This window comes from Pseudopodoces humilis, chromosome 8, assembly GCF_049639895.1.
Source record: "Pseudopodoces humilis isolate 2021_Gansu_Grassland_sample_001 chromosome 8, ASM4963989v1, whole genome shotgun sequence".
NCBI classification, from domain to species: Eukaryota; Metazoa; Chordata; class Aves; order Passeriformes; family Paridae; genus Pseudopodoces; species Pseudopodoces humilis.
The window spans coordinates 10,035,984-10,256,644 of NC_142207.1; the positions used below are offsets into that span (position 1 = coordinate 10,035,984).

The 220,661-nt window shown below is 39.5% G+C and overlaps 2 protein-coding genes across 5 annotated transcripts; both read left to right on the top strand.

Annotated features, from left to right (window-relative positions):
* The first annotated feature begins 2,052 nt into the window (after positions 1-2,052).
* On the top strand, positions 2,053-196,751 carry MYLK (myosin light chain kinase). Of its 2 annotated transcripts, none has more exons than XM_088058800.1 (32): positions 2,053-2,253; positions 56,771-56,928; positions 78,243-78,450; positions 80,043-80,091; positions 82,572-82,737; positions 84,403-84,568; positions 87,365-87,401; positions 89,251-89,813; positions 91,463-91,666; positions 92,763-92,897; positions 98,265-98,417; positions 114,577-114,714; positions 115,339-115,557; positions 116,732-116,978; positions 124,669-124,749; positions 125,109-125,998; positions 135,463-135,579; positions 138,954-139,034; positions 149,688-149,738; positions 151,335-151,462; positions 154,824-154,977; positions 166,815-167,117; positions 170,711-170,746; positions 170,846-170,939; positions 171,939-172,142; positions 176,023-176,240; positions 181,640-181,763; positions 189,268-189,420; positions 190,390-190,513; positions 191,701-191,830; positions 192,689-192,808; positions 194,617-196,751. In XM_088058800.1, the coding sequence occupies exons 1-32, from the start codon at positions 2,097-2,099 to the stop codon at positions 194,871-194,873; spliced, it is 5,865 nt and encodes a 1,954-aa protein (XP_087914926.1). In that variant the 5' UTR covers positions 2,053-2,096; the 3' UTR covers positions 194,874-196,751. The 2 variants fall into 2 exon arrangements, with proteins under 2 accessions (XP_087914926.1, XP_005519702.3); XM_005519645.3 differs by having other exon boundaries at positions 115,360-115,557.
* A 2,680-nt stretch (positions 196,752-199,431) lies between these two features.
* On the top strand, positions 199,432-220,275 carry HACD2 (3-hydroxyacyl-CoA dehydratase 2). Of its 3 annotated transcripts, none has more exons than XM_005519646.3 (7): positions 199,432-199,576; positions 205,436-205,553; positions 205,842-205,860; positions 208,547-208,635; positions 214,652-214,773; positions 215,452-215,630; positions 216,256-220,275. In XM_005519646.3, the coding sequence occupies exons 1-7, from the start codon at positions 199,446-199,448 to the stop codon at positions 216,336-216,338; spliced, it is 741 nt and encodes a 246-aa protein (XP_005519703.1). In that variant the 5' UTR covers positions 199,432-199,445; the 3' UTR covers positions 216,339-220,275. The 3 variants fall into 3 exon arrangements, with proteins under 3 accessions (XP_005519703.1, XP_014104979.1, XP_087915030.1); XM_014249504.2 differs by lacking the exon at positions 199,432-199,576 and adding an exon at positions 204,612-204,646; XM_088058904.1 differs by lacking the exons at positions 199,432-199,576; positions 205,842-205,860 and having other exon boundaries at positions 205,442-205,553.
* Positions 220,276-220,661: the final 386 nt, after the last annotated feature.

The following is a 220,661-nucleotide window of genomic DNA, read 5'->3' on the forward strand; positions in this document are numbered from 1 at the left end:
TCTCAGTGATTCTGGTCGAAATATAAATAAATAAATAAATAAATAAGTATCTATTAACCTATTTTCAAAGTCCCAGAGCCTTTAAAACAGCAAAAGCATCTCATTCTCCTAAGAATCAATCTAAAGGAATTAGGAAAAAGAAACCTAACACTGCCTCCTCCTGAAGAGTTAGCAGCAATTCCCCCCAGTGTACTCCCTTCGTACTACATCTGAAAAAGTCAAACGTGATGGCTATAACTTTTCACAAACTCATGCTGGAAACTGTTCTCATCCTTCACTGAAGCTCAGGTACCAGGAATGACGCACCAGGAAAAGGCAGCATCCTGCACTGCCTCCATGTACAGCCTACTTAAGTTGCAGGACACATGCTCTATCAATGGCAGAAAAAGTCACCTCAGAATCAAATTGGGAAACACTGAGGTCTCAGCGAATATAAAACCCTTGACATCACTGTAGCCAAGAACAGCTTTGCTGTGAGTTGCTTATCTTGGCCCCATTTTTCTGAGTTGACGGCTGTTAAGATGAAACAGTGAGGGGAGAGAAGGAATTGTAGCTTGGGCTGTGGTTTACTCCATCACCCTTAAAAGTTTCTTAGTGCCTGGTGAGGAGGCAGGTTTTCTACAGCTTGTGCTTTACTTTTCCTGTATCAGTTCAGAACTGTGTATTAACAAACCTAGCAGCAATCTGCAGCACAGAAGAACATGAGAGGACAGAAAAGAAAGGCTTTTCCATAGAGCCTAGGCTCTTTTTATGTCTATTCCCATGTATGTTTATGATCTGGCTAAAAATCTATTTCAAATAGGCAGTTGATTGGGTTTTTAAATTGTGTAAATGAAAAAAAATTATCACAGTAAAAAGGCTTTAAGTTTGTAATGTATGCAATTTCATACATTTCCTCTTCAGGGTCTCCATATTATAAAACAGCAGTTCCAAGGTATTATTGTTGAAGAGGATTCAATTAGTCCCCATCTCTCATTTGCTCTTCCTTCTACACTACTTTAGCACTTAACACAATTAACTGTAAACGGTTTATTAAAATAAATCCCCTGCCCCAGATCTGGACGTCCCTAGGCAGATGTGCCAGAGCATGGGCCCTGGGAAGGCCCTGGGGGTGGGGGAGGCAGGGCAGCCCTGAGGCCCCGTGTGCCTTGGGCCAATGTCCTGTAGCTGGCATCAGGGCACTGCAGCTCCACACAGACACCTGCACTCCCCATACATACCCACATGCACACCCCAGGGCATCCTATCCCAGTCCCAGGCAACCCTTCACGTACATCCTCTGTGCTCTCCCCTATACGCAATCTATGCAGTTCCTCCAGAACACACACACAGATCTCCCATATGTATTTCATTCACAGCCCATGCAAGCCCATAAGCACACTCTACGCTTCCCTTACATGCAGCCATAGATACAAGGTCTATAACCCCTACATCCCCACAGGCTCGGCAGCACACGGCTCATATGGCACCCATGTGCATCCCTACACTCTTCATACACCCCGCACCCAGATCTGGACTTCCCCATGGGCAGCCGCCCCACCTGGGCGAGCCGCGCTCCACAGATGCTGGGCTGGGCTGGCCGTGGCCCTCCCTTCGCTGGCCCTGGCACGCCCGGGGCTCCCCCAGGCCCCTCGGGCGCTCTCGAGCGAGGCTCGGCCGGGAAAGAGCGAAGGACAGCCGCTCCGACCGCAGACGCTATCGCCGCTGGGCACCGCTTCCCCCGCGGGCTCGGCGCTCCCCCGCTGCCGAGTGTGCGGGGCAGCCCGGGGCATTCCAGCCCGGCCCGGCCCAGCCCAGCCCGGCTGAGCGGCAGGTGGGGTGCGGCCGGAGCCGCAGATCCGGGGCTGGACAGCTCGGGGCGAGGCGGCCCCGGCAGCGCCCCCCGGAGCCGCGGGGCTCTCCCTGCCGCTGCGCCCCAGGACGCGGAGGGAAGCCCGTGGGCGGGCACGAGTGGGGGGCACCGCGGCATCCTCCGCAGTGGGAGGTGAAGTAGGCGGAGAAGGAGGAGGAGAAGGAGAAGAGGGAAACCTGCTTCTCCGGAGGGACGAGGTAGCGGCGCTGCAGCGAGCCAGCCCAGCGGCGCGGGCTGCGGGCACATGCCGGGCTTGGAGCACCGGAGCCGCGGGATTCCTGTCTCTGCCCAGCTCCCGTCCCTTCCCCGGAGAGAGCGTCAGCTGGGCTCCGGCAGGGAGGAGGGCTCACCTACCGCTCCCCTCCCGGAGTGCATTAATCCCAGAGCAAGCAAACCTAGTAGTAAGTACTTGTCATCTTTTATGTATGATTTTATACAGTTTTATTGTTCTCTGCTGGCAGGTAGCAAAAGATTTCTAAGATGAAGCATTTATAGGCTTGGCTGTAAGGATAATCTCTCTGGCTCTCTCTTGGCCTCCTGAGCCTTTCAAATAGAGAGGTGCATATGTGGAGGCACATGTAGCAACACTCCTTCACTACACGTCTACATCTTTAATGTTTCAGACAAAATGTATGTGCTGTTCGTTTTGGGGTTTTTTTTGAACTTCTCCTGTTCTCAAAGTAATTTGTATCATGTTGCACAACATGCTTAGAGTCTTTGAGGAGGACAAAACCCGGTGACGCCGCTTAAACATCCTGCATGAGGATGGGGGAAGAAGATGAATGTTTAAAATCACTAACTTGGCAGAGGTAGGGAAATCACTTCTCTGCAGGCTGCCTTCACGCTATGGACCAATATGCTTTTGGGGATTCTTCGCCTTTTAATGCTCTTTCCTGTATGTGCACATCTGGACTCTGGCCTGGCACTGCTCCCTGCACTCAGGCTGGAACGGAGTGGCATGGCAGACTAGTAGGGGCTGGAGACCGGGGATGTAAAGACAGAGGATCTTACTTTTACACTTCAAAGATAGTTTTTTGCCCTAGTCTTGTCTTGTGCAGAGTAAATCCCCAGGAATACTTCTCCTAGAGTCAGGAAATGGAATCAAAAGTGTTTTGAAGGCTGTATTATTCCCCCTACAAAGGGAATGGCTGAAAGGATAAGTGCAAATACCTGATTCCACACCCTTCTTTTAAGGGGTTTCCAAGCATTTGGGGGGTGAGTGTGGAGTTACATGACATGCCGAAGGTGTGTTCCTTACTAAGACTACAGAATTATGCTTTGTGGAGTGCTAGGAATGCCGCTTCTGTCAGTGGAGCTGTAAGAGAAATAGTAATTTCTCTCTCATTTTAAATCCCTAAGAGAACTACTATCTTTCTCCCCCCACTTCCTGCACACATCTTTATTTTATTTTATTCTGCTAATGACTTGCATCATTATTTGCAGAACATGATATGTGTCTTCCTGTGCAACTACAGATTTGCTGAGATGTTCCTGGAACTAGGTTCTAGGAGTGCATTCTAGGAGCCTTCTGTTTTTAAACCAAAATTATATTTACTAATAACTGAATAGTTAATTTTCATCTGGCACATACCCAGTATTTTCTGTTTCCTCAAGTGATACTATTCTTCTGTAGCTGGTCACTGTGTGCTCTGCAGTTTGTAACAAAGTGCTCATGATAACACATTTTCATAATACACAAAAGTTACACCCATCCTTAGCCTTCTGCAAATGAATGCTACAGGACAAGTGTTTTAACTCCAAAAGTACCTGGAGTGACTTTGTTGGTTGTAGGAGGAGAATGTTTGCTACCAGAGGACCAGCCACTAGAATGATAGGCAGGATGTCCTGTGCTGGTGTGTGACCTATTAATGGCTTTTAACCTTTTTAGATGGACATGAGCAGAAAGGAAATGCCTGGTTTAATAAACACCGCAGCTAAAATTTTATATAAACACGGGAGGCTCACACCAGTTAATATCACTGACCCCATTTTTATTGGTCTTGTAGGGAAGTCTTAAAAGGTCTGCTGCAAAGAAAGTTATAAATCAGATACTCTGCTGTTGCAAGCATGCGTCCATAGCTTTAGTTGCCCTGCTGCATGGTGCAAAGGAGAATGAAGGAAATAATTCAGTGAAGTTCTGTTAGTTTGATTGTATGATGCTGAAAAGGAATTTATAAAGTCTGAAATAAGCTGGGATTATGTACTGCCATTGGTTTAAGTTAATTGTAAGAGAGGCATAATTTTTCACCAGTTTTTGGTCTGTTTCATGTTCTCTGTTCTCCCTGGCTCCTCCTTTAAGTTCATTAGGACTTCCTCTGAGCGACGATCCGATTTTTACAGTCAATCAAAATCCATACCAATATCCTTACACAGGCCAAATACACTGTACTTAGAAACACTGTAAACCAACAGCTACAAATTACTTTCAGAGCCTTCCTGAAACAAAATTCAGATATAAATAGAGTTCAGAACTGTTCCAAATGCTGTGCCTTAAAGCTGTGGATGTCTAAATCCAGAAAATGTGCTCAGAAGCTCTATTTGAGAGCCATGTAAGGAGATAGCTGAAGTTTCTGGTTGGACTCTGGAGACCTGGTAGCCACAGTCTGTGGTTGCTGGACTCTTCTAGGTAGCTTGAATTTAGTTCTGAGCATGGTTGGAAGTGATCCTGGTTTTGCAGACAGACTCATCTCCTTTCATTCATAAACTTGTCAAGTACATAATAAAACATGCTGTGGTTTGCTTTTGCTGTGTTCGGAGCTGTACTCAATAGCTTTTCCAAACTTTATTCCACAGGTATGAGTTAGGAGTAGTGAAGGTAACTTTTTCTTGTCTTGGCTGATTAACACACTCTTCTCTCCTTGATGCTTAATTACTCTTTTTTTTTAATACCCTCCCATATAAGGTCAGATGATGCTTTTCTCTCATGGCTCTGGAAACACGTTGTTGCACCTGTTGCAGTAGACTTTTTAAACTTTTCCTGTGGCATCCACTATATCAAACAGCATCTTAGCAAGCTTTGTACAGCTGCCTTCATCCCACTGAAGGGAATGTGTCCATGATGTACATTAGGGCTACATATGTTGTTTGGATTTTAGCACTGGATGCAGAGAAGATATGATTAATCTATAGTGCTGAAAAGGATTCATTAGTGAAGCCAGATGGTTCCAGGTAGGATGGACTCTGGTTTTTTTTTTAATTTAGCATAGCTTTAAATGTCATCTTCGCTGTCTGGGTTTTCCTAAAATCTGTGTCTTTTACAGTATGGGTTTTGCTGAAATCTGTGTCTTTTTTGAGCAATTGTACAGTGTCTATTGAGTGTGCTACAGCAAGGTCTGTCTCTAATAATGTTTTCATTAAGCCTCTCTACAGACAGAAGAGTAAACTAATTGCCAGACTAACATGTCATTTGGCTCTGTGAACAAGCTACTGAACACTAACTTATGAATGGAAACTTAAAAGGCTCATTAGCAACCTGCTACACGAAAGAAATGCCAAAGTGAAATGAAAATACATTTATATTCCTGTTTTTGTTGTTGCTATTAAAGCTGATCTAGAATTCCAGTTTAGTTTTCGTGGGAATCTTAACTAATTTCATAAACTTCTTTTGCGTCTGAACTTTCAGCAGCTGCTCCCTCTATAAAAGCTAGGAATAACTGGTTCTGCTTTAATAGGAATGAAAGGAGAACTGAGCTCTATAGAAATGAGGAGATTAGAGCTCCATGAGGCATATACCCATTTAATGCTGCTGGAAACCAAACCTGCTTGAATAATCTTAACTCACTTCTGGTGAGCAGAAATTCTGGGGGAAAAAGAAAAATTCCCTTAGTGACTTATTAACAAAGGCTTTTCAGGTTTTCTGGGATTTATCATGTGAGCCTAATCTACCTTTTGTTCATCCAGTTGGCAGGCTTTAAGATTTAAAAGAGTCTGTAGAAACTCCTCCCCCAAACTCCTTATTTAATTAAAGAGGCTTGGTGCATTATTTACTTTTGAGTCTTCTATTTATGTGGGAACAATGAGTTGGGATTAACATATTGTAAAATATTTGTGAATGCTGCATTATAATCAAGGAAAAGAAACAAACTTTGTCTACACCTTCAAATTCACACTGACCTATATGGAGTCAATGAGAATGACTGAAAGTGAGACCAGTCATATGTAAATAGCAAAATATAAATACAGGTGTGTAACTCCACAACAAATTTCTCTGCTTCTGTAAGTGATTCAAAGGGCCTGGAGGAGAGTTGGTTTCATTTTCTTCTATGAGAGTCATTGGATATGCAGATCAGACTTTGCACATAGCAGTAATTTTTATATTTTGCTTTGGTAGTTAACCAGAGACAAACTGGTAACTGTAGTTCTTTCACTAGCTCCCCCAGTTTCTTCTCCTCCCCCACTCCATTCATCTTTGTAGCTGTGAGCATCAAGTTGCAGATAAAACAACTTCTGAGAGAGCAATGGGATGCAGCTCTTGCCAAAGGCAATTAAGTGCTTAGGATTACAGTGTGCTTTACAAAGTGTGTTCTTGCTGAATCCCTTTCCTCTTCTGTTTGCTGGCACTAAGCAGTTTCTTGGCACTTACCTTTGTTATAACAAGTCTGAGCATTGCTAAACTTCACTACAGCATGTCTAGCAAGTTGCAGTGTCTTCTGTTTTGAGGATAGTCTTTCTGGTAATTCTTTACTGAGAGTCAGCTTGACCTCATCACCTTTGCTGTAATTGGATTAAATTCACTCACTTGCCAAAAACACGACTAGCTGACAGCATATTAATTCTTCAGACTGAAGTGCTGTTTTGTATGCATAGGTTCCATGGTACCAAAGGCATTTTTAGGGCTTGTGATGCAGCCAGTGTGTGACAGGGTACAGAACTGTCACAGAGGGATGTTTTCAGTTATTTTCTTCATCACAAAAAGGTTCAAACAGACCATAAATTCCGTGTGAAAGTAGAAGATCTAACCTGTGGGAGAAGAAATTACTTGCTCTACTTGCCAGTCCTGTGCATCACTTGCTGCTGCTTCTTGTGAAATGTGATAAATTGCTGAGAGTCCACAGACATCCTGGCTGGGGAAAGTGAGTGATGGTGTCTGCTATTTTACACACTCACTGTAGTTTATTTCCAATTATTGCACAGCAGGTTAAAATAATTATTCTGAGTTTTACTGCTTTTTTTCTGTTTTTCTTCAGCAATCCTGTGATATGAGGTATTTGCAGCGTGGCAGGATGATATCTGAACAAAAAAAATGTACTCAAAAAGGATACTGGAACTGTGTAGTGAAGGATAATCTCATCACCAAGCCTGTAGTTTCACCCGGAGACCTTTTATATACTGTTTAAACCAGTATAATCCAGCTTTCAGAGGGCACCACTGCTAAGCAGCAAAAATCACTATCCTGATTGTTAACCTCAGCAAAATGTGAAAGGATGAATGAGTAATGGGGAGACCAAGGACTGAGTTGCAAATACTCTTACAAAGAGGACTTGGGAGACACAGTAGTACCCAGTATGGCACAGGCACTCTGAGATATTCAGAATAATGAAAGGGTCCCAGTTTTAGCTTTTCTTATCTGTCTGGAAGTACTGCAAGTTTCCTGTTTGCTGCAGAGGCCTGTAAGAGCTGTGTTTTGCAGGCAGCATGAGCCAGAGGAACTAGAGCTCCCAGCTCTGTGTTCGGAGCAGGGCATTGCTGCACTTGATTCCAAGGTGATGTTGCTTTCTCTAAATTCTATAAACTGATGAACACTTCCGGTGCAAAACAATAGGCAAACAAGGTGAGACAGGGGTGTGAGGATTTTCCATATCTTCTAAATGACAGTCACAATTTAATTTACTATGTGAATGTGCAGTGCAAATAGTAACCAAGATGTCTGCTTTAATACCTCATTATAGAATGCATGTAGTTGCCTAATATTTTTTGGCAGTATTGACTATTTTGAAGTTGCTTGTCTCCTAATGGAAGAAATATATGATTCCATTAATTCTTTTTTAATGGTGTAAGTAGTTTGTTAAATACTGAATTAAAGGGTTTTTTCATTCATATGTTTTATATCATGTAATTGGAATCAATGTCATTGAAAAACAAATTTAAAAAAACTCTCAGAACCAAAATACTGACCATCTCTCCTGGACAAAGATTAAATCTGACTGGATGAAAAAAATAAAGTATGAGGGCATGTTCTGCAAGAAGCATTCACAAAGTCCAGGTCAGACATACACTGCGTGTTTTGTTGATTGTATCAAAAGGAAAGTTAAAAACCAAAAGCAATAAGCAAGCTGTGTTTAAAATACACAGAAAAGAGAAATTTATCAAGAATGGGCTGCTTTACTTAGATTATTTACCTCAGATCTTTTAGAATCGTAAGCTTTCCTTTGGTGGAAGAAGAGGAAGGTATTAAGTCAGTGCTTCATTAAGTCAGTAACGCTGAAAGCGTTACTAACTCATCACTTGTTCAAGTCCAGCCTGGTTTTGGAGGTGAGAAACCTCTTCTGTTCTGTGCAGGGTAAGTTTTACAGCAGAGCTGTTGTGGGTTAGACTGGGGAGCGCTGCCGGCACAGAGGCTGCTGCTGCTGTTTGAGAGCTGACATTGTGGTCATGGTGGCCTCGGGGGTGTATCTTGGGCAGAGCCTGAGAGAGCATCGCAGAGGGAGTCCTGGCTTGGAAACAACAGCTGGTGTCTCACCCCCAACATCACAGCAGTGCAGTTCCTCTGACCTCAACAGAGTTGCACCATTCATGGTTTTCAGTGACGTGGGAGCAAAACTGCGCCTATATTCTTTTAACTGGTCTATTTAGCAGCTCTTTTCCATATGCAGTCTCCATGCCAGTGACAGGAGCTTCCTGGAACTGACAGCAGACACAAAAGACCCTCTTCTCTAAACCACTGGACCTTAAGAATTTTGAAAGGATGTTACAACAAGCCTCATAATACACCATTGTCAGGCTCTCTCTGAAGAGGCCTGCAGTGGTATCATACCTCTAAGCTTTCCAGAGGGGGTGTGGTGACCCCACATGGAAGAAAATACAAGAGTAATGGTTTGGGTGGCTATGAGGAATTTTATGGTACTACTTCCCTTGGCTGTAACTTGAAACCAGCTGGAGGCATTTTGTGCTAACTGAACTCTATATAAAGAGACAGGCAAATATCTGAACATGTACCCTGCAGATTTTTTAAGAAGAGATCTTGACTTGTGAGCCTGTGCATGCTGGCTACCTCTTTCTCTCAGACAAGGGAGTGGTGAAAGAAGGTTTGTTTTATTTTCTCCTACATTTCCCTTTCTTCTTCCTACTCATTTTCCTGTTCCTTTGCAGTACAGCAGTTTTTCATGTTGCTGTGAAAGCGTCTGTGCTTGTGAGCAGAGCACATTTGAATGGAAGAGGCGGTGGGTTTGGGAAGTCTTGAGCTCCAGCATTCCCAAGGGAGGGGCAGGATTTGCATTCCCTACTCCCTCAGCGCTGCTCAGGATGTTCCTGCAGGTGTGTCTGTGGGATGGCAGCCGGTATCCCCGAGGGAATCCCCTCACGGTGGGGAGGCAGGAGCGCTGCTGTGCAGGCCTCACCTCCTGCCTCACCCGCTTTGAAGCGCTTCCCGCCATTTTACCTCAGCCCCGGCCTATGGGACTAGGGCTTTATTGCAACCGATGGGGAACTTTGCTCAAGTCACATGCTAAAGTCAGCCTGAACATGGGCACTGGGGTCATTATTGATCATACAGTCCCATCTTGTGCAGATTAAAAATCAGTTTCATGTGTTTTCTTAAAATGCTTCTGAACTCAGAAGAATCACTGCTCTTTCAATTTGCCTGAAATTGTGCCTTTATCAAGCTCATCTCAGATGCCAATAAAGTATTGAGCTCCCACTCAATCTATTTAGTTCTTCCCTGATACAGAGCTCAGTTATATTCCTTTTCCAAGGTATTTCCAAGCTATAGCTGTGGATGTTGATGTGGTTCTGGTTAGCCTGAGCAGAAGTGGAGGCTCACCTCCCGACGGGAGCACAGTGACAGCCCAGAAAATGAGGTTACAAAAGTTAAAGACTTGCAAGCGTCTCACCAGCAAGGACAGTCAGACATGGTCAGATGGCTCTCCAGGTAAAATAGTGTGGACCTTGTGCCATTCTCCACGTGTGCTATTGACCTTAATGTAGGATCCTCTAACTGCAAATGCTTTACCTCTACTTTTTGCTTTGTCTCAGAGGGTGAAAGTAAACATGAATGTTTAAATCAGTTTTAGTACTGGTGTTATATTGATTTTACATTATATTGCACTTTGCTGAGGTGACCTGCTTTGAACTTCCTCATCACTTCATGAGCACTGCAGGATTCTGTGGGTTTATTATATGTATACACACCTATAATACAGGTATATTGTATTAGTAATGTATGGCTATTGATATTGGAGTAGGGGTATGGAGTAACAAGCCTACTTCTCACTGAATGGCAAAGGAGAAAAATGTGTGATATTTCATGTGTGTTCATGACTGTCATGATTTCTGTGGTGAACTTTCCAGTGCTAGTTCCTTTCTAGCTGGTTTTATTGCAAGTGTAAGGTTTTGAGACAGACTGTGTCAAGGGCAGGAATAAGAGAACTTTGTCAAACTTTGTTAGTTTTTTATCTGTGTAGCACAGAATCTTTTTCCCCAAAGGCCAAACAAAAATATTTTTTAAAATTGTATGAGTAACAAGATAATGAAGTAAATTGAACATTAAAACAACAGATTTATTGCCTTGAAAACAAACTTGCTGTAATTGCATTTCTTGTAAGGTTTTTTTCTCTTTTGTCCAAAGTTATATTTCACTTACCAGACAGGAAATACAGCCTTGCTGATTGCATTTTTAGAGCTATAAATAACTTACTGTCTTCAAAGATGGTGTTAATGTAAAAAATACTTCTAAAATGAAACTTTGATGAAAAATTAAATTGGGTGAGTAAATAATTACTTACTGTACTGTGTGTACAGATATTAAAGGTGCTTTCAGGGGAGGAGTGTTAAAAGAGAAGTTCTGGCACCTGTAACTGGTCTAAATTGTTTCATTTCCTTTTCTCTGCTGGTTGTGGCTGTCCCTGTCCCATTCTCGCCCCTTTCATGAGGGGTAATGAATTTGTTTGCTTTCTATCACCTTGCTTTTTTGTTGGGATCATTGCTGATCCTCAGGAAGTGGTATGAAAGCTAAGTCAACTTAAAAAATTCATAACTTTAGAATTGCCACAGTGTTTCGTTTAGCCCAGTATTATCTGACAAGTTAACAGGAGAACCTCCAAGATCTTGAGATTTTCTTGAGTTCCATTTCTCTCCACATATCTCCAGTTTCCACAGCTCTTCTGCTAAGGATATTAGAGGATATGTACCTATTTAGTCGTTTAAGTGTCTATTTATGGACCTGTTGACTAGAGTTTGTTTAATCCCTTTTTGAACCCGTGAACATCCTTTGCCTTCAGAGTCTTGCGTGACAGCAAGTTCCAGAAGCTTGTAACCTGCTGGATAAACATGTCCTTTCTATTTAAATGAATTGGTTGCAGTGAGTACTGCCTTGCTGTAGTTTTGTAGGGTTGGGTAAACAACTGGTCTTCATTTAGTAGCTCATGGGTTTTTTGTTATACCTGGTTACACCCACTACAGATGCCTTCTTTCTGAACTGAGGACTCCCAGCCTTTTTAGTATCTCCGTTTCCATCTGGTTGCCCTCTTTGACACCTTGGTAATGTCCTCCTTGGTGTGTGGAGAGCTGTGGGAGTGCTCAGACTGTGAGGAGTGGCAGAAATGTCCTGCCTTCCTCTTTTTCTGAGGATTCCAGTGATACTGCTGGCTTTTTTTGACTACTATTGAACACTGAACCAAAGGCGTCAGAGAACTGCCAAGGAAGGCTCTGGCTTCCAACTAGGAACATTTAGAATTGATATTGCCTTGAGGAATTACTACACTAAGGCCTACCTGCCAAAATTTTCCTCAGTCATTTAATATTGTTGATAAATATGCTGAGTAACACCAGTCCCAGCACTGACCCCAGGAATTACACTGCTGATTGCTCTCCATCTTAAAAAGCTTGGGAAGTGCTATAATTTCTAATGTTCACTATCCTACTTACATTAATTCAGACCTGCCAGATTGTTTCCAGGTTTCCTACACAGCCCCTCCTGCAGCTGGGAATTATGCAGGCAGGATCTGTGATTCTCAAGCAAAGAGACTTTCTGTAGCTCAGGCTTACATACCTTGGCTAGTGGTCCTTAAATTCATATTTGAGTTTCTTCAGAACTTGTGTGAAAATTGTTTTGTCTCAGTGCTTTATTAACATCTAGCTTCCTTGTTCGGTCTGGTATTTCCTGATTTTACTTCAGATTGGTCTGGTTCCTCTACCAGATTTGCAACAGAGAGTGCATTGGGTGTGGAAATCTCCCCAGAGATTTCATCTGTAAAAGCTGATGTAAAGAATTCAGTGAGCTTCTCTGTTACAACTGTATCATCCCCATCTGAGCTTTATGCACCTTTGTCATCCAGCAGCTGGACCTCTTTTCCTAGCTTGTTTCCTGTCCTTGATGTATTTCAAGAGCTGTTTACTAGCACGGTGATCTTTGTTTGCAGGCAATTTTTGGATTGTCTTTTAGCCCTTTTAATTTCCTGCTTACATTTTACTTGCCATGTTTTATGGGCTCCCCTGTCTTTTCTTAAGCAATCCATTTTCTAAGAGCTGACCTATGCCCTGCAATACTCTCCTAACTCTCCCTGAGGCTTCTTGCCTTTTGAACTGCTCCTTTTGAGTATCCTCTTTCTTTTTCTTTCTTTTTTCTTTTCACATCCTTACGTGATTCCCTTTCTTAAAATTAAATAATTGTACATGGGTTTTGTTTGGTGACCCTTACACCGGAGTTATTCTTTGTGTTACTTAACAAGTAGCCTTTATAGCTTTCTCTGGTTTGGATGGTCCCTGTATTTAGAAGTTTCTTTTCCAATGGAGAACTGTATATGGATCTAGAAAAATGATATTATATCATCCCTTTCTTTTGCACAGAGGCTAGTATTATTTCTAAACATCCTCATGTGTTCTTGGTGTACAGCAGTTAGTGCTGTAATATTCTGTGGAATGTTAAATCTATCAAAACTGAAGGGCACAAGCTTTGTATGAAACTGTTCTAGTGTTAATGGATCTGCATACGTTATTACCTTTTGCATGCACATAGTATATGCATGTGGTGATGAAAACTTTGCACTCCTGAAATCCTGGACTAAATTATATATAAAATTCAAAACCTATGCACTTGAAACATCCAACAGGAAGATAGCCTTGCTTTTCCAGTTTTGCAGACATGAAAAAAAACCTGAAAGAGAACACTCTGTGGTTATATGAGAAGTCTCTGTGGACATGTTTACAAGAGCTCAAGAGTGTTTATATTCATTCCTCTGCAACTACTGGAGGATTGTCCTTATTCCATAAAGCATGTGTATGCATTTGAAGGAGCAATACAGGTGTTTACTCTCTACAGATGCACTTCAAAGGGCTGTTTGTACAGATGCAATCCAGCATTGAAACAAAATATGCAAACAAGTTATTGTTGATTAATAGTGCTTGGCTAGTTGAAGCTAATATTAATCAGCAATACCTAGGTAGGTGAATAAAAGTAGGCACTGTCTTCTCTTTGCCCTGACCACAGGATTAAAGTGCTTGTGGTTTTGTTTGATTTTTTTTTTTTAAACCACCGAGGTACATCTGGTCTGCTAATAGCAGAATGCCTCACATTCTGTAAATGGAAACACCTACATTTGCAGAGTTAATCTGTTTGAGCCTTTGCTTAACCTGTGAGTGCTGGACCAGTCTTGATTCAAATCTAGCTGCGTGTCTGTGCTTTGTTGTTGAAACTCTTGGATTCAAGCCTACTACATTTCTCCTGGACCAGAAAGCTGTTGGAAATGTATACTGAAATGTCTCTAGGTGATCACTTTACTGATGAGTTGCAAGAGTTCCCCATCCTATGATGAGTTAAATAATAAAATAAGAGAACTCTATTTCAATTGTTAGTGCAAAAAAAATGAAAGGGAAATTGTCCAGAGCAATTTCTTCATCAAAGCTGACACAAATAACATCTGTGGTGAAAACCTGTGCCTCATCATTTCATTGTGACACATGCAAAGGAAATGATATTAAGTGAAACAGTTGCTTGTCATGGAGAGGAACTGATCTTCATGATACAGAAGACTTCTTACAGTCCTGTATATGAGTAATCCATTCTCTTGAGTGATTTCTTATCAAGTGAAATTTCTGTGGCTGTCAGGATCTTTTGTGGAGGGGCTTAGCTCTGGTATTGTTCTCACTGCCAGGCTTCAGAAGGATTTTCATTGTTATCCAGAGACCAACTTTGCAGTTGGATTTGTAAGTTTATATAGCTACTGCAGCCAAACTTCACTTGTCTGATATTTAGGTATCGATAATTTTAATGGGATAATAATTCATTGCTTTCAATTAATTTTTTAACTGTACAATACATTCCTTAATTTGGATTATTTTCAGGATCTCTAATAGAATGTTTCACGAGTGGTATGGTCAAATACATAGTTCTTAATACTTTCAGCACTAGGTTTCAAAACACTTCACAAAGAAGTATCAGAGAGAAAGGAGTTTGAAAGGACCTCTCTGAGGCCTGAAAAAAAGGAAGAAAGGTGAATCTTCTGTTTTTATGTCTGAATGCAAAGTTGTCTTACTGTAACTAAAATCAGTTTAGGAGGTCACTGAATAGAACTTGTGATTGAACATACTACCATTACTCTTAATGCAGACTTAGCCTAGATTTGACTTAATGAACCAGAAACAAAAGCCAAAACCAAAACCAAAAAATCAAAATAGTCACTTAGAAATGCAAATGTACCCATGACAGTGTTTAGGTATTATCAGATATTTCAACTCTTATCTTTAAACTGCATGCTTCACATACAGAATTTCTGGAGCTCACTGGAGAATTTTTTGAGCATTAATTTCTTAGCCTAATTCACTGTGAGTCTCCAATGTGTGAATCTTTTCCCTCCATACTTGAAATTTAATATTAGTTGTATTGGTTCAACTGGATTAATTAGCTCAAAAATATATACTTAGTTAAGTGGCAAGCCAAAATAATTTCTTTCAAATGAAAGAATTTCTTTCAAATGAAAGAAATGAGAGATTCAGCTTCTGAAGCTGTTTTTACAATTACTCTGATGTCTTATTATCCATACCTGTTCTATTCTGCTGATTAAGAAAACTTTTAGGTGCTTATAAAGTAGACATGAAGCTACAACAAGCTACTTTTGGGAGTGTGTAGCCTGAAAAAAATAAAGAAATATGGATAAAAATAACACTTTAAACTTACTACATGGATTCCCTGTACCTTGCCAGTTCCAGATGACAGTTATTCACTGTCTTTCTTCTTCAAATGAGACGTTTGAATGTGATTTATAGGAAAACTGCCTTGCAAAGTTTCTTGTAGGAGGAAGAGAAATATTTCTGGAAACAGAACAAAACAAACAAAAAAAACCAAAAAAAAAACCTGGATAAATGAAAAGTTTTGAACTGACTCACAAATATTGAACCTCAACTTGTAAAAATTAAACCTGATTTTAGATCCAGTATCAGAATTTGATGCTGTTATTTGGAACAGCTCTGGTTAACTTAGAACAAGGACTGACTGCTCCCTTTTGTATGCTGGAGTTATCTAGTACAACAATTGTAAAAAAGAAAAACCAAACTGGGCGTTATGTTGTTCCACTTTGCTGTACAAACACTGAGGAAAGCCTTGTCACTGCCCCTAAAGAGTTTTTCCCAAGATGATGAACTGCTGCTTACTTCTAGAGCAATGATATATCTACAGATAGATAAATAGATAATTTTTCTAATGGGGAGCTGTACTGAATGGGTAAAACTGAATGTCTGTGATATGTTTGACTGTGCTTCTGCTTTTACTCTTGCTTTTCAAAAGTGTGTGTCATTTCATTCATCTTGTACCATATTCGATAAATAGTGTTGTTAAAACAGATCTCAGAAAGTGATGCGGATTTTTTTCTCATTTGAGAAAGAAAGATAGGAGACCAGAATCTCATGTAACTCCTTTTTTTTTTTCATTACTATTTTTTCTTCTCCTTTGTTACCTTTCATCATGTTTCAGAAGAAAGGCATTCTCAAATTTAGATTTCTGTGGCTTCAATTTCCAGCCCCTGGGTTTTGGTATGTCTCTGAGATAACTTTAGCATCTGGTACTGCTGGGTTTCCTCTGAAGGTACTGCTCTCTGTGATAAGAAAGCTTGTAACCCTCTTAAACTGAATTTTGTGTGAGTTTTGGCTATAATATGCATAAATGTATATATTTATATTTTTTAAATCTATTTTTCCCAGTCTCCAAATCATTGTCATGCCCCATTTAATTCTCTCCAGACTTTTTCAATGTCCTTTTAAGGAGTGAGGTGGAAGACATTTTCCATTGTGTTTGTGCGTCAAACTGAGAGGCCTTGCTCGAGCTTCGAAGCTCTCCAGAATGGAAATTTAAACCAAACACTGAGGAACAAAATGCTAATGCTGTATGCTTTTTAAAGAAAAAAGGAGGGGAAGATCTAACTGGGCCCTGGGGATCCATCTTCACTGTGCCTTATAACCACAGCTTTATCCTTTCCAGTTCCTAAAGATGCTGTCAGTATTGAACTCTAATGACCTGATTAATGCATTGGAGGGATGCCTATACATTGTGGTATTGATATTATTTCCAGATGGCTTCCTGGCAGGCAGATTGGCAACAAGATGTCATCTTTGTGGTGATGAGGAGGAAGAGTGTGGATTTTTTACTTTCTATTTTAATGGAGCTTGTCTCAGCAAATAAATACCAGTCATTGGGTCAGTTGGTCTGAAAAACAGTAGCTTTGTGGTAAGCTGAATTCTATAGATTTATTGGAGTCTATAGAGTAATTCAGGAAAAGGATATGATATCTATATTGTTTGCAGAGACTTAAGAGAACTGTAATACCTGCTCCTCCTTCAGTCAGCAGGGAGCTGTCTTTTGAAGCTGCATGTATCCTGTGCATCTGAAATCTCTGGGATAATCCCAGACGTGTTTCTTGGGGCAAATACTGGACTTTACAGGATTTAATTCAGAGAATTGAGTTCAAGCAATGAAGCAGGCAGCAGCTGTTAAAAATTCCTGAAACACCACTGCTTAGAATTTTCTTCCTGTATTTTGTGCTTCAACCAGGAAGCACTGATCAGGCTCATTATTGATGAGAAAGGGTTAAATTGAATTTCTGACAATATCCAGTGGGTCAGACTGTCTAAGCTGCCCCTTTGTGACAGCAGTGCAGTGTCCTACTCACTTTTCTGACCCACAAAGAAATTGCTTCTTTTTAGTGATAGTGTTTTGCTTGCATGATAGCCACATGTACAGCTGGTTCCATTTAACCCATGAGACTAAAATGGTTTGTGAAGTAGCTTCTTATTTCTATTGTTAAAGCGAAGATTAACCTCTAATCTCCTTTTCCTTACACAAGGATTTCTTCCATATATCAATATATAACGTGCAGATTTGTTGGGCAGAAGAATCAGCTGGGAGACTTGGAGTGTCACAGGGGATCTGCCTTTGGATCTGAGTCCTCTCAGTCCTAGAAAAATGTTTCAGTTCCCTGAAGGGAAAAGAGCTGGATTCAAAAAACTGAAAGTTTGCTTATGTTTTTGGTGGGATTTGCAAGCTGCTGTACTGTTTCACCATCTCTAACTCATTTGAAAAGCCAGTTCAAGTGTCTGGAAGACCTGTTTGTGCGCACAGTATTGTTCATTTGTTTTGTGCATTGCAGCTTACACAGAAATTTCCCTGACCTTTTTTCTTCCACCTTCATTGCATTACTGTTTCACACCATTTCTGCTTAAATGCCTGATACTCCCTTTAGACGTGCCAGGGCACAATCTTCTTTCTCACCTGTTGATCTCTTTTAATGTCAGAAGAGATTGAGGTAGAATGAAGAGATGTGTTTTGACGACTTCACGTGCCCCCAGTGGTTTGCATAGAAAGTGCTTCACTGGAGGTGGATGCTGTAGCTCTAAACTCTTATTGCACACACTTTGACATTCAGCTTAGGGAGAACATTGAACTTCTAGTGTTAGAAGACGGGAAGATAATAAACTGATGTAGGAATATAAGTCTTGGCCAGAGCTTCAGGCCTTAATAACAGTTTTTTGTTGGGAGGAAGCTCTGAAATTGCAGTGATTCTGAGCCAGGCCCTGCTGTAAATTTAAGATGTTGGAGACAACTTGCTCGTAATGTTCTCTGAGATTTTTTTAGAGACAATGTGGTTCTTATTGCAATATGCCTCCTCATTCTAAGAGTACTGGCAGCTGATTCTACTACTGCTGACATCAGCAATGCTGCAAATCTTGTTTTTTCTCTTAATCAGCAAATGTTTTCTCTCCTAGACCATGAAGTAGTGGCTTCTTTTCAGACATGGGCTTCTGCATCCTACCTCTAGGCTGGTAGGGTGCAGTGTAGCAAGGAGAGGCTCTTGGTTTTGGCTAAATTCCATTTCTCTACCTCATTTATTTGTGACCTGTCCTTCATCAGTTCTACTCCTGAGTTCTACCTTGCTTCGTTTTACAGCCAAAACAGCAAAAGCACCATAGGAGTTTGAAATGTTGGATATAAGACACAACGTGAAAAAGCCAACTCCTTCTGCCTTAGCTCTAAACCAGTTAAATCCCTGATGCATGATTTATGTCTTGTGTGTATCTGGCCAAATGTTTCCATGCCATAATTAATGGCAACTGCCTAGTGGAAGGATCACTAAAGCTTTCTGTGGGAAATCTTTTGAGGAAAACCAGTGTTCCAAATTAATTTCACCATTTAAATTGTCTTTTGATGACCCACAGCAGCCTGAAAAATACAGAAGCAACCCTAGTTTTGCTCTAGTTTGGATTAAAAAATGGAATTAATGTGGACAGAAAAAACTATCTTTGTCATTGGCTAGTTTCTTCCATAAGAGAAGGAATTGGGTTCTTTGCTATAGATGTTTGAGAGGGGCAGGAAATGTCTTGGCTTGGTCCATCTAAACCAAGGAAATCTGAAATAGAGATTTATGTTCCCAGTGTAATTCTTTAAGCTCTGGGCAGGGAGGGAGAAAAGGAAGTGTATTCAGTGGTATGAGGCTAGAGGCAAATTGCCCAGATCTGCCCTCAGAAATGTAAGTACAACTTTCAGTAGTTTCAGAGAGGAGTGCACAAAATAATGAGAGGATAATGTGGAATACACAGAAGTATCCAACTCCAGCACTATCCTTGCAGTGAATGAGACCCAGGTGAGCCTATCCAGCCCTATTTACAATGGCTCTTATTTACAACCTCTTTCATAGTCTGATAATTAGATGAAATTAGGGTTCTTTATTTAGTGGGATGCTGCTCTCTGCAATATTGGAAGTGTTCTTCTGGTTTCTCACCTGAGTACATTCACTGTTCATTTTGCACCTATTACACCTCTGGTTATCCCATCATCTCAGTACTAAGAATTATTTTAGAATTTTTCTCTTTGGTGTCTGTGGTTTGATATCAGTTAACAGTGGCTAGCAAGAGTAGGGCTCAAACTCAAAAGAGGGATGTTTATTATGAGAAACAAAATTAACCTTGAGGTTATGTACACATGGAAGTTAACCCAATTAAGTTGCAAAGACACAGCTTTTGGTGTGGAACTGTTGCTCTCCAGAAGCACCACTGACCTCTCACTTTGCTGTCTGTGCAAGAGGAGGTAGGAGCACTGATGGTGTTATGCCCATGGTCCCTGGAAACAGCCTGATCTTACCCAGCAAAAAATGAGCTGTTCCAAAAAAATTACATTAGCACAATTCTTCCTAGTTCCTCACTTTATGTTTCAACTTTTAAGTTCCTGAAAATCAGTAGTGTGTTTAGTCCTCTCCTTGGCTGTACCTCAAACTTGTTCCTCAGCAAACCAAAATTAGCTGTACAAAATATTACTAAAAGTTCATTGCTGTGATATGTCATGTTTTACAGCTCTCAAAAGCTGTTAGGTGGTATATTATGAAGAGAGTAAAGAAAATAGACATATGCAGTATCAACACATGAAAGCAACTATAGCTTTCTATGAGGTTGCTAAAAGTTATTTCCATTTGAAATATTAACTGGGCTCCAGTGAGTATTGTTTGTGAATTGTGCTATCCTGCTTCCTCAGAGAGCTTGCTCAATTAAAGGCTAGAAATAATGTAGTTAAATTTATAAAGGGGAATGTTTGAGGCATGCCCTTTCTTCCAGTTTCCCCTTTTATTAAAGTGTCATCACAGACATAGGTGCTTTGTCCCAGTGGAACTCATAAGGAGGCTTTGAAGCTCATTTCCATAGTTAGTGGCAATTGCCTCTATGTTTATGCCAGTCCCCTTAGGTACTGGGAGAGCCACAGCAGGTCTTAGGCTACTGTGTAGCTGTATCTCCTGCTTCATCAGCCTGCCCAGAATACCTCAGGTAATAAAAGAATAAAACAAAATTGTTTTGTAACTCCCATTCATCTCTGCACCAAAGTTTCATGCAAACTGATACAGCGCCATCTCTCCTCACACTAGAAAGTATCAGAAAATCCCCTTAAAAATGTTTCTTGGAGCCTCACTTTAAATTACAGTTATGGGCCATGTTAAAAACTCAGGAGCACTTGCAGGATTAACATTTGCTTAATTTGCAAAAGAATTGCTCTGGCTCTTGCCTGTGCACCAGATTTGGATGCAGTAAGGTCAAACCCAGATTCGCCTTCTTTAATTTGCATAATGTAGCATTGACACTTCTCAGCTCCCCTCCTGTTCTCTGTTCCCCAAAAGTATTCTAATATTTGGAATTTGTAAACACAGGATTTTTGATTCCATATACATCTGGAACTGATAAACTGTTGGTATTACAGAGATGTAACCCTTTATACCTCTAACCTAGGAATGCTCTAGAGAGAACTTACAGGAACATCTGATGTAGATACAGGCAGATTCTAAACAGCTAAAACCAAAATGGAAAAGTTGCTGTTGAATGAATGGAATTTTCATTGAAAACTATGTACCCCATAGGTTACATAGTTAGGGGTCAGGAGGGGGGGAATAAAAACTATAGAATCTGTTTAATAAATGCAGCCATAATATTTTTGATCCAGGAACTGAAAAGGTATGAGTTAAATGAAGCCTGTCAGATGGCATTAGTGAGAGAGAGAACCTTTTGGAAGAGACACGATAGTGAAGGAAAAAAAGCTCCACCAAGCAAAAACCTCACCCCTAACAGAATCTTGGATTAGTTGAGGTTCAGTGAATGGCTTTGTTGAAAACACAAGAGAGAAGGCCTGATAAGGTGCAGGGCATAAGAGATCTGTTTCCATAGTGATAATGTTCAAACAGAGGCCTAGAGGGACATGAATACCACTGCAGATGAACTTTATAGAAGACATCTATGTGCCAGTGGGGATACTCCTGTTGGTTGTCTGTTTTTCCCTATTAGTTGGATTTGGGGAAAAGGAGGTGAGGGGAAAACAAGGCTTAGACAAGCTATTGACTTGAAAGACTACTCCTTCCTTCCATCTCCTGATTGCTGCATTTCATATGCCCTCTCTGCTTATTTTTACTTTTTCAAATTTACTGTCATGATTGTTAAAAATTGCATTTGTTTAGAGAAAAGGAATAGACACCTCCACCCCCTACTTGCCTGCTGAAGCAAACACCACTTTACACCAGTGTGGGATTAAAGTATGCATGTTTCTTTATGTCTTTGTTTATTTTCTTTGATAAATAGGTGCACTAATCTAAGTAAGCTCCTTGTGAGGGTACATTTCATGTTTTGTGTTGCCCACCACCCTGATCATCCTGTACCCACTGGGAAATTCACCAAGCATCAGCATGACCTTGTTTTCCTAATTGATGTTTCTCCCTTTGAAAAGGAAGGTTAGAAAAATGCTGTTAAAGAGCTTTTTCATATAACAAATATTGTGGTCAAGTTCCTCCTTTGGTTTTTCTTCTCAAAATTGCTATTCTGTGGATTTTTCTTAGTTAAGCTTATTTTGCAAATAAGCACAAATGCCTTAAGCTATAGCTTGTATAGAACATATTTTAAGATTAAAAGCATACCAGTTGTGTCTCTGTCTAAACTACAATACACTTTCTTGAAAAACCCCACCATCTTTGACTAAAACCGCTGCAGTTCTTGGACTTGAACTTTTTTACTATGGGCTGAATAAAGAACCTAGTAAGAGATATTTATGTAGAAAAATGGTAGAAAAGCTTTTTGTGGGTCTTCAGCAGCTTGACTTCATTGCATAGAAGACTGAGGCAGTATGGAAGTGCTGATTTTTATGAGAATGGTCAGGTTAAGACAACTCTCAGTCAGACATGAGCAGCTTCATGCTTTGGATGAATCAGCTCATTCTTACCATTACCATGACTATTATTCCCAAAGTGTTTGAGGCCATATGGAGTCATTGGAGTTGCATCTACTCTGAATCTGGTCATTAACCTCTTTTCATCCAAGGACACAAACAGATTGAATTGGGAATAAGAGTTAGGGAGAATTACCTAGGGGGGAGTTTTGGCTTTAGTGAGGTAAAGGTATTAAATTTTTCCCCAAAATCAGTTAGTTGACCCAAAATTTTACCTTTAAAGTAACTTGAATGCATATTGCAAAATACTGGCTTTCTGTATGTTGATTCAATTGCTGCTTTATGAAGACACATCCCAAAGGTACTCAGAAGCAGAGGGAAGAAAAGTAAATAACAGTGAAAGTGCAGTGTCTTGGCATGAACACACTAACTTTACACATACTATTCTAGTTAGACTGTGTGTTTGTTTTGGTTAAGGAAACAGGCTAGTACAAACGTCCTGTAATGGCATAGATTTGAGTCTATAACAGACTGTGATGATGACATTGAGCTTGGAAAAAAGTCCATTAAAAATGGACATTTTTGCAGGAACAAATTATGTTTAGTAATGAAATCCATTTTTACATATTCCATGGGGTGTTTTTGCTCTCAGTCATAGCCCTTCTGAGTGCCAACACAGATAATACTCATTAAATTCTTCCCCTTTTCCACTCCTACATTAAAGAGGAAAAAAAAGTTTACACTGAAATTTCTTATTTTATTTCCTGGGAGGAATTGAGGGCTGTGAATCACAGCCATCAGGGCAAAAGTTATTTCTCTTCAAACAGCATGGAAGAAAAATGTCATTTTTAACTAAGCTTTTAATGAAAGATATTTTAACTCTCTGCTATTGTATTTAATTTAAAATTCTTTAAATTAGTGGGAAACTGAAAATTTAAGTCTTCAGTTTCACTATTTCCTTTTCAAAGAGATTCCACTGCTAAGTATATCCTACTCTAGTAGTGGATTTACAAAGATTTCATATTTAGTCTGGCTACTGAGGTGTCAGTCAAATCACAGGGAACTACAACTATGGAACAGCCAAGCTTTTCTCAGCAGTGGCAGATGCTAAAATGAGGGGCAGTGTCCACAGGTCTCAGCTTGAGTGGCTCCTGTTGAAGCTTATGAGTGTAGTGCAGCTGTGAAATTGGTTGCCCAGAAATGTTGTGGCACCTCTGTCAGTGGTAGTTCCGCTTCAAGCAAGATTTTAGGTTAGGATTATGTAAAGATCCTTTCCAGCTAACATTTCCTGGGACTCAGCCATTATGTTACCTGTTTATTGGCTTTCCTTCTTCCATCTTCATCACTGAGTAAGGGAAAGACCTTTCACAGCACCTCACAAAACTGGTGATATCTGTTCACCAGTTCATTGAGTCATAGAATGGGTTGAGTTGGAAGGGCCCTTAAAAATCATCTCATTCCAAACCCCCTGCCATGGCCAGGGACACCTTCTACAGGACCAGGTTGCTCAAAACTCCAGTTAACAGTTTATAAATGTGGACAGCCCATTTATTGGAAAGTTTCTGAAGCTGTCTCTACCATCCCAATTCTGCACTTTTCTGGATCTCAGCAAGTAATGGTACGTTTGATCACATACATATGTGGTGTTTTGGTTTTTTTTCTGATGTGACAAACAATTTTTCTGTTCATGGAAATGATATTGTCCTACCTCTCTTATTCTCCTCAATAAAGAATTTCAGGAATCTAACCTAGACTATATTATTAAGACACCATGTAGAGAGGGACCTCTGAAAAGTTGCATCTTTGAATAAAGGAAGATATTCAAACTCCAGATTCTGGTCCTTTTGAATGTAATGTGATTTTATTTTCAGTCCTGATCCAGATCCCTCTGTGCTTGGGTGAATGCTATAGTTAATAAAAAGAGAAAGGTAAGAATATGAGAAGAGGTGCTGGGGGGACAGGAAGGAGGAGGTGAATGTTGTCATTGGTAACTGCTGATACTTAAGTAGTGGATCCAAGGTCCCTCAGGACTGAAGATCAGAACCGTGTTCATGTTGCTTTATAAGCACAAACAACAGACACAGTTCCTGGGCTAAGGATTTGCACTTAGAAACACAAAGGTTCCATCCTTTCATAAGTAAAAAATGAGGAACTCTGTCCTGGAAAGATGAAGTACCTTGACAAAGGTCACTGGAGTTACCCCTTTTCACAGAAACTGATGGTGGCACAACTCATGTATTCTAAGTCCAGGGCATTACTGCCAAGTCATGCTTTTCTTTCCCTAATGACTTCCAACAGTCTGGTCAACAAAACAGAGAGCTGGTTACTAGGGAGCCGGCAGAGCCATTGCCTGTGCGATGGAGCGAGTGTGTGTGGATTTGCTGCATAGGGTAAAACCACAGCGCTGCCCTGCAACAGCCTCTAGAAGTAGTTTTTTCTCACTTTCTATCCAGGCAAGCAGCATTCCACCTGTGGATTTGGTACCTTAGAAGTTTCCTGAGCCAGTTGCTGTTTTGGAACCTGCTGTTGCATGTGCAGAACCCGGAAGTTCTCAGTGGGTGAGCAAAAAGCCGTCTTTTCCAAGCACCCTTTGATGTATATTTGGTTTTTAGGAGTGGATTAAAACTGGTCAATCTCTCTGATTTAACGTCTGAAGAACTAGGGAATTAGAAGTTTTCTTCTACTTCCAAAGAAATAGATACTAATTTTGCTTGTTCTGGTTATTCAAAAAGAGAAAATTATTGATAGTCCTATCACAAGAGAGAAAAATAATAAAAAAGCAGTGAATGATCTTGCAAAGAAAGTGACCCACTGTAAAACCTGGCAGTGGTGGGGTTTTTTCCTTTTGTGTGGGAGTTATATTTATGTTCTCCCCTCCTGTCTGTAGTCTCCCCTTTAAGTAATATGGAAAATGTTTGTGCCAAAAAAAAAAGCTAGATGAAATATTGATAAATGTGGGAATCGCTTAGAACAGAGGCAAATTAAAATACAGCTGGTTTTCATCTTTTCTGTTAACTTGGGAGCTGTGTGTGTGTGTGTGTGTGTGTGTGAAGCATTGAGGCTACTGGTTTATATCCATATATCATGCTCTTGGAGAAGGGGAAAAACAAGAGTGCTAAGAGTGAGAATTGAACACACAGATTTTCTTGAGGATTCTCTTCATTATAGATGAACTTATAAGAAATGGAGGGAATATTTTTTGGCAGCTTTTTGTCCCTCTTCATGTCAAATACCTCTGAGTGCTAGGGATTATATGAGACTAGTTCATGTTATGTTTTATTCCCAAACCAACTTTCTCCTTGAAAAACTTTATGGAATTGGAATGAATGTTCACGGACATGTACAGCACTGCTGGGATGTGGTGCTGAGAATTTTCTCTGGGTTAATTCTAGACATTATCAGAAAGTATTGTAGTAATAAATACAACTAAGGATTTGAGAACCTGCTTTCAATGTGTTAATGAGGAATGTAATTTAAATTCTTAATGTAGAGCAAGGGGGTTTGACATTTCTGTGGATAGTTCTGTGGTCAGTTCCAGGGATGGCAGAACAAGTATTCTGGTATTTTAATAACTTCTATCTGCAGCTCTGACTAACTCTGAAAGGCTTGGTAAAACTGAGGATTCAGAGATGTACAGAAACCCCGTCGGTATGGAATGGCATCCATGGGACCAGAGGGTAAACTAGGACTCTCCAGTTTGAGAAAAAAATCTTGGTGGGATGCCAAGGGTGTCATAGAACTAGAAATTATGTGGAGAGGGTTAACAATCAGACATAGCTTCATTTGAATAAAGGGAGAAGTCAGTAGAACTCAGACAACAAGCTTAAAACAAATCAACTTTTTTTTTCTTTTTTTTTCTTTTAATACAAGGCATGTGCAATCGATTGTGGAACTCACTACAATAAAATGTCAAGAAGGCCAAACTGGGTTCAGGAAGAGGTTAAATTAATAGAGGTTAAACTCAGGGACTATGAAACATGATGGCCTGACTTCTTAAGTCCATAAACTGCTGACTGCCAAAAGCCAGGAGGATGTATTTGGGAAAGAATTGCAGTGAGCTTACTCTGGCTTTGTGTTCTTTCCCAAGGCAAGTGCTACTGATGGTCACTAGAGATATGATATGCATAAGAATGAGACATTGGGGCATTTTTGTGGCTTGCTTTCCAACATCTCTCTCTGTCTGACTTAATTTACAGACATGATAGTTTGGTAACGTTACACTTAATGATCCAATTACATCCTATAATTTATGCTCTACTTCTTTCTTCATACATCAAGGCTCTCAGTAGCCCTGTCTGCCAGAGGTTTATCCAGGAATTTCTCAGTTACCCATTCAGTGTGCCTCCATCAATTTCATCAAAATGATTTCTTTGTGAGATGCTAATCCCAATTCTGTTTTATCTCTTCTGTAGCAGCTATACATTCACTTCAGTTTCACTTGCTGTTGCTCTAATCAGCTTGGAAGCCTTTTCCATTTCTCTTTATTGCAGTTATTTACTATTGTTATCCAGGTACTGTAGCTGTTGCTTCCTTAATTGGCACCCATGCTTCTCTCCAGCTAACCTTTCTGATTGTCCACTTTGGGTTCTAAATATTCCTCCCCTGGAATAATGGGTGGGGGAAATTTCCTGCTTTTGTCATGGAAGGGATGGAAGTGTGGTGCTCTGGTCTGTGTTTGTTAATTTGAAGGAAGTGATGCTGTAAACTGTAAGTTCTGTAATGCTCCCTTGACAAGTGACAGACCATTGCATTTCACATGGGCAAAATGCCTTTGAAACGTGGCTGTTCTGGAGTTCGCTTGTTTAAATTTCTAACTGCCATAAGCGAATTCCAAATCAATGCCAGTGTCCCATTAGTGGTGTGTGAGCCAGTGTGGTGAAGCTGCAGGGCTGTGCATGTTTGTTAACCTCTGTAGTGCTGGGATCAGAAAGTGTGTATTTTTTTTACTACTGTCCTAGAGACCAGGAGTGGGAACTTGGATGTTTCCCACTGCAGTCAATAGAAAACCAGCAAGTACTTAGGAATGAGAACTGCTTTGCTTTCTGGGATCTGGCCCACTGCCTGTTTTTGTGGTTTGTGTCATAGTCCAGTTTTCACACTCCTCTGGGGGTGCAGAGGTGATGACTTTCCTCCCTGGACATGCACATTAAAATACAGCTTGCATGCAGTGTAAATGTATGCAACACTAAGCAAGCATGTTTGTGCCTAAGAAGGCTGTCTTGCTGTAAAATGCAATCCTGATGAAAATGGAAGAACTGTAGGTAAACTTTCAAACTGGTGAGACAGACTTCCCCTTCAAAAAAACTGGGTAAAATTTGGGGATGGGACAGTTACCACAGTTATATACTATTTCCTATGAGTAAATTTCTAGCTCTGGGAGTTGTGGAGAGGTGTTTGAAAGAGAGCACCAAGTGCAGCAGCCACCTGAGTTGGCAGGCAGCCTGAAACAAGAAGTTTGAGGTGCTGAATTCCTCTCATTCATTCAATAGATGGCTAATTCCAGTGGCATTGATACAGCTTTAACGGTGAACATTAACTGTTTCATTGTGCATCACAGCAGCTAGAAAAATAGGAGAGTGTGTAATGAAGGTGAGTAGTGTTCTGTTGAGCACTCTTGTAACAGCTCAGGGTGAGCTAAACATTGGCTTCTGAGTATGCTCAATTAAACATTAGCTATTGGTGAGCAGCAGCAAACAATGGGAAGTATAAAGTGAATAAAAGAATAGGAGAAAGAGACCTTTGTCATAATATTTCATGTTGGCTTGTGGGAGGTTACATGCTCACCAAATTCTTTTTCATCCTTGGCAAGCAAAAAGATTTTGTCTAGTTGCTGGATTTGGGGTTGTTACCTATCTGGTCTGGTGGAGAGACTGCATACACTTCCTACCTGGTAAAGAGAAGTTTGAGATAGGGATGTGCCTGTGGTATTTTGTTACTAACTAAAGTAAAGAATAATTTCTGTACTTCATTTGGAGTAAAACTTTAAGAGGGACAGTGCTGTTGCTGTGTAAACTGACTCAGGATTAATTGATGTTCACATTACAAATGGCTTTGTGCTCGTCTGAGTTAGAAAATATGGAGGACACTTAAAGTAAGTTTATTAAAACTAACCATTAATGAAGTTAATGAAATAATAAAATTATTTGAAATTTATTAATTAGTTAATAAAATTAAGTTTATTAAAATAAACCATTCTGAGAGGCTGAGATGCATCTAAAAATCTCCTTTCTCTTTCTCTATATCAAACATGCCTTAATTCCTCTAATTACAGATTGTTACTGATATTTTTTGAATTGCTGTTATGTTAAAAGATTTCAGTGCCCTAATTTGAGGAAGAGACTGATAGTCTCAAAGTTCTTAAGTCTGGAATGAGGTCAAGGGATATGAAAGTAGAAGAGGAAAGTAGTAAACTTATGCAAGATGTTCAGTGTAGTTACTTTATCCATGAAGAAGAGGTCTCGGATTAACATGCAGGTCAGTTCTGCAGAAGCAAGGATAGACAGACATTGGAAACTGTCAACAATATGGGAATGTTAATTCAAATATTTATAATTGGTTATGGCAAAACCCTCTTAGGCTGTGTCCTTCCTCCTTCCCTCCTTTTACTAAAGCTTCTTGAAAGCATATTCTCCTTGTCCAAATCTCTCTGGACATTGATGACATGGTACATTTTTGCCAAGGGGCCTGAAAGCTCAAACAGCAGATACAGCCCAGAATATATCTGCTGGACAGCATGATCTGAATTCTAGTCACTGGGCCTGTAGCAGGCGTCCAGTTACCCCAGGAAGTTTGAATCACTCCTGGGTTCCTTATCCTGGATGCCCACTGCCAAGCGCTGGCCTTCTGGACTGTTCTAGAGGTCTTCCATCCCAAGGGGTTTGTTAACACAAATTCTACCTTTTGGTTAGAAGCTCAAACCCACAGATAAATCAGGCAGTGCATCTTCCTTGTGCACGTGTAAAACTATGTCAAGACCACTTTAAAATCTGCCTAGTTTCACACTCTGCCTTGAGTCATTCTTTTCCCTGGGCTATCACATATACTTTCCAAATAAAGGGGCCAAATGCTGTGAAACTTATTGGAAACATTTAAAATTTTTGACCTGTTCTATGTTCCACTTGTTCTTGTTTTTCTTAGACTTTCTACAATTGATAATTCCATTCAGTCTGTCCCATGTTCTTCTAATCAATTCCTGCCTAGATATTTTTCCATTTGGCTGCTCTTGCAGACTTCTGATCTTGTTGCCACATTTTCATGACTTGTGTTATAAATTTTTTAAAGGGTGGCCAGTATTTCCCAAACTTTCCATATTCCAGTGTCTGAATCTGAGATCTGCCCAACCCCGTAAGCTGATGCAGTGTCTGCTACTGCCCTAACTGATCCTGCTGACCTTGCACAGCTAAATCTGTGCATCCCACCTCAGAGATGGCTGCACTCCAGGGCTGGGTGTAACAAGTCTCATGTGAAAATACAATACCTGGAAAGCAGTTTGGGACAAAAAGGGCACATGAATGTGTCAGATACTAATGCTAGTGTTCCTGGAGGCCTCACTGTCCCTCAGTAAAATTGGTTCAGATATTGGCTTTGTTTCTCTGTGGCTGAATTCAGCCAAGAGCATTCCTATCCAGCCTCTTACGTGGCTTGAAAACACTGAAATGAATTGCTTTAAACACTAATAAGTAATTTCTATTATTAAGAAGGGTGTATTCACTGCCAGCATGGTACTGGTGCTGAAAGTGGATTACATTAGCCTTTTGTTGGAAATCAATTGAGTTTACAACTCCACTTCAAAGCCTTTAGAGTTTTAAAATAGAGCCAGCAGAAACTGTTTAACAAGTCAATGCTGCCCTGTGATTTTCATTGTTCTAGCTTTAGTTGTGAGAGGGAAAGACTTCATTTTCCTCTACTTTCACTTCACCCAGGGAGTGTGGTGCAGTACAATAAGCAGCCAATTCAGCTTTGCTGCACCACTGTGTGCTAGGCTTTACCTAGGCACAGATGCCTTCCTTCACATGGCACTGCAATTCCTCCTGCATAGTTGAAGTGTGCTCTTGCTTTAAAGATTGATTTATTATTGGATTGCACTGTCCTTTTGGACTGTTGCACTTTTCAAAACTTCACTTATGATGCAGAATCCCTTGAAAGGAATTTATGGAAGAGGGGATCCCTGTAGACTTCACAGATTAACTTCTTATTTCTTTTGTATAAAGAACAGCACATTCTTTCAGTGACCCAGGGAAAATAAGAGCAGTGGTTTAAAGCATGGATGACACACTATCATTTCAAATTAATAGATTTTTCAGACATTGTGTGTGTTCTCGTGAGTCTAACAAGCCAGGAAGCCTTAATTTAAACATCAACTACTGAGGTGGGGGAAGCGTTTTCCTTAGAATGAGGGTTTCTCTTTAACCCTCACACAATGAAGAGGCTTCTGTCAATATAAATAGACAGAAGGGGAAGCAGAGAGGGAGAGGGTGAGTACCATAGTTTCACCAAATGTTTGTCTTTTCTTTCTCATTTGTGACTTAAGCAGTGAGAAAGCTGAAGCAAGCGACAAGGTGCATTTTACCCTAGTGAAAGGCTGCATCAGTCTTGGCCTGCTTTTTGAAACTTCCTTGATCAGTGCTGTTCTAACTCAGGAGAAAAACTTCTGTGTTTCTCAAGGTCCACTGACTTGGAAGAAGTTGAGGTGAAAGATGAAGTCTGTGGAAATAAAAATCATAGCTGGTCCCTTTTTAGGACTGAGTATAATTCTTAGTTTGAGGAGAAAGTGTAGGGACTGGGTTATGCAGTCTGTCAAAAATGTGACAGGTAATGAAGAGCAACATACACTGAACTTGACTCTGAGGTGTGTTGAGCATGAGGATTTTCCTGTGGCTCTAACACAGAAGGAACCCCAGACAGTTCTGGATTCTCCCCACCTGTTTTCCCTTAAGGACAGGAGAAAGGGAAGACACAAGCTCATTGTGCTTTTACTACTAAAAGACCTTTTATATGCATTGAGATGCTTCCCATGCATGAAGTCCTATGGAAGACTGCAGTACACAGGTGGTCTATGTGTGATTCCAGTGGAGTCTGAACCAAAGTCTCCCACAGACTCTGAACACCTGTGCACTCCTGGATCCCAGTTCCTTTGGGGTAAGTTAAGGCTGATTTTGCACTTTTTTTCTTTGACTACAAATTACCTCGTTCACACTATCCTTGAATGAAATACTTGGGCTCTGACAAAAGTACTGTTTTCTAAAACAGTTTTACCAGAGAAGTTCTCACTCACTCCACCTCATTAACATCCTGTCTTCTTCAGAGGAAGAAAAAGAGACTTTGGTTGTCATGTTCTTACTCGTGGTTTCTGTGACACCTAACACAGGCATGTAGCAGCTCTGCCTTGCTGCCAGGAAGGCAAAAGCAAATAGAAGCAAAGTTAAAGTTAAGAGTTGTCTGGCAGCATGAAGTGCTGAAGTTCTGAACAGCCCTGTGGCATTTTCTGCTCACGGTTTCCTTCTTCATATAGCAAATGCACAAAATACTAGTGATGGAGCCAAACAGACCTCCATATGTGTGGAAGTGGTAGCTCATGGATAAAGCAATGTCTCCCTTTGTAACTGTTGTTTTTATAAAGCTTACATACAGATCTGTTCCACCAAAGTTTCACAGTATTAGCGAAGTCAGGAGGTTTTAGATACCAAGTGAGGAAAGCTGGGCTTGGAATTTTTACTCTGTTCTAGGGTGTGTAGAATTGATGATAAGACTGGAGAATGTGAGCAAAGGATGCTTATTTTTGCTTTTTCCTGAAGACCTGTGCAAGGGAGCAAGGTGGGGGGGGTAGGAGGGTGTTACGTAATAAACTCAGGCCTTGTGCTTACATCTTGGAAAAACATGCACATATCACAAAATGGCTTTGAATGAACAATAACTGATGTTTACAGATAGTTTCTTCTGTTGGAGTACAATTTGCATTTTAACACAAGCTCTTCATTATAATCACTGGCTTCCCTGTGCTGGTACAGAAAACACATCAGTGCCTTATGCTGCCAAGGGCTGTGGTTTTTCAGAAGGAAGAAAAAGGCTTAATGCTATTTGTTCAACCCAGCCAGAGATCTACTGTTTATAATCTGAAATATCATAAAATGTGTTTTCAATTACCTTGTGCATATTTTTAAAGAATTAAATTTCCATCAAAGGATTTTGTGAGCTGTTTGATCTCACTGTGTCTAAAGAGGCCAATCTTACTGGAGATAGTTCTGTCTGAGCACATACAACACGGTTGTAACAAATGTGCCCTTTGAGTTCTGTGACTTTAAGAGAAATCAGTTTATTAGTGAGAGAAGAGGATGATGGTGGGGGTCTAATTTCCAGTGTTAGCTGTAAAATAAGTACTTAAAGACTGGGTGTGCAAAGGGACTGTGGTTCTTTGTGTTGTATGACTGACTTAAGCTTTTGTTTTCTTCTGTGTTAATCTGGATATAATATTCCAATTTCCAGACATCTTTAAGTGAGACACAGCCCTAACCTACTGTGAGAGCCTAGAAACAAAAAATGTAGCATTTTTGTTGCACTGAAAAAAGACTGCTTGTCTGTGATGCCATTGTGCTCAGCTCTGTAAAAGCACACAGATCCTTTGCACTGAAAAAAATACAGATAAAAATATGTGAAAAATTATGTATCTTTATCTAGAAAGAGTGTCAGCTAGCTGATTTTTTTTCTGCCTGCTAAACCAAGTGTTTTTTCAGTGTCAGACTTAAAAGTGTAATGATGGAATTCAGATTTCTGCTGCTCTTGCATGGAAACTGCATTCCCTAAACTATAAAAGCAAGGTAGAATATTGGGAGTCCACAGTTTTGCTTTCTGTGCTGATACATCTTATGCAAAGAAACACCTGGAAAAATTAGCTTAGGTCTCAGGAGTGATAATTAATCCAGTGGATTAACATGCTCTTGTTGCTATTTTAGCTTTGAACTGGCCTGGATATGTCTGTGGAATACTGTACTGCCCTGATGAGGCTTATGTGAGGTGTAAGAACACCTTTCCTGTTCAGTAGCTGGTATGTCTCTTTTATCAGTGCAGCTATTTGGAAATCACCCAGTCAAACACCCAGTCAAACATGTGTTGTAGCTTTTGATCTCCTTTTCCACCATCCTGTATTTCTGGGGAATCCTGACATGAAAGCAGAGTTTTTCCTACACATCTTGCTTCTTCCTACCACTTACTGGTCACCTTAAATCCAGCTCTTTGGGCTCCACTGAAGATGGAATAGCTCTTGATATTGCTTTTCCTATGTACCAAGTTTTAGTCCTCTTAAAAAGCAGTTTCTGTATTTAAGTAATAAATCAAAATACTTACTACATCAAGTTAAACTGAAATTAAGTTGAAACCACTTAATTATATATATGTGTTGGCTTTCTGTCCACCTTACTGGCATTGTAGCTGTTCCTTAGTAAATATTTGTGATATCACAAATAAATGTCAGATACAAAATAAGCAGTAGTAGGTGAAGCTTTGAAGACAAAGAGCCTTTCTATGTAGGTGTCATCCATACTGAGGAGGAAAGAGAAAGCCAGACACTCTGTACAGCAGCAGCACACTTGCATCTAAACAGAAAGGGGACTGTTTTTCCAAGGTTTCCAGCCAGTGATAGTAGAGGCAGTAATGAGATACAGGACTGCTTTCCATCTTACTCTGCCAATTCAGCTCCAACAGAGATGCCAAATAAGTTTCCATTTAGGAGTTTTGCAGTAGAAAACAGCTTTAGCAAAATCCCTTCTCCTTATTCCCAATGAAATTGTCTTTCCCATTTTGTGCTATTTGCTACCTGTCTGACTGTCAGCAGCATGAAGCAATGGAAGATTTGTATGAATGATGTGTGGAAAATCCCTAACTCATTCACTTGCTGTTTCTTAGTATTTTTGGAAGAGAAAATAACAACATCTCTAGGGATGGCTTTTCTTTCAACTGTGCCTTCAGTAATGGGATTAGCAGGCTAAATGCTCCAAATAAATCCATCACTGGCATCAACTGCATCAGAGGTGATGTTCATCTATTAATACATCAGTAAAAACCCAGTGTTTGTTTCCAAGAGTCACTGGAAATGAATCAAATTCAATACCTGTTTTTATCCACACTGTGTTTCAAATCAGCATTTTGATACAACACGTACAAACCTGTTATTGTCTCCTGACCTTTGCGTCTACCAAAATCTTACGGGAAATTCCCTCCAATCAGAGCCCTGACTGCAGCACACCATGTCCTGATTCTAGGTGAGTGCTTAATTCCAAGGACTTGTTGACAGAATATGAGCCTCAGTGGGGCAGAGAATTGGGTAGGGGTTTTTTTCCTTCTTTCTTTGTTTTTATATTTGATTTTTAACCAATAATGTAAGGAGTGCATATGTGCTATTCTGGATCTTACTGCAAGACAGGCTCACATTTGCTAACAGTCATTTGTTAGATCATGTGTACGGGAGTGGAATGTGGGTGACATAAAAAGGGATGTTACATCTGAGAAAGCAGCTTTGGAAATGTTTTGGGGAAATATTTTGGGGAAATGGTTTGATAAACAAGAAAATATGGTTTGGTTTTGTGATGCTGTAGGTAAGAGATCTGATTAAGCCCCAATGGACATGCAGAGAAGTGAAGTCAAGGAGAACAGAGGTGGGGATGTTACATTTTTGCATCTCAGTAGAGATAATGATACTCTTTAGCATATCCACTTCTGGTAGCTAGGATTCATGGAGGCTGGAATTGGAAATGATTTAGGAGAGAGAGAAAAGAATGATGCATTTTCTGGAAAAATGCTGTGAAGACAGAGACTAAAGCGCAGTCCTTTTAATGTTTAAAGAAGTTAAAAACATGATTCTGATTATAATTGTACCTACTTGGACAGACAGTTACTGATGGTAGAATTAGACCCAGAGGTTGGGATCCAAAGGAGATTTTAATTTTCAATAGAACTCAGAAGCCAGAATGTTCAACAACCTTAAAAAGTAATATGTCTTTAAAGACATCTTAGGATGACTGGAATGTATGATAGATATATCATGGAAAAACTGGAGTATCCAGCCAGCCTTAGAATACAGGAGAAGGACAAACCGTTCAGGCTTTAATCCCACTTATGCAATTTTTGAGAATGCACTTTGGTCAAAAATTATGTAAGTGAGGACAAGTGTTTGTGTCTGCCCAGGACATGCTTAAGTGTGAGATTTGTGTAGAAGCAGCAAGGAAAGCTTGGGGAGCTGTTAGTTTGTTGTGCAAAACAAAGAAACTTAAGCAAAACTCAAGTTTCAAAGGCTGATTTGGGTTTTGTCCACTGTAATAGTGACCTTTAGAAGCAATCATAGTAATTTGACTGAAGAGAGCCACAAAGAGCAGCTGGATAGTATTACTGGAGGTGTGTCAAGCCACAGGAAGGATGGCTGTCTCCTTCTGTCAGGACTAGAGGAAAACTGGCAATCTTTTAAAAAGCCTCACTTCTCTGGTCATACTCAAATTGAAGCACAAAAGAGGAATAAACTGTCTTTATCCTCAGTCTGGCTGAGTTGTCAGCTACTGATAATGAAAATATGTATGGTGTTGCACAAGGAGAATGACTTACTTTTTTGGAGTAATTTGAAATCTTTTAAAGAGAGCTGCCACTATCAGTTACAGGCAAGCCTAATTAGCATCTAATTATGAATGTGTAGATCTGAGTTTGAGATAAAAAGCTGAAAAGCAATCAGGTTTTAGTAAGCAAAATTACCAAGAGTAACAATCCAGTATTTCCATCACTGGGTGAAAAATTGTCCTGTGCTAGTGCTTTTCATGTGAACACATTCTTTCTTGCGAGTAATCTCAAAGGCTAATGAGACTGTTTATGCCAAAGTCAACAAATCACCCTGGGTGAAAGCTGTAAACATTTTCTTGTTTTGGTTGAAAAAAGCCTTGGTCTCACTCAGACCCATAGAAATTGAATAGTGTGGTGATTGGCAGAGTGGAGTAGCCTTTAGGCTTATAGATTGCAGTGAGGAATGTATGTGAAAGAAGGATGTACTGGAGTTCTTGGGTAGTCTAGGGAATAGATCATCTTAAGGGAGGTGGCAAATTCTCTTCTGTGGATGCTGTCAATTTCTTCTCCTCACTCTTCTTGTGGACTTTTTGTATGTCTCTTGGAAATATCCAGAGGCAAGGACTAGTATGGCATATTTTCAAACTGAGTGTTTTTTCACTAGATACCTCTCAGAGTAAAAGCTTTTGTAGTTATTCAAAACTATATAAAACCCTTGAAGGCAGTAGCCACATTCTGTAAATTCATTAATTCTGTACAATTTGGATCTTGAATCCTTTAAAGTACTGTGAATTAGGCTTGTGATGAATTTCCATTTTCGCTATTATTGGGTGATGTCATTGCAGGCATAAAGAAAGAGTATTAATAGAGATGGAGCAGCCAAAATTCACAAGAGCAGAAGATGTTAATTTTTTTTTTCTTTGATTACAGGTTCATTCCAGAGAAGTAAGTAATTTTTTCCAACAGTTAAAGACGTTAGGTTTTTATTTAGGATTTTTTTTTCCAAGTTTTGGCGCTAGTGAGAGGTCAGGAGCTGACAAAAACTGATCACAAGCTGGTATTGCTTAATCCATTTTCTCTTCTTGCTCATGCTATAATAATTTCATTGCAGAGCCAGTCTCTTGATCTACGTATGATCAAATGCAGATATTTTGATCCTCCAACAGATGTAAAATTCTGATTTCTTTGTAGTTTCACATGTCTGGTTTCCACTGCAGTGATAAATATGCATTTTCAGCAAGACACAAAATAGCTATTGTACTGAGTAAAGTCAAGTCAAGATAGCTCCTGGTATTCAGAAGAAATTCAGTAGTTCAAGTTACATGTCTCCTTTTCTGTCCCTATCGAGTAAAAACACAGTATATGCCAAGAACAGGCAATATCTGACCTGCAAAGGAGGTGCTTTGGTCCTGGGCTGTCAACAGTGGCTTAATTGTCTTTTTGTGTATGTTTTTTTCCCTCTTATTTTCATCTTTATTCCTGACATGTGGGGGTTTAGAGGGATAGAAAAGTGTTTATCACTTCCCTGTTGTCTCATGTGCACAGTCCCTCATTAAGAGAGGAAGGTTAAAGGTGTAGTCTGGTGCTGACAGTGACACCTCCAGCTTAACCACAGCCAGGTGCCATCACTGCCTGTTGCCAGAAGATTCTGAGTCTTCAATAAAGAAAATACACCAGTTTCCAGAACATTAATTCAGTACCCTAATTAGAATAATGTTCACCTGGCTGTTTTTAGGGTGTTGTTAGATACTATTTTTTTTCTTTTGGTATCCTTTCCAAGTAAATGAGATTTGTCATGTACTTACTCTATAGCAGCTGATATGCAGCCCTAATTAGGGTCTCTCAAGGAATCAGTCCAGTTTAGAAAGCTGGCTTGAGCCTGGAATTTAAACCATTTCTAAGGATGGAAAATTATTACTCTGAAGCTGATTTTGATTGTTTTCCTTTACAACAGTGGAAGACATTCTTATGTGCTGCCTTTCCTTATTGATTTGTGCTAGTAATGTCTGTGAAATAAATTACAATATACAAATACATACTTACATACATACATATATATAAAATACTGTCTCTAATACTCATTCCTTGAATGCTCTGCACTTGGTTCAGCTGAGGGGAAGCCACTATGCCATGGATAATTCTGTTCTCAATGGGATCAGAATGAAAAAGCACATTCCAGAAAGCAGATGATAGCAGAAGATGCACTAATGGGAAAACTGCTTGCCGTGAGAAGAGTTTACAGCTGTAAATCTAGCCCTCATTTTAGATTTCTTACTCAGATTTCCCTTAAAGAAATACTTATTTTTTTAAGCAAATTAGTCTCTGATATTACATATGTAGTAGTACAAACAAGTTGTCTGTTTTCTTTATAGATGAGTAAGTTTGTCGCCAAAGTATTTTGAAATCACTAGAATCTTCCTCTGGTTAAATAATTTTTGATTGTTGAGTCTCTGGTGTAATGGTAAGCATATGGCCAAAATGATGATGTCCTTTGTTGCTAGAAAACATGTTTCCTTCTTAAACATAACTCAAAAAGTGACCAGTGAGAGTAGAAAATGAAATGGAAACAGACAAAAGGTAAACCCAAATAAAGGATTCTGTAACAATTTGGATTGGAGAGTTCAAGTTAACAGATGTCTTTCTGCAAGAGGCATTTTTAAAGGGTGTATTTTTCCTAATGCTTTAACTAACTACAGATTTGCCTGATTATTTATTATATTTATTTGTAAACAAGGCAAACCATTGTCACCCTGTGGATGAGCTGAGTAACTTGAAGCAGATGTCTCACTTAGCCATGCTTGTGTGCCTAGATTTCATTGGATGTCTGATCCTGAGCCTCAAACCTGTCAGCAGTGCCTCACTCTGTGTTACAGTGGTGTTCTCATGCTCTAAGTTTAGAGCCAATTGCTGCCATTAAAACATTTACTCTCCTCAATATTTGCTTAACTCAGATGGAAGAGTATGGCACTTCTAGTCAGATGCCAGTAATATTACATCCAAATACTTCACAGGACCACGCTTCTTCTGACTGAAAGTTGTACTAAGAGTTTTTAATCCTTGTTCCATGATTATTGCTTCATTTCCATTTTGACCTAGGTCTGCCAACTTTCTATTACTTATGTAAGCAGACCTACTAAATTAATAAAGAGCTTTATGTATATGCAAGGCTACAAATATTGCAACAAAGTCCTTAAGGAAAGGAGCTGACATGAGCTAGGACAAGGAATTAGGGACAAATGGCTGGTATTTTCAAACTGCTTTTTCTATATGGTTTGCCTTTCTCTGTTTCGTGTATTTAACATTAACAATGCAAATCTCCCATTGATTCTTTTTCTCTTCCAAGATGTAAAATTATTTAAAAAAAACCTTCAGCAGTTTATAGCTAAAACTCAACTTAGCCATCTCCAAAGAATGGGGAAAGAAATAACTTTGTAACAGTGCAGAGAGATTGAAAAGGCTAGAAAAATGTAAGTAGACATTATCTCTTTTTCATCATTCACCTTTTATTTTACCTGAAGCTACATGTCTTTGTGAGGAACTTGTTTATAGTTTATTCTGAACACTGAAAGACCTACCTTTTTGGAACAGTAACAGACATCTATTAGTTATTTAAGTGATGTGTAAGTTTTTTTGCCTGTAACAGATCATTTTGGGCTCTGGTGATTTGAATCTCCCATGCAGAAGTCACAGCAGCTCTGTGTAAGAGGGGTTAAAATATAGGCAGCACTTCAGTCTAAAGAAAGTAGTAGTTAAAATACACATAGCATGGGAAATCTGGCAAAAAGAAAGCCCACAAAAATCCTCTTCTACTCTCTGGGAGATTTATAAGGTACCACAGGACCTCCCCAACGTAAATTTAAACTATTTTAAAAATGTAGCAAGATATAGGGCAGGAAGATAGAGAACTTAAACATTTAAGAACAACAAAATCCAAATCCTCTGGTCCTTGAAAACAATTGCTATTTTGAAAACAAAACAAGCACACTTGAGGAGGAATGTTTCATCAAATACTCTTCCAATAATGTCTAGTTACTGTGAGAATACTTTCAACTTTCCTGGATGGATGTGCTGCACAGAAGAATGAAAGACTTACTGATGAAATTTGCCAAAAAGCATGATCAATATTCTGTTAAATCAGGACAATGTTCACATTCATTTCAACAGAACTTGAAGGGGAAGTATTAACCTTATTTTAACTTGAGGCAGGTTGAATAATAAAGCTAAGGATGAACTTGGTTCTTGAAGCCCTTGTCAAAGTTGGGTCAGTTCTTTTACAGAGCTAAGGCTGGCATATCATAAGAAAAATTAATATATTTGGCTTCAGCTGTCTTGCTACAAGAATGTAAAGAACAATTCAGGCCCTCATAATATGAGGACTTACTGTCATTATTAGTTTGATTCAAAAGTGCAACCATGTTAATCTTGATGGTTTTTTCCCTTTTTAAAAAACTAATATTTCTAATTTAGTTCATTATTTCTTCTGGATAATGCAAAATACATGTGCTAGATCTGGGAAGACTTTTTAAAATAACTTAAACCATGATTTTATCTCCTGTGGCAAGTGCTGTTGCTAAAATAAACACTTGCTTATTCCATAGGCCTGTCTCTGGTCTCCTTAAAGACTTTATCTGATAATTTTCAGTAAGTACAATTGTGTTTTGGTGTTCATCTCTCATCTCTTCTAAGTCATGCTTTGTCACACTAGCAGTTCTTTATATAGAAAGTTTCTGTCATTGTTTGATGTGACATGGTTTAAGAGAAAATTAACTCTATCCCAGTCAAAACCAGGGCAGTACCTAAGCTTTTAAAACAAAAGAGTAGAAGTAAAATTGACACCTTTTCATAGGGGCATCTTGAAGATTGTTGGTGCATGACAGTCCAGTGTGGCTTTAGTTCCTGTCTGCCTTCGATGTGAGAAGAGATAGCCCTGCTGCTCTCCTGGCATCTGTTCGGGTCCTGTGCTGCCCAAGGCAATAGAATATTGCTGAGTGTTGATACTTCCATTATTCCTTTCTTGCTTCCAAGTCTCTTTGATCATTGGATCCACATGGTTGATTGCAAGTGGAATTAATATCACTTTAAGCCTCCAGGCTCGTTCAATTTAGCATGTCTCGTCCTTCATATGTATTCAATATTAAATTAAAGCCTCCTATTGAATTGAAAACAAACACAGTGCATTTGCCTGCTTAATTCATTTTACAAGCTTCTAAGATTCTCTGCTGCTGTGTCCCAGATAACGTACACTAAAAAGAAATCTAGGAGAAGGCTATCTTCACTTTTATGTGGCTTTGTGTGGCATTGCAGAAAAGCAGCCACTTGCTGAAATGGACCAGTAGTTTTTTAAGCTGAAACTATTGTGACTAGAGCAGCAAGAATCTCTGCAGTTTTACCCATTCAGGCTCAGCATGGATCTGTTTTATCCTGTTTCTGCTTGATGTGGTTTTGCATTAAGCTCGGGTTTCAAATTCACAGAAAAGCCAATACTGGAAGGAAAAACTTGTTGTGATTAGGGATGGCAACTGTAACTGAAATATTTGCCAGCTCCAGGAAACTGGCCTAAGTTTTAGACTTAAAAGAAACTGCTTCTTCAAATTGGCTGGTTGTGTTGAGTTTTGTTCTAAGGATTTCAAATTGTGATATCAAAAACCTGTAAAGGTTGGTTAACTTCTTATTTTCTTCCAGATGTCTCTTCATGCATAGCACCAATAAATCCAGATAGTGTCTGTATTTTCTAGCACAGGAGCAGCTACCTCCTTGTAATAAGTGGTTAATAATTGTTTTGGGTATCTCATAGACTTAGATAATTGTGCTGGGAAAAATTGTTCTTGTCTGTTAAACCAACAAACCAATTCTTATTTGGAATTCTGCTGCATCCTGTTTTTTGTTCTTGCTGTTATTCCCCATCAGAAACTTAAAAGTAGAAAATAGGGCAGTAGTAAGTCTTTCTGGTAGCAGTCCAGAGTGGAATTGTCTTTTTTTTCCCTTTGACTTCTCAAAAGATAATTATTTTCCTTATGTGTTCATAAATTTGGGTGTGTTAAAAATACTGATGCTTTGCTGGACATACTTTGTAACATGATCTTTAGAATCCTAAAAAAGCTTTTATCTTTGTCACATGTGGGATTAATCTTTCAGGTGTTTGCTATAGAACCACACATAAGCAACAATGCTGGGAATTGAATTCAGAAATCTGGAAGTTTGGGTTCCACATCCTCACTTCAGATTAATAGATTTTGTGTAGGATTTGCCTGGGGGGTTCTGTTTGAAAGTTTTCTATTAAAGCAATACAAAGACGCTTTGAAATATCTCCCCTATTTGAAAGCAGGACCATCTATTTGATCTAAAGTAGAAAACGCTCACTACCTGCCTCTGGTTTCAGATAACTGAGTCATTCCAAATATGAGGCTACTGCCTCAGAGGCAGAATTTGTCCATTGTCCTGTACCTCACCAGGCAGATTCCTGGAGGCTGGTTCTTCCTGTCAGATAAGAAACAGAATAAATACTACAGGGTCATGGTGATTGCAGATCTCACAGAACTGTAGTCCCATAGTTCAAGATTAATGGGTTTACACTCAGCTGCCAAAACTTTCACAGAAAGATGTGCTACCAGATCCCTGGCTGGTGTAAGCTGGCTCACTTCTGTGGCCCTGTGAAAATAGGCTTATTTAAACCAACTTAAGTCCTAGGTCCATACATTAAAACATTCCTTTTCCTTATGAAAACATAATACTAATCTTAAAAGCATTATTTTTGCTCAAAGGTTGGACTCCACGCTCTTGGAGGTCTTTTCAAACCTTAATGATTCTATGTTGTTGGAGAAGGGATCCATGGCCATTGGAAAAATTAGCCAAGTGGTTGTGCTTACAGGAAAAGTAGGAAGAGTATTTGAGGAATAGGGGAAATCTTCCTGTGTTGTGAACTGTAATGTTACATAGCAGGAATTCCCCTGCAGACCTCTAACTTGCTATGCAAACAGGTCCCTGTGCTTTTCCTGCCACCCTAGCTTCCTGTGCTACCCTTCCTGAGGGTTTAGAATTTGCTGATACTTGTCAAAATAGTGCTGTGGTGATTTGGAGCTGTTTAGTGAGGCATATAACTAGTCTATATATTCATACAGTCATATTTTTATTAATTATCTTATATTTGTTCCTCTGACTTCACAGCTAGATTCCTCAGAAATTGTACCTGATGTTTTATAAAAACCCACCTCATTCTGATGCCTTTAAATGTAGTTTAGTCTTCTTTTTTTTTCTTTGAAACAACTGGGTGTTTAAGTATTTTATTTCTCTTAATTAGTGTTTGTACTCAAAAGTTTTTCAACAATAAGTTATTTTGCATGCAGTTTTGGGGGCATCTTTTAAACCTGAAGCCTATACATTCTGTGATCAGCAGACTTGGATATGTATCATGAGGTACAAATATTCCAGGAATTTCTCAGCAAGACCAATGAACTTTTGTATGCCTTAGCAGTTTTCAGTGAAATTATTTCTGCTCCCCATTTTCAGGCTCTGGATATAAATTGTCTATGTAATTGTCTTTTATTGAAAAAACACTGTTTTAATTATCTCCATGAGAGACCAAAATTTCCTTCTTTAACAGGCCAAACCACCTTTTGCTAGAATTGTGTCCATGCTCTATCCAAGGGTACACTGGGAAAAGGTATTTTTTATCTTTCTCTCTTACATTCTTAGTACATTGAGATATTTTTTGTCTAAAGAAGGATCTTATGTGGGTTCAGAGCTTTCATTTTGACACTTTCTGTGACGATTTCATAGGGTAACCTTCTGGTTGTTCCTGGTATACAGTGATAACAGTTCTATTGATATTTTATCAATCCTCCTCCTCAATATTTATAAAATTATTTGATATTTTTGATCTCATCAATACTAATCAAAGATCATTTTCCCCATTTCCTTTATTTCCAAGTTAATTAAGGACCACTTGTTCATGGACACCTAGAACTGAGGCACATATGATTTGGAGATTCTTTGCAGAGTTTAAAAGTGTACCTAGTTCTAGACTGGTTTTCAGAGCCTGTGGAGCTCTCTGTGCAGTTCAGAGAAGTCTCCTGGCAAGTGATGGTAAATGAGGAGCTTGCCTTGGACCTGGTTCCCTTTTCAGGTCTCACTGGAGGCATTGGCAGTCTTCCTAGTGACTTGAGGAAAATGGAACTGAGACAACATTACTCTGCTTGTTGCTCACCTCTGCTGCTCGTGGAATGAAATGTATGGCCAAGAACAAAACACAGAATCTGGCCAGGTTCTGCCCTTTGTCCTCATGGCTGAAATTTGCTGTCAGAATATATTTAACAGAGAGACATCAAATTTTAATCTCAAGGCTTTAATATGCTCATCTGCTGAGAAGTGTAACTATCTCAGTATTGAAGCAGGACCTAATTTAAGGGGAGTAGGAGGATGATTTTCTTAATCTGTCATTAAAGGAAAAAATCTCTGAAGGGAACTACGTGCAATACAAACTGGAAAAAAAGGATGGAGAAAATACAGTCAGTTTTTGTATATGCAGGAAATATACCACAAAGGTAATGGGATGTGAAGTGTCAGCAGCATTTGAAAAACTATCTTTCTCTCTATTTTTTTAATCTTCTTTAATGCTTTATTTATCTTAAAAAAAAAAAGTAAAGAATGCACTTCTCTGTTTCTAATATCAACGTTGCACATTTTTATTCACATCTGTGTAAACACTTGGATAATTGGTGTCTTTCTGACCTGCTCACTTTCAGTGTTGGCATGCAGAGCAGTTTTTGGGATTTCATATAAAGGAGTATTGCCCTAAACTGGCAAGTAGACAGATTGAGTGAGGCACTTGGGTGGGGAGAAATATAAAACACTCTGCAAACAACAAAGCTTGAGTAATGGGGAGGAGAGAGTTGTGGAGAGTGATTCTTCAGCAATCATCTTTGTGGACAAAATTCTGTCGAAAGAGGTTTGTATGAACTTCACTCATCCCTGGATCATTTGTTTCTTCTTATGTGGGGGAGAGGAGGGGAAAAAAATGTCCTGAAGTTTCTTTAGTTAAAACTGTGGAATTAAAAATTGAGCCATCATGACTCTGAGCCATAATGTGAGTGTATCTGAATATTGGTTGGTCTGTGCAGCCTTCATTATATTTTCTTTCTTATTTTCTCTCTGCCTATGTGACCGTAATCCTCCCTGTCTCTGGCAACTTTTTGTGTCCTCCCAGCTGTCTCTTTCATCTCCTGTTGATTTCTTATTCCTTCTCAGTCTCTTATTTTCTTCGTTTTTAATCTCAATTATTCCTTTTTCTTCTCCGTTCCATCCTTTCTAGGGATCATCTCTGCCTGGCAGTGTAATTATCTCCTACCTTTCCCTGCCTGTGAGGAGAGCTGGGCCAGTTACTCGTTAGACTTGTGACTTATGGGATCAAGTCTCTGTAGATCTTCACAAAAGCATCACATGTCTGTCTGAATTGGGGCCTTTTAGAAAGGGTTAGGAAAACATGGAGGACTTGATGGAAAGATTTCATTGTTCCTACCAATTTTTCCCTGCTGATAGGGTAAATGTTGATCTGCTCATTGAATGGATATAGTGTGTGAAGAGGGGTAAGGACTGGATGGGGTCTGAGTTTCATGGGAAGAAACACCCTAATGAAGCTCCAAGCAGAAAAAGGAAAATAGGCCCTTTTCTCCAGCAGGGTAGTCAGGGCAGACCTGGATTTCAGACAGTCCAACCATTCTTCTGTCCATACAAGCCCCATGGAAGTGTGAAGAGGCTCCAAACCACTCATTCACATTTGAATCTTCTTTTATTATACACTTTTAAACTGTTACCTTCAAGAGCACCCATTGTGTGCTTTTGTAGAACATAGCTGAAGAAATGTGATGTGACCTAAGTAACTTACTGTAATTCTCTACTTTACAAATCCAGTAAAAAGTATGTAAATGAACTTCTGTATGCAGTGTGGTGTTTGAATATAACAGGGCAGTTTATGTTTGAAAATGGAAATGTCTTTAAAAGAATTAATATCTCTGCCTGCATGTCCCACTCTCTGCAGTCTCAAATGAAAGCTGTTTCCATCTTCTTGTTATGAGAAATGGACATTTGATTGAGATTTGAAAACTTATGCTGAAGTAAGATTAAACCAAATTCCTTCTGCCTCACTGCTTCTCACTAAGCTCTTCAATGTTAATAATTTATATATTCATATTGTTGATATTTTCATAGGCTGATTTTTTTCACCTTATAGCAGTTGTTTCTTTTCAGATTTATAGTGTTCTCTACAGAGTAAGAGTTGTCTTGCTGGCCCATATCCAGAATGTGAAAGTCCTATATTGTAGTTCAAATTTAAAATCAACTGTTAGATGAATCACAGAGTCATGGGGTTGGAAAGGACTCCATCCAGTTTCTCCCATATCCAAGGCTTAATCAACTGTATGTGTCAGTCCTGACAGACATTTGTATGACTTCCAGCACTGAAGACTCAACAGGCTCCTGGAGCAATCTCTTCCAGGAGTTCTTCAATTCTTAATAATTAAACTTTTTCCCATATCTGAAGTGTCCATGGTACAATTAAAGGCTTATGACTTCACATCTTATTTCCCATGTACATTGAGAATAAATTTGTCTTCATTTTCTTTGCAGCAAGCTTTTAATTTTTTGAAAATAATTACCACCGTAAGTTCACCTAGTAGGGCCCTTACCGGGGGGGAATTAGCAGTTTAAGAACTTGTAAAAATGCTACCATTTTTGTTTAATTTTTTCTGAAGTCGGAGGTGGTTTAGGCTTGAAATGCAGCAGGTAGCACTGTATGTGAAACCTGACTACCTGTGAGAGGATCAGACAGATGGCTTCAGTGTTAGGAGTTGGTGTTGTTTGGTTACATCATTGCTAAAATCTGGACATTAGAAGTAAAGTAGAAGAGAAATCTCCAGCTTGAAGGATGCATGTAGAGGTTCACATTTCATCATCAGAAGAGTGCTTAATCTTCTTCATCTCTGTTACAGCTCTTTTGGAACAACACCCTTAAAGGTTTCACTTTCATCTATGAATATGAATGGGAAGAAGGTCACAGGAAGATGTCAGATGGGAAATGTGGGTGTTGTGGACCAGCCATTCACTCTGATAGACATTGCATTATCCTGAAGTTTTCCCTGTAGAAAAATTAGGAACTATCATTGTATAGCCCCATCTCACACCAAAGTTATAACTTCTAGTGCAAGGTGGTGTTTCTCTTTGTTTTACAGTGCCAAATACATTGTTAAGGATTGATGTATACCCAGTGATTTTTGGAGTATGCTGGTTTGCATGCATGAAAAAACTTCTCTTTCCAGAAAAAATAAACACACAGGAGAGCTTAGGCTCTGGGTTTTCTGCTGACAGTTAATGGGAATTCACAGAATAGAAGGCAGCTCAGAATTTGGCCTTGTGCAGAGTATCTCAGCAGAGAGGACCAGTGGCTCTTTCAAATGAAGATTTAATTCCTTCAGTATTAAGTATTTGCAATATAATTTGAAACTGAGTGGTGTTTATCCATGGCCCTGTCGATCTCTGGCTGAAGTGAAAAGGTTTCTTTCCAATGTTACCCCAGGGTTCACACACCTCAGCCAGTAGAGTGCATGTGTTCATTCTCCCAAATGATTTAGAACTTGGCAGACTTGGGTCTGTCTTTGTTTTTTTGAGTTCTGGACATATTTGAAACTAAAGCATGAAGCAAAATTTAGAGGCTAAAAAATCCTGTGGTTTATGAACCACTAATCTTCCATGACTCACCTTTCATGCAGTTTTATGGCCTTACTGGCTTGGAAATAGGCAGCAGCAGTTGACCACCTGCAGCATCAGCATCAAGGAAAGTTAATGTGGTAACTCTTTGAAATGTGGAACCTGAAAAAAAACCCAAACCAACAGAAATTTTACTGTAATATGCTGATTTAGCATAACCTTCACCACTGCTAAGACATCGTGACAATAGGACTTTCACAGAAAAACTTTTTATTTAAATCAAAGGGTAGGCAAACCTCTCAAAACTCATCCCATGCTAATGTGCACCACAATAAAACTTGTTAGCTCTGCTAGAAGCCTTGCTGAGACCTGCACTCAGCTAGAAGGAAGTACTGTACCAAATAAACAGGAAATAACACTTTTTTTTCTTTTTAGAAGTCAAGTGCTTTTTATTCAGCCCTTGGTTCTGAGAGAGTCAATATAAATAAATTACTTCTAAGGGGCTTGAATGGAAGGTGTTGTTTAAATGCTAGCAAAGAAGTATTGTTGGACTTATGTATATTGAGAATTAATGTCTGAAGCCAGAGCTGTAGTTGCAAATTTATCTTGTGTACTTGAAACGTCATGCTACTATCAGCTTATACTGGCACTGAAAATCGTTCTATAAATGCATTCCATAAATGCAAGTTGCATTTCAAGATGGTTTCAAGAGCCTCTCTCCCAATTGTTTCATGCAAGTCCTCCTAGATACCTTCTCATCTGGATTTCCCAGATGATGCTCAGGTGTTCTGTGGTGGTCAGCCACAGAACTGGTGGCTGTGGACTGGCTGTGACCACTGGTGACACATTGAGGTTGTGGAGGAACAGTGCAAATTCCACCTGCTGTGAGAAGATGACCTGAAGCAAATATCTTCCTGGTGATTTCCCTGCTGCTTGCCTCAGTGTATGTCCTGAAAGGCAGCACAGTACCGGGAAAATTGTTTTCCTTCCTGCAAAAACAAGTTACTAGTCTAGATTCTGTTGTTCAATGATCAGGGTCATAACCACACCTTGAGGTGTCCCTGAATTTTGGACGGTCTTTGTCACATGCATGTTTCTATCATACACACCAACTTGTACCAGTTATTCTGTACTTGTCAAGCACAAGATACACAATACAAGTTAAACACAAAGGTTTGTTGTTAATATGAAGCCTGCTGCAATCTCTCTTCAGATACTCTTAGTGCATGCTCTGCATATACTGAAAATCCTTCTTTAAGGACTGTGAAAGATGTTACTAGAAGTTTGATCCTTTATGAGACCCCCTGTCAATGATGAAATTCAGATTGAGATTTTTAGTCCAAACCTTCTCTAGACCAACTGTTTGGATTTTGGTATATATTGATTACAAGAAATGATCCTTTAAAGGAAAACTCAGTAGAATTTTATTGGCAGTGACCTGCTGCTTAGTACACTTAAAACATTTTTGTAGATCTTGCCTTTTTTTTATCCCCTTCTTTCAAAATGTTGCTTATAAACTAGAATTGTAGGAGGTTTTGAAGTCAGATCAAATTACTCTTCCCAGTGTGCTTCTATAGGCAGCCCCTTTGGAATAGGCAAGAACAAGCCCAACTTGTATCCCATTTGCCATCTGGGCTTCCCTCTGGCTTCAATTTTCTGCTGTAAAACAGTTCTTAGGTATGGATGCTGTACTGAACCTGCCCAATACATGTCACATTTAGTTACTCATATTTCTTCCAAGATAACAACTGCGAAGAAGCTGTTTCTTGTGGTCTCTCTTGATTTACTGCTTCTTAATCTGATGTTTCAAATTAAACCTGAGTCTTCAAATGTCATTGCATTCTTTTAAGACATGTTCAGCTGCTTTGTAATGGGTGTGTTCTTTCCTACAGTTTAATGCTCAGTGGTAATGGAATAATTGAATAATGTAGCATGTCTGTTTATAATCAAGAGGAATCTATGTTATCAAAGGTACACATTTATTTCTCACTTTTCTATATATTTCTTAACCCTTCCTTGTACCTGAAATAGCTTTTACAGCTGCTTTAATTTATCAGTAAATCTTTAAGGTGTAATTGTTCAAGGGCAAACATCAGGGCTCATGTTAGACATTCCATTGCAGCCACATGAACTACTGAGAGTAAGTGACATTAGATATTTTTACAGATCCAATGGGCTTTGTATCTTTATTTAGTACCTGAACAGCACTGATAAATTGAGGCAAATTAAAGGACATTTACAACTGTTTGTAACTGGAAGAAGGTCATCTTTGCTAATGGATATTTCCTAGACAGCACAGACTTGTATGGAGGACATGATTTTCATTTAAAATAACATGGATGATTTTTCATTTGTTTTCTTATAGGTTTTATATAAATAAAGGTTTTTATTTCTATCCTTGTCCTTTAATAAACCTGGCTTTAAATAAATGTAGGTCACTTAGCATCATCTTGAGATATTCTTTTACATAAGATCAGGATGAAATTCCTCACCCATCTATGTCATTGTACCATGGAAACCATTTCAGTTTAAAGTCCATGCTGTATTAGTTATGCAAATATGATAAAAGCAAAAAGTTTATTGATTAGACAGATTCGTTTCTTACGTCTCTCTACACTAAAAATAATTGTGTTCTGTTTCATTCAAGCTGTATAATATATTTTAGTCTCTTTAGGAGACTTATCATCTGAAAATTAGGAAGTTTTTCTGAGTCACACCAGATTAGCCAGTTCTACCTAGAGATTCTTTTCTACAGTAGCCACTGTTGTGATTTGCATATTCAGCAAAAGCTAATCAATTGAACATTACTTGGAAAAGTATATAGAAATAGTTGCACTTCTTGGAAGGATACACAAGATGTACAATAAAGGAAATCTGCCACAGAACACCTCTTATCTCTTAACAATGTAGGCCAAACTCCTAGATGAGACATTAAAAAATGGCCTTGCTTCATTTTGGAAAGCTCCTTCTGTATTTCATAGCTCCAACCCTGTCAGAATCTCACATGCAGCTACATGACAGCTTGTCAGTATTTCAGTATTTGAAGCATCCTGGAAAACCTTAATTGTTTCAGAATGGACATAGGGCTGCAATAGTATTTTGTTAAAATGAGACCTGGAACAGCTTGAACCTGTTCTTTCCTTTATCTGTGGATGGGCAAGATTTATGCTACTGCAAAGCCTCATGGCTGAGGTGCTGAATGTGAAATTCAAGGCATTGAAATTATGGGATTTGAAGAACTTACTTGCTTCTGGGAAAATCTGGGAAGTGATTGTCACAAGTCAAATTGTGACTTAGTTTGGATTTTTTTTTCTGTCACTTTACTGAGTGTAAGCTTTAGCACAAATTGCTAATTGATCTGTAATTCCCATTTTCTGTGGGTCAGTTATGCAATAGCATATTGTGGGAACATGCTCAAGGATTTTACACACATTTGCCAAAACTTCAGCTTGCAAAACTTTTGGATCATGGAGCTGTGCATGAAGATTTGGCATCTGATCCTGTTCCTACTGCAATATCTAATAGTAGCTATCAAATTTTACTGGGAAAAGTTTAGGACATTTAGGAGTCTGGGTTGAAAATTCCTAAATTTTTATTTTTTTTTTTTTTAAAAACCTGACTTTTCTAAAAACCAGGTTTGTAGAGAACAACATATTGATGAGGCAACAGAGGAAGAAACCTTAGTCAAGTCAGTACTGTTAGGAAATCTCTTTTACTCCTATAGTGTCAAGACACATTGAGGTTCTGTTTGACCACAGCACTTAGCACACCTGCAAATAGCAGAGTACAGGCACAAGATCTGAACGTCACAAAAAGCATGATTTGTGGGCAGTATCCTATTATCCCCTCAAGAAAGAAAAATACTTATTTTACTCATATTAATCTTGTTGCCAGTTCAAATTAGTCCTAGCATGATAATCTTGTTGGTGTAGAGCCCAATACCTGTTACAGTTCCTTTGTGTGAAGGAGAAGCTGCCCAGAGCAGTATTGCCATGATTGGTGTCATTCCAAGTCCCCTGCTTCTTGTTCCAGCTTCCAGTCTCTCCCTCTCTGCTAAAAAGACACGCAAATTTATAACATTTGCTGATCCTTTATGGTTTATTGTTCTTTCTGCATGCTGGTTCTTGAGTACCAGTAGCTGACAGAAGGCAGGATAGTTCCTTGTGTGGTCTTGTAGGGCAAGACTGAAAAGATAGGCACAAGTCATATGGCGGCAAAAATTCATGTCTGCAGTTCAGGGGAGAACGTGTTAAGCTATAGATTTGTGCAGAAGTATGGTAACCACATGTCAGTCCTTGTGCACATTAGTCCTATGGTAAAAAAAGAAGCTGTAGGAAAGGAAATAAACTGTGTGAGAAGGGGAAACTCAAGCAGGTTTAGAATAGAAAAAAACCTTAATTTAAATACTGAAGATTTTGAAGCATAATGGATAGCATTTAGTCCCTGGCAAAAGTCTGAGTTCAGTGATCTGTGTAAAGGAATAAAGTGTACCCAGTATTTTAGTGTTTTAAAATATGTGCTTTAAAAAAAAAAAAAAACAGAAAAAAACCCCAACTGATTTATAAAATAAGGAAGGTATGATGAGATCCAGCTTCCTGTAAGTTTATGGTAATTTTGTGCCTTTTGCTAGCTGTTCTATTTATGTGGTCCTTTACTGTAGTCTGGCTCCCACCCTTTAATATAGTTATCCTCACAGAACTTCTTTGTGGTAAGGAAGTACAATAATACCCACTTTACAAATGGGGAGCCATGGCAAAAGAGAGGCTTAGTGACTTGCCTGAGGTCATGCAGGCAGCCCATTATGGAGCAGGGAATTCAACCAGGACTCCCAAACAGCAGACAAATGCTCCAAGCCCAGGGCTGTCTGTCCTTTAGCTCATATTTTTAAAGCACTCAAAAGGTTGTATCCAGATTTCAGAGATGGTTCAGGGGTTATTGAATCCAGTCTGACTAAAATAACAGAATAGCTGGACCAAGTGAAAATGTGCTGCTTAGTGTAGAGTTGCAATATCAGTAAGTCAAATAAAGGTTTTTCCGCTGGCAGCTCTGGTTTCCTCTCACTTGCCTGAGCTTGCTGTCTCGTACACACACACACAGGCACTCTCTGCAGCTCATTTCTCTCCTGCCTCGGAGGAAGGACTTGGTGAAAGGAAATTGGTATAATTAAATGGTTATGTAGGAAGCTGATGGTAAGTATTTACTTTTATAAAATAAGTGGAGGAGAAAAAACCTAGAGGTGGATTTCTTAGTGTTTGCTTTTTTAGGTTTATTTTTGGGAGCAGAGTATTGAGTGACAGAGATTTTTTCCCAGTAGAAAATGCTTGAAACACACCAGTCTGCTTTGGTATTAGAAAGATTAGAGGGCACACTGTGAGAATTTGTAAGGATTTATGTGCTTTTTAGAGAGGATTAAGAATAATAAAAAAAAAAGAAATCCAGATTAGAAATGCTGTCTAACCACATCAGTACTCTACAGGCCAACATTTGCATGGTGGTTTTCTTTTATGTTTAATACCACGATGTTTGCATTGCAACTTTAGTTACAGTTGGTTTTGTTTAAAGACCACAGTCTAGGTGTTCATATGGTATGAAACGTTAGGATTTCATGTAGCATCCTTGAATTCTTATTCAGGAGCAAGCTTGAAATATCTAAGAAAAATATTTTAGGGATATTCTTTTATTATAGAGTTGCTTAAATAAAAGAAAAAAAAAATCAGGCACATTTCATAGCTTTTAGGTGTGTGCTTTCTTCCTTTCTATCAAATTGTAAGCTTGGACAAGATTTGTTCTCCGGAACATTATTTCTTTAAAATATTTGGACATGGTAGTTCCCTAGTAACACCAGACTGCACAACATGGAATTAGTTATTTGTTTAGGAACAAAATTGTTAAACATCCTCTAAGCTGTAAAAGGATACTTCCTAATTATTTACTAGAAGTATCCATAGTTAATTAAAGTCAGACTGCTAAATGTGGATGATTAGAGGCTTATGTTGCTAGAAAACTGCTTGTGCTGATTTGAGCTAGTATTTAATTTGTAAATTCAATCCTTTTTAGACGCTTTATTTAGGAAAACCTTAAATCTTTGCAAGATGTTCTTATGAAAAAAACTTAGCTATGTCTTTATGCTTTACAGTCTCACCATATTACACATCAATTTGTCCATAGCTTTTGGTATTTACCAACATGCAATAGAAGTGTAACCTGATCAGTAACAGTGGCTTAATTGTTCAGGATTTCTGGGTTTTTTTCTTTCTTTCTACTTCCTCCTACACTCTTTTTTTCTTCTTCTTTTTTTCTTTAATTTCATTTGTGTAGAGCTTGGAGTTGGACTTTATCCACAGGACAGTTTGTCCAATGCATTCCTGGGCCCAGTGATGTTTGGAGGATGAGTGGATGTTGAATGTTGTGTATTTTCCAGCAATGTGCCAGTGTCTGTTTCAGGTACTTAGTACCATATCCAGGTTTCTGTGCATTGTACCTATATACAGATACTTGAGCATTTTGTCCCTGTAGAAGTCCTGTGAGCATCTGGAGTACCTATAATTTTCCCTCTTGCTCTTTTCAGCCTGCTCTTTTCAATGACAATGGCCAAAGTGGAGTGCTCTTTGCATGGGTGAACATCATTTGAATTGGATTCTGGATGCTGGCTGTTGGGTTTAGCTTTGTTTTCAATTTTACTACCCTTACAACATTATTTTTAAAACAACATTTAGGTGGCATGTGCTTTCTGTGATGTTGTTTTGGTCTCGTAAACACTCTGCAAAGTCGACACAGATGTGTGGGGAAGGAAAAGTTTTGTTACTGGCCTCTTATGGTTTGTATTGCAGCTTCACTGCAATTTAGATTGTGTTGCATTATAGTGCCTCCTGACAAGAAAAGATTTTCATACCATCTGCATTATACCTGGCACATTATTGTCACTACTGATGATCTGAAAATTTTATTGCAGGTTTTTAGTAGTGGACTGATTAAGAGTTCAAAGCTAGGGAGACATTGCAAATATGAAACATTTATAGACTGTGGAAAGGTGTATCTTAGCAGGGGAGAAGGACACGTGGAAAGAAGTACTGAAGATTGATTAATTTGAAAAGTTTGGTCTTTGAAAAATAAATTTTAGAAATGTGCTGGCAGATACGAACTCAGTATGCAGCAGTTTACAGCTGTGTAGTTGATTGAAAGTCCACTGGGGTAAATTGTGGTTTTAGCTGAGTGGAGAATTGAATTTAGAGTCTTGTCCTTAATGAAAGAACAATTAGTTGAACAAATAATTCTTCCTGTTTTTCAGGGAAATTGTTGTTTATTGTGGTAGCTATAGCTGTGAGAGACTTTAAGTGTTTGTCCCCTCAGGTACTAAGTACATTTGTTAGAAGAGAAGAAAGGCTTTGATTTAATCTTGTGTCTTTGGAAATGCAGTCAGTTTCTTTCTTATTTAAATGATATTGTGATTTCATATCATTCTTTACAGTACAAAGAATTTTTTTTTCTTGTGTATGTTTTAAAGAGGTGCTTATACTGGAAAGGAAGACGTATGCTGTGCTCTCAAGTGACTGGGTGTCAGTACAGACGTTCACTGCAAATTTAACTTGTGGAAATGAAGGCAGAATTTCTCAGTTTGAAGCTATACATCATGGTTAAGGAAATAATTTTTATCCTATTTCTGCGTTGACCTCAGTAATTCAAATTAATTAGAATGTTCTAGTAACACTAGAGTATTTTCTGGGGGTTTTGATGTCAATATACAGAAATGCTAACAGAACATTATGCCAGAAAAACTCTGAAGTCCACATCATCTGCATTCCTATAAATGAGGAAGGATATTCCAAGCATTATTTGAAAATCTGTGTGCATCATTTATCTGATATCTTGGAAGGATTTTCCTTCTAAACTAGTTCCTGACAAGTGCATACTGTGAAGCACAAAGCTCTGTGGCTCCCACACCTTAGAACCAAAACACCCTCTGGAGGTTCCTCTTTCTCTCTGTTGGTTGTCAAGGAGAAAAATCTCAGATGAAATACGCAACTTTTAGACTAGTATCTTCTGTGAGAGGAGCTGCCCTCGTTAACTGTTTTGGATAAACACAGAGAAGGTGTTTCTGTTTGTTCATGGAGCGTGTCACGTATGTTCTGTGGAAAACTAAGTTTCAGACAGGGTTCCCAGGTGTATACATGTGACATTGGAGTGTAAGTCCTGTTAGGAAATGAATGAGTTTTCTGTTCCCCTGCTCTGCAGATAGCTGCAACCTATTCTAGAAAAACCCTTCATACAGTCAAGAGTAACGTGGCCTTAGTTTAATTGATTTTTCTCTTATTCAAACTGAAGTTTCACTTTTTAGTCAAGTATTGTTAATTGCAACTTTTATCAGAATCAGATGGATAAATACATAGTCTATCACAGGTGTGTATGGCAGAGGATTAAGACTGGAAGTCCAGTATTTTTCATGGTTTAACGTGACTTACTAGTGGGTTAAGCCATTTCTCGGGTTTTGTCTTTACTGAACTTGTCTACTAAACAGGCATTTTACAGTGGGCTTCTAATTTATACAGACAATTCAAAGAATTAGGGTCAGCTACTACTTCTTTCCTGAAAACCATGTAATTTTACTTTTAAAAAATACAATAATTTTTGCTTTTTCTTGGGAAATGAACTCTTCAGCAGAAGAATTTCTTCTGAAGCAGATAACCGTAACTAGTTCTCTAAAATGCCATTCTTGTAGCGTTATGAAATTTGGTTACCAAGCTGTTTTACTGGTCTATGCACTGTAAGAAGGGTTTGCAGTAAAGAAAAGACTTTGAATTTCTGCAAAGGCATTTGTTCTGTACCAGCAGTACTTTGCAGGGAGATATCCAGATATTTCTTAAGATCTTGAAAGCTTTGGTATGAAAAATCAGATTTTCCACATTCCCACTTGCAACTTAAATCCAGTGCAAACAGAGGTCTCTTTATTTCAGAAGTACTTGTTTAACACTGCCTCACTTTTGAGACTTACTGATTTTGTTGTATTCCAGGCCAGGAAAATCAAAGTTATGGTATGAAAATATCCTCCTGAAATAAGTGATTACCTTTTAGTGAAGTTGTAAAGGATGACTTCTTGGTTAAGGCTCTGGCCTGGGAATTGAAAGTTCAAACTAAGTTCACCTCAAGACTGTGACCCTGACCACAACTGTGGGCACGAGCACCATTCCTGGGTCTCAGTTCCCCTCCCAGATAATAACACCTGTCACCTCAGAATGAAGATCCTGCCATGTACTCAGGTACAGCACACATACAGAACCTCTGCCTCTTATTCCTAGTTGGTTCTGTCACAAAGGTAATTAAAGACCATAATTAGTGTATTACCACTTGTTTCTCTTTTGCAGTCCACATCATGGGGGATGTGAAACTGGTGACATCTACTCGAGTCTCCAAAACCTCCCTGACACTCAGCCCCCCCGTCCCTGCTGAAGCACCAGCATTTACCCTTCCTCCTCGGAATATCCGGGTGCAGCTGGGAGCCACCGCCAGGTTTGAGGGGAAGGTAAGAAACAGGCAATGGAGGGCGTCTGTGTTGGGTTTTGCCCTTTCCTGAAGTTGACCAGGGGGCTGCAAAGTCTGCAAAAGTTGCCTCTGCAATATGGAATCTTTACTCAAGAAGAATACACCAATGTTTACCCTTCTGGGGAGGCAGGAGCATTGCAGGTCTGTTTCTCTGTAGAGGAGAGTGTTGCAAAACCTGAGCATTGCCAAGTATAACCTCACTGAGTGTGCCAGGAACTGAGGTTATTATCAGTGAGAAACTGCTTCAAGGGCTGTCTCTAGTCAGCATGTTCCTCTGCTGCAATTCTTCATATTCTCCTACTGCACATTCACATCCCTGCATCCCAAACATCTGCCCATTCATGAAGCTTCATGTGTGACACAAACCTAATCCTGCTGCGGCATGTCCTTCCTAGCAGGCAAGGTAGGAATCTGCAACGAGTGTTGTGATAGTCCTGTATCTGCAGTGCCTGCCATACATGTTCTTAACTTGAAAGAAAAAAGAGTGTTTTCAGGGGAAAGACTGATTTGTTCAGGGAAACTTGTTAACTCAAAGGGTTTAAAAGGCTGTCTAGTGGGGTGTGTACCCCCTGTTCCCCTCATGTTTGGGATATTGACTTGTCCATCCTGGCATCTTTCATGTGTCAGTCCTGGTACGTACTCATCCTTGTTCTAGCTATCTTCCTTTCTCCTCCCTTAACCCAGTTCTTTTTCCTGGAGCTGTTAGCTTTCCCTCCCAGTCCTTTCAGCTTCCTTTGGCTCCTGTCACGCTCCAATTGCATGCTGACAGCTGCACCATCAAACTGACCACACTTTTAATCTTTGAAGTGGAGGGACTCGTCTGACAGAGGCAGGAAACTGCAACTCTGCTGTAACAAAAGCAAGGGATAGAAGGAATTTGGGAAATTCTTAACTTTTGAAACTCTAACTTAAACACAGGGCCGGTAGAGGGCATCTGATATTTATCTTATTTGTTTATTTAAGACCAGGCCAGGAACTGGGATTTTTCAGCAGGAACTGTGTGGGAAAAAAGGTTTTGGAGTATATTAATTCTGAAGTGCTGAAGCTAAACTCAGAAGTAGTTCTTAGATTTGACTTTTTGAAGAAAATTTGGCATTTTTCATAGAAAGCAAATTTCAGTAAAGTGCCTAAACCAAAGAATGTTTTTTTACCAAACTGTCAAGAATTTTTTTTAAAAAAAATTTGCTTACTTTTAGGTGCTTTTAAGGCACCAGTCAGAAGCACTTAGTGTGTACAACATTGGCCAGTCCCCATGAGCACTTCTGCCCATACTCTTTGTGTTTTATTTTCTCTTCCCCTCATTGTTTCCTTCCTCAAATGCAGTAGGAAAATGGCAGCATGCTTCTACTTTCTCCGTGTGGCACCTGTGTACAATGCTGTTTTAATTCCAACTGGTTCTCCCAGGCTATGCTGCAGTAACAGTTCAGTGAAATCAAAGTTGAAGCATATGCTGGGATTTTGTTTTATATTTCTCATGTTTCCTAATTAAAAACTCAAGTGGGATATTCCCAGTTTTTATTGCACTCTGCACAGTTTTTATTATTTAAGTCAAATGGAAACAATTGTAAAATATAATGACCTACAAGCTAGAGTGCCATCACTGCTTTGCATTTTTTTTATATCTGGTTTTAAAGTGTTAATTTTCCAGGGATACCTATCCCCTTTTTAAAGCACTTTGAAGATTGGGAGAGTAAAGTCTGAGGGTTTTTTTAAGTAGCTTAGAAAAAAATACACAAATTCAATACTAATTAAAATGTCAAGTTTAATTTCCTTGAAGGAACAAAACTTTGATTGAAGTCCTGGCTTGGACTTACTTGATGAAAAATCTAAATATGTCTTCTGGCAGTTCAGTATATGAGCGTGGCCAAAACCTTTAATTTTCTGTACTTAAAAGGGGGGTGACAGCATTAGTATTTTGTTTGTGCTCTTACTTTAGTAACATGGGCAAAATAAGGAGGAACACAACAGCCCATTTTGAAAGGCACTGTCCCTGAACAGCTGCAGGAGCCTGCAGAACTGTTGTTATCTGTCTCCATCTTCAGCTGGGCAATACAAGATTGCGTCTTGTGCCACTTTCATGTTTCAGAGGTTCAGAAGGACAGTTGACCTGTTCAGAAAAACAGGTTCAGAAGGACAATCTTAACAAAAACAATTTATTATGATATAGTAATAGAAGGTACTCAACATACTTAGGTTTTTCTTTCCTGGTAAACCTATCCAGGCTACAGATGTTATGATATCTTGTTGAAGTATAAATATTAAACCAGACTCAGGCTAAAGAAAAATAAAAAGTTTTTAAAATGGCTAGACAGGAGCTTTTCTTCAAAGAGTTTCTTTGCAGTGGAATTGATCTTATCAGAAAGAACAAATGTTTTTAGAATCCAAGACAGGATATAAATCTGATATTGTGATGATCCTGTATTCTCATTAACTGAACAAGGAAGAGAGGGCCCCAGAATTAAACTTGTTGGTTTTCTTTCCAGCGGCATTATTAGATAAGTTGTGTGAAATGGCAATCCAAGATCAAAGAGAGTGCAGAAATTGAGGACTAGACCATAAATGTAGGAAATTTGAGGTAGAAAGAAACTGGGGCTTCCTTTAACTGGATTTTTTTTATTTCCTGTTCCTTCAACTACCACTTTGATTTTCTTGCTAAAATCTCAGGAATTTTATTTTTATCTGGCTGCAGATCTCAGTTTTCCTGTGGCACCTCAGCATAGAAAGTTAAATCATCAACGTTCAAGAGCATGAGCATGACTTTGGCTTGGAGCACGGAGTAGAAACAGTAAGGCAAAGGCAAGGTTACCTTCACTAGATACTCCCCAAAGATCTGCTGGATGGACATCTCAGTTGTTCATCAATAAATTGCTGTAGTGATTTTTAGGATAGCCACTCCAGATAATTGTGAAATTGTGTTGTATGTTCTCAACTTGTTAGGACTGGATTGATATGCTGTTCTTCAATGGCACATCATGTATGAGGTGAACAGCTCAAGACATTAATCTGTGCCCTGTGTTAAGGCATTTTAGCTCATCTGTCAGAACCTTTAAGACACTCCTGGAAAAGGAGAGCAAGCCAAAATGTTACCAGTCTTTGTTTTAAGCTACTTCTTTCTCGATTGTATTGAACACTGGATGTTAACTTGTGCATTTGATTGTGGCAAGCACTTAACCTGCCTTATTTTCATAGATAAAATTTTTGAGGGTAATATTGATGGTCTTTAATTTTATGAGCCTACAAAACTACTTGTGCTATAACTCTGCTTGAGAGGAACAGCCAAATATTCTGCAGACTACAAACTCATTTCCTAGGGGTCGGGAAAGAATATTCCTCTTTGGACAAAGCATTGTACAGTTGGCAAAAGAGCAGTATGGGTGGTTTTTCTGCTTCATGTGGGCCATCATACATGGTCCATTGCCGAACTAAGGTATCAAACTACTAAATCTAGTCTGGTAATCTAACCCTAGGGAGCTAGGCTTCATGTAGCTAATGGTTTGAGTAGGTGTTGGGGTACTAAATTTAGTTTGGTGTCCATTGAGTAGTTACTGTTCTGCTCTTCCCCATCCATCACCAGGTAAGGGAGCTGGATGGTAAATTTCAAGGCAAGCCAGGTCAATGTCAAAGCCTCCCCTTTTAATGTACTTTCTGGTTGTTCTTCTGCCACCTTCTGTTGCATCTGTTCAAATCAGTTAAGTCTGATGACTTATAGTTGTTTTTCCTGTTGGTGGTTGCACAAGTACTGTTTAGAAAACATGTCAGAAAAAATGAATTGGGATCAGGCAGTAAGAAACAAGAGGTAATGGGAAGATCAGCAGTGATTCTGCCATCTATTCTGGGATAGAGAGGAGACCCATTTCTGCAGTGTGTTAAGAGGTAAAGAACAGGGAACCATTACAAGAATGAATACTCTTAAAGGCAAACACTCCCTCAACATTTATACATTCTTTCAACTACCTCCTAACATAAAAACTAATTTTTAACCTATTTGTTTTACTGTGGCATGTTTTACATGCATAGCAGGAGCTATGCATGGCAAAGCCTTTGGTATCTTCCCTTAGACTGGGACTTGGGACACCAGTGTGTGTGCCATTTCCAGCCCTCAGTCAGCAGGCACTTCAGAAGAATGCCTTAAATTACACCACATGCCTGGATTTCAAATGGCAGGATCTGAGAGGAGCCCATGTTATGACAGAGGATGATGACATGGCACAACATCCTTTGCTGTTGGCCTGAGATGTTTGCTGTTACAAAATGTACTGGGCAGCTAAATGCATGAAGCTGCCAGTGGCTTTGGATCTGCGCTTTATGGAGGGATGCCTGTTCTGAGCCATATAAGGAAGAATTTCAGGAGAGACCCATGTTTTCATGGGAGACAGTTGTCTGATGGAAGTGAGTGCTGTGAGAGGACTTGTGCTGATCTGTGATACTGTGATACTCCCAGAAACCTGATATGAAACACTGAGACATATTTTGAAGGGGAAAGAGTTGAAAAAGTTCCTGACTTGACTGTGGATTTTATTTGATCTTTCTTTCCACGTAACACTGGAGCATTCTTGGGAAAAATGTGGTGCATTAAGAAGTTCCATAGATATTTTTTCTTAGGCAGACATTGAGAGGTATAGGCAGCTGAAATAAAAGAAAAAAACACAAACACAAAAATAATCACAAAGGGTGGCTGTGAACAGCTTATTGCATGCTGTTCCGATCTTTTACTGCTCTGTCTTCTTCCTTGGTGTAATCAACCTCCCATCATATTCACTTACCACATAAATGTTCTCATGAGTAATGAATGCATGGTTTTATTTGGGTTTATACTGTATAACCCTATTTTGGCATATGGAAGCACTGTCAGCTTTACACAAGGCCAAAGTGGAAGTGGCTGCTCTGCTGAGAAGAGATTAAGGTGGGATTCAGTCAAAAACACTTCCCCACACAGTGTCATTTGCACCCAGAATTATTCAAACACACTTCATCAACTGACACAAGCCTGTGTTGACACCCTTCTTCCTTGCCTTGCAAATGATACATCCTTTAGAAAAATTGTAGGTGTTCAAGTTGCTGCTCAAGAAATTTCTAGGTTTTAGGCAGGAGTGGTGGCCTGTGAGTGTCACTTCTGTCTCTCCACATCTGTCTCCCTGTCACCTGTGGCAATCATAGCTATACTCAGGGTTTTCCTGGTAGAAGTATTTAAGCATTCCTTGTGTAGTCTGTGTGCACAGCATGTGATGATGCTCAATAGTGCTGGAATTAAAACACTGTCCCCTGCAACTGATCTCTGCATGTGCTGAGGCCACAGCCAATATTTCTGGATGTTTGGCAGCAAAGTTTGGTCAGACCTTTTGCAGAGGTTTTTTTTTTTTTTTCAATCTGCCAGATGTTCAGAAATCCTAGACAATGCTGAATATCCTCAAATTCCACCCAGACAAAATTTCTACAAAGGAAAGAGGCCATGACTGGGGAGCACTGAATATACATATCCCTGTTCTGAGTTGTCTTTTCTCAAGGTTATTTTTATTCTTTTGTACAATTGAGCCTGTGTTCAGTAACCCACCCATCTCCAAACTGTGGAAGAAATGTGCTGGTTGATCCTATCATATTTATGGTTTTACTTGATTTCTGTCTCCTTTCCCACCTTAATTGCTTATCTACCACAGCTTGTGGCAGGAGTTCTGCTCCATGCAGTGCCAGAAAGATTGGCTCCTTAAGTTTGGTTGTTGTGATAGGAACTAACTGCAGTAATTAAAGGAATATCAAAAACAATCTAATAACTGTGATGGAAATAATAATAGAAGCTGTTTTTTAAACACTACAACTAATGTACATATGGAATTAAAGAGAATATTTTATTATTTTGTCTAGTATCTACCCAAACCAGTGTTCTTTTAGCTGAAACCAGACCACATATTTGTACTGCTCTTGGTCACCAATTTCTTACTTTACTTTTTCTTTAATGTGTTTCTAAATACTTTGGATTTTTAGGTAGATGCAATTAAAATCACATGACAAAGCTGGCAGTAAAAGCCTATGTGATTTAATTGCATCTACCAGCCCCCAGTTTCCTTTAGTGGAACCAACAAACTGTTGACTCTGACAAGTTTATCTTAGGTATCTTTTTTGTGATCACCCACTACTCTAGTGTATTGTTTTAAAGAATGGCTTTGTGCAGCTAAATAGAAAAAGAGTGTCCCTATAAGAATTTATCCATAGGTATGTCCCTAGGTTGATTTTGAGAAAATTTACTTCATTAGCAGGGATTTATGGACTTGCTATTTTTCTATAGTCATTAAACAGAAAAAGAACTAAAACCAAACCAAAACCTACCAAAAAAACCCACCCCACAAAACAAAACAAAACAAAAACCCCAACAAAACCCCACCAAACAAAAAAACCCCACCAAATCCTAAATTATGCATTGACAAATTTGATGAGGAAAAGGAGACATAAAATAGTCATACAGTGGTGTAAAAGAGGTTCAGTCTTTTAGAAAAATATTGATGGAATAAATGTCATGACTAATCATAAAGTCCACTATTTAGAGTTGATAATATGAATGTATCTGAAAAAGAAGTAGCTAAAATCTAGCTATTTCCAAATAGCAAAACAGCTGATCAGCATATCCTAAATAGCTGAACAAAGATATGCCCAGAGACTGAATCCATGTAGGTCAGAGTAGAAGCAGTCATTATAATTCTTCTTGGGTTTTCTGTCCCATGATGGTTAATCATGAATATCTCAAATTTCAACAATGTCTTATTAAGTTCTTCAGTTCTGCTTTTAATTTGAAAAATATCATCATCTTTTCCAGACTAGTCTCCCTTGCTCCTCTGGGTCAGTGCATAAGTCTTTGTTGTGGTTGATTCCACTGGCAATAAAACTCATCATGTAGCCTTGTGCTTTCTTATTTAAATAAACGTTCCTAGTAGTACATGAAACATGACTACAACTTTATGTAACTTTTTATATAAAACATTATGATGTTTTAAACTTGATTTTTTAGGGAATTATGCCTTTGACTCTTACCATGCTCACATTAGGTTTGAAAGTTAAAAAAATCTGGTAACTGTAACAGAACTGAGAGTAGCTGACTTTCTTTTCCTTCTGCTGGAATAGCCTATAGTGGTGTGAGAGGTATGAAGGGGGGGGGGGGAAATATTTTGGTTGATGCTTTTTTCTTTCAGAAATATGTCTCTAACTGGAAATCTTTAAGTTTTGTTTTTCTAGCTCACCCTAAATGTAGGACAAAGTGTTTATTATCAAATGTGCATTTGGCTAACTAGTAATATATTTGCTTTCTGCCATCATAAACAAGGTTTGAACTGCAAGCCCCCTGCCTGTATATGGCTGATTAAACCAGAAAGGTCAGGGAAGGGTTCAGTTCCATATGTAGCAATGAGAATGCCATAAAAAAATAGCAGAGTATACTTTTGACTGTCTGTAAATGGGTCCTTGAGAATTTGCACCAAATGACTCCAGGTCACACTTTTTGATATAATTCTGCTTTCCCCCTGTGGGAGAAGAGAGTAGTCATTAATAGACAGCAAGTATGATGCATTCAGAATCTGCAGAAGGCCACATGTGGAGAAGGTTTATAATCAAAACACATCATTACTCATTGTGGTTTTGTTCAGTCCATGCTCACTCTAGCACCTGGACTCCAAAGCTAAAATTTTCTGCTTTTGACATGTTACTTGGCTGTCTTCACTCATGGATATAGTATGAAGTTTGGAAACCTACTGGGCAAAACCAGACAACATAATATTTTTCCATGTAAAATTTGGACTCCCCAGTATCTAAGTGCATGCTGAACAAAAAATTACATTGCTGTGAATTCAACCCATTCATGAGGGGGAGAAACCCGTCTGTCTGACAGGGAGCAGCAAGGGCTGGCTGCTCCCCAAAGGAGTGTGAGCCAGGAGCCGAGGGGAGCCACACAAGGGCTGTGCCATCACCAGCTGGCCACAGCCCTGCACTGGCCACAGTCCTTGAGGCTCTGCTCCCTGCAGGCACTGCCATGTGCTCTGCTCATGGACAGGGTCCTCCGGTGCACCCAGACACGGCAAACTGTGAACCACGGTCAGGATCCCAAACGCGGATACAGTCAGGAGCAAAAGCAGGCAAGGCCAGATTGTTCCTCTGTAGGTTTCCAGTTCAGTTTTTAATGTTCAGCCTGTAAGACATTATCTTGTCACTAGAGATCTCCAGCAGGGGCCTGAAACAGCATCCATTTTTCTACTTAAGCTTTCAGAGTTCATTCTTTAGTGTCTGGGGACAAGCCTGCCTTCATCATGATCCTTAAGCCAAAAGTCATCCCAGCTCATAATTCAGCATCCTATGTGAATACACATCTCTGTGTTCTTCTCAGATGTTGGGGAAATAAGCTTTGGAATAGGAGCAATGTTGAAGTGCTGGGCTAGTGCTTGTTGAGGGAGACACTGCTGCTCCTGTTGCTGCCGCAGGTTACACATCAAAGCTCTACCCTGGCTGCAGCCAGAAAATCAGGGCATTCCACTGACTGGTTGTCCCTGGGCTGACTAGTCCAGTTTAAGGGCTTTGAACTACCTGCCTAAATGTGTTGACTTTAACCTAACCTAACAAGCAGGCTATAGGTTAGGAAATAAATAATGTTTCCCTCACAAGTTAGTAACCTGGTCTCTAGGCTAGCCATCCCACATTAAGAATATGTTGCAGTGAGATTCTAGAGATGATCTAAGCTCTTACACCTTTCTTTTTCAGAGGAGTTTTAGGAATAGACAGAGTGAAGACCTGGAAATTTTTCTTTTAAAAAAATTTAATTCTAGGCTTTCTGATGGTGAAGATAGCTTTATTCTCTGTAAGTCAGTGCATTGCTGTAAACTTGTAGCCAGACAGAACAAAGAAATCTTTGTCTTCTGAAAATGCTGTGGCTAAAACAGGGACAAATTCAAAGCCAGCTTTGCATTTTTTTTTATTGCTTAGATGAAGACCTTTGTAATTCATGTGAAGAATGAGGCAAAACAGGAAAATAAGTAATTTTGTCTTTTCCTGAGTCTTCACTGCTTCTTGGAATCTTTTTATAAATACTATGGTAAATGTTACTCTATGGAATATACTATTTATTACAAATACAACAGCTGAGCTTACTAAAACACTAATTAAAAGTCCTACTGCATTCCAAGTGCAACTTTTCACTTCAAGATGACAACAGTCTGCACATGGAGGCCAAAGAAAAGGGAGAGGCAAAGACTGACAAATGAAATAATTCTGCTCATGGTTATTTGCCTGTTGGCAATGGCATATTGAGCTTACTTCATCCAGTTCTGTGCACTCTCAACTCACGTTTAATGAGAATGGAAATTTTCCTCCAGCTGCATTGTAGAGTCAAATCATAACAGTGTGGCTTGAGAGTTTGCCATTCCTTCAGTATGTCCTATAATACACAAGCAAGCCTCTATTTATGGTGCATGTATTATTTAAATTGTTTTTGAAAAGCTTAGAATATTAATGCAATAGATATATTGCATCTGTGTTGTAAAAGGTTTGTAAAAACACCTGCACACACATGGCAGTATGAAATCTAACTCATTTATATCACACTCCCATACTGGCAAACAGTGAATAAAGAATTTTTGTGTTCTGTGAACTCTCTGGAACAAGAGTTCAATATACTTAAGCTTTATTATTTTTGTCTATATAAATTCTGGTGTTCCTTTATAAAAGAATAACTCAGCAGATTGTCTCTGCAGGGAGGCAAATATAAATATTTCAAAACAAAGTTATGCTAAAAGCCAAAGCACTGGAAGAAAAATCATGATAAAATCTTGGAAGTCCAGATTAAAGAACTATTGCAAATGGTATTGATTTGTGCTCATTTCATGGTACCACTTAAACAGCCTCATTCAGCTGGAGTCTTGGTATTTGTCTGCAGTATTTAACACATACAAAGGCCAGAGTAGAGATGGATCCTTCTCTGGTGGCCTTTCTAGCTAAAACAACAGAGGAAATAATCATTGTTACCCCCTTGACATTTTTGTGGGGTACCAAGGCATGGTGAGATTTATTGTCTTGTGGAAGATGGCACAAATACAGAGATACATGCCTGGATTCCAGAGTTTCAATTCCCATCCAGTCTCCTAGATGTGAACCTGTCTGTTTGGGAGAAAAAATAACTTCTGAACAGAAAATTAAGATGTACAATGGCTGCAAATATCACAGCTGTCCAAGTCCCTCCTGTTGGATTCAGAGCATCACTTTCACAATGCCAGAACTGGGTCTTCAGAGCCTTGACTCAAAGCTGGTTTATTGGGATATGCAAATGAACAGAAGGTTTGTCTGCTTGGGAGACCATTGCACACCCATAGGTTTAATGGAAAACACAATGTTGGATTTCTTCAGACCTCTCAGGAGGAATAAACCAACTGCAGTTAAGTGGAGCTCCATTGAAAGCATATGCAGAGTAAGCACTTTTTCCACAACCTAAACATCTACTTCTGAATGCACATGTGTTTCTCTTACCAAGATCACAGCAATTTTAGTTTTGAGAGAAAGCATTAGAAAGAAGAGGTGAGCCCACAAACTTTCTCTTGAACTCAGCATGTCTATAAATATTTATCCTGAGCTGTTGAACTAGAAATTTATGTTCACAGCAATTTATACTGAGTATTTCAGCTAGTTCTTTGAGAGTTTTTTTCTTTTAAACTGTTGTTGCTCAGCCCTTGTTTTTTATTTTTATTTTAAACACAGCAATTTGTGCCTTCCAATGAGTTATCTGCTACAATGTTATTAAAAGGTCTGTGTGTAAAGTTAGGAAACCTTATCAATTTCACAGATGATTACAGGGTAAAAGACTCACTGACAGTTGCCAATGAGCAGTTGATGTTTTTCTGTGGGATTTTGTACAGAAATCCTAATTATTTAAGGCATAGCTGTAAGTTGCAGATGGTAGAATAAATGGTGCAATAGGAAATGCCAGTTTAGGCTGTCTAATGTGTTCATATCTTCACAATCCAACATTGTATTTTATATCTATTCATAGGCACATCACTTTTTAGTGAAGTTTGTAACAAATGACACTTCATACCCAGTGCTTTCTCAGCCCTACCAAGAAGCACTAACAAAGCAGTGCACATAACTGAGGAGAATTTTTATAGCCTCTCCAGAACACAGCCTTGTCCAGCAGTCTTCATCACTATCAGCAGACAGTCATTAACTGTGCAGGCAACCCAGCAACAAAATCCAGTTTCAGCATTTTCTATGGCCATGGCCAGACTCCTAAATTGCAGGAAATAAATCTTGTCTGCTTGGAAACTGATAAAGTATGGGCATGTTCATTCAAAGCACACGGTATTTGTTACCACATTACATTTCAGAATTAGATTGCTGCCCTTAATTACGAATTTCATAGTTCCAGACATATTTTCCAGTAGCTGTGTGTTTTGGCCACAGAAAGAAAGCAATGTTTTCTCAATAATTTTCCATAATAGGTCATGCACTAATGTAAATTTGTAGTAATTCCTTATTTGTTGATAGCATGCTAAGAACAGCATCCCTGATCTAGAAAAGCATGAGGCTCATTTGGTCAGTGGCATAGCTCCTACAGGAACATAGAGACACTAGTATTCAGTGACATACAAATAAATAGAAATAAATTCTTGCCCTATTAAGACAGAAACTTTACATCAGTACTTAAAAATTAATTTTAAAAAAAAATTACTCAGTCTTCCAGAAATAATATGCAATGGAGAAATAATTTTTTTGCAAGTTTTATTGCAATAAATGATGAACATTCTCTGGTGGAAGGAAAGACACAGGGTGAATTGTCACCTTTAAAAAGTGACTGCAAATTCCAACCCCAGGTATGAAGGGATTGTTGTTATGAAAATAATTGATGGTGTTTGATGGTGCTGCTTTCCTGTGGTATCAGCAGAGTCTTTTGACCTGATGATATCCCATTCTCAGGCTGTGTCTTAAAGCATCTGGATTCTGTGATCAGTTCTGTGAGACAAAACAGCTAAATGTTTACAGTTCTCCTTCTAAGTGGGAACACACACACATTTTGCCAATGATATAGCAAAATGTTGGTGTTCATTTCATCCTGTACTTGTTCAGGGAGCTTTTTCCTGCTTCTACATTGTCTAAACAATCATTATTCACCTTACTGAATTATTACTGGATGAAAGATGAATGAAGGATTTACAACTGAAAGTAAAAATCTTCAAGTTTTAAAAGCTCAGCTTTTTTGTGATGAGAAGAGGGGAAAAAATTTCCAACTGTTTATTTTTATTGTGTTAAACTGTTTTATGTTTCAGTCTTTCTTCTAGTGCTGCCACATAAAATTTATGAACAAAAATAGTGGCAAACACCATAAATCAGACTGTCGTGCTGAACTGGAAATGAATGAACCACTTTTCTTCTGACAGCTTTTCAAAACTCTGATTTCTCAAAATTTTGTTTTCTGCAGCAGAGATTGCTGCTGCTCTGAAATGAACACCAGTCCTATCAGTAAACTTCTGACATGCTCCTAAACTCACTGTTACTGATATAAAGCAGCTGCTTCATCTAGTAATATTTGACAGACATCTTGACTCAGAATCACCAAAGATGGGAACTTGGAGAAGGATAGAGAAAGAGAGTAAATTTTAGGGACTTTCTGGGCTGTGTGGAACAATTAGCAAGAGCTTTATTTCCATTTCACAGTTCTTTGCCTTTGAACTCTCTTACATTTGTACTGCATAATCCTAAATGACCTTTTACAATGCCCATAGGTCAGCTATTTCTTTGCAGTGTTTCAGCATTTTAAGCTATTCAGCACCTGATAAAATCTAACACTTTTTAAAAGTTGGACAACTGGGAAGAAAGCTTGGTCTTTGCAGTTTGCCTTTTCTTCTCTCAGGAGAGACTTAGAACCAGGGAAAACTTTCATTAAAATTGATGAGAGTTTCACTCTAAGAAAGGGCTGCAAAGTTTATCTTCGCTGTTGTGTTGAGAGCTCTTGTACTTACCCTTGCCTTTGTAATCTTTTTGGCCCATATTGTGTGGCAGTAATGAAATTATCGAGAGCTGGACAGAGTAGTTTCTTATCGTGTTGCTCACATTTTCCTGTGATGGTGGCTTTACTTCTCTTATCTGTAGCAGTATTTTGTGTGGTTTTTATTTGACTGATTCTGTCTGGATCCTCTTCACTGTTCACTCAATACTGTGCTCTTTGTTATCTTTATACAAACACATTCAGTCATCATGGCCCCCCTGTATTGCATTTTAGACTTTTCATGGATTCCTCCAATAGCAAATTTGTTGGCAAGGAGGAAGTGTGATCAGATTATTCCATCTAATAGTGCTAAATATTGAAAGCTAAGTTCCTTTAAGTGTGAGTTTGGCAAAGTCTGAGTGTCTCCATGGCTCACATCCTCAGCTATGAACTGAAAGTTACACTTCCCCAAGTAACAGATACCACTACCTATTTTGGACTGGAATTATCTTCAGTTTCTACATAATTCAGTTTCCTGCACACTCCTACTTCGACAAAATGCCAGAATTTTACCACTTCATGGAGACCATGTCACCTTTGTATGCCAGGACAGCATCGGGATGGCATTGGAGGAAACAGCCGAAGCTTTCGCCTAGACTTTATCCAAGGGTTATGGCATCTGCTTTTGAATTGGCAGCCTAGAGAAAGGCTTTTAGAAATGGGAAAAATCAGACAATGACTTTTACAAGTATAATATTAATACGATATTAAATACAAATATTAAAAAAAATTAAAGATGGACAGAAGTTCAGTCTACCTTTAATCCTATATTAAGTTCAGAAAACTTGTACTTACAGAACAAAAGGTCCAGGTGAACTCTATGGTGGTTTGCATAACAGTCTTCTCACATACCTAAAGACCTAATGACCTAGCTACAGGTCAGCTGGCTACAGTGTGGGGAGAGTAAAAAGGCAGGTGTTGCTGCTGGTAGAATGATTTATGAAAGCTGCATCAGAAAAGCTCTGCTAGACTGAGACAGCAACAGCTGTGAGAAGATGCCCCCATTAGTGTAGCAGAGGTTTGCAGCCCCCATTCAGTTGTTGATCGGCATCCCAGCTCCACAGACATGTTCCACCATGCAGTGTGATCCTTCATATCCTCCGTACAGGAAGGGTGGAATCCATCATGGCAGAGTTCTGCATTTCAGCTGACTGAAAGTCAACTTAGGTTTAGTTTCAGGTTACTTTGTTGTTGCATGAAGACTCCTGTAACAATGTTAGCTAAAAGCAATACAGCTAAACTTGTTCTTTAAATTAAATAAAGTCTGATTTATGAAAAGCACCTGAATATGTGGTAATTCCAGGATATAAATAGGGCTTTAACATTCTCTTAAGAGCTGTGTATATTTGGGCTGATGTTTGAACTTGGATAAGCTCAAGTGACACCTAGTCACCTAGTGCTACTCTGAAATTCCACTTGAGTCCTTCAGAAAAAAAATATAAGCCAAATGGACTTGTTAAGGTTATGGTCCCTGGGATAGCAATGCTTTTTTCAAACAGTTATACTCTGGTGACTGAGCACAAAGCCAATACTCTGGGCACCTCTGGGAACTTTTAGCACTGAATTAAAAAAAAATAAAATTAAATGTAGAAGATTGAAGAAGAAATTATGTGCAGCTGCTGTCTGCTTTTCAGTTAGCAGACCATGTCTTCCATGGATAGGTCATAAATTCTTCCCTGCTGAGCATCATAGAAACTGATTCCCCTAAAGACCTGTGGTAGTATGTGTAGTGTTCAGCACCTTTGCAATCTGCAAAAAGGGGCTGAATAGTATGATACTGAATAAACAGACTATGCAGAACTACTTTTCAAGAGTCAAAACTAAAGTTTTTGGGGTGCCATCTAGAGAAGGATCTTGTGTTTGGTGCTTGGACTCGCAAGTATCAAATGCCATTTGGAGCTGGTGAGTGCAAAGTAGGAAAATAAAACACATCCTAGGTTTACAGATAGACCATTGGTTTTTCTTGTATGTACAGCAGGTAATGCTTTGAAGTGAGCATGTTTGCTCCTACTCTGTATTCCATTTTTGCTTTAATGACACAACTGTGGATTCTAGACTGTTCTGCAGAAGAGGTAGGTTTTTCATTTTGTTTGCAATGTCATAGCTGAGTCTCCAAATATTTAACATTTTCATGTTTAACCTTGCCAAGCAAGTTCTCTGTTTTAGAAGCAACATTTTAAAAGGGATAAACTATTCTTGAGATATGGTTTATGTGTGTTTAAAGTCTCAGAAGGAGCTTAACAATGTATCATGTCCACTTTCCTTTATCAAGAACATCTGCTGTTCGTTTGTTAAAGCAAACTGCAGCTTCAGCCTAACAGAAGCTTTGTTACAAGACTTAAAAAGAGCTGCACTAACCAGAACCATGGCACCGACCTGCACTAACAGTAAAAATTAAATCTAAATCAAAAAGTAGCACCTATTAGGTGGGTTGTAGTTACAACATTAATGTTGTATTCTCAACAGTTTTACAATACTTCTTTCCTAAGACTGAAATGAAGAGTTTACAGCAGTATGAAATATTAAAACAAGAAGCAGCTTTTTTCTCTAGTTTGAGAGAAACACAGCTCTGTCTACATGGACAAGAGTTTATGTTATGGTGTAGCATCTTCTGCTAAGTTCCCCTCACAAGTCTTTTGATCAAGGTCCAGGGCCAAAACCCATTGGTTCTTGATTCAAGTAAAATAGAGGGTTCTGGCCCTCTGATGCCTATGGGAAACACCTCTTTACTTGTGGGACCTAGGATGAGCCACATCCACAGAACAGCTGCTACTGTTTGGATTTAATCTCTTGGGGCTGCGTTAGAGCCTTCAACTGTATGACCTTCAGATGAACCCATCTAATATGTACTTCGTAATAAAATAAATAATATTCTATTTTGCTGATACCTAGACAATGGAAGAAGAGGCACACTATCCAGTCTCTACCACATTTCAAGTGTGTTATACAGCATTTTTTCCTGTATGTTTACTTCTTTGATTATAATTACCCTTGCCAAATGTGTAATGCTATTTAATGGCATTTCTTCTGCTACTTTCTTGATACAATCTGATGGCTTATTACTCTAAATTTCACAAAAAATGCAAGCACTTTACTCCCCGCTAGAAATGAGTATTTGCTCTGCCAGGTTTGCAGGCAGCAGAATAAAGGTCAAAATTTATCAGACAGTCTGAGTAGTACTCCACATCTCCCTTGATGTCTTCTTATGAGATCTTAGTGATCTCTCTCTTATGAGATCCTTCTAAGGATCTGCCAAAAACACGTTTGGGAGCTCAGTGGTAACATCTGACAACTCTGGCTGAGGCTATCCTCCTTTTATTCCTTTGCAGCTTCTGATCTCTATGGCCTTTTCTGAGATGTAGATCCCAGAAATTACTGGTTTCTGCCTGAAGATGGGCATGGAACAGAGAATAGGTTACAAAGCCTTCTCAAGCTTTCCTCTATTTCTGGCATTCCTCAGTGTTAAGATAGGCAGGCAGCCAAATAAGTAAAACACCTGCTGTTCCTTTAAAGGAGGTGACTGGTGACAGACATCATCTACCAACCCACTGGCCAATTTCTCTTGAAAGTTTACTGCTTGCCCAATCCACTGTGGATGTGGGAAATGGCTTATTCTCTTCTATGTTGAATAGTACCCATATGCATTAGAAAACATTTAACATTTCCTATTACTGCCATTCTTCATTTATGACTTGTGATACCCAGGTCATCCAAACTTTGTTTTTGTTGTTTTATTGCTTCCAGACACTACAGTCTAACTGAATGTGCTAAGTAAACTACATGCTTGTGAATAAATAACATTTCTGTCTTTCAAATGTATACTGTAGATGTATTGAGCCACCCAAAAAAACCTGATTCTTTCATTCAGTGATTGAGAGGTATATACACATAGGTCTTAAATTCTGGACTTTGGGCAATTAAGGCAAAGGTAGTCTACAGAAATAGCAGCACAAATGAATGCTGTGTGCTGACAGAATCTGGATGTTCTAAAATTCTGATTTCATGGGAGAAGGATTCCTCTTGAGAGGAATTTTAGTCATTAATGAATTAGTATTTCAGTATATGAAATCATCTCTATGAGGGGAGTTATTTTAAATAGCAACTTCTTAACAGTTGTAGCATTGCCAGTCTTAGTATGACTTTTGATGTGCCTGTCTATATATGATGTAATCCAGGGAGATTTTGCAGGCCAGTAAATCCTTTTGATAGCTGCCTTCTTCCTGATCTCATTGCTTGTGTGACCTTAAACAGCAAAATAGGACATTTATCTATTCCTTAACCTCAAGCGCTGAACACCTCTATAACAGTACATACCCCATTGATGTTTCACACTTACACTTTGGTTTATTGTAACTTATGGCTGCTTCTTTTTGGGTGCTGTGGGTTTGTGTTCGTTGTTGATCTCATTGGAGCCAGCAGCAGTTATTATAAAGCAGGAAATAAATTTGACGTTAAAAGCATAAGCCAGAAGGGTGCATCCCATTGCATCAAACTGCTACTGCAGCTGTGTTTAAGTAGGAAAACCTATGTTTTTTTGAAATTGGTATATAAATAGCTCTTATATGGAGCATAAATAGAGACCAAGTTTTAGAAAATATTTCCTGTGTTTTTGAACAAGATAAAAGGATTGCTGCATTTATTTGGTGTTGGTCGTCACTGACTGCCTTTCAGTTTGTGACAGTGGGGAATACTTTGTAGGGGCACATTTTCTGTCTGAAATAATCCTGTCCTTTAGTGTACAGCTTCCATGGATTTGTTGTGTTTTTTTCTTTTCTTTGGGAACCAAGCACCATCCCTTTCCGATAGCATTTGCTCAGACCCAGACGCAGAACAACCTGAACTCTGGAGTTTCGCACACCCCAGGTTCTCTCTCAGCTCTTTCCCCTTGCTGTTGATGCACTGTTTTGCCTTGCCAGACTTTTCCAGGAAGGCTCTAAGCAATTGAAGGATCCAGAAAAAACCCTCAAAACTCGTGTTTGCTGCTTGCTGTCAGTTTTGCACTCATTATTGTTGTAGAGCAGGTAAAGAGAAGCTGCAGCTTCACTGGGACTGGCAATACTCCCACAGGCCAAGCTGTAAATAAGGGTTATAGCCTGCTGCTGCTGGGCATTAAATAAGCAGATAAATTTCTCTTTGCTGTGGATTTATTCAAGGCAGATGTTTTTAGTGAGCTCTGGAAAGGTTTGGAGGAATATAAAACCTGCTGCAGTTCTGGAATTGATCCATGAGGATCAAAATCTGGTAACCAGTGATTTGTTTAAGGGTCCCTGACACTTTTATGGCAAGACCATGTATATCAGAGAGGGCTGGCTCAGTTTGAAACACATTCCAAACCCAAACCTGAAATAAATCCTTGCAATGGAGCAATTCTGTAAACTTCTGCTTTCCCATTATTTCATTTTTGACAAAAAATTAAAGGGGAAAAAAAATTCATAGTTTGGGAAGGGGATGACTCAACCTTTTGAAAGGAAATGGAATGCTGATTGTCTGTTTCTGTAATTTTTGATGTGGCATTTACTCAGTGTAGAGATGTGGATGAAGACAATAATACAGACAGAACAAGTATAAAATAAAGACACAAAGAAATGGAAAAATACTTGATGTAGCCTTAGCCATGTGGTACTGGAAGTACATACATGATGGTCTCCCAGACCTTGAAGGGTCAACTGAAAATGGCCTTGTGTGGTCAAAGAGGGACTTAAGAATATTGTAAAACAAAATTAAAAAGGAAGATGGGTATTTCCCATTGTTTTGACCTCAACTGTTCCCTGTTACAAGTGATGGAAAGTTAATGCTTGGGATTGGGTTGAACAATTCAATTAAATCACCAGAAGAAAACAATAAATATATTAGGTGACATGTAATTGATGACTTACATTTTTAGCCCAGAATCTCAGCAGCTGTAAACAGATGTGGCTGGACTAATGCTGGTAGAGAGGCTGGGATGTGAAGACAGAACCACTGAAAAGGTGCTTCTGTCTTCACATCAATTGAAGTGCTACTCTTCCATTTTACTGTACTGTAGATACTTGATGCATCAGTGTGAAAACGATTTTGCCTAGAATATTTTAAGTAAATCTTAATATCCAGTGAAGCAAAAATGAGAACTAGTAACTCCATTCTAATATACTCTCTGGCTTTGGGTAAATCACTTAATCTTTCTGTTGATTTCTTAATCTCAAATGAAAAGGCCATTGACAAATTAATAGTGAGAAACAGTTATTTGGTGAAAGTAGCTTTCTGTGACAGTGAGCACATTATCAGCTACCTGTGGTTAGATTATTGTAACAATCTCATATTGCTGCCTCACAACTCCCCTTTTCTGAAAATGAAACATGCTGAGAAAGATATTCCTTGGAGCCTGCACTCTGAGTAAGCACTAAATCAACATGCTGGAGTAGGGTGAGGGGCCTGGGATGAGAAGGAGCTGCTGTTTATCAGAAAGCCCTGGGAAAAGACATGGCCACAAAGAGCTTTAGAAAAATGCTGTGACATTTTTAAACAGAAATCAGCTCCCTATTGTGCAGGATCCCACTATTTGTACTTCATGGAACATGGCTTTTTCTTAGTTAGACAGACTCAAAAAGAATTTGAGAAATCATAACAGAAGTGAAAAGTTTCTCCAGTTATTCAGCATATTCAGCTCTTGGCAAGCGTTAATGTCCATAATACTGAGTAAGTAGTGCCAGGGAGAAGAGGTCACCACATCACTGGCAAAATTAATTTGTCTGAATTGATATCCCAAGATTTAAAGGAAAGAAAAAAAAAATCTGACAGCTGTAAATTAAGCTGCAGCAGATGAGAAACCCATCTGGAGTGAGGAGAGGGCTGAATTAAAAATGAAAGGTTTTTAAAGAAGAGAGCCTAAGAATGGGCAAGGTTGGTTGGCTAAATATTCTAATTTGCAAAGTAGGTGCTGTGAAGTCAGAGAAAGCAGCTGAAATGAGACCTGGAAATTGAAAGGAGGAATTTGCCCAAGCCACAACCAAGCCGTCTTCACTTCAAGGCAGATCATTAACACTTTGCTCACCTGGAGGTTGAAGGGACTTCCTGCTCAGTTGCCAAATTTTGATATGTAGTTCAGAAGGCAATATTGCCTCTTTCCCAGTGAGCAAACACAGCCACGACTATTACTCATTCCATCTCATCTTGATTCACTCAGTTACTTCATGACTTCTAGGGAAAGGATCAAAGAGTCAGGAGATGGAGAGCTGACATGTCAGAGGGGGGATAGGAAAGGAGTACTGCAATCTGAGGTTGTTATGATGGCTTGGCAAGCGTGCTAACAATTAACACATTCTAAAGTGACTCTCAAAGAGGATGGCATTTCTCACAAAACAGAGGAAAAACCTTTGTCTGAGCAGCTTTTTATTTGGTGGAAACTGGTGTATGTCTGCTTTTCCCATTTTTTTGCAAAAGAAAGTCACAGATCCTCATCAAGTTTCAAGACCTCAATTGCAGATCAGTAACTCAGTTCTCACTATACCAGCTGAGGATCTGCCTGTAAATCTGAAGGCATCACTAATGCCATAGCAGGCAGAGATATACCAGTATGGTTGTTATTTAATAAGAGCAGGACTGGTTCATTTTGCTGATTTTTTTTCTTTTGGGTAGACCAGAAGTCTCTTTAAGTTGAGCTGTACATTTTTGTGACTATGTGTAGGTGCTTATAGTCCTCTCCCCACCATAACATGAGAATAACCCTTAATGATGCTTTCTCAAATTTCAGCTCCTTATCTTCTACTTTTAAAGATCAAGACAGAATTTGGTATGTGTCTGCATTTTTTGCCTGCATATTGTCAGGAGCTACTATGTCTTAGCACATTTGAAAACTAGACGGCTGCGTACAGATTTACATTATAAGCCAAATCCCTGGCAACCATGCTAGAATTATTTGGTCCGATAGCCTTGCACTCTTGCATACTCAGAGTTGTAATAGCATTACTGCCCTTTTTTTTGAGTTTCTGAGCAGTAGAGACCCAGGTGTCAGGATTTTTCATTGGCACTCTCACCGTATTTTTGCAGAGAAACCATTCTAAAGGGAAACTTTTCTGCATGAGTATCTATCTGCCTGACTAGTCTTATGATTTTAAGTTTGGCTTATCCAAGAGTTGTTTTTCATTTCATTATCTTCTGTCGTTTGGCTTGCAAAGAAAATGTCTTTAACAGACATATTAAAAAATATGTGTCATGAATTTTCCACTGCTTTTGCTAAATGTCCAACATTTCTTCCTGATATCATCATCTGTTAAGTTTACCTTCTTTCTCCGCTCTCTCTCTCGTCTTTCCAGGTCAGAGGCTACCCTGAGCCACAGATCACATGGTACAGAAATGGGCATCCTGTCCCAGAGGGAGACCATTATGTCATGGACCGCAGCATCCGGGGCGTGTTCAGCTTGCTCATCAAAGGTGTGCAGGAAGGAGATGCTGGCAAATACACCTGCGAGGCTGCAAATGATGGTGGGATTCGTCAAGTGACCGTGGAACTGACAGTGGAAGGTCAGAACATTCTTACACTGTTGTTTTGGTGATTATAGTTTAAGGAACAAGGTGTGCTAAACAGTCTGGTTAAAATCACAACAGTACACACATGCCTTTTCATTGATGCAGGGGTAAGGTTCATTGACTGCATTTCATGGGTTAAGACATTGTGCAGGGAGCTACATGTCTACAAGTAGATAAAGTGTGAGTTCTGTTTCAGGTGTGGGTGATGATGTGCAGGTAACAAAAGTCCTTGGTTTAAAGACTTCGTTCTGAACTTTGTAATTTTCATGGAAGTCACCACTCAGGACAGAAACAGCTAAGCTGCATGCCTGGTTGTAATTGCATGCTTAATGTCACACAGGAAACAGCCAGGATCAAACCCAGGAATTTTTAAGAGCACATCTGCATATTAGATAGTTGCAAACTGCCAAATTTAAAATTTAGTGACACAAAGCCAGTGAAGGATTGAAATAAATTGTACTGCTTGTCCTCTTGCAGTTTGGTCTTATCAGAGATCTATAGAATATCAAAACATCTCAGGTCACAACTTTGTATTGAATTCTTGATGAAAAGAAAGAAATCTGCAGCTGTTCTGAAACTATCAATATTTGGGTTTATTCAGAGTCAAAAACTCGTAATATACTCTGAGTACTCATGCATAGATCTGACATGATTGCCTTCTGTTGTAAAAATTATGTGAAGTATTTATTTTTCCCCTTTCTTTAAGTTGGAATAACTTTATGAATGACAATTTACATGGAGGTGGAGGATTTTTTTAAAGCCGTTTTTCTGTCAGTTTTTCTGACCTGGTTTATGCTGCAGCTCAGAACAACTTCGGGGCACCACCCAATGACTGAATTTCTCAGACTCTAAGAATTTTATGGTCTTTGTTCTAAAATCCCTTTATCCATCAAGGTAGCAAAGCACAGATTTATTTTTTTTTCCCTGTTCTCCTCAAAGATAACCACGTGGGGCTGCCTGCTGCTTGACACATGAGTGACTGAAACATGATCTGTTCTTTCCACCTGCATGTCTGTCCTGTCAGGCAGTGATGCGGGCTCTGGCGGGGCTCTAGCAGAGATGTTTCTCCGGAGCCCCGGAGCTGTAGGTTGGATGCTGAGGCTCCCGGAGCCGCTCGGCTCGGTGCAGCAGGTGGCGCTGGGCTCCCGCAGCATCTACTGCTGCGCACGGCAGGCTCCTGTGCCATGGGCAGCGCGGCTTCTTTGGGCTGCCACAGGACTGCCAACCCCGCCAAGGAAACACCTCTCTCACCGTCTGAAAACCTCCTGATGGCTTAATTTGAAGTACCGCTGCACTGTAGAAATTAGACAGTGTTCCATTCAAAAAAGTATTTTTTCGTGAATAATCTTCAGCGTTGTTAGAGCTGAGGCCGGGGGTTCGACAGCAACTCTGCCAAAGCTTGGTTTTGAAACTGGAGAGCCTAACTTTGAGCTACAGATGACATAACCTTATACTGCAGGTGTTGCATTCCTCCTTTGTGTTTCTAATCTGGAGAAACGCATATTTTACATAGTCTTTATTATCTGTAATTCCCAATGGGTTTGACAAAACTTTCGACTTCCTGTCTTTCTGTCCTATGCTTACAGGAAACTCCTTGATGAAATACAGCCTGCCATCCAGTGCCAAAACCTCTGGGTAAGCAGTCTACTGGCTTGGATATTGTTTAACAGACACTTAAATATATTTTGGTAGGAAAACAAATAAAATTACTCTTTGTAAAAGTCTCCATTTACCCCAAGCAGAGTAGCTACTGTGAGAGCAGCTGGCTGAGCAGAATGGTTGAGGCAGTCAGGAAGATGCGCACCTACTGCTCCACAATATTGATGGAATTAATGGGGCTGAAAACAGATCATCCTGCAGATACCTAAATATTGCACCCTCCTCTGCTGTAATTTTGCACCCTTTTCTCTGCTTTCTGATATTCAAGAATCCTTCCCCACAACTTCCATGAGCTGACAGTCTCTTTTTTAAAGCCAGAGAGCAAATACTACTTTGAGTCATCAGTGAGAAATAAAAGCAACTGAAATCAGCATTCTTGCACATAGAATTTAAATATTTCTAAGTAACACAGTGTGTAAACTGTAGTCCAGAAGAAGTAATTGTTCTGGTTTAGAGTAAGTTACCAAGAACAGGTTGATGGGGTGATGTAAGCTGGCACACAAAAGTCAGCTTGTACTTTCTGCACTTCAGTAGGCATTTACAATTGCGTGAATGTCACTGTTTTGAAAGCCTCAGGCCTTATTCTTCCAACAGCTGAATTAATTTCTTTATAAATAGTTTGAATTTAAGTAGAATTTTCTCTGACTTGTATCTCTGTTACTGAGTCTCTCTGGATGTATGCAAGAATACATGTTCTGATTATGTCAGTGATTAGAATACAGATAGTTAAAACTGGAGGTTTTAATTTCATCATTGATAAGGACATTGTTTGTATATTTTTTAATTTTAAAATTAACAGATTACAGCAGTGAAAATGGTAAGTAAAACAAAGTAATCAGGAAGGCTTTTACATGATAAATTCTTTAGACATACACACAGGATAAATAATCAAAACAAGAAAGGACAGTTCAGGTTTCTCTTAAGTTTTGTTGTATACTCAGACTTTACAAAGCACCATCCTAATCCATTGCATTGCACAGAGTTAGAGTTATTGTCTTCACTTTCCATGCTCCTGTGTTTTCCTCCTATTCAGTATTAATAATTCCATATTAGGAGAGGGGAAAAGAAAAGAAATAATACATTTCCATTTGTTCATGTCTAAGATCTAGCTGTAAAGCTGCAGGCCAGCTAGGTATGTATAGATATATAAGTACAGACTTACCAGCTAAAGATGGTTACTAAAAGATTTCTTTAGAACACATTTATGTTCTTCTTTAGTGGTAGTATGAGGGAGATGACATTAAAAGCTATCAGATATTTAATTATATGATAAAGTGATTTTCATTTTAGCATGCTACAATCACACTTCTCTCAATACTTTTTCTGGTCCTCTTGTCCTTGTAAATCCTTTCATTATGGTATCATCTCTTACTTAGAAACCTCAAGCTGCCCATATGGCAACCACCTTGTCTTGGCAGCACCTTGGACTAAAGGGATGCGCTCTGTTAGTATCTGACACCTGGTAGAAGTGGTGAGGTATTGACACATCTTACTTGCATGTGGTAAAAGGCCATCTGGAATAGAAGGCCTTGAAAATGGTTCAGTTTGCTTGAAATTAAATGTTAAAAAAAAAAAAGAAATCACCATCTGCCATCTACTAATGTGTCTTCATTGTACCAAGGCTTCAGAGCAAAGAGTGAGTGTGTTCCCTTTGACATTAACAGACCTGAAGTTGCACCTTTTTGGTTTATTTTCATGCTATAATGCACTTGATGTTTTATGTTTTATGGCTGTGTAACTGTTTATGGTTTTGGACTGCAGTCACTGATGCCACTTTAGTTTCATCCCATGTGTCATTTCCCAGCTGTGCCAGCCATGTAAGTAGAGCTGGGCATTTACACTTAACAGTGATTCACCTGGCACAGGTGTACTTCAGTTTTGTGCCCTCTTCATGTTTGCTTTGAAAACATGGTAGCAAATGAGGTTACAAATAAAAGTTTTCCCAGACCAAAAATATTTACCAGGACATGTCAGAAATGTTGCAAAACCAAGGTGCTGACTCATAAATCAGAAATTACTGTGTCAATTGCACTCAAGAATGAAACAAATGACATGATAAAAACCTGTGAATGGTAAACAAGTACGTACAAATAAACCCTTAAGAGGCAGCTAAAAAAAAGAAAATGGGGAAAACTAAATGCATACAGTGTTTCCTATCTTTAGGTTTGCCCAGCTCTGCTTATGAACAACAGAAATGGTCCCCAAGATCTGTGCTGTGTATGCCAGATGAGGGTGCATAGCATAACATGGTTCAGTTGCATGAGGAGTCATGAGCAGTCATCACCAGCATTTCCATTTCTTCCACGGCCAAGAAAAATATGCAACTACAGCCTGGGTTGCCATAAACGATGTACCCTTGTTGGCAGACCACAGGTCTAAAATGCTTCCTGACATGTGCTCTAACCACAACAGCTTCCAGCTTCTCTGTAAAACCACAATGTCAATTGCCTTTGCAGGGGAAGACTTGCTGTTCCATCTGTGGAGCAGAGGCCAAGCATCTGGGGAGAAAGTCCACCCAAGTTTGCTACCAAACCCAACAGAGTTGTCGTGCGTGAAGGCCAAACAGGCAAATTCTCATGTAAAATAACAGGACGACCTCAGCCTCAAGTAACTTGGTTTAAGGTATGACTTCCCCAAAGGTTTCTGTTTTCCTTCTCTTTTGAAATTTTGTAACCTGAAAGGATGAAATGTGCATTGAAGTCTTAAGTCCTAGTGTCTCCTTTGAGCATACCCAAGATCTCCAGATGCATTTTTTTGTTTGTAAGGAGAGAGCTTTCAGGTGGTAATTAGCTATTTACACTGACTGGGGAATTTTTACTGAAGCTGTCAGTATTTTAGAGAACTACAGTTACTTTCTTTAATTTGGAAGTCCAAATATATGACTGCTCTGGTGGCATCCTTCTCCCCTCCACCCTTCAACAGACAAATGTCATATATAGTGAACAGAAAAAAACACAACTCTTATCAGTGCTTCTATTTTCTCTTGATATCTCCAGGTTAGGGGGGGAAAGAAAAAAATAACCACTCAGAAAACTTCTCAGAGAACAGGGAAATGTTTCCAAGTCATTGTCTGCTATATTCCAGGCTTATCCTTGTTTGTAGTACAAGAATGTCAGGGTACATCCCCAAACACAGGCAGCCTCTTGCAGTGGAAGTGCTCACTGACATCTCATTCAGCTGGTGGCTCCACCTGGAGTCTGCCTCTCCTTCCAGTTGCCGTGGTGCTGTGGGACCTGCTGGCTCTCTGGGACTCTGCAGTGCAGCTGCTCCACCACAGCCTGCTTCCAGTCCCACCAGGCCCGCTCAAGTTTTCCAGCCACGCAGCTCTGCAAAACAGGCTTTGTCACCCAGTTCTCTTTGTTCAGGGCTGTCTGGTAAATGAGAGGGAAGTAGGGACAATCCAGCAGTTTAGATCTGCACTTTGGTGCAGGTTCTCCATACCTTCTTTGCAGTTTCCTGGAGGTTATATTATGTATTTTGCTATTGATGATCACCTTCTATATCATGGAAATGAACTTACGTATCTGCTGGATCACATCTGGCTACTGTAGAACCAATAGATGACTACCTTCCTTACAGCAGGAAAGCTTTATCAACAAATAAAAATAGCACTTTTCATAACTATTAAGCCTGTTTGTAAATATCTGACTCTTAGGATGGGAGAAACTGTGGTGTCCGATAGCAAGGCACTCATTCTTAATGGCCGATGCTGAAGCAAAAACAGTGATTTGCACACATATACATCACAGAAGATGAGGTATTGGTCAGTTGCTTCGTAGAATTTAAAGGCAAAGATTGTCATTGTGATTATCTAGTTTGTGTAACAGAGAGCACAGAAGTACACACATTTCTGCCTGCCTCAAAGCTGTATCTTTGGATTTAACTCCAGTGTAGTTTTTTGAGGGATAGTGAACTACTCTCCAGATTGGAAGCTTTTGCTTAAAAGCATTTGACTTCCTGGAATGAACAGGAACATAAAACTGGTTTGAGCCCGCATACAATGAAAAGAATTTTTTCTAGGAATCTGGGTATAATAAGCAGGGAAAGGCCAAAACTAAACTGAGATGAGTAGGTGACAAAATAGAGGAAAAAGAAAGCCCCCTGAAGATGTGAATTATAGAATTTTGGGCACAATTGATTGTTTACACCATATGAGTAGTATTCATAGGAGGAATTTGGCTAAAGGATAGGAGAAAGCCATTTTGACCTAATGTTTTACTAAAAAAATTCTTGCTCCCCTTCTCTTAACAATAGCTGCTGTCTCATGGTGCCTTGTGATGTTTGCAGGGTGATATTCAGTTACAGCAAAATGAGCATTTCAACATGTATGAGAGAACAGGCATCCAGTTCTTGGAGATCCAAAACGTTCAGCTTGCTGATTCAGGAATTTACACGTGCACTGTGGTGAACAGCGCTGGGAAGGCATCAGTGTCTGCAGAGCTCACCGTTCAAGGTACAGCAAAGGGTTTGCAGGAAAGAGAAAAGTGAGCCACAGACGTTCTGCTGAAATGTCTCTGGTTGCGTTCTCGATAGGAACAAGAAACATTCACTTCTCCCCATTATCTTCTCTCTCTCTCTCTCCCTCTGTTCATTAGATGATGCTGTGATAGCTTGGAGCATGCTACAGCTGTAAACATTTGTAAACAAAAGGAAAAAAATGCAATCCAAGTGCTTTGTAACAGATTCCTTTAAAAACACTTTTTCGCCTTTACTGTGACTTCCAGGTTTTGAATGTTGATTTGATTTTCAGCAAATGGAACCTGGAACTTACCATTATAATCAGTAATTAATTTTGTATTTGTTGAGTTCTAGCACTAGATGCACATTTATACCAACTCTGTTATGGGGGGAAAAATTTTATCTATATTTCTAGAACTAGGAAAGTAAAGTGAAAGATGATGATTCTAAATTATGAGAGAGATAAAAACGCATCTTAGTAAGATTAAAATGCAGTCTTCTCAACTCCCAACCCTGCCTATTTCACTGCTTGTTAAGGAAACAAATGTCTTTGCATAAGTAGAATGTTCTGTATATACGTGCATTATCATATACAGCTGATTTTGCAGCTTGGTGCTTTTTAGGGTGCCCTTTGCATCAGCTTCAAAATCATACAGCCTTCAGCAAGCAAAGAGGAAGTTCATCAGTCAGTGGGCAAGCCATCACTGGACCCAATTAAATAATTAAATCCACAGCTGCTGGCTTCAGCTGCAGTCGTGAGGTCAGCAGGTTACACATGCACCCAGCAGTGAGTTTTTGTTGCAAAACTTTTAGTTTTATATCAGTGCTGTCATTCTGTAAGGTATCAAGAATATAAATAACAAGTAGATGTACATTTGGGATGCTCAAAACCACAGCTAACATTTCTAGAATTTAAAGTTGTACTTTTTATCTGTAAGCTCCAATCTGATGAAGCCATTGTGGAAGAAGCTTCTACAGTTTGCCTGTTCAACAGAGGTTGTACAGAAAGGGCTGTTTCTTTCAATAAGCCTTTTATCTAAACAGAAAACTCGGTCCCTAATTGCTGTCCCTGAAGTGGTGAGCTTTCGGTTCTGTAATGGCTACATCTGCCTCGAGAGATGATGCAGAACTGGGGTCACAAAGTCAGCTGTGGTATATGTTTGCTTCAGATGCTGACCACATCTCTGAATAATCCATTCTTTCTTGGATTAGTGCAGGTCAGTAAAAAGGGCACTCTTGTGCAATGCTCTTGATTAGCTGGATGATTCCACTTACCTAACCACAATATAAAATACCTAGTTCTTTCATTATCAATTAAATAAGGTTGTCAGAGTTGCTGCAAGATGTTAGCAGACAATCAAGTTGCTCAGAAGTACTACATGTTCTTTCAAAGACATGCAATCTCAGATATTTTCATCCAATAGCTATATTTTTTTCCCAGAGTGGAAGGTGAAGAGGGAAGAGGAAATATTCTTTTAATAGACAGGGTTGCATGGTATTGTCTTGTCTGCAGTCAGTAGTTACAAAGCTTCCTTTTCTGCATTTATCCAGTCTTTTCACTTTTAATTTCTGTATTTCTGTTACTGTTTGACAGGTTTGTTGAAATGAGGTCAATGTGGTTGTTCTTTCTCTCTCTCACCTCAACATTTGTTTGTGTGTAGATAGATTCTTTCGGTCACTCTGAATGGCATGGCAAGTCCAAGCATTTAGATGTGGATTTTTGCTTGCAAAACACAGTGGAAATCAGGATATCATCCATCACATCCATCACATGATTTTGTCTTTTCCCTGAGGCAGAGACTCTGAAACCATTTTTATGAAGTGCTTGTTGATTGAAAAATTTGTTATCTTGCAAATTAATTATTACATGTCTTTCTACTGTGGTTTCTAGTCTCACAGCTGACAGCAGCATAGGTGCAGCTTTGATCTGACCAGGAGAAAACAAATTGCATCCTGAAGTCTTAATTAGGGGGTAATGGAGAGATGTGGTTGGTATTTGACCTAGAATGGGATTTCTCTCCTCACAACTATTTATTATCTCATGCTGCCCCCAAGAGAAACAAACACTGTCAAGGTTTTTGAGAATTCATGGAGGGTTACACATGAGGAGGCTGATTGTGGGTCAGTATGTGCTCAGTTTGATCAGTGCAGCTGATGAGGCACCTTGGCAAATCAATACAGCTCAGCCGTGTTCCCAGATTTCCTGGTGCTGTTGCGAAGTGAAAAAATGTGCATTAGCTTTTGTGTTATTCATGTTAATCATGATAATTCTTGCTACACAGCAAATGGGGTGGTAAATGTTTACAGGTAGGTCCAGGTTTTGGGAGGCTTTATTCCTATTGACTTGGTTCTGTGTTTCAGCCAGAGGAGAGCTGTTGTTTCACTGTGAGCATGCTCAGGTGTCAGATTGATTGATGGTTTTTCTTTCTCTACCTCTGCAAAATCTGCAGAATTATCATAAGATTTGATAAGCTGCTTCCGAGCTGTAATCACTTCCATACTTCTCTCCCCCAGCACAGAGCTTTTGAGGGTCCCTGAACCTTTAGCTCTGCAGGTGCTGAACATGATGCAGCAATGTCTCAAAAGGGACCGAGACCTCTTTGTGTTTCAGCTGAGCAGCTTCCTGTTGTCCGTATCAATTTCAGGTGTTAGACAATCATGACTTCAATGCATTGAAAACTTGAAGAGTGAAGGTTCTTAAGTATATTTTCTGCTTAAAATGTTTCAAATTTTTGGAATTCTGCACAGTATTGTGTGTATAATTTACACTGTTCCTTCTTTTATATTTCAGATCCAGATAAGATGGACACATACACTCAGCCACCTTGGTATGTTGTTACTGGAGTACTTTCTCTGACTATTTAATTGGAGTGAGCTGACTTTGACATTTACTGCATGTGCTTTTTTCAAAGTGATAAATTTTTTGGGGGTCAATCTGTATTTGGAAGTCAGAAAATATTTCCTTGAAATAAGATTCCCTCTTGCTGCCCAATTCAGCAGTCCTGGTAGACTTGTAGGAAATAAGTGATGCCACCAGGGAACTGGTGACAACATTATGAAGTACAGAGTTCCTGGTTCAGGAAAGTAAAATTTAAAAAAAAAAACAACAAGTAGTGAGTAGAAATTGTACGCTGTACCAGAGGGTCCAACTTCATTTTTGGAGTTAACAATGTGAGTGCACCTTGTCAGTTTTGAGCTGGTTGTTCTTTCCTGTCATAAACTAAACATGGCATGGCCGTGTTCTTTGCTGTTGTCTGAAAACACATACAAAAGTAGGGGTAAAGTAACAAGAAAGAAAAAAACTAATATTTAGGCCTTTTACAAGATTTTTTAAATTCAACTACTATAATACTTCAAAATTATTTTATAAAATTACTTTTTTTCATAAATGGAAAATGCAGGAATGAAAAGTTCAAGACTGTCTGTGTAAGACATTTTGATGAAGGACAGATGCTTTATAGTCATTGGGATGTTTAATCTGTCCTCACATGCCCTGGATGAGATTTCTAAATGGCATGCTCACACTGTCCTAACTGCAAAGTGGAATTGAAAATGCTGTGCTATTCTGTTTTTCAGATCTGTGTGATTTTTAGGAACATACTTGAAAGTAAGTTTAGTGTAAATGAAACTCTGCAGCATTGGAGGCAGAACTCCCCATGCATGTTGTTCTCCAGAGTAGTTCTGCTTCCTCCATTATTTATTCACAAAAAAAAATAGAAGTTGTTTTGTAAAGTGGAAAAGTCTTACATTTGTAACTGCAAATCTCAAACAGTGCATCAAACTCTGGCTGAAGAAAGTAGCACAGTAAATATCCCAAGTCTCCCTGAGAGAATAAGTTAATGGCACCAAGTGTAGCGAAACAGAGGTGGGCTGGAAATTACTGCCCTTATTTCAGATATGTTCCAATTTTACCTTGGGGCAATTCTGTGGAAGTGTGAGACACAGACACAGTGCTCTACAGGTAATAGCTTAGGGATGAAGGCAATCACCTTCAGTGAAGGAGATTTAGATTCAAGTCCCTAGTCAGTCAGCTACTCTTGTGCCCCCAAAATGCTGAGCAGCAGCTCCATCATAATTCTGAAAAACTCTTCCTAATAAATCCATAGCTGATACTGGTACACCTGGTGAAGATTTTAATGTGCCACCACCCTTTCTTCCTCCCCTAGACTTTGGTCAAGTTTCCTATCAGTCCTGTTTTGAAATTACCTGAATTACAAGACACCATAATTAGAAAAAGTATAATCACTTAATAATTTACATTTTTGTTTCCCTTTATGGAAATATTTTATGTGACATTTTGAGCTATATTGTACATGACCTCAATTCATTAAAGCATCAAGTATTGTTATATCATGGCCATTCAGATCTCATGAAATTGCTTCCCATCTAAAGCAGTGCATGCAAGGTTAATGTCTGGCTCCCAAAACATGTTAGAACTTATGCAGTGGACTTATATCCAGAATTTCCTGAGTTGAAATTGTGTCTGAGCCCTGATTTAATTTTATGAAGTTTTTTACTTTACCTCTTTGACCCATGTTCTTGAACTGATTCTTTAGAAGGAATCTAAAGGCTAATAATTTAACCTTTTTGCTAAGGGCTTATATATTATACCATTACTGATAATAATAATGTCTTTATACAGTGTCATGTATCTCCAAACTTCTCATTTTCCTTCAGCGTGCCATCAAAGCCAACCACACTTGCTGTTAAAGCTGTTGAAAATTCAGAATTCAAACAGGCAACCAGCAATGGGATTGCTAAAGAGCTGAAATCCAGCAGCACAGAACTCATGGTTGAAACTAAAGACAGGGTGCCAGCAAACAAAGAGTCCTTTTACATCACCAGAGAAGCCAAAGAAAGTAAGCAAGGACAGCACCAAGAAACCAACACAGAACATAATGAAGGAAAAAAGGGACCTCAGGTCTTGCAGAAAACTTCAAGCACCATCACACTACAATCTGTCAAACTGCAACCAGAGCCAAAGGCAGAATCCCAGGCCCCTTCCATCAGACAGGGTGAAAACAGGAAAAGGGGTGTGCAACTCTTGATGTCAGCTCAACAAACTCCACCTCTGACAGGGCATGTCAGTCCCAGGACTAGAGAAGCAGAAAACAGATCTGGAGCCCGGGGGGCTCTAATGGAGGAGAAGAGGGAGCACCTGGGAATTCCCCCTCAGTTTGAGACCCATCCACAGAGCCTGGAAGCATCAGAAGGCCAGGAGATTAAATTCAAGAGCAAAGGTAAAGGGATGAAAATTATTGGAGGCCCCAGGTTTAGTCAGAAATGGGTTCCCTTTCTATGGGTAGAAGTGGAAATCAATTCCTGCTTCTTGGAAAGTTGTTCTCTTCCTAAAGCCTTCTGGAAACAAATGCAGAATCCAATGCTGTTTCCACAACACTTAGAGAAATTTTCAAACCATCCTAAGCCATAGTGTTCATCTTCTCTGTCATCTGGGGTTTCCCCAGATGTAACCAATGCTGCTTCTTCTAGGAGGTAATTTTAGGTCCTCTTATATGAGGGTGCATGAGAAAAAATGGATGATACACTTTCCAGAACTGTATTTAGTGACACTGCCCTTGAGCCAAAGAAATACCAGAGGAGAAAATACAATCAGTCACGGCATGTCCCTAGTGGCATCTATTTTTATGTCTCATATTTGGTCAGCCTGATCTGAGTTCTTCCTAACAGCTGAAATGATAAAGCGAGAATTAAAAGGGAGGTTTAGAGTTTGTTCCACAGAATTTGAATGGGTTTTAACCTCTTAGAAGAGTAATGAGAGTTGCATTTTGCTGAATCTGGGTAGTAGATTTGGAACACTTCTCTTTTTTTTTAATTGCAATTTTAGAAAATAACCTGGAAACGTTTTTCTCCTTTTTTTTTTTAATAATATTTGCACTTTAAAGTGTTTGCATAAAGGAGAGAGAAATTGTTTATTTGTTTCTCTAGAGGCAAAAAAGAAATCACACAACACCATAGTAATTTATTTCATTTCTTGATGAGTCTTGCCCCATGAGTACAGAATGTAATTTCTATCACAAGTCCAGAGCATTTGGAGTGGAGAAAAATTTCCAAAGATCCTGGCACATTTTGAACAATTTATTTTTCAGGTATATTATTAAAAACATGAATAGTTTTCTGTCAAGAGTATCTCACACACTTTGCAAGCTTTAACTAATTCATGACCCTGTTTGGTAGAGGAATAAAGTCCCTATCATAGAGAAACAAGGAGCTCATCCAGTTTTTATTGAAGCCACTGAATGCCTTTGCATTTGACTTTGGACCCAAAGCACAAACTCTGGCGTGCAAGGCAAGGTGTGTGCAGGGAAATCACAGTCCCTAACACACTTCAGTACATAATCTGAGAAACTCTCCTGAGAATCCTCTCTGCAGATGGTGCCCAGGGTTGCTTTCACTGGCCCTTCCTCCTGCTCATGCGGCCTCACCTCAGGCAGGTCCAGGACTGTACCAAGGTGACCTTTGAACATCCCCAGGGTGGGGAAACTCCACAACCTCTCTGGGCAGCCTGTGCCAGTGCTGAGTAAAGAAGGGTTTGTGTTCAGACAGAACCTTCTCTGTTGCAGTTTCATATCCATTTTGTCTGTGACTTTTAGAAGAACAGCTTTTAGACTGAAGCTTTTTTCAGATATGGTTTTGCATACTACCAAATATTCGTTATTTTAAGTGATGGAGTGGCCAAGAAGTTTTAGAAGATCAGAAATATCAAACTTTCTGACAACAGTTTAGTGTATTGCCCATTAAGGTTTATATAATTATGTATGTGTAAAGAGGACCTAATTTATACTGAAGTAAATAATACTAAATTAATATATACTAAATAATTCTAATTATGAATACCTATCTATAAAAATCTAAATGTCTGATTGTCTAGTTTCAGGGAAGCCAAAACCAGATGTGGAGTGGTTCAAAGAAGGTCGACCTATTAAAGCTGGAGAAGATGTTCAAATATATGAGGAAGATGGAATTCATTGCCTGTGGATAAAGAAAGCTTACTTGAGGGACAGTGGATCTTACAGCTGCACAGCTGTCAACCCCAAAGGCCAGACTTCCACCAGCTGGTTGTTAACTGTCAGAAGTAAGTTCTTGTGAGCCCATCTACACTTTGGAAACTGTGGCTGGGCTTTTTTAAGTTGTCAGAGGGCTGTTACTACATAATTGTTACTTGACTTCTCAGTGCTGGTTAATTTTGATTCCTGCCTCTGTGAATAAAGTGGTGTGTGATAGCTGGCAAGCCACTTTCTGCATCAGTTTCTCTTCTGACATGTTGTGGTTTTCGTTGTTTGTATAGCTAAAACCATCTCAATATGTGTTTTGTATGCAGGGAGGGCTAGTCTCAACTCAGGTTTCTTATTAATGTTTATATTTAATACAGACTGTCAGTGGCTTTATTGTTGTTGTACTGCATTTGATTTTTATGAAGTTGCTTAGCATTTCTACACCCCAAATTTGAAAATTTTTTGGAGTACAAGCCAATTCTTTGCAGTAAAGTGAATAAGAAGAAAAGGGAAGGAATGACAATTGCGATTTCTAAATTCAAGAACATGTCCCAGTGACAAATTATTTTAAGCTTGCAACCAGTGTCTTGCTGGGCTGGTTGCAATTTTTGCTGGGTCTAGAAAATCCTGTCGTCAATTCTGATGTTTTCACCTGGTTTTAAGTTTTGTTCTGGATCTATGTTCATATTCATGGAATTTTTCTCCATTTGCTGTGCCTGAAGTTAAACAAGGATAATTAAGTTAAACCCAAGATAATTTCTTTTCGTCTCATTAGAGACCTATAAACTGCATCCTTAAGTCACAGTATTTCTCACTGGGAGAGAGACTGGGAGAAGACAGACAAGAGGAGAGAATTGTCCATCCTCTTCTTTGTGCTGAGCTCCCTGCTAATATGCTGCATACACTTCTAGTGATCGCCTGCAAATGGTGGATTCTGGCATAGAAAATCACTGCCTAAAACAGAACTTGAGGCCTGGCAATGCCTGCCTTGGAGATGAGAGAAGAATGTCTTCTTTATACCAGTCTGCTGCTCAAAATTATTTCTATCACCCAATAAAACATTTCACTGTGGTTAGCCCAACCGTGTCATCTAAACATACTGCAAAAAAGGCTCTAAGTGTAAAGCTAATTTCATCAATCTCAGTTAAAGGAACTGTTTTCATTTTGGTTTCCAAGGGCCTAAAGTTGAAGAGGTTGCTCCATGCTTTTCCAGTGTCTTGAAAGGATGCACTGTGAGCGAAGGGCAAGACTTTGTGCTGCAGTGCTGCGTGGGAGGAGTCCCTGTGCCCAACATCACATGGCTTCTCAATGGTAAGCAATCTCCTGCTCCACAACACCTGCATGAACGCACCGATACCCCAAAGCGTGCTAAATCACCCTCATACAACCCGCTGGGGCACCTGAGGAAAACCCTTTCCAGGAGCACCAAGTGCGCGAAAGGCTCTGTGAGCAGGCGCTGTGCTGCCGCACTTCTGCACGGTGTCCACCAGGGTGCGCTGGTGACACGGCAGTTCCAGGTGAGTTACCTGGGCTGTGCCAAGGGCTGTGCCAGGTGAGTTACCTGGGCTGTGCCAAGGGCTGTGCCAGGTGAGTTACCTGGGCTGTGCCACATGGCAGTGCCAGGTGAGTTACCTGGGCTCTGCCAGGTGAGTTACCTGGGCTGTGCCACACGGCAGTGCCAGGTGAGTTACCTGGGCTCTGCCAGGTGAGTTACCTGGGCTGTGCCACACGGCAGTGCCAGGTGAGTTACCTGGGCTGTGCCACACGGCAGTGCCAGGTGAGTTACCTGGGCTGTGCCAGGTGAGTTACCTGGGCTGTGCCACACGGCAGTGCCAGGTGAGTTACCTGGGCTGTGCCACACAGTCCCTCGCAGCACTGCGACACGGCTCTGCTGCTGCCACCTGTGCTGAATCCTGTGCTGCCCCCATGCCTCTGGCACGAGCTTCTGCTCTGAGAATAATGGTTTAGTGTCATGATCCTGCAGAGACATACCCTGCCTGATTACACAGCTGAACAGTCAAGTTTACTTAACTTCCTCTTAATATCAGACTTAGGCCCAAACAGCAGCGTTTTTCGTCAATTCCAAATGATTTCACAAATCCACACACTACATGCTTTGGCTAAGGACTCTTTCCATTTAGACCCATATCTGTAAAACTCTAGAAAAATTTATTCAGCTTAACTCTTGATCACCTCTTTTACTCCTGAAGTGCAATTGTTTTTTTTTTTTCAGACTCTCCCAGGCTATCTATCTTTGTGTGTGTGGTTATAAACAAAGAGTAGCATACTTTGCCACAAAGATATTTGCTCCAGGATTATTTTAAAATTAATTATTTGCACATGATTTGTGTTGTCCTTTAGCTATTCAGAGTAAATGGGCTAACTGGAAAAGGTGGCAGGGCAAATGAACCATGACCTTGAGATTGGTATGTTCCCACAGCCTGGGCTGTTCCCCTTCCCAATAACTCCATGTCTAGAATAGAAAGGCCAGTGCTTTATTTACAACACAAAACATGTGAGTAAAGGTTCTGACACTCTCCCATTGGACATAATTTGTTTTTCTGTCTGAAGGCTATGCTGAAGTCCTCCTTTGCAGATGTGAGTAGAATCTCTGTTTGGCTGTGCAAGAATTGTCGTGCAGCTCAGGAGCATTTCATCCAAGCTTCTAACTGCAATTGGCTCGATATCACAATTTAGGTGGGTTTTTTTTTTTTAGTTAGCTGAAACAAAAAATGGTTTAGTTCAAACCATTAGGGTTCTGTGAGAGTCAGTGCATTAACTCTACTCTTAAATCAAAAGGCAGTGATGAGTCTGCATAACAGAAGCACAAGAAACTCTCATCATAATAAAAATTAGACACTTCATATATTACTCTGAAGACATAAGCATACGACTTTCATTCCAGGCTGCTGAAACATATCACAGTAGTTTAATGTTTTTCTGTCGTGCATAGGATTGTGAGACATAACTGTTTATATATCATTTTGATACAAACGTGAAAGGATTATAAAGAGTTGTTTAAAGTTAATAATTCCATGTACACTCCTGGGGTTATTATTTTACTTAAGGATCACATTGGCTGTTGTGATATCCACTTGAATGCAAACATTTCCTTCCTGTCTACCACCTAGCTAGATACTACAAACTCCTCATATTTATATCCCTGATCAAATAAAGAAGAAAGTTGTGAAATATTACTCCAAGCAGACATAACAGTTCTTTTGGCAAAATGACACAGTGGACTCTTTTATCAACTGGCCACATAAAGAAAACAGCATATTCACACACATATAATTGTAGGCAGGCAGACCAATTCTGTTTTTATAAAGGGTATATTAGCATCTGCTCTCCATGTCTGGAATATAAAGCTTTTTATAGTCACAACTGAACTGTGCTAAGACAGAGGAAAAAGCAATATGCTGTGACAATCCCACTACTGTTCAAAATACAGCACTTTTGCAGAACTCCATAGAAATAAAAATCACATGGAACAGGATGTGTTAAGTTCACTAGAAAATATCAAATGCAAATTGTCTTCCAAGCATGACAGTGATAACAAACCAGAAATAAGCTGACCAGAATAGTGGGGAAAGAATGTATATCTTCATGAAATAATGAATGTGAAGATCAAGTTATCAATCATAAGATCAAGTTATCAATCATAAGAAACATGGACAGAAGGCTGCTTTGAGAAACAAATAAGAAAGAAAAAAAAAAAAAAAATAGGAGGGCAGCAGAACCTTCCAGGCTGGCCATCCCTTGACACTGAACAGGCTGCATGGTGTCCACTCTGCCTTCCCCAGTCTCCAAGGAATCCACACCACCTGAGAACTGAAAGCTTTGCTACAACTTGTACAGTGTTACATCCAAGTACTACTTTAGATACCAAGAATATTTACCAGCTGTGACTACATACCTATTTAAAACATATCCCAAGCATTACACAAGTTGATCTCTCCTTCAGGTCAAGTGAGACAAAAAATAGATGATGTATGCTCTGCATTGTCTGTAATTCCATCTAACTATCTGTAAGGATGAGTAGTTTTTCCATATTCATAGAGACTGCACAAATAAGAGTTACCTGACTGAGCTATGAATTTCATCTGAGCTCTTACTCTTCTCTGCAAATCTACTGTTAAAGCTTTTTTCTGGCTTTTTCAAGGTGGTTCTTTTCTCCTTTTGTTCTCCCTCTACATTTTATTTAACTTTCTTTTTGAATTTTCACTGATTTACTGGCAACTTCCCTAAAAGGAGAATTCCTGTGTTTTAGTTCTGGCCTCACCAAAGCCTTATAAATAAATAAGTTTCTGCATGTGCTCTCAGTGAGAATACTTCAGTGTGTAACTCCAATTTAATTTATCTTTTTAAAATACTTTCTAGTTAACTTCTTTTTCAATTGCAGGAATAAGGAGTATATGACTGTTTTAAGTAACTTTTTATTTATATTGCTTTCTGTGTGGGTTTTCTTTCTCCCAAAGTTTAATTGAACCTCTTTCTGCTGAATTTAAGAACAAGCTGACAATGACTTCAGTATAACAACTCTGTGAGTAGTGTTTGGTTTTAGGATAGCTTTGTGATTTGTCCAGAGAGCTTTTAATAAATGGGCCAGGGGAAAATTTTCTTTCTTCAGGCATAACATGCCAGAAGAAAGGTATTTCTTGTTATTGTTCCTGCTGCCAAGCTGTCCTGGAGATTTGACTGTTCTGCCTCTGGAGAAGGAAACGTTTCACTACTGGGAGAGTTGTTTTTATTACATCAAAATATAAGTACTGTGGATGTAACTTAGAATCTTGCTGCAGGTTTTTCCTAAGGGCTGATATGCTTGTGTTCGTTTTTCTGGGGTCGAATGAAAAGGCTGTTCTGTAAGTGAATTCACTGTTTTTTGAATAATGCTAAGAAATAGCCAGTTATGTTGGGAGCTGAAGTGAAAAAGAGCCCTGGCAAAATTTGAGGACATGGTAAAGGAGTTTGCATTTTGCTTTTCCATGCACAACATTTACCCTATTCATCTGGTTATTTAAAACAGAAATATAAAGGCATTGTTCTGCTTTTCACGATGCAGCTTTTATCCTGGGTATGTTTCTGATACGGCATCGTAGCACCATGTGTCACCACCAGCAGCTGCAATGTCAGAACGCCAGGCAAGGACCCTGTCAGGTTAGACATTCTATAGTTGGACCAGGAAGGCAGTCCCCTGTCCTCCAACAGAAAGCTTTGTCTGCTTGGGCTTTAGCTCTACCTGTACATGTTTGAATGTAGTGCTGTTCCCACACGCAGAAACGCTGTGGTTTAATGTAATAGTGCCACCAGTCTGTGTGTGACTGAGTGAAAACGAGCTCAGAGGAGCCAATAATAGGAATATGTGACCTGTGAAAAGGTTGGAGAGGTTTTATTCTAAAATTTTTCTGGATAGTTCTAGATAGTGAATGTTCACCCCAATTTTTCATACAATAGAAAATTTTCTAACTTAACAGATGGCTTATAAGCAAAGGATGAAGATCATCTACCACATTTTATAATATATGCAAGTATTGGATGATACTGATTTTGGCACGTTTGTATTTCAGAATGAAACTTTGTGTGCATATAGATAGTGCACAGATAGTAACTGCCTTCTGAGTCATCTTCCTTTGAAAATCAGAGATGAGAGAAAAATCTATCCCATCATTTAATTTATCCTGCTCATAGTCGAGAGCTGGTTCTTAAAAACCCCAGAGCTGTGTCCTTTAAAATTATTTTGGCAATGAAATAAATTTTGATCTTTTTTGACCACAAACTCCCAAGTGACAGACATCTTCAGATCAGTCCTGCACAATTTCTCTGCTGTTTCATCCTCTTCTCTTAGATGACCATGATTTCTATTTCCAGCATGATGTTTATGCACAGGTATAAGGTTGTCTTAAGTATTGCATACACTGGGAAAGCAACCAAAGATGAGTCAGTAGTGGAAACTATTTAATATTGGGAAAACAGATTGCAGAAGCATTTTAGAAAGTAAGGCTGAGACTGATGACAGTTCCTGAAACAAGAGCAAGACAACTGTAAGCCATCTATACTTATATTTAAGCATGTCAAACCACTTCAAGGAACCAGTTTCTTAAAATTAACTTCTTTAATAGTCACATCACCACAGATGAGACTGCACCCTTCTGTTACTGGCCATACTGTAGTGTAGATTGACTGCTTCTGTGAATCAGCTTCTTGGCTCCGTTGTATATTTTACTGTCTCTCTTGGAATGTTTTCCACTACAAAGAACACCTTGGAGGACTTCAAGTGCTTCTCCATGCCAGACAGATTTTGCACATCTAGCTTCATCTGCATTTTATCTAGTTCCAGCCAAATTACAAGATGGAGACCACGTCTGAAGCAAACACACATTTCTTGTCTTATCCACCTCAAAGAGAATCAAAAATAATCTTTTGTCCTTTTGCTGCTACTCAAGGTAGCAGGCAGTGGATCTGGTGATGAGCTTTGTCTGACAACCTTGTTGTGCTTTGTGTGCTTGGGATGCTGCTGGTTGTAGTCACTAGAGAGCAGTGGCTGTGCACAGAGTGGGATTTGGCTCTGCACTTCCATAGGCTGGCTGGAGTTAGGCATCCAGATTTCACTGAAAACTAAAGCGCTTTTGAAATTTGTGGCTGATGTATTAAGTCAGTTCTCTTCCTTTCTGTCTGCAGACCAGCCAATTCAATATGCCCATTCCAGTTTTGAAGATGGAGTTGCAAAACTGACTGTCCAAGATGCCCTACCAGAAGATGATGGAATTTATACCTGTCTGGCTGAAAACAACACAGGACAGGCATCTTGCAGTGCTCAGGTCACAGTCAAAGGTGAATATCTCAGTCTACTTAAATACTACAATCATATAATCTTTTTTAACAATAATAACTTTGGATCCTTAATAGAGTTGGTTGTAAGTGGATTCCATGTTTTGTCCAAGCTTTTGTCAGCTGGCTACCTCTTCTCCTTGGAGGTGTGTGCAACTTAAGTGCTTAAGGAGTGTGTAGTGTAAAGTAATGAGCATGTTTCAGGAAAAGGTATTAGTGCTTTGACCTTCCCAAGGGCTTAGTGTCCAGAGCAGTCAGGCTGTTCTGGAAAGGTTTACCAGTGTAAGAAAGACTTGGACTGCGAAAAAAACCAAAAAACTAACTGGAGTATCACCAATATCACCCATGAGAGAATGTTACAGGGAGGAGGCAGATGTTACTCCTTGCTCCTGAAAGGCAGAGCAGAGACCAACACCAGGGACTGCAGTTATGATAGCAAATTCCAATATTCTTTTTCTGTTACCAGGATTTATCAGATTCAATTCTGAACAGGCATCTATCAGCTAACAGGGGACTGTATAAGAATTAGATCTAAATATTTGGAATTTTGGTAGTGAAAGTACCAGAAGAACATTGTAGTAAGCAGTCAAGGTGATCTGTTGGCTCAGAAATCTGATTTGCTTTCTGATTTGCCAATCAGAAATCTGATTGGCTCAGAATTCTGATTTGACAGAATTGATTTGTTCATGAAAGCCATAATTCTGTACTAGAATCTCAACAAAAACATTCTAATAGACCAGAGTTCAGAATGAAGACAAGAGAAGATAGAATTCCATGGATAAATTTGAGGTAGTATCCATCAATACTTTATTCTTTATTCTTTCTATATCCTCTGACATCAATTCTGTACAGGAGTTTTGTTTCATGGCCTGGCAATTATCCCCTCCTGCCTCTCTTCAATCCCCCTCCCTCAGACCCTCCCTCCCTCTACAATCAAGCCTGTATTTGGTATTTTTCACCCACAAATGATTTTTCCCCAAAGTTAGAATAATTTGTCACTGCCTGTCCAACAGACTGCCAAGGGAACTGTTCCATTTGTTTATCACTAAATAATACCTGCCCTAAATTTGTGCATTCAGTTTGGTGGGAAATGCACTCTGACCCCTGGGATCTCAAGATTAGTCTTTGTTTACCAGTGTTCTGGGGTGTTTGTCTACAGCTCTTTAGTGCTATGCCTGCTCCTATTCTGTCTGTATGACAAGGCTAAAATAAAAACAAAGTAATTCTGCTAAACCTATGAGCTAATTTCTTGATCATCAAATTAAAAATACAGTCATCCCTCTCTACCCTCCCGCCTTTGAAAATGGCACAAAGTAAGAAAACATCAATTTAAAATGTGCCTGAAACTAATCTCTTCTCAAAGTTATCATTTACTATTTCTCTGAAGCATTTCAGCTGCATTAGCTAAGGGCCAGTGAAGAATGGTCCACCTCAAGGGATCTGTTTTTGACCTGGGGCTTTCTGATCCTTGCCTGGGACTAAGAAACCAAAGGGACAGTCCTCTTTTACTGAGCATTTCTGAGTTATTTTAGGGCTATTAGGTTATTTAGGCAATGCTAATGTGGGAGCAGTAGTGAGTGAGCCTTTCCCTGGGCTTGTATGCTCTGCTGAGCTATCTCAGGCCACGTAGTCACTGTTGCACTGTGTTGGATTCCTCTTGCACTTTACACAGGCTGGGGCTAGAAAGCTGCTTTGCTGTCATCATGGAGAGTTAGTTTCTCTTATCTGCATCTCATTCTATTTTCTAGGAGTCATGGAGTAGGGAGGGGGAAGAATAAGAGCAGAATCAAGAACATACATGACAGGCTGTAAAACTACATGTTCAATATTTTTAGAGTTTTAGCTATCCTGTCTTCTTCCCTAAAATTCATTATGTCCCTCTTGCCATGAGGATTACAGTAACTTTCCCCAAAACTCAGATAAATGTGGATTTTTTTGCCAAAAATAATAACGAACTTAAAATCTAATTTCCAAATCTCTTATCTGTTTGTGTATGTATCTCTATCAAAAGCTTATTGGCATGAGTTCCCTGAGTCTCTGAATGATGCTACTAAGGCTTCTCTAAATGCTCAGCCTGTACAAACAGATTACAACAGAAAATGGTTGTATGTGCAGAAAGGGAGAAAACTTCAAAAACCCTCTCCTGATCAAACACTAATTTTTTGGAATAAAGTCTGTGAAATCATTTCTGAATTGCAACACATTTTATCCAGGTCCTTTTAGTCTCCAAGATGATTTAAGGATGTCAAGTTTCCTGCAGTGCTCAGTTTGTTCATTCATTGTTAGAGAAATATTTTCCCTTTCTATGTGAGAAGTAAGCCATATTTAATCTAAGAAGTAATGGATGTTCTTGGCATATCATCAGTATCAGACCAGTGTCAGAATTCAGCTTTTCCTTAACTTGTTTCTGTGGTCCTTGGACACATCTCTGTCTGGGTCTAGATTTCACTTCATACTGCCATTTTTGGCTTTGCTATCTATCCTACTGCAGGAAGGATCTCATGAAGGGACAGGTCTACTCTGATCACGGGAAATTTTGCCTGAGGTGAATAGCCTCTCTTAACACTAAAGCTCAATTTTGTTTTTCTAAATGAAATTCAGTTCACAGATAACTCAGAAAAGTTAGCAGCAAGGATAGTGAGTGTCAAACTCTTCAATTCATGTCTGAATTTTAGTGCAAGATGATCCTTAACCTGCTAGTAGGTTACAGGTATTATCTAGCCACATACCATGTTTTCTAATCAACTTCTGTGCATTCTTTGCCTTTTCAATGGTCTATTTCTTTGTTTTTGTGAAAGGAAATTATTGTAGGAAACATTTTAAAGGTCCTTTGCCCAATAAAGGGTTACTGTTCCAAGTCCAGTTAAATACAGGAATGGGATTTTTTCCAGTAGTTTCAGCATGATTTGCACTGGGCCCTGGATAATTAGCTAAGCTAATTGTGGCATAACTTTCCTTCTAAGTCATCAGTCTCGGATTCATTTATGGTTGTCTTTTTCTTCCTTACTGTTAAGCAGGATAAATTCTGTCTAGCACTGGACAACCTCCTTTGTTTTTTTATGGAAAACAGTGAAGGTACTTAGTTGTTTGTAGGGGGCTTTTGGCACTGTGTCAAAAAAAGCCCCCCATTTCATATGGATGGGATTCATATAGAAATGGAATTATCTTAAAAAATTCAAATTCATCAGTCTTCTGCTTATTTAAAGTGAGAAATTACCACATTCAAATCACTTCAGATCTCTCTACTTAAGTGATCTGAAGGCTGAGCAAATTGGTGTAGATCCATTGTGGAGAAACTAAGTTAATCAAGGTGAAGCTAATTTTGGCCTTGTAAAGGACTCAGTAGACAAGGCTCAACCCTCTGGCAGCAGTTTCTCAAAGCTGACACACAGGTAGAGATGAACTACAGAGACTGAGCAGTGCTCCCTGGAAAAAACAGTTTAACAAGTGTCTTCACCATGAGAATTATTTCTAACTGAACCTCCAGTGAGTGGGTAAATGTTAGATCAATTGGCCTTATGCATGTAAGCCTGAGAGGTGAGAAACGTGATCCAGTGTTATTCAAACACTCAATTACAGATATTCCTGAAATGGTACCATATGCTACTAAATGTAGGATTATTTTTTTTTTCTCATGCATTGTTTTCTACATACAGGAAAATCAGAATTTGGGAGGCTTTGGGGCTGATGCACATTTTATTTCTAAAATTTTTGCACAACATGTGCAAAAAAACGACTGATTTGTTCCTGTTATGTGCAAGCTGCTGCATTTTTTGTGCAAATTTTCACATTTCATAGTATGATTTTCTTACTGTTCTATGACATGAAAATAAGTATACAAGCCTGTCCTGGTTTATCACCCCAGGACAAAGCCATTTTTAAATACACCAGGCATCCTACTTTAAAAACAAACAAACCAACTAGCTGTTTACAGGGATATTCAAGGTACATTCAGGTCACCTGAGATATATGGTGATTATATACTGATGGGAATTGCAGATACACAGGTTTATTTATGAATTTATGAATCAGACTGAATAAATTATTAAGTTATTTATTATGAATTAATGAATCTTTTATTAGGGTGGTTGAATAATTTAATCAGGTCTTTTATGAATAGGAAACTGAGTTGAGGAAAAGTTAATTGCCTCTGGATGTACATGTGTAGTGAGTTGGTGTTACTGTTTTGCTGAGGCTGTGACAATCAGAGTATAAAAGCAAGACAGATGGAGGTAATAACTGGTATAGTTGGAAGGTAATGCCAGCTCCCAGGAGTGGTGAGAGCTCTTCAGGTCTGCCTCATTCCTGAGATAAGCCTTCTGGTATGTGGTTGTCAGTTAACTAATCACTGACAAGGAGTTATAGGTCAGGTTCACCTGTAGAAAAAAATGTGTCAAAGGGATTTTTAATTACCTGACATTCACACCAATACCTGAGTGTGCTACACGTGATTATGGACTGCAGGGAGAGGAGTAAAAGTGTGGGCTCTGTTGTGCCAAACCACATCAATACTGCATGTGGGAAGCTTCTCTTATTTTGCAAGCAGACTCTGTATGTCAGAGTGTCAGAGTGGTAGGTGATTGCCTCGTTCAGCTTTCTCTAAGTATGGTATCAAGCTAGGGCACTTGCTGTGGCTCTTAGGACAATGTCCTCTGTCTTGGAGTTCTGCAGTAGATGACAAACAAAATACCTGACCCACTGCACACTCCTTGAGATTTCTCCAGCCTCCCTGCACCAGGCAGCATCACTGGTTGTTTCTAAAATGGAGCACATGAGGTGTGGGCAGTGAGAGCAGCAGGGCAGGCTGGCAGACACGGTGTTTCTGTGGGCTCTAATGCTCTGCAGACATTTACTGATGTTTGCTGCACACTGCTGGATTTTTGTTTGTTTCTTTTTTAATACAGGCCTAATACTCTTTGTAAGCAAGCACCATTCAGGAGATAGTGCTGCTCCTGCTTATTGGCTCCTGACCTCATTTCTCTTTCCCTGCCAACAGTGCATTTGCCTGGACTCACATCTGTTCCTCTTTCTCCCCCACCACTCTGTTCATGGCTTTTTTTTCCCAGTGCAGCCTCTCCAGCATAAGTGTCTATGTTGGGAAGCCTATAGCCCTTCCAAGCCGATTACTGTAGTCATTCACTGATCACTGGACGAGCAGATTAGAGCCACCTGAAAGCCTGTCACAGTCCCTGCTGTAACCAGTTTATCAGAGCAGCAAAGGGAGATGCTTTCTGAAAAAACGGTTTGTTTTGTTCCTGCCGCTCTTCCATCTGGTGTGAGTGGGACCATAAAATATACCCAGGTGGAAGAAAACCTTTCAGGTAGGAATCTTTTCCTTCAGTCATGAGAGATGCTTTCTTCGGGTCGTGGGTTGTTTTTCCTTCTCTCTCAGAATGACCCTTCTGAGACATTAATCATTTAAAGAAGGTTATCACTGCAATGAGCAGCCTCTCTTTGAAGACTTAATCAAGAGGCCACAGCTCTGTTTCTCTGAGATCCATATTTGTGCCGAAGGTAAGCGAAGAACAGTGTCTTACTTGCCAACACCGATGAAATATTTGTGACAGCTTTTCAAAGACACTGCTTATTTGAAAGCATTTTGCTTTATTTCAAACATAACATAAATGACTATAGATGACTTTACAAAACATGCCAGTCTAGTCCTATTAAATGTCCAAAAGGCATTCCAGACCAGGAGCTGGGTGGGACCACTTGTCTGTGTAAGAATTGGTTTCGGAGCACTAGGTGAAAGGGAGAGTGGTTTTGTTACTATATTGAAAAGTAAGAGGTGAACTGTCATCAGCATTAAAAGACTCTGTTCCAAATCTTTCAAAAGTGCCCCACAGATCTCAGTCCAGCACTCTGTATGGTTAATCAATAGCTATAACCCTTCTAAGTTTGGGGTTGATTTTTTTTAAATTGCCTTCTTACAGGACCTCAAGACTAAATGTGGAACAGAATGCCAGCTAGAAACCAAAACTGAAGGGCAAAAGCAGAACATGTGTGAAAGCTCCTAATGATTGAAGATGTGCCATCAATATAAAAAATGCACTCTAAAGACAGTTTCTTATTATAAATCATTTCTAGCAAGAGGGGAAACAAATTTGTATCAAAATGAGGGATGAGTGCTTGCAGAATAAGAAAAATTTAAATATCAGAAATTGCATTAACATTTCTTATAAATGAAATTAAAAAATGAGATCCTGACAGAAAAAAAATGAAAAAGACAAGAAAGAGAAGAAAAAAACCTTAACCTTAAATCAACTGTGACACATGATCAAATACTGTGAGCATTAAATTATTATGTGCCAGAATGACAGAAAACAGATGATTATTATAATAGTAGGGAACAGTCCTGCATTGGTCAAAGGGCAAACTGTCCCAGCTTGGATTGCCAAATTCTATAGTGTTCTAAATTTCAGCTGAAAAGTGGAAGTCATCAAAATACATATAAAACCTGGTCACTGAATATATGCCTGTGTAATTTTGAAAGCAAGGGGATGATGTTACCCCAAAGAATGTTTTCAAGAGCAGCTGATGTGGATTAGCTAATGGGAACTCAAACACTCAGCCATATAACTACCTCACAGGCTTAGCTCAGTTTTCAAAACTCTCCTGAAGTTGCCTAAGAGAAGCATCTATCATTCCTTTGCAGCAGAGGAACAGGACCAGAGGGTAGGAACCTTGTATAGCTGTGTGCTACTGGAAGTGCTTCTCTGCAACCTCATTTTAATGAAGGCTTGACTGTTGGGCCACATATACAAACTGTCTTTTTGTTTTTCAGGGTAGTGTCTTGGTTAAAAATATTTTTAATATAAATTAATCAAGAAGAGAAAACTGACCACAAGCAATGCTGTACTAGAGCTATCTTATCTTTTATGGACTTGCTTTAGAATACTTTTCTGGCACCAACTTATACCGATGTTATATTTTTTCTCTTTTTCCACCTTATATTAGTTTAACTTCAAATTTGGTTTCTTATCTCTCAATCTAAGTCTTATTTGTCTTTGAGGGATTCCCTAACAGCATTCTTAGTACAGTATCCTTTTGATTGCTCACCCAAGAGAGAAGCTGAACTGTTCTAATATTGCCACAGGATAACAAACTTTGTTGCCTGCATGGATTTGCCAGAGAAGGGAAAGGCTGAAGGGGCTGTAACTCTTCAGATCAGTGGCATCTTCAGGGACACATGTGCTTTATGTGATTGCCTGTTCTTACTGTGCTTCCATCGCATTTCAGCTCATGTACAGCCCAGTTTTTTCTCTGATGGAACTGGTATATCTATACATCACAACTCCCTGCAATTAAATTAAAATCTACCTGGGCAGTCACACAGAAATTGAGATCAGACATGTGGAGGTGAACTCCTGCCCCAGTAGAATGTGTATTTTGACTGTGGAGCTGACCTGGCTTGATCTTCGCATATATGAAGCACTTTTCCTGCATGTCAGACTGATATCTAATGGTGGAGAATTTGTTAGCAGTGGGCCAGCTGAGCTGCCTTGTAAATGCATTTGGTAGGTATAGAGGCTCTCAGGCCTTCCATGGAGCTGCTGACTGTGACACTGACAAAAGAGCAATTACTTGATGTAAATAACTTGCAAACAGGGTAAGTCATTAATAAGGCAGACAGTTCTGAAGGCAAAAGCAAACACCACTTTGGCTGCAGAAGCTTCCAGTGAGACTGTCAGGGAGGAATTCGGTCTGCTGACTGCAAAGTGATCTGCTATGAGCCCAGACATCTATTTTGTATCTGACCCCTGCACTCTTCATGGAGCTTTCTCCTGAGGAGGGGAAGCAGAGAGGGAGGTAGGGAGGTGCAGTTCTCTTCTCTCTGGGATCTAACAATAGGACTCATGGGACGGTTGAAAGCTGTGCCAGAAGAAGTTCTGTCTGGACATTAGGAATCATCTGCTGAGAGGGTGGTCAAACACTGGAACAGGCTTCCTAGAGAGGTGATCAAGCCTGTCAGTGTTTAAGGGGTATTTGGACAATGTCCCAAACAACAGGCTTTAACTTTTGGTCTGTTCTGAACTGGTCAGGCAGCTGGACTAGATAATCCTTGTAGACCCCATTCAAGTGAGGTAGTTTATTCTATTCTGACTGTTCACCCACATCATGATTCCTACTGGTGCAGCCTTTTGATATTGGGATTTCTGTGGTGCCATCTCAGTCATGCAGAATCATAGAATACACTGAGTTGGAAGGGACCCATAAGGATCATCAAGCACAGCTCCTGGCCCTGCACAGGACCCCCCAAGAATCCCACCCTGTGCCTGAGAGCCTTGTCCATATGGCTTTTCAATTCAGACAGGCTTGGTGCTGTGATCACCTCCCTGGGGAGCCTGTTCCTCTGCTCCATTGGAACAACTCGGTTTGTTTGCAGAACAAACTGAGTTGCCAAAAAAGGTTAAAATGCTGACCTGGTGGTATCCCTTATAGGTGGTATCCCTGGAAGGAAGCAGCATACATGGAGCTGCAGGACCGGGCTGGGAGCCTAGCCTAGAGTAAAATAAATATTTCTAGACAAGATAAAGTGGAACTTGGTCTCCTTTCTATATCCCCAACCTTATCCCCAGGCTTAGGGCATTGTCAGTCTTAGGTTAACAGTTTTTCTGTGTAATGCAAGGGTAGCATACAGACTATAACTTGTCCCGGGTCTTAAATCTTACCTTCCATTTCCAAAAAAAACAGATTAAACTGCAAAAATAAATGAGGGGAGGTAAATGTGCAAATAACTCTGCTAGGTCATTGAACACCTAGTTCTCATGACCTAAGTTTGCAAAATGGCATACTAACCTGAGATCTTTAATAAAGCAGAAATGTTCCTAGATATCTCAGGAACGTAAAGGTCTGACACTTTTTTATGCCATTATAAATCAAGTTTTGAAAAACTCACAGAAAAGGTTATGCCTCAGGTCTGAGGCAAAGACACTTTACAGAAAGACAAATGTGTGTCTTCATATCAATTTTCTGCCCTATAAAATCTCTTAACTGTACAGTTAAGATAGCATTGTTAGCTTAAGATCTGGTAATGGCTGAATTTGTTTACACCAGAAACATTTGAGGATGTGAAACTCTTTTCAAGCTTGAGATCAATGTGTGGACCTGAGTCTTGCTTTGAGAGGTTTTAGTGGAATCTGGTGCTTTTCTCTCTGAGCCTGCTCACACAGAGCTTTTTGAGTTAAGCATTCTCCTCAGCTGAGTTATTAGCCTGTGAGCCAGAATGATATTTAAACACCATAAATGGTAAATGTTGCCGAGGCAGCCCTTCCGCATGGCTCGGACCAGGCATTAGTTGGCAGTCAACCTCATAATGCTGGCAAACAGATTCCTTGAGTATAATTAAACCTCTTGTAAGACTAAACATTGCAAGTTTTTGTGGTGTTCTGAACAGAAAGCAGCAAACTCTCTATTCTTTGCGTGTCCTTGTGACCAGTTGTAACCCTGGCCTTGGCCACTGAGGTGCTGCACTGGAGCTGTATGTAAATGCAGTGCTGTATCTGACCCAGCCTGAGCCAGGGGCTGGAAAGGCCAATCTCCAGAAGTTCCTTCCAAACTCAATTATTGTGTGATTCTGTGCAGTGCTTGGCATGCTGGAGTCCTGATATTTCAACAGGAGATGTCAGCATTCTGCAGCTCACATAAAAATGCCTTCAGTATGTCTGGGTAGGCAAATGACCAAAAAAATTTCCTAGACTAGATGATGTCCATAAAATACTGGTTTTGACTACAGGCCAGGTAAAACCCAGGTCTAGTCTTAGGAAACCTTATAGTTTGCATCCTCATATGGATATTATTCTTCAGTCTCAGCAGCAAATCTGAGAATGGAAAATCTGAGAAAGATTTTTTTCCTTCCAAGGATATAGATTTATCTATGTCTTTTACCTTAGAATATAAATAGTTGGTTGCATAATTGCAGTTCAGCTGGTACAGGTGTATTGACTAGGTCAACTGTGCAGCATGAATTTTCCTCTTTCTATTAGATATATGCACCTTCAACTCAGTAACTCACCATTGCTTAGCAATATAAATATATTTACAAATATGCTTAAGCCCTAAATCCTGATCCAGGTCAAGGTTTTACAAAATTCAAGTTTATTTTGGCTTAGACCCACAGCTAACATTAAGATTCCTCTTGCAATAACTTCCAGTGTGCAGATATGCAAAGGCCAAATTTATGTAAAGACTCTTCAAAACCTGGATTGGAAAATTCAAATAAAAAGAAAGCAGTTTTTATTGCCTTCAATTTCTAATAATACAGGTTAATAAATAATCCAAATTTTGATATAGTCACTGTAGATAGATTATCTTGCTATTGATTACACAAATACTGAAACACAGATTAAGAGATTCATAGAAATAGTTTTACATCAAAGTTAATATATCTTTTCCCATTGCCATCCAAATATGCTGAGAATTTGTATTTTTCCTAAGAAATTGAAAGAGTTTACATTCTCCTTAATCTCTATGGATTAAATTCAGTAAGTGGCTTTTTTAAACATATATTTGGGTGCTTATTAGAGTGTCTTTCTAGTAAAAAATGAACCCTCTGGGGTAAGGGAATGCGGTGGGAAAAGCCTATACTCCCTTTGCTTTGTAGAAAATATATGTGCGTATATAAAGTACCATTTACATGCTTTGCTTACTATTTCTGGTCTCCCAGGCTGTGTTTCCCACCGAGTTATGCATCTTATTACTTACTGTTTCCCAACATTCATGCATATTAAAGCCTGAGGAAAGGCAAAAAACAGGGAACGTATAAGTGGGATCATTGTGTGGACTTTTAAATCTATCACCCTATGTAACACCTTATAAAAACCTGTTGAAATGAGAGAGAGATCACTGTCCAGCAGAAAGGCTCCAACTGGGATTGCACATTGCCAGACCAAAGCTCTGAACAAAAATTGTTCTCTGTAAGATGCCTTTCAAAAAATCATAGCTCTCTTCCATATCATCTTACACGATTTGACCTGCATGAAACCAGCAGCTGTCATTATAAAATCGTGGCAGCTTTTGTAAGCTACAATAAAGTAAACTGGATGCAAGGTCTGAAAAGAAGTCATCGAAATGTACCTGTATCAAGCCCATCTATGGGAGCACTAAGTAGGGCTCTCTGATGTTCCCCGTGAGCTGCCTTGGCATGATGGGGGGATGGAATTGAGTGAACCAGCAGAAGCTGATTGAAGAAGGGACAGAGACTGACAGAGAAATTTCTAGTAACTCTGTGTTGACTCTTATAGTCCTTGTTTTCATTTTTAGAGATGAACCTACTCCTACGTGAGAGCAGTAAGAATTAAGGGTGATGAGGGAGCTATTAAATGGCTATAGGTGATTAGAGAGCATTAACATAATAGACAGAGATCAGATCTCCTCTTTTTTCACATCCAGTTGAATAAGCTTGAGGATGCATAGACAAGTAATGAAGTCTTGCCCTTATGTTAATGTCAAACAAAATTTTCCTTAGGTTCCAGATTTCTTTTCTGGTGCCAGATGTGCCATATTTTTATTGTCTGTAGTTTTGGCAGCAGAAATGCCCTTCAGTGTTCTGAAAGGGGATGTTTCAGCCAGAAGCACAATGACTTGCAGTATCTCAGCTGGGAGCTTTACCTCTGCTTTCTTCCTTTCCTTCTGTCCTCCTCCTTTGGGCTCTGAAGCCAGCACTTCCTGAGACCATACGGATTTTGAACCTCAGCAGAGTTTATGTGGTCAAAGGGACTTTGAAGAATGAAGGAAAGGAAGCCCTAATCCTGACCAGGGCTTTCTGTGCAGTTTGCTTATTTGTGTCCTGCATTCATATCTGCTTCCCTACTGTTTTCCTGATGCAAGTCATGGATTTTGTTCCTGATGTATGAAACTAGCAAGCACCTAGGCCAGGGAATGTGAATTTCCATGGCTGTTGCACTTTTTGAAGCCACCCTTTTGCAAACAGTTTCACTTTTTTTGTGTATGGTTTTCCTTTAAATATTTTACTGTCAAAATAAAGCCAGGTGTTTTCAGAAGGAAGTAAAATCACACAGTATCTTTTTGACGTAAATAGGAACAGGAGCTATTTGCTTAATCTCAAATCATCAGCATCCTATCTTTTCACTCCAAAATCAACTTTGTTGCAATTTTTCCAAACGAGAACTAGAAGGTAAAATTGAAGGAGCCCTTAGGTGTATTATATGCAGAGTACTTCTATTGCATCATAAAACTGAGATGTTAAAGCATTCATCAGACAAACACTGAGTCACTGCATAGTGCTATCATAAATAAACAACTAAAAGCATTTACAAGCTTCAGAAGAATTTGAAAATACTTAACATTCAGGCTTTGTAATTTGGCCTCTGCATGTTTTTATCTGTCCCTTCTGAGAAAACGCAATCATTTTAGACTAAATAACAGAATTAAAATGGACTGTGTTGTCCTATGTAAAACATCTGTGAGGAACTAAAGTTGTCAGTAGGTAATTTTAATTTTTCCTAAGTCTAGAAAGTCCATAGCATCAAATTTTAAGTAAAGGAAGAAAAATTACATGAAATGAGCCCCTATGGTTTCTTAATGAAATAACATTTATGAGTTAGAACTAAAGTATTTTTAATTGTTGCTGCTACAACGAGAAATATTTGATGATTTTTTTGATATTCTGATTAAATTGTTGGGATAAAATGCTACTGATTAGCATACACTTGTAAGCAACAGTAGCATAAGACTAGAGATCCCCTTTAAAAATATATCTTTTTAGAGTAGGGAAAGTTTTTGTTTTGAAGAAAACCTGTTAAAGTTTCCATGAAGTCACACTTAATTAGCCATATATTTGCTGTGTCCCTGATGACACATTTGTATAAGAATACTGGTTGCTTTAGCCATGATAACTTCTAATTTTTGAGCTCTTATGTACAACAGATTTTTGTATCTGTTGGTAAAGAAATGTCTTCACTCCCCCTGTGCTCCAAAGAGCACCAGCAATACACAGGGAGATGTTTTTACTCCTGCCTTACAACAGGAATCCAGCAATACACAGGGAGATGTTTTTACTCCTGCCTTACAACAGGAATCCAGCAATACACAGGGAGATGTTTTTACTCCTGCCTTACAACAGGAATTGAGAAATCAGGTTCTTCAGAGACTAAAGGGCTAAACTTCAAGTACTAAATCAAAGTGTATGTGAATTTTTATATGGTACAAGGATAGGAATGTTTTCAGAAAGTTGATTTCTGATTTTTTCTGTACCAGGACTATGCCTTGAGTTTTCAGTGTTTCAGAGGTAATGATCCATCTTAATGTTGTTGTGCATGATTACATTAATTCCCTCCAATGAAACAGCTCTTCAGTCCCTCCATTAACTTTTCTTGTACTCAAGCTCTATTCTTTAAAGTTTTTTACTACTGACATACCACAGACATCTGGGATTTTTTGTTTTTCTTTCCCCGTCCTAAGTTTCTCTTTAAGCACAGAACTGGTCTTCATCCAGGAGGTCAGCATCAACCTATTAGATGCTTAAATTTAATATAAGCACTATTATTTTTTAAGATTTGTGCAGTGGTGAGGCAGGTTCTGGCCCCCTTCGCTTCAATTTGACAGCTTCTCTTACAAAGAGCAAGCACTGATCAGTAGCAATGGTGAGTTGGTTTTCATCCTTTCAGTCCTACAGTTTGTTCTTTTTGGAGCCTGCACCCCAGTAAATCTTGATGTCCCTCATACCAGTGGATCTCCTCACTACCATAGGATACACCTGCCTGAGATAATTTTAAAAACTGAGGCCTTAATTTTTTGGGTTTGTGATTCATATATACAATTACTGTGAATTATTTGCTTGCTTCCATGTAATGTTTACACAGCTCCGTGCAAGAAGGTGGTTTTATTCCAGAACATGAATCTTTTATGTCTGCAGCACATGTTTTGGAGGAGTTAGCATCGCTAAAAAATTCCTTATGGGAAATGATTCTTCTCTGCTTCTTCTGTAGTTGCTCACACATTTCTTTTTAAGAAGCTGAGACTGTTATACTGTATGGCCTTCCTTGATTATAAAAATCCATTATTTAGACTACATGTAGAAGGCATGTGAGTCCAACAGAGCAAAGACCCATTTGTGAGGGATGTGGAGTGCTGCTCAGACTTAACACTGTTTATACCAGGGCTTTGGGAGAATTGCTGCTAGAACCACTATGAGCAAGTTTGTTTCCTGGTCACTGTTAAATTTTGTGGGAGTTGGTTCCTCTCTCTTTTTTTTGTTACCTGTCTGTCTCTGAAGACTTGATCTTTTCTGATCAGACACCAGATATGTTTCTTTGTTGGTCTAGAGACACACATCTGCTTTTTTCTTTCCCTGCTTTCCTCTTCTTCTATATCTGCCTTCTAGATTTGCAGTGTTACCAGTTATTTCAGTAAAAAAAAGGACAACAAGAACGTTTAAAGCATACTTCTTATTTTTTTTCCCTATGACTCTTTCCTTTTTTTCCTTTCTTTGTCTTTTTTCCTCCTTTTTTTATTATGTGGATTTCTTCTTTCCCCCACATTTTGTGAGATGAAGTTTCACTTTGAGGGACAAAGGAATTTCCTGCAAGGCATTAGAGCAGTGAAGGAGCATGTGCTGATATTGCTAAGTACAGCAGTTGTTTGAAGCTTTTCTCTGAGAAAACATGACAAACCAGAGGGCTACAGTGACCCACAGGAGTTCATTTCTGTAGCTGAGTTTCACCCAACTTCTTGGTTGTTTTCTGTACCGCGTTAGTCACTTCCAAGCAGGTGCTGTGGGCAGCCCTAAGCCTTATCAGTGTGGTCTGATGGTGGATCAGGCACTTCAGAGTCGTGCTCCCATAACACCAATTCAAATGGGTCTCACTCAGGTCCCATATTTCCATTCTCACATGCATCAATGTCTCCCTGCTCGGTGCCAAGAAAAGACCTGTGGCATGAACCAGCGAGACAAGATTTTGGCTAGAAAAAGCTTTGCTAGAGAAGAAGAAAAACTTCCCCTCCAGACTGCTTCCAAATTTATGTTGAGCTCAAATTACCCCAGTACAAACATAACTTTTTACCTCCAGGAGGTTCAGTAAGCTTTCTCAGCGAGTTGCTGTCTTTTTTTTTCTAATCTCTAATTTTTTGAATTGTGGTTTTTCTCCAGCCTGGCACTTTCTGTTGCTGTAATACTATTTTGGATGTGCTTGATATTCCTTTGAAAATTTTGAAAGTAGGGATAAGCAAAATAAAAATATTTTCACATGTGGATAGAACGTAGGGTTGGAATTTTAAAGGCAATACGTAAGAGGTCTGAGCACAAGCTAAACCAAACAAAAAGTGTATCCAAGGGACCAATAAATATTTATCACTTTTTACATTTGGTCGTGATCACTGCTTGGACTTTAGAAGTGTCTTTGCCCAGGTTTTTAGAGCAGGAGTAGACTTCCTGGACTAGTGTGGTCTTGTTTCATAGCCTCTGAATGGCTGTGGCTATTGGAAACAACATATCACAGACTTAGTAGTGGATTATTTAATTCCAAATTCCCTCAGCACTTAATTATACAGGCTCAAAAGAAAAATTTTGAAAGCCCTAGTCCGACAGTGTGTTTTTTGATATATATTGATAACCTCAGGTTTCAGTCTTTCCCATCATCAATCAGTTGCTGAAGTGAAGTACAGGAGAGGAGTGTGGTGAACTCAAACCTATTGGTTATTGACCATCTAACAATCTAAAGGTTTGTAATTTCTTACAGAGTTACAAATTGCGTGCTGCAGTGAGCTTACATTTCTAACTCATCAATCACAGCAATGGCAACTTGTAACATCCCCTAGGGTTTTCAGATTAATTTAGCAATGATTACAGGCATTGAATTTTTGGTTACAGGTTTTGGGGTTGCATTTTTTATTATTTTTTTTTTAACCTGAGAATGTGTACTTGGGGAAAAGTGAGAGTAATTTCTCAGTGATACTCTGATATCAATTAACAAAGATTTAAGAGAATTCTCGGAAGGAGGACAGTTACATTCCTATTTCTTGTCTTTCTGCTTGGAATACTGGCAAGGAAAAAGAGCTATATTAGGTGCTTTCAGTTATTTTTGCCTTCTGAGAGCTGAAGCAAAACCACTGTCTCAAAATCATGTTGAGCCTAAGGAAAGTTAAAGTTTGTCATGAAAATTCCATTAAGAGACCCCTTTTGTTGTTTTTTTTGACTTCACAGAAAAGAAGAGCAGCAAGAAGGCAGAGAGTGCACAGGCTGCAAAGTTAAACAAGACTTTTGCACCTGTCTTCCTTAAAGGCCTGACTGACCTCAAAGTAATGGATGGAAGTCAAGTCATAATGACTGTGGAGGTATCAGGTGTGTAGCTACAGAACAGTATTATTTAAAACATTTAAATCCTGCTGCAAAGTGTGTGTTTTTTCCATACTTTTAGCAGGTGTCTTTGCATTTGGAAATAATATTTCTAGGAACCAGTTTTTTAAAAGCTATTTTGGTCTAATATGACTGTTAGTGTGACTGAACATTGTCCACTGTCAACATGTTCAGACCTGGAGAAGTTTTCCCTAATTGGAATGATATAAGTTTAATATTGGTCCTCTCGTTGAAGTGGAATTGTGACAGGTTTTGTTGTGAACCAAACAAGACTGAGTTCCTGTCAGCTGGGGTAAGTTTAGTGCTGCAGAAAGAGCAGTTCTGTTATGATTTTTGGTACAATAAACTCCTAATAATAATCTTTGTGGCGTCTACAACTCATTCTCCCTCACTGTCATATACATTCTTCCCTTGTTCATTTGTATTTTAATCATAATAAGACAGACTATTTCACATTACAGAGCATTGTCAGAGTTAATAATAGATATTCCTGAATGTTTTGAAGATGAAAATTGCAGAATCAGGTGGCAAAAAAAAAAAAACCTCAAACTTGTTCCTTTTCTTAATTGACATATGGTGGGGGTTTGTGTCTCTGTGTCTGTGTCTCAGATTTTTGTTGCTTGTGTTTAGCTAACCCATCTCCTGAAATTATCTGGCTGCATAACGGGAAAGAAATCCAGGAGACAGAAGATTTCCACTTTGAGAAGAAAGGCAATGAGTACAGTCTGTACATCCAGGAGGTGTTTCCTGAAGACACAGGCAAATACACCTGTGAAGCCTGGAATGAAGTAGGAGAAAGTCAAACACAGGCTACATTGACAGTTCAAGGTACAAAGTTCCTCTTCACCTTTTAAAATGGTGAAAGAAAATTATTATTATAATGTGCTGGAAGAATGTCTATTTAAAATACATGAGTGTTTGTTGTGAAGGACACTCAAGTTCTCAGTCTCTGCATTTGAATTTAAAAGGATATTGAGCAGAACCAGCTTTAAAAAAATCTTTTCACTCTGGAACATTATGTTACTATTTCAAAAATGCATTCCTCAGTCCTATTTCAAGGGACAGTGTGAAACTGCTAAATGCAGCTTCAGATTATAACTATCAGGCTTACTTAACTATGGATTAAAGTAAACCTTTTAATACGTTTTTGTTTCTAACTGAAGTCCTTAGTATTTGAAAACACTTTCTAGGAGTTAGGTATCCTGGCTTTATTGGTAGCATTGTAGTGGTATCAGGTAAGGAAAACAAGACTTCTGCAATCTGAGAACTAGCTGCAAAAAAATTTGGCTTTGAATCTCCTCACATGATGTTAACCCCACAGCAAACACTCAAGTACCTACAAACTTCCTGTGACTGGGCACACACTACCTTTGTGCCAGGGAATTTATCTAGTATTACTGAATATTGACATTTCCTCATAGCCACTACTGAGAATTAGTGGAAATCACTGTGAGACTTTTATTATTTTTAATGTAGAATATCTTATCTGCAGTGTTTGAGAGCGCTGTTTAGTCTGTTGTCACTGTCTGCTCTGAATTCAGACCTTCCTCTCTCCTCCAGTCCCCCCTGAGATCCAGCCTTGGGGTCAGTCTTCTATATTAAATGCAGTTTTATGCAGTTGTTAATGATGATTTATTGCATGAGCTCTCAACTGCACAGCAGTCATAGTACTGTTACTTGTCCTTCAAGCTATTCCTACCCATATTCTCTGAGGACAAATCTCTAAGATTCCTTTTAGGGCAGCTTTAAAGTCCCTTTGTTTTGCTCTTAATGTAAGCTTGGATTGAGCCAGTAAAGTGCCAAGTAAATGATTAATTTTAGTAGAATACAAGTTACTTCCAAAATTAAAGTCTGACTTATTTTCAGATTAAAAACTTATACCCTGCATGTTCGAAATAACTTTCCTTGCCTGTGATTGCTTTCTCTGAAATTAGTTAGCTCAGTGATGACATTCAAGCTTTGCATTTTCTTCTGATTTATAAACTGTGTTTGTAAACTACAGAACCTCAGGATGGTATTCAGCCCTGGTTCATTAGCAAGCCGAGATCAGTGACAGCAGCTCCTGGGCAAAATGTCCTGATATCCTGTGCCATTGCTGGAGATCCTTTCCCCACTGTTCACTGGTTTAAAGATGGGAAAGAAATCATGCCGGGAACAGCGTGTGAAATCCTGCAAAATGAAGACATCTTCACACTGGTCTTGAGGAATGTGCAGCCTCGTCATGCAGGGCAATATGAAATTCAGCTCAGGTATGTTTGTTTGTGAAGAATAAGGTTGTTCCCTCTGACCAATTAGTTCTGTTTACCCTCAAGTTAAATTCCCACTTGAAGAAGACAGGAGTTCTGTCCTATTCAAGTGAAACATTAGGGTACTAAAGGAACAGAATAATTCTGAGAGATAAAAAAGAACCAATAAAACTCCAAGAGAAGAGACGAAACACAAGAAGAGTCAGAAAATAAGGATAAAGCAGTATGGTTTCTTTTTCTGATCCTGTAAAACAAAGTTTTGTGGCAGCAAAATGGGAAGCAGTTTCTAGCAAGGAAAACCACAATCAATGTCCTGAGTTTTGGAGCTATTGTTTATCTTGTTTGGCATCTCTAGGTGTTAGTAAGGATATCTCTTTCCATGGGAACAACCTGTCTAGGGAGGGCTGTTACACAAGATCTGTACCTTTGAGGTGAAAAAGTGGTTCCTGGCCATGTTTGAAACGTCAGAATCTTACATGCAAGTTGTAGGCCCCTTTTGCTGACTTTCTCATTTCTATCTTTGAAAAGAATAACCTTGATGCTTTGAACATATTGTCATTCCTACAGAATCTGGAAGACTTGTTTCGAATTTAATTTTATTTTATTCTGGTAGAGTAACTATCCTTTAAATGAAGAGTTAGATTTGCTGGCTCTTTACCATGTAGAAAGCACCACAGCACTGTCCCGCTCCAATGGTGGAGATTACATATCCCCTATGTGGTTGTAGAAAACATAGTGTAAAACTTCGAAGTGATGTTGTCATTCCATGCTATTTACTGGGCACAGATGCAGTTGCTTTACTTGGCTAGTGTTTGTGCCATTCTTTATTGAAATTTCTTCATCATCATGGACATTTGAGTCCATTACACTGGAAGAAAATTATTTGGTTTGCTCCACACACTAACATTTTAGTCCAGGTGCTAAGTCTGAATTGTCCTTTGTCTACTTGCAAATAAATTATTCATTTCTTCTTAATACAAGGAGGGAGGGAATTCCTTAATAAATTCAACCTATTTATCTTGTAAAAAATGAGTTTAATTTTTTATAGTTACGGGCTTTTTTCCAACCAGCATGGCCCAAATGATGGATATGTCATTACACAGATGCCTCCTAGCTGTGTTTTCATAGACTATCACAGGCAGACACAAACTAACTTCAGTATATTTCAGTATTTAAAGTCAAATAAGACACTCACTTTTCACCACAAAAGGGTGTTTTAGAAAATTATAGCTGTTGAATATCATGATTTCCTATTATGAAGTTTCTCTACATTTAATTTCAAGTCTTATTAATAAAATTTATGTAGGTAGAGCCACATGTGCTATGACCTTCTTGCAAATCAGCTTTCCAGTAGATTTAGGCCCTTTGTAGTCTGCAATAAGTTGTGAACTGGCTCATTTCAGAACTGGCTTGTTTGCAGTTGGCTCAGGTCATCTGGGACACTCATAATGCTCATTTGAGCAGGTCATGTCTACAGAAATCCTTGCATTTCTTTTCCTTTGGAGATCAGGGGTGTTTTTAACACTCAGTACCTCTGGCAGGATTAGAAATGCCAGTTCAATTTCATTCAGGTCACCAACCTTGATAGGAGAGAGCAGAAACTGTGAGAATTGCTATTTTCTGCTGGTACATTTCCACACTTCTGTCTGTGTGCCCTGGACATGGGCATGTTCTCTTACAATTTGCTGGTGGTTTCACTCGAACTGAAAAGAAAATTAGATACTTCAGCAAAACTTCAGGGGTGAAAGAATGAAAGAGGGCAAAGGAGAGCCAAGAGAGCTTTGTGGAGGGTTTTGTTGGGACTGATGTAGGAAGTCAACTGTATTGATCAGGTGTAGCTGGTGGTCACTCAGTCCAAATTCATCACTGGAGCCCTTTTTTCAAAGTGGAAGTCGGACATTATCATAACTCTGAAATGTACACTTAGAAAATAAATTATTTCAGACAATTAGTAGATGAGAGGAATTTTTTGGGGGAAGGAGAAAAAGTAAAGTTGTAAATAAAAACTACAGCTGTGTTGAAAACAACACAGCAGATTACATGCTAGTTGCAGCTGTTCCCTAATCCTTTCACTGGAGAAATAACTGGGGATCCCACAAAGATCAGTGTTGGCTTTTTCTGATCCATAAGTAATGCTGTGCTGTGTGCTGCAATTAGAGCAAAGGGAATGCTGATACCTCATTTTACTTTGCTGTCATTTGTAAAATTCCAGTTAATGTTCAGGGAACAGAAAGTCGTATGTTTTTAGGCACTGGTTGAGTACTATGAGTAACAGAGAAATAAATATGCTTGGGCATATCCAAGGAGCCAGAAGTCAGCTGTGTAACTTCAAGTTAGCAATAGAGTTGCAGTGATCTTCAGCACTAAATTTAGTCTTGACTAAATAGCTGTTTAACTGGCTGCATTTGTCTTGAATACCTGATTGGGAATTGTTTATATATTCAGAAACAGTTTTAACAGTACCTGAGAGGGAGAGAGCAACATTTTGTGTCTTTCTCTCAAAAACTCCTACAAAGTTCATTAAAAAATATGGGATAACTGAGAAAACATTAGCCAACTCACTAAAGAATTTACAGAGTTGACAGTAGGCTATTTTTAAACATAATCATTTTCATTTCAAATAAAATGTACAGCTCCTTTTCACATATTAATTTTAGAAGCAGGTTGCATATCTTCTCTCAGGGAGTTACTCCAATTCTCTTAATTTAGTCTGGGCATGGTTTCCTACTAGTGTTAATTATTTTCCAATTTTCTTCTCCATTATTCTTAAGCTCTAAATTCTGTCCTAATACCTCCACAATTCTCCTTTTGTGTTGGCTGCTCACAAATTAAAGCTCTGGTTCTTTCTCCTTTAGTCAGAGTGAGCTGACAAGGACGTGGAGCCCAGTGTGATCCTGGTGTGATCCATCCATGATTTCTTGTTGGCTTTCTGTCTCACCATCCCTCAACAGACTGCTAAGTCTGCCTTTTAGCAGAGTAGTCATTGTAGCCTCTCCTGGTCCTTTTTTTAAAGCCTATGATTCCTCTACATTTCCATCTTTCATTTTAATTGTCCTAATAATGTTCCTTTGAGCCTGTTATGTCTCAGGCTCAGAGGAATAGGATTGCAGAAATATTAAAAGAACTGATTTTCCCACTTCCTTAGCTCATCTGTTGAAATTTGGACATTTTACAGCCTGCAAAATGATTAAAATGGAAAATAAAAATCCTTTTCCTTGCTCATAAAAACAAAGATATCTATTTCCCCTCCTGTCCTTTGCATCCTTCCAGTGATGCAGGCACTGGTATTCTGTTATCCCAATATGACTTTGCTGTGTTCTTTTACTCAGTGTGTACATCATAAATGAAGATGTAAACAAAAAACCCTGTGAGACCTGGACAGGGACTGTGTTTGTTGAGAAAAACCTTTATCTTTATAGGAATACAGTCAACACGAGAGACCTCAGAAATCATCCTGCAGTTCCTTAAACAAATCATCTCCTATGTTAACCTTTGTCTTCTTAGACATCAAGTGTTTTCCTTCTCCCCCACTCCATCTTCCATAAAAGTTTGGTTAGTGTTGATTAGTATTGATTTAGATATTTTGATAATCTGCTTAAAATCAGGGGAAAACATTCATTTTATAAATCAGGGGTACTTTGAATATTCTGCAATTCATGTTATATAAAAAGCTCTCCTAAGATTACATTTCATTAGGCTAAACAGTAAATATAGCTCTGTCTTTCTGTAACATTCAGTTTGCAAACCTTGCTTTCTCCTATCAATACATTGTCTATTTTTAGAGAAGAAAACCATTACTTTTTCTTGTTCCATTCTCCTACTTAGTGCTGAAAAAATGCAAATGAAATTATTGTTCTTTTGGGTATAAAAAGCTTTTGGCAAAACCCTCAGATGAAGTAAATAAGTGCATCCTCTTTGAAGCCAGTAGAGTTGTTCTGCTTTATACCAGCTAGAGTTGTGATCCAGTAGATTAGTTGCTTTCTTTGGGGCTAAAGATTTGTGGAGTCTGGACTGTCTCTCCATTTAACTCAGAAAAGATGCAAAACCTCCTTCTGAGGATTTGCAGTTACCTGAACTGAAGCACCAGCTATAAGTAGGGATCAACTTCTTTGCCCCTTTCAGTTCATTCTTGAAAAAATGTCATTTACTCTGCAGTATTTATTTCACACTTGGTAGGCTGGTAGGAAATTTCAGTATGTCCCCCCAGTATAATTACAACTGCTTTTTTTCCTGTTCCTCCAGGGAGTGATTCCTAGGGACATGTAGACAATAAGTCTCATCTAAGGTTCAGTGAAAATATTTGAGTAGGTTCTGCCAAGAAACTAGTATTTCAAGATATTTTGAACATAAAAGCCATTCCAGGGAAAACTGATCCCACAATAGGACACAGAGCTATTTTTAAAATTGCCTCAGGCTTTGCAGCTGGGGTTTTATTTGTTTTTGGTGGGCTTTTTTATTAATATTCCTTGACATTTTAAAGATAAGTCCTGTGCATGAGCATTCTACAGAATAGTCCTGCAAAAGTCAACACTTCCAGGCACTTCTTCACAGGAAAGCTACTAAGCACAGGTTTGATCCAAGTCTATCACTATTCCCCAATAACAGAGCCACTAAGATCTGTCTGTGTCTAGGGTTTTGTTGATAAAATGCCAATAGAGAGAACCTCAAGCTGCACAAGTAGTATTGTTATTGCCAAGATTCAAAACAGCAGAGACACGAAGCACTTGAAGGCGTGTCCATGTACTGCAAGGCTCTCTTTTTTCTAACTGCCCCTACGCATCATTGTCTTGTCTGGATTCTAAAATTGCATAAATGTAAAAATATTTAGCAAGGTTCCGGAACAATTCTTGATTGAAATTTGTATCTCAATCACCCAGTCCTTCTTAATTTTTATTGGTCTGTCTCTCTTTTTCCATTCTGTGATCTCCAAAGTGGGTTGGTGTTTTTAACTTGACCTTTTTTAGATTCTGCCTTCACCTTTTTAGATTCAGAAGACAAAAGTATGTTCTCCCTGCTCCTAAAATCATCCATTTGATTTTACTGGGAGCAGGCCCTGGGAAGGCTACACTCCTGAACAGACAGAGACTCAAGGTTTGTATCCTGTAGATTGATTTTCAGCCATTCACTTGAATCAGAAATCATAATTAAGATCAAAAAAACTACCTTGTGAATCATTTTTCCATCTAGGTACTTGTATGTCCCACTGCTGCCATAATTTGTAAGTGCTTCCCAAGGTTTTAAAAATAGAAAGAACAAAATGCTCTCCTACTTTCTTACCCCCTCCTTTATTTTCCAAACCCTGTGAAAAATAGCTTACTTTAGAAGGATTTACTTTGCTTGCCTTATTTGCTTCTTTGCATATGCAAAGAATTTGCAGAGGGAAAGATGCCTTGCAGAAATGGGTCCTGCAGAAATGCTACCATTCTTCACAGTGGTCAGGACCACATTCAGTATCCCTGAATTCCTCTCCTGGGGTAGTGCTGTCTCTGTTACTTCAACCTCTCCCACTGGTGACACAATTCTTGTGGACAAATATTTCTGTCACACAGTCAAGGCAGAAACTGAGCAGGGCTGCCTCAACATTTAATGTACTCTGCAAATTGTCTATACTTCAGCATGCAGGTCTTGTCCTTTGTCAGCTTTGGATTGGTTTAAAGTCCTGAGCAGGAGGGCTCTTCAGGTAAACCAGCAGCCTGGTGAAGCCCTGCAGCACCAGTGAATGAGCAGTTCCAGAGCGCGTCTGCTTTCCTTAAAAACTTCGGAGAAGCAGAGAGAAAACCTCATGAGCTCCAATAGTGCCAAAAGGGCCCAGTTTGAAATGCATTATATGAAAACTACAGATTTTCAGCAATGTTGCCATAATTTTATGCCAATTGGTATTTTGGGAGGAGATAACATGCTATTATTTTTATTTATCTTTCCATATATCTTGCCTTCTTTCTATTCCTCTTGCTTCCAAATGGAGGTCACACATAAGAGTAAGTAAGAATGGCAGGTCTCCAGTGCAGGGCTGAGTTAAATGCTCTCTGCATTGACTTGGATCCTCTCCTGCCCTTTGGACAGCTTCTGTTTGGTGCTCAGATGTTATCTAGTTTTTTGTATTGAAGGAAATGAGGGTTGTGGCTTTCAGTGCTGTCCTCATGGATTGCCTTCAACAGCAGTTTGTAGTGTACATATTCTGATTTACTGGATATAAAAGTGTATAAAACATTTCTCTGGCTTCTTGTTGTTAGTGGTCTTGAAGTCAAATAAGATACGCTTCTATCAGCAGAGCCTTTATTTTGCAATCCAGGTACTTCCATCAAACCCATAAATTTCTTTGTAGTTTTCATATTAGGCTGATCCACTGTTTCTTTTTCTGAAGCAATAGAAATCAAAGGGAGTATGTCTGAAAAGGTGGTGGCACTAATTGCTCTTATAAAGACAAAGCTTTGTGCTGAATCTGTGATTCTGTGATCTGTATTAATTATCTTGCTTTCACTGCAAGTTAAAAATGGTTGAAATCAGAGGAGTTTTTTTATCCAAACAGAACCATATCTAGGAAAGTATTTCCATGCTCTATTTAAAAACCAGGCCAGACAATATATTTATGGCAAGCTAACAGTCCTGAGTGCATGTTTTAAACTTCAGGGCTAAGTCAACTTGAAGGTGCCCTTATCTAGCAAGTTCAAAGCAGAACACAGCTGGGAAAACCTGCCTCTCTTGCCTTCCTCCCCTCCAACACATGTGTTTTGCTCATGTCCAGGAAATATTTTCAGTAGCAAAAATTATTTTTGTTCAAAAAAGATAAATAATCCAAGATTTTTCTTGTCTATTTACAAACTTAAACCTAAACTGGGAAGGACAGAAGTGTTTTCACTAATAAAAGATAACTCTAATCCTTAATCAACTCAAGTCTGTTTTTTAATAGTCAGGGGAGCGGTGGCAATAGTTACACAACTGCTGCCCTGGGGGAGTTAAATTTTGCTTTTGGCATCTCCTGTGTTAAGCAGAGAAGAGCTGTTTGGGGCTGGAAGAATGATATATATCTGCAGGAGGGAGGGAGCTGCAGGGGAGCGGGGAGCACTTTAAATGAATTCTTTAATGGGAGCCCTTTCCAGAAGGCATCCGTGGTATTCCTCTGCAAAAGGAAGAATAAGTACTCAGCACCATATATGGTGACACTTTTATGTTTTTTAATATAAACATGTACAGGCTGGAGCAATCGTGTAGATAGGTTTTGCTGATTGGTTGGGCCAGAAGGGAGGGAAGGAAATGAGACCCTGTTTTTAATATCTTAACATTAGAAAACTTAAGAGCTTGGGTTTGAATAAATAAACAGTAGGCAGAGTTGGAAAGATTTTCAGCTTTGCAAAATAGCCCTTTCCCCTGTCTTGATTTTCCAGCTTTTGTATTTATTTTCCTTTAGCTTGTTTGTTTGCAGCTGCATCGTCTGTAAATTGCTTTGATTTTTGTTCAGGGAGTATGTTGTTCCCAGTGCAGATAGCAGCAGATCAGTAAAAGCTATTTGACATAGCTTGGCTCCAAGAATAAGGGGACCAAATCCACTCAGTCAATCCCCACACTGCTGGGCATAGAAAAGGGGAACCCCACACTGGGTTTGAGCTGCTTTAGTGCAAAACACAATCACTTCTCTCAGGTGAGTTACAGAGCAAGAGAGCCCTTTTTTTCTGATTTCACTTAAATATTTCAGGAACCAAGTTGGAGAATGCAGCTGCCAGGTGTCTCTCATGCTGCGGGAGAGTTCAGCTTCCACAGCAGAAATGCTCAGAGAGTGAGTATTTTTCCCAGGGACTTGCATGGGTGGGTTCTATTTTTTGCTCTGTTAATTCCCTGCCCTTACAGACCCAGGCTGGCTGCTGTTCAACCTAATCCCCAAATGTGACCTAACAAATTGTTTTCATCATACAAGCTAAGCACATTGGACCAAGCCAGAGTAGAGGAGATCTTTTTTGTTTGTGCCCTTATATGGCTCCTGAAGTCATCATTGATGCAATAAACTAATGGAGTATGCTCCTCTAATCAACCTCCCCTTCTATAAACACATTTTGTTCCTGCTCTGAGATTGTTCCCTGACATTTTTAAACCAGCCCCTTTCCTGGCTCTCTCTTTCTTTTCTTTTTCGGATCATAGTGGGAGGGAATCAGCCAGCTCTGGAGAGCAAAGAGATGGTGGAGATCATGGTAAACTAACATCTGGTAGAACAAGTGGCTTCAAAAAGAACAGCAGTGTAACCAGAGTAGCTGAGGAAGAGCAGGAGGACGTCCGAGGCGTGCTGAAGAGGCGAGTGGAAACTCGGGAGCACACAGAGGAGAGCCTGAGGCAGCAGGAAGCTGAACAACTTGATTTCCGTGATATTTTAGGCAAGAAAGTCAGCACCAAAAGTTTTTCTGAGGAGGAACTGAAAGAAATCCCAGCCGAGCAAATGGACTTCCGAGCAAACCTGCAGCGGCAGGTCAAACCCAAGACCTTGTCAGAGGAGGAGAGGAAAGTCCATGCTCCCCAGCAGGTGGACTTCCGCTCTGTGCTGGCCAAGAAGGGCACCCCAAAAACCCCGCTGCCAGAGAAGGTGCCACCTCCTAAACCTGCAGTTACAGATTTCAGGTCTGTGCTGGGCTCCAAGAAAAAGCCACCTGCGGAGAATGGCAGCGCTGGCACCCCTGCACCAAATGCTCGTGCCAACTCTGAAGCCCAGAATGCGACCCCCAATTCTCAAGCCCCTGTTGCCAAACCAGCAGTGAAAAAAGAGGAAAAGAATGACAGAAACTGTGAACATGGGTGTGCAGTGGTGGATGGCGGAATAATTGGGAAAAAAGCTGAAAACAAAGCCCCAGCCAGCAAACCACCAGCAAGCAAAGGAACAGCACCCTCCTTTACAGAGAAGCTTCAGGATGCTCAAGTAGCTGATGGTGAAAAATTGGTCTTACAATGTCGGATTTCCTCTGATCCCCTTGCAGCTGTCACCTGGACTCTAGACAGCAAAGCCATCAAATCATCGAAGTCCACTGTCATCTCCCAAGAAGGTAAATTAATTGCATTACAAGCCAGCTGGATGGCACACTGTTACATCTGGCTCTTGATTAATAATATTTAGTTCATTAAAGGTAATGCAATATTTATTTGAGACCTGTGCCAGTAACTGTTTCCAGATGCAGCTTTCTTGTTATTTCAGTGGAGTACACAAGGAACAGTATTGTTTGACGTTTCTTGTAGATTCTCCTTTAACAGCCTGCAGATGTAAATTTTATAAAGTTGAACTTCGTGCATTTTTAAATGCTGTTTACATTGCTAACGCTGTTTAAGGAGCTGGTACACGATGCTTATTTAAACTGAACTTTAAGGATTTAGAACATTGAAAACATAATAATATTATTGCTGGTTTACAAATTCTAATTGAATTCTTCTGTATGTTTAATATTTCATGCTTTTTATTGCAATAAGAAACACAGAAGCAAAGAGGGGTTGTGTCATAGAAAGAAATTGCTACAACAAAAGTTAAGATCAGACTTGAGAACAGATTTCCAGTGTATTTAATGCCCCACCACAGATGCTTCTGTTGCCATTACATGCACTGAAATATTTGAACTCGACTGGCTTGATGACTTCTAACTAACTTCAAAACTGTATAGAATTTGGTAGAAGTCCCGAGAGGGAATACTTACTGTTTTTAAACTGAGTGATTCCTTTATATTTCAGATTTTGGATGATCAAACCCACTAGACTGTTTTTTGCATTGAAGTTAATGTTGTAGCTAGACAAAATATATTTTCCTTGTGACAAAAATAGGAAGGAAGGACAATTGATAGCACAAAAAAACCTTCTTTACTTCATATATGTTTCATAAAATACTGAGGGAATTATCTTGAAAATTACACCCTCTGGCACACCATAGCAAAACAGTTCATGTTCACAGTGAAAACTATAGCTTGACACAGGGGTCTGAACTCTTACTTTTGAATCTTCCTTCATTTAATCCAGACTATTTCTGGTGTTACCAAATGAGAACCAAGTCAATATGCAGAACAGTTCAGCACAACCAGTGCATCCTTGTGCAGTGTTCCAAGCAGAGTAACACAAGCATTCTCCTGAAGTGGATGCAGTCAGAAATAGCATTGTATTCAGAGAGGCTTGGGGTACTCGAGTAGTGCATTAAGGAAATACCAAACTAAGTAGATGGAGAAAGGCAAATGGGAGCAGGTGCATTGTGCCTGGTCTGTGTCTGAAATAGCATTATTTTTTAAATTTTTTTTTTTGAGTACATGTTGATTTTCACCCAAGGGGACTGTCTAGAATAAGGCTACATGTCATGTACATGAGAAAACATTGACTGGTGGAAATGTCATTCTTATAAAAAGGACTGACAGAATCAGTCAGTTTAACTAGCCTTATGCTGGAAGCAAGATTTCAAGGCTTTTCTTGGAGTTGCTCAGAATGAAAAAGAATTTGTGCATCCCAAAGTTCCATGACTCCTGTCAAAGTACATCAGCTAGACAGCACCTCTGTACCAAAGCTTCTGAGCTGTGGTGGTGCCTCCTAAAGTCTTGAAGCTTTAGTGTTATGGTGCTGCAGAGAGCTGTTTACTGAAATAATCTGAATAATTGACTATTCTAATTCTCCTTCTTATTCACTCTATGAAATGGTACTGTGGAGCTGCAAATCGAGGGTAGCTGTTTACAGTGAAGTGATCCTGATGTCCAGCTCTGCCACCTGTGTGAGCAGGGCACAAGGCTTCTCCCATCCAGTTTGTCTGGGCTGAGTGGCACTCCTGGTCACAACACCCCGGGGTGTCACACATTAACGGTGCTTTCCAGTGAGGTCAGCATCAAAGCCCTGCATCAGGAATCCACTGTTCCAGGACAGCTTCCTGCAGGGGGTGAAGACACTGTCCTTATGTTCCAGTTGTACCTGCACTGTTACATTTGAATCCTGCTTAGCAGTCAGTGTTATCAGTGTCTCAAAGTCAGGCTTTCTTCTGCACGTATTTGCAGAGGATCTTGGAAAGAAATATTACACAGGGCTGTAAGTTTTGTCCTTTAATGGAAAGACAAGGAATGAGGATTAGAACTATTTTTTTTTTTAAATCTTATTACATACCCTCTGGTACACTGAGAGGGTGCATTGCATGATGGTCAATTTTGGTTTTTTCTTGACAGTACCTGCTAGCTTTGGCTTTTGGAGAAGAATGTGTTGCTGCTCTCTCACTCTAAGATTCTTTCATGCCAACTGTTAGGTAATTAACTAGGTATGCATGATACTTTAAGTAAGCTCCAGATTTCATAGAGATTCAGTTTTTTTCCCCTAATTAGAAACACATACATACTTGAGGGAACCAAGAGAGGAGAAGGAATAACTGGAATAACTTCAGAAATATCAAATTGATTCACTATCAGGAAATACTGTTCAATAGGGAAACTGTGTGGATTAGTCCCATAGCTAGTGTTTGGAGCAGCTTTAAACATGGAGAACAACAATAATATTGGATGCAGTACACAGCAGGCCAAAGGCAAAGTCCCAGTTTCCATCCTTTGCCCCAAACACTGAGAATGCAACACTGTCACACCCACAGGTGTACTTCAGCAGCAATGCCTTTGTCAAAGCTTGGAGCAGCATTTAATGGGCCTTGGAGATAATGCCCTAGTGTCATCCTCACCTGAAAGAAGGCTGAGTCTGTGGGGAAGAAGAGGAATTCAGAACAAACAGACCTAGCTCACCTTAGTGGGTTTAGATCTTGCAAAGCCATTTTTTATTTCGTTTGTATGACCTTGCTCCTCCTTGTGTTCAGCAACAAAATTCACTATGGAAGAGGACAGACTAGATCTGTTCTTAGCCATTTCACCTATTGAGTTTGTGCTCTTGTGGTGTTGTGACCACAGTGGTTTCTTTTCAGATTCAATGGAGGTATTTCACAATAATTTATATGTTCTTAAAGAGCTGGATACTGGAAAATTCTCTGTCTGGGGTAATGCATGTCTGTCTGCTTCTTGGCCATACTACTAGCCCATCTTAGTATGGGATATTGTCTCACAAACTGGTCAGTGTAAGTAATGCATTAACCCCTAGAATGCTATGTATTTGTGTTTTGGAAATTGAAATATTCCTCTCTGTCATTCCCTAAATAGAGAAAAAAAAGAAGGAAAAAAGAGGCAAAAGTTTACTGATCTCCTGATGCCAAATATATTGTGAAGATAAATACATAAAATTCTGTTTCAGGAACAAATGATTAAACAGTGGCATATTTGGCCAGGAAGGTGAAACTTAGAAGTATCCTTGTGTGTAACAGGTTCACAGGATAGGCAAACTGTGTAAAAACTGTGTGTAGTCACTCACTGAAAGTAACTTTCCTTGGCATATTTGTCCTAGTTGATAGTGAGGTCCCTTACCAGGGCCTTTGCCAAAAGAAAAGCTAAACCCTGTTGCAAAAATGACCATCTTCAGGCATATTTATGCAACATTTGTGCTGATTTCTGATAGTTAATCTAGGGCTTGCAGTGTATTCCATTGTTCCAGGGTTAAGTTTAGTTAGAAGTCAGAATCTGGGCAGCATTATACTGAAAGTTGCAATCACAACAATAGCTGATACCATGTCATGTTCCTTCCATTCTCCATGATTTCCCTTTGAAATCATAAACATCAGTACACTTGTTCTTCCATTCCTTTTTACAGTTCCCCAAATAGTACTCTGTTGGTTGATTGGCATGATTTTTTTGCTTAATGTATCATTTTTATGACAAAGTGAGCTCTTGCACTATTTTTCTGACATGGTACAATTTTATTAGTGGTTTGATTTTATATTTTTCTTCTTTTAAACTTATCAGAATGCAATTTTATACATTCCTGAGATAGATATAACTGTGCTTTTTGCTCATTAAAGATCAAAATTAATAGTTATTAGCAATAAAAAGAGTACTCATAAATTAGAGTATTATACATTCATATAGTATCGGGTAGATGATGCATGGTTAAAAGGCACTTTAATGGGAGGCTTCTTTGCTTGAAGTTATGAGGTGCTTTTTGTTTGGAAAAAAGAGTTTTTAAGAGAAGGCTCTAGCAGACATTGCAGTGAAGTTAGACATATAAGGACTGAGTAGAACAATTTTCCTCACAGGGTGAACCCTTTAGAGCAGAACCCATTTTGTTTTACATTTGTATAGCACTGACCTGGCAGTGCCCAGTGCTGCTGTCCTGGTGAGTGACTCGCTCTTGGACAGAATGTCCACAGAGAAAAGTTCTTGTGTGGTTTCCAAAAGCTGTTCTGTAAGACAGCAGTGAAAGGGTTTTGCACAGCATCCTTGGTAAACTGGCCAGCTGAAGTGTACGAGTGAATGCAAATCTAAACTTGCACATTTGCCATTTTTAAAGTCATTCTGCTCAGCTTTTTTGGGGTAGATTTAGCTCTGTGACTCTACAGATGAAAGAGGAACTGTCTAATATAGACTCAGGTAGCAGTAATGGTGTAGCTTAGAAAATGCCCTGAGTTTGTATTGCTTTGTCTAAGCCAGCATTTTTTTTCTTCCCAAGTTTCTTGGCAGCATAAAGATTTGGTAATCTTATTAGCAATAATGCCTTAACAACTTTCTTGTGACTTAACTCCTAAATCTTCCTATCAGTCATGCAAGTCTATGTCTGCCAGTCTGGCTAGGATCTGCCGTGACTTTTTGTTTCCTTTTTAATTAAATTTGAGCAGGAATTTGGTGTATAATTATCATGACTCTATATACTGCTGAAAGTAGATGCATTTTGCACCTTACAAAAGCTTCTTCAGAAAGTTTTAAGTTTAGGGAGATCATCTGAGCATCAGTTCTGACACAATACCATGTTTCTCACAGGCCACATTTCCCTCTGCATTTTCATTTATGTTTGAATCTATCCTCTTCCAGAAAATGCATGTAGTGTGGATTTAAATACAGCAAAAGAGACATTTCGTATAACCATTGGCAATTTATTGCAAAGTCTAACTGTTCTAGTAAGAGTTTTGTTATTAAGCCAAGAAACAAAACAATGCCTTATTTCTAACTTGATAGAAAGTCCTTGACTCTCTAACCAAGATAGCTTTCTGCTTTTTTTTCGAAACTTGACAAGTCATGTTCTTATTAAGTTTCTCTCCATGATGCACTTCATCCAGCCCTTGGAGGTTTGGGGGTTTTTGGTTTCTTTCCCGCACCTCCTCTCCAGCTGCTGTTTGTTAGTTTATTATCCTATTTAGAAAAGAGGAAGCAGAATTGTGTGTGGGTATCAGCATCAGTGAGAAGGAGATCACCTTCCTGTTGCTGCCCTCACTGGAGGTTATTGGTCCTCTGTCTACCTCACAACGTTGGAACTCATGTTTGTCATTTCTCTACTAAACCTTTAAACCTTCTGAATATTCAGCATCCCTTGCTGCCATCAGTGCTTGTCTTTTCACTATCTCAAGCCCCATTTTCTTTGAGTGAATGGGACTCAGCTTAACAAGTAAATGAGATTGTTTAGGAGGACTACCCTGCTATCTTTTCCCTTTACAAGATTCCTTCTAGCATCTGTAAATTTGTAAAAGTTAATTTATGAATATTTCCACATCATTGATTAAAATATTTAATAACTTGGGTCTAGTCTGATAACAGAGGAAATCCACTAGAAACAGGCTGAGTGACGATTTCCTATTGTCAGCTTCTTCAAGAAATCCTTATTTTGACAGCTCTAACTCCTCCTAAATCAATGTCATTAGTATAGCAATGTAGCAATAACTACAAGCAGGAAAATGTAATATATCACTAATTTTTCAGTAAAGGTTAAGAAAATTACCTTTGCACAGATACATTTGCTGGTTAAATGTCTAATGTTGTGAATCATGAAAGTAGGCTTCTTACATTGTTTTCCTTAAAGCTGTCAATTATCAATAATTACATTTGATGTTTTTTCTTCTCTGAAATTCATGTGGTTTTTTCACTGTTTTTTTCTGTTGTCATTGTAACGGTAGTCAATATTTTCCTGGTCAATCCACTTCTCATTTTTAAACATGACTGTGACACACATATTTGAACATGCCAATGAATAAGCCAATGAGTTCCTTAAAAAATTATTTTCTCCTAGGCAAAATTTCTCACAGACCAATGTGTATTAATATTGCCTAAATACTCCACAGTACTTTCTTACACCATGGGATACACTTGAGAAAGCCATAAACTTGGGTCTGCATCATGGGTAGGAATCAGGAGGTGGGCCAGCTAGATGCCAGTGTGGGGAATAAGACTAAGGAGCTGTTTTTTGCTGGTTTGTGTATTTGTTTTATATCTGAGGTTGACTTTCTGTGGGGTTTCATGGAAAGAATGCAGAAGCCTGGAGATATTTTAAACTGTCTTGCACTATTTTTGAGTAAGTCAGAGAACCCTTTAATAGCTCAAAATTCAAGAGTAAGGCTTTGTGTATCTAAACCAGAGTCTCCAGTAAACCATCAGCTTCTGTGGCTGTTAAGGTCTTTTCTGGAGCTGCACCAGTCCTACTGTCTAAGTGGTAGATTCCAGTATTCATGTTTATTCCAATCCTGCATTTTGTGGCAATTTTTAAGGATCATCCATGGCATGGTTCCTTAAAAAATTAGAGGGTTGAAGGAACAAAATAGATAGCAAACATTTTTAGCTGACTGGGATTTGTCAAGTGCCACAATTTTGGAATACCCAACTGGAGTAACCAGTCTGGGCTTTCTAGCAGTTCTGAGAAAATAAGCTTATTTCGGGTCATGATGGGGTTTGCAGAGGAAATACCAAATATTTCATTGAAAGACATTTGGCCTTCTAGACCCGGGAATTGACTCTAGCTCTAGATCACAGAATATAGGCTTGGTTGGGAAGTTTCCTGTTCTTACAAAGTCTCATCAAGTTTTGCCTGGTGGTTTGGGTTTTTTTTCTGGTTTTCTGTGAAAATGAGGTTTCAACAGCCATTCTTCCTCAGCCTCCTCTTATACTCCTGATCCAACCTGACCAAATCTTTCTTATCCATTGGCCAGTTTCATACCTAGTCCTGGTAGTCCACTTTCATGAATACTAGTGGCTACATAAAGGAGAGTGACCCAAATTATTTCATTTTCCCTTCACTCCTCCTCTGAGGGCTGCTACCATTGTACCTGGCAGTAGCAAGAAGTCCAGCAATCCCCATGTATTTTACATGTGCTGTTCCCATGGAGTTCCTCGAGCGAAAGAAGGAGTGGAGAAAAATAGGATGGAGATTATTTCTTGTGGGAGGTAGGAGGAAAAAAGACATGGCCCTTGAAAAAAATCAGATTTCCTTCACCCTCTTTCTCACAAAATAACTTCATTAAATGAGTGTTGAGGAGTGACCCTGTGTCACATTAGTCTTCAGTGAGTTGAGGAAGGGCTTTTGAGCAGGTAGAAAACTCCTGCAGAAGCAAAAGTAAATGCTGCATTGTTCCAGTCCCTTGATGATTCGGTTATTCTTGCAGGCCGGGTTCCTTTCCTGCAGTAAGGGGTTAAAGGTCTCTTTCATATGTGTGTGGTTTTGTTCCATAGTTTATGGGTTTTTTCAGTAGCATCTTTAGGTTTCAATGTGCGATCTTTTCTAATCATGTTACATAGATTTATACAAATTCTTAGACTGGAAGTTATCTTTGGCTTGCTCTCCAAATGTCTCTTTAAACAGCAGAGACATGTGAATTTATATTTGCTAGATGCCTGCAAGAATACTTTTCTACTGTCTCCCCTCCATTTGGAATGGAACTGCAGCTCGTGACATTTCTGGCTTCAGCCTGAGTGATGGAAAAGCGTTGCCTCAGGGAGGGCACGTGGATTTTCTTTCCCCCCTGTGGTTGGCTGAGCGCAGCCCATGTGAGTGAGGGGGTCAGTGCTCCTCTTCTGAGACATTTTTCACATCATTTCTCAGGGGAAAAAAAATCATTATTTAGAGCTGCTTGATTTTGTGGAGGATGATAAAGAGGGGGAAAAATAATTTTCTTCTAACGGATGTGTTTTTTTCTGGCAAACCAAATTTGTTGGAATCCATTTGAATGTTATTTATAAGATTTTTCTTGGATAATGGCATCCAGGTTTAAAATGAGAGAAAAATCTGAATGCCAAGAGCATAAGTGCCATGTCCAAACAGAGTTCATCTCCAAAGAGAAAAAGAGAACCGATAAACTGCCTAAGTTCTTTGGATGGAGGGGAGTTTCTTTCAAGGTCCTTTTCATCCTTTTCATGGACCAGTATCACCTGTGTCTGTGCCATCTGCCACATCACAGGGGATACATTTGATGGGGAGCCTGGGGTTGAGCACTCTGGGAGGCTTCCAGTTACCATAGAGAGAAAGGTGCTGGGAAATTTCCTTACATCTCAGGAAAGAGGGTAAACATCTGAAAAAAAAATCCATTTCTTCAATTCTTTAATTCGGAATGACTGTGAGAAAGGCCAGTGGAGGAAGGGGGAAGGTTTTACTGCAGCTGAGGTAAGGAGGGTGGAGGTGTTCTGAACAGGCCTACAGCAATGGGCAGAGGTGCACAACACCTCTGTTTAGGAGACAGACCCAGCTCTCCAGTGAAGAAGGAGAAAGCAAGCCCACACTTCACTTTCACTTAATGAGGGATATTTGGAAGGGGAAAGTGTGGAGCATTGTAATTGGGGTTCACCCTGGGGAGGAAAGTACTTCATTGTTCCAAGCAATGCAAGTGAAAGTAAGAGACAAGGTTCTTCTTCTTCATCCCCCATCTACTGGGAACAACTTCTGTTTGCGTTCACAGAGTTTTAATTTTTAAGAGGAAATGTATTTCCCTTGGGTCAGACCAAGCTTCCCTTGGTAAATAATGAGCTTATGTCGCATCCTGTTTCTGCAAACCCAATTAAGTCAAATTTTGTGGTTTTGTTTGAAAAGAAATGGATTTGTTGCAGTGATAAATTTGATTGCCATTAATATATTGGAGTTTCTAATGGATTTTTTACAGGCAGTTATTCATTAGGCAGTTCAAGCAAAAAGAAAATGTCTTTCAGTGCAGTTTCTAAACTTAGGCTCTAAGCTGAAGTTCTGCTCTCACACACGTGAATGCTCAGGGGAGTGCTAGAGACAAGGCTGAATCAAAACTTTGGTAATGGACATTGGACAGTAACCCTCTTATTTACAGTTCTACATTATGAGCACTTTTTGGAAAAAAGTCACCTGAGTGAGGACTTCCGATCTCTGCTCTAAGACAAAGAAGAGTGGTAGAGGTGCTGCCACTGGTCTTCCCTACCTTTAGCAACCAGCTCAGGGCTGAGGGGACAACTTGGAGTTGTCCTAGGAATAAGCAATAAGATTCAATTTTTGATTTATTGTCATCTATATATTATATATATAAAATATATATATAAAATAAGGCACCAGTAAGATTGAATTTTTAAGGAAAGCTTTTTCTAGCAGAGAAGATCACCTGTAGGGAAGGACTGGCTCATTTGATGCCTTCTGCTCCTTACTAGCACTAAGGTTTTGTGAGCTGCAGCCTAACATGCATTTGATCTCTCCCTCCTTTGTTCAGGGACGCTCTGCTCACTGACCATTGAGAAGGCCATGCCTGAGGATGGGGGCGAGTACAAGTGCGTAGCTGAGAACCCAGCAGGGAAAGCTGAATGTGCTTGCAAAGTGGTGGTGGAAGGTAAGTACTGTGCTGGCTGCAAGAAAACTTCCTTAGAATTTCGTCCTTTCCAACTTATTTCCCAAGAATGACCTTTAGGAGCTACATACACACACAAAAAGAACTCCACGCCCTTTCCCTTCTGCACTTTTTGGTCAATAGGTAATACAATGGCTACCATAACAGAGCATGAGCAGAGAGACAGTGCAGAACCAAGGGCTCTGGATGCTTTGTGGAATAATCTGTTTCTGCTGCTGCCCACTGTATTTCTAGAAGGTTTTTAGAGCAGTAACCTGAACTTGTAAGATTTGTTTCTGAGCTATGTGCATCCTTTGAGAGCCAGTGAGAATTCCCTGGGTGAGTCTGGGTGTCAGTCTGCCTCAGGACTGCATGTGGCACATTTCTCACTCAACAACTCCCCAGTTCTTTGCACTCATAGATATTTGGTCATTTGGTTTGCTAGCATAAGTGGGCAAAAATAAACAAATTAGCAGCTCAACCGTCCTTGTGTTCCATAGTTTTAGAACATGGATAATTTACTGACTGAGGCATTTGTTGTCAGCTATGGTCATGCTGATGACACTGTAATCTTGTTAAATAGTCTTGGCCTTGGGCAAGGCCTAGGTGAGGCTGAGTGAGACATAGACTTAAAAAGCTGCCATGGAGTTTAAATTATTTAAGGGGCTTTAAGTAACCAAATGTTCTTCTTATCAAGTCACCTTCTGGTGAGCTTATTTTTGAATAATCTGAGACTTTCCACTGTGTCTAAAATGAACACAAAACTAGACTACAAGCCTAATAACATAACTTGGGTGCTGAATCTTCACAGCTGTGTTCCTGTGGTGGTATTTATATGGTATTTATGGCAGGAGGTCTACAAAAGAAAACTAGTTTTTTCCTAATGTTACATGACACAAGGTAAGAATGTGATTCTGTAACTCCTCACTAAAGGTCAGTCTTCCTGTAACTGGAAAAGGAATTAATTACACATAAACTTACAAGTAAATATACCAGTACCTTCTGTGATACTGTGGTCAGAGCGTAATCTGTCTTAGATATTTGATAAACTATTTTTTATGGTTCTGTAATTTAAAGTAATAAATTTTGTCAGTGATGTTCAAAGAAGAGTCTTTAAGCAAAATATAGTCCCTGAAACACCTTAACCACCACAGATCCAAAGTGTTGAAGGATCAGAACATTAAAAGCTTAGCATACAGTAGTTCTCTAGAGCTACTGTAGCAACTTTAAAATGTCTCTTATGTGTTTTTCCTCTGTCTTCTGATCTCCTTCAAATAGTTGCTTTTCTTTTTGAAGCTTCCCTTAGCCTATTTCCCACTTCAAGCTTCCTGTTGGAAAATGCATGCTCTAGGAGGCTGCAGGTAGAGCTTGGCTTGCAAAGTCTTGATCATGGGAGCTGTGAGCTCCTTGCCTGATGATGTGAATGCCATGACCTCGGCTGTCTGGCTTTCTGTGGTGGTGGCACCCACGGCATTAGGAGCTCACTGCTCACATCATGTGGGGCACCAGGATGACCACATTCCCTACCTCTGTGCTGGCTGCCTCATGGGCCTTTTTTGTTCTCCACTGGCATGCTACTGAGAAGAGGTTTTTAACGAACGGCACCATAGCAAACTCCAGCTATTTCGGAAAGATGCCATGCGATATCCCATGCCTAAGACTGGCAGAGGGGATGACTGTTATTTCAAAATTAGAATTGTGATCTAAGACAAGAGTTTGGATTTCTCCCTTCTTCAGTCCACTATCAGGATTCCAGATGCTGAGTTTTAGATTAAGTAACCATAATCATTATATTTCTTTTGACATCAATAACTCAGGATTGGAGGAATGTTTGACTTCAGTTGGCAGATCTGTAGAATCTGAATGTCTGAACTCTCACACAGCCTCCTGCTCGGAATTATTTACTAGGAGATTCTCTCTTCCTCTGTTAACTTTTTAGGAAACTTAGATGAATTTTCACACACTGGCACATAGAGGAAGGTGACTAAAATAGCTGTTTCCATAACATTTATGTCATCTTTTTCCCTGGTAGCTAACAGCTCTCTCATTCACAAATATTCTGAAGCTGAATATTTGAAAGCTGTAAAGTGATACAGCTATTGCTGAGATCATAATCTATAATCATAATCTTTCTTCCAAAGATAAATGTCAGGATCAAACAGTATAACAAGCAATCAAACAATATAATAAATCCTTATTAGGATTTGCATTTTAGATCATTCATTAAATCCTAGAATGGTTTGTGTTGGAAGGGACCTTAAAGATCATTTTGTTCCAACCCCTACCATGGCCAGGGACTCCTTCCCATAGATCAGGTTGCTCAAAGCCCCATCCAGCCTGGTCTTGAACACCCCAGGGATGGGAAGTCCATAACCTCTTTGGACAACCTCTGCCAGTGCTTCATGACCCTCACAGTGAAGAATTTCTTCCTAATATTTAATCTAGACTTTGCCTCCTTCAGCTTAAAGCCATTCCTTCTTGATGTGGCACTACAGATCCTTGTGAAAAGTCCCTCCCCAGCTCTCTTGAAGCCGATTTAGGCACTGGAAGGGGCTCTAAGGTCTCCCCAAAGCTCTCTTCTCTCCAGGCTGAGCTGCTCCAGCTCTCTCAGCCTGTCTTCATAGAAGTGCTCCAGCCCTGTAATCATGCTCAGCTTGGAATAACCTTAAAAACGTTGCACCTTTTATTTATATCTCATGGGATTTATTTATTTATCTCTCACGTGGGATACAAATGGAAGGGAGCTTTATTGACTCCTAGGTGTTGGTGTAGCCTGCAGTGATGAGCAGTTTCTGGATAAGAGCTATACAATTGTGAAAATACTAGAACCCATCAAACTTCAGTCCTGTAGTGTCCCTTCTGCTGTTTCTGTTTAGGAATAAGCAAAGAGCCAATAATGTTTTCTTGGAAAAATTTAAACTGATAGAGGAAATGTTGCTTTTCAAAATGGGTTAATCTGAATTGATCACATAGACAGTGGAATAGAAGAAATGCCGAGAGATTCTTTTGAATTAAATGATGTTTCTGTACGGCTTTGTTTTCCTTATCTCTGCACTGTCTTCCACAGCTTTGTGCACATTGTATTTGATCTATTAATCTAAAATACCTATCAGCTTACACAGGACTTCTTGTCTAGCTGCTTACTTGGGTTCTTAGTGCAGCTGCTTTTGTAGAGGGTTTTTTTCTCTCTGTTCTGTCTTTGTTTCAGAATGTGAGAGTCTCCAGCAAATCTGTGCAGAAAATTCTTCTTAAAAGCCTAAAGGACAGCAATTTCCTCTAACTTTGCAGAAAGATCCAAAATAAACCTTTTATTAGACAGCTTTTTCATTATTGATTTTCAAATAGGATTTATATTTTATTATTTGTTTTGATTGCAGATGCCTCAAAGACCTCAAAGCCTACTGAGAAGAAGACCAAGAAGCCTAAGACCACACTTCCCCCAGTGCTGCCAACAGAGAGTAAGTGACTGTGATTTGATTTGCTTTCTTTTCAGTGGAAACAAAAGAGTGCTTTGGGATTCTGTGGTCATTCCCTTCAGAATCAGAAGCCTGTGCTGTTTCTTTAGCCCGTGCACTTAAGTCATGTGAAATGAGTTTTTGCCATGTGGGGATTAGAAATAAGAGCCCAAACTGTGAGTTCAGACCTCGCCCACTCTACTCTCTGTTTTTCATAATGGTGCAATAAACTTGTGACACCGATTTATTTTTGGCTGCCTCTCAAAGAGCACAGAAATACTCGAGTAGTTTGCTTCAATTTGTGTTGTGTCCTGTGTACACAATCTGAAGTTTTACTATTGGTAGTAGTAAATATATACTATATAGTAAATATAGATACTTATTTTACTAGATTGATAGGTAAAGCATGTTGACTGAAATGCCCTGTAGAGTAATCTGTCCTTTTCTGGCATGACCATGGAAAGTGATGATGCAAATTTTGCATTCTTCGTTTTAAGCCTAAATGCTTAACTTGCTTTTAATGCTTTCTAAAATAATAAATTAGCTATAAATTCCCATTTTGCTACTCAGCATACGCCCATTTGCTTAAGAGGAAACTTTAAATGGTAAAGGCAGCGCAATAAAGTCACTTCAGGAATTTCTAACACCAGTACTACTTATGAAATTAAGGGATACAAATATCTCTTAAATCAAAACTGGTATTTAAATTTTTTTTATCTAAGGTGTCCACCATGTGAGTTCTTAAAAAGATGTAAACATGTGGTTTAATAGAAATATAAAATATTTTATCCAGCTGTCTCAAAAAATAAAAAAACAAATAAACTCTAATCTGGTCTTCCAGCAAGAACATTTTCAGCTGCTTTCAGAAGGAGTCAGAGCAGTTTTATAGTGATTGATGATCACAGGTAGTAATTGTGCTTCTGGAAATGTGACTTACATAACTATGCCCTGGGCTACAGCTATTTCTGAGTTTCTGGCTGAGCATTATAACTCTCTCTCCAGCCTCTCTTTGGGGATGTGGGAAGAGTCACACTGACATGCTCCACCTCTGCACCTGAGCTTCAAGTGCCATAAATAACAACAATTAAGAACAATGATTTTGTTATTGAACATAGATAGAAAAGAACATTTGAAAGCCAGTTAAAACTCCACAGAACAGTGTCTTGAGTTGAATTTTTATGCATACAACACACACATTTCAACTGATCCTCCGAGCAGTGTTATCAATTGCAGCTTTCCCAGGAGAAAGTGTGAGTCGGGGACTAAGTCTAAATATGGAGATAAATGACCTGATCCACATCCTGCTTCTTTTGCTTCTGGTTTTAGTGGAAATTAAAATAGATAGCAAAACAGAAGAGACCAACTCTGGCTGCAGAAATATTTGGGAAAAGAAGGTTGAAATAATAGGGAATGATTTTTCTACATGGCATATTATTTCAGTGTTTCAAGTTTTTGAACTTCTCATAAGCTCTATTTTTCAAAATATCTTTAAAACATCTTTCCTGCGGCACAGTAGACATCAAGGTAAACAGAGAGAATGTTAGGAAACTGGGCTTTGAAACAGTTTTTGGAAAAGCTTTGAAATATACATATTTAATTTTAAAAGGATTTGACTGCAGAGATTTCACAGCTGGTTTTTTAACATCTGAGTCTCTGAGGAATGTATTTGTCTTCTGAAATAAGTTCTTATTTGTATGTTTATCAGGGGAAAAATATACAAAATAGATCCAGCGGACTACACAGTTCCAGTCTACACTGAAATTCTTATCAGATGTAGAGATTTTAAAGTTCCTTAGCTGAAAGAGAATGGGCTTTACAAGTCAGGTGTTAGTCTATCTTTACTGCATATCTCTTGAAAAGAAAGCTAATAGAGAATAACTGTGAACTAAGATATCCTAGTCTAATAAGGAGATAGATTTTTACTCTGATGTTTTCTGGTCTTTGTTGTCACATCAAGTTACCAACAGTCCTAATGGCAAGTAGAGTGTACAGATTGATGTTCAAGAAAGAGAGAAAAAATATTCCCAATAATGTGATTAGAGTTAATAGTGAATAGATTCTGAATTCTTAGTAGTGAATTCAATCACAGCAGTATATACTCTATGGGATTGAGAGAGACTATATATTCTCTGTACTTTTTAGAAATGCTTTTCAGGGAAAAGATCCCTATTTTTTTCCACATTCTTTGAAGAAGCGCAAGTCAAATTTCATGGTTAGCAGCTATGCCATCCTTTTCTCCCTTCAGATAGATCAAGTGATCCTTAGGTTTTTTTTCCCTAGTAGAAACTTTAAGGAAAATAATTGACTTTAGGTTCCTCAAAGCAAAGATCAATACATTTCTTTTTGTGGAAGAGTGAATGTTGTCAGGATGTTAACCTGTAGAATTTGTCTCACTGTGAGAATAGTTGCTGACTCAGGTCATTTGGCTGCTCATTCTGACTGTTATTTAATTACTGGAAGCTTGGGGCTTGTAAGCTACAGAAATCCAATAGTAAGCAGAATTTGAGGCATTGCTTCTTTTGATATGCAATACATACTGGATTCTGGTGTAGAATAAGGACATTATGAAGGAAGCTGTGTGTCAATCAGTGATGAACAACATCTCTGAATGGATGCTTGCAGTGTTTACTGCAGAAAGATGGCTCCCATGCTGGCAAATTACAAAACTTACAATGTATTTCCTTTTGCTTAGAATTAATATTGTGTCACCAGAATTTAGTAATAATTATGCAACCCTCTAAGGATAAATAGAATAAATAATACTGTTTCTGAGAATAAGAAACAGATTCACCTTTGAAGCTGGGTGAAATAAAAGGGAGAAGAGGGGAAGGGCACCTCTGGAACTGGTTCATTCTTTACTGACTCCACTGACCTGGGCTTTGTCACTTGAGTCCTTGGTCAGTGGACATCAAATGTTACTGAGTTAGAATAATAAAGTGTTACGTTTCTTCTAAAAGAGGCAGTGGAAAATTGGACCCTTTCATTATTTATCATGCTGCATACTCCATGCCATGCCAGAACAATCAGTGGGTAATGTAAGGGTCTCCTGGCTTGACACAGCCCTGTAGCAGAAACACTAAGCCAAAAATTCTCACCACTTGAATATTTCTCTAGAAAGCTTTGAAACTGCCGTGAAGGGATTTAGGCACCCATTTCCCTTTGAAATTAGAACTTACTTCAAATTAAGCTTAAAGGGAAATGGTTATTTCAATTACCAAAGCCACTTGCAAAATCTTCAGTGCTTATTAAATAAATGTTTTTCTCGCAACAGACTGTGGAAAAATCAAAGTACTGCTTGAGATTTTTAAGAGTAAATAAAGGTTTGAATGTTCACAAATAAATATTCCTTTTTCAAAAAAATATATTACTACTTCAAATTTGCAAACTTTTTTTTGTTCTTAATGTGTCTTAAGCAGAGGACCAAGCCAGCAGGAATTAGCCCAAGGTGAGGCAGATTCGTTTGCAGATCTAGAACCCAACTTCCTTGATCCTCAGTCTCAGGGTTGGTTTGCATGCAGTATTGAAGATGGTATAGATTTTTTTAAGTGGCGTCACAATAGTTTGCATGAAACATGAGCTTTCCAAAGCAACTTTTATTCAAAGGCTTTTTTTAAGATTTGCTAATGAAAAAGGAATATTACAGCAGTTAGATTTTCTATTTTTTAATTTCACCACAGCTGAGCCATGCAACATAACTTTACTATAGTAGGAAGAAACTGTATCCCATTTATTGCTACTGAGAAAAAAAAGTACTTTAATGCTTTAGAAAATAATCCTCATAAATCTAAGCATTGGATTAAGGTGTTTGGAAAGAAATGCCCAATGTTTTTTTGTAGGGCTAATTCACAGAACTACTTCCAGTAAATATTAAGAAATTGTAATTATCACCTGTCACAATCATTATTATGAAAACCTAACAGGATATCCCAGATTCCCTCATCTGAGTAATACTTCTTATACCCACTGTTCTCATATCCAGACCACATACATTGAAGGGCTGACCCAGCAGAATTTGATTGCACAAATATAAGTTCTTCTACTCAGTTAAAAATAAAGTTACACAAAAGAAAACAACTTTGTCTACATACCTGCAAGCTATTTAGCAGTATTTGGTAGCTTGGTGATAGAAATCTTTTAGATGTGCTACTATATAAAACATTTGATTTCATGTCCAAAGGCATTTTTGGTTAGACAGCTGTATTTCCTTGCTGATGGTTATTAATAAAATGTCACCACTGACACTGTCCAGATCAAATCCTCTGGAAGGTTTCACTGTTACCTCCCCAGATTTGAATTTTTAACATTTTTTGTACTTGAATGCAAAGCTGAGCAGTGACATCTCTGGAACAATGGGCCATAAAAGTAAATATGCTAAACAGGACCCCTTATTATGTTAATATACTCATTTCCTTAGTAGGGAGATATTCTTGTCCATAGTAGGGAGAATTGTAAGTGTTAATCACCATGGAAAAATTATGAGTCAGTAGCCAAATGATTAGCATGCAGTTCTCTTATTTACTCTTCAATAAACAATCTTGTCAGAGAATCCAAGTCTGCAAGCACCTTTTAGGAGAATGTTATTAAAACATTAAACTTGGTGTGTCAAATTTAGTTAATAAATGACTAAACCAGTAAACACTTCAAGTTTTCTATTGATTTCCATTCTATGAAAATAATATGAATCATGGCATTGATAAATAAGAAACGTTTCAAAATCTTCATTTCATGACAGATTGTTTTGTCCTAAGCGTGAAACCTGCCACTTTCTAAGTGAAAAACTCAATTACTAAGGAAGTGACTGTTCTGGTCAGAGATGTTCTTTTAATTGCAGAAATGTGGGCACTGGGTAGCAGCTGTGATCTGTGACTGCTGCTGACCTCTTTGGTCACTGGGATAGTCTGAGATGCTCTTGAGTATCAATGAGGCTGTCCAAGCCAGTCCCTCAGTCCCATTCATTTCCCAGAAGGCTCGTGCTGCTCTTCTCCTGGCTGTTGTGAGATCCAAGACATTTTCTGCACAGTGAGTACAAGTACTTAGTGTGTTGGAACAATATGAATTATATTGTCAGAGAAGCCTCTAACCAAGCTTTTCATAGAAAAATTCATCTTTCATCTTGAACTGGTGTTACACTTCATTAATTTCCAGTTAAGTCGGTTGGCTAGAAATTGCACATCTGAGGCATATAATAGAAGCATTAAGTTTCTTCTTTATATAACAGGGACCTAAATCCACTGGCTTAATTAATATCCAAAAGCATATAGCACCTAGCTTTTGCCACTGAAACCATTTGGAGCTCCTGAATACCCAGGGGACTTGGCAGTGTTTTCCTATGGAACAGACTGGGTAGCAGGATAGTAACCAACCTTACATTCCTCTCCCTACACACTTGGGTACAACTCTTTAGTGTCTAATTCTACATGTTCTCCCAGGACATAAAAAAGGTAAAAATTAAACTTATACTTAAGAAACTAACCTTGCTGTCTTGCTCCTGCCAGAGCTTTTAGAGCATTTTACATGGTCTGGGCTGTTTGTGAGCTGTATTTCATACTGGATCTCTTCTGCACTGCTCAGATTTAGTTTAATTGTAGAAGTTGCTCAAGAACTGTGCTACTAAACTGCTATGGAATTGTTTATTCCTTTAGTTGAGCTGTTTTAAAATACTGAGTTATTTTCAGTGTACCAGATCATATTATTGAAGCTCTGAGTGTGCTGGTATTTGCTAGCTCTCTCTTGACTGGAATGCAAAAGTGAGTATTTCCTGGGTTTTATTTTTGTTTTCAAAAGGCAGACACTGTATATTTCTCAATTAGAGGACAATCTCTGCATGATTTAGAAACTAAATATGGGATGTTGCAACAAAATGACAGCTTTTTTTAATGAAAAATAAAAGAAAAGCTTTAAAAAACTGTTATGAAGCACATAAACTCAAATAACTGACTTGCATAGAATTAAGTTTTCTAATTCCTGCTTGTCATCAAATTTTAGCCAGAGCTGCTTTCTGTTTTATTGTATTTAGACACTGAACAGTTATTTGGAAGCATAGGAAATTTGCTCTTTGAGATGCAATGAAGTGAAACTGTTTAAACTTAAATCTTGATGAAGTTTTCAAGCCACTGGTGTTCAGTGCATTGTGTCTGTCATTTTCCTCTCTAGCAATTAGCACAGGTTCATGAATGTACGAATAAACTTGTAGGTAATGATGTTTTGTCTTTTCCTGCTACAATTGTAGCCATCATTTTTCTCCTGTTTCATCTTGTCTGTGCTAAAATCTGTAATGAGTTTTTGTACCATCAACTAAGTCTGTGACAGAAGCAAGGATAGAACAGAATCATCGATTACTTTGACCACAAAGCCAAATGTTTCATTTTTTTCTGTACTTCTTGCTCTCAGTCATCCCATGCTTTCTGGCAAAGCAGGCAGTAGTGAAGCTTTGAGAGAGAGCAGTCACTTTTGATTCAGACCCAGATATCTATCCCTAGAAGGGTCTGAAGGAGGTTATACTGGGATTCATTCATTTCCATGGGGGAGAGAGAAACCTCATGATCTCACATCCCACAAGCCTGAAGGATCCAAGTGAGATGGGGAAGAAGGAACAGATATTTGAATCTGGGCTTTCCATAAATTGTCCATAAATATTCTTCTTATCATGGTGTCTGACACATTACAGACATTACTTCTTTTTTCAGTTTCTCTTGAACTCTGAAAACACTGAAAAAAAATCCCAATTTAGTTCCTCTAAGAAGATGAAATCGCGACATGTTTTGCATGAGGGGAAAATTGTTTGTTATGTGCCTTGCAGTATGAGAGTATGTCATTAATCCTTCTACTCTCCTGAGCTAAAATGAGGCTGTTCCACAAACAGACAGATGCTGGGATAGGTCTTATTCCTTATGTTAATTGAGTTAGGTATTAATTGTATTTGTTTGCCAGGTGCTGAAATCCATCACTACAGAAGACATGCACATAATTTCAGGCATGTCCCTCAGGGATGACAGTAGGAATTATGGATTGGTTGGAAATATTATCTTGAGTACTGATGTTTTTTTCAGATCCTAAGAGTTTCACTTCATGCTTTATGAAAGCATATTGTGCAGAGAGCCATTTCAGGGGAGGGCTATTCCTATTTTTAGTAAAATTCCAAAAAAGGGAAGCAAAAAAGAGAGACGGAGGCTTCTGAGCATATCTGCTCTCACTACTGCACCATCAGAGAAAGGAAGAGCACGACCAAATGTCTGGCAGCTACCAGCCTGTATGGGGTTTCTCCCCTTTTAGCTTTATGTCCCCCCACACAAGCTCTGTAAGAGACAAACCTGCCTTGTAATGTTTATGCTGTTTCCAGGAGGCAGATTCATTTAAGGGGGAAATATTAGTCCTTTTACTTCCAGGCTGATTTTCAGCATCAGCCCATTTCAGTGTAAATACCAAAAGAAAGACAAACCATCTTTAAGAAAAAAAAAAAGTGCAGCAGAAGCAGACTTGAGCTAACATTTCCAAGAGGCTCAAATATTTTAATGAAAACAATCATTTGACCCTGTCAACTTTGAGTAATCTTATTAGTTTTTTTCACTAACTGTCTCCAGCAGTCTTTAAAAAAAAAAAAAAAGTTGCATTTCAAAGAGATGTATAAGATGAGCTGGTATTCTTAAGGAAGATCTAAGAACAGTGGACTGTACACTACTAGCCAAGGAACCCAATTACACAGAGCCAGAGACCTGTCCCTGTACTCATCCCCTTCCACCCTGCCCCAGAAACTTCATTTCTGCTCAGGCCTGTTTGTGTCTGAAAAACGGGATATTCATCCAGACCTTCCAGCAACCCTTGGCAACCTGCATGGTTTGATGAAGTCCAGTGACAGTCCATATATCCTCAGTTAAGTGAATATAATGTCCTGGTGGGTATAAACTGAAATTTAAATTAAAAAAAAATAGTACTTACATATAAAAGTAGTGCCCCAGCTGAATGAAGTGATGAGTTCATGTTCTCTGCTTTGCTTCTATGGAAATCTTCACTGAGGTGAGAGTCTTTTAAATTTGCTTAAGTGTAGTTTTTCCAGTTGCATGCACCTTGCCTACTAACTAAGGTAGTGCACTGAATACACAGTGCAGGCCAAGAGGTGATCTTTGAGTGAAAATCATACCGGATTGAGGAATTTGCTTTTTCCTGAAAAATAGCAACAGCATCTGCAACCCACGATGGCACCTGACAAATGGTGCTTCTTCATCCTTGTTGCTCTTTGTTCGTATCAGGCTTAATGGAGTGTGGAAGCAATCAAATTCCTGTCATTGCAGCTTGAATTAAAAGCCACAGCAGCTCTGAGAAGAGACCCAACAGCTACTTCATTTCAGTTTAGAGAAAAGCAGAGAATCTGATGTCAAATACAGCACACACACAAACAAAAATGTTTACATGTTTCTAAATGATATAACTGAGTGAGTTTACGTGGGGTGATGCATCTAATGAGTAACTAATGGGTTATTTCCATTAACAGGGATGTTTAAGAGCAGATGAGAGGCCAGACTCTACAGGCCTTCCAGCTGGCACCTGATCATGTACCTAGTTGCATCCACATAATGTGGCTCCAACCTGAAATAAGAGGTTCAGCTCAGAGTGTGACCACACCATGACAAAGAGAAAAGCTGTTCTGAAAACACCACTTGCTGCCTTTCCTTGTACAACTTGGGCAGGAAAGAAGATGTAGAAATACATTTGCTGTCACTTACCACAGCAGCCAGGGTATGTCACCCTGTTGGTGGCCCAAGAAGTAAATGTGTCCCTTTAATGAGCAGTTGTGCTCACTTTAAAGAGGGTTATGTCCCCATGGAAGATGTGGCAGGACAGATACCTTGCTTACACCCTGGTAGTCCAGTAATACTGGGCACAATGCCTCACAAGAACTCATCTAAACCTTTAAGTAGTTCTGTTGGGCTGGCAGCTGTCAAAGGAAGGCTTCTTTGGGAAATACCCAACTGTTCATTTTTGTCTCAGCAATAAGTACTGTGAGAATATCCAGCCTCTCCATTTTTGTGTTTCTGGTTGCTACAACATCAATAAATTCAGAGCACAGCCAAGCATACTTTTGGGGGTTGAAAATGGAAAGAAGGTGGAAAGAAACTTTTCTGTATTCACTGCATAAAGTTCTTAAGAATGAACTCAACAACCACTGTTGTTGACAGCTAAGCCATTCGATATTTTTAAAGTCATTTGGTCTTTTCACATCCTATACCACATCACCTACTATCTCCAGTTAGTCTAAAAAGCAATCTGTCTGTTGTTTGAGCTATAGCATTAGACTTCCACAGTGGTTTTGCAGCTCATGGCTTCTGAGTTTCATGGAGCATCACATTATGTGATCCAGGCTATCATGCACAGCTTGTAGTTTGCTGCAACCAAAAGGCTTAAAATAAAAAAAAAAAAGTTTTTATTTGTTTGGTGAAATCAGGGGGATATTTTGCTGCTCATTGTCTTTCTAATTTGAAATAACTAAATAAGAAAATAAAAGAATGGACCAAAAAATTCAAAACTTTTGCATCTGTTATGACTATCACTGGGCACCTCTGTATAGTCTGCCAGATACTCAAAAGCACTTAGCACATGCTGCTTCCGTTGGAGGCAATAACATCTTAAAAGCCAGACTACTTCAATCATGCTGCCTAGTTGAGCATAAGAAAATAAGAAATGTTCTTTCACAGCAGAGGCCATTCTCTGACCAGGATGCTTAGAATAGCAGGCAAAAAGAGAGTGCTGTAAAAGGAATGAACTCCTTCACTTCTGGAATTCAGTGGTTTGAAGGCATCCAGACTGTTGTGTTTAAAGGCCACCACTATACATAACTCCTCTGAATTTGTCCTTTTGAACCTGCTTGTGTTTCTGTATTATAAAACATTACTTGTTTGTGAAGGCAGATTATGGATGTTATATTTAATTTGCTGTTTCTCTTATGCCTGCTGTCTGGTAATTTAATTGGGTGGCCTCCTTGTTTCGTGAAAAATAGTTAATAGCCATTTTCTACTTATGTCTTCTCCACTGTTCTTCTACTTACCCTGCTCAATTTGTAGAACATTGTCTTCCAAAAATTTATGGGTCCAGATTTCAAGTTGTTAGCCGTATTTTTGTAGATATGACATTTTCTTTTGAGAATATAACAAAAAGTTGTCCCTGCTTAAGGAAGAAGCTGAGGTAGAGGGATGGTGCTAATACTTACTTTTGGTGTAGTGCTGTTTCTTTGCAAGCTCACAAGTGGTATGAGAAGCAGAACATGGTGTTAACTACCCTACTTTTAACTGAGATCATTCAGCATTGATTGTGCTGGAAATCTGAGCAGAAAGTCAGTATGAGATGGGTCTTGGCCCATTGTTTTCACCTGTTAAACTGCTATAAGGAATGGATCATAACAGATCATGGGAAAAATGTAGAAGATTTCTTTGATTCTTTTAAAAGTTTCAGCCTCAACTGTGAATATTCTGATGATCACCCAGGATAATAAAAGTGGTTTTAAAGGTATTTTTAATTCTTTAGTTTAATATGTTGAAAGAACGTATTATATTTTCAAGTGTCAACAAAGCTTTGCTATGGAAGTTTGTGGTTAGTCTGGTACCTTGCAAAGCTCACCTTTGAATTCACATGGTTTGTTGTTTGTTTTGTTTTTTTTTTAACTAGGTGAAGCAACAGTAAAGAAGAAACCAGCTCCAAAGACTCCTCCAAAAGCAGGTAATTTGTGCCACCCACATTTAGCAGTGCAGCTCTTTGCCAACTAAGTTTGTTTGAATATGTGATTAAATGGTAGGTAAGTCAAACTTGTTTACACTGTACAAGAATTAAATTATAAGTGTCCAAAAAATACTCTCAGATGGGCTATAGCAAGAGCCTACAAAGTGTCAGTAGTGTGTAACTTATGCCCTTTTGCATATCCACAACAAACCTTGGCTTTCTGTGAAAGGAATTTTTCTGTGTATCACAGAATCCTCTGCATGAGCAGCTACCACAGAGAAGGTGATAGATTTTACTGTTCCTCATCACTGGCATTATGGTAACCTGTTTGTGTGTTTGCAGTCTCCAAGGCAAAGCTATCTATACTAAAAGTTACAAGGAAATTTCCTCTATGGGAACCTCTTTTCAGTGTCTTAAAACTTCATCAGACTTTTAAACTGTTCAAGCTGCTTTCTGTGCCAGATTTACACTTCAGCCTAGTTTCCTTCAGATATTTTCAAAACAAAAACACTTTTAAAAGGTCAAGACTAGAGCTGAAGGAAACCTACTTTGTTTTAATTACTTTGAAAAGGAAAATAAAGCACTTTTTTCATGCACAATAGCCCTGTGCATTGTAAAGAATGTTAGATTTGGCAGTGAGGTCATTGTAATATTAGGGAATGCTTCTTACCATTTCTGTCAGTATGTCCTCAAGTCTGCCCCCTTCCTCTCCAATACACACACACAAGAATAATTTTTTTATCACGATGCTTTTATAATCAACAGTATAGGTTTCACCCTGGAGTTGTCTAGCCTGTGGTATTTCTGGCATCTGTGCTTAGCAGCTACCAGAGGTCTGACACTCTGAGCAGCACAGCCAAAAGCCAGGAAGGAGCACTGTTAGCAGGAGATGTTCTGCCATCTATTGATACTCAGACAGTGAGAGGGAAGAGAAGGAGGAATGCCTGATTCATTAATAGAGGGGAATGAATGGGACTGCAAGGTTTAAAGGAAGCACTGTGGTACACAAATAAAAAGATACATCATCGCTCATGGCAAAATTTAGCTTAATGGAGAAAGATATCAGTTGCCTTCATTGTCTCTCATGATGTTTCTGTGCCACATAATGTTTATCTGGCTACTGAAGCCAGAATCCTCATAGGTAGATCTTGAATCTTAAATGTTCTGAGTTCTATTGATGACATCAGGGAGCAGGTTTGCAGACCTCTTCGGTACATGCAAATTGGTAAGAAGGTAGCTGGAGCCATTCTTCAAAAATACAGAGTTCAAAAGAGGAAGATTTTCTGAAAAACCCACAACAAAATTTCATAAACTTTGTATTTGGACTTGATGGTAGGTGCCAATGTTTTTGTCTTTTGTATGTTTGCACCTTGGTCTTGAATGAGCAAACTTTGGATGGGTAAATTGTTATTGCTTCACTCCCCTAGAATTAACAAATCCACAGAATTTTTTTCATTGCAAGCAACAGGTAAATGCTAATTTGGATTTCAAATGCTGCTCTGAAACAGCTGAGCTGAGAAATGTATGTGTTTGAATTTTAAGAAAACTTACAGTAATTTAAAGGGATATTTTATTTTATTTTATTTTTCTCTTCAGCTGCTCCTCCTCAGATTACTCAGTTCCCAGAAGACAGAAAAGTCCGTGCAGGTGAATCAGTGGAATTGTTTGCCAAGGTGGTAGGAACAGCACCCGTAACTTGCACCTGGATGAAATTCCGTAAGCAGGTAAATTATTTTCTGCTCTTTGCTCTTCTAGCAGTCATTGAAAAAGCAGAGCTGGAATGACTATCTCCCATTTTTCCATCTCCTATTTTTCCATCTCCCTTCCCAAGAAACTGGCAAAGTTCATGTTGTTCCTGAAGATACTTTCCTCACCTCTACTGAAAACATTTCACTGATTAAGATTTTACAATCTTTATTAGCAAATTATTGCAGTGTTTATATATATATATATATTTATAGAATCTTTATCCTAATACCAAACCCAAATCTTTCTTGCTACATTTTAGACCCTTTGCTGCCTGTCCCCTCCTGTAACAAATGATAGTTTCTTTGAGAAAAGTCTTAGATTATGAATTAAAGGATAAGTGATGGGAAAGATACAGGTATCTGAAAAGTATCTCTCACAGGGGACATTGCTCTCCTTTGAAAATGGCCTCTTCTTTGTTGATTCTGGGTCTAAAGTTATGTCAGAGGGGCAAAATACCTTATAAAAAACTTGAGTGAATCGTCTTGCAACAGAAATGTCACCACACAGGGCACCAGAGCAGTCCATGCCAACAGTGCCCTCACTCCCTAGGTTAAAATTCCTTCTACTTGAATATCTTCAACTGTATCACATAAGGGCAGTGTCTAAAGGGAGTTGCTTTAACAAAGCTGTTTAAAATCACTTTAAATGAAAAAACTGAATATGCAAGTTCAGACTAGAAGATGAAGTGTCACGTTAGGACAGAGAAAATATAAATATCTACTGTAGCTGCTGTTCTGTTTATTTTGTTCTGAACTTGTTATGCACTCTATAGAACACAAATAAAAACATCTCCTCCTAGAAGGAAGTTTAGACTCTAAATCCAGACATGTCAGCATTTAATTGAAAGAATTCAAAACAGTTTCTTGGTGCAAAGGGTATTCCAGAGTCCAATCCTTGCTAACTCAAAATAACCACTTACTTTAGGGGAAAGGGTGGCTTTTTTCTTGAACTCTTATATTTCCTTAAATTTCTTTAGCTTCAAGACTAGAGTTAACCACTGCTTTCCACAAAAAAAAAAAAAAAAAACATCTCAGAAGCTTCAATGACATTGTGTTAGATTTTGCTAAGTTCTGTCTTAACATTTAGGTAAAATGTACCCCTCAAAAATGAGTTTCTGTTTTGTGCAGAATTCTGAGTTCATTGTTGAATACAGAAATCCTATTTACCCAGATTTTAAGGCCTTTTTTTAATCTTCAAGTTCTATGGGATAACAAGGAATAGCAGCTCCTAATGCCCCTATCAGATCCAAGTTATTTTCTCCTTTGTAAAATGCTATTTTTACCATCTTTAGTTTCTTCTTTAGTTATCCACTATGAGACAAAGTGAAGTATTGCAAAATCATAAATTAAAATGATAAAAATGTTTAAATTATTTATTCTCCTGAATGAGATACAAAAGAAAAAAAAAATACAGGAGGGTTACCAAACACTGCAGGAGGACAAGTGAGGGCAGCAGTCTCTCATTTATTAATTTAAAAGGGGAGCCACTTACTGCATCCTGTGCTGCACCATAATTTTGCTTTATTTTTCACTTCACCACACATTGTTTTATGCTTGGATTTCTTCCTTTTCTATAACTGTGGTTGATTTCAACTCTGTTCCATTCCCAGTCCTAAAAGTGAAAACCAGCCAAGTGTTTTGACAATTTACTGGGAGTTATTTGTAGTTGTTATTTGAGCTGATCCAGAAAGTGGTGTTTTCAGCCCTGCTGCTGTTTGCTGCAGCCTCCTCTCCATGTTTCTTCATCTCATTCCCTCAGGTGCAGGAGAGCCACAGTCCTGCACAGGTATATTCCAAGACTATCTTTTGCTTGAAGAAAGGGAATGTCATGAATCTGTGACCCATACTGTTGTGTGCTGTGGCAGTGTAGTGGAGGGGTGCTGGAAGTGTGCTGAGCTAAAGGGGGGAAAGCTTTGGAAAGCCTTGGAAAGACACTTCATTAGCTGAGTCCTCCACTGAACACTGCCAGCTGTTGAAACTTCTTAACCATGACCAGTGACTTTCTTTCAGCATCCCAAGGATCCAACCTATGCTCCCCACAACCACTGCAAACCACTGAGCATCCTTTTAGGGCTATCTCTATCCTTTCAAGGATCTCCCTGCATCCCTTCAGGGCTTTCTCTGTATCCTTTCTGGGCTTTCTCTGAATAATGCAGATCTAGTTCTACTATCACCCCTTGACTAATTTTAATGAAGCAAAACATAAAAGACCATTTAGAATCTCAGATGTATGTCAGCAGGGTGGAACAACTTTCAGTATAATTTAACCCTACAAAATCACATTTGTTAACTTTCTGTATGAGTTACTGTAGGAAAATCTTTCTAATGTTACTTTTGAGCAGATAGTAGTGCATGTGTTTTGTCTCAGTCGAGGAAAGAACAGGGAAGGTCCTGTTCAAAAAATTTCGATTTCTTCTCTGAATATATGGGACAAGATAAGGCAAGCTAAATAGCCTTAATTTTTAATTAAATTCTGAGAATGGCTTGGAAGAGTCACTTATCTAAGAAGGAAGTGGTGGGAGGAAGAAGGGCATTGACATTATGTTGTCTGTTTCATAAGAACACAGTGTACAGCTTCTATAATTGCAGTGTAGCATTATGAGGTTTTTAAAGATCTGTCATATCTCAAGCTAATGCTGATTAAAATCTAAGTCACCTTGGCCGTTTATGCTATGATAGCTCCTTTTCAATTAAAAACTAGTTCATAATATGCTTATGGTACTCAGCAGAGATTTGGATTTTTGCTTCCCCAGAAAATTAAAATGCTATGGGAAAGCTCAATCTGCTCTTTGAATGTCTCTCTGTAGAGCTGTAGTGTTGTATCACCATTTCATACATTGTCTTCAGCTGTTCAAACCCAAGAAACTCTTACCCTGGTTTGTGTGGAAGTGCAGAATAAGCCTGGTTAAAACAAGAGGGCAAAAGTCATAGCTGTGGATGGTCTGCATGTTGGGCCTCTGAGGGGGAATGGCAAATGAGCTTAAACCTTTGTTCCACTGCGGTTTCTCTATGATATGCGAGACCAAACTTTGTTCTTTTGACAATTGCAGTTTGCACTTTCAGCCTGTCAAAGAGAAGTAAAAAAGTGACACTCCTGTTCCTTAGTGGGGTTCCAGCAACACCAGTGCTCCCTGTGGCCTTTGCAGGACAGGAGCCATTATAATGTTCCCCTGCATTTCTAGATGATTTGTGTTGATTACAGTTTACCAGCTGCATAAACTCACTTCTGTAATAGAGTTATCTGCAGACAACACACAATATGCTAACACTGTATTGTGCTTTGAGCTCTTTCAGATAGAAAGAAATCTATCACATAATTTTTATTTTTATTTGGCAGATTCAAGAAAATGAATATATTAAAATTGAGAATGCTGAAAACAGCAGCAAGCTAACAATATCATCAACAAAGCAGGAACACTGTGGATGTTACACCCTAGTTGTAGAGAACAAACTTGGCAGCAGACAAGCACAAGTCAACCTTACAGTTGTTGGTAAGTCCATAATAATATTTTATTTATATATTTATTCTTCAGACATCAGTCTGCATTTGCATTTTATATAATGATATGCAGCAGGTTAAATAAAATAATCAGTTAAGAAGACTGAAATAAAAGCTAGTATTCAAAAAATTGACAGTGATATTGTAATAAGGATTATAAGCAAGCTCAGTAGGGCTGTACTGTGTTTATTTGGAAAAAAACTTAATTACATGGTGATGAAGGTATAAAATACATGAAATAGCTCATGCTTAAAAAAAAAATACCCCCACAAGATAAAAACAGCTCATGTCTCCATTTTAAATTCCTACCATGGTACTGTTCCACAGGGACAAAAAGCAGTGAATAAGGCCAGTCTGTTTTGAAAATGGAGCCCTTCATCGTGGGCTTTTACAAAGGTATCTTAAGGCTTTAAACAGCCTTGTCAGGTGACACTCCCAGGCCATCAGGTTTGTTGTACCAGGCTGTGGACAGCTGCACACAGATGTAGGCTGGCAGATTGTTGCAGTTTATTTGCAGATAAAACTGCAGCCTAGTGAGGAGCCAAAATCTAGATCTGTGACACCTAGCTCTGAAAGGCCTAATGAGCCCACCTTTGTGCGGATGCACAGCAAAATGCTCCTGGGAAATCCAGGGAAGATCTACAAGCAAAGTTGTGATTTGGTAAAACATACATCTGTGGGCTGGGTCTGTTTCTGGGCTCTGTCACCTGTGGCCTGCAGAGGGGTTATCACTTGAGGAGGTGCCCTGACAGCCACATGGTTGTGAGGAAGGCAAGAAATGTAGGTGTAAGGCCAAAGATTAATGTCTGACTCCAATGAAACCAATGCAAAAATACCTTTAACCCAAGTTGGACTGGAGATTCATTCCACCAATCCAGTGAATACCATACAAAGTTTAATTAATAAAATCACACTTTCAGGTACAATATCCACTGAAACAGACTGAATGTGACTCAATTGCATGTTGCTCTACATATTGTCAATAGAGGCTTCCTAATTATTTAAATTAGTTCCTTTCATCCAGTCTATGGCTTTAATTGCAGTTAAAAGATAACTGAATGGATGAGTATAAATATCAAGTAGATTCCAGAAACATGCCAGAGAATTCAAGAACGGAAGAAAATAGAATCAGTATTTTTCCCATGATTCATAGATAAATTGTACTACCCCTTCCAACAGTGGGTTGTACAAGTCAGAAGTACAGCTAGGTTAAAAATTAATACCACTGGTCCTTGAATAAACATATATATTGGTCTGGGTATAGGTTTTGGCTGCAAAACCCCAACACAGCTGATTAGCAGCTGGAAGAATGGCAGGAGATTAATTGCTCTTTACATTTCCCTCCTTTTCCCTCTTTCCTAGGCAACTGCTGCAGGCAGCTAATTGTAGCAGGTTATTGGGCAAGGTGTATTTTTTTTTAGCTGCATAAGGCTGACAATTCCTATTATCATGTTACTGTGTGGGCCTTGACTTATTATTATATAAGTCACTGGTTTATATCCTTTGGAGTTAATTGGTTTGAAAGTCTGTGAATTCTATAACCTTATAAAGCTACATCTCAGCCTCCTGCTTCACTCTTCCCTAAGACATGTGCCAGAGAACCATGGGATTCCCAGAGATGCTTTTGGGAGAGTTGGGTGAAGCATCCTTACAATGTACGGTTTGCCATGTGTATTGGCTGATGACAAGCTCACAGTTTCCAACTAAAAAGAATAAATTCCTTCTTGTAAAATTGCCAAGCTCTTCAGTGAGACATCTTGCTGATGTCAGCACTGCTGAAGGCATGACAAGGCCTCACGGCTCCTAGCTTGCTGCACATGCATTTTAAGGCCAGATTCTTCCATCTGGGCACTCAAAAATGTGGGAAAAGGGAGAAAAAATGTCTTCCTTCTAGGAAGGAGGTTAGAATCTCACTACTGAGATCAAATCCTTCACACTGATTTCACCTTTAAAGGTGTCAAACGTTCACTGAAGTTGGAAGGTACTTTCCTCTAAAGCCTGTCAGTCAAAATAGGGAAGCTATGTTTCTCTGAATATGTAGAACCAGAGCCTTCTGAGTCTACCAAAGCTCATCCTTAGTCCTAAATTCCTGCCTGTCCATCCCAAGTACTGGGAAGAAACTTGTCCTCCCTACTCTGACCCCACTTTCATAACAAACGTTGGTGGAGAAAGTCCTGGTGCTAGACATCAGCTTGGTTTGCCTCAGCCCTTTATAATAAGGCTCTAAATTCTGTGTGAGCTGCCTCCCTGTAAGTTTACTGAGAAAAGGCACATCCATGTGTGTATTTTGTGCTCAAAATGCTGCTGCCTGACCACACTGCACAATTGAGCCTTGAACGTGTTGAAACTACAAATACAGAACATTTGTTTTCAGGAGGAGTGTGTCTGAGCAGACCCAGAGCTGCATTTCTCGAAGGGATAGCTAACAGACTTGGCTCTTCCGAATTTTAGCAAATCAAAGGCATTTGTTAAAATACAAAATGAAATAAATATGGAAATAATGATATATTTATTTTATTATTACCCCTTACCATGTAAGAAACCATATAGGTTTCAAAGTCTTCATGCTGATGGCAAAGACTCCAATAAACATTTCTCAAATTAAAGTTGGATTGTAACACATGTCAAGGAGCAGGTTGCCCAGCAAAGTTGTGCAGCCTGGAGGTATTCAAGTTCAGACTGGATAAGCATCTGAGCAATCTGATCTGACCTTATAGCTGATCCTGCTTTGAACAGAAGGTCTAAAGACCTTCCTGAGGATATTTAAGACCATCCTGGAACTTGCTTTTATCCTTGCAGTTGTCAAAGACCTTTCTTCACAAAATAATAACATTATTGACTTAACCTCCCATCAGAAGACAAAGGGTTGAGCTTATCTGCCAGGATTCAAATCAGAAATGATCCTGCTGTGATTTAAACCCTGAATCTTAGATTGTAAACTCTATCTGAATACAATTTGTAGAAATTATTTTTAATAATGACATTTAGGGAAACAAAGATACCCTGCATTCCTCTGAATTTATCTCCCAAAGTCTTAAATTTAACTGTCAGACTCAGGCCTCAACTACAATCTTAACTGAACTGTGCAAGGGTTCTGACACTTAAAGCATTTAAATAGTTTATGATTTCCCATTTTCCATGGGAAAGGATGCTCTTGAAAGAAGCCCAACTTCATTCTAAGGGGTTTTATTTCCTTTAATGAATTTCAATGAACAAAATGTCCATTACACTCAGCTTCCAGTGTGAGCTGTGTGCAGTCCACACAGCAGATGCACTGATACATAAACAAGTTCCAGGAGAGTTTTTAAATAATGCTGTGGTGCTGAGCACACAGCACTCAGACACAAGGACTGAGCCTTGTGATTCCTTGTGTAGCTCTGTACAAGCACTAATAATATTGAGAGACCTGCAAGTCTGTGACACATCCAAGTTAAGCAGTATCTTCTTTTAAAGGGCTGACTGCTCCCAAAATTTCCATGTTGAGCTCTTCTCTATTGTTATGATCAGCTCTCTTAAATAAGCAATTTCTGTAGCTGACTGATCTCTCTAGGGAGATTTTGTAACGTGTTTCTGCTCCAAAATCGAAACAGCCTGATGTGAGATTGAGCTAATGATTTATAGCAGTGTGTCAGATGGAAGCGGACTTGTGCTGCCAAAGCTGTTGAATGAGCCAACAATGAGCTTAGTGTAAAATTTGACTTATTTAGGCAAGGTAGAGCCCTCACTTTACAATAACAGCAAGGAATATTCATTCCTTTCATGACATTTACTGGATGTATATTGATACAGTTATCAAATTTATGATTCTGAACATTTTAGCTGTGTGATAGCCCCGGGTCTGTGACCACCTTTGAAAAAGAAACTTGGTTTTCCTACTGGCTAAAGCTGGGTGCTATGACAGAGTCAGAAGAATAACACAATATTCAACAAGGGTATCTGTCTCTAGAGAAATAATATGTTCTGCAGCTATGCCACAAGCTTGCCACATGCTTTTGGGCATATTGCTTCATGTTTCCATGCCTACTGTGCAGGGGCTTTTTGATGATCAGTGTTTAGTGAATACTTTGTATATTAGTGCTGTCTTTTACTTATTTAAAGACAGAAACAAACCTACTACCTAACTGGGGGCTGATTTTGACCAACCTTGTTTGCCTTTTACAAATCCTTGGGGATTTCTACTGTTCCTGATGTGGTATTTTGTGTGCATGTGTATTACACACGCATAGAAGTATCATGGTGATTAGTAAGCTCTATGGTGGATATATGCAAAAGAATGAGAGCAATGTCATTAGACCCTGAGAAGCCTAAAGTTAAATGTTAGTGTTTTTATTACTCTCAGCTTTGGTGCATGTGCTGTGTTTTGCAGCCTTCTCTGCTGCTGGAAAGTGGTAAACCAAGTACTCAAGGACACACACACACACATATATATATAAGCATGTCGCACACAGGCATGCAAGTGGTGTATTCATTAATACCTACTCCTCTGCTCCATTCCATACTTGACTTAGGATGAGGATACTTGCTGTGAGGATGGTGGTGTTTCTATGCCTTTAGCAGAATCTGTGTGAGCACAGTCTTCCCAAGCACAAATGAGAAAATAGAAGTTTATTTGCGAACAAGGTCTTACCATCACTAACTCCAATAGTCATTGAATGTAATGGTAGGATTAGTAATTGCTGCTATGAAGGGCTTGGTTCTGGTTCCACAAGTCACATATGTGCAAGCTATATTAGCATTTATTTTCTGCCCTGAAATTCTGTTACAAGGAAACGTGGCAGCAAAACCATCAGTGCACAGTGACCCTTTCAGCAGTATGAATGCATTGTGGGAGATCCTGAGGAATCTGGCTCAGTGCTCACCACTCAGACAGAGAGGACCCAGTGGTCAGGGTTCTGTGTTCCCTCTCTGGAAAAGTTAAGGGCAGACATCTGGGAAGCAGACAGTGAACCGAGACACGATAGACATTTTGACACTGAATATTGCAGCTCAGAAGTGCAAATATGAATGATTCTGAAGTTCTTCTTTTGAAAAACATCAGATTGTATCTTTGAGTATCCATGTGATTCCCTGTTTGCAGTCGGGTCAAGAATGCAGTGAATTTCCTAAGAATATGTGGGTGGACTTGCTCTATAACCTTCAACCTTTCAAATTCCTCTGGATTGCTAGAGTATTTTTGTCACTGGTTTTATGGTTAAAGGGCAACTACACTGCTGGTAAAGGAAGAGATGTCTTATATTGCTGCTGTTATAGTTCAAGACTATAGTAACCTCCACTGTCAGCTTCCCACTAATGCATAGTGGCAAAACTCTGCAGCCATACCAAAACTTTTCACAGACAGATCAAAATGTGTAGAGGAAAACCAGCTTACTCTGCTCTGTGCATCAGTGCTGGCACACTAATCCAGGTTTATCCCTTGAATGGCCATGTAGTTTCAATGTCACTTCTGTTGGGAGAAATTTCAGTAGAACTCTGTGCATAGTTGCTTTTTCCTGATGCTTACCTTCAGCTTTTTTTTTGAGAAGAATATAAATAGCTCGACAATTGCAACAAAATTCCTGTGTTTTACCTAGTTACTCAAAAATGATTAATCACAACTCCTGCATGCAAACATGGGGTTCCTAGGACCCAAACTCACTCCAGTGGAGACTAATCCACTGATAGCCCTACTAGAGAAATTCCTAAAATTTATTCTGCCTTTCAGTGGGCAGGTTTGGGAGCTCTAATTCAATCAGTTATCAAAGCAGATACCTAATGTGCGGCACATGAGTAATCTGAACAGCTTGTTGATTCAGGCTTGGGAGCAGATGGTTTAGAAAAAGGCTCCTGAGAATGCATTATATATTTGTTTGTTCCATTAGGCCTGTGGCAGAAGGAGATGTTCTTGTGCTGAGGGCATTTGCGTGGGAGTGGAGAGCTCTGGTTTCGTTCCCAGCTCCATTCTCCTGTGTGTCCTTGGGCAAGGTCATTTTACACTCCCATGCCTCAGTTACCCCAACAGCACACAGCGATGCTCTGGGCCACCAGTATTTGTGAGGTACTTTATCCACGGGTCTCAAAAGGGCAGTTTTAAAATAACTTAGTTTTATGTCAGAGTTGTCAGGGGGGCTGATGTGGTGAGAGTGTTCTGCAGTGTATTTTACGGGAGAGGTGTAAATTTCAAAGTCTGGACTAACAAATCTTTACCATAGGGTCCTTGCCTCTGCTGGGGAGGCTGTTTGATTAGGAGAAACCTTGTGTTCATTTCAGTTTCTTGAGTTGTTTTGCAGGAAAACGCAGGCATTCTCTAGTTTAACTTTATCCTAACCCTGTGGTACACGAACTACAGGGTGTGCATTAGTTACAGGTGTTAAGGGGTAACATCTACTTGTAGCACTCCTCTCCCTTGGAAAAAGAGCTGCAGGGCATAGTTTTCGAAGCAAAGCAGCAAGGTCTGCCATGACCCCGAGCCCTGTCAGCGATAGTGCCAAGTTCAGTTATGACCTTTTATGGTTTTGCTTTTCTCCTGCTGATGGATTTCAAATGAAAGCTTTGCCAGTGCTGTCGGCATGGACAGTGTTCAACTGGCTTTTGCAGCATATTAAATACCTTCCCTGGCTAAACAGCTTGTGGAATGGAATTAAATTGTTTCTTTCTGTCTGTCCTTTATCTGGCAAACAAATATCACAATAGCTAATAATAGTATTATACAGTAATATGATAACTGGATTTAGAAAGAAAACAAACCAATTTTGAGAACAGATAAAGAAAACTGCTTCAGAGACATTGCTTCAGCACTATCTCTGTTCATAAAAGAAAGGAAAAGAAAACTTTTCAGAGGATGTGGTTATACTGTTCTCAGTTTTCAGAGGCTTTTTGCTGGAACAGTATCTCTGCTTAAGAGCCAGGGCCATGGGAGCTCTTAACACACAGCAAACTCTATTGCCTCGCCTTGGCTCAGCCTGACCCTCACAGCAAGTAGCACAACAATTTCCATTTCCTTGCACTCAGATAAGGAGATTGCTGCCTTTTTTGGTCTCTTGGAATGGTTCTTGTGTTCTGAGGGCTCTGTAAACTGAGCCATGAGGAGAAGGCAGTGAGGTCTAGATAGCACAGTCTCATGTCACATGGGTGTGCTGGATGAGCTGTGGGTTCACCTCCCCTGCAGAAAGTCCCTTTGCCAATGCGAAGAAATTTTCACAGAATCACAGACTATTCTGAGTTGGAAAGGACCCAAAAGGGTCATCGAGTCCAGCCCTTAAGTGAATGGACTGTACAGGGATTGACCCCACAACCATGGTGTTATTAGCAATATGCTCTAACCAATACACCACTGAAAAAAAAGGCAATGACATCAACTCAAATTTGTCTGATAAATTGCAATGATTTAAAGGCCAAGCATGCTTATATTTTATGTTTTTCAGAGTGCACAAATACAAATTAATTAAAGCTTACTTCAGGCTGTATATCAAAACCTGTTTACCAAAATATTTCTGAGAATTTATCTGAGGAAGGAGTGCAGCTGAATTCAGTTGGAGAGTAAATAACAAGTGTGTGTTTCAGTGCTGATATGGTCTTAAAAGTGGCTTAAACATTTCATGTGGGTCAGCTCATCACATTATCATTTGCTCAAAGGAATACATGCCACAAAGAATAAGCTGGAATCTGACCTCCTTGCTTTTGGGGTAGCAGTAATTTACGCCTCCCTCTGTTGAGAAACAGTGGGTTTTAATCTGTGTCTGGTTTTGCTGGAGCACAAAGGGCTACAAAGCAGTAGAAGCACACTTCCTCTGTGCTGCTGGTATCAGTAACTTAATGCAGTCTGTGCTGCTGTGCAAACTGTCCCTGAGTCAGGTTTGAGGCCAAATTAGCTGCTTATCCAGCTCCTTTGGCTGCCACAAGGCCTTGGAAGACAGCTGGGGGCAACCCTACTTATATTCCTAGAGAGATTTACGTGCAAAGGCATTGGAGTATGTAGGATTCTGACCAGGTTCAACAGGACTGTGTAGATACAGCCAGTTTGACCATGATAATCTAGAATATCACAAGTCTTTATTTAGAGGTTATGTACGTGCTGTAAGTTAGCCTACTTTCATATAGTTAAGATACCTTATGGTGGCTTTCTTTTGTTGCATGTAACACTGAAATTGAAGTTAAAGCTCAGTATTTTAAATTAGTTCCTTCTCCTATAGAAATGTGCACAAGTGCATTTTTGGCTGCTCTCCCTTCATTCTTGTTCACATATTGGATTGTAGCTATGGATTGTTCCAGAAGAGGAAGAACAAAATTGTAGTCCATTAAAGCCAATGTAAAGCCTTCATAATATAAGCCTAAATATGAAATATGATTGTGCATGTCAAAAACTGCACATGACATGAAGCAGAATATTGGAGATGGGCAGCTCAGGGACATTAATGGTATAGTAAATACTAAAACAGAAGGACAAAATAGAGAACTGTGCTTGTCTTCCACACCCCTCCTCAACTCTTGGAATGTTTTTATTGGAGGCAGTTAATTGTGCTGATAGAGATTTCATATTCCAGAAGGGAATGGGAATGTAGTTTGGCAAAATATTCTAGCTTTCAATACAGACAGATGAATACAGAGTAACCTTTAAAATCCCCATAGAATATTGAGAAACAGAGCAGACACATGGAGAGACCATCTGCAGATTCTCTGAATGTTCAGAGCTGTAGAATACCATCCAGTCTGATATCAAGTCATTTTTAAGCATGGTAAAACGGTACATATACATCTGTCATATTAAAAAAGAGCAAAGATTAGGCTTTCATTCCTGTTTATGATCTCCCATAGCAGCTACTACAGTATTTATACACTGAACAGATCTGCAAGCAGCAGCACATGATAGACTTCAAACAGAAACATGCATCTTTCTGGCTCAGTAGAATTCAGCCAAGGTTGCATGTTTTCATCTCTGCCTATTGGAAAAAATATCTTAGGAATACAGAAATGTTCCCAGGTCTAGCAGATACTAGTCTGAAGCCATGCAGCATTTCCTTTGCCACTGATGTCCCCTTGGCCATGAATGTCTTCTCTGCAGTGCTCACATACCTAAGCCTTACTTCTGTAAACCGTGCTGGCCAGAGGGACTTCAGTTTCCTAGGTGAGTCATGAAAAGAGAGCTCACTAAGGAAACTGAGGCCTAGGAAACTGATAAATCATGCCCAGAGTTTCATTTGAAACAGAAGTGTGTTTAAAGTCAGCAATGAGTGTATTTTCATGTCCTGCACAGGAAGCAGGCTACTGTGCTCTGCAAGTACTGAAACATAGGCACACCTTCTTCATATAAATTCAGTGCACGGTAGTAAAGCACCCTAACACTTTATTTTTAAAGCAACACATACATCCAGGTTTGGCTCACAGAATAGCATATTTCAGAGAATCTGCACTGCTTTGAAAACCTCAATAGATGCCACTGTAAGGTGATGGACTACTGGCTTGGCTTTTTCTTCAAAGTATTTTCCTCCTGGTATCTGCAAGTGCTCTGGATTCAGGATAAATCAGCTGTTACTTATTCAAGTTCTGTCTGCATTTTGAGATGATGCAGTGATGGTTACATAGGAGGAAAACAAGACACAGGGCTGAATATTACACTTCTGTAAACATTTTGAGAAGGACAGAAAATCATTCCCAGCAAGGTCCACATGGATAATAAGTTGTAGTGAAAAGAAGATGCTGTTACCACTGGCTGACTAAAATCATACAATCCATATGTGCCATGCCAGCAGCTCTCTGATGGCTGCTATGGATATGGTACAAATGTGCTGACACTGCAAATGCTGTGGGTGCTGAATCCTCACTTCCTGCAGCTCCAGGGAGACTGGGACAGGACCAGAACAGGGAAGTGGGGTGCTGCTGTTTGGGCACCAAGAGATCAAGATTCAGTTCTCATCTTTGTTTCAGTCTCTCTTTCTAATCTTAGACAAATCATGTAACTCCTCTGTGATTCAGTTCAGTACATATCTACTCTATAAATTCATGCTTGCTAATAGCCCCTATATTCTGCCAGAAAATGATGTGAGTAAAATGTGACCAGTAAGCAGGACAATAAGCTGTTCCACAGGCCATCTGGCCTCTGACATGTGTTTAACAAGAGATGTGCTGTATAATGATGACTCCTAGTGGAATGGTGTTTTATGTGTTGCCAAAATGAATAAAGATAATCTTGATTCTGGCAGTCACTTTTTCTTCCACCTGGAGGTTCTCATACTAAATACAGTGGCACACTTGGGGTCCACCTCCCTTCCCCCCCCCTCAGTCTTTTTCCTCATACTTGAAAATTTCTATTTATTTATCTTCTAATATGTTTAATATGCTATTATTATGCATATTAATATGTCTAATATGCTTTGGAGGGAGATGTATTTTTCATCACAACTGAAGTAAATTTCTTTTTCAGGGAAGTCATTGGTCAATGACTCTTCCAAATAGTGAACTGATACTTAACTATCTTGATTATATTAGACTGCTCTAATTTCCCTCTCTATGAGTTAAACCACAGCAATCAGAGGAGAGGTTCCTCTGTCCAAGAACTAAAGGCATGTTTCTGACAAACTGTGGCTATTTCTGTCAGTGCAGTAATTTTCCTAGGAATGATAATTTGAGTATAGAGGGATATAGTCTGTCACAGTGAGGCTTTGATCAAAGTCTACAACAGCTTCCCCCAGCGTTTGGATGTTTTTATTGCTGAGAAAGTGGCAGTATTTTTTGGCTGCTTTGTCAGGTCTGTGTTTCCTACAGAGAAAGTGATAATGTCTGTTAGCAGCTAGAAAAAGCAAAATAGGACAGGAGTTTTTCGGTCCATGTTCAATGTAACCACTGTTTGTAGCATCTTACACTTTCTATCTTTTTTCTTTTCATCTTCTCTCATTTACCCTATCCTTTGATTTCTCTTTCAACCTTTTGGCCACTAGTTCATCCACATCAACATCATCATTATTTTGTAGGTTTTGCTAGATTATTTCTGAGAGGATTATTTCCAGAGAACCTATTTTTTCCCTTAAAAGTCTTTTGAAGTGTTTAACTTCCACAGTTATCTTCTAGAAATTTCTTTTAAAAGTCATCACTTTTCTGTCTTAGAAGAACATTAATTGCAATAATTAATCATTAGGCTAAATCTTGAAAACATCATATAACTGCAAAGCTTTTGTATTTTCTCAGATGTTTGCATAGTTGGCTGCACATCTGCACACCAGGTTCTGGTGATATTGGATCCGCTCATCTAAATAAGGACTTCAGCAGCAATCCTCTAACTGAGGAAATACAGACGTTTCTATCTTCCACTTCTTCAACAATTTCCAAAATGCATATGAGATTTTAAAAATCTCACTGTTTAAATTATATATACTTAAGTTGAAATCCTTCTTACCAAAAAGTGCACTAGACTTCCAAAAACTGCACATAGATGAATTTGTTCACTAAATTGTTGGCAGATAAACTTGCCACCCTTCAAGGCCTTGTTTCCATGCCAACAAACTGGTTCTAGTATTTCTGCTACCCAGATGTATTTGGATGAGTGGCACTTTCTGAGGCTGTGAGAGGTGAGCAGTGGCCCTGAAGTGTGGAAGCAGATGAAGGGAGCTGAAGAAAGCACATCACAGCCACAGGACTGTTATAGGGGTATTCCTCTAAGGAAGATCACCGAGGAGTGGTTTGCACTATTGTGGGACATTGCAGATGTAGCTGGGACTGGTCTTAGTCTCTGCAGTTGCTATAATGATAGCTGTGAAGCAGAGCAATGGGATGGAAAGAGAAGGGCTGTTAGCTAGGGCCAGGAATCCCCTGATGGAAGGTCTCTGATCCTCACGGTGTGCATTGTGTGCGTTGTTGCAGATAAACCAGACCCACCTGCCGGAACTCCCTGTGCGTCGGACATTCGGAGCTCCTCCCTCACCCTCTCGTGGTACGGCTCCTCTTACGATGGTGGCAGCGCCGTGCAGTCCTACACCGTGGAGATCTGGAACTCGGTGGATAACAAATGGACAGACCTCACCACCTGCCGCAGCACCTCTTTCAACGTGCAGGACCTGCAGGCTGACCGGGAGTACAAATTCCGCGTGCGAGCTGCTAACGTGTACGGCATCAGTGAGCCCAGCCAAGAGTCTGAGCTGGTAAAAGTTGGAGAGAAACAAGAAGGTTAGTTCTTAGGAGGAAAAAAGCATCTCAATTCAATTAAACTCTTCCTTAAGAGTTCCTTAGCGAAGCCAGAGAGCTGCACACCCTCGTTCCCACATGTCTCTGTGGTGAATGCTTGTGCTGGGCTGTAACTGTGCTCAAGTCCTTCACAGACTTCATTTGGGGGTCTGAACACATTAGTTTTGCATACTTGCAGTGTGGAAACTTGGCTTCAGGGATCCCAAATCCCTGCCTCGTGAAAGCAAGCACTAATTCTCATTCTGGCTTGCTGGGTGAGTGCTGGCTGACAGAATTCTGCAGTTCAGTGCACAGGTAATGGGAAATGAAACCTTTCACAGATGTTACACATTCAGTTCATGCCCAGTTGGAAAATGATGGTTGGAAGCTTACCTGAAATACACCAGTGGGTTCATTATAGTTTATACTGGATACACCATGGAAAAACAAACCATAAACACTATCCCAAATTTGTTTTTGGAAATAATGAATGTGCTTGCTGCTAGCCGAGCACAGAATATGCAGCAGAAAATAAATTGGCATCTTGCAGCTAGCTGTATTTCCCATGCTTTCAATCCCAGCGTGCTAGTGTACCTCAGTCCTCTGCCCCCTAGTGAATTCAAGGCTATCCTACTTAGCATGTTGGTTTTGCAGCATTATGGATGCCAAAAATATTTTTTAGGGTTTTTGGTTACATTTGCATGTAATTTTAAAAATATTTCTCAGGATCTTTTACCTCTTAATTGTTGTTTAAGTTCTTCTCAAAGGGCTAATGGGGAGAGTTGGATCGCTGTAGAAATTAGTCAGGAAATTGTACAAAACTTGTGAACACACAAACATCAGCATTATTTTTCAAAACCAGAAAGTGACCACATATTTTCGTGCACACCTCCATCTACCTACTGTGCAAGGATGACTTTTGTAGTCACCTTAACCAAAAGCCTCAGACCAGGAATTACGAATTTTACCATTTTTCCCGTCTTTGAGGAGTGAACTGTGTGTTGTATCTCTCCCTCTTCATTTACGTGTGCAGGGCTCTGGAGCTTGAGGTGTTCTACATAACCCTTGTGAAGTTATCTTTTATTGCTAAAGGGAGACAAAATGATAGCAAAGTGATGCAGCATCACACAACTGTGTAAGCCTCTCAAACAAAAGTAAATCATATTTCTCTTCAAGTGCTAAATGGGATGCATGCTGAGGAATTACTTCCCTCTATTTGCGATTCAAAACCAATCTAAATCAAGATGCACCTTTTCTTCAAAGTGGGGAAAATAACATTAGAAGTAGCAATAAAATTGAAAGGAAGCTAGATGTTATTGGCTCTTCATAATAAAATTCCCTGTGTTTGAATGCTCTCTTTAGTTGCAGGACAAGCATCTAGGGTTGGAGACCTGACTCTTCTCTACACTTTTCCAAGAGCAACCACTACCTATACTGGACCAAAGCATACAAGTTGTTTTTCCATTTAAGTCTGAGCATTTTCTTACACAGATTTAGTACAAAAGGCTAGAAAGTGTGTGAGTCATTGGAATACACATTAAAAAAACCCAAAAAAAAACAGCAACTAAAGTTGTTTTGAGCAAAAAGAAAATGTATTCTGTTTGCAGGAGGGACGAGGTTGTCTTTGTGCTCTCAATTCCAGGGCTTATTGATTTCAACTCTAGTATTTCAGATCGCATGGAAGAAGAGCAAATCATCTAAAGTGTGATTTTTTCAAGTGTGTGAATATAACTGGTGCTTTAATTAAAGACAGTGGAAAATGCATGTGTTCAGCACCTGTCAAAGTCCGGACTTTAAGCTGCCATCTATGTAAACACTTAGCTGAGTAACTCAGGATTTTCTAGGCTGCCAGGAAGTCTGATTACTGATTTTCATACTGAGGTGGCCAGCACATATTAGCAATGTCAGTATGATCTTAGTGAAGAAAGGCATGGCTAAATGTTCACTGTGCATTTAAAGAAAACTAAAATAAGTCATCACAGATTAAAGTGTGCATTGCCATGTTTGAGGAAAATTTGTTACTGCTGACTCAGTTCCGAGAAAGGTTTCAGCACAGCTACTCAGCACTTACCAAACTCAGATATGTACCACTTATATAATTTAGGCTTCCACTGGTGGACCAAAATGTTTCTGTTCCGTGGCTTCAATGCAGTGTCACTGCAGAACCAGGCACTGACTTCTTGCCTAAGCAGAATTTGGCAGACATCACCTACTGGCAGCCTGGCTGGGAGCAGCTCCCTTACACAGCCCTTAAAAGGGGAGGAAAATGAGATGTGCTCTGTGCAGGAGTGGTTTGTAGCTGAGGAAGGTCTGAGGACAGTTACCATGGCTGGGGAAGGCTCCCTTTCCTCCCCGCTCTTCTGGTAGATCTCTGCAAACCAGCTCGTCTGTGCAGGAATATGCAAGGGTTGCAACTCCAGAAAAAAACACAGGAGAGGAAGGCTTTAGCAGCAGACTTTATTCACTTGATTGGCTTTGCTACCAGCACACAGATGCAGCATTTTGTGTAGGATGTGAAAGGATGATGCCTCAGACCAGCTATCTGCTCCCCCAGCCCCCTTTATTTCTGTTGTTTTCTTCTCATCCTCTGCATCAAACTGTGCTCTAAAGCACCTAAGAGCACACAGAGTACTGCATTAATGTTCCGTAACACAGATCTGTTGACACGGGGGATAAATCCCTTGGTTAGGCTTGCACTCCATGATGGCAAAGTGCAGCTTCAGCAGCTACAGGAGAATGAACAGGTCACTAGGTAACAAACAGCCTTTGCAGTTTCTCAAAACAGTGGTCACAGCCACAGGTGTAAGGAGCAAGCCCAAGCCGTGTGAGTAATGTATAATATAACAACATTTCAGCTATCGCCCCTTTCCCCTCACAGCCACAGGCAAAGAGCAGTGCTACAGGCTGTTTGTTCATGTACGTGAAAATCAGAAATTAAAATCAGGACACTCAAGGCAGCTTTTACTCTGACTTAGGTCACTGGGTTCACCTGTCTTTGAATCTGCCTGCAGAACTGAGTCTCCTTTCGAACCTCAATGATTACAGAATTCAGCCATGCTCAGGGGAATATGCGGTTCAGATTTGCTCTGGATCTTGAGTCTGAACAGTTTGTCTGGATGCTTTGCAGGGAATCTTTTAATGTACAAACTTGCCTAACTTTTGGCTTCACAATTCAAAAAAGGCACATTAAAGCCAAGAAAAAATTATCATTGAACAAGAAGTGTTACTGATTTGAATATTTTTAATTTATTTTCTATTTCTCTGAGGCATTCTAAAGGTATTTCTTAGATTACTTTGAACTGATGCAGTATGCTGATGTTTCTAGCAGGCAGGTAAAACTGACAAGTACTGAAAACCACAGGAACTTGATTTATTTATTTAAATGGTGACTAGATTGTGACTGGATAGTCAATAGTGATGAAGAAATGGTGAAGAGATTTTAATTATGAAGTTAATGCTCTAACTCCCCAACTGCTTTTTTCTGCTTTGCCATAGGGTCTATCTGTTGTCCTTGTCACTGTGAATAATTTGAATGTCTAATATAAGTGCCATATCCCATACAAAAAGTTACTAATGTGTTTTTATTTTCATCACAGAACCCAAAGAGGATGAAGCAGAGCTATCTGACGATGGTAAGAAGTGCATGTTTTAAACAGGACAAATGCAAATCTGTGTTCTTCATTCACATTTTCTGGAGGTTTTTAATCATGGTCCTTAATGCTTATTTGTAGAGGGGAAAGAAACAGAGGTCGAATATCGGACGGTTACGATCAACACTGAACAGAAGGTGTCAGACGTCTATAACATCGAAGAAAGACTGGGATCGTAAGTACTGGGCTGTGCTTTTGAAGACAGTTTTCAAGGCTAGCAGCCAGTTGTAAAGATAATGTGCATTTATTCTTTGTCTTGCACTTTCAGCATCCCAGTTGAGCTCCTTTGTGGTGGTAAAAATAGATTTTAACATACATTGGCCTCTACTCCATAAAGATCTTTTGCTCCTATTAGCTGATAATTTTAAATAGGCACTACATGTATTTCTGTCAAAGAAAATGGAGCCCGCAGATGAACAAAGCTAGAGGATTCATTAGTTTTTCAGTATCCTAAAAGCTATCTGAAAAAAAAAAGGTACACATTGTGTACTTGCATTTCCATTAAATCCATTAGTGGTAATAAGATTATCCTGCCCACAGGCTGGAATCTCTGTTGACAGCAGCCATAATCCCAGGAGCATTAATACTATTGCTGGGAGAAGGTCGGTGATTAGCCTGGCGGTGTTTCTCAGGGCCCCAGCTCGTGGTAGTGTGAACTGCAGGCCATGATAATCTTTCAGTGATCGGTGCTGAAGGCCCGGGGATCCCCTGTGCTGCCATGAACAAATCCTGAGGAGCGTAACACAGAGGCAGAATTGCACGTTACAGCAAAGGGAAATCATAGTACTGAAGCATTGAGCATTCAGGTTCTGATTCCACAAAAATCCTGTACCTGAGATGTCACATCTGCTGCCCCTTCAGAGGTGTATGACATATAGAAAACTGTGTCCAGAAAGACCTAAATTAAAGCCTGGTAGGAGTCACAATTTTTGAACCCTCCTATATAAGACTTTTTAACTGGAATGGCAAAGTATCTCTAAATGTAATATTCATTCAAAAGTTCTTGCAGATCAGTATAGAATAATACTTGATACTAAGACATTTTTATTTCATAATCCAAGTGTTTTGCTGAAATATTTAGTAGATAGTTCTGCTGGAATATTTAGTAAATCATTGCTATTTGTGGTGGCCCATATATTGCAAAAACATTTTATGGAAAGTTTTATATTTTCAGGGGAAAATTTGGACAAGTCTTCAGGCTTGTTGAAAAGAAGACTGGAAAAGTTTGGGCAGGAAAATTTTTCAAAGCCTATTCTGCTAAGGAAAAAGAAAACATAAGGGATGAAATCAGCATAATGAACTGCCTACATCATCCAAAACTTGTCCAATGTGTAGATGCCTTTGAAGAAAAAGCCAACATTGTTATGGTTTTGGAAATGTAAGTATAAAGCAGAGCACACTAACGAAGTTAATAATGTTGAGAATAATTGTGTGTACAAAAGTAGCAACTTACAGACACAGGTCTGTCAAACGCTTCAGGATTTGCAGGGCCTGGATGGTTTTCAGATCTTGCAAGTTTTTCCAATTATTTATGCATCTTGTTTAAAGTGTGTAAGTGAATCTGTGTCAATCTTTGAAAAATCAGTCAAAATGCGATAGAGTTGTTATTGTGTAGTTTGCTTGTTTCTTAAAGTACATATGGTGGGGTTTTGCAGCCTTACTCTTACTGCCCAGTTAGGAGAGGTGAGAACAGAGCTGCATTTTGGACTTTCATTTAGAACCTAAAATGTGTTTAAGGAGAACTTTTTTTGCTTAAGGCAGTTCTAAACATGTGTTGAGCAGTCTTCACAAACAATAATGGCCAACATGACCAATGTTTACATCATGCATAATGCACCTGCTTAGTGTGAATCCCATACTTGTGGCAGTACCAGCTGGAAAGAAAATTAAATCCTGATCTGTGCTGATGTTTTTCCCAAAAAGTTACTTTAGTTACAGTTCTGCTGCCACATCGACTTCATGTGCAAGGAAAAGCAAGTTTTTTTGCTGGCTGGGAGTTCTAAGTAAGGTATAAATTGTTTGAGGCAAAAGAGACTATATGACTATTTTGCTTGCTTGGCACTTGCTTAGATTATGTGCAAACTACTACTGCACTGGCATATTTCAGAGATTGGATTTTACAACTCTGGAACTTATGTGCAGGAAGGTGTTTTTATTTTTAAATTGAGCAGTTGAGCAAACTGACGATGGCAAAGGGAGGGGAACCTACTTAGCTTGGAGCTGAGAGCTGGCAGACCTAATGGAAAACAGGGAGATGTATAAAGAGTCTGGAATAGCATATGGCTTTGCACTCCATTAGTTCCCCCCTGACAGCAAAGGGGTTTTACTCTGTAAAAATGTAGAAAACTGCAATCAAATTTAAAGCAGTTTTACTACCCAGCCTCACCAGGATGTGGTTTTAGTTTGGGGTGGCCACCTTTTCTGGTTTTTGAGCCCCCCCTGACATTTCCATTGTGTCCAGCAGCAGCAGAGCAGGTCTGGGCAATGGGGTGCTCATGTGGCACCTTGTGTCGGGTGACTCAGGAGCCTCTCTGCTGTCATTTTACCCACCTGACACAATCCCAGCCCAGCAACTGCACCTGTATTGATGAAGAGCCTCCAAGGGATCATTTCTGCTGTAGCTATTAATATAATATTTCTTTGCATATCAAAGAAGTTGTAGGAAATACCTTTAAAAGTTCTTATAATCCAAGTTGTTTGTTTCATTTCCATCAGAGTTTAAATGCATGAATTTAAAATACATCAAGCTCACTTGCTGTCAGTCTCCTTCAAATCAGATTTTAGCAGTGACTGGCATTTAGGAGCTCCCCTTCTATTCAAATTGATGAGATTTGAAAAATCTTTGCTTTTTCTTCCTAATATTTATTCTAAATTGTTCATTTTAATTTTATTCCCATACCTTTCCTGGAACCTTTTCAACTTCACACTCTCTGCTTTTAATATTTCTCATTACACTATTTTATATGGTTTTATTTCATATTCAAAATAAAACCAGATTTTTTTTTATTACTTTTAAATTAAACATTATAATGATGTGGTCTTGCCTGGAAACCTTTCCATCTAACATTTACTGGAAGTCAGAGGCAAATCTCAGGTATTTCCTTTTCAAATACAGGAACATATTGGTTCCACTTTAAGAATCTCAGTGGAAAAAGTAAATCTGAAAATATTAGCATATTGTCACTTTCATTCAGTATATGGGGGCTAAGTGCCTCAAAGTTTTATATACTTCAGATTGTCAGTTTGTTTTTATATAGATCAGAAGGAGATCATTGTATTTATTGCAAATTAAAATTATTGGAGCAAAATCCCAGCACTAAGTTCAATCATTTGATGTGATTTAAGTTAGTACAAGTTACTTGGGTTTTTTTCTTTTTTTCTAAATTAGATTTTTAAAAATTCAGTTGAATATTTGCCTTGGCAACTCCAAGGTAGATTCTTCTCACTGTTCCTACTGGTCTTAGATGTGTATTCTGTGATTGCATAGATAAGAATATTTTCCTATATGACTCATGTAGAGAAGACTGAAAAGAGGAGAATCCAGAAAAGATAGAGATTTGGATTGTGAACTAGTTGTGACTGAACAAAGCCAACTTCTCCTTCTGTGTATGTGTAGAACCTCATCCACGCTGACTTTATTCAGCTTCCTAACCTGGCAAAATTTAAACTGGATTTGGCTCCTGCTATAAATGTAGCAGTACTCATCCCATAAATGCATTGCAGTTTAATCTACCATTGCTACCAGAGTGTTGAGAGCTCCCAAGGTAAAAACAGCAGGCAGATGTACTAACAGTGGTTCATTTATGAAAATATGCTAAAAAGTGGTGCTTGAGACAATGGTACAATTTCTGAAAAGTTTCCCTTTAGGGATCTGAAAAGGGTGGCACTTTTATAGTGCAAATAAGTCGTCACTATCTGCGTTAAACACCCAGAAACAAGTGGTGCATTTTAGTATGAGGATGATTATCATTCGGAGTTGCAAAATACTCCAGATATAAACATTTTGCCTGCAGATGTTTTCATAAACACTCATACTGGTTTATGTCTTAGCAAAGCAACAGCACACTAGATCCCCTGAATGTTTATTCAACAGGTCTGGCAATACTATTGCTTTGTGTTACAAATGTGCTCTAATCCAACATAACCTCTCAGTTTGTCAAGCACAGGCTCTTCTTACTATTTCCATATTCATAGGAAACCGCAATAGCATTTCTAATTACATCTTTTCTGAAATTTTATAGCCAAAGCAAGAAATGCATCCAGAACTTCAGATGTTTCAGATTCAGTTTGGTACACGAGTGATATAATCATGTGTCTGGCAACCAGCAAACATGGCAAGGCTGCTTTTCAGTTGCGTGTTTTCCTTCTGTAACTGAAATGTGCAATTGCATTTGGCAATAACCATGAATGCTGCAAAATATTAAACCATATAAAGACCATGGTGTGTTTAATTTCTGAAAGCAAAGCTGCTCTTCACTATGTGCTCCTTTCTTTATGGGTCATTCACCCACAGGATAAGAAAAAAGCATTTCCCATCTTTGGATGCAAGCAGATAAAGCAGTTGAGTGATTACTCCAAATTTAAAAAATAAAATAAAATCAAGAAAAAAATCCCAAAGAAGCAAAACAAAACACAAACAAAAACTGAACAAAAAAATCCACCAAACCAAATAAGCCAAAAGTCAAATTATGCTTGATTAAATCTAGTTTAAAAATGTCCCACTTCAGTTGCACGAACAGTTCAATCCAGGAGATGCTACCCTGGAAAGACCAATTATTTCACATCCTAAATTAGCATAAAAATGGAATTGACCTACAAGGAGTGTGATGAGGGCTCAGCTAAAAATACCAACACAGAAAGCATTGTGGGTTGTATCCTTCTCCTGTCATAGCTGAGGAGGAAATTCCCTCTGAGCTCACTTGGGTCAATAATTTACCCTTTGAGCTTTGCATTCCAGTTAACCATATCATCGGAATTCTTCCTCCCTCAGCCTTTATCACTCTCAATCTAACTTCTTCCTGAATTTTTGCTCAACTGCTTGCAGTTTTGTCATCTTTCCCTGGGACCCATTCCATGTATTTTAGTTTTATTTCTCAATTATGTTACCTGCACTGGTGCACTGATGGATCTCAGGAGGGAAGGAAGAAGTGGGAAGTGTGTGTCAGAGTCGGGAATCTCTGTATTGCTGGTAAAAGAAAGCCTGATTATTCCCCAAATGAATATGTTACAGAAGTCTCTTTTTATTCTGTCTTTCCTAGGGTTTCTGGAGGAGAACTCTTTGAACGAATCATTGACGAAGACTTCGAACTGACAGAGAGAGAGTGCATTAAATATATGAAGCAGATTTCAGAAGGAGTTCAATACATTCATAAGCAGGGTATTGTCCACTTGGATTTGAAGCCAGAAAATATTATGTGTGTCAACAAGACTGGTACAAGTATCAAACTCATTGACTTTGGACTCGCAAGAAGATTAGGTAATGAATTCTCTGCCTATTTCAGTATCACAGGAGGAAAGGGCAGGACAAACAGTAATTCATGCTACCTATTATATGGAGATTAAATAAATGTTTCCTATAAATATTTTTGTTTCAGGAAAAAATAGAAAAGGGAAAAGGAAGATTCAAGAATGAGAGCAGGGCACCTCATCTTCAAGAGGAGTTTGCAGTGAGGTGTATAGAATCTACCTGTCTCTTTCTGCAGCAGGGTGTCCCTGTAGATTCCACCTAAAATACACAGTAACACTAATATTAAAAAATATTTACATTTGGTACCATTAAGCATTAACTCTCTAAATACTTCATGAATACTACAAATCCTTGAAACTTTTTTAACAGCAGAAATTAAGGTGATGCTTTCAGATAATTACAGTAATTTTATATTTTGCTGTCATTTTTATCATTTCTTATCTCAAGCAGCAGGATATTGTCATGCATGTTAAACATCAGAGGAATTCTATAAAGAGCTGCATAATAGCACTACTTAAAAATAATGCAACGGGGAAAATTCCATTTGACAATTCCTTCCTCTTCCTGAGCTGCTTTTTAGCTGCTTTCTATCATTCATCTTGGTCTAAGCTTCCAATATGCCCAGCAATTTGAAAGCCAAAGGCTTTCAAAGGTTCTTGTCTTCATATTGTTCAGCTCTAAAAAGCAGCCCTTCAGTTGTATTTTCAGTGTTAAACAATACCAACATCCCACACTGATCTTTTTTCATCATGTATTTTCACAAAAGAAATAAAAAACATTCCAGGAAGTAAAAGGAACAAAAATAGTTTATGAACCTGATACACTGGGAGAGCTGAGATTTGTGGCTCTCCTGACATTAATTGATTGGGACAACTTAGATGAGTTCCTACTCTGTGTACAGGGTCCACAGCTGGATTTTTACTTGAAATCTTTTGCCTTCCCTCTTTGAAAAGGTATTAATTATTTTTAAAAAATAATACTTATTAAAAAGTAAATAATTATTTTTGAGAGAGTATGGTGAATTACTACCACCTACCTTTTGTTATCTGCCCAAATGCAGCTCATCCTTCTTCTTTTGACACTTCAGTAACAGATTACTGCATTCCCAAGAATATAATTTTACTAAAACAAACCAGGAATGGTTTGTTGAATGAATAAGGGAAAAGAAGACTGCTTTGAAGCATGTTAGATGATGATCTGCTCCAAAAGTGTATTTAATGAATCCTGGTCACATGGACATGTTAACTCAGAGATAAGATGTTTATTTTATTCATTAAAAAAAGAGCTAACTGCCATTTCTGTTCCTTCATCAATATAGAGCCAGTAGTGTTTTGGGAATATAAACTGATTTAGTCCTTGTTCAGGACAGATGAACTGTTAACTAAGTTCAGTGCTGATGTTTTTGTGTGAGAGGTGTGGGAAAGATTTCAGCCCATGATGTTCCAGCTGTCAGCCTGCAAACTGTACATTTACTGCTGCACTGAGTGGATTTCATCAACAAGAGATATAAAGTAAACACAGAATGGCCTTTTTATAGAGACTTCTTCAGCTACCTTTTTAACTTCAGACCACAGTTAAACCCATGCTTAGCAAACAGAAAATCCTATTTTCAGTAGCCTGCTCATATCCATCAGCTTTCCCACTTTTCTGTTAATCTTGTGGCAGTGCATGGCGTGGCTGACACCAGCTTGTGAGCTGCTCTAAAATCAATAAACTCCAGATAACTTCTCTCAGTGGAGAAGAATGAGAGCTGTGGGCACTAATGCTGATTCTGATTTTACAGTGCTGTACATTCGTTCGGCTTAATATGCTGCTAATTCTTGTCAGGTTCCATTGTAGGTATTTCTGTCCATCAGCCTGCCATGCTGGGGAACTCCATCGTGGGTGGCATTCCTTAGGAAGAGAAAGGGCCTTTCCTTCCATGTCCAGCAAGCATCAGCACTGTTTTAATTGCAAAAAAGAATTGTAACATTTCAGTTGAGATGGTTTCCAAGAGTAGAAAACAACTTTTACTGTTTCATTTACTTACAAAAATAGCTAAAAACACTTTGCACTAATGCCGGTTGTCTTATGTGGGGCACTGAGGGTACGTTCCTCCTCCTTGTGTTCCTTCAAACTTTGTGACTTTGAAATTGGCTGTCAAATTCACTTTGGCATTGATAGATGTGGGATTGGAGCCCTCATCCTACAGACCTGACCCTGACTGAGCAGAAACTGCTCAGCCAAGGGATTGCTGAAGGGAGCAGTGGCTGATTCTGCACTTCAACTTCTGAGATTTAACTTTTAGTAACTTGTGCAAACTAGTGGCTCCAAATATTCAGTGTTTTGATCAGTTTTAAAGATATTAGGATCAGCTCCTTCTGCAGTCATCTTCTGCAGCTAATTAGTTCTCTTGCACTGTCAGGAAATACCAAAGCTGCAGCGGGATATTTTCCTGACCTTTTTTGGTGTGCTGAGGAACACATGTAGAAAATTGTTTAAGATAAACTTCTTGAGGAGAAAAGAGAATGGTTTTTGAGTACTGTAAAGATATATTTTTTAATCAGTTGATTATACACAGTGTCAGCAACAGTTTCCAGCTAGCTTGTCAGCTTTCTGTCTGAACTAAGGGATAGCCAAACACAGATCTTACTTGTGTACTAAGCTTGTAAACAACTGGGTAAAGACTTGACATATTACTGCATTGAAAGAGTCTTACTCTTTTCCTTTCTTTTATCTTTTATACACAGAAAATGCTGTGTCAGTTGTTTCACACTGTATGCTTGCACTCAAATGCCACATTTTCAAAAAAACTCCCTTTCTCTCCATTTCTCTGACCTGTGGGCAGCCCATTTCATACACCAGCCTTTTGCATACACAGTTGTTCATCATAGTTTACACAGTGCACAGAAAAGCCTCCAAACTTGGATGTGAAAATCTGAGCCTGAGACTTGGATGATCGTGATGAAGCTTTTAGAAAATAGGTTCGTTGTGATAAATTTCAGTAATTTCTTGTAAGGACAGTTTTAAAAAAAAAAGAAAAATAAGTCCTGACTTTAAAATGAAGGTGGATGGGAAAATGGGATCTTGGGCTTCCTGATGGCACTTTGGAAAGAAAAGTGATCTCTAACTTCTCATTGCCACTATGGTGAACACACTGCCCTTCTTTTAGGCTAAGTTATTTTAGATGCCATGTTAGAAAAAATATCCTATGTTTTGGAGTAAGAAAACTCTGGTTATGTGACTATAGGGATATTGTGGAATATATTTTAAACGTGCTTTTTAAAGGATAGTCAGAGAGCAGGAGGGTTTTGATGTTGGTGAGCTTGCATGGGAGGATCTGGGTTATTTCCCGCAGCTGTTTCAGAGTAAGGAGGTCTGTTTCTGTTTCTAAAAATGGTGGGAGCAGGGGACATGTGAAATGAAACATGTGAAAATGAGGTTTCTGCAATTAATTTACTATAACCACACCTGAACAGAACAAAAAAGGGTGTCACAGCATTTAAAATGGGAAACTGGCACAACTGCAAGTGAATTGTGGTTGTGCTCAAAAGTTGCCTCAAGCATGGAGTTCAATCATTAAGCAAGTTATTAACCCCATATATGTTTCAGATTTCATTTGGTAAATTGGGGATTTGTCTACATCAAAAGAGCATTCGCTCAGGTGCTTGATTACATTTCATGAAATGCCTCAAGAGCTTTCAATGCAGCTAAGTTTGGGAGTGGAGTCTGTACTGGGATCAGTATTTATGTTGTAAAACTTGGTAAATTAAGTTCTGGTAAATAAAAATACTCTATTCAGATTCAATGCCGTGGACAGGCTGCTTCTTTTGTAGACTCTGCAAAACTTTGATTTGCTGTTGTTTGAGGATTTTTTAGCTTTTCTCTTTATTATAGAGCTGCAAATACCTGTACTCTTAAAAGGTAATCTTAACAGGAGCAGGACTGGAATGTGTTACATCTGTTTGCCTTCCCATCCATATCTGTTTTGTTTAGATGGTAAATATCTTTGGGAGAGCAATGGTTCCTCACTAGGACATTCTACTGTGCCTAATCGGGCTGCTGCTCTTGCACAAAAGATAAACCTAATGCAATGAATCTCACTTAAAGCACACACTGATGGTTCAGGCACATGTGCAGACTGGGCATGAGTTTCTCAACCTAAATCCAAGCCTGTTTCAAGTCAGACACAATTTATATTCTGACATTTTTATATTTTTTTACAATACAATTCTAATATTGGGATGTGGGGTTTTTTTTACCCTCAGTCCCTAAACTATTCCTTAGTTTTCTTTCTTCCTGACCTTGCTTATTCTTTTCTTCTTCCCATCAGCTTTAGAACAAGAATTGATAAAAATGAGCCTGCTGACATTTGCCTAAGAATCTCTAACTTAATGACTCAGTGTTTCACACTACACTGGAGGGTAGACATCGCACTCACACACTGGCAGCATAATCTTGCAGTAATTGGTTATGAACAGGTTTTTCTCTTACCTCCATCACTGTATCTTCCAGCAGGGCAATACTGGTGGGTCAGCACAGGAAGAACGTCAAGCCAGTTCATGTGTTTCATGACCTCATTCTTTCAGTTCATATTGGTAGGAGTAGCTTCACTGTAAATCATTTTAAAAGCATCCACAGGGTGTTTAAGCAGAGCAAATCTAGAATACCTGTGCTACAGGCCAGCTGAATAGAAGTCTGGAGCAGCTGGTGACTGACAGCTGGTGATTTGGGCTTCCCCTTCACCCCAGGTGTGCTTGTAGGCAGCCTGGTTTTGACAGCATGCCCAAGTCCAGTTTTACCTGTGAAGTAATGATCTGACTGGTGCACATCATCTGCTCCTCCTCTTGTTCACTGAGCCACTTCAAATTTAAGAGGCATGCAACCCACTGTTGATTTTCTTTCCTCTTTACACTAGAAGAAAATGTGTTGGATCATTTCCTATTGTTATAATTTGAGCACTACTGGTTCTTTTTACCACAACGTGCAGAGCCCCAAGCTTTGATAAATATTCAATAATTTGTGAAAATTGTACCTTCTTTCTGACACTGGAATCCTGCAGTTCTCTTGTGCAACTGCTAAAGGGATGGAGGCTCAAAGACTTTTTTACTTTAGGACATACAAATCTGAATAAAGTATTGATGGCTCTCCTTTTTCACACATTTGGTCCTGTGGAATCTTCATGCAATAGGAACCTTCTTATGTGCCTTACACAGTGCTGTGTACTGGAGGATGCTTAATAAATAATTATTGCTAGACACGTATCAGCTAAGGAAACATCAATACAGGCATAATTTATTTCTTCTGATACGGATCTTTAACAAAATCACAAATATTAGGGCAAATCCAGTTTTCCTGTTACTGGACAATAAGTGTTTTGTAAAAATCTCCATGCAGCATTTAATGGTTTTCTCATTCATTCTTCACAGAAAATGCAGGCTCTCTGAAAGTTCTCTTTGGGACACCTGAGTTTGTGGCTCCAGAAGTTATAAACTATGAACCTATTGGATATGAAACAGATATGTGGAGTATAGGCGTTATCTGCTACATTTTGTGAGTACTTTTCTATTCTTAAATTTACAAATCCTGACAGTTGCTGAACATACAAAATTTTCATCAACTTCTGAAGTTTTCAGGCCTTTTGTGTTGCAATAGCAGCTCCAGCACATTTAATAAAACTTTGCTGTTCTTTGAAGGGTGCAATTGTTAAACTACAGAACTGGCAGTTCTGGAAATTCAGCTGTTTGGTGTTGTATCTCTTACATCATAAACCAGCAATGCTTCATCTCATTTAAAAAGACAATGTGACTGTTTTATTAACTTCAAACCATTTTTCCTTTCTGGATGTTAAAGAGAAATATTTGGGCATGCACTAATAACCAGTAATTTCCATTCTTTTATTCCATGAGAGAAAAATTTGTGAAACTTTGGGGTCTCGTGGGACATGCTGAAGTATCCCAGCATTACCATATCTGTTCACAGTGCATTTTAATTTATTACCAAGCACAAACCACTGTATAAATACATTTTATAAGCAGCATAGATTAAGCTTGTGGAAACACGTTAGAGGATGGTTGGCTGCAGCTCTTGGTTACATATTTCAGCATTAGATTTGATTTTTATATATGATTTGATACAGCATTCTTATAAACATCAGTGAGTCTAGAGAAATGTATATGGAAATAATATCTCCATGCCTAGACCAGCAAGTGGTTTTCTTCTAGCAGTGATTTTACACATTTGATGCCATATAAACAAGTGAAAAGAGAAGCTTAGATTCTTTCTCCCTTATTCCAGCTTCAGTAGTCAGTCAGTGGCAGATCTGTTTTGCTCTGGTTCTTCTAAGAGACTCCTCTCAACGCCTTTCTTTCTTTATTAAAGAGTCCCCTCTGCCCTGGCTATCTGGCTGTGTGACACCTGCAGTGCAGCGTTGTTCACCTCCGTTTTACTCAGTCCTTCTGCTCTCCTGCTTTTCTCATGAGCCTGCACTTGCTCACGCTCTTCTCACTTCCAAACTAAGCAACACAATTTCCTTACTTGGCCTATGCAAAAGCTACCACATCAACTCCCTCTTACTCCCAACAAAGACTCGGAATATTTCTGTTATCTTCAGTTTCAGATGTGAAGCGCGCTCCACCCTTCAAGGTCACTTCGCTCTGCCGATTTATTTACAGGACTTCTATTTTCCATTCACTCGCAAGCACTTCTTTGTGGATCTGGAGAGCCGCTTTGTCTCTCTGGGCCGCGGCGGTCCCGCAGCCCACCCAGGCAGCAGAGCGGTGCCAGCGGCCGGCTCGGCCGTGCCCCGGTGCGGCAGCGCCGCCTGCAGCCCGCCCGCCCCGCCGCCTGCCCGGCCTCCGCCACCGCTTCTGGGCATTTACCAGCGGCCCTGGCGGGGCTCCGCTGCTCCCGGCTGAGCAGCGAGGCACGAGTCGGTGCTGGCACCGAGTGTTCCCGGGAAATACAGCCAGGGCTGCCGCTCCGGCGGCGTCGGCTGAGACAAAGCGAAGGGAACAAGCGGGGAAAAGAAGACGCGTCTTGCCAAAGACCGGTCTGCTTCTTCCCGGTTTCTCTGTGCCAAGCAGGATATTTGGATGTCGTACCGTTCGGCTGATGGGCTTGGATGGTGTTACACTCGTTCAGCCGATCGGATATGCCTTGTGAAATATATTACGACGTTACTTGTTCGCTAAAGTATATTTAAGCTCATTTAACCCTTCAAGGGGTCGTAGGGGAAATCTACATTGCCGAAACACAGTGGAAAATATTTCTTTTGATGCATTGCTATTGCCACAATAATAATTAGCAGTGATAATCGGCTTTTGTCTTTCTTGCCATAAGAATAAAGTAGTAGAAGTTAGGGAAGACACGTGAGTCATCACTTGGACTTCACCTCTCCACCCCAGACTGACAGAGGTTCTCAATCTGTCTTAACTTTCTTACAGCCCAGATATTTTTATGGGCTCACATCTATGAGCCATCATCCAAAATGAGCTATCACATCATCATTACAGAATGCAAATAAAAGTCATTGAGAGCTGCATCTCTCTTTAGTTGCAGTTCTGCTTTCCTATTTTGATTGTAAGCTCAGAACTGCCAAATCTCACGCCCGAAGTGCAAGACACACTCACTTGGTCTCACACACCCTCACTGCTCATACCTGGGCATGTGCATCCCCTCTCCCCTGCAGCAGGAGTGGGGCCATGCAGGCAGAGGAGAGCTCCTGAGGATCTAAGGGCAGCTCTGCCAAAGCTGCCTGTGCCCATCAGCCATCCCAAGGGAAACAGCAGGGAACAGCATCACTTGACAGAACACCCGCCTAAGAAGTGACTGTGTTTCCATGATGTGCTGCACAACAATGAATGCAAACTGGCTTTAGCAGAGAGCTGCTGAAATGATCTCTGTAAGTGAAGGGTCTTCTCTGCAGAAGAATAAATGGTTGGGACGTAATCTTAAGTAGGAAGCAGGGTGACAGCACTCCTTCAAAACCCTGCAGCAAAACCTCTCCCCAGCCCTCTGCTATGCAGATGTAAGTACAGATATTGCACTCCCTGCTGGGATACTGCATCTGTCTTCCTTATGGCATGACTGATTTAATTCCAGCCTGCAGTTCATGGGTTCCCTTTTTACATTTCAAAACTACATATTAAATCCTTCTAATCTTCCTGGATAACTTATTCAGTCCTGTCTCTTCATCTGTCTTTGTTCTTCCTTAAATTTCCGTTTGTATTCTCCACCTCATGCTTTTATCTTCCACTTTTATCTTGTACTCTGTCCTGTTCTGCATCACAGTACTGTTCCACATACTTAAGTTGATCTATTGCCTTTGAAATAACAGGCCACAAATATTATAGCTTGTGTATATCATCTCCATTTATGTCTGTTTCAGTGTTTCTTCCTGCATTTACAATAATCTTTATCTAATGAAGGTTAAACCTCCTGAATTCTTTCCAGCTCTTTCTGTTCCATTTATTCTTCTGGGCATTGCTGAATTAGCATGTTTTTTCTACTTCTAGGTATTTTCTGATGATGAATTTGGATAGTTATTGTATTGAATATTTAGTAATCTGAAGCAATTTCAGATTTTTATTTCAAACCAAATTTTAGTCTAAGGTTTCAGCACTGCATGGGTGTACACTGAATGTGGATTGCCTTTTTCATTCTGGTGCCACAGGATCCGAGTAGTTTCAGGGATGAATTGTCTGTGACTGATTCAAACCCCTGCTTGTGTTCCAATAGTTCTCCTGGCTTTATCGGTGCCAGGCTGTGTTTATCTTTTCAGCATAGTTGATCTCTGTCAAACATTTTTAATAAGCTTTATCTTAGGCTGTGTTTTAATATCACATTTGATCTTGCTGTATACTCTTTTCCTTCAGAACCTTCCTAAGAGCACACAGCTTGATTCTTCAGACATTCCCTTTGCCTTTTATCCATTGAGTTGTTCATCACTGCTGTTCCCCCTCCCTTGTCTGGCAGTTTGGGTTGGTTGAAAGGTCTTTCAGCATCATTCATCTTTTGGGTGTTCTGGCTTGGAACTTGGATAAAGGAAGGCACTGTTGGCTTACACTTGGCTCCGTGTCATGCTAAAAATTTATACCTCTTTATATTAAAGATGTGAGAGCACTCCTTGTTCTTTCCTTAAACCAACTTAGGAAGGCTTTAATGTCAGACTGTACCACTAAAAAGAAAATGTTTTATTTTTTCAGTGGAACTGGCAGACTGTAGTTCCTCATTAATCCACTGGGCATGTGAAACAAGAACAGCAATAACACTCTTGCTTCAGCAGTGAGCTGTCTTCCTTGGGCTCAGAGGTCTGCTTCTTCCAGGGAGGACCATTGTGGGCTAAGTGTCCCATGGATGCATGTCCCTGGCAAAGTATCCTCAGACTATCTGCTTTAGTTCACTTGAAAAATAATTAATTCTCTACATGATCTCTGGGGTGCAGGTGTCATCATCACATGCTTATCTGACCTGCCCTGCACAGGTTTATCAGAAGCAGACACAAGACCTGTTTATACTGAGATGTGTTACTTTTTTTTGTGCTGCCAGTGCAAGGCAAAGCCTGTAAGGAGGAGCTGAGTGCCTGGCAGTTGGTGCTGCAAGCACTGCTTGCAGAGGAACGCTCACCCTTTGAGACAAGCAGCAAAGCTATCTTCCCTGCATTAGTGGAAGTCTTAATGCAAAGATTTCCAGTTGAAATGCCAAAGTGTTTGCTACATAGGCAATGGAATTTGCATCTACATTGGACCCTTTTCATCTTAACATTTCTGAGTCTGCACTCACAGCTTTGTCAGAACAGACCAATAAATGTTAAGGAACTCGTAGAGGATAAAATATATTTCTTCTTTATTTAGAAGTGGAAACTGAGAAAGACTTTCTAAACAAATGGTTCTTAACATGCCAGGAAGATGCCTGGTAAAGTAGCTGGAAAAATGTTTTCAGTAAACAACAGCCTGCTGCTTGTCTAAGAGTAACTCCACAGTGTAAGCTCAGTGTTAATTTTCTGGAGCAGTAGCTCATCTTTATCACTTCAGCATTCCAGAAAGAAATTGTTTCCATTATCTGTCAAAAGAGTTGCTGGACCATTATTACTTTAAATGGCTATTAAGAAATGAACGACCAAGACTTCAGTCAGTGAAATCTATGCTAGAGATAAAAATTTCTGGCTATAATCTACGCTAGTTGCTGGATTTTGTTTTCTGACTATAGACAAGGATCTAGTTCTCCTTAGAAGTATTCCACAACAAGGCAACTGATTCACAGTGTAAAACTATAGTGGAGAGAGAAAATGATTTGAGCTTTGTAAATCTACAACAGCACATTCAGAAATACGAAAATAGGTTCATTGAAATGTTTGAATGGGCACTGTTACACTGTTGTTCAGGAATGACAAAGTGAGTGGAGGCTTAACTGAGACCCACCTGGTAATTTGCCAAATGCGTGGGATCTAGCAATCCTACCACAGCATTTAAAATTTTATCAGATAAATCTGTCATACAATTCTAAAATAAAAAAACAAAACAAAAAACAACCAAATACACACACACACAAAAACAACAACCAAAGAATTTTTTTCCTTCTCTAATCTTCTCTTCCTTTAATTTATCCTCACCCTTCAAAAGCTGTGTGGGACCTGCAGTACAAGCACTGCCTCTTAAAGCACCATGGAGCAGTGGTATTTACACAGGAAGCAATGTCCTGTACCTATAGCAGGTTTTTTAGTATGCATATGATCTCTCACTACTGCAGCTTTAACCTCTGGAAACAGGCCAAAATCTCGTCCCATGTAGTGCAAGAGCTGCACAGCACTATTTGTGGTAATACTGTGCAGAGGTCACCTCTGTCATACCTCGATCAGGTATTGAAGGGAAATGGGATTGTTATTGCTCTGGCTGCAGAGGTGTGTCTTCTGGAGGTTAACTGGATGAAGAGAAAATGTGCATCCCCTCTTCTGACAATGAGCTAAAGGAATACTTCACAGACCTGTCACTGTATAAGCTGCTGGCCTGGCTGAGACTCTTGTTCTTAGCACAAGGTAAAAATGGGACAAAGCAGTCAGTGTGTGGAACCCAGAATCAGAACTGCGGTCTGCATGAGATCTTTTTCACTTGCTAAAACATTATGGAGAACACTGACACTGTCATAACTGAGCAAATGTTCAGCTGTGGGAGAGAAGCTGGGTTTAAGGTCCTGCAGAAATGCTTTGTGATTCCAGGACAGATTCCCATGCCTCCTGGCTGTACGTGGCTGTGAGGGCTGGAGGGGGTGTGGGCAGAGCAGAGCCTGCCTGAGCCTGTGCCAGCTCTGCAGTGCTGTCCTGTCAGGCACAAACCTTCTCCTCCAGTAAAGTAAGTGTCTGACATGGAACAGTCATGGTAAAGTTGCTTTATGGGAGAATTTTTGGTACGTTCATTTTTCAGCTTTTGGTAACTTGTGCCTATTGTATCTTCATAAATTTATGGTTTATGCCACCTCACACATTTACAAAGTCAGAATTCACTGTTGCATTTGAGTGCACCACATATAATGGAAAGTAAGACAGCAAATACATTCTGTTCTGATTTACCTTGTTCTGCCTGAGAATAAACAAACCTTTTATCTTCAGCTCATGTATTATTACTGAGAAGTTTCTGAAGTATACGTGTAAGATTCTAGACTCTGCTGTACTGCACACGACTTCCAGAAATGGTAAAAGATTTAGTGTCTGGTCTGTGTGAGACTTCAAAGAGTATGTTTCTGCTTTGCTTATAAAATAAAATAAAATGCTTAGGAACAAATCAGATTTTGAATATAATAAGAGCCAAAAAAGAAGCAAACTTTGAAGGAGATCATTCTAATATTATTAATCTAATAGCTCACTTTATTTGTCCCCAATCTTTTTTTTAACCAGTCTGTTCTGTGATATTCAGTGGCACCAAGATATTCATATAATATTATTTCCATGTAGTGTTTTCAGAACCCTAATAAGTTACAGTTATTTTTCTGTATTAAAAAGAAAAGAGTGGGACTGGTTAAAACAATTGTACAGAGAAATCAAATATAGTCTGTAAAAATTCATGAAGAATAGGTTATTCTGTAAATTGCATGCCATGAAGACCTGGAAAAGTGAATTACTTGTAGTTCTAAGGAATAAACAACCTTTCATCCCTAAGTTTTTACTGGAAATGTGATATATACAGGCATCAAAAGTATCCAGATGCACAGTATAATAAAGGATAATGCTTGACTGGAGAAAGAGACTGCAGAAATGATACCATGATGCTCTGTAATAGCCTTTCACTGGCAATTTATCAGTTATATTGTATAAAATGCCTTGGAAGCTCAACTTAGGTTATAGGAGAGCATTATTTCCATCTCATGCATCATCCTGACTGATGGAGAAGATAAAGACCAAATTACTGCTGAATGCATCTGCATAACTCCAGAGCCTGCAGAGATGCAGCGCTGTTTTATCTGTCTGTATAATTCAGGGTGGGTTTGTTTACAAAATAGCCCTGTGGATTTCATTATTTCATTATGCATCTTTCTTCTGAATGGGGTCTCTCTGCAGGAGTAAATGGAATAAAATGTACAAAAACGCCCTTGGATTGACAGTAAAGGCAGCAAAATCACCCTGAAACTAGATGACCTCCAGAAGTTTGTTCCAGCCCTAACAATTCTGTGATTCTGAGGAAATGCCGGGGGAAAAAATAATATTCCACTGAATTTGGTGTGAGAAATCCAGTATTATTTATGCAGAACTAGACAAGTCATTTAACAAACTACTTTACTCCAATTTCACCTAATTCTAATTCTCCTCAAAAAGGTCTTGGGAAAAGAGAAGGAAACTAGAAAAATGTGCCTTTCAGTTTTGCTGGCAAAATTCCAGTTTCCTTCCGATAAGACTATCTGTAGTTAGTTTTGAGTCCTTTAAAATTCAATTAAGTTTTTAAAGCAAGCTTTTATTGACAAAGAACTGCAGAGCATGGAAGATGTCACATGTGATTTTAACTTGCTCCTCCTGTAATTTGCAAATTGACCATGGCTTGTTCTGTGTCTGTGTCTGTTTCGTCCTCAGGGTCAGCGGACTTTCTCCTTTCATGGGAGACAACGACAACGAAACCCTTGCCAATGTCACCTCAGCAACGTGGGACTTCGATGATGAGGCTTTCGATGAAATCTCTGACGATGCCAAGGACTTTATCAGCAATCTACTCAAGAAAGACATGAAGTAAAGCTGGACTTACTTGCTGCACCTTCTGTGTTTGGGCTTAGCTGGAGTTGCCACTGATGTTTCCCAAGTGGATCTCCACCCAGCCGTGGCACCTCTGGCCGTACTTGCCAGGGAGCTGTGCGTGCCCGCCTGGCTGTGCGTGTGCAGCACTCTGTAGCACTCACAGCGTGCAGGGGCTGAATGGAGCTCTTTGTGCTCTTCCCTCCTGTTGGGAGAGGGGCACCCGGGGCTTTTGTGTGGCCACTCTGATCCCCGCTCTTGCGTGACACACATTCCTGCATGACACCTTCCGTCTTGCTCCAAATGCGGTGTAGTTCTGCCGTGTGGCGCTTTTAAGTGTGGTACCTCTGAGTGGGCTGCTTCCCTATAAGTGTAGTAATTGGGCAAAAAAAACAAATCAGAGTTGGAAGCACTGTTCACAGAAGTGTCTGAGCAAACCAAGGAAAGGAAACATACTTCTTCCAATGAGTTTGCAAGTGGATGGATGGAGAACAGAGAGTTATTTACCTGTGCACCCTGAGCAAAGTGAAGAATAGGTGTGGCAAGAGATTTCTGTCTTGTTACATGCTCAAGAGGGTATAAAGTGGTGGGATGATGAAATCTCTATAAGTGAAGGAAAGAAGATCTGGGACAGGGCTCTGCCAGCATGAAGCAGCTGAATCATTGCCATTGTGCCTCTGCTGTATGTATCCCATGCCTAAAACATACAGCTTTTCCTGCTTTGTTTTATAATGTTTTATTAACACTTAAAAATGCACGGGTTTCTCTCACAAAGATCTACAGAAATTGTGAAAGTGAGCTTAAGAAGTTAGAATGGCTGGGAAAGCAAAACCATGTGATCTTTATTGCTAAATTTAGGAAACAAAAAAATCAGGTCCCAGCAAAGAGAGCACAAAATAATGTTACAGCAGGTAGGTTCCTCTCTAGTTATTGACAACACTGACTGGTCTTTTTATACAAAAACAGGAGTCGCTTAAACTGTACTCAATGTCTTCAGCATCCCTGGCTGCAAAAAGACACCAAAAACATGGAAGCCAAAAAACTTTCCAAAGATAGGATGAAGAAATATATGGCCAGAAGAAAATGGCAGGTAATGAAGAGGACGTGGAATTGGGCTGAATAGCCTATTAAGTCTCTTTATTTTTAATGTTTATGATTCTGGGGAACACGTCACACCAGGAGGTTTCTGTTGCTGGTGAAATCTCTGGCATGGCAAGGGTGGGAATGCAGGACAGCAGGTCTGGTTCCTGCAGCTGAGCAGTAGGAGGGTGCACAGCTGCACATGGATTACACAGGATAATCCCATTTCAGGCTACTAAAAGGTGTATGAGCTCAAATATAGTTTTTTCTGCTCTTCTGGGGGTACACCACTCTCTCTTCCCTGCCCTCTCCAGGCAACTGAGAGCTGGGGGATTGTGTAATTCTTAACAAACCTGAATAGCTCAGGTAAAACTTACCTGCCTGGCCTCCCTAGATGTATTTTGTGGCAGTTTCGTTCTACTAAGCCAAGAGTTCTGTGTTGTTGGAACCTCCTCAGCTTCCCATGCATTCAGTCAGACTGGTTTTCTGTGACATATTCAGTCTCCATGTTTTCTTTTTTCCTAATGCTCGAACTGGAGTAGCAAGTCTATCTGTGCCACACTGATAGTTACAGGAGTTGCTGTGTGAATTCCTGGATCCTTTTGAGTAGCCTGCAAAACACTAATTTGTGTAAATCTACCTTATATTCCCTCTTATGTTCTACTTGTTTTTTGAAGTTCATGCAATACAAGTGTCTGTACTACAGCCCCCACAGTTTGAGCATATTTTAGTAGCCTGGTGGTTGATCCTGGGTCCTGTCAGAGGCCTGCTCCCATCATGCAGATGGTGCTTTCTCATTCATTTCATATCAGCTCGTTACCCATGTTGGATGAAATTCAGCCCAGCCCAGAAGGCTGTGGAGGGAGGCGTCCCCCACCAGAGTTCAGTTCCAGTTACGCAGGACAGGGCTTCTCTGCTGGCCCTCCTCTCGCACAGTGCTTTTTATCCGCAGCTAACAGAGACATTCATTTAGGTATGAGTTCATCAGGGGAAGTTTATATCTGCAACTAAATTTGGTAATTCAGTCCAGCCTGCTCTGTCTCTCCTGGAACAACAGAGCTATATATAAGCAGTTTGTCCACCAATTCCAGTGAAGTTTGCAGAGATCCCAGATAATTTGTCCGAAGCACGATTGTTGCAGAAAATCACATGCCTGTTGGATTGGATTGATCAGAAGCCTTTTCTGTTATGTCTTAGAAAACAGGCCATGCTGTCCGAGCAATAGGAAGACTGTCGTCCATGGCAATGATTTCTGGTATGAGTGGGAGGAAGGCCTCTGGGAGCTCGCCTACCAGCCCTATAAATGCAGACAAAGCAGAGAATGAAGGTAAGGATTTTTTCTGCCCCATATTTTCACCTGTCTCTGAATCAATCCTACTAAAACTTTTAGCAAATTGCTAGAGACCAATCATCGAGTTGGATATTCCTGCGCTTGCTCTCTCTCTTTTCCTATTTTTTAAGGAAATCTGTCAAAAATTCACTGTTCTTACATTGTCCTGCTACTCAGAATGCAACAGTATAAGCACAGGCAGTAAAGTTTTTTCTTTTTAAAGCCAAAGAATTAAGGCAGATTTGTCAGCTGCACTTTCTCTGAGTTTGGGAATGCATGTTTATACAAAGTTGACAGTGATGTATTGCCTTCTCATGCAAGCAAGCACTAAAGTATTAACACTTGCTGTAACCATGGCACACACCCTGCATTAACCATGCTCCTCAGACAGGGCATTTAAGGAAATGTCTGCGTTACTCCCGTACATCCCCAGGTGAAATGTGAATTAGTGGTGTGTAACTGCCAAAGGTGCAAATGTTTGATACTGCTGAAAATCAAACAAGTAATTTTGACAAATCCACACAGACTGTGGGCCTGATACAAGTGGAACTCGTTTATCCCTCTGACTAGCAAAAGTCCAGGTTTGGTTAGAAATGAATTAAAGCAAAAAATACTGAGGATTTGTAGCATGGTGGTTCTGCACGTCCATTTCTTTCTATTTATGGCCTGAATCCTTGTCCAGCTGCAAAAGATTGGCACAAAGCTAAGCAGCCAGCGTCCTCGCTGTCCTGTTAGTCTGACAGAATTAAGTGAAATAAAAGACGCTTTCATTACCATCTGGTAATTAAAAACTAAAAAACATCTTTTGAGAACATGCCCTGTATAATTGTTCACTACCTCTTTGCTCTCCTCCAGATGCTTTCCTCGAAGAAGTGGCCGAAGAAAAGCCCCACGTAAAGCCATATTTTACTAAAAAAATCCTTGACATGGAAGTTGTGGAAGGAAGTGCTGCTAGATTTGACTGCAAAATTGAAGGTACTTTGAATAAGCCTGTTTCTTTCTTTCCTTCCCTTTCAGCTTTCCGCACTGGGAAATAGTTTCACTTTTTCAATTTTTATTTCTGTTAAAGGATTATTGTTGAGTTGGTGCCATTTTCCTTTATCAATACCTGCATGTCACAGCACAAATGTGTTGCAGTAACAGAAATTATTTGGAGATTGTTCTGGGCTTGCTATAGAACAGAAATCTCCAGGAGTCCACATGAGAATCACTAATTTAGAATAGCCAGAGGGAACTGTCATTTGGTTTTTGAGGGAACAGTAAAAGCAAGATGCAAAGTAGAAGCATAAGTTCCAATAGAATACTCTAAGAGAGTGCCAGCCAGAGATCAAGAATTAGTAGGAGGTCAATTGTCTGAAATGACAGACCAGTTTCAGGTCACCTCAAGATAACTTCAAGCTATACATACGTTTTATTAAAGGCAAACAAGTCATGCATGAGAAATAAAGATAATATTCTTGTGCTGGTCACATAAGTCACATCTAGAAAATACTGTTCTGTTGTTTGGGGTTTTTTAACTTACGAGTTAAAACAAGAAACCTCAGTTTGGAACATGCAAAGTATAAGTTTTTGAGAAGACACATAAGGAACATGGGCATGGTCAGCCCTAGAGTCTAAAAGCCAAGACCACTGGCACTTCTCCTGCAATGAGACTGAACCTTTTGTATCTCAGCTGTGAATGAAAACTAGAAATTCGGAAAGAAGATCTGTGAAAACAAAATGGGTAGGGTCAGTACCATTCTGCATGTGTACAAGTTAATTTATAATCTAAAGATGAGGAAATCAGAAACTGCCTTGTCGACCTGCTTGTTTGTTTCTGTGCTCCCAGTCTTTCCCTGCCTGTGTTTCCTACCTCACAGTGGAGATGTGAGGATGGATTATTATTGCTGATGGATGCTCAGCGTGAGGGGTACGTGCACAAGTACTGCATGGAATAAAACAGATGGATGTACCACAGCTGATGTTCCAAACTTTGCAGTGTATTGCTGTAATGTTTACTATGTATTAGGGATTCCTGCACTTTATTTCTGCTCCGTGGGGAGTTATCCTCCTGTCCCAGTCCAGAACTTGGCTGAGACCACAAACCTTCAATTTGTTACAGCAGCCAAGAGTACTGTATAAGGGATTGTTCTGCAGCAGGCATTGTACAGCGCTGCTCTGGAAGCTTAGCAGATCCATTTGCTTCACAAAAGGCTCTGAAACTCCTGTTGAGATGCACAATTAAAATGTTTTTCGTAGACTTCCTCACTTACCCTAACAAACACAGAAAAGGGGAGTGCAATGTACAGGACAGGCTGGTTTGTAAGGAGCAGATTAGGAGGAAGAAGATTCAGAATAGCCACAGCAAAGCAACCTGAGAAAGATATTAAATTGTAAAACCGAAACAGCTTACCCTTGAAATTCTAAATCTCGCTGTTGGGAACTGTTGTCTCCGGAGAAGCTGCAGTGTAACGTGAGCCTCAGATGCACCGTCAGGAGCTCCCCACTGGCTGATGGCTATAGCACATAAAAAGCTGTCTGCAGGCACTGCTAAAGGACTGGAACAGCAATCGAGCAAGTACCGCAGTGCTCACATGCAGTTTTTGCTGTTCATAAAAAATAGTTTCAGGTAAATGTGAAGTAAAAAAGCCTCACCTCATCTACATTTATTTTCCATAGGAGTCAATGAAATATTTCTCTATCAATACATTGGCACGTCCATGCACAGGAATTAGAGCATAAGGTATTCAGCGCTAAGTTAATGCTCGTTTATTGCAGTCACGGTTCTCTGTCTGCTCTTCCAGGCTATCCCGACCCTGAGGTGATGTGGTTCAAGGATGATCAGCCTGTCAAGGAGTCCCGTCACTTCCAGATAGATTACGATGAGGAAGGGAACTGTTCTTTGACTATTTCTGAAGTATGTGGGGACGATGATGCCAAATACACCTGCAAGGCTGTTAACAGCCTTGGGGAAGCCACGTGCACCGCAGAGCTCCTTGTGGAAACAATGGCAAAAGAAGGAGAGGGAGAAGGAGAAGAAGATGAAGAGGAGGAAGAATGAAACAAGACTAAAAAAAACAATATTTAAAGACTCTCCTTATAAGGCTCAGAAAACCAAGTTATCAAAAGCACCTTGTGTGAAATGTAGGTCTTTGGGGGGTTGTTATTTCAGCCTGATCAGTTGATACCTGTTAGCTTTATGTATGGGCATTACTTCAAACCAGCAGGCTTTAAAGTTGCTAGTATGATTGGACTGACTTTAAGCAAGCCATCAACTAAGTTGCCCAGACTACTTTTAAAATCAAATGTATGGAAACCAAGTGATATTCTGCATATCTTAAAGAAAAAGTTAATGTTTACTGAGCTCATTGCTCTTTACCATCACTTTTCTCAGCCAAAACCGCAGCTAAATTGGCTCCCTGAGATCTACTTTAAAGGAATTGTTGGCCAGACATGCAGTGAATCTCTCCAGTCCTGAAGAATAGGCTATCCCCTGATCTGTATCTTTTGTAAGGGAAGGTTTGACACAGCCAGTGTTGCAATTTCTATGTTGGCATGGTTCATTTCTCGTTTGCTTTAAGCAGAGTTCCACTCCAAACTTCAGACATTCACTGCCTCTGTGAGTGAGATGTTAGTGCCCTTGCATTACTGGCTAGCATTAAACATCCAGGTGTTTTCCTGAGATATTCCTGATCTTGCTTTTTGCCAGCTGATCCCACTTTGTCATCTTTCCCTTATGGAGCCTGTCACTTCAGTGCAGATGCAGCTGCCTACTTAAGAAAGAGAATGAAAACACAAAGACTGAGAATATTTTCTGTGTTTCTGGTCAGTCTAATAAAGACTTATGATTTATATATATGCTGCTGTGGAAAAACAGGTTATTGCACAATCAGTGATTTCTCTGTGCATGTGTGTGAATGGAATCCCAGGTTAGTTAAAGTTTTACTTGCATTTATTTGGCAATTGCAAAACAGATTTCAACTGATGATAAGCTGGAAACTCCCACAGATTTTTTTGAGTAGCCAAAAAGCCTGGATTGCAGACTCCTCTATTCTTAGCAATTTCCAAAGACTCTTAACCTATATAGGACCTATTTCTACCTTATGAGCTTGGTTGTCTTGTTTTTGTCTTGAACCTGCACCAGTAAGGCTGTTGCGTTTTTTAAAAACGCAGAAAAACAAAACAAAAAAAATTCCAAACCCCCCTTTTTTCTTTTTTTTTTTCAGAAATGGTTAACACACTCAGACTTAGTAACTTTGCTTTCCTTTCACAGTATTGGCACTTTTTAATTTTTTTTTGTTGTTGTTCAGAGGTAATATCAGAGGCTGCAAGGTGATTATGCATAATCCGAAACCAGTGTGTCTTATATCTATGTATCATTCCAGAAGTGATTCTTTTTCTTTTCCACTTTTTGTGTGTAAAGTGCAACCATTTGCATTTCAAAGATTACCTCTTTTGAAAAAAGACATTACCTTAAATCCTCACCATTAAGTAGTCAGCATACTTTAATACAGGTGTGTACATTATCAACCTTAGGTTGTTTGATATTACCTAGTTGTGTATGTGTTTCATATGATTTGCTCTTCTACATTCAAAGTTCAACTAATGTGGATGACACAACGGTTTGTAACTGCTTTACTCTTTGTTGCTAAGTTCAGATTGCCAGCATGTCTTTTTTTTTCGATTGATAAAAACCTCTTGTTATACTAAACACAGTATTGCCACAATTCCTTATACAGAAAGGTTTTTGAATCTGATTTAGAGCATACAGAGCTTTCCTCACTTTTTTAATGTTTTAGGCAACAACGGGGTGTATTTTGTACCTTAATAAGAATATGCTAATGTTCTCCCTGTTTGTTAAACCATCAGAACTGCAAAGATGAGACCGCTACGGCTGTAGTTACTCACGGTTCCTAAATAAATACTACCACAAAGCACACTCCTCGTATGCTTTGTTGCAGCGTCACTGTGTTCACCTTGGCCAAGCCTTTCTTCCTGCCCCTGAGCGGGGCCACACAAAGCCATGAGCTGGCAACAGTGGAGCCTCCCTGATGTCTGTGGTGCTGCTGCCCTTCCCCTGCCCTGGCTTGTGCTGTGCAGAGCCTGCTCTGCCCCAGCACCAGCAGCTCCAGCTTGGGGCTGGCACTCGTGGCCTCGTGCTCTGCCCCATCTCCAGCGTCATCACAGGCCTCAGTGGGAACCTGGATGGGGCACCAGGGCTGCTCTGGGTTTATTCCACAGTTGGGAATTCCTGTATGGTGGGGAAATGTGGAGTTCTGAAAGACTGTGGGAGGAAGAGAGAAAAAAAACAGAAGTTTCAATGTAGATATGGACTTACATCAATGCTTCTAAAAACTGTAAAGACGGAAACAAAGACAAATCTGCTTGTGCTGCCTTTATTCAGACTTCTGCTAACAAGCAGCCCATGTCACCACAGACCATGCAGGACCACACAGGCTCTCCTTAAAGCAAAGATTGTGCAAACACCCTGCTTGTAGCAATGTGCTGCTTGAGCAAATCTTCAGCCCTTCAAACAGCCATCTTTGCAAGGTGTGCCCCACTGCCTTGTGAATGTACCTGGCTTTGTTCAGTGACCTGGTTTCCATCTAGGTAGGCACACACCTGAAGCAGGAAAAGGTCTGGCTCTGCTGGGCTGCTCTGTGGGCACAGCAAGGTCCGTGGGTGCACGTACTGGGTATCAAAGCCCACAGACTCAGAACTGCTCTTCCTGCACAGATATTCCCTTCCCTCTCCTCCTTCACTAGTCCTTTTGTGTTCCACAGGCTGTAAACTGCCTATTTTTCTTTTGCCCCAAGGATATTCCAAGGAGTTTAACATCTCCCTCTAGCTTCCTATTAACATCCATTCTAGTCTGCAGGAAACAATGACCTCTACTTCCAAAATTATGTGACATGCATCTGATTCAGCTCTGAGCAACTGACTCCAAGCTGTATTTGACCTTGAATTTTCAAGGTAATAGAACAGAATTCTATTTCCACTGAAGAAAGATATTTTATGTACTTGAAACCCAGTCTCGATTTGCCAGCCGTGGTCTAATAAAAGGCATCTCTTTCTACCAACCATGCCTTGCTTGTATAATGTTTAAAGAAATCCACTCATAGGGCTGAGAAACCCCAATAGCAGAGGTTATGCAAGACACTGGTATTGCCAGAGGTGGACCACTTAATTCTCCTTGTATTTCTTTTGTATGACATTCAGTCTTCTCAAGAGACGACAGAGAATTTGTTTTTCACTACTTGTGTTTCTGGATTTGCAGAAACTTAATTTACTTAATGACCATCCTGTCCAACCTCTCAAGCATTCTGTGCAAATTTCTGGTTGATGAAGAGACCTTTGCTAATTGCATGGGTGGCATGCAGTCGGCTGGGTCCCTGCTTCCCTTCGCTGACAAGGAAGACAGCAGTGGACTGCACAGCCCTCTCCTCTGCAGTGACTGTCAGACTTTGCAAACAGTGATTTTTTTTATTTTTTTTTTTTTACTTGCGTACATGAATAATGAATGATTTGTTCCTCTAAAATTTCTTTGCGGGCTTATTGAAATACTGCACTAAAACACAGCTGTTTGAAAGTGGAATTCTCATAAATCATCTTTGCATTTTGAGCCCTATTGTCTGCAAGAGACATGCACATGAATTTATTAGGCCACAAAAATAATCACATGGAAGCAGAATTTTCTGAGGTGGGGAGTGAGGCTTATGCTGTTATTCTGCACCGCTCATAAAGGGACTGCACCGTGACATGCATGGGAAATAAACAGAGAGATGATTACCAGATTGGAGCCTCCACTACGTGTTTACAATTTCTGTAGGGGAGAAAAAATAAAATTCTTCTGTTGTGGCTGTTCAGAAAGGCAGTTAGTTCTATCTGCCCTGATGAGGATGCTTCAATGTTTGTTGCTGGGAAAGTCATGCTTTCCAGGCTTTTGCTCTTGTAGAGAGCTTCAGCAGGAAATGAGTTACAACTTCTTATTCATACAGCATCACAGAATTGTTAGGGTGGGAAAAGACTCTGGAGATCATCCAGTCCAACCCCCGTCAAGGCAGGGCCACCTGAGCAGGAACGCATCCAGGTGTGTTTGGAATGTCTCCAGAGAGGGAGACTCCACGACTTCGCTGGGCAGGCAGTTCCAGAGCTCTGCCACCCTCAGTGTAAAGTTCTTCCTCAGGCTGAGGTGAAACTTCTTGTGTTTTAGTTTATGGCCACTGCTCATTGTCCTGTCGCTGGGCGCCACCGAAAAGTCTGGCACAGTAAAGCATCTGCCTTTGGGATGTTTAAGTGCATTAACGGAGATCGCTTCTCAGTCTTCTCTCCTCTGAACTGTATTATAAAAGTGATGAAAAACTACGAGATAGTCCAAAAATAACCTCACCAACTACACTACTAACGTCGCTAAGGACACGACAGACCTATTTCTCCCTGCAGAGGGTCGTTTTGAACCAGCCCTAAAACGCGAGCAGGTGTCCGGCCGGGAGCCGCTCCCTGTGTCCCGGTGCCGCCGCTGAGGGCCGATCCCGAGGGCGCCGCGGCTGCGCGGAGCTGTCCCCGCCCGCGCGGGAAGTCCCGCCCCGCGCCCGCCGAGCGCCGGCAGCGGGCGGGGCGCGGGAGCCGCGAGATGGCGGCGGCCGGGAGCGGCGGCAGCCGTGCGGACAACGGCTACGGCGGGCAGCAGGCGCGGCGCAGGAAGGGCCCGGGCGCGCTGGCCACGGGTTACCTCGTTATCTACAACGTGGTGATGACGGCGGGGTAAGCACCGGGCGGGGCCGCTCGCGGGGCTCCCCGGCCGGGGCCGCCGCCCGGGCGCGGGGCTGCGCTCGGCCGGGCTGCGGCCGCGGGTGAGTCCGGCAGGGCAGCGAGGGCAGGGCAGGGCGGCCGGGCGCCGCAGGGAGCGCGGCCGGGCCGAGAGCAGCGGCCTCTCCCGCCGCCCTGCCCGCGCTCCCTCCGTCCCGAGCCCAGCGGCTGCACCGCCCGGGCGCCGGGTCCGGCGATGAGCCCCGTGCTCCCCTGCTGTCCGTGGCCCTGCCTCGCACTGTGGGTAAGGCTGAAGCGCGCAGCCGACCCCTCGCTCGCTGCTCCTCGTGCTGGAGAGGGGCTCCTGCAGGTCCGTGCTCGGCTGCCTTCCCGCTGTCCCGGCTCTCCACCGCGCACTGTGACCATAATGCAGGCTGGGTGCCTGAGCGTCCCCCGAGCCTGTCCCTGTGCGGCCCTGCCCAGCCTGGGCCAGGCCTCAGCCGCTCCCGGCCCGCCCCGCAGCCTGGGCTCTCTGCCGTGCCCCTTCCAGAGGCAGTTCTGCACGGCAGCACCGAGTGCGTGTTCCCTGGGAACTGCCGTGTTTTATAATTGACACCTTAGTTTGCTCTGCAGCAATTCTCGCGTCCAGGTGGCTGTAGATTCCTTGCATCACCGTGTCTGTGGTGTGCATTCCAGCAGTTTGCACTAGAGTGGTGACCCTGAATGCAGGGAACTTATCCACATTAGTAGTTAAAGGCACAAGTCTTGAGCCCTGCAAGATTTCTCCATCAGCTGCCCTGTAGTTTGAGGCTGGAAACTGCTTTTGGGACATGCAAGCTCCTGGACCAGCTTGGTGCTCTGCCCTTGCCCTGCATGGCAGAATGCAAGCTGGGGCCAATTGGTGCTTGCTCACGTGTGTTCTTAGGTACAAAAATAAAAAAAATTAAAAATAGCGACAACTGGGGACTCTCAAGAGAAAGGAGAGTTTTTTCTTCCTTTTTTTTTTTATAATTAATTGTGGCTCTGGCATCTCACTGGCAGCCAGATAAAAATAAAACCGTCTTTTGAAAGATTGAGGATATTTGGGTGGGAGGAGAAAAGAGCCTTTAAAATGGATCCCAAATGAGCGTGTTTTCCACTAGAGAAACCCTGGTGGGTGAGGAGTTGAGCAAATAGAGCAATGGCATGTTTGGGGGGGAGGTTAGTGTAGAATTAATATAGATACAATTCATTTCAATAAGGCAGTTGGACATGAAGGTTCTTGTCTTTGCTGGTGGCCGCTGGTGCTATTTCAGCTTACAAGGTATTTACTTGTGTGGATCAAAGGCAGAGGAGTGAGAGCTCAGTTCTTGCAAGGTGCTTGGTACACCCGTTACCCAACAGCTATGTTACTGTGAAATGTTACTGAGCAGGTTTATGGCTCCATAGGACATTTTGCAGGGTATTTCTCTCGGAGGGCAAGGATAATTACCCACCACTTTAAGTAATCTGTTTTTTCAGAAATAATTGCATCAGTAATACAACACATTGCAGGCAGTCAGGAGGGCTTTTCAGTTTTGTTGTGGTGTCCCTACACAATGGTAACAAGTTCACCTGAACTCTTCTAAGAAATAAAAGCATTTCCCTGCTTATTTTGTTGCTCATATGCAATTCACTTGTGTGTTTATAAAAGATGCAAAAAACCTGAGAGAGAAGTTGTGGTATAAACGGAAAGTTTTCTTTGTGGTCATGGCAGGCAAGCTCCTGAGAATGAGAAATTTCTGTTTCTTCAGAAGAACGAATTTTTTTAAAAAGTTGAGTGCTGGAAACTCAGAAATAAATGACATAAACCTCTATTTAGCTTTCTGTTGTCATGTAAATCTTGATCACGGTGTAACCAATTTTCTTGATTAACACCAAACCTCTTAGAGAATTCCACTCTTGGGTGGGATGTGATTTATGATGCTTTAACATGAGCTACCTTTTTCTGGACATGGTTGTGATTAGATGATTTCTGCAATTTGGGGAGTTGCCATATGAATTCTGTGGTCATGGTCATATTTCTGTGTTGTCTCTCACTTTTCTTTTGGGGTAGGTCACCGAGGGCTCTCACTGATAATTTCTCTTCAAGTGGATGAGGAGTTTGCGATTCCCCTGGACACTGCTGAAATTCCACAGTATACAAGGTTGAGCTTAGGAAAAAAAATCAATTTATTTCTTATTATTATGAAGCCTTATAAAAAGGTAGTTTTTCTGAAGTTGGTTGACAGAAGCTCAGTTGTTCGGATGAAAAGATTGAAAGATGGTTATAGAGCTTGTGGCAGTGATTATTTACTGACCCCATGTCAATCAGAGTGCTCAGACTTAGTTTCTCCAACTGCACTGACTTGGAAAGAGAATTGTGAAAAGGAAAAACCAAAAAATTCAAGGTTCCCAGATGACGAAGTGATGCTCTAATAGCACATGAGATTTTTTTGAAGTGGTTTGTTTGGTTTGGTTTACAAAAGGCTTATAAACTGAAGCACACAACAACATTGTGCAGTATATAGGTAATAAAGTAAATGTTTTAAAACCTTAGTTGCCTTAACTATTAACTTTATTTAAAATAGATCAAGTAACAGTCAAAAAATCTCAGCATAGCTACTGTATTTATTTTGCTTTTATCTTGACTTAGCTAAAGAAAACATAACCTACTCCAAAAATAATAGATCTTATTTCTGGTTTTATGCTGTAGTGCACATAGCGTGTGGATTCCTGCATTAAAAAATGGTTTTTACAAGGGCAAAACAGTAGAAAAATCATGTGTGCCTATGGATTCCTGACCTGAGCTGCACACACTTACCATTTGGTTCATGTTTTGGGTGGGTTGTTGTTTGTTGCAGATACAGGACCAGCACAGTACAACAGGGATAACCAGTACTGCAGTTGGCTCTCAGCTGTACTTGCTCAGGTTTTTCATGGTTCAAAGCATTAAACTGCAGAAAGCTCTGCATCTTGCTTCTCTAGTGTTCAGGCAAACTCTTTTCCCATCACAGTGTGAAGCTGTGTAGTTGTGCCTGACCTGGCATGGGAAACTCACTCTGGAGGCAGAGATGCAGCATAGAAATTATTTTTCCTAAAAACTGTATTTGACCAAAATCCCTGAATAGTTCTGGGTGGGGAGAGAGAGCATGCTGTTAGAGCTGAGTGTAAACATTAGATAAGCTGCTTTAAAAGGTGATTATGTTTCTTATTTTTAGTCAAGTGCTGTAAGTGACTAGTACTTCTGGGTATGAGTAGCTGGTGGTGGTGTAAACAATGAATTTAAAAAGGATTTCACTCAACAAGGTAATGTAATAGCTTTTGAATTTGCAAGAGTTGGTGTTAATCAGTGTTGAGCAAAGAGTGTTCCGGGTTATGAGTTTCATTGTCCATGTCTTCAGTGAGTGGTTGTTGAATGTCAAAGTACACTTCTCCCTTTCAGGTGCACTCACCGCATAGCTCTGCTGTATTCTCTTGCATAAATGTTACAGAACCTCAGTAAACTTTGCATAAGAAAATACCTTTTTATGGCCTGTGAGAGAGTCAAGGGTGTTAACCAAAGGACCTGAGCACAAAGCTTGTCTATCAAGTCTGACCAAATGAAAGCAAAAAAACCTCTGTGTGCAGTACTCATTTTTCTTATTCTGGATTAATCAAATAATGGTAATCATCCAGTTGGGGTTTGCAGACAGGGTAGCAGTAAATTAATGAAATGTAACTCCAGCTCTATCAAGTAGAGTTCAGTGTGTAGGTCAGAGAAATTATCTTTCATGAGACAGTGATGCCTTTTGCTGCCCTTCTAAACTTCTTGCCAAGTTCCATTTTCAGCTGATATTCCTTGGTTTCACCTTCTCCTGTTCCATTTTGTCTAGTCTTAAAGGGTGAAGAACTATTTAAGAATCACAGAAGCAGGACAGAGGTACTAATAGCTTCAGCACAAACTAGGCTCAGCATTTAATTTTGTATAGATTAATGCTGTGATCTATATCAAATGCTTTTTGAAGGATGGTAGATAGAATGGAAAGTATAGTCTTGCTGGAGTCAGTGATCTGGCACGAGGGTGGAGATGAGCAAAAGGCTGGAGCTCCTCTGGGAGCCGTGGGATTTGCCAGTCTCCATTCAGGTGAGAACAGTTTGCAGGCACAGCCAAGAACTGACACCTTGTGCAATTGGAGAAATTGCTCAATTCAGCAGTTTCTCAACAAAAGTGGAAGATCGGGAAAAACAGAGAAACTTGAGAGATAAGAAGAGCACAGTATCAAGCTGCTCTGATTTCCTGTTCTAAAGAAGAAGCAGTTGGTGTTGCAGGGGAGAATCACTAATACTGTGGTGCTTACTGCTTTATTCTACACTGAAGTCCAAACACAAAATTAAATCTGATTTATTCTTTGTAAACAGCAATTACTTGGCAAACGTTTGTCCTTTGGTTTCACAAGATGACTTTAACTGGAATAACTTGTCACTGTGAAGAAAGGGAGGGCTTGTTCCTCTTTCCCATTTATCTTCCCCACTCCCCCTGCTTTTCTTTGATGCATGTCTTCCAGAAGTTAAGGCAGAAATTAATTAGCTTTCTTTCAGTTGTGCTAACAGATTCTGTCACAAACACAAACTTGAATGCCAGGGTTACTTATTTTTAAAAAGTATGAACTTCACTGTGTGTTTCAAACAATTATTACATTTGGGATAATATATGCACATACTTTGCAATATCCAAGGTAATGTGGTACTTTTAAGACTCTAATATGCTGTGAATAAAGGGAATTTCTTCATCATCCCTGTTACAAAACCACAGCTACTCACTTTTGTCCAAAGGGCAAAAACGATTGCGTAGTCAGTGCGCTTGCTGCGTGTCTACACATTGAGGTGGATTGTTAGCAGAGACACTTGATTTACACGAGGGGTTTGGAGGGAGATGGAGGTGGCATTTAGAGTAGTTGAGTGTAAGACAGCCAGGATGAGCCTGTCAGTGAAAGGTTTGGGAGCCCCTGTTAAGGATTATTCATGACCAACCAACCTCTTCTCCCCGTGTTTGCCAAAAGCAATTGGGAACTAAAGTTACCTACAGATGCTGCTTTCAAATGGAAGGTGTTTGACCTGGGTTTACCACTCACCTTGGGTTTGTGGCTTGGCACAGACTTGATTGAAGAATTTCTCATGTGGGCAAGCACTGGACAGCTGTGCTAATTAGTGAAAGCTTCATCAGCCAGGATAAAAAATTCTAGGTTTGATTAATTACCTGAAGGAAAATCAGCAGGGTTAACAGGTCACATTGTTCACATACAGTTGCAGTTATATGGGTGCTACTTACATAGGCTCAGATATATTTGTTGGTTAAAAAGGAAAACTTGCCATGCTGCCTTCAAGGCTTTAGCAGGCTCAGATTCCTTGCAGTTATTTATCTATAATGATTTCTTGTATAATATGTGCTACCAACTAAGCTGGATGACCTCTCATAAAGTCTAGAAGTTTACTTTGAACTGAAATGTTAAAATCAATACCTTCTGAATCTTGTTTATTTCATGCTGCTGTAAGATGGTAAGAGGTCTCTGACAAGCTGTCAGGGGTTTTCTCCTTAAACTGAACAAATGCCAATCTGCCATGAATACATTCCATAACTAAATTAAACAGAGCTCACTGGAAAGTAAATAGAGACATTAGAGATATTAATACCATGTTGGTGCTGAAAAATGCTTTAAAAGTGCATCATCTTTTACTTGGATAAATTTGTAGAAGATGCAAGTATTTAACATTTCCAGTGTTGCAGAGTGGATTTCAGGACAGTTCTGCCTGTTGCTTTCTCAAGTATCAAAAGGGGGATTAAAGATTCCTTTTTATTTATGCTTTGCTTAATGTCTCCTTGTTTCTCTCTTTCAGGTGGCTCGTTATTGCAGTTGGTCTAGTTCGGGCATATCTGGCTAAAGGCAGCTACCACAGCCTTTACTATTCAATAGAAAAGCCCCTGAAATTCTTCCAAACTGGAGCTTTGCTTGAGGTGGGTGTAGTCCTGTTCCCTGGTGTTACTAATATTTGCATGAATATGTTATATTTCTTACATTTACTTTAATTCTACTGAACAGTTCACACAAAAGCTGCATTTTCCTTTTAGCAAGCCGTGAGGGAGTTTTACTGTCTGCTATTTGGCTTGGGCAGCAGAGCTAAATATTAATCTTGGTCATTGAAATGCAAATACTGAATCTTAAGCTCCTGTAACAGAACTAAATGTGTGTCTGAATTGCTTAATTTGAAATGTTAGTGATTTGAATTTCTCTTTTTGTTCTAGATTCTGCACTGTGCACTTGGTAAGCTTGCAAATTTTCAGTTTATTATTTTTATAGAAGACTGCACTTTTAGCAATATATTACCAAGAAAAATGTTACGATCTGTGAATTTCCAGATTTAATTCTTGCATATCTTACTGATTTTTGAAATACATTCCATTGTTTACTTCCTAATTTGAGAAGTCACCAAACAATAAAACAATGCTTCAGCTCCTATCTGAATGTTCACTAGCTGCTATTTAAAGAGAAAGATGACGTTTGAGGTTCCTAAAGCTGCAACTACAAACTTGCTGTTTTTCATCGTTGTCCAGGCAGCCACGTACTGCAGGGGGCATTAGATTGTAGGTTCATACTGACTTCTGTGGGGTGTTTTAATGACCAAGTGAGGTGTTGGGAGAATTGGTGCTAGGAATGTGTCAGCAGAGGGCAGTCTGGTTCTGTCGTTGATGAAGTAGTTCTGACCCTCCTGAATCATCCAGTTACTCTGAAAATGTCTTAAAAAGGCAGTTCATAAACTGTGCACAGATCATCCCAATAAATGAGTGATCATATACACCTCAAATGAATGTAAAAGCTTCTCAGAGTAAACTGTGTGTATCATCTCTTTGCCTGTGCTGCCAAGGCAGTCCTTCCAATGCTGTTTAGTTTTACTAAATCTCAATTACTAATTGTTTTTTACAATAAACCATACTTTAAAAAAAATTGTTAAAAATTAATATTAAAATGTGCCATTTTTAAAGTCTTACTGAACAAGTGGCAAGAAGGAAAAGTTAAATCTTGGAACACTGGAGAGAAAACCTTGCAGATAAAATGCTGGTTTTACCACCCTAAATCCATAATGCTCTGCTATTTTCTGAACCTAAACTGGTGTGCAGACACCAGTGTTTACTAGTACTAAATGTAAGAATGTAAAAAATACAGTTGGACTATCATTTCCTCACCCTTGGGTGTCTATGTCCATCAAATCAGTGAGTAGCAGGAGAGAGTCCTGTGTTTCACCTTCCAGGCCGATGCAGAACAGCAAAAAAGATGATTATACAGCCTGCCTGTGTGCAAAACTAATCATTCTGGCTCAGTTGATTTGAGGTGTGGATCCATTTAGCCATGTTATCCGTAATAGCACAATTTAATATTAGAGAGACCCATTAGGGGAAAGTGGCAACATTTTATGCCATTATTATTCTATCTCTTTGCTTTCCCTAACAAAGCTCTTTTGCAAAAGACTGGTTTTCTTATAACTGGCTGTGGGTTATATTTTTTTTCTGTTAATGGAAGTGTTTGTCAGCTAAATAAAGTGAGGAGGTTTTGCACAGCTGGATGCATTGCTGCTGTCTGCTGCAGTCCTACTGACTATAGCAGAAGTTTCTATGCAAGGAGAAACAGGAAATTTGCAGATTCCTTTGCCCCTGCTGAACTAATTGCTCTAACTAGAGCTGTAATTCTCTGTCAATAGAAGAGCTTATGTGTGACAGATGGCTGTGAGTATCAGCATAACTTTTCTCTCCACATCTTTTCAGTAGAATCTGAAATGTTAGCATCTGTGTGTCAAGTCCTTCAAAATACAAAGATTGGTAAGGGAGTGTCTCTGGTTGAGAACAGGACTTTGACATATGGCAGAGATTTAAAAAATGTAGAGCTCTACCTGGAAAGGAGGTGACATGTAGCCCAGAGACCAAGACAACATGATAAAAGTGAAGATAACTATGTCTGCAGGATTTTCCTTTTTTCCTCTCAAAGAAGCCAAACTTATCAATGAAAATAATTCAACTGAAACTTGCTTTTGACTTTTCTTATTCTTTCTTCCAGTTTCATTTTCCTCTTTGGTCTCTACATCTTTCTGAAGCTGTTGGGTTCCTTGTGGTTTGCATGAGCTTTACAAGCACATTTTACTATATCTTAGGAGCTACACCTGCTCTTTATCATTTAGCTATTGGAAGAAAATAAAACTTTGAGAAGTGAAGTTTTGAAATTTTGTGTAATCTTACAGTCTAAAACTATTCCTGCTTTATCAGACCTGGCTGTGTAGGGTCCTTTTACTGGCAGGTCAGTTGGCACCTCAGAACTTGTTGGAAGAACCAATGATATTTCCTTCCTTGAGAAAATCTTCAAGTTGCTTCTGTACCTGCTGGTACATCAGCTGTTCCCTGGGGTTTGTTTGTTGTGGGGCTGGTTCGGTGGTTTTTTTTTGAGTTGTATTTCCAGGAAGGAATTAAAAATTTTGCATCTATCAAAATATGGGCTAGATCAGTGTTTCTGAAAAATACTTAAAATTTTTAAAGGCTGTTTTTTTTGGGATATACAGTGCAAAACATAATTTTACTTTTTAAATCACAGTAATGAAGAGTATCTTGTATATTTTAATCAAACAGGATTTATTTGAAAGACTGTATTCCAGAAGCTGTTTGATTGAAATTATCTAATTGAGCTGTCCTGTGTATTGAGGAATGTGCTGTGATTGCAACAAGATCAGTAACATTTGTTTACATTTTGATGCAGAAAGCCTTGTCAGGGGATTGCACTGCATTACACTGTATAAGCACACTGAAGGACTGACTTCATATTTTCAAATTAAAAAACAAAAACATATAAATGCTTTCCTTCCAGAAATTTCAAATAATTGGACTTTGGTTTAGCTGTGTTTTATTTCCCCCCGCTACCTCCCACTCTGGTAGTCAGAAATATTTACTAATTGCAAAATATCTTCCAGGCATTGTTCCCTCTTCTGTTGTTCTGACTGCTTTCCAAGTGATGTCAAGGGTTTTCCTGACGTGGGCAGTAACACATAGTGTAAAAGAGGTAAGTCAGGCTACAAATTGTTAGAAAAACTATTGATCCATTCTGAAAAGCAAGTGTTGATTACTGTCTTACTGTCCTTAAAATGTCTTCTGTTTGTATCCCAGCACAGGAAATTGTTCATACGAATTTCTGTGGATCAAAAGAAATAAAAATAGATCTGATGTCATCTTTTGTTGACAGTCAAACAGAGCGAAGTCTGATTCTCTCCCTGTAAGACATTTAGCTCCTGGATAGATTCTGCAGTCCTTACTGACAGTTAAACAGGTTCCAGTGTGTAATACAGAACACAGAATTTGGTGCAGCCTTCTAGTGTTCATCTCATTAGTGCCATAATAAAAAGCAAAATCTCGTTGCCCTCCTGCATATGCAGTTCACTTCCTGTGGCATCTGAAACTCCCCCTCAATTGTTTGTGCACAACAGTGCCTCCATGCTCTCCATGGTCACTCTCCAGGATCATCTTTCCTCTGTCCTTCATTCAATTTTCTCATATTCAAACACAGGTAATTTTGAAGTGCTGTGTATGTTTTTCTCACTACTCACCACACCAAATAGTGCTTTATGTGGATCTCTTCAGAATCTTTTGGAAGCCATGTTTTTTGAAGATTTTTCCTGGCAGCTGTTTCAAAATTTAGACATGCTTTAATTGGTACAGGTTATGGTGACTCTCATGTAATGTGAATCCTTGTAGTAGCCTAAATATGCTGCATCTCTGCTGTAACTTTAGCCAACTACTCTTACTGGTTTTCTTCTCATTAAAAGAAGAAATTAGTCTTGATAGCAGTGTCAGCCTGGGTGCCTGAAATAAATGACAGTCATTTTATGCATAAGATTATTTGTGACTTGTCATGGAGAATGGCTTAAGGAACTTGTCTTATTACAAAGTCTTGAGGGAAGCTGCTTTCTCTTCCTTCCTCATGTCCTGGGGTGACTAAACTAGGACACTCCAAACCTGTTATCAGAGCATCCATGCACATGTAGAGTACCATAAGTCACTGTAGTTCCTAGCAATTAACAGTCCTTTCTGGTATTGTGATGCTTGTTCATCTGAAGCTTTAGTTTCATGCTACTTAAAATGGAAAAACGTTATTTTTCTCAAAAAATATAAAATTTATTTTCTAATGGACTTCCCTGTTGCTGCAAATTAATGTACTCTGGTCTCTGTTAGTTCACCAGAAATAAGTACTAGGTTTTGAACAAAAAAAAAAAAAAACCAAACCATAATCTCAAGACATTAGGTTTTATATGTATAGAATATGTTAAAATAAATACTCTTAGGGTTTTGCCTGTTATCTATATGATGCTGTGATATCTAGTGCTTCATAAAGAACAGTGATAATCTATTTTTATGAATTGTCTCCTGGTTTTGAAGTAACCCAAATATTAAAGGTTAGATTGGATGGATTAGAGTTATTCTAAGTGTTGTCTATTAGACATCAAAAAAAAACCTGTAATATTGTGGGTTAGATGTTTTGAAGCTTATGCCCACATTTTCACCAGAGAATACCAACAAAATGGGAGCAATGAGTTTAGCCAAACATTTGACTTTTAACACAGATTCTTTCAACAATAATCCATGCAGATTTTTTTTCCCCAGACTTGTGTGGCCTTCTGTTTAAAGTATTGCAAGAGACTGTATTATTTGTTACTTTTTTACTGTCTTAGAAAGTGGATATAAGAATGGTGAGAATGAGGAACATGTGATGAGTTTCTGACCTGTGACTTAGAGCAAATAAATAAGAGGCTGTATTCTGACCCCTCCCTTTCCCCCAACCAGGGAGCCTGCAGGCTCACCTGGGGAGACGTACTGCAAGTGTCACAAGTGTTCTACTTTCTCTAAAGGGCTGTCTGCACAAGTGAGCTCCATGGTGAAGGCCAGGATTAAATTCTCACACAGCTTTATGGAACTTGTAAGCGATGCAGTTGCATGATGAGGTTCTTGTAAAATAAAATGCAGTTTTCCTCTTTAACTTTTTGAGTGAGACTTGTTCAGTATCTTGCTTTTCCAGACTGTTTTCATATATAATACAGCTAAAAGAAGAAATGTGTATTGCATCCCTCCTGTCAGGATACACTTCTAGAAATGTGATGTGATTTGAAGCATGCTTCTTACCACTAACATGTTTGTGCTTTTTGTTGACTTCAGTGCTGATGTGTTGTTAAACTCAATATGAAGTTATTCACAATAAATGTTGAAGCATGGCAAATATTAAAGCACTGCACAGAGAGATTTTCCTTAGCTGCACTGTAGGAGCAGCTGTTGGTGTTGTGGAGGAGAGCTTGGCATGTCATCAGTGCTGGCTATAACGTCAGAAAGGAACCAGTCCAGTGAATTTTACTGTTTCCCCTGCAAAGGAGGATGGAGAATGAGCCTGGCATGAAGGGCTGGGAAGATGTAGACATAGGAGAACAGAAAGTGCCCTTCAGTTCAAAAGATGGTTTTTTAATTTGTGTGAGCAGTGAGATCACCTGGTGACATCATGGCAGGCCTTCATGGAGTTCCATTCTGATAGATAATTCTGCACACAGTTCTGATGGGTGATTAAAGAATGGTATCAGCACTCATTTATTGATTATCCCATTGGGCTCAGTTACAGATAAGTTGCAAATAAGTGTGATATATATTTAGAGAAACTTTAGTAGAATGCTCAGCCAAGAGATGCTGTGAAAACAGCAGATAAAACATGTAGAGCTGGTAATTGGGACCCTGGTATCTGCAGCTGGGAACTGATATCTTCAATCAGTAGTAAAGCATACTTTAAAAGAGGGAAGAACATCTTAACTTATGGTATTTAAGACTAAGTTGTAGTAAAAAGTCCTTGCTGGAAGGGTCAGAACTCAGAATGGCTGAGTACAGTTGAAAAACCTGATTCATCACTGCTTTACATCTTTGTAAAATTAGAGCGATACCATACAGCACAATAGTCTGTCAGGCTCTTTGCGCCTACTGTGAAGCTTCCTTTTTCTTTTTATTTTCTTTTTTTTTCCCCTTAATTTTATGTTTTATTTTTTAATTACTGTACCAGAGAACCAGCTCTTTGGAGAGAGACGTGCTGTTCCAATATTTTCCATCATTACACTTGCATAGTGCTGCTGGTTTTGCTCTTCTGCATTGGATTGCTTAATTATGTGTTTAGCTGAAATTTTCTGCAAATTTGCCAAACTGTTACTCTTAACATAGAGAAATTTCCCTTTCCAATCTTAAGGAGAACATTAAAAACCTCTCAGGCTTTATTTTGTCAACTCCCAGTTCTCATCTTTGCATCTCAAAAGACAGTGGTTTCTTTTAAATTTTAGCAAACATTGTCTGCTATTCACAGTATATAAGAAAAGCTAAAATATATTCAGGACCCTCCTTGATGATATGTTGGCTTGAAACACATGCCAAAAAAATTATGCCTGTTGTTTGATAGATCCCTATTAAGAGAGTTGGGCAAGCAAGGTGTCAGTAAAGTGTAAAATGGGTTTTGACTTGTGTCTAAGACTTCCTTGAAAGATTGGCATGCAAAACAGTAGTGGAAGAAGAATTGAATTCTCAGGGAGCATTGGCCTTAGTGGCTTATTAAAGGTCTACTTTAGGTAGATATAGAAATACACAAAGGTAACCTAGAGGAGGAATTATGCAAATGCAGCATTAGCAGTGGCTAAAAGAATAAGACTCCTGAGAAATTGTTTTGTGAATCAGTTCCCAGTACATCTCAGTCATCTTTATCTGAGGTACTGAAAAACTGTTAGTGCTCAAAAAGATGTTCTGATAATGGCAGACTGGTGACAGCTATGTGAGTGTGCAAGAAACAGACTTTATAATGATAACCACCAGTTCCCAGTCTTCTTTCTTCCTTAAGTAGGGACACAAGCTATGAAGGCACAATCAGTGATTCTTTAAGTGACCTAACAGGGTTGTGTGTTTCATAGTGGTGTGAACTGTTTTAATAACTTAGAATACAAAGGAGAGGGGGGAGACCAGACCTTGAAGGTAGTGTTAGAGATGTCATGTGATAGAACTGGACTGTAGCTGTTGTAATTTCCTTCCATGTGTATGATTCACTGTTAGTGTCCCAGATTCTTGCCCTTGCTCATATCCTTGGCTGCTACTTCAAGCTGCAAACTTTTGGGTTTTGACTTTACTGATTTCCATAGCTAGGGATGGAAATGGGATTTAAAGCACAGGTTGAAGCCTTTGACTCAGAGGTTTAGGTGAACTCATCACTAAGCTGCTACTCCCCATTTGACCAGAAGATGCAGCTCTGGAGTGCTTGTCAAGCGCATTCCTCCTTTGGAACAGCAACATCTGGGAAGTGCTGTTCGCTTTTCCGTGCTGAGAACTAAGTCTTGCTTATAAAGCAGACCTCAAACAGCATTAGGATCCTGCAGCAATGTGTAAAAATAGATTTGGTCTCTTCTCTGAAAGTCTTCAAATAATTTTTGGATTTTGTTCTTTTATGATGATGTAAGGGAGATTAATATATTAAAAAATTACCAGAATGTGGGAAAAGAATAAGGTGCTTTTGCTGCAAAGTGCAGTGAAAGTGACCTGAAATGTTACACACAGCAGAACATAGATTTACAGCACAATACAGATTACCAGCAGCTCTGCATTCCAGGATAGCTCAAGATTTCTGTATAATTTTTTCTGGGTTTTGCAGTCTCCAACAAAGCTTTTTCTGGATAATTCCTATGAAAAAAATTCCCTTTTTTTACCCAAAAGTATATGATCAGTCCCCTCCTACTAAAAAGTTTCTGATTATATATATATATATATATTCTTGTTCCTTTTTTTTTCCTGTTGGTTTGTACTTTGTCCACGATGAATAGAGTGCACCACCCACATTTCCTGACTTCCTTTTCCCTTTTTTCAAGAGTTGGAGGAAAAGAGAAAATATGGGTCCCTGTGGCTGAGCTCTTTTTCTTCCCACAGTCCACTGAATTTAGGTTTAGGGTGCTCATACAGCTGGGAATTCTATTGAAGAGGGGAGAGAGAGAGAGGGAGAAGGATGCATAAAAATTATTTCTGCTTCCTCAAGAGTTTGTACTGTGGGTATGTGACCCCACATATACTTGATCCATCTGGAACTTGAACTTTGTAATGATGCTCCGTAATCTAATAAATATAACTCTTCATTTTAAAGTACATGCTTTTGAGGATTGACATTATAAAGATAAAGGCAGTTTATTACAGAATATTTTGAACTTAAAGGGACCCATAAGGATCACTGAGTCCAGCTCCTTGGATCAGACCCATAGTCTAGACCAGCTGAGCTGATCTCAGGGTTAAAATGTGGAGGGAGTTGTGGGGTCACTGAATGACTGAATTAATAAAATGTCACTGATGTGTGACTGACATAAAAGCTTGGTGTAAAAAGTGAAACATGATACTGCCTCGAGTGTAACTTTAGAGGAGCTATGCTTGTTACAATAAGCAGAAAATGGAGCAAGGAACAGTGAATCAGGTACCTCTCAAACTCACCTGAGGTAAGAGACAATCTGAACATCGTTCTCTCCTCCCAGGCTGAGATCTGGTGTTAGCTGTTTTGCTGCTGCTCAAAAGCAGGACCACAGAAAGGAAAACAGTGCTTCTGCTCAGAAGTGCCATGAACTACTATCAGAATATTACGTGTAAACAAGGTATCAAGTGTTAGACCATTCTTTCTGTGCTGGGAGACAATCGTAGGACTGAAATAGAAGCTGGTATTCTATAGGAATGGGAAGAGTTAAGAATTACACTCAGCATTTCAGGGGTTTCTTGTACCAATTTACCTTGCACAGAATATGAGAGCTTAAATTACCCAATCATAATGCAGAGCTATTCGTAAGCAACTAGAAAAATACAGAGCACAATAAAAGAAGGGTGTTTCACTGTTGTTACTAATGTTGCTTTTAAGCTCATTCTTGGAGTCTGTTCTCTAAAATGATGCAGTAAAGCAACCCACAGGAATTGATTTCTGTGAGGTTTTCTTGGGTCTGGTGAGTAACTGGTAATGCTCAAGTTCATACAAATCCTTTTTTCTGTTCTTACAGGTACAAACTGAAGACAGCGTCCTCTTGTTTGTAGTGGCCTGGACAATCACCGAGATAATCCGTTACTCTTTTTACACATTTAGCCTGTTAAACCATCTCCCTTATCTCATCAAATGGGCCAGGTCAGTAGCATAATAAAAACTACAGCCTTAAAGCACTGATCTGACAGGGATATTTATCTTGTGAAGTAGCTGCAGTACAAAAAATTAGATTTTGCCTTCAGGTAATTGCCCTGTTTGTGAACATGACTGCTTAGCTTCTTTCCAGCAGATTTTCAGGTTACAAAAATCTATTGCACTGCAAGTTGAAAGAGTAGTTTTTATGAACTCAGTTCCATTTACAAAATAATTGTTTGTCATAAACTGATACTTAAGGTAGGGGATGACAGTAAGTAAACTGGCATTTAGCAGTAATTCTTGAATCCAGTGGTTGTTGTTGAAATAATATTTAAGCTCATTGATTAACATCAACTATATTTGGCCCTGTTTTAAGTAGTAAAATTACCTCTACCAAAGAGTTCAGAAATTAAAATAATGAAGTATGTGTCTGTGAAGAGAATAGTTTTAAAGATAGGTTTTAGATTCTCAGATAGAATCTTTAAATATTTCCAAACAAATGCTGATTTGAATACTTACCTTGCAATAATGTTTTTACCATGCCATGCTCTAATCAAATAAGATGTAAGAAAATTTAATACTGAGTGGAGAATTAAAAATTTGAATATCTGTAAAATCATTTAACAAATCTTTTGTCAGAGTTTGTAATAACTTTTAATTCTTTCTGTGTTTGTTTCATTCTAGGTACACTTTGTTTATAGTATTGTATCCAATGGGAGTCTCAGGTGAATTACTCACAATATATGCTGCATTACCCTACGTCAGGCAGTCTGGCTTGTATTCCATTAGTTTACCTAACAAGTACAATTTTTCATTTGACTACTATACATTCCTGATCCTGGTCATGATCTCTTACATTCCAAGTAAGTATGAGTTTGTTAGGTTTCTTAGTATTAGCAGCTATACTGGGAAAAGCAAACAATTGCGGGAGTTACATACATAGAAGTAACCAATGTAGCCTGCTGATGACCTTGTTTAATTTTTGCGTGGCTCACAAACATTTAGTATCTCATGGAAATTTCAGCTTTTGCTGTTTGTATATGCATGTTTTCCATCCCCTGCTTTCTTGATCTGCAAACATACTGTGTACCTTAGAGTCTGAAAAGTGACACTAGAATTCCAAAAAAAAATCAAACAAATCTGGACATTTCTCTTGAAGAACTTTTTCTGCCCTGCAGTCTGTTTTCTTTGCATTGTGTGCATGCAGTTAAGGCAACTTTTGTCACCTGCTTCTACATTTAAATAAGGCATTTTGCATTTAATTAAAAATGTGATTGCTTTAGCAAAAAAATTAATAGTACCTGAAGCTTAAGAACAATATCAGTTCATCTCTTTAGAGCGTAAAAGGCAATGGATAACTTGGGCAAAAAGTGGAGAAGCACATCCTCTAATAGAGAATGTGACTACAATATCTAATAGAGAATAGGGACTGTGCATCTTGCAGGCCTCTCTTCACACCTTGTTGACTTGAGTCTGTTTTCTCCTCAGTCTTCCCTCAGCTGTATTTCCATATGCTGCATCAGAGGCGAAAGGTACTCTCCCACACTGAAGAGCATAAGAAGTCGGAGTAATTCCAACTCCTTTTCAGAACTTTTCAAACATCAAAATGCTGCAGTTTTTCAATACCCAGCACATTTGTAAAGAGTATACCAAGATAAGTCAGAGGTAAAAGACCAATAATTTAGCAAGAATAACCAATAAATCTGATTTCAGTGAAATTCCAGGATGTCAAACATTGAAATAATTTTCAGCTTGCAGTGCTTCAGAAAACTTAAACTTTATATGGCTTGGCAGTTAACCTTTTCCTTAAATGATGTGCTAAATGGTTTTCATTTATTACTAAATGCCTGAAGGTTGCAGTATGAGTGATGAAGTTGTACCTACTAAATGCCTGAATTGGGATTATATTACTGATACCTCTTTTTTTAAGTGCTTGACTGCATGCCAGAAACTGTATGTATTGCTGTGAAAGCAAACAATGTGCTCTGGAATACTTCAGGATAATGTCAGAGACTTCAGTGGAGAATGTAATCTGGGAAAAGTGTTGAATTTAGAAAGGTAGGTTGTGTATTTAAAAGGTGATGGGAACAAGAACAAGAAACCAATTACGGAAAATGAGGGGAATTGTGGTTCTTTAGGAATTTAAACAGTACAGTGTCTGACCAGAGTGTGTTCTCTGAAGATCTTGTTTAAGCTCATCACTCAAATGCTAAGTTTAATTCAGAGGCTGTAATTCTTACCTGAAACATTAAAACTACCCCAAGTACTGCATCCCTGAATACTTTTTTACATATAAAAAAAAATAAATTAATACTAACTGTAATACTTCTAGTGGTATCAGTAATGACTCTAAACAATATAAAGGAGTAGGTCACCCAGAAGCAGGTGCACTTCTCCCTTTTTTATTATAAATTATCATCTCTAATCATTGTCTGTGATACTCATCTTTCAGTGCTGAGGACTACTTGCTGTATTTGGGGGCCTTGTTCCTTAGCCTGACTTTTCTCAAGTGACTGAGGTCATCATTCTGGCACATCCAAGCAGGCAATTCCAGGCACTCGACTTCTAAAGTGTTGCAAAGTCAGAATCTGCTCCTTGCAGAGCAGATTATCTCACGTGTTACATGCTGCCTTTGCAGACTGGACAAACCACCCTCATCTGTTCCTTGGAAAGAGCAGAAGACCACAAAAAGTTATATTCTCCTAGGTGCTTTCTCTGGGTTCTCAGGTTTAACCATCCCTTGGGAAGGTAAAAGGAAAATGAAAGAGCTGAGAAAGCCTGGTGGTGGGGTAGGAAGCACTACTGCTGTGTGAGCTGTGCCCCAAGTCTAGAAGAAACTTCTGATTGGGAGTAAAAGGATGGGGATTGAAAGGAACAAAAGGAGAAGGAAAATGAGTAGATATCCAGGCAGAGACAAAAGGAAATGTAGGCTATGGCTTTGCTCTGTTAGGAATTGATGGCCATGCAGTCAGCCACTAGACCATGTGGGCTTCTCTGGCTTCCCTCTTGTTCCATGATTTAGTGTCTAGATGAGGTGTGACCACTCCCATGCTACCTGCAATGCTGCCTCCTGCTGTGCCTGCCAGAACCTCCCCTGGACACGGCCCAGTTCTGTTTGACACATCCCAGCTCTCCCTAAACACAGCCAGGAAGTACTCAGGACACAGGCTCTCTGTTCTAGCAGCTGGGAAGAGCTGGATTTACAATTTTTTTGGTTTATGCTTGTCAGAGCTATATTTCAAAAAAACAACTTGGTGTTTTTCAGTAATTTTCTTTGGCTCCATCAAAACTACTGAATTTTCCTAACTCACCATATAGAGTCTTTCCTGTTCAACACAAACAGGACTATTATAAGCAGAGAGAGGACAAGAGGCAGTAATAATCTTTGCTTCTATTTTCAACATTTTGGAGCCAATTATTGACTGGATTAAAAAATACAGGATGTTGTAGCAATTTGGGTATTGGTCTTTTCTCCAAAAGTTCTATTATCCAAAGCAATAGGACTAGAGGATATTGCCTCATGTTGTGCCAAGGAAGGTCTAGATGGGATATTGGGAAAAGTTTCTTCATGGAAAGGATTGTCAAGCATTGGAACAAGCTGCCCTGGGGAGTGATGAGAGTCACCATCCCTGAAGGTATTTAAAAGAACTGAAGATGTGGTGCTTAGGGACATAGTTTACTGGGATTTTGCAGTTTGGGGGTGATGGTTGGACTCAGTCTTAGAGGTCTTTTCCAGCCCAACTAATTCTGTGATTCTATTACTGTGACCATATACAACCTCAAAATGGTTTTGGATTCAAAGATGCAACAATTTGATTCATTTCTGTATTAGGTTATGTGCTTTGTTGTAGTGATCTGAGAACTGTTATATTATTCTGAACTCATTGTTTGAAAGTGTAAACTTCCAGCTCTGAACAAAACATCTCCTTTTGCTTATACTTGCTATTAAAGAAGTTAATGTCAGTATTTCTGAAGGATGTCATCTAAAAGATCTGATTTCCTCATGTACTTAGGTTACTGGATATTGTCAATGCTCAGCTCCTGAACTTTTCTTAATTTGATTTCTGTGCCCAAATAAAAGATTTGGTTTCAAATTTGTTGGTCCAATTTGGAGATAAAAAATGGGTGTGTAATACTCCTGCATGAAACAAACTCCTGGCTCTGTTGATGAGACAGATACAGTACAGATCTATAGCAGATAACTCTGGCACCATGGAAAAGCAGAGCAAGCTGCCAGCAGTGAGAAAGCTTCTATACAACCAACACCTTTGCTGAATCGGTTTTATTACAGAATATTTACTTTAATTGAAAGTATCAATTTATGAACCAAATGCAAATAAACTATGGCCTTTTAAAAGAAAATGGAGTTACTTTTCCTTTCAAAAGAAAAAAAGTTGCTTTCACAGTAAGAATTCTTACCAGCAAAGTTGATTTACAAATCATATTCTGAAGTCTGAAGATACAGTTACTATGTACAAAAATTCAGTGTTTCATCTTGCAGTGCTTTTTCAAATTTATCTTCCATGGAAATTACTGGAAGATGATCTTGAGAGAGAACTGTAGTGTGATGCCCTGAAACTGTTTGGGTTGTTCCCTAACACTGACTTCGCTGACACATGTGGGGTTTCTGCTCTTCATAAAAGTGGCCCCTCATCTGTCACTGAAATTGTAGTAGTTTCCATGAACTCTGTAATAGAAGCTTTGATTGGTGCTGTGTCACAAATGCGGGGCAGTTTATTTTCCCCACAGGCTGTTTACTTGGCTTGCATGTTCTCTATCCGCATATCCGAACCAGCAGGCCTCCCCTGCTTTGGTACTCTGTTGCGTGCACTGGTTCAGTTGACAGCACTTTATGTTCCACCCTGCCAGCTCTGAGTTAGTCACTACCCTCCAAAAGATCAAGGTTTTCACCAGTGTCTAGTTTACAACTGGAATTGTAGAAATGTTCATATTTGTAAATTACAGTAAGAATGCAGGTTACAGTGCAGGTAAATTGTAATTTTTCACAATGTGATATTTTTATCAGAGGGTTTTTTCCTTATCATTATGAAGGTTGGCATTTGTGTGGACCAATCTGCAGTGTCATTTTAAAACCTATCTTTCAGCTTAAAATTTTCATGAGTATACATCAAATCATATATTTTGATGTATATGTCAGTGAAACTTGGGTGAAAACTATATACAGTCATTTTTGTATTTTTTTCTATGTTGTGAAGAATAAAATTGTAATTTTATAAGTCTGATTCACTAAGATTATTATAAGTTAAATGTATTTTTTGTATATTTAGGAATCTGGTATTACCTGGAGCTCTGAAAGACTAAGCATAGATTTTTTTATGCATGGTTGAAAGATACTTCAACTTGATAATGCAGTGAAATGGTTTGTATGCTAAAATACTAGTCTGTGTTTTTGCCTTGTGAAATTGATTCTGTGCTCTCTGCCTGGATTTGGCCAACTGATCAGTGATACTAATTGCTATAATCCAAATAAAATAATTCTGAACAAAATGTGTTGTATTGTTACTGTTTAAGGAACAAAAGCAGATACATTACAAATATTAGGGCTGTATTTTTATTCACTTGTATACAACGCATACCTTTAAATTTACAAGTTCTTGTAGCATATGTAACTCTGGAGCTCAGACAAAAGAAATAAGAAACTTCTTGCTGTTATTAATGCTCTGCTTTCCACATTCAAAAGAAGTACTCATAACAGCGCCTTAACTATGTCAACACTCACAACTTCCTGAAGGATCCTCAATTGAGTGTGAGCTCTTTGTTCTCCGGCTGTTATCTGTACTCTGGATGCTGATGGTTTCCTTCAAAAACAAAACAGAGTATTATAAATGTAGTGGAATGCTTAACTAATCAACAGAATACTTCAGAGTTCATTT

Coding starts and splice junctions, on each gene's coding strand:
- MYLK (XM_088058800.1), top strand. CDS start 2,097: ATGCCGGGCTTGGAGCACCGGAGCCGCGGGATTCCTGTCTCTGCCCAG. Junction 82,738..84,402: donor CTCAAGTAACTTGGTTTAAG/GTATGACTTCCC, acceptor TGATGTTTGCAG/GGTGATATTCAGTTACAGCA. Junction 192,809..194,616: donor ATTTGACTGCAAAATTGAAG/GTACTTTGAATA, acceptor CTGCTCTTCCAG/GCTATCCCGACCCTGAGGTG.
- HACD2 (XM_005519646.3), top strand. CDS start 199,446: ATGGCGGCGGCCGGGAGCGGCGGCAGCCGTGCGGACAACGGCTACGGC. Junction 208,636..214,651: donor TAACACATAGTGTAAAAGAG/GTAAGTCAGGCT, acceptor CTGTTCTTACAG/GTACAAACTGAAGACAGCGT. Junction 215,631..216,255: donor CATGATCTCTTACATTCCAA/GTAAGTATGAGT, acceptor TTTTCTCCTCAG/TCTTCCCTCAGCTGTATTTC.